We start from the raw sequence: 242,939 nt of genomic DNA, 5'->3' as shown, positions 1-242,939 counted from the left end.
TATCTTGGACCAGAGATACGTGTTGTGGGTATTTCAGTCACACAGTGCAATGTTTTGTAGTGTGTTTAATTATAATCATCATCTCCACTAATATGAAAACCTTCTACTTTGAAAACTTATTTTTTGTGTTTACAATAGGAAAAGAGAATTTATTTTAGAGAAATCTCATTAGTAAAAGCCAGAGATGATTTCAACAGCATACATTCATACTGGATTCAGTAGGCTATTGGATGGAAGAAGTGATAGAAATTTGCAGGGGCAGAGAGGGACATTAATTCTATATTTTATTTGAATGTATTCTGGATTCATAGAAGTTGGAGACTGGAAAAACCTATTAGATAATTCAGTCCATTTTCCTGACAACAGGATTTTCCCTACAATACATTTCTTAGTGTTTTAGCTAGTTTTAAAAGTTATAAGGCTTCTATGATCTTCACTGGGAGACTGTTCCTCAGGCTAATACTCCTCACTGCCAGGAGGTTTTTCCTGATACTCATCCTAATTTTTTTCTTTACTTGCACCTCATTACTCCTAGTTACAGCACTGTATTCCACTATAAATAATTCCTCTCCCTGCTTAGTGATTTCAGCCTTCCAGTAATGCTATAGCATGTTACCATCTCCGTCCACTACTCATCTCTTAGCCAAGTTTATACATCTTTTGGTTGTTTTGTCTTGCCTCTTAAATCAGTCCCTCATACTCCTGATATTTTATTTTTTTTGTTAATCTTCTTTAAATTTCCTCCATTTGTCTCTATTTCGCCTGGTTAGCCTGATCAGAACTGAATATAGTACTGCACTTGTGGTCAGAGAAAGACTAATACTGCCCTGCTTAGTGAAATGCCTTTTGCATCTGCACCCCAAAACATCATTGGTCTTGTTTTGCAACCATGTCATTTGTAAACTCTAGTTTCCTATCAATATGATTCCTAGGCTTCTCTCATTACTGCTTCCTTGGCTTCTTCCTCCCATTTATTGTGTGTGTTTTCACATCCTATTTCCCAATATTTGTTAGCTTGAACTTTTTCCATTATGCTTTTTTCTTGTCCTGCAGCCCTACCTCTCAAGCAAGCACCAGAAGTTTGTCTCCAGTGTCTGGACTTTTTGTTTCCATCTGGGCATCTCAGAGTGATGTCTATGAAAGCTGCTGCCCAGTCAGTGCCACCGTTCAACACTCAGCTCAGGTGGAGAACCTGGCACTAAAAGGCTAGAGGAGGAGAAGGGTGCTGGTAGTATTACCCACCTAACAGCTTTTAGGCCAGCAAAAAGGAAGACAGCTGGCACTGACTGAGTGAAGTGCTGTTTAAATCTTCTCTAAATTCTTTTACATTTCCAGAGAGCTTCAACTCCGCTGGGGATTTAAACTGCTCCATTCTTCCACTCAGGGTATTTTCTTAGTTCATTTTACTCCTGGTACTGTGTGGGGGTGATCACTCAGTGCATAAGGTACTTGCAATAGCTGGTTCTGGCGCACTTGAAGCGTGTAATAGATTTCAGTTAACTCAGACTGGGAAGGCTAACCAGGAAACTGTAGTACAGATATTTGAAGAGTACTGCACTCCACATAAAAATGAAACCTCTGAGAGAGATGTTCTTAAACAATATTAGAGGTCTGAGAGACAGATGTTTTTAAACAGTACAAAAAGAAGGTGAAACCAGAGAAGAGTTTTGACTGATCTAAGGCTGAAGAGTATGATTGAGATCTGAAACAAAAAACTCAGAGAGATTGAGAGAGAGAGAGACCCCAATGTTGACAAAGCAATAAAAAATTGCCAAGAAAAGGAAATTCTCCAGTTGAGACTGAAGCTTATTGAAGGTGGACATAGACATAACAGAGAATCCAAAACAAAAGAGAACTAAGGCAGAAAAGCATGTGACGCTGGACTCTGACCCATATTTAGCACTGTTACGTTACAGAGCAGAACCAATGACGCCTGCACTGTTGGAAACTGATATCGGAGTCATTGGGGACTTGCAGACAATAAAGGGACAGGTAAAGGAAAACAAAAACTCACTATGATTTTTGGCCACCACTTCATGAACATGACACTGTGCATCTCTATGTTGGGAAACGGGCTGAAAATAGCAGAGATGTCCCAAGAGGTTGCTCTGTGGTCATATGAGGCCATCATCCCAGATGGACATGTATTACAGAGGAATAGGTCACGCCTCTCCTAATACCAGAAGGGAGGGCGATAAGGGCACTGAGTCTGCCATTTTGCCCTGGAGGGTCTCCAACAGGCACCAACCATAGCAGGTTTATGAACAAATGGATTTGCTGCCTCCTGAAAGCAGTCATGCTGATGCTCTTGGGAAGCCCTATAGGTCCAAGCAATAGCACAGGTCCGTCGAAGACTGATCAAGCATTGTTAATAACTGTGTGTTGTATTAATACTGGGTTTTGAAATGTTGTTACTCAGTTTTGTTTGGAAGGGACGATGTGGCGTAGTAGGAAGTGGGCCTGTAATGGGTGAGATACCCAGGTAAAGAATGTGGAGCTCTTGTTGCGCACAGCCAGTTGGAACAGGAGACAGAATAAAGCAGAGCTCTTGCAAACACTGAGTGGTAACTGAACAGCTCTGTTGGGATTCTCTCTACTTCCCCCCTTTACCGAGAAGTCAGGAGGAAGAGAAGGATTCATTGTCACATTACTACAGAGCAGAAGTATGACTCAACTTCGAAGATTTCGTGTATCTACGCAATTTGGTAATTGATGCAGACTGTTCTGCTTTTACAGTCTGAGTAGCGCTGCTCTTCCAGCTCCCTGAATCACTGTAGTGTATAGTTCTCTTTAAAAGTTCCCCAGCATCCTGGTTGACAGAAAAGGCCCTTTTGCTTCAGTGGGACTTTCATAGGACTCACTCCCCTTTGGCATCAGTCTTAATTCATTTTTTCCTGCTTCTTAAAGACCACCATTCTTAACACTTTTGAATTTCAAAGGGGTTTTCACTGTGACCACCCTTGGCACCTTACCTGTTTATTGCCTTGTCTCTCTTTGCATTGAACTCTCTGCTGTTCTTTTTTTATTATTTGTTTTTCTATGTGCCATAAAAATCTGTGTGCTGGAAATACTGCAGTTAATACATGGGAATGCAAACATTACGTAAATAACATGGTATCTTCTTGTTTTTGGTGTTGAGTATTTTTATATGTGCTCCATAGTTTGACACCTAGAATTTGTTCAATTTATTATAAGAAAAAAATTGAAAAATTTAATAAATATATATATTAAAAAAATAAGCACAAAACACTGGCGTATTTTAATTTAGCATAGACCTGTACCTAATTGACTTAAGCTAAATAGCAAACAGCCACTCTTAAACCAAAAGAAGAATGTCCATATGAGGGTTTGCACTGGTTTAATTTCACATCTTTAGTTAAACCGGTGCAACCCCCCTGCAGACAAACTCTTATTCTAGCAGCCTTGTTCCCTCTTGTACTGCCATTTTAGATTCCAAAACCTCCAGAAGATATTGCCCCATTCCTGTGGTTGTATCCACATTTTCTGAAACGTGGGCACATTAAAGAAGTTCATGCCAAATAATTAGCTGTGCAAGAGCTCACTTCTCAAACCAGTAGTGGCAAAATTTGGATTTCTGGTTTTTTTTTAAATTTTATTTATTTATTTTATTTTTACTGCATTTACAGTTTTTGAAGGGAAGTGGTTGGTTTCACACTTCTCTGTGAGCACAGATGTACAGGAAGCTTTCTCGTACTCATCTGACTTCCAGAAACTACTTTCCGCAGGGTTATACACATTCACTAGATTTCTCTCACCCCCCTCCCTCACCACACCTCTAACTTTCCCCAAACAATTAAAATACTTCATTCACTTTTCCCTGAATGTAACAGCTCAGGTTGCAGTGGTGAAAACGCTTCATAATTGACATTAAAGATGGGCCTGTTATGATTTCTGGCCATTATTTACTGAAATAAATTGTTTCACATAATTCACTTGGGTTGGCTTGTTAAGTAAAGGTGTTTTTCTGTGCAGAGTAGGAAATGCCAAAGAAGAAAACCAGATGTTGGAACTGGTAAGCATACCTTTCAGTGGTGAAATAAAAGTAAAGTCTGATGAAGAAAAATGGTATTAACCAGTCTTTTCAAATAGATGGTATGATGACATGGTCATTTAGGCTAAATTCTTCCTTTCTGTACTGCTAAAATCATAGATGAGAGGCTACTGTAAATATTCCTCCTACTAGCTTTATTTGTGCACAGGGTCAATTACTCTTCATTAAGCTTGGCTCACAACTGTAAATGTAGACCTGGGAGGAATAAACTGCATGAGAGTGAATGAAGAATGACCTCATCTCTGCCCTATCTCTCCTGCAGTGCAGTTAATGGCTCCTGTGTCTGCCACCGCTGTTTGGGGGCCACAATCTATTTTGTCAACAAATTGGTTTAAACAACTTTTGTAGATGCCTGGGCTGGATGGGCCTTTATCTATGGGGAATGGTTAGTGGTCACTCAGCAGCTCAGATGGCAGCCCTTCAGCAGGTCGAGATGTACCCCTCTCTCGTATGCTGGGTCACTGTTCCAGCTGCCTTACAGAGCCTGGATCTTCTGACAATCCTTAAATCATGCATACAGCCCTTTAAAGGGCTTTCAACTGAATGGAGAAACATGTGGCTCTTTTCCAGTACCCGTGTTTTCATACCCAGCCAATTAAAGTGCACTGAGGCCTAGCCCTTTCAAGGTCTAAGAAGAGCCTTTGCTTGTAATTAGCCAGGTCCCTCCCTGTCTCCAAATTGCCTCCTTTGTGGCTCTCCCTCACTGCTGTTAATGTGCTGGTCAGCACGGCCCCCCGCCACTCAAAGTTCTGTTAGTTCATCTTCAATCTTGGCCCCCAGTTCCCTTCTGCCTTCTGGAGCTTCTCCACCAGATCCCCACTGCTACTAGCCTCCAGTACTTGCTAAAGCAACTCTATCCCTAGCCTGACTACCATAACAATTAGGACCGCCGATGATGGGCCTTGTGAGCGGTATGAGGCAAGCCACTACCCAAGATTGGTGTGCCTTGAATCTTGGCTGCATGACTGGTGATGCCAATTAATGGTTAGTCATAGCCAGGCCAAGCAATCCTTACACTTCACTTTATGGCTCACGATATCCCTGATCTCAAGCACAAGTTTTGAGCAGAAAGTATATGGCTCCTAGATTTTATTATCATACAGATAGATAATAATTAATATGAAAATGATGGTTGAGGTTACTAAGTCCCAACCAGCATTTCCAATCACCAACACCTTACAGCAGAGGGATAGCCGGGGAGGATGAGCCCATGTCTGCCTTTGCCCTTCACAATTGTTTTTCAACTGAAAGATTACGATTTTCTAGCTGCCAAGATTTTAGTTCAAGGTTCTGTGTTGCTCTTGTACCAGTTAAACATCTCACTAACAGCTAAAACAGAGGAGGAGGTGCATTGCTTTTACTTTCTTAAATGACCTCACTGTTTGCATTAGAACATTAAACCCTGCACTCAGGTTTTTGGCAGGTTAAGTATAGAAGGAAGTAATGTGAAATGTATTAATCTGTAGTTTTTAAGCATATTGATTTGGGCTTTAAAAAAAAAAAAAAAATCAAGCAGCCGAAACCTTTTCTATTCACCCTGAATATACTTTAATGACTCAATAAGTAAATGTAATGAGTAATATTTGTCTCACAAGGCTGTTGAGGCCCAAATAATTGTTTGTAAAAGAACTTACAGGGCCTTAAGTAAAAGTTGCTAAATGTATGAAGTATCAGTTTTAATGATTATTCATTTTTGTTGGTTAAGCTAAGCTAGGGGGAGTGGTAGATATCATGGGAAATAGGGATAGGATACAGAGTGACCTAGACAAATTGGAAGATTGGGCCAAAAGAAATCTGATGAGGTTCAACAAGGACAAGTGCAGAGTCCTGCACTTAGGATGGACGAATCCCATGCACAGCTACAGACTGGGTCTGATGAGTTAGGTAGCAATTCTGCAGAAAAGGACCTTGGAGGTTACAGTGGATAAAAAGCTGGATATGAGTCAGCAGTGTGCCCTGATTGCCAAGAAGGCTAATGGCATATTGGGCTGCAATAGGAGGAGCATTGCCAGCAGATCACGGGAAGTGATTATTCCCCTCTATTTGGCACTGGTGATGCTGCATTTGGAGTATTGTGTCCAGTTTTGGGCCCCCACTACAAAAAGGATGTGGACAAGTTGGAGAGAGTCCAGCGGAAGGCAACACAAATGGTTAGGGGGCTGGAGCACAAGACTTATGAGGAGAGGCTGAGGGAACTAGGCTTGTTTAGTCTGCAAAAGAGAAGAATGAGGGGGAATTTGATAGCAGCCACCTGAAAGGGGGTTCCAGGGAGGATGGAGCTAGACTATTCTCAGTGGTAGTAGATGACACAACAAGGAGCAATGGTCTCAAGTTACAGGGGGAGGTCTAGGTTGGACATTAGGAAAAAGTTTTTCACTAGGAGGGTGGTGAAGCACTGGAATGGGTTACCTAGGGAGGTGGTAGAATCTCCATCTTTAGAGGTTTTTAATCTGCGTCTTGACAAAGCCCTGTCTGGGATGATTTAGCTAAGGTTAGTTCTGCTTTGAAGAGGGTTTTGGACTAGATGACCTCCTGAGGTCCCTTCCAACTTTAATATTCTATGATTCTAAATGCAACCCAGGGGTCTACATAATACAAAGGAACCTCCTTTATCATACAGTATACTCTCAACGATCTACTAGACTTGTTTCTCATTTACACCCAGGTCCTTTTATACACCCAGGGTGGTGTATACGCTAATCAGGCCCTCTGTCTTCTGATGCATGTGTCCTTCAGCATGAATTAAGCAAATGAAAGCTGAGGTGCCACATGCCTTTTGGTTTTTTGGGAGGTGTTTTTTGTTACAGGTATCTAAAACATCTTTTGCTCAAGATCAAGATGGCTGAAAAACTAACCAAACCAGTGTTTTGCTTGAAGTGAAGCATGGAAGAGAAGAATCTTAAATTGTCTTGCTCCCTTCATTCCATTTCCTTTTCTATCTCCTTCCCTTTTCCAGTGGTCCTTCCTCCTCAATATCAGTTCTCCCCATCAACCACTCAGGCAAGGAGGGCACTTCTCGCTTATCTGTTTTGGTAGCTGCAGTAATGTTGGTAGCTACATGCAGGATTGTGGGTTTTATTAATGAAGCTTCCAGAGTGTAAACAAAATGTCCTGTCAGTTCTATAACAGAAATAGGAAATAGGTGCCCAATCTCTTCAGAAATGAGGTAGCTTTAACCAATACTGTACATAATAATCTCACCTGTGACAAAAAAAAAAGTTATAGCTGTATTTGATCTTTATAAAGAGCCAACTTAAAAGCATTCAGTGCAGAGTAGAATAATGCATTTTTATAGATGATATATCAAATTTACCCGTAACATAAATGGGTGGAATCCATGGATGAATGCATCCACTTATGCCAGCAGTGAATTTGGCTTGGTGTTTATATTTTTTTACAGTCAAAGTTGTCGCAAACATGCCTCCTAGCACTAGGAGGTAAAAAAAATATGCTTAATGATTCACATACCACATGATACTTGGAAGAAGTCCTGATAGATTATCTTAATAACAAGGCTTAAGCCATAATGGGTTTCTCCTGTCTTTTTTTAAAAATGTACTCTTGTATATGGTTAATTATTCTTTCTGCTGTGTAAGAGGAAGTTGCAAGGTCAATAAACATGGTCGGCAGATGGTATGACCGTGGTACAAGACCACTGGGGCGCTACCAGGAAATAACTGTCAGCCAATAGCTACCAATTCCTGTTGCTCCTTCGGAGAAAACCACATAAGCTGCAAAACTGAAGCAGAGCTGTGCCTCTGCCTAATCAGTCGAGCAGGTGGACTTTGTTACCTGGGTAGTAGTGGGGTGTGAAGTAACTTCTTTCAGAAGAGGGGAGGAAGGACAACCAGAGCTACAGAGAAAGAACTCTCAAAGGTAGAATCTGTGGTGTTAAAGGGACTAGTTTAAAACTATTTGATTTGTTATACGCTGACCTAGGTATACATTGCAATGTGGGTTGCTTGAAGTTCATGCTCTCGATAGACAAGCCTAACTGAAACCAAAGCAAGGGTGTGGTGCTTTCTTTGAATCATAAATATAATACAGTAGTATATTGTGCTTATATTATGTTGTTTGTGAGGTGCTTTGGAATCATTAAAAAGGAAGGACTCTGTACGGGTATCTGCACACAGTTTCTCAATACATCTATGTACATGAATCCATCAAGTATATGCTACTGTTCCCCCCCATTTCATAAGCAGTCAGCTCATCCAGAATAATTCTTGACCCACACCATTCTTTGCAGTGGCAGTACTCATTTCATTGTGTGATGTGACAGTACCTTATTGACTGTAAACGTTATTGTACAAACACATTCATAATCATACTATTCTCCCGCTTCCATATGCCTCTACAAGTTCGTACAGCATCCCTGATTTCTCTTGTGCTGGAGCTAGAGCCAGCCCTACAGCTACCACTAAGGGAAAAATCTCCAGCGACAGTGCCCGTGGCATGCACACACCTAGCATGGCATGGACATGAGCAGCACATCTCGAAGAACAACAGTTACCAATGGTTAGTAACCGTTTTTTATGTCCTCTACTTGATTGCCTCAGAAACCTCCACCACCGCTATAGCCACAGTTGAGTTTCCAACACCAAGTTGGTTGGCATCTGAACTGTAGCAGTCCAGGATGCCCAGCTTCCAGCTGATTATAGCAATCTGCTTCTGAACTGGTATGGCCACCTTCATGCATGCAGCGTGATGCTGGAGGGTCAGGTCAAGCTGCTCAAAGAGCTCCAGAAATGTAGCTTTCATTTCAAGTTCTGGACCCACTGCTGTTCCTCCAAGGTTCGCATAATGATATGATCCCACCAGTCTGTGCTTGTGGCTCTGCTCTGGAGTGCTGGTCTATGTAAGGGGCATCAGCGGTGATACAGACAGTCATGAGCAGCATCAGCCCGTTTGAATCCGCCATCTCTGTATTGTCCTCCTCCTCTGTCAGACGCATTCAGGAGGTCAGAAAAAGTTGGCAAAATGGCCACTAGTGTCTCATAAAAGCTCTGCCCTTTTTCCTGACCCAGGCGTGAAAGCCTATGTAAGGGAAATTCTTCAAAATCTGCCATCTTGCTGGCTCTGGTTGCTAGGAGCATGCTGACCCAAAAGACAGGTTGGCAGGATGTTTTGGAGGACTACGACAAATTCCTGTAACATTTGGGTTGGATACTCAAGTTTTCCCATGTTGCACAGCTACGCCTGTGAACACAGGGCTAGAGCAGACATATTTCCAGAGGGTGCGAAGTCTTTGACTCAGGTCTGTGTATCACAGAGTGGACCCTGTTGCCTCAACATTTTTTAACCTAGGATCACCAATGGGTCTGGACACTCAAGCCTTGGGTTTTCAAACCCAGAGTCCACAGACTTGAGACCCACTAACCCTGGGCTTACATTGAAGTGCAGACATTCCTTACTGTAGCCTGTGTTAAAAGAGGAGCATCTAGCAGGAAAGTATGTACTTAGGAGCAAAACCTGCCCCAGTACTATACTTAACCCCGTGTGATCCAACGTTCAGCTCCATGTTGCTTCCCTGCATTAAAGTATCCGTGGGGCAAGGCTGAACTATTGCTATATGGGTCACTGCATTCTATTCCTTCCTTGCTACAGAAGCAGGAATGTTAAAGCAATGGAACTATAATACCAAACTGCTCAAAAGGAGGATTCCTTCCCCTGGACCATCATCTTGATTAGCTAGGCTAGGTGCGGGGCTGATGTTAGCATAAGCCTCATTTAAGCTAGTAACGAAAATCAACCAATCGGTAAATATGTTGTTTGTTCAGGTGCAAAATACAGCATCACTACATCCAAACATTTGTGCACAGAGTCTTCTCTGTACTGACAGTTTTTTTCAGTGAATAGTAAAAATCAAAAGTGCAGAGAAATTCCTTTAACTGCATTCTAAAAAATGAAATGCAGATATATTGTTAAAAAGCAAGATATAAACCACAGGAGTCTCGTCTTCTCATGATTCAAAGGCAATTGGGGCAATGTTTTTATTCACAATGCCACTTCCAAATGTTTAAGCAACCGGGTGTGGCAGGGTGAGTGATGGTTACACAGGCTGAACTGTTACTAAATGTAGATCGGATCTTCTAAAGGTGACACAGCTGTAAATTACAAAACAATTCCCTGATTAATGGATCTGTCTCTGGTTTCCTTGCTACCAATGTGCTTTATCAATTATAGGGCTCTATGGGAGTTTTCCTTGTGTGAAGACTGTCAGATCTAGTCTAAATAAGAGTGATTCTCAGAGAGAGGGAAAGAAATTCATTGCATGCATGAGTTTTTTGGGGGTTTTTTTTTTTTAAGCATTTCCTGGTTTCAGTCATTTCTGCAACCTGGTGTAACCAGCCAAAATAAATTACATTGATGAGAGAAGCCAAATTACACAAAAGTCAGCAGCTTGCACAGACATGCCCTGACTCTTCCCTTTATGCTTTAACCATGGGAAATAGTAACTAGATCCTAACAGGTATTTAGGCTCCCCTAATGTCTATTAAAATCAATGGGCATTAGGTGTCTAAATACTTCTGAGGATCTGGATCCTAGGTGATTTCCACCACTTTCATGTGTATGTAGCTATAAGGAAACTTGGCATACGGCCATGCAAACATTTATATACACACCCATTCCTGTATTCAACCATAATCAGAAATCTTAAGCTGTGACAGGAAAGACTCTGTAATGAGCGATTGTCTGTCACGTTGGTAAACCGCTGGCTCTGCTCCAGTGGGTGTCTCACTCTTCCTCCTTGTGGTGGGTCAGGGCGCCACCAGTTACTCTGTCTCCAAGCATCGGGGCCCCTCCAGTAATGTCCCGTGGGGAGAGAAAGGGGGAAGGAACCCAGGCCTGTCCACTTCTCTGGGTCCCAGCCCTGGAGCCCTTTGAATAGCAGCTATGTGCTGCTGACAGTGTCCAAGGCTGCAATTTTTTCCCTTGGGCTATTTCTCCTTCTGTCCCTTCAGTTCCTTGTTCCCTGCCCCCTGTCTTCCTGGGCAGGGTCTCTTCTCTCAGGCCTTTGTGCTTGGGGATGTCTTTGCTCTGTTGAGCAAGTTTTGGTCTTGTTTCTTGGTCACCGTGCCTTTCCCAAGGTTCTTCTCCACTCCTCCAGTCAATTGCAGCACTCCTCCTACTCTACCTCCAGCTTGCTCCCTTGCCTGTCTGGTGCAGGGGTGTTTCTCAGGCACTTGGCTGAGCCTTAATTGGCCTCAGGTGCTTCCAATTGCCCTTGTTGTAATCCCTGCTTAGTCCACAGGGAACAGGGCCCTGATCCTTCTAGGGCTGATACATTTCCCTTCAAACACTCTTCAGCTGCCCCTTAGCCCTGCTGCCTCACACACAGTCTTAACCTTGGCAACATGTGTATACATTGTTGTGCCAGTGAAGCTACTGAAATGGAGGGACTGAGAGGGACTAAATTCATTGCTGCGTGCACTATTGCTCCCTTTGTGCTATTTCATTTCGTAACAAGAGCAGGAGCTAGAGCAGAGCATGAGTCAGACTAGATGAAATCTGTTCCTTTCTGCCATGCAAGATACAAGAGGTTATCAGCATCCGTTCCATTCGGAAAGTTGTTGTTGCAACCAGAAAGGCTAGAATTAAAGCTTTTTATTTTTAATGAAAGCTTAGATTCCTCAAATACAGAGAGACAGAGGCACCAACAAACTTTGCTCCTCCTCCAGATCCATAATTGGCACCATTTTACATATCATCTTCATTAATCATTTGCAAAAGGATGTAAACGACATGTCAAAGACATTTGCAGATTATGCTAAACTGAGCAGTAGTTCAAGCACCAAGGACAGAGAAATCGTGTGAACTTGGACATAGTCAGTAGAAATATGCAAATAATAATTTTTTTAAATATAGGGTAGTTTGTCTCAATATTTTCCATTTAAATCACAGTGGTGTTTCTGGAAGTAATATTGACTATTCTCCTTTTCACTCGGACACCTTCCTATCTCTCTCACCCTCACACCCCTCAAAAAATAACCTGACAGAAAAGAACAGAATTAAATAAAACTTGGAAATATGAAAGTTCCCAGGAGCAAAATAATCCACAACAAAAGAATAGTGTAAATTAACTATGAAGCTGTAAAGCAGTATTGTGAACTTTTAGATTTACTGCACTTGGTACAAGCATCTCCAGATAATTTTCAATATGTCTGCACTGTTGCTGAAATATTCCTTGTCTTTGTAACTTTATTTTGTGCTAATAGTGCAAATGCCATTATGTGAAGCGTGCGTAGCTGTAGGTGTTTAACTGCAGCAGACAAGTTTAGGTTCTCTAAATTCATCGGATTTCCAAGAATTTGGAACACTGTTCCAGGCTTTTTGGCCAAGAAGAAGAAAGTCTCCTGGTCTTCACGGTAGCTCCAGCATGGCAGAGCAAAAAAGAAAAATCATTGTTATAGTCTGACTCAGAAGGGGTTGACCACCACCACAAGGACTCTCCCTTACTCCTTTTCTGCTTCATCAACCACAGGCACAAGTAAACCATAACATCCATGAGGACAAAGGAAGTGCCCAAGAGCCATGTGGCAATAGTATTGATGCCCATCACTGAAGTCTTTGAGTGCCTTCCATGTAAAAGCAATAGCAAAGTCCTTGGAGGATTTCATGGAGTCATTGGCACAGCTCACTTTACGGGATCAGAACTCTGCTTGGGGTAGGGTTTCTGTTGTAGTTGTTGTTGTTTGGAGAGGGAGTTGGGGGTGTAACGAGTGTTTGAAAGAGCCTTTCCATCATAAGTGACACTCACAGTTCAAAAAGGAAGATTTGTATCATTTCCTAAAGATGGTCAGACTCTAAATTCACCTGATCTCCGGCAGGCAGGCAAGAACATTTTGGGCCAGCTGGAGCCTGTACATTGTCTTCACATTCAGCTTCAGACACGAGTTCTTCTTTGAGTGCTTGCTCATGTCCATTCCATTGTAGGTGTGTGCACGCCCCATGCATGGTTACCGGAAATTTTTTCCCTTGGCAGATCCCAGGCTGGCTTCAGCATCCCCATGTGTGTGTCCCACACACATAGCGCGGTATATTAGGCACTGCCGGCCCTATGCCCCCTCAGTTCCTTCTTTCCGCCACTGACCATTACTGGAATTGTGTTCTTGCTTGCTTTGTCGAGTGCCTTTTAGCTGTAGTCTTTGTTTCCACTTAAGTACTTGTTAAGTAGTTGTTTAGATAGTTGATATCTACTACTAAAAACAATAGCTAAGGTAGTCCCGTTAAGGACCTCCACCAGGCGTTGGGGTATGCCCCGATCTCCAGGCTTCAAACCTTGAAAATCCTGCGGGAAGGCCTTTCCAACTAGCGACCCCCACGAAGACTGTTTAAAGTGCCTGGGGGAGTCCCACAATAAGGACAAGTTCTTCATCCGCAAGGTGTTCAGACAGAGGACTCAGAAAGACCGAGATATCTGTCTGAAGGCCTTGCTAATGGAGGTGTCTCTGAGACCAGCGTCGGAGCCGTCCCACTCCCTTTCAGCACTGAGCACCAGGTCAGTGCAGAGTGCTTCTCTGACACCAGCTCCATCGTGGCACCGGGCTTCCTCTTCAGCTCAGAAGAAGAAGCCAAGAAAACAGCATCCGGCAAAAGACCGCTCCCCCGCGTGAAAGAAGGCTAAGGACGCGAGGTCGAGCTTCGGGGCAGCTCAGAGCCAGAATGCCGAGCAAACCCTGCATGGGGCAGGTCTCACTTGGGGTGGTCTGCAGAGCATCTTCCGACTCTGGAGAGCGGAAGGAACCGCTACACCCCATGGTGCTGTTGACGCTGGAGGCGTTTCAGGCGGCAGCTGACCTATTGGCCCTGCCTGTTCCTCACACACCGTTGGCCTGAACGGAAAGGGCGAGGGGGAGGGTGCTGGTGTCAAGGGGAAAACCTCCAATAGATTCCCCCTCCCCAGTGGCTGCACAGTTCACCAGACCCCCAGCACACTTCTCCGTGAGACAGATCACTGAGGCGGAGATCAATTCCACCAAGAGGCTGATCCCCTGGAGTGCATTCCCCGGCACCGAGGTGGTCTCTGGGGACGAAGCACTGGTACCAGAGGAGCCCAGACAGTCAAGGCGTCACTCACAATCGCAGTTATTGTCACTCACAATTGCAGCGGCATTGACGAGTCATCACAGGTCCCGCTCGGTACCAAGCAGACGCTCCCCGTCTGGAGCTTGGCACTGTTCTCAGTCACTGGCACAGATGAGTTTGCCCATGCATATGTGGCGCAGAACCTGGTCGCTGGCATCGCGGCGCTTGCCCAGGGAGGAGTCCTGCCGACTGTGGTCTTCGGTACTGAGAGGCTCCCAGGCATCACTCCCACTCCTCTTCGCTGAGTTGGTCCAGGCAGTGACACTGTCGGTCACCAGACTCGTACTCCCCATCCCCAAGACGTCAGTCAAGGGAGCACTGGGATAGGAAGCATAAATACCGTTCGCCCTCCCTTCGGTACCGTGAGACAGGGAGACGGTTGAGCTCCAGGTGACGCTGGTCATCGGCAGGAGGGTCCGGCGATTCCAGAGGGGAAAGGTCCTAACGGATTCCCTCACCCAACCTCTTTGACCTGAGGGACAAGGGCAAAGTCCCTTCCCGGCCCCTCCAGGGTGGCCTCGGTCAATGGCAGTACTGGAACCCTTGGGGGTTACAGGTGATCTTGGAACCCTATTTTCTTGTCTCTTTGGGGAAGCAATTGGGGGCCCCAGCACCACTGATAGAGGCCCATGACTCTGAGTCAGGAGAGGAGTCAGACCCCATTGAAGGTACATCTGTGGGGGCTTCCGCACACTCAGAAGAAATGCCGGCCTTGTCATCCTCTTCCTCCCCAGAGGAGGCACTGATGGCAGGGCCATTGGCCCCCTGGATGACTTCCAGGCTTACTAGGAGCTCCTTAAAAGGGTAGCCTCCAACTTTGGACTAGAAGCTGAGGAGCTGCAGGAGCAGACGGATGACTTGTTTAACGTAGTGGCAGCGGCAGTGCCATCCTGGGTCACCCTGCCGGTGCATGAAGGTGTCCTAAAGTTGGCCAAGGGTGTCTGGCAAACTACATCTTCCCTGCCCCCAATCTCAAAAAGGGCAGAGAAAAAGTATTATGTTTCCATGAAAGAGTTTGAATACTTGTTCACTCACCCTGCACCAAGCTCCCTCGTAGTGGCAGCCTGGCTCAACCCCCAAAAAACAAAGACAGCAAAAAACTGAACTTGTTTAGGATAAAATTTTATTCTACTGCCAGCCTTCAGTTCCGCGTCGCCAATCAACAGGCATTATTAGGGAGGTATAACTATAAATTGTGGGACTCCCTCAAGCATTTGGGGGAGGCCATATCTTCAGATCAGGCCCAAGAATTTTCCACGGTTTTGGAGGAGGGGGCAGGACAGTGTCCAGAGTGGCCTTATAGACTGCCTCAGATGCAACTGATTCGGTGGCAAGGGCAATGGCCTCGGGGATCTCCATGCGCCATTGCTTGTGGCTCCAGTTGTCCGGTCTCTCCCAGGAGGTGCAGCAGTCCATACAGGACTTACTGTTCGACAGAGCTGCACTCTTCTCGGAGCAGATGGATGCAAAGCTCCATGGGCTTAAGGACTTATGGGCAGCTCTGTGCTCATTAGGTCTGTACACGCCGCAAGCTTCCAGGAGGCATATTTGGCACCAGCAGCTGCAACAGCCCAGGTTTCTGGTGCAGCGCTTCGGGACTTACAGAAGGAGAGAGAGAGAGGAACGTCAGGCGGCGCAGCCGCCAACCTCCTGACCCTCACGTGTTCAGCGTCACTCATTTTGATGGTGTGTATGAGGACAGCATTCCAGCCTTGCATCTGGACCCTGCGTCCCCACCTTTCCTAAACCGTCTTGCTCCTTTTCTCCTGGCCTGGACCCATATAACATCGGACCGCTAGGTCCTGGGCATCATTGCAGTGGGCTATACCCTCCAATTTTCCTCTCCTCCTTCCCATCCCTGTCCCTCTTCAGGGACCCCTCTCACGAGCAACTCCTCATACAAGAGGTGCGCAATCTTCTCATACTGGGAGCCATAGAAGAGGTCCCACTGGAAATGAGAGGATGAGGTTTCTACTCCCGATACTTCCTCATCCCAAAGGGCAAAGGGGGCCTCAGATCCATCCTGGACCTGCAGAGCCTAAACAGGTACATCAGAAGGCAAAAATTCTGCATGGTTTCCCTGGCCTCTGTTATCCCCTCCCAGGAGACTGGTATGCTGCCCTTGATTTGAAGGACACATATTTTCACATATTGATTTTTCTGGGACACAGAAGATTCCTCAGGTTTGTGGTGGGAGGTTCTAACTACCAGTTTACAGCCCTCCTGTTTGGCCTGTTGTCAACCCCGAGTTTGTTCACAGAGCGCATGGCAGTGGTGGCTGTGTATCTCAGGCGTGGAGAGGTACAGATCTACCTGTATCTGGATGACTTGTTAATCAGAGGAAGGTCGAGGGCTCAGGTCCAAGCCAGACTGGACTTTGTGTGAGCCACCTGTCACAGACTGGGCCTGCTAGTAAACGAGCAGAAGTCTACTCTGGTGTCTGTACAAAGGATAGAGTTTATCGGAGCAGTCCTTGACTCGATGCACGCCAGGGTGTTCCTGCCACTGGCCCAATTCGAAGCCACGTCAGGCGTGATCAGGAACCTCTGTGCCTTCCCCCTTATGACAGCATGAGTCTGCCTACAGCTACTGGGCCATATGGCAGTGTGCACTTATGTGCTCCACCATGCCCGCCTGAAGCTCAGACCTCTTCAGCTATGGCTGGCCTCAGCTTACGCCCCAAGCAGGCATCCTATTGACAGGGTTGTCACAGTGCCCCCACAGGTCCTGGCCTCCCTAGAACAGTGGTTAGACCCTCAGACGGTGATGGAGGGAATGCCCTTTGCAGACAAGGGTCCATCCATAACTCTGGTGTCAGATGCTTTGGACCTGGGGTGGCGAGGCGTACATTATCTCCAGTCACAGTACCCAGGGCAGCTAGTCAGAAGAGGACCAGGGGCTCCACATAAATGTCAGGGAGCTTCGAGTGATCCGACTAGCATGTGCAGTGTTCCTTGCCTTCTTGAAGGGCAAGGTGGTTCAGATCGTGACAGACAACACCGCCGCAATGTACTATATCAACAGACAGGGCAGGGCTTGTTCCTCAGCCCTCTGTCTGGAGGTGGGGTCTCTGGGATCTGGTTATAGGCCACGATTTTCACCTGGTGGCCTTTCACCTCCCTGGTATCAGGAATGCCACAGTGGACCGGCTCAGCAGGTCCTTTATATCATCTCATGAGTGGTCTCCCCACCCATAGGTTGCCGACATGATCTTCCAGAGGTGGTGATTTCTCCAAGTGGATCTCTTTGCCTCCAAGGCCAACAAGAAGTGCAGTCAGTTCTGCTCCTTTCAGGGGCGGGATGAGGGAGCCATTTCGGACGCCTTCCTCATTCCCTGGTCGGGGGAGAGGAGTCTGTTGTACACCTTCCCTCCCATTCCGTTAATACACAAGGTGCTGTTAAAGATCAAGAAAGACAAAGCAAAAGTAATTCTTATTGCACCCGTGTGGCTCAGGAAGCACTGGTTCATGATGCTCCTGGAGCTGTCGGTCACACCTCCCCTGGAGCTACCAAGGTGGCATGATCTCCTTTTCCAGGACCAAGGGCGCCTCCTGCACCCAGACCTGGAATCCCTCCACCTGACAGCGTGGAAGCTGAATGGCTGAGCTTGGAGGAACAAGCTTTCTTGTCACAGGTGCAAACCATACTAATGAGTAGCAGGAAGCCCTCCACAAGGTCATCATATTTGGCCAAGAGGAAGAGGTTCACTTGCTAGGCCGCAGCACAGCAGATTACACCACATCAGATGCCGATCCAGGTGATCCTGAACTACCTGTTGCACCTCAAGCTTCAGGGTCTAGCTACTGCTTTACTAAAGGTGGGTCTGGCTACCATCTCAGCCTTCCAACCCCTGATTCACAGGAGATCAGTTTTTTCTCACGCCATGGCAGCGAGGTTTCTGAAGGGCATAGAAAAGCTCTAGCTCAAGGTCAGAGACCTGAATTTGGTCCTCTCTAGGCTCACGGGGTTGCCATTTGAGTCTGACTACTTGCCCAATTCTGTTACTTTTATGGAAGATGGCCTTCCTAGTAGCCATCACCTCGGCTAGGAGGGTGTCTGAAATCAGGGCACTTACCTTGGAGCCGCCTTATATGATTTTCTATAAGGATAAAGTCCAGCTGAGGGCCTTCTTGCCCAAGATGATTTCACAATTCTACACCAAACAGGACATTTTCCTGCCAGTATTCTGCCACATGCTTCTGAAGAGGAAAGTAGGTGGCATACGCTGGATGTACGCAGAGTACTGGCTTTCTACTTAGAGAGGATGAAGTCATTTTGAAAGTCCACGCAGATATTCATCACGGTGGCTGAGAGGATGAAAGGCTGACCTGTCTCATCACAATGAATCTCCTCCTGGATAACCGCCTGTATATGTTTCTGCTACGAGCAGGCAAAGATTCTGCTCCTGGCTGTCATAGCTCACTCCACCAGAGCACAGGCGAATTCTGCAGCATTCTTGGCTTGGGTACCTATGCAAGACACATGCAAAACTATTACATGGTTGTCGGTATACACCTTTACGTCCCACTATGCTATCATGCAGCAGCCTAGGGATGAGGCCAGATTCGGCAGGGCAGTACTGCAGTCAGTCAACCTATGAACTCCGAACCCGCCTCCAAGGTACTGCTTGTGAGTCACCTACAATGGAATGGACAGGAGTAAGCACTCGAAGAAGAAAAGCCGTGTGATTCCTGTGGAAGGCTTTCCCGCTCAGTGATCCCCATGACAGCTGCCTGAAGTGCTTGGGGAAAGCTCATCGCAAGAAGTGTAAGATCTGCAAGACTTTCAAACAAAGGACTCGAAAGGACAGAGAAATCCATTTGAAAGCCTTGCTCATGGAGGCAGCACTTTGTCCGGCCTCTGAGCCGACCCATTCTATCTTGATGCTGAGTGTAGGGCCAGTGTAGAGTGCACTGTCGGTACCGGCCTCGACTTGATACTGTGCATCTTCTCTGGTACTGAAGAAGAAGCGGAAGCAGTGCTTGGAGCACAGACGCTCCCCAGCACATCCAAACAGGGGGGGTCGAGTACAGAGATGCACTGAGGCTGGATCATGGACACCTGTTCACCAGAGCCAGCATCTGCAGTCAGGGAGCCACCCCCGACCCCGGGAAGAGGAGGAGGTACTTTGTATCTGGCAGCGCCGTCGACACCGGAGGCCTTTCAGGTGGCAAGCGCCTTGTTGGCTTTGCCTATGCCCCAGCCTCCACCGAGGGAGAAGGGGCCGGTGTCGCAGGGGAAGCCCCTGTTGGGTCCCCTTGAATGGCTCAGGAGATCCCCGGTGCAGGGAGGAAGATCTCCTGTGGGCTGGTCACCTAGGGTAGAGCAGTGCTGCATCCCTAGAAGCTGTTCCAAGTTGTGGTCGTCGAGCTGACCTGTGCTGAGACAGGAAATAGTCACCCTCCCGATGCCGGTCTCGATTCCTGGCACCGGGAGAAGCCCACTCCAGAAGGTGGCACTAGTTGCGGTTGCCCGCTGGGTGCTGCTCCGCAGATGGATCCCACGTTCTCGCTCCCTGGCACTGACGAGTTCGCCTGCATCCAGGAGGCACAGAACCTGGTCGTTGGAGACAGACTCAGCACGGAGGAGTTCTCCTGCACCGAGGCAGCGCTGGACCTGATCGCCGAAGCTCGACGTAGTACCAAGAGGCAAGAGGAGATGCAAGTCATTGGTACTGAGACAACACTCTGGAACATCCAGCTCCTCAGAGCACGGTTCCGCGCACCGGCACCGATCCTGGCGCCAACAGCATTCCTCGTCGTCATCGAGGTTGGTGACGCCGAGAGGACGTTCTCTGGAATGGCGGAGCACCAGTGGCTTGGGGCACTGCTCCCCCTGACTCGGTACTGTACGGCGGGAGCCTTGGAGGCATTGCATGGTGCCTTGGTGTCCTCCCGGGCGGGGTTAGTCGCTGGACAAGTCACCATTGACAAAAGGTGACAGGGCCCTTGGCACAGGTAGACCCCGGATGGCCTCAAGGGCAGTGGCTGCCCCAATGGCCGTATTGGGGCCCTTGGGGTTTCCTGGTGGGACCAGGACCACAGCCCATTAAGTCCTTGGGGGTACGGTTGGTGCCATCGGTACCGGGGAAGGTCCACCACTCGCCCTTGGAGGATGATTCGGATCCACAGGAGAGGACCTCTTTGGGGACCACCATCGATAGGAAGGAGTGCCACCTCCTGCTGTACCCCACCAATCCTCCTCCTTCTCACCGGACGAAACAGTCTCCCAAGGTCACTCAGCGCCCCTGGATTATTTCAGGGTGCACCAGGAGCTGCTTAAGAGGGTGGCCTCCAACTTGGGGCTCAAGGTGGAGGAACTAAAAGAGGCATCAGACAGCCTCTTTAATGTGCCTGCAGCGGCTGCTCCAGCTTGAATAGTCCTCCCAGTCCATGAAGGGGTGCTTAAAATAGTAAAGGCCTTGTGGCAAACCCCCTCTTCTGTGGCCCCGACACCTAAAGGGGCTGAGAAGAAGTACTACGTCCCGGCCAAGGGGTCTGAGTATCTGTTCACCCGCCCTTCCCCCCGGGACTCTGGTGATGGACACTTCCAACCAGAGAGATAGGCAGGGGCAGCTGGGGTCTACTCCAAAAAACAAGTGTAAGCGGGGAAATGGGCCCGCTATTGTGGGGAACTTTCCTTGCTTGTACAATACCCCGGTAGAGTTGGTTAGCAAAAGGATCTGAGTCCCTGCCCAGAGGCCCCACCTGACCTCAAGGGTTCCCCTCCCACTCCCCTGTGTGGTGGGGTGCCCGTAACCCTGGCAAGGCTGGGCCCAGGATTCCTGGGGCTCAACCCCCAATCTTGCCGTGGTCCCTTAGGGCAGGGGCTAGGATGTCCCCACTCCGGGGTGCTAACTCTGCACTGGGCGCTTCCCTGACCCACTGGTCATTGCATACAATACAAAGCAATACAATTTATTACACAAACAGCAATCAAATCAATTACAAAAATAAGAAAAGAGTAAAAAGGTTAAAAGGAAACATCCCAACACTGACCCCTGGCCCGGGGCACCACAAACAGTGTCTCTGGGGTTCACAGTCTGTCACACGTCGCAGGCCCACTGTCCAGGCCCTGGCTATGCTGCAGGAATGCAGAGTCAGACCCCTGCTCTGCCAGTAGCCACACACTCCCAAAGTCCCTTTTGTTCTCCCCAGCTGCTCACCAGCTCCAGACAGCTCCTGCCCCATGTCGCTCTGCTTCAGTGCAGCTGCGCTTCGCTCTCTGGGATGCCCCTCTGCTCTGTTGCTGTAGGTTGGGTCAGCTTGGTTCTATTCAGCTTTCTGTTCTCCTCTTCCAGCCTTCCAACTGCTGGCTCCTTTGTCCTTAGCTCCGGTCAGTTCTTCCCCTGCACGCCCCAGGAGGCAGCTCTAGCTCACACGGAGGGCTGGGCTCCCCCCACCCTCCTGGCTTTCTCATTAGCCTGCCCGCCCTGTCAATCAGGATGACCTGAGTTGGCCTCTCTCCACTGGCCCTCGGGGCTGTCCATTCCAGGGTCCTGTTTCCTCCAGAGATGACCAATCAAAAAGACCCACTAAGTGTCAGTAAGGGGCTAATAGACCCCTTACACAAGGACAACAAAAAACTGGACTTGTTTGGGAGGAAAATTTATTCCACGGCAAGCCTGCAGTTTAGGATGGCTAATCAGCAGGCTTTCCTAAGCAGGTATAATTTTAACCTGTGGGACTCGCTGAGAAGATTTGCTGAGGCCCTACCCCAGGACCAGGTGATTGACTTTAGTACCAGCATGGAAGAGGGTACCACAGTGGCTAGAGCAGCGCTCCAGGCATCCTCGGATGCGGCTGACTCAGCGTGCAGGGCCATAGCTTCCACCATCTGCATGTGCAGAGGCTCGTGGCTCCAATCCTCCGTGCTGTCACAAGAGATCCAGCAGTCTGTCCAGGACCTTCCCTTTGATGGGTCCGCCTTGTCCTCGGACCAGGCTGATGCTAAGTTGCATGGTCTGAAGGACTTGAGGGCCACACTGCGCTCCCTGGGCTTTTACATGCCACAGTCATCTAGGCGTCAGTCGCGTCCCCAGGCACAGCGGCAACAGAAGTTCCAACCTCGACCGTTCTCAAGCTATAGGCAAAGGGACAGAAATAGGGGGGTTTAGGAGATGCTATCCACCCCAAGTTCCTCCTCAGACCCTCAGCAGGGGTCCTCCAGGCAGTCAGGCAATCGAAGGAGGCCCTTTTGATGGTGCGCCCAAGGATGGCACCCCAACCATTCTCCTGGATCTCTCCCACCCCTTTTTAAACTGCCTTGTGCCCTTCCACTCCAAGGGGGCCAAAATTACTTTGGACCACTGGGTCCTTGGTATAGTTTTAGTGGGGTATGCCCTCCAGTTTGTCTCTTTTCCCCGCAACAACCCTCCCCCTCCGTCCCTCTTCAAGAACCCCGCTCATGAGCTATTCCTCATTCAGGAGGTGGAGACCCTCCTCAGTCTGGGAGCAGTGGAAAAGGTCCCTCAGAGCATGGCAGGAAGAGGGTTCTATTCAAGGTACTTTCTCATTCCCAAAGCGAAAGGGGGTTTAAGGCCTATACTAGACCTGCATCGTCTCAACAAGTATATCAAGAGACTCAAGTTTCGCATGGTCTCCTTAGCTTCCATAATCCCTCCCCTGGTTCCAGGAGACTGATATGCAGCCCTCGATCTCAAGGACGCACCTCAGGCAAAAGGGTGTACACATTTTCCCATACCTGGATGATTGGCTATTCAGGAGCAGGTCCAGGTCCCAAGTTCAGAGCAATGTGACCCTCACGTGAGCCACTTGCTGCTGGCTGGGCCTGTTGATAAACAAAAATCCACGTTAAATCCAGTGCAGCGTGTAGAGTTCATTGGTGCAACCCTGGACGCTTCCCAGCCAGAGCCTTCCTGCCCCAACTGAGCTTTGAGGCAATGGCCTCTGTTATCTCCTATCTGCACCAATGCCCTATGACAACAGCCAGGCATTGCCTGCAGCTGTTAGGTCAAATGGCGGCCTGCACCTATGTGGTGAGGCTTGCTCGCCTGATGCTCAGACCACTTCAAGCGTGGCTGGCCTTGGTATACGTTCCCAGCATACACCCCCTGGATCAAGTGGTCACAGTTCCCCCATCAGTCCTAGCCTCCCTAGACTGGTGGAGGTCCCCTCAGGCTGTTTTAAAGGATGTTCCATTCGAGGAGTTAATCCCCTTGGTTACCCTAATATCAGACACCTCGGATATGGGTTGGGGGGCCCATATCAGCACCAACCTCGGCACACAAAGGATCTGGTTGAGGGAGGAAAGGCACCTGCACATCAGTGTAAAGGAAACTGCGGGCCATTCGCCTCACGTGCAGAGTGTTCCTCTGCTTCCTTGTGGGCAGGGTGGTACAGGTGCTGACAGACAACACAGCGGCCACATACTACATCAACAGGCAGGGGAGAGCCCGCTCTTCAGCCCTCTGCAGAGAAGCTGTCTGGCTGTGGGACTTTTTGGTGAGGCACAATTTCCACACGATAGCCTCTCACCTCCTGGGGGTGAAGAATGCCATGTGCGTGACACATCAGGGGATGTTAAAGCCAGCCCTACAGGATCTGCTAAGGGGAAAAAAATTCCGATAACCATGCACAGGGCGTGCATGCCCCTAAAATGTAATGGACGTGAGCAACACATCTCGAAGAACAACAGTTACAAGGTAAGTAACCATCTTTTACAGTAATCTAGCATGGAGGTGATAAATGTATGAATCAGTGTGTCCAGGACCTTGGCAAAGAGGAAGAGATGACATTTCCTACAGAGTGAGAGGTGGAAGAAAGCATGTTTGCAAATTGATGCTATCTGGTCATCTAAGCTTAGGGAAGAATCAAACTGGACCCCGGGGCTTCACACCATTTTGATTAATGGGCGCTGTAGGCCTTCAATGAAAGGTGGTGGTGATGTCTTGGGCAGCTTTTTGAAGCATTTCTCCTTTGTGACCAACTGCTATTCATACAAGAGCTAATTTCCTGTGGGAATTCTGACATCTTAGCAGTAGCAGTGGTTGCATCAGTTAAGAATGACATATATAAAACCGAATGTCATCAGCATAGTGTTGGCAGTCAAGCCCATGGCATGTTACTGTCTTGCCCAGTGATTTCTTGTAGATATTGATGGGATGAAGGGATAGTGTGGAACCCTGTAGGTGAGGGCTTTTAGAGAAGAGGTGCAGTTACCCATCCCCACTCCCTAAGTTGTGCTGAAGCAGAACGACTGGAGCACTGTAGTGCTGGGCCCTCTTCTCCTGCTGTGCCATGGCGGCATGTTAGTAGCACTTGTGGTTTACTGTGTCAAAGTCTGCTGATGGGTTCTAGCTGTATAAGCATAGAGAGCTTACCTGTACCCATGAACGTGAGGCGCTCATCTTTTGGTGTCACTAGCGCCATCTCTGTGCTTTGTCCTGCTCTGAATTCTGATTGGGAGGCATCCGATACGCTGGCTGATGTCGCATGTTGTTGGAGCTCGGGTGCTTACTACTTACTCAATTATTTTGCCCAGATATTACCTGCTTATTTCAATGAGTCCACGCTCATTGAAGGCACGTTATAGAAATAGAGCCCACAGGTAAGAAGAAAGCCTTGATCCCAGTTCCAAAGGAAGTGATGGTGATTTGACCATAACAATTGTGTAGTGGTGCAGTGGTGCAATTGTGTGTTTTGTGTACAGACAAGGGGTCGAGTTATGTGTTTGGTATTTTGCATTATTCCTTGCAGTGGGCTAGCAAATGTTGCTCTACCTATGCACTCTCCTGTAAAAGTAGGACTGCCTTTCCTCATGCTATACATCCAATGTTTGTCAGGTGCTGAGATACCCATTCAGTGTTGCCGGTTGGAGTGCAGTGATGTGAGAGACTATGGAGCAATCTGTAATGCTTGAAGTAGATTGTTCTAATTTCCTGGTATGATTTAATTTTAAGTTGATATTCGTTTGTATGTATTTGGCATTCTGAGATGGAGTTTTTGTGCCATACTGTATTTGAAAAGGGGTACCAAACTCTGCTATACTGTTATACAGCTGCATTAGCAAATCACAATCCTAGCATTTATGTCAAAAACAAACCAATTCCATCTTACCTGTTAGAATGTACAATAGGAAGAAAACCCAGTTTAACTTATTTTTGACTGGAGCCCTGGAGTATTTGCTTTTTATTGATTAAATTTTTTTGGGGACTTAAAATTAAAAATGCCGCTTTCTTGGGAAAGGACATATTTCTGTTTTAAATCCCCCTGAGCGACAATCACTTCAGAATTACGTGATTTTTTTCCCCCTGAAGGCTATCATGGGAAAACGTGGCATTGTAGCATACAGTACACCCACATCCTCTCCTGTGTAAAAGCAGCTGTTGAGCTGCCTGTTATTTCAAATGGAATGTTTTAGTAAGTAACTGGAAAACACTTCCCTGGCTCCTGGCACAGCGACAGAGGATAGTGACTGCTGGGTGTGCTACTGCTTACATGGCTTTGTGTTGTCCTCTGAGAGAAGGGGCTGGGTCCAGGAATCCCAGGAAGAAAAATTGTGGAATCTGTTCCTCCGAATTTAAAATTTCAACTCTGCTTGTCAAAGACTATGGAATATTTTAGCTGGTGACAAACTAGTTCTGAGTCAGAGTGGGGATAAAACAAATTGAAAATTAATTATTTTTGTTACAGCTGTTCCTCTTTTTGTAGTTGAGAATTAATAGCCACCGCCATGCAGACAGGATGAAGATGTTGGCCCTAATGTCATATGCTTAGGCTCCAGCTCCTGGAGGTCTGCAATGATGTCAGGCTCTCAGCTTCCATTTAAATAAATATTATGTTTCTAGCTGTACTGGCGGTGAACAAAAGTTTGAAAATGTGATTCAAGAGCAGCAGCTGGAGTGATGTTTACAGAGATCCTGAAACAGCTCTGAGAGGTGTGAACTGCCATGTCCAGCTCAATGAATTGTTGATTCTGAAACCCACTTTGCTGGAGAGTCCCTGCCAGAGGCCTCTGTATGTGGTAGAACAGGAGAAATGCACAGCATACCCTGACCTACAGGGCTACCCCTGGTCTGTGCACCCAAGCTTACAGACAGATACCTCTCGGCTGGTAGGGTAAGTACTGCCGCCTATTTCTGTTGCTTCCCGGGGATGGGGGTACTGTCCTGCTGCTGCTCCAGGGGATGGAGAGAGACCCCTGCTATTCCTACCTCTCATTTGGGAAGAAGAGCTCTCTCTGATCGCTCTTGGTCTGTCTTGCTCCCCTCTCCACCACTTACTCTCACCCTTTTAGTCTCTCTGTCACTCCAGAGTGAGTGGTGCAGTGGAACCAATAATGAATGCAGAGTACAGAAATCAGGAGAGGGAATGATGAAGGGATAGATGAAAGGAAGCAGGGGATAGAGAAAGGGACAAGAGAGCTGCCCTCATTGCTGTCATCCCATCCTGACTCAGGTCAGGTGCTGTTGGTGGCCCCCACCTCACAGGACCCTCTGCTAGGATGGTGGCAGCAGAAACCTCCCCTGACAAAGTTCGTTGCTCAGGTGAGTGAAAGCTGGGGTCCATCCAAGAAAAAGAAGGGAGCCAGGATGAAGGGATGTAGGCCCCTCTGCACTAAGATCATAGTCCAGCAGGTGGCTTGAGTGGTCCCTGTCACCACACTGGGGGGGCAGAGTCTAGGTGTTCAGTGTTGTGCTTTGATTTCCAGATTGCTTTATTCTGGCCCTACAGCTACATGGCTCTAGTGCAGTGGTCCCCAAACTGTGGGGCATGCCCCCCGTAGGGAGGCAAAGAGGAACATTTAGGGGACACAGTGGGGCCCAGGCAAGCCCCCACAGGAAGCAAGGAGGGAGCGCCACCCAGCCCCTCTCTGTCCCCAACTCCGATCTGGCCCCAGCTGCAGCTTTGGCCACGGGCCCAATCCTGGCCATGGCCCCAGCTGCAGCTCAGTTCCAGGCCACAGCTGTGGCCCCAGATCCCTGCACCCAACCACATCTCTGCTTCCTGTCCCAACTCCTGACCAGGGCTCCTGCGGAGACGGGGGTGTGGACCTGGTAAGGGGAGGGCACAACCAAAAAGGTTTGGGGACTACAGCTCTAGTGTAATTACTACATAACGACGTATTTGGGATACCTTATATCAAGGCACCTCAGTATTGCATCAATGACAATTTCTCCAGTAGAGAGAAAATTCCAGAAGAGCCTGGAAAACAGAGCATGGTACGTTGCTGGAATCTGAAGGACAGAAGCAGTACAGTATCACTTTTAAAGTGACCACACTGCTCAGAATGAGTTCAGAGAGGCATAGTGGGACTCCAGGGTATTCCATGCTGTTTTGCTAGTGACAAAAAGACATAAAAAATCTCATGTTGCTGGTGATCAAAAAGAACATCAGGCTAGGCCAAAGGAGGGAGGGGGAGATAGAAATGGAAAGAGGAAATGAACCTGAGGCTACATCTGTTATTAAACCGATACAGCAGCACATGCAGCATTGGGAGGGGTTCTCCTGTGTCTGTAGTTAATCAACCTCCCTGAGGGTATGTCTACACTGCAGAGTAAAGTCGATTTATTTTAAATTGACTTTCACCCGCTGAATTTTAGAAGTTGCAGGAGCGTGATCACACCATGCTCATTGCGCTGGGCTCTTGCATCTCCACTAGCCGCGCTTGAGTCGACAATCAAAGCAGTGCACTGTGGGTAGCTATCCCACAGTGAAACTAGATGCAGAGGCTTTTGGGAAGGTTGTCATCCTCCCATGATGCAACATACTCCCTCCCCTTCTCTTCTTGTCCCAAACAAATGGACAAATGCTTTTTCACAACGTTTTTGTATGCCGTGCGCATGCCGCTGTTGCTGCTCAGCTCTGCACTATCATGAGCATCACAAACACCTCACGACTTATCTACAGTACTTTCAATGCTGAGAAAGGAGCCACAGTGCTGAAAATTGCGATGTTACTGAGGCGCCCTGTTACAAGCTATAGAGCGAAACAATTCCAATTTGCTGCAGACTGTCACACAGCATCTTCAGTCAGTGGAGCGCTGGTTCTGGTCCCAAGAAACAAGCACTGACTGGTGGGATCACATTGTTATGAAGGTATGGAATGATGATCAGTGGCTGCAGAACTTTCATATGTGAAAGGCCACTTTCCTAGAATTTTGCACAGAGCTGTCCCCAGCCCTGAAGCTCAAGAATACTCGCTTGAGACCTGCTCTGACAGTGGAGAAGTGAGTGGCCATCGCTCTGTGGAAGATAGCAACCCCAGACTGCTACTGGTCAGATGAGAATCAATTCGGAGTCGATAAATCCACCCTGGGAGCTGCTGTGATGCAGGTGTGCAGGGCCATTAATAGACTTCTGCTAAGAAGGGTAGTGACTTTGGGAAACATGAGTGGACAGGTTTGCTGCAATGGGGTTCTCAAACTGTGTGTGTGTGTGTGTGTGGGGGGGTGCGATATATGGAATGTATATCCCTATCTTAGCACCAGACCACCTTGCCACAGAATATATAAACCAGAAGGGATACTTCTCAGTGGTGTTACAGGTCCTTGTGGATCACAGGAGACGTTTCACCGACATCAGTATGGGGTGGTCTGGAAAGGTGCATGACACACGAATCTTTAGGTACTCAGATCTGTTCAAAAAGATGCAGGTGGGCACTTTCTTCCCTGACCAAAAAATAAATATTGGCAATGTTGAAATGCCAATAGTGATCCTGGAGGATCCTGCCTACCCCTTGCTCCTCTGGTTAATGAAGCCATTCACCAGGTACCTGGACAGCAAGAAGGAACGTTTCAAAAATAGGTTAGTAAGTACACAATGGTGGTGGAATGTGCATTTGGCTGCTTAAAGGGAAGATGGTGCTTCTTGCTTACTAGGTTAGATCTCAATGAACGCAGCATCCCAACTGTTATCTCTGCCTGCTGTGTGCTCCATAATGTTTGTGAAACAAAGAGTGAAAAATTCCCCCAGGGTTGGGTTGTGGGGGCTGATAGGCTGGCCGCTAATTTTGAGCAGCCAGATACTAGTGCTATGCTAAGAGCCAACCGCGGAGCGCTGCGCCTCAGGGAAGCATTGAAAACCCGTTTTTGGAATCAACTGCAGTAATGTACATGTCTGTCAGTGCTGTGCCTTCCATTCCCATCCCCCACCCTCGCTCCATCGGCCCCCGCCCCTTCTTTCCCCACCGGCAATCCCCAAGCTGTCCATGAATAAAGAGAAATGTTTTTTAAAGCAGTTATAGGGGGAGGAAAGGAAGATAATTTAACATTCTCATAAGGCTGCTTGGGCAGCCAGTTGAAAGTGTGACTGTGCAAACAACAAATCACACACATTCCTAGTTCTTAAAGGGGCCATCATCTCTTTCTGCTCGCCTCCACTGGTGTGGAGTGCAGCACATATTGCTCCCTGCTCAACTTCCTTCTAGAGCACTTGGGAGTGGGGGCTGGTAAACAGCTTGTTGCCTGAGCATTTTTCAGTGGCTGCAGAGGGAGTCTGTCCTGCCTCTGCTCTTCCTGGAGCTCTACCAGATGCCTCAGCATGTCAGACTGATTCTCATAATACGCAACATCTCCTGTTGTGTTGCACACTTCTGCTCCTGTGCTGATTTTCTGTGTTCTATGTCCGTGTTTAGTTTTTCTGACAAGGATATCCTCCAGGCTCTGAGCTCTGTCAGCAACCGTGGAGGCATTCGTTGGTTTGTTGAACATGTCATCCCAAGGTTATTTTTTTTCCCACTTCCTAATCTGGGAAAGGTGCTCTGCAGGAGTGGAAGATGGGGTGAAGGCCGAGGTATCCACTGTAAGGCAAGCAAAGCACAAAGTTGCCATTGTTAGCTGACCCCATGGAGTAAAAGAAATGTTACAATGTAAAAAGAACTCCCTTACATATTTACAAGACAAAGCTGGACTCACATACCAATCTGTATCTATTTGGAGTGCCATTCCAGACATGGTAAGTAAGGGGCCCTTGCATTCATTAAGGGAAGTCTGTATAGCACTAACTTCCCCAGTCCACACATACTCAAGGAGAAGGATCGTTAGGCTCCCCTTTACCATCCCAAAGACCAGTTTGGGAGGAGGTGGTAAAAAGAGATTGGAGGAGGGTGTAGGTGAAGTGTCGCTGGAGAAAAAAAAAGGGGTGGCACCAGTTCTCAGACCCATAATGCCCATGCCAACAATATCATGGCTAGGAATTGTCTGTGTAGGGGCTCAGGGATACCATCCATGGCAGGGGAATAACACGCAGTGACTATATTGTTCAGGTACTGTAAACTTGCACCATCTTCTTTAGGTGACCATGTGTGATATCAGTCTCCTGAGGATAAAGCAGGCAGAAAGAGAAGATACCTCGATGCTTGCAGGGTATAGGCCTGGCCCTTATGCTGCTACGCTGTATTCTGCAATGATGCCTGCTTATTTAATAGCAGAGTGATGGGGAAAAATGTCCTACCATGGTGGAAAAAATAAGACTGTCCTCCCCAGAAACGTTCTGCAAAGGATTACAGAGTACCTACATGAAAGTTTCCTGGCGATATCCACAGAGGATTCTTGGAGCATCACTGTGCACATGAATAGTCTGTTCAGAGGGTAACCGTCCGCTGAAGTTTACCAACCCCCACGAAGCCCATCCCCACAAAAACACGAATGCCTTTTCCTCAAAAAATAAGAAGCTGGACCGGGGACATGACTACAGAAACATGATTTGCTATACACACTCACCAGATGTGCCTTCCCCAGCATCTCAGTCTGTAACGCTGTCCTGTTCCTGGCTCTGTCGCTCTGGGATAACGAACAGGTCCTGGATCTCTGGGAGAATGGATACCCTGCTCTCCTGTCCCCTCTTCTCCTCCTCCTCCTCAGCATCCTCCTCACTCATCCTGGACTGGGATTCTTTGGAGGTATCGATGCTGCATGGTGGCACAGTGGTAGGGTCACCACTGAGAATCACATGCAATTCCTCATAAAAGTGGCATATCTTTGGTGATGAGCCAGAACGACTGTTCACCTCCCTAGTTTTCTGATAAGCCTGCCTCAGCTCTTTGATTTTAACGCGGCACTGCTGCGTGTCACTGTTATGACCCTTCACCACCATACCACGTGATATCTTCTCGTAGATATCTAAATTTCTTTTGCTGGCTCAGAGCTGAATCAGAACAGACTTCTCACCCCGCAGGCTGATGAGATCCAAGATCTCAGGTCGACTCCAGGTTGGAATGCATTTGGGACGTGCAGTTGCCATGAGCAGTTCAGCTACAAAGCTCTCTCCACGCTGACCAAACAAGAAATGGGAATAAAAAATTTCATGGGGCTTGAGGGGAGGAGCTATTTCCTGTTTACGTAGCCACGGTACAGCAAAATTTGAATGTCCAGAGCGGTCACAACAGAGCATTATGGGATATCTCCCAGGGGCCAATAATGTCTATTTACGTTGCACTCTGCGTACACTGATGCTTGTTCGACCCATAGAATTTGACTTCATCGCCACGCCACTTGCAGAGATTGTTTTATTAAATCGAATTTTACTGTGATTTAGGTCAGCGGAACTGACATGCCGGTAGAGGTGGTTGACGAAAGCCGAATTACATTGACCACCATTGTCAGTGTGGACCAGGCCTGAGAGGCAGTAGCTAGGTCAACAGAAGTTCCCCTAATGCTGTCTACACCAGGGGTTATGTGGGCTTAACTATGTAGCTCAGGGGTGTTGATTTGTCACTCCCTTGAGCCATGTAGCTGGGTTAACTTAACTTTTTATTGTAGATGTGGCCTAAGAAAAGTAAAGAGCAGCAGGAGAACGCAGAGACAGCAGGGATATAAGTGGTGGAGCAGCACCATTAACTATGGTCGGCAAACCAATTTAGGGCTATATAGTCAAATAGTGTTGGTTTTTTTTTTTGGTTTTTTTTTTAAATCTTCATGTCTATTTTCTTGGAGTTGTGTCCTGTATAGAAACATGGATATCACCATACTGGATCAGACCCCAGTGATCCATTTAGTTCAGTATTCTGTCTCCAAAATATCATGAGATTGTCTTAAAAATAATGAGATTTTAAAAATATAATAAATACTGGATACTTTTAATTTGCCTTCTGGGTTTTGAACCGTTAGGGGTAATGTTTTCCTACACCATGATGAGGTCTAGAAAGTCTTTTTTTTTTTTTTTTTTTTTAAATGAAAGCTGAGCTTCTCGTGTGATCAACTGATTCCAGGAGCTGGGGCTTTAAGAAAAATACTCAATATCACAAGTCTCATGACAGAATGATGAGAGTGAGTGATATTGCTTATGCTGAGCAACACTTACATGACTAGTCCTTATGGCTGCAATGAGCCAATTTAAGAATAAATGCTACTCAGTCTGCACATGGGTGGTAGGCCAGGGCCCACAGTGAGCAAGAAGAACAAAAGTTGGGCACCCATGCATGTGACATTTAATACTAACCAAAACCACACAGACTTAAACTAAGGCAAGTATAAATTAAGAAATATAAGACTTAAAGGAGAGAAATTAAAAAAAAAATATTGCCACACATCTTGCATTTCTGTATTTCTGCCAACTCCTTGCTGAAAAAGTTGCCACATGTGCAATAATTTGTAGCTTAATGTAAATGCTTGGGGAAACTATGGTTTCACAAGCATAAGCGTCATTTATTTTTGTGCTCTTACGCAGGAAAGAAGAAATATAATGTACCTCTCTTTCTTTTTCTTTTTCTTTTTTTTTTTTTTTTAAATCTTTATGAAAGAGGAAGAAAGACCATTGCTTCAGACTCGAGGGCAAATACACTTACTGGACGTACTGGCATATCTGCTTTGATAAATACTAAACATCAGCCTATCATGGCTAGAAATTAGAGGAAGTATTTTGTTCCTTTTAAAAAATACACGTTAAGAGTGAGTATGTTCTTTATTAGGGCTAAAGGGCTTCAAAAGATGCCATTTGGGTCAGTCCTCAAGAAACCAACTCTAGATATTGACAATCTAACCAATTGACCAGGATTCAATCTGTGTCTTTAGGAAAAGTTACCCAAGAGGTTGTGGCAGGGCAATTGTGGCTTTTTCTGAGTCCCCAAGATTTCCTTGGCCCCTGTTGATTGGGCTATGGGAATTAAATAGAAACTATGCTGCTTCTGTTAGCTTATGATTTCTACCTACTGATGAATGAAGAGAAAGTATTTGTTCTGATTCTTTAGATCTGTCAGCAGCTTCTTGAATTGAATGGGCTCACTTGTGAACCCTAGTAAAGGTGAATGGAGCTGTTCTTGAGTGACTCCATTCTGATCTTTTAGAAAGAATCCAAAGGACAATTGTTCTTATGTCCCAAGGGTACTGTCTTGCATGATACCATAGTGTCTATACCAGCAACCTTTTTCTTCACCTTGTTGTAATATGATGCTGAAGAGAGTATTAATGAGGAAAGATGGACTGCAAGGCATTCACTATGTTGATGACATCCCACTGTACATCTCCATCACCTCTGACTCAGCCAGTGCAATGGAACCAATAACCCATTATCGATATAAATTTGGGGTTTGGATGAAGGCTAATTAGCTGCAATTTAATCCAGATAAGATTGAGATAATGTCAGTGGGTCAGTGGAAGCAATCTGAAGCACTGATGTAATTTATTTTGGCATTCCTAACTGAGGGAGTATGACTGCTATACATAACACACGTGTTATTAGATAGTGGGCTGGGCCTGGCTGTCAGGAGAGAGAGTCAATATTGCATTAAATGCCCTGATACATGTCAGGCCAAATCCAGATTATACACAAATATACTTATCAAAAGAGTGGTGGATAACCTGAAAAACAAAACAAAAGCAAAAGTATTAAGTAGTAAATACAATGCTTATCTTGCATTTTTTCATTTTCAAAGTGCTTTACAAACTTAATTCTAGCTTTGTTAAGCAGTTTTCATCTTGATTACAAAGAAAGCTATTACAGGGTAAAAGGAATCCTTCATTTTCTGTCTAAAAATGTTTTATCTAATATTGTTGCAACTGAGCAGAATTAGAGGGGAAAATCTCTATTATTTTCTAATTTGTTTGCTGTCTACCTTTGACAGAACTTAACGAAAAGCCAACTTCCCTGTTTCCCCTGTATAATCAGTTTCACACAGCAAAAATGTTTTAAGTATGAGCAAAATATGATCAGCTGGGAATGTAAGCAGGTATGATACTTTTAAATAATTTTCTGGGAAGTGTCTAGCTGCCGTGTTGATATAAATTATTAAATTTAGTATATTAGGACCAAATTGCATAAAGGGGCTCAACCAGGCTTCTTCTGTTTGGGCAAACTTGGGAGCACTAATATTTGCACACACATTCTGCCACATGCACATGGAAGTGGTAAGAAGTTTAGTGCATGAACCCTGTTTTTTCCAAATGCGTAAATTTGATCACATACACTCATATAGGTGGTTGGCCTGAAAAAGTGTACATGCAAAGTTGTGTGCAGAAAAATGGAAAACATATTTGAAAAATTTGGTGCTTAGAGTTCAAAGGATTCCTCTTTCAGATCTGGTAAAAAACTTCGTCTATCCTTTTCACTTATGCGGATGTGTGCCTTTTTTGTCAGGAAGTGTGGCTCCATTTGATGAGCCACAAACATTTTTAGTCCATCCAAATTCCAGGCCGACTTTTAATTAGATGCAACTTTTCAGTGAGAACCTGAAATTTCTTTTAATTAAAATTCCCTGTTTTGGATAGAGGATCTTGATCCAGTTTTCAGAAATGTTGCCTATTAACTTCATCTTCTTTGATAATAAAAGTTCACTTCAGATAATGTCATTGAATAGTGTCTTGCGAAATAACATAAAATTTCTGGGTTTTTTTTCAGACCAAACAACATGATCCAGCAAAATATTCTATATACCAGCAGTGGTTTATAGAACAGAACACTTTCAACTCAGGGAGACCTATATCAAAAAAAATACCTTATGTGAGCTGAGATGCTCCATTTTCAATAGAGTAAACTGTGACAGAAATTACCCAACTCCTAATCCAAAAGTAGTAAGTACAGATTTAAATTGAAGGAATGGTAATGGAAAAGTTTTGAAACTACTTTTCTTGTATTCAGTGCTGCAGTCACTGATTGTGAAAGAATCAGTTAAACAAAAGCATTGCATCAGTGGTTCCACCAATGAGAGCTGTCCAAGCAAAAGAAAAGTGCCACTGAATTCCAGCATACAGAGAAGATACTTCAAGAATAAGCAGTAACTCTTCTATCTATTTTCTAGCACAAAAATAAAGGTGGCAGAGGTTTGAGTATAAAGGATAGGATAGTGCTGAGTAGCTGTGCAGTGGGAATATTGAACCATCCTACTCACTTCAAAAGCAATGAATTTATACAGTGAGTGCAACAACTACTTGAACCCATTGCCCTTAAGTTTATGAAACAAAGAGAGTTAAGGAACATTTGAAAAGTGTTAGCTTGAAGCTTTGTCTAAGCAAGACAGCTCAAAGAGTCTGCCAGCCTGAGAGCTGCATAGCATCAGATCTGCGTGCTTCCCTTGTTTATCAGCTAAAAGATTCAATCTTCTATTGCCATGTTGCACATCTGAGAAGACTCCATGGATCCTAATGCATGAGACCAATGCAAAACACTGGCACCGGAGCTGTAAGCCTCAGTAAGAAAGATAAGTACTTCATCTCTGGCTACCCAGGATTCCTACAAGATATTTTTGTGAACATTAATGATTGTGGGCCTGTGTTTACTTCCACTGAAGTCCAGGGCAAAACTTGTTTTGACTTCAATGATAGCATGATCAGATCTTGTGTGAATTAAAATGAATGCTGTCCTGGCAGAGGGAATGCAATGTGTTATTTGTACCTATATTACTTGTATTTATATTGTGTAAATGTAGAATGCAGATAGGACTTGTTTGTTTGGATATTACACTCTAACTTCAAAAAAGAAACTAAATTGCCTTGCAGAACGTACAGAGTGTGACAGATGTGTCTCATCCTTTCCTTTATTGTTTATACTGTTACACTAGCTGTTCTGAGCAACATCAGGGTTCTGTTGTGTTAGGTGCTGTACAAAAATAGAGGCAGACACCAGGGAGACAAGCATATATATAATTTTATCATATACATATAAAATCACTTCTTGTAATTGCACCATATTGTTAATGAAGTGAAGGGGGTCTCTGAATTTTTGGTATATATTGTTAGCATTATTTGATTGATATTGTTAAAACTTCTAACAATGTTAAAGGCTATTAAAATCCCTCCCCAACTTAAACCAGAATTTTTAAACATTCAGTGGTCTGTCTGTTAAAAAATGGGACCAGGTCTGTAACCAATTAATTTTATGAATATTTAATTAAAATGAATTCATACTATAAAAGACTTCTCATATTTCCAAAGTAAAAAAGCAGGAATGGGAGAAAGAAAATCCAACAGGAAATCACTTAAAAAAAAAAAAAAAAAAAAAAAAAAAAAAGAGAATCTGAATTCCTTCATAACTAAACTTATGTTCCTCTCTCTCTCTTTTAAGATGTTGAACCAAAGAAAACTAAAAACAATGACTAACCAGATCTGGCAAGTGTGGATCTTCTACATGGTCATAACTGCAAATCTCTCTGAAGAAAAAGCTGTGAAGCGGGTGTGTCCTTCATGTGAATCCACTCATTTCTGTGACTGTTCTTCAGTGGATTTAAACACCATTCCTTCAGGGCTGACAACTGATGTCACGGGGCTAAATCTGTCCTACAACAGCATAGAACATGTCAGAGAAACTGATCTGAAGCTGGGTGTGAATCTCAGAGTGCTGCTGCTGCAATCCAATAAAATTAGGACAATAGATAAGGATTCATTTATTTTCCTTGGAAAACTGGAACGTTTGGATTTATCATATAATAACTTGACTAATTTGTCATCCATGTGGTTTAGATATCTTGTCTCCTTACAGCACCTAAACATACAGGGTAATTTTTATAGAACACTGGGGAAAAGTCCCTTGTTTTCCAATCTCAAATATTTGAGATATCTGCACCTGGGGAATAAAGATGACTTTTCTGCTATACAGAAGCAAGACTTTGATGGAATTACAGTTCTTGAGCAACTTGAGATTGATGGTCAAAGGCTCGGGCACTACGAGTCAGGGAGTTTGACAAGAGTTACCAATATAAATCACATCATCATAAACATAAAGCATGTTGAGGTATTATCAGTAATGTTAGAGGATCTTATAAATTCTTCAATATGTTTAGAACTGAGAAATATAACCTTCAAGACAGCTAATGATTCTTCACTACTGGAGTCAATGAATCGTTCTGTCGTGGAGAAACTTGTGTTTAAAAATGTTTTGTTTACAGATGCAAGCGCTGTCAGAATATTAAACATCTTAGTGCATGCTAAACAATTTTTGGCGCTGGAGCTGGATGACTGTATACTGCAGGGAACTGGACAATGGTATGAACAAATTGAGGAAACCCAAAAAAGCTCCCTTGAAGTAATGGTAATACAAAGATTAGCTATAGAACAATTTTATTTGTTTTCAGATCTTAGAGGTGTGGAAAAGCTTATAGGTAACATTACCAAAATCACAATTGTAAATACCAAGGTCTTCTTGGTGCCTTGCATCATTTCCAAACGTTTTTCCTCACTCATTTATCTTGATCTCAGTGAAAATTTGCTTGCAGATCCGTTTTTGAAACATTCCTCCTGTGACGGAGCATGGCCCTTGCTGCAAATTTTCAATTTAAGCCAAAATTCACTGGGTGATTTGGAAATGACAGGACGAAGTCTATCTCATCTAAAACACCTTACTCACCTAGATATTAGCCAAAACAATTTTGGTGAGATTCCAGAATCATGTCAATGGCCAGAAAACCTGAAACATTTAAATATCTCAGGCTCTCAAATGCACAAATTAACAACTTGCATTCCTGAAACTCTTGAAGTTTTGGATGTTAGTAGTAATAACCTCAATGATTTTAGATTAAAGCTACCACTTCTCAAAGAGCTCTACATTGCAAAAAACAAGTTAAAGACCTTGCCAGATGCTGCATTTATTCCTAACATAGTGGCCCTGAGAATCAGCAGAAACAAATTAACTAGTTTCTCTAAGGAAGAGTTTGAATCTTTTAAGGAAATGGAGACCCTGGATGCCGGTGACAATAATTTCATCTGCTCTTGTGAATTTCTCTCATTCATTCGGTACCAGGAGGGAATAGTCAATGTCTTGGCTAACTGGCCAGAAAACTACATCTGTGACTCTCCATTTTCTGTGAGAGGGACACAGGTGAAAGCTGCTCAGCTTTCGCTTTTTGAATGTCACAGAACTTTGGTCGTGTCCTTAATCTGCATTCTGGTGTTCTTTGTAATCCTGCTTAGTGTGATCGTGGGCCATAAACTTCATGTGATCTGGTACATGAAAATGACTTGGGCTTGGCTTCAAGTAAAAAGGAAACCCAAGAAATCTCACAATCAGGACATCTGTTATGATGCTTTTGTTTCCTACAGTGAAAGAGACTCAGAATGGGTTGAAAACTTAATGGTACAGGAACTAGAGTACGCGATTCCACCATTTAAACTGTGCCTTCATAAACGGGACTTTCTGCCTGGGAAGTGGATCATTGACAACATCATTGACTCCATAGAAAAAAGTCACAAAACTCTATTTGTGCTGTCAGAGCACTTTGTGCAGAGCGAGTGGTGCAAATACGAGCTGGACTTCTCGCACTTCCGACTCTTTGATGAGAATAATGATGCTGCAATTTTGATCCTTTTGGAGCCCATTCAGGAGCAAACAATTCCCAAAAGATTCTGTAAACTGAGAAAAATAATGAACACGAAGACCTACCTTGAATGGCCCGTTGACGCACATCAGCAGCAAATATTTTGGAATAGCTTGAAAGCAGCATTAAAATCCTAAAATGAGTCATTTAAGACTGGACCACTACTAACTCAGCCACAGTACATTTCCAAGTAGGACATGTGCCAAGCCTTTTTGCTGTTAAGAAGTGTTCTGTTATGCTGATTTTTATGTCAGTGTTGTGGAGGCTGATTTGACTGCACACTAAATTAATTATAACTTTGTTAAATGAAAGATACCAGCTGAGAACACCCAACTGTTTTACAGATTCTTTGGTCTTCTGACCTTTCTGTTAATACGTACTCAAGGCATCCCTGTCCTTAAAAATTCTTTTGGGAAGAAATTCTGCTGAATCTGGTGTGTTTCTGTAGTCTCTCTAACCATTCCAAAACAATGCAGTTACAGCACTCTCTTTCTCGTAAAAATAGAGCCAATATGCTGAAACATACCTCTATGTCCGTTGATTACATCCTGTCTTATTTGTTTTAGTTACTATCAGACTATTGAGAGTCATTTAACAAAAATGCGTGGAAACGTAGAAATTGCCCAGTTAGATAAAAATAAGATCTCTGAAGCCAGAACCACTCCAGAGGGAATTTGAAAGATAATAGCTTAAATACGTAACTCCAGTGGAATCAGTGGATTTACACCAGGATTGTATGTGGCCCAGCAATTTAAGAATGAAGCTTCTTGACAAATAAGTCAGATTCTTGATGTGAAAACTTTGAGATGTCATGTCTCCAATCTCAAAGGTCACAGTATCACTATGTGTACATTTTAACTGTCTATGTACTTTATTTTTTCTATGTGTTTATTATTTATGTTGTAAAAACACTGAAATCACAGTCTCTGTCCCCAATATCTTACATATTCGAACAACAGACAAAATGGCTGTGGGTAACGTTAAGTACGTATCTTTGTTTGGTTGGGGAACATGGGAAGAGGAAACCTATCTGTTCTACTATTGCTGTCCTAATGTTACCCTTCTTTTCTTCTACCTACCGCAGTAAGATATAGGCATAGTAGGTTCATGGCTTGTTTACAGTGGGAGTTTTTGCACCGGTGTAGCCACACCCATATAGTAGCACCAGTGCAAACTTTATGGTAGACACTACATTGATGTAAACAGTGCATTGCGCCACTGCAGTTTTTCATTTTGCATAACTGAGGCACCTCAAATTAGTGCAAAGATTAGCATTAACCTTTCTCTGTTTTAGCTCCCCATTTGCAAAATGGGGACAGTAGTACCTTTTCCCAGAGAATTCGTGAAGATAAATTAATTAATGTTTGTAAGGCACCAGATATATGATGATAAGCATGACATAAAATCCTGTGAGGATAAATTAAGCAGGAGGCCTCACGTTGAATTCTGAAGTTGAAAAGAAATATTGAAGAGTTGCTCATTTGGCGAGCAATTTTTACTCACTCATCTCCTAACTTTTAAGTGCTTGACTTCATAACTTTAATAATATGCTTTTAATGTAGTATTTAATGTAATTTATAAATATAAATATATAAAAAACATAGCTTTGTTTATATTTTATTGGATGGACTTGGGAGACAACTTAAGAACACAGGAAAGGAAAAATAAATCTTACATTGTATACTGTTTGGTTAACAAGTAAAACAAAGGCTTCCCACATTACTATACTACTGAGTCTGTCATTAGAAGCTCTGTGTCTTCGAGACGTTAGTGAACCTCTGATGCAATAAGCAGCATTTTCTTTCAGGCGCTTCAGACTTGCATGGCTCTGACCACAGCTAACATTGAAAGACATTTTTCCAACTTGTTTGATGATTTAGGACCGAATGAGACTTGGAGATTTCAGTCAATGCAGGAGAAAAAATATATTCTTCGTAAGAGGAAAATGTGACCCTGGTTTAAGAGCTAATTATCTGAGAGAAATGCAATTAGACCTCTTTGATATAGGGAATTACTCAGATCTATACTCTTCTGTGTGAAATAGTGGCCAGTAAGAGAGATAACTGAGGATCAAAATATATTCTATTCTGTATTGGCTTTTATATCATCCTCATCATCACTGTATCTATAGTGCATTAAGGGACATGTCTAATATCTGTAGCATGTAATCCATTCTTTCTCTCCTTTCCCCAGGGGTAGAATTGTGTGTGCAGAGGAATGTTTTGTTTTGGTAGGATTGAGGGGATTTTTTTTTAATGCACAATTAAAAAATATATAGTGATGCTTCCATCTTAGGTTCAAAACATGCTTGTGATACTCTGCTTAAGTTCCATCTTTCCACTCTGGAAATCCATTAGGGGATTACCCCCTGTGATGGGGTGGGCTTACCCCGCATTGAAAGTGTTAAACCTACTCTATGGGCGGCAGAATTCCCCCCCCCCACACACTCTGCTGGGCATGCTCCAACTGCTGTCCTAGCATAAAAAGGAGAAGCTCAGCTAATTCAGGACTGACCACCGAGGAGGGAGGAGGTGTCCGGGAAGCTCCGAGCCAGGAGCTGCTGCAGCCCCTGACAGCGGGAGCCAGGAACCCAGGAGACCTCGCTGGAGGCAGGCCACCCTTTGTCGGCTGCCCAGAGCCATATGCCCAAGGAGACGCCTTTGCCAGGAGGCCCCATGACACAGGGGAAACATGGGCAGCAGCTGTGCAGAAGGGGAAACCCAGACAATCCAGAGGACTGAGGGATGACTCTTTCAACGACGGGATAGGAAGAAGCCCAGGGGGCTTGCATGGTGTAACTGAGGATGGAGAGAGACACCAGTCAGCGTGTTTCGGGAGGATCCCTGCTTCTCTGATGTTGGGCTACCTCAACATGAATAGGGCCCTGGGCTGGGGCTCAGAGGAGCAGGGAGGGCCTGAGCCCCTCTACCCCGGGTGCCACCCCCTAAAAGAGGGCACCCCACTACCCGAATGGACTGCCAGACCATGGTGTCAGGAACCATGGGCAACTATTGACTCTGGCTGTTAGGCCGTGCTGCCGTGACTCAAGGGCAACCATAGACTGGCCACTAGGCCTTGCTACCCTGATCCAAGGGTGCCTACTGACTGGCCGCTAGGCCGTACTGCCCTAACCCATGGGCGCCTATTGACTCTGGCTGTTAGGCCGTGCTGCCCTGACTCAAGGGCGACCATAGACTCTGGCCACTGGGCCTTGCTGCCCTGACCTGAGGGTACCTACTGACTCTGGCCGCAAGGCCATGCTGCCCTGAGCAGAGGGCAACTATTAATGCTGGCCAGTAGGCCTCGCTGCCCATCACTGGTGGCAACCGATAGGCCTCAGACCCGCAGAACTCAGGGCTGAAGAGATCCAGTCCGGTAGACTGCACCCGCAGAGGCGCCCTGTCCCCTTGTTACCTCCTTTGACTTCCCCGCTGGGAGTGACGGGGTGGGCTTACCCTGCGACGCCCCCATACAATTTCCTTTGTGGAAACAACAGCTATGAGAATTCTAAAATAGACTCATTGGTTCTTAAACTTTTTGTATTGGTGACTCCTTTCATGTAGCAAGCCTCTGAGTGTGACCCCCTCATCCCCATAGGTGCCTGCCCCTGGCCCCCGTGGACTCCCCACTTGCCCTTCACCCCTAACCCCTGCAGGCTCCCCACTCCTGCTTCACCCCTAATTCCTGCACTGTGCCTTCTTCACCCCTAACCTCCACAAACCCCTCCTGCGCCCAACTGGAAACAGACCTGCATGCACAGAGCAGCTGGTATTGCTGCTTGCTCCCACTTCCGAAGCTGCTCCTCCACGCACACCTAGGGGTCTGTGAGGGGGGAGCGAGGAGCAACGTCAGGGCTCCCTGCATCCAAGTCACTTTCCCCACTTGGGCTGCATAAGGGGAGGGCAGAGAGCACCAGCTTCTGATGCTCGCCTCACAGCACAGCCCAGGTAGGGAAAGTGGCCTGGATGCAGGGAGCCCTGGCGTTGCTTCTCACATCTCTCCCCAGTTCCCTAGGGGGATGCCGAGGAACATTGGGGAGGGGGGGCATGTGAGCAGTAACTGTATATTATTGCTCGCCCCCTATGTTCCTCCTCCAGGAAGAAGCAGAGAGGATCACAGCCTTGTGCCTAGCTGGGGTTGGGACTCACAGCTCATGATCCCCACATAACCACATTGTGACCAGAGGGGTCGCAACCCCCAGTTTGAGAATCAATGGAATAGTAATAGAAAGAAATGGGCTCTTGCACCCAATTCAGAGACCTGGATTTTAAGGGAACTTCACCTCAGGCTTCACATAAGCTTTCTAGAAGGATGTGACATGTTGATCAATTCAGTTCAAAGTCTCTTTGATGAGATTTTGTACTGAATTGGTCATCATTTTATTGATGAGAACTTTTTGATCCAAACCGATTTTTTTTTTATGTGTCTGAGAATTCTTGATGGTGTGTACATTGGCAACTGTTTGGGGTTGTTAACTAGTTTTTAAAGATCACCCTTTTCTGAAATTTGGGTCTCGGTATGTCACCTGTTTTTTTGGATTCCATTTGCAAACAAATCATAACCCCTTCCAACCCAGAATTGCACCCCCCCCCCCACATGGCAAGCTTTGAGGCATTACAACACAGTTTGCATGTTTCTACATGCAATATTATACAACTTTTTCCTCTGATTCTTCATAGCAAGTACTTTGACCAAGAGTATCCACTGATTCCCAGATCCATCTGTTACTTCAGTTCTTCAACTGCTCCTCAGCCTACCTGACTCTCTAGATGGACTCAGGAGAGTCCATGATATCACAGCAGGTTTCTATAACTTGCACTGTAACACAAAACTCAGTATAATAAGCCTATATGTACAGAAGTGCACTTGGGAAGTGGTTGATATGTTATGTGGATACGGGGGGAAAGTATGAGGTCAGAGTTGAGGCTTTATGTTACTGCGGGACCTAGAGATATTTGATATGTATCCTGTGTCTTTAAATCTTTGGGGATGCAAGGGAGTTTCTTGTGGCAGCCCAAAGTCTGTGAGAGAGGTTAACGTGATGCATGGATGGGAGGGTATGATACACAAGATTCCCCTAAGTTCGTATTTCCTTGTTTTGAAAGATTTGCATTGGTGTATTTTTTTATGCTAAATGAGCTTAATTGAGCTTTAACAAAATTTTGTCTATGTAATTATTTTGTGGTTAAATACTGCCAAAACATGTGCATGGTTTGATGTTTCCACTGCTGAAACAGCATGGTTCTTCCAGTGCTAGTTCACCTGGTCTCAGGCCAAATAAAGAGAGAGAAAGTTGCTGGTTGAGGCCTTTTTGTCCTGGTGATCGATTGCCTTGGTAGTGGCAGTCTTTTTGGGATGACTAAACATGATTATAACAATTACCAGGTAAGTGAAGGGGTTAAAATAACAGAGCAGCATATCTTTATAGAAAAAGAGGAAGGGAAGGAAGAAAAAGAGGTATGCATGTTTTTAAGGACCTGGCCTACATCAGTTTGTCTTGTTACACTAATTTTCACTATGTAAAAAAACTCTTGGAAATAAAAAAAAAGTTGGGTGTGCAAATTAAAGCCGCCTTTAGTCTATCTCGGGGCAGCTTTAGCATGTGTGTCCAGCAAGCATGTAGCAGAGCATCCTTAGCAGCATTACACTAATCATTTTTACAGTTCAAGAACTTGGGGGAAAGGAGATCTGCATGGAAGGGTTGGGCTCCACCTTGGCCAAAGCTGAACCAGACTGTTGACAAAGAAAGCTAACAAAGGTTTGGGGGATTATTATCCCAAAGGTTTGGGATTAGTGTGTGTGGACAGCAACCAGTGCAGTATCATCAATGCAAAGCCAAAATGTAGAAAACAAAAGTCCCAATTTGCACCTGCTGAAGTGGTAGGTTGGAGTTTTCACATTCTAGCTACACCAGCTGCTGTCCATTGGCAGATGGATTGGTCTAATCCCAAGAATAGATGAGGTTTAGGATCTCAGGGGAGTTGGCAGCTGCTGATGGACACTCAGATTGGACAAAGATATTTCTTAGGGATATCAATACTACTGTATTCAGTAGTGAAGGACAAGACAGAATTACAACTGAACTGGAGGAAGGGCTGGTTCATATCAATGATGCATATTCCAGCCAAGTAAAAGGGTTTCATGTAAAAGAGAGAAATAAAAATAGGCAGATGGCCAAAAATAAGTGTTCTGATACCAGTGCAAGAAACTAAAAAGCATAACTAGCTGATCTGGAATGTATGTTAACAGAAGAGGACATCAGCCAAATAGAAGAGGCTGAAGCATGGTGAATTATAAAATCAATGGGATCCTGTAAGATCTGCCTATTAACTAAATAACAAATCAAGTAATAGAGTGGAGGGAGTAGCTCTATACTTGAAATATTCCACAGACTCTAATAAGATAGAATTTATTAAGAGAGAAGACCATAGGGTAGAATGAGTAAAGATACAGATCCTATTTTTAGCATAGCCAGTATAACTACAGAAGCTCCTCTCATTTGTGTGTGTTAATCCCTTCTGGAATTTTACTAAACTAAAATCTGCATCAATTATACCACTGGGCAATGAATTAGATCTATTAATTATCTAGTGCTTAAAAGAGTATTTCCTTTGTGTGGAAGAAAACTGAGATGAGAAAAGAGGCCAGGAGTGGGAACAAGTGGTAAGGAAACATAAGAATGGCTAGATTGGGTCAGATCAATTGTCCATCTAGCCCAGTTCTCTCCAACTGTGGTCTGTGTCAGGTGCTTCAGAGGCAATGAACAGAACAGGCAATCATCAAGTGATCCATTCCCTGTCATCCACTCCCACCTTCTGGCAGTCAGAAGCTAGGGCCTCCCTGAGTATGGGGTTGCATTGCTGACCATATTGGCTAATAGCCATTGATGGACCTATCCTCCAGGAACGTATCTAATTCTTTTTTGAATCCTGTTATAGTTTTGGCCTTCACAACATCCCCTGGTAATGAACTCCACAGGTTGACTGTGCCTTGTGTGAAGAAGTACTTCCTTTTGTTTGTTTTAAACCTGCTGCCTATTAATTCATTTGGTGACCCCTGGTCTTGTGTTGTGTGAAGGAGTAAATAACACTTCCGTATTCACTTTCTCCACACCATTCATAATTTTATAGACCTCTATCAAACGCCCCCTTAGGTGTGTCTTTTCAAAGCTGAACAGTCCCAGTCCCAGTCATAGGGAAGCTGTTCCGTATCCTTAATCATTTTTGTTGCCCTTCTCTGTACGTTTTCCGATTCTAATACATCTTTTTAGAGATGGGGTGACCAGAATTGCATGCAGTATTCAAGATGTGGCTGTACCATGGACTTATATAGGGGCATTATGATATTTACTGCCTAATTATCTACCTTTTTCCTAATGGGTCCTAACATTCTGTTAGCTTTTGTGGCTGCTGTGGCACATTGAGTGGATCTTTTCAGAGAACTATCCACAATGACTCCAAGCTCTTTCTGGAGTCATTTCAGCTACTTTAGGCTCCATCATTTTGTATGTAGAGTGGGGAGTATATTTTCCAATATGCATTACTCTGCATTTTTAACATAGAATTTCATCTGCCATTTTGTTGCCCAGTCTCCCAGGTTTGTGAGATGCCTTTGTAACTTTTTGCAGTCAGCTTTGGACTTAACTATCTTGAATAATTGTGTATGGTCTGTAAACTCTGCCACCTCACCGGTTAGCCCTTTCCCCAGATCATTTATGAATACGTTGAACTATTCCCAGTATGCAGCCCTGGGAGACCCCTTTATTTACCTCTCTCCATTCTGAAAACTGACCCTTGATGCCTATGCTTTGTTTCCTGTCTTTTACCTAGTTACGGATTGATCCATGAGCGGACCTTTGCTTTTATCCCATGATTGCTTAAAGGAGGTAAAGATGGGTGAAGAGGAGGATGCAAAGAGTGAAGGGGAGAGACGGGAATATTAAATGTAAATCTTTCCCCGAAGTGAAGTCTCCGTGAACACCAGGTTTCGAGGCCACCTATCCGCGGAAGGGGAGTGTGTGGGAGACCATCAATCCCTGGGCACAGATGCCTGTGCACCGTCACCTATCAGAAAAGGCCGAGCGAGGGGCAGAGCGGCGATAGCAAGACTTTCCGCTGGTACCGCGATCCCCCGGGGCTCGGAGCCAAACCACCTGCCGCTTGGGGCCGCAGACCAGCGCGATCTCGGAGGCCGCGGGCGGCGCTTTCCCGGAGCCGCGGCACCTGCAGTCCTGCGGGGACTGGCCAGCCCGAGAGCCGGCGCCGCCGGCGGCCGGGCAGAGCCCCAGTGGAGAAGGAGACTCGGGGCTGGGCTGGGAGACGGCGCGACGGCCTCGCCACCGGGGCAGGGGCCCCTGCGGGTTGAACCACGCCTGGAAGGAGGAGCGGCTCCGTGCGGGGCCGGGGCGAGCGGGGACACCCCGCCCGGGCACCGCAGCGGGGCGCAGGGGGAGGCTGCCGCCGAGGAGAAGAGCAGCCTCTGCCCTGGCGTTGGTTGGGTGGCCTGGCCTGGCCTGGCCTTGCTGCCGGGACTGTGGGGCGGGGCCCCCGGCTCTAGTGTAACCCCGCGGGCCAGCAGGGATGCTGGGGCTCGTTAGCCTGCTTGTGCCTGGCTGATTGCTCGCTCGATGGGCGTGATTTGTGCGGGGCTCTTTGTTTTTCCGGGCTATTGATTTATTCAGCCGCCTTTAAATCGACCCCCAGAGAAGCCCGGAGCTGAAGACAGGTGCCGCCTCTTGAGTTACGCATCTGAATAGGTAAGGTAGCAATAATCCCCTCTCTCTCTCTCTCGGACTGGCCCCTGGGACATCGCTTTATTTAATCAGACGCTTCTCCTACGGTGCCCAGCGGTGTCCGATCCAACTGGCTCAGGGCTTTGCATGGTTGTATCTGATTACTGTGGCAGGAATACGTCTAGGAGCAATTATCCGTATACAACTTTAGTCTGTAGTGACTCGAGTCGTAGAGTAACAATTTACACGGGCCGTCTAGGACCTGATCTTGTGTCTATTACATCAAAACATTTCCACTGACCTCGGTGGTTCAGGATCTGTAGAACTGTTAACATTGATTTTTAACTACTTTAGCCTAAGAATAATAGTTTCCTGGACCATGTTTCGTTTGCAGAACATCAGCGCCTTTCATTTTTAGTTTAATCCTGTAGTATCATTTATATTCGCACTTGTAGAAATCCTGGAGGAACAGTTAGTGAGGGTGACGGATTATTCCTGAGTGTGGTGAAAACCAAATGTATGTATGTTGACACAGCTAACAGAAGCAGGATGCAAGCAGACCTTATGATTAATGGACAAGCTGTAGAGGCAGTAGATGAATTGAACTATCTGGGATCATATATATCCAATAAAGGAGGCTGTTCCAAAGAAATCAGAAGAAGAGTGGCGGTGGCATGCTTAAATATGTCCCTAGAAAGCGTGGAAAAACTATGGCATCTTGAAATGTACGAAGGTGCAAACGGTGAAAAGCCTAATTTTTTGTAGCCGTTTACGGATGTGAAGTTAATGCTACTGACGAGAAGAAAACTGAAGTTTTTGAAATGTGGGTGCTGGTGAAGACTCTCGCATATCTCTTAGACAGAAAAAAGATAAATGTCTGCGTTAGAACTGTTATTGGAGAGAAACAGACTCTGATGTCGGAAGTCAGCAGATGCAATCTTAGGCACATTGGTCAGATTAGGTTTAGAGCTGGAAATCACCCTGAGAAAATTATTAAGGAAGGAATGGTGGTGGGTCTCTGTAGTCCTGAATGATCACTTAGGAGATGCATGGATAGTGTGTGGCTGTTCTAAGTTAGTGACTGATCGTGAAGGCTTCTGAAAATTCCGCTATGATGTCATTGATATTCGGATATGAATACATGGATTTACTTACTTATAAGGACCAAACCTATAAACATTCATGCACTTGCTTAATTTTATTCACACGAGCTGCCATATGAAAGAAGAAGATTCACACAAGTAGTCTCCTTATTATAGACTGCTGTGAGTGAGGGAGTCTGCAGAATCAGGTCTTGAGTCTGTACAACAGATAGCAAATTGCAAGGTTAGTTCATAACCAGGTTTACAGCACAGACATTACTGTGTCTCTCCCTGCAAATTTTTGATTGATGCTAGTTGTTTCTGAAATTTCTACCTGGCAATACTTTTACAAGTGGCATGGCAGAAAGTGATTTATTTTCAAGGCAGTGATGCGGTGTAGGGGCAAGATAATATTGTTATCTTGAAGGGGAAAATCCATTTAAAAATAGCCATGAATATGGTCAAGAACTTAAATTGCATTATTAACCAGGAATATGAAAGTGAGGATAGTGGCAAAAAATGAACACAAATAAGAATGAGATTTTCCCTGGCATTTCACACAACAACACAGTCAAGAGAAGAAGAGTGGGAAAAAGTGCCCAGGATAATGCACATTAAAGAAAAGCTTGGTTGTTTCAACATGAGAAGCAACTCAAGAATTTTTCCCCTACATGCTATTTCAGTTTCAGTTTAGGCTACTGGCCAAAGAAGTGCTGGTGAGTGTGGAAGATGGTGTCTGTAGCTGAGACAGTAGAGCAATGGTTCTCAACCTTTTGAAACCACTGTACCCCTTTCTGCAGTCTGATTTGTCTTGCGTACCCCAAGTTTCACCTCACTTTAAAACGACTTGCTTACAAAATCAGACATACAAATACAATAGTGTCAGAGCACACACTTACTGAAAAATTGCTTACTTTCTCATTTTTACAATATAATTATAAAATAAATTGATTGGAATATAAATATTGTACTTACATTTCAGTGTATAGTAGTATATAGAGAAGTATAAACAAGTCGTTGTCTGTATGAAATTTTAGTTTGTGCCAACTTTGCTAGTGCTTTTTATGTAGCCTGTTATAAAACTAGGCAAATATTTAAATGCATTGATGTACCTCCTGGAAGACCTCTGCGTACCCCCGTGGTATGGGTACCCCTAGTTGAGAATACCTGAGCTAGAGTTTCCCACTCAGTGACTGACTATTTCCTCTCATTTTGTCCTGAATTTTGTCCCGAATCAGCATGGATTCACCAAGGGCAAGCCATGCCTGATCAACCTGATTGCTTTCTATGATGAGATGACTGGCTCTGTGGATGTGGGGAAAGCGATGGATGTGATATACCTTGACTTTTGCAAAGCTTTTGATACTGTCTCTGACAGTAGTCTTGCCAGCAAGTTACAGAATTATGGGTTGGATGAATGGACTATAAGGGGATAGAAAGCTGGATAGATTGTCGGGCTCAGTGGGTAGTGATCAATGGCTCACTGTCTAGTTGGCAGCCAGTATGAAGCGAAGTGCCCCAGGAGTCAGTCCTGGGGCCAGTTTTGTTCAACATATTCATTAATGATCTGGAGGATGGGGTGGATTGTACTCACACCAAGATTACGGATGACACTAAGCTGGGGGGAGTGGTAGATATGTTGGAAGGTAAAGATAGGATACAGAATGACCTAAACAAATTGGAGGCTTGGGCCAAAAGAAATCTGATGAGGTACGACAAGAACAAGTGCAGAGTCCTGCACATAGGATGAAAGAATCCCATGCATTGATACAGACTGGGAACTGACTGGCTAAGCAGCAGTTCTGTAGAAAAAGACCTGGGTGTTACATTGGACAAGAAGCTGCATAGGAGTCAACAATGTGCCCTTGTTGCCAAGAAGGCTAATGGAATATTGGGCTGCATTAGTAAAAGCATTGCCAGCAGATGGAGGGAAGTGATTATTCCCTTCTATTTGGCACTGGTGAGGTCGCTTTTGGAGTATTGTGTCCAGTTTTGGGGGCCCCACTACAGGAAGCTTGTGGACAAATTGTAGAGAGTCCAGCAGAGGGCAATGAAAATGATTAAGGGATTGGAGCACATGACTTATGAGGAGAGGCTGAGGGAACTAGGCTTGTTTAGTCTGCAGAAGAGACAAGTGAGGGGGGAATTTGATAGTGGCCTTCAACTACCTGAAGGGGGGTTCAGGGAGGATGGAGCTAGGCTGTTCTCAGAGGTAGTAGATGACAGAACAAGGAACAATGGTTTCAAGTTGCAGTGGGGGAGGTCTAGGCTGGATATTAGGAAAAACGTTTTCACTAGGAGGGTGGTGAAGCACAGGAATGGGTTACTAGGGAGGTGGTGGAATCTCCATCATTAGAAGTTTTGAATGCCCAGCTTGACAAAGCCCTGGCTGGGTTGATTTAGTTGAGGTTGGTCCTGCTTTGAGCAGAGGGTTGGACTAGATGACTTCCTGAGGTCCCTTCCAACCCTAACCTTCTATAATTCTAAGATTCCAAGGTTTAGGAGGTAACTTCCTTAATCCCATGGTAACCTTTTATCTGCTCACAAGTAGTACTCCCAAGGGCTATGGGAAAACATGTGGAGATAGCCTCTGTTCAAGCACCCTATCCTAGTTTCCTTTTTGGTGTATGGCTGGCATTTTGCTATGTAGTCACTGACAAGCCTCAGATAGGGAAGAGGGAAAGAAGAATTGGGGGCACAGCCATCCACACTGGGGGGTTGGGGAAGGGAGAACAAATGACTATGCTGAGGGGGAAAAATATACCAGTGTTCTTTTTCCCTGCACGGAACGGGTGTGCAGTAATATGGGTTAGCAGTGGATTGGCTGCCCCACAAAGCTATGCCATTCCTGACCCACAAACACATTCATTTTCCAATTCTGGTCATTTCCTATTTAAAAAAAAGGCTGAAAAATGAGAGACTAAGGGGGCAGATAATGAACAAGGAAGAGAAGCTAGGAAGTGACATAGTTCATTGCCTAAATTAATATGAACACACAAAAAGTGACGTTCGCCAGTTTTGGTCCAAGGTGTGTGAGTTGGGCTCAGCATGTTTACGGTTTCCTGAACTGATAAGCATTCATTCAAGTTTCTATTAAGATTAATATTTCATTTTTAAAATAAAATCTTGCTTTGTTTGCAATCACGTGAGCCAATAGCAATGGGTTTTTTCAGAAGGAAATCCTATGTAACATTACTAGAAGAAATCTCACATTTATCAAACAAAAACTCCCCCTCCTACTCCCACACGACTAGATATGGTTTTGAAAGTTAATTATTATTAAGACTTATTTGCACACAATGATTTTTGAATTTCATCCAAAGCGCACTGTTGCAGGACAGAATGTGCCTCTCGCAAAATAAAGCCATAAAATGTGCAGCAATGTTCTCTGCCAGAATGACCCTAATACTGTTAGCTTGCCTGAGGAGAAAACAAAACACTTTTACAGATTCTCTTAAATCCTGAGATGCAGCAGTAGTGGTGGTGGGGGATGTCTTAAGATTAAAGTACTGGACCAGGAGTCAGGAAGCCTGGGTTTTATTCATGGCACCACTGCAAACTTCATCTGTAACCTTGGGTCAGCCACTATGGGCTAAAAAGTACTCAAATTCAGTAATCAGTGGAATTACTGGAAAAGTAAGGTACTAATTGGTGTGACTAAGGGTAACGTGATCTGTCTCTATGGGTCTGAGACAAAGCTCATTGAGATCAATGGGAGCCTTTTCACTGACTTTAGTGGGGCTGGGTCAGGCAGTTAGTCTGTCTGAATTTATTTTAGCATTTTACGGAGAGCAAAACAGTGTTCTCTATACATGAGAATACTAATACTTGCCTATCAAGAGTTTTGTGAGACCAGGTTATCTAATATTCTGATCCTTACTTGAAAGGTGGTAGATAAGTGCAAAGTGGTTATAATTCAGTAAGTAATGCCAACTGATTTGAAAAGCTGCCCAGGCATATAGATTCATTGTGGGTTTTTAAAAAAAATTCTTTTAGGGGTAAAACCAGCCCTCTCTCCTCCATGGGTGCAGACGGTTCCTCGGTAGTGGAGCAGTGTATTTCTGTATTGCAAGAGGGAGGGTTGGATTCTGTGGGACAACATGTTTAGTGTAGAGCCTTGCTTTGAGGTGGCTTCCTGCAAGACAGGATGCAGGGCATGGGACATAAATGGGACAGAAGATCTATCCGGGACTGTCAGTTCTCACATCCCCTTTCCTTTTGCAGCGTGGAGACAGACTATGGGCTGGTGAAGGCTACTCCAGTCAAGATTTTGGAGTAGCCTCCACCAGTCCATATTCTCTCCTCATGTGGTTGGAATAGCACATCTTCCTAGTGCCCACATTAGTTACCCAGGACTGTTAGAGATGCTAACCTGAGCATCCACCAGAGGAAGAGGCTGTGGCAGCATAAAGTCACCCCAGTCTCCTCTTTGCTGAGGGTCCATAAGAACCAGTGCAGCTTCAGGGCTGAACCCTCCTCCCAGGGATTTGTTGTCAATATTGACTTTTTAAATATTGTTTTTAAAATATACTTTAAAAATATTTAAATCTTTGTTTGCCTTCGCTGTCCATATACAATATGGTAATGAAGGCCTTGCACAGACACCTAGGAAAAGGCAGTCCCTGTGCCCAAGCAGGCCCATGGACAAGGGAGAGCAAAGAGGGCAATTGCCCAAGGACCTGGTGATTTTAAAAGGGGCCCAGGCCATGGGCGACAGGGTGAAAGCTTCCCTTCAGGGAGGCTAGCTCCCCATCTCGCCTCTGGTGCCCATAGCATCCTCCCCAGACCCCACCCTGCTCGCCAAATTCCTTCCTGCCAGCCCACCTCCCCGCTTGAACCCTCTCCTGTCTTCCAGCTCGCTTAGCCGTCCTGCTGCCACATCTCCCCCTTCCTGCTCAGCCCCACTTGCTGTGTGCATCCCTCCTCTCCTACCCCACTCGCCCCCCTGCTGCTGCTGCTTGCCGCGTCCCTGCTCAGCCCCACTGCTGTCGCTCACCACCTGGGGGAAGGTGGAGTGTGGAAGAGAGGAGGGGGACGGAGTGATGGGGGGAGCGTGACAGCGGTGGGATCTAGGGTGGACTGTGTGCAGGGCCCTGGGCAGAAGACGTGGGATGGGATTGTTCTGCCCTGGGGCCCAGAATTCCTGTCGGTGGGCCTGTGCCCAACACTTCACAATCTAAAAAGTTGAAAGCCAGATGAAGGTTGAGGGCAACGATTACAACACACACAATGCCTTTTTTTCATTTTCAAAGAATGCTGTGTAGAAATAGTGAAATATATTGACAATCATTTTAGAATTAAATAATCTATTTCTACAAGATATTGATTGTCCCCAGCTCTCATTGACTGCAGTGGGAGTTGGAATGCACAGGCGATGTAAACACCCGGCAGCTCAAAATTTGTACAGAAAATGAAATCTGCAGATTTGGAGGGAAAAAATCACTAGAGATTTTTTGTTTTTTATTGGTTTTTTTTTTTTTTAAGCCATTTGTTGGAACCCAACTATTTATTGAAAATATAAAGGGCTAGGTCTGCAATGAATTATTATTATTGTTGTGCTTATGAATAGTTGACTAAAGTATTCACTGAGCTGTGAAAGACTGATGCAGGTAGTAATTAATCTGATGTTTTTCATTCCAAAGTTGAAGACAGCAGGAATAGAAAAAGGAACTGAAAGACAAACAGGAAATCATTTTAGCGTATTTATGTACAATCTGATTTTCTTGAATTAATATTTTTAACACTTGATAGCTATTTCATGTTGAAAGGGCTTTAAAAACAATAACTATACATAACCCCTTGATGAATATAGGTCAGGAGGGACTACTTTTCAAGTTTTGTTTTGTTTTTAACACTACTCATTCATGTTATACTTATTCTGTCCCTATTTTAAATTTTAGATAAAATCATGACTAACCCGTTCTGGAAAAGGTGGCTCATCTACGTGGTCATAACTGCAAATCTTTCTGAAGAGAAAGCCACAAAGCAGGTGTGTCCTTCATGTGATGCTACTCATTTTTGTGACTGTTCTTCAATGAATTTAAGGACAATTCCTTCAGGGCTGACAACTGATGTCACGGGGCTAAATCTGTCCTTCAACAGCATAGAACATGTCAGAGAAACTGATCTGAAGCTGGGTGTGAATCTCAGAGTGCTGCTGCTGCAATCCAATAAAATTAGGACAATAGATAATGATTCATTTATTTTCCTTGGAAAACTGAAACATTTGGATTTATCATATAATAACTTGACTAATTTGTCATCCATGTGGTTTAGACATCTTGTCTCCTTACAGCACCTAAACATACAGGGTAATTTTTATAGAACACTGGGGAAAAGTCCCTTGTTTTCCAATCTCAAATATTTGAGATATCTGCACCTGGGCAATAAAGATGACTTTTCTGCTATAAAGAAGCAAGACTTTGATGGAATTACAGTTCTTGAGCAACTTGAGATTGATGGTCAAAGGCTCGGGCACTACGAGTCAGGGAGTTTGACAAGAGTTACCAATATAAATCACATCATCATAAACATAAAGCATGTTGAGGTATTATCAGTAATGTTAGAGGATCTTATAAATTCTTCAATATGTTTAGAACTGAGAAATATAGCCTTCAAGACAGCTAATGATTCTTCACTACTGGAGCCAATGAGTCGTTCTATCATGGAGAAACTTGTGTTTAAAAATGTTTTGTTAACAGATGCGAGCGTTGACAACATGTTAAACATCTTTGTATATGCTGAAAAATTATTGAAACTGGAGCTGGATGACTGTATACTGCAGGGAACTGGACACTGGCAAGGACAAATTAAAATAAAAAAAACAAGCAAAGTTGAAATAGTGACAATACAGAGATTAGCTATAAAACAATTTTATTTGTTTTCAGATCTTAGCAGTCTGAAAAATCTTGTGGGTAACATTACCAAAATCTCAGTTGTAAATACCAAGGTCTTCTTAGTGCCTTGCATCATTTCCAAACATTTTTCCTCACTCATTTATCTTGATCTCAGTGAAAATTTGCTTGCAGATCCGTTTTTGGAACATTCCTCCTGTGAGGGTGCATGGCCCTTGCTGCAAACTTTCAATTTAAGCCAAAATTCACTGAGTGATTTGGAAATGACAGGACGAAGTCTATCTCATCTAAAACACCTTACTCACCTAGATATTAGCCAAAACAATTTTGGTGAGATTCCAGAATCATGTCAATGGCCAGAAAACCTGAAACATTTAAATATCTCAGGCACCCAAATACCCAACTTAACAACCTGCATTCCTGAAACCCTTGAAGTTTTGGATGTTAGTAGTAATAACCTCAATGATTTTAGATTAAAGCTACCACTTCTCAAAGAGCTCTACATTGCAGAAAACAAGTTAAAGACCTTGCCAGATGCTGCATTTATTCCTAACATAGTGGCCCTGAGAATCAGCAGAAACAAATTAACTAGTTTCTCTAAGGAAGAGTTTGAATCTTTTAAGGAAATGGAGACCCTGGATGCCGGTGACAATAATTTCATCTGCTCTTGTGAATTTCTCTCATTCATTCAGTACCAGGAGGGAATAGGCAATGTCTTGGCTAACTGGCCAGAAAACTACATCTGTGACTCTCCGTTTTCTGTGAGAGGGACACAGGTGAAAGCTGCTCAGCTTTCGCTTTTTGAATGTCACAGAACTTTGGTCGTGTCCTTAATTTGCGTTGTGGTGTTCTTTGTAATCCTGCTTAGTGTGATCCTGGGCCACAAACTTCATGTGATCTGGTACATGAAAATGACTTGGGCTTGGCTTCAAGTAAAAAGGAAACCCAAGAAATCTCACAATCAGGACATCTGCTATGATGCTTTTGTTTCCTACAGTGAAAGAGACTCAGAATGGGTTGAAAACTTAATGGTACAGGAACTAGAGTACGCGATTCCACCATTTAAACTGTGCCTTCATAAACGGGACTTTCTGCCTGGGAAGTGGATCATTGACAACATCATTGACTCCATAGAAAAAAGTCACAAAACTCTATTTGTGCTGTCAGAGCACTTTGTGCAGAGCGAGTGGTGCAAATACGAGCTGGACTTCTCGCACTTCCGACTCTTTGATGAGAATAATGATGCTGCAATTTTGATCCTTTTGGAGCCCATTCAGGAGCAAACAATTCCCAAAAGATTCTGTAAACTGAGAAAAATAATGAACACGAAGACCTACCTTGAATGGCCCGTTGATGAAAGTCAGCAGCAAATATTTTGGTTTAATTTAAAAACTGCATTAAAATCCTAGGAAATCTGTTAAGACTGAGCCATAACAGGTCAAATAGAAGGGTCTGATCCTACTACTCTTTGCAGGACTACGCTCCTAAATTTACCAAGAAACTGAAAGCACTGGAATTTCTATATGCTGTTGTGACAGCAGTTTTTATCTTTCTATATTTTATTTTGGCCATTTATTGTCTATACATTTCAATCCCAGTAATTAAATTTATGTTAAGGAAATATATGAATTGAGGACAGAAGATTGTTTAGAGATATGTTCATGTAGTCTGTGCATACCTGTCTGTAGAAAAGCTATTCTATATGCTTTATATAAACCATTTAAAATCAAATGTAGTCATCCTATTTATCTATCTACTTAAGATTATTTTTTACTAGTACCCATACCTATAGTATCTAAGGCTCAGTGTCCCAAAGATATTAAGATGCCTAACTCCTTTTAAATAAATGGGAATTAGGCACCTAAATACCTCTGATGATCTGGGCATAAGTGCCTTCCATTCTATTAGACTGGCAATGCAAGGTCATTGATGGACTCCATGGAGACTTCTTCTTTTCACTGGTTATGGTGACTCTGCTTTGGGACTAGGTTTTTTTTTTCCAGGGGCGCAGTTTGAAAATGGCAGTCTGGTTATGGCTTTATCTAAAAGTTATAGCTAAGATCTATATTGTGTTAAGTAAAATAATGCAAAGAAAAGTAAATCCAGAGTTATAAAACATGTAACACACGGAAACATTCAGCTATTGCTCAAATTGGTTGTTAATTCTTTTAAGGCCTGATCCAGCTCCTATTGAAATAAACTGGTAAACTTCCTATTTGACTACCTTTGGAACTGGACTAGACCCAGACTAAAAATTTCCAAAGTCCCTATAGTTATGTTTATACTGCAATCCCATAATGCAGTTGCAGCTTCTGCACACATACCTAAAATAGTTTTAATTTAGCTAGTTCGGCTCCTGGAATGCTGTAGCCAGAGCAGTGTGTGCTTCAGTGCAGCCTATGCAAGCTTGCCTGAAACTCGGAGTAATTTTTCACAGGGCTATCCCATGCTGAAGTTCATGCTTGGGGGACTCAGGCTAATTAGATTAAAGCTAGCTCAGGTCTCTCTACCTGAGCTGCAATCATACTTGGGCTTAAACATGTGTCAGAGCCTGGGTATACTATGCAGTAGAAGCATACCCAAAAATGGCTTAGGAACCTCAGTCCTATTTTCAAAAGTGATTTAGAAAGTGGGGATCTTAAGGCCTAACTACCCAATGAAATAAGAGCTGCTCTGGGAGGAAAAAAATCCACTACCCTGCTTCTCTTGTGAAGTTTTGGAGCTCTAAATTCACCAATCCTTCTTCCTAAAGTTATAGCCTAAGTCTCAATGAGCTGTAGGTTCCTAAATGCCTTAAAGCACTTGGGGTTCAGGCTCTCAGATTGTTTAGGTACCCAAATCCCCCTCCTGCTGCAGTCAATAAAAGTTCTGTAATTGATTTCAATGGCGGCAGGATTGGACCCAAATCTCATAGCAAATTTTTTTTAGTACTATGTGTCTTTACAACATTGTTTTGGAAATTTTTTAATTGATTCTCTGCTACATAATAATTCAGGTCAGAAAGGAACGGAAGTCCTCTTGCACTTCTCACTAATCCTTTAGCATGCTGTAACTAAATCTGCTTCCTTAACATCTCCCAATTAAGCAACTCTCAGACAGAGCAACATAAAAAGAAAAGTTTATTTACACTCATATTTGCACATGTGAATATAGGCATAAAAACATTATGCAGTCAGAGAATAGTACACAATAAACAGAAATTTACACTAATGAACACAGCTCGTGTTGAATACCGAACTGCCTGTTGTTATAAGAGCTGTTCTGAAGAATTCCACTGCACTGCATCCAAAATGTTTTGGATCACTAATTTCACCACTCCTTAAAAACGTCTAGGCAGAACTTCCACTCCCCCTGCTCTTCTTATTTTCTGCAATTTTATTGTTTGTTCTTCTTCTGCCGTTTTTTTATTTTATATATCTTAAAGTTGTCCTTAGTTTGCTCCATGTAACTTCATATTTATCCTAGAATATGATCCATTTAAGTGACGCTCATTATATTTTTCATTGGTGACCTCAATATAAATACTTTTAAAGATCAGGTGATATTTTGTCTGAATACAGCGGCTGTTATACACACCCTGGAGAAATTACCCTTCAAGGGGCAGCTTCACTGATTCATGAGCAGTAGAATACACTCTCACATGCACAATCTGTGTTCTAGTCCCTCCTTTCTGGGCTGAGAGTAGCAGTGCTGAGGTAGTACATTAGGCAGTCCCTGAGGAGGGAGAATCTCACAATTTTTGAATGATCCTTCTTTTTTAGCGAACACATGGAATTGTGATTAGGGATCCTGCCTTCACCCCTCCTTGGCTGGAGAGATGGTTGCTAAGAGGTGGCCCCTTAGAGTATGGTGAGGGAAAAATAAAGAAGAGGGCCCCCCCCCCAAATCCATTCTTCTTTGTTGGGCAGTTGGTGGGAGACAGTCACCCGCAGTGGACTATGGCTGTAGAAATTCATAAATCCAGAAATTAAATGAGACAAAATATTTTATGTTGTCGATACCACAGAGTGGCACTTGTTTTAATTCTGGACAGCTCACTTATAAACAGCTGGTCTACTTTACAAAGTTAGGTTGGCTTAACTGCATTGTGAAAAATTTCACATCCGGTGCTAAACTGACTCAAGCACCAGTGTAGACACCACTAGGTCGAAGGAAGAATTTTCCTATCAATCTAGAGGCAGATTTATGCAGTGATGAAAGAACCCCTTTCTTGCTGTAGTAAGGGGCTAGTCTACACTTAAAGCTTGTGTAGCCCCATTATGTTGATGGGAGAGACTTCTTCCACTGACATCATAAAACCACCTAAACGAGCGGTAGTAGCTATGTTGGCGGGAGAGTGTCTCCTGCTGACATAACGCTGTTCACACAAGTGCTTATGACAGAAAAAGTTACGTTGCTCAGGAGCGTGGTTTTTTTCACACCCTAAGTGACAAAAGCTTTGCTTGCATATGCACTAGTGGAGACAAGACCTAAGTGTCTGCAATACAGGGGCGCAGCTCCAGCTGTGCCGCTGTAGCATTTCTAGTGTAATCATAGCCTAACGATGTCTAGCTATGAGGGCATATCTACACTTACACCGACACTACCAATGCCAATGAGAGGGGTTCTCTTGTCACCGTAGGTAATCCACCTCCCTGAGAGGCAGTGGCTATGTTGACAGAAGAATTCATCCATTGAGCTAGTGCTGTCAACAGCGGGGGGTTAAGTCTGCATAGCTACGTCTCTCAGGGAGTGTAGATTTTTCTCACACTCAAGAGCTGTAGCTATGCTGCTGTAAATTCCCAATGTAGACCAGACCTTAGAAGTAAAAGGGCTGCAGTGTCTTCAACAACAGTGGAACATTCTTGTAGCAAAGCCAGTTTGTCATACCAAAACATAAGCCCCACCTGTGTGATTTATCTTCACACTCTTTCTACACATATATATTTCCAGTTTGATAGTTTGAGGGTAGGAAAATTATAATGTAAAAAGATATGTAATGCAATAGACATAAAAACTTCAGTTACTGACAGTAAAGGTCGAACCAGGACACATCCCACCAATTCAAAAGCATGGAACTTGAAAAGCATGGAAATAAGAAGTTAAGGGAAGAGTTGCAGTCCTTATAGCTTTCACATATCCTATCATGCTATCAATATCGCATTCCAACACTAGGCTTTCACTGCCACCTTCATCAGATCCCAAGAAGCAATTTGTACCTCATCTTCAGTGAACTTGCACCTTAATGCAAAAGCTTATCAGTGATTTCTGATGCCCTTGTATCAATGGAGGGATACATGTGAGGGGATTATATGTAGAATTTATGATGGACTCCAGGGGAGTTACACTTAGGACAAGCAGCTCTTTAAAGATGTGAGCACTACTACAGCAAAAACAATGGGGAGAGAGGTGCCTCTGGAGATTAGAGGTAAAGATGGGGCTTGTCTACACTGCTCTGCAGGACTATGGGGGTGAATAGTAGCATATACCAAAGTGCTGCGCTGTTACTCCCCAGTGTTGGCACTGTGTACACAAGCTAAAAGATTGCTTGTTCACATTAACTTAGGCCTGGTCTATACTTACGGGGAAATTCGGTGGTAGTCGATGGGAGTTATGCAAGCTACATAAAGTAGCTTGTGTAACTTACATCAACTTCCTAAATCCTCTTCTGCATGCCGTCTCCACTACACTGCGCTGACGGGAATTACGTACCTGTCATTGCAAGTGCTATGCTTTTGGAGGAGGTGGTTTTATTAAATCAATTTCTGGATGGATTGAGCGGGTTTTCATTTCCACTGAATCGATCTGGATAAATCAGTCAAAGACAACCCCTAGTCCTCTTCAAACAAGACTAGCTTAATACAAAACAGGAACCTTTTAGTTTGTGCCCACAGCATCCACTCAGGGGAGTGACAGCGCAGCATTTTTGTACACACTGCTGTTCACGCCCCTGTAATCCAAACTGTAGGGCAGTGTAGACACAGTCTCAGATTAATGTTTGCTGCATTTGGGAACAAGCAATCTTGAGTTATTCCTGACAGCTGTGGATGGTCCCCCACATAATCACATTAATGGGTGCTGCTAAGACTGTCTGAATAACTGACTATTTGGTTCAGGTGCAGGTCTGAAAAAGAGAAATCACATTGGGTCAACCCAAAAGGAAACTGTTTCACAATTTTCAGTGAACTGAAACATCAAAAAAAGTTTCATTTCACTTTCTAGGTTTTTCCCCCCAACATTTAAAAAGAGACCTTGAAATAAAACAGGGAAATTCCAAAATCAAACCTCTTTCTGCAATGAAAACGTTATGATGTTTTGTTTTGGCTATACCCAAATGAAACGTTTTGACATTTCCAAATGTTTTTTCTTTTCCTGAGCTAAACAATGAGCCAAAATCGATCCAAATTCCGGAACTGTTTCTGTCGATCTGAAGCTGCTTTTTTTTTTCCAGCAAAGAAAGGTTTTTCATGTAAAATTTCCCTCAGTTCTAGTGTTGCATTTAAGTCTCATGAGCCAATCCTAATTTCATCAGCCAATGCTGTGTGCCTCAGAGTGGCTGGGCCCCTTAAGGGGCAATAGGCCTCAGTCCCACCTGTGACAGGCTTAGCTCATCTCCCCACATGGGGAGGATGAGTACTAATGAATGAGATCATGATTAAGTGAGGCCAGGCCTAGGGATATAAGAGAGAGGTCTGAGGGAGAGTGAAGAGCTGGAGCGTTACTGGTATGGTAGGGCTAGGAGTGCCAGGCAGGACAGAAGCCTGGAAAGCTGCATCTGGCCTGAAGAAGCTGTTGCAGGTGAGTCTACAAGGGGCAAGACTGACTCCTGCAGGGAGTAAAGGGACTGTTTAGATCATAACCCAGCTTCAGGAAGGAGGGTTGGGGACTCCTGATTCAATGAGAGAGACTGAACTCAGCTCTGAGAAGGAGGAATGGGGGACTCCTGACTACAGGAAAGAGAACTGTTCGAACTGTGGGACCTGGGGCCAGCTGAGTGAAGCTGGTATGAAGTACTAATGTCTGTGTGGGCTAAACTGGATCCCCCTCCAGAAAGGGGCTGTTTTAAAATTATATGGAATTGGTGTCATTTTTGAGGAGCCCTGTGAGAAAGGGAAACTGAAGGGTGCTGCAGAACCACCGAAGGCCAGGAGGGGGCACTCAGGAGGACTGTCCAACTTTCAGTACTCTGATTTGAACATCACTCAGTGGGTGCTACTGACATAGTTATTAGCGCACAAATACATATATATGTATATAAAAAAATCCGAAATAATCACAATGAGAAAAATAGTCATTTCTTTTTCTAATACTGTCCTGTCATAAGTGGTCCTTTTAAGGAGCCCTTTTCCATGCACACTTTAAGTTTTTAATTTCATGCTGTTCCAGTAATGTAATATTGTGGTAACATAAAACAGGTCCCTCTGAGGGTCTTGTGAAGCAGTGCAGAAGAACACCAGAGTTCAACCTCCTAAGGTCTTTAATTATATTTTTACAATATTAATGACAGAATATACATATTATTTTGCATATTTAAATATCCAATACTTCGCATTCTGGTTATAATCACAAGTCCTATTCTAAGCCCAATGAATAGTTTATGATTTGGGCTATTCCTATAACAACTGGCTGCCAGGCCACTAGATAACAGAGCCAATCCAATAGTTGCCCATACAAAATATGTGTACACGCCCACCTAATCTACTGTGGAGAAAACCTGCTGCCAAGATTGTTTAAAGGTGAAAAGAGAGAAGGTCTGACATCAGTTCCTCCAGCAATTAGCAAAGAAAAGTACTTGTTTAATGTACTCAAACATGGATCTTTGGTTCTTCTAGAGCAGTGATACTCAGACTGTGGCTCGTGAGCTGCAAGTGGCTCTTTAATGTGTCTCCTGCAGCTCTTTCAGCACATGATATTAAAACACCGTGATTTAATTATTAACCATTCTAAGTTATTAATCAATCAGGATGCTCTTACTATGTTGTTAACCAATTACGTTATCAACTTGCACTAAGTTATTAACTTATTTGCTGTGAGAATAATATACATATACACTGTCGTAGGAAAGCTCAGGGCCCTCCTAAATAAAGACTTGAGTGCATAGTTCTTTGAGGCAGTTTATTACGAGCAGCTCGGAGAAGTGTCGGTCACCCTAAGGCTCCCGAGGACTTCTGCCTTACAGACTTACATCACTAAGTTTTATACAGAATTCAGACAAAGAGAACAAAGAAAAAGATGACGTATTACGGTACATTTCCATTAGCTCAACCTTTTCTTCATTAAGGTATACTGAGAAATTCCTTCATACTGCTAATTGAACAGGGCACCAGGTTACTATAACAACTATCTCTTAGAGCTAGCTAGCAATGCCCTGTTATCTACTGACAGCTGCAAAAACCTGCAACATCTGCAAAATGTACCTGTTTCAAGGCTAAGCAAGCTACTAAAAATCCAAGATGGAATATTTAGCATACAAGATGGAGTCTTAAAAGCTTTAATATAAAATAGAATATAGAAGTTGGTATAAAAGTAGGATACAAAAAATGGAGTATATAAAACTTTTCCTTCCACAACACTAAATATTTCCCCTACTAATTTCCCCAATGAAGTCACACTACTGTGGCCCTTCTGTCGATCGCTAATTTGGCTCCTGACCTACTGAGGTCCGAGTATCACTGTTCTAGATTACTTCTTATTGTATTTTGAATTATATTCTCATAAAAATGTTTAAAAGTAAAATTTAAACTGCTCCCCCAAAGGGAGTTGTAATGGGCTGAAAAAGTCAATAGGACAACTTTTGCTCCAACTTGAGTAGGTTTCACAAGTGCAGCAGCAGAACTTGGGCTATTGTTCTTTCTTCCGGAGAAACTAGGACAGAAAAATCTCTTGTTTACTAATTAGTAAGAAGGAAGTAAAGAAATTTGCTGCTGCTTTTGTTGCTGCTATTTTAATCTGCCATATTTATTTTTATTTACTTTACTACCACCACTCTCTCCACTGAATGATAACACAAACTAGCAAAGTCAAATGAATACAACTCAGAAAATTCAAGTCAAATACAGACATATTAAAAAAAGGATACAAGTTACTTAACAACTTCTTCAAATCAACTTCCTCATTGCAGTATGGTCAAGTCTGCTTTTTTGCCAACAATGCACCAACCTCGGATGCAAAATTCATGAAATCTTTTGCCAGACATATTGTTAAAGATTCTTTCAAATATAAACAAGGAACAATAGGTGCTTCTGTGAACCATTGTGAATCTATCTACAGATAATTTGAATTATTATTGATTGTGCACACTACATTGCTATTTATTTTAGGTACTTACACAAGCCTCTCAACCTCAGCTTCAGTGAAGACATACTCTTCGATACGGATGTGGTATGGAGAGAATTAAAACCCCCCTCTTGCTGAGAAGAGAACTTCAGCAAGTGTCTGCTTCTATTGCATGATGTACCAAGCAATGTAGGTTTCCTTAGTGAAGGCTAATTGCCTCATTAAGAAGGAAAGACAAGAACTGTAAAAAGGGAAAGATTTTAAGACTCTTTCACTGGGTTTTGGAGAACTAAGAAGCAGGACCCACCTATGACAATGAGTCGTCTTGTTTGGTCTTTAGTTTATATGATCTTAGGCTGAGAGAAACCATATTTTGCTTCTTGTTTGAATCAGCCCTCTATATTGTTATATAGTGGTTGCATCTCCTAACTCAGACCATTGCATACTCACTGGTTATAATACTGTATTAAGAAATTGCTTTTGAGGGTAAGTTCAGTTAGAAAGTAGGAGAGTTTGCCTATGGCACAATAAAAGTTGTCTTTAAGAAAAGGTTAGCTAAACTTTTGGAAAGAGTACTGAGGGGGACCTTTCTTCTAGAAGCATGGGGGTACAATTAGATTCAAGAACTCATTCCTAGTCCATCTATCTGTCACTCAAAGTGATGAAACCAGCACTTACCCCTATAGTGGAAGACATATAATCAAAACAAATCTCTGCAAAATCTCTTCCCATCACTCCATAATAGAGTCCATAAAAGAGCAATATCACACCAAAATCCACGGAATCTTCAGTCTTGATTCTGTATATAACCATATAAAGAGCATATGGGTGTGTTTGCTATTGTACAGAACTACAGAGAGAAAGTATCAAACCGATTTTTTTTCTCCTGATAGCTCTGGCTTTTGTTTTTCCTCACTACAACTCAGTTTGCAATTTCCTTTAAAGTCAACTTCATATTTGTGGTGTAATAAGCTTTAAGACACTCAACATTAATCTCATAAAAGCATGCTCTGAACAATTTCCATTACCTTCATAGACACTTAACCCTACCTAAATGAGGTACTATAGAGCGTGGCATTTTTTTCTAAGAGAAAGATCCTTAACATACAAATAAATTAGGCACAGACATTTTATTGTTTTGAGGAAGCAACAAAATCACCCAATGCTTAGTAAAACTGTAAGATGTCTTTCAAATAAATGCTAAATTACTTTACTCTTTTTAGGAGTCTGAGCTATCTTGCGTATGCCCAAGTTTCACTTCACTTAAAAACTACTTGCTTACAAAATCAGACATAAAAATACAGAAGTGTTACAGCACACGATTACTAAAACTACTTGCTTTCTCATATTTACTATATAATTATAAAATCAATTGGAATATAAATATTATACTTACATTTGCAGTGTATAGTATATAGAGCGGTATGTAATTGTCTGTACGATATTTTAGTTTGTAATAACTTTGCTAGTGCTTTTCACGTAGGCTGTTGTAAAACTAGGCAAATATCAGGATGAGTTGATATACACCCTGGAAGACCTCTGCATACCCCCAGGGGTACATGTACTTCTGGTTGAGAACCAGTGACTTATAGCACCCAGAATTATATTAGGTACTTTATAGATCCCTGTACATCAGGTTCCTGTCCTGCTGAGTTTACACTAGAATCATACATACACAGATAAAGGAACAGCAGATATATAAAACACAACACAACTCTTTTTGCTTTTTTGGCAGATTCCCCAGCCTTTTTTTTGTCTCATCTCCAGGGCTCCCCAGGCTCCAAAGCAATGGTGTATGTAAACATTAAATGGGCACTATCAGGGTTATTCAGTCACTTCTGCCTGTGAAGTACCTGTCATGCTTTAGGCAGTTTTTCGAAACAGTCACCTCATTTCATTTTTTCCTTCTATAAATCAGTACTACAAACACTATTTTCTTATCAGCAACTGTAGAAGAACAAACTGCTCTGTTTCTTTAATCATTTGCATTCACAGATTGAGGTGGCCGAGTGCAATAACATCCTGGAAGGAGACCCAAAGAAGTTTCTTTTGTTCCCCAGTCATTAGTGGCTGCAAGTACTGTGGGGAGTGGCATGCTGTGGAGGTGGGAGACAGGAACTCCCAATGTTCCTCCACAGAAATTCTTATAACTGCTTCAGAATTGGCACTGAATATTTTCATTGCAAACATCAAAGTTTCTATACATTCTTACATAACAGGCATGAGATGAAAGACACACAATCCCACTTTACCAGAAGATACCTATCGAAAGAATAAATTAAATCCAAACATGGCAAACATTATAGCTAAATAACCCACAATTCCAATTGCATTACTCAGTTTTTAGATAAGAAGAAACCACTTGTAGACCAACCTGTGGATCAGAAGAAAGGAAACATACTGAAGACCTCCAAAATCTCTACAATATCTTAGACTGCTACGTATCTTTTTACAAATGCAGTTTCTAACAAAAGGAAATGCTCAAGCTCATCAGCAATTTAAAAATGTCCTGTTTTTCTCTAGGATTAAAATCCATTTGGAAGGAAACTCTTTGCTTACCACAAGAAATGTGTGTACAGTCGCACTTGCATATTAACAAACAATGACGGTGCCGAGAAAGTACCATGGACCTGATCCTCCAAAAGAAGACTAATGATCATTCGTACTTACTGCCCTGCGTTGTTGCTTTGAAGTAAATGATCGTGCTCAAATGGAACTACTCATTGCACAGTAGTGTTTGAAGGGGGATGCCCATAGTTGAACATAGGAGTTAAGATACACATATACGGTGATGACTTAAACTTCCATCCTTTCTTATTTATATGTCAAGTTGGATAAAAAGCACCAACCAAGAGCATATTTAGGCACCTAAATAAAAGGAGCTTGCTTTTTTGAGATGTTATTCAAATGTAGCAATGTGATTATTACAGAGTCTTAATCTACAAATGTTCATTGGTCTTTGTGCCATTTACTAAACTTCGTGAAATGTGAACAGCAAATGACTGCAACTCCTACCAAAATATCCCCTTAACAATATCCACATTCTCTCTTCAATTGTCCCAAAAAAAACGGAGGACCTAAAGAATACATACCGCGGTGTTCTTGGGGGTTTGCGGGTAGCTCTGAAGATGATGTAACTAGTAATAACTGAGAACATTCCCCACAGGCAGAGAAATTGCCAGCATTAAAGTTTGATGGTGAAATACAAAGGAACAACCCACAACTGCAGCAGGGTTACCAGCTATCAGAGAAATGCAGAAAGTCACTTAAAACTTCTGAAAGCCTAGAAATCTGTATTACATTATTGCTTTAATTAAAATATATCCAGAATATTGACAAAGCTCTACAAAATATATAATGAGTCATTCGTACAGCACCTAGCACAATGGGCCCCTGTTACTGATTTGGGCACTGCCATGTTATAAATAACGTAGAGTGATGATGATTTTGCTCTCACTTACAGCACTGTAGCTCAGGAAGAGTTCCAATTCAGCGAATAGCTACACTGTTATAAAACGGGAGTAAACGAAATCAGGCTCATAATCAAAAGGCCAAATCTGCTGCTGGTGTGACACCATTGAAATCAACTGATTTAAAAAAAAAAATCAATTTACATTTAAAAGTGACTCTGATACTTAAGTTCATGGGCCAAATTCTCTGAAGTCAATGGAGTTACATCAGTTAAGAATTTGGCTTACAAGCTTTAGAGTCACTCTTAAAAGCCTCTAGCGAGAATCATGGCATTGATTTCAGTTCCAAATAAACCAACCATAAAACACCGACAATGACCTTCTAAAAATCTCACTCAACAGCACAAACAAATGGCTTAAACATTTTCATCTTTTTGTAAATTAATGATGTCAAACTTAATAATTGATGCCTGCTCATCTCTCCTTTTCAGTATGCAAACATTTAAAACCAACTGAATAGTCAGCCTTCCGATGTCAGCACTCTCCAGGACTCCTATTAATTGACAATGAATTTGGCACTGGGAAAGCCTGATGGTGGTAAATATAAAGCTATACTGACTTTAATATGTGTTTGTAAAGTTTGAGTGTCAGCTCCTAAGTCTTTACTGGTACGCTTTATAATAAAGTTGGTTAAAATAAAATAAACTCTAAAGAGACTCATTTAGAATGTGGATAAATTAAAAAACAACCCCCCCTTTCTACCTCTAAATATTATCTATAAAAGGCTTACAATTTCCTTTTTGGGGGGAGGGAAGGAAGGAGCGTTATTTTATCTCTTAAACCTAAAATGAAATCATGTAGTGCCCAGTCTTGTTCCATCTGACGTCTATCGGTGTTTTGCCATAGACTCCAATGAAAGCAGAATTGGGCTTTCCTCTAAGAAAAACTGGAGCTTCTTTTTAAAAAAAGGAAATACAAAATTTCCCTAAAAAACTTAAACAAGCAATATTTTGTAACAATTAGTATCTAATTATCAAGGCCTTCATAAAAGTAATTTAAAATAAATAGATGTAAAAAATAGGAACACAGTAATTCTGGCTCAGACATTGGTCCAATCATGCCCAAGACCTGCACTTGCAGAGATCAAGGCCTGCTGCACAGGTGTGGGAAAGGCAGCTACTCATCCATCAAAATCCTCCCATTCCATGCACTACCAGTTGCCTCTAGTGGGTAATTTCAATTCTACAATGGATCAGGAGTAAGTTTTCTGCCCCATGATCACTCCGTACTTGAGTAGGTGCAACCAGAATTGGGCAAAAGTTAGTTTGCCTGTGTCCACTGTCATGATTTGACACACAATTGTTCCCTTTTACTTGAGGTATGTCTGCCTTAATCTTGCATTCTATCTGGGCTATACCAACTCACAGCCCCTTGTAATGTCCTACCCCATGCACTCTGTCCTTGACCGTGGTTAGGTGCAGGGTGACCAGATGTTCCAATTTTATAGGGACAGGCCTGATTTTTGGGGCTTTGTCTTATATAGGTGCCTATTACCCCCATCCCATATCCCAATTTTTCACACTTGCTATTTGGTCACCCTAATTAGATGATAGTGACAAAGGTCTCCCACACGAGCTGTCTGATGGGGGTCACCACCACTCTTCTTCAGGCATGTGTAGATTCGAACAAGAGGTCAAGATAATGTCAGGATTAGCTAAACCAAATCTTTTTCCCCCAATCAAGACAAACCCTAGCATTCATCTCTTGCACCATCTACACTAGAATTTAAAAATGTGTTTTAAAAATACACCTTTTATCCTAATCAAGGCAAGCTCACATAATCCTCTGTTGGGATGGTGCTGGCAGCTCCTCCATCCCATAGCAGACGATTTCAGAGTAACAACCCATTCAGATGAATGAAGCAGTATTCAGAGCTCTGCACCCAGAGCTCTTTTTATCAGACTCTCTGAAGACTCAGGCAGACATCATGGCATCTGTTAACTCTGGATGTGCTTTCACACATTTTGCCTATGCCTCTCCCTTTGCATGAGTGTGCTATGTGGAGAGTTCTACAGGTTTGGAGCATCTGGTCTACTCTGTCTGCACTTCTGGTGCTTTTATGAACACCAGGCAGGGTGAATGCAATCTCTCCAGGTCACACAATATAGTGAAGGATCAGCACATAATCCGCAGCAGCTGATACTTCAAAAGAAGGCAAAATGACTACAGAATGCTTCCCAGTGTGCAGGGGGAGCAAGCATACACACTATTACATGAACTCCTTCATGCAGTTCAGCACATTCTCCTCTTCAGTGGCTGGCACGTGAGAAAGCACAGCCATAACTCTGCATTTTGCCCATCCCTTCTTGCCTCCTGTAGGGCACTGTTCACTCTCAGGGATTTCTTAGACTGCAGGGGCATGCCCTCACCTAAGCCATGCCAGTGGGAGGAGGCTTCTTGCTGCCGTCCCTTCTCGTTGTGCATCTGTGTAAGGGCCAGGAAGAATATGATCCTAAAGTTCTAACATCGTCACCTGCTATTTTTTGACTGTTGAAAGCGGAACCGAAAATTACAGTTCAGCCTCTTAAATTATCAGACCTTCAGCTACAGAGAAGAAGCAGCTTTTTCTCATAGATTTGTAACTGAGGTTTAATGTTAATCATTGCTACCTTATTGGTTCGTTATAAACATTCATTTCTTAACCAATTTTAAAATTGCACCTTGAGTTTTAATTTGGAAATTCTATAAGGAGATTGATTAGAATACAGTATTTTTAATGGAATACCTTCACCAAAATTCAGTCTAAAAAGAACTCATATCGTCAAAGTTATTAAAGATATTCTTTTTTGTGTTCTAGACCAGTCAAACTGTAAATTTTAATAGAAATGTAGGAAAGTTCTATCAAGTAAATAAGGATATAAAAATATGAAATCAAGTCATAAGCAGAAGGCCTAGTACATCTGCAATATATTAGTAATGCTGGAGGATCAGCATCTGGACATCTTCATATAATAACACATCTGCATTGCTGGTAAATGACAACTCTAGCATCTGGATCATATTATTCCAAATTTTCCATATCCACATATCAGAGCAAGAGGAATTTCCTGGCAAATCAGACTGCTGCTAAAAGATAAAGTGTTTTTCATATTTATTGTACTTTAAATGAGCTCAAAAAGACCTGGAAGTGAAGTCAGCATTGATGTCATAGACAACATTCCATTTTCCAATTATACAGATGAAACAACAACTGAGACAAACATACAATGAAAATTTTTTTTTAAGCTTACGTTTCTCCTCTGCTGCAAATTATCATTTTTCTTCTGTTATGAGTAAACAAGACCACAAACAAATTCAGCAAAAAAGCATCAATTGTGCAAGTCCTTCTGTCTTAAAGCAAATGGTCAAAAATGCATACATAAAAGAAAATAACGGTGTAATAATTAGATTTATTGTGATAAAATGACCTTATCTGAACGTGCTAACTTGGCAATGGAAATCAATGGGTTTTCTAAATGTTTAGTTTCTTTTGATATAGACGCATTCAAATACTTAAAACGTGCATGAAAGTAGTAATAAATCAGGTATGTGGCCTTTAAATTTTAACATAATAGGCTGCGGGATGTACATGATTCTGGAGGGGGTACCTCAAAAGAGCTTTGTTTATATGAAGTGCTGCCTCATAGAGCTGATGGAAGAGAAGATTCAAGGGTTGGAGATGCAGGTGGAAACTCTGGTTGAGTTTAGAAAGGGGTTCGAGCAGATGATGGAGCAAAGGAATGAGGAGGCTGAAGGGAAAAACCCAGACCTGCAGATGGAAGCAGGGCCAACGAACTCTGAGGGGAGAATGCTGGGTAAGGAACGTGGCCAGTGGAAGCATGTGACTGCAAGAACATGGCAGAGTAAAAGACAGGCTAGTGAAGGAGAAATAGAGCTCAGAAACAGGTGTGTGGAGTTGGAAAATGAAGAAGGGGCACAGCAGGTGGTTACTGAAGGTGGGAGGACAAGGAAGAAGAGAAGAGCAGCTAGTCCTATACAAAGAGTGGATGAGCCAATGGAGATACCACCAAATATGAGTCCCAGGAGGAAAAAGGAACAGTTGCAGAGGACTGCAAAGGAGAATAGTAGACGAGATGACTTGCAGCCAGAAAGAACGGGGGATAGGCCAGAGAATCGCACAACAGGCCTGTAACCAGAGCTGATCCGGAGAACAGAAGGGTGTGCTGTCTCTCGGGTGCTAAGATACGGGATGTGGACCTGAGGCTGAAGAAGATCCTAACAGGAGAGGGAAAGAATCCACTGATTGTCCTTCATGTGGGTACAAATGATATAGCTGGATTCTCACTGGAATGTATCAGGCTGAGGAAGACTCTTAAGGGAATCGAGGCCCAGAAGATCTTCAGTGGGATTCTCCCTGTCCCTAGAGGAGGACAACAAAGGCATGACAAGATTCTGATGATCAACAGATGGCTCAGTCAGTGGTGCTATAAGGAGGACTTTGGGATGTATTGTCACTGGGAGGCATTCATGGACAGAGGACTGCTCTCTTGGGATGGATTCACCTGAGTAGGGAAGGAAGTGCACTTCTGAGATAGAGGCTGGCACAACTGATTAAGAGAACTTTAAACTAGGGAGTTGGGGGAGATGCTTGGGAGATGCCCAAGTAATCTCCATGCCTGATTTTAGCATTGAGAGGGAGGAAAATGAAGTAAGAAAAGACACAGCAGTGGGGAGCAGAATGGACATTAGGAGGCAGGTAGATAGTAGGTAGATAGAAGCAGTGTAGACATCAGTTCAGTAGGCGATATTGGCAGTAGAATGACGGTGCCAAATCAGGTAAGGAAGTGAGCAAAGCTAAACAGCTAAAAATTAAGATGTTTATATACCAATGCGTGGAGCCTGAGTAACAAAACAGAGGAACTAGAGCTACTGGTAGAGGAAGTGAAACCAGATATTATAGGAATAACAGAAACATGGTGGAACAGTAATCACGACTGGTGTACAAGTATTGAAGGGTATGTGCTGTTTAGGAAAGGCAAAGGTGGTGGAGTAGCATTGTATATCTATGATGAGGTAGACTATAAATAAATTAAAAGTGATGGAATTGATAAGACAGAGTCTGTCTGGGTAAAAATCACCTTGGGGAAGAAAACTACTAGAGTTTCCCCTAGAATAGTGCTTGGTGTGTTTTACAGACCACCAGGATCTGATTTGAACATGGATTGAGACCTCTTTAAGGCTTTTAATGAAGTAAATATTACTGGGAACTGTGTGATTATGGGAGACTTTAACTTCCAAGATATTGACTGGAGGACAAGTGCTAATAGTAATAATAGGGCCTAGATTTTCCTGGATGTGATAGCTGATGAATTCCTTCACCAAACAGTTACTGAACCAACAAGAGGGGATGCCATTTTAGATTTGATATTGGTGAGTAGTGAGGACCTCATAGAAGAACTGGTTGTAGGGGACAACCTTGGTTCAAGTAACCATGAGGTAATTCAGTTCAAACTACATGGAAGGATAAACAAAAATAGATCTGTGACTAGGGTCTTTGACTTCAAAAGGGCTAACTTCAAAAAATGAAGGGAATTAGTTGGGGAAGTGGACTGGACTGAAGAATCTAATTATGGATCTAACGGTGGAGGAGGCTTGGAATTACTTCAAGTCAAAGTTGCAGGAACCATCTGAAGCTTGCATTCCAAGGAAGGGAGAAAAAAATGAGTTGTAGACCAAGCTGGATGAGCAAGCATCTCAGACAGGTGATTACGAGAAATCAGAAAGCCTACAAGGAGTGGAAGATGGGAGCGATCAGCAAGGAAAGCTACTTCTTGGAGGTCAGAACATGTAGAGAAAAATTGAGAAGGTCCAACTCTATTTGGCTTTTGGCCTTTGCAAAGGGAATTAAAACCAATAGTAAAAGGTTCTATAGCCATATAAATAGGAAGAAAACAAAGAAAGAAGAAGTGGGACCACTAAGCACTGAGGATGCGTGGAGGTTAAGGATAATCTAGGCATGGTCAAATATTTAAACAAATACTTTGCCTCCGTTTTTAATAAGGCTATTGATAAGCTTGGGGATAATGGTAGGGTGGCTAATGGGAATAAGGATATGGAAGTAGAAATTACCACATCCGAGGTAGAAGCCAAACTCAATCAGCTTAATGGGACTAAATTGGGGGAAAGAGGGAGGGGATAATCTCCATCCAAGGATATTACAGGAACTAGCACATGAAATTGCAAGTCCATTAGCAAGGATTTTTAATGAATCTGTAAACTCGGGGGCTGTACGGTATAAATAGAATTGCTAACACAATTCCTATTTTTAAGAAAGGGAAAAAGGTGATCCGGGTAATTATAGACCTGTTAGTTTGACTTCAGTAGTATGCAAGGTCTTGGAAAAATTTTTGAAAAAAAGTAGTTAAGGACATCAAGGTTAACGGTAATTGGGGTAAAATACAACATGGCTTTACGAAAGGTAGATTGTGCCAGACCAACCTGATCTACTTTTTTGAGAAGATAACAGATTTTTTGGGGATTGCAGTGGAATCTAATCTAGATTTCAGTAAGGCATTTGATACGGTTCCACATGGGGAATTATTAGTTAAATTGGAAAAGATGGGGATTGTGAAAATTGTGAAAGTTGTGAAAATTGAATGTGAAAATTGAAAGGTGGTAAGGTTAAAGGGGAGGCTATAATGGGTCATACTGAAAGGTGAACTGTCAGGCTGGAGGGAGGTTACTAGTGGAGATCCTCAGGGATCGGTCTTGGGACTAATCTTATTTCACCTTTTTATTACTGACCTTGGCACAAAAAGTGGGAATGTGCTAATAAAGTTTGTGGACGACACAAAGTTGGGAGATATTGCCAATACAGAGAAGGATCAGGATATCATACAGGAAGATCTGGATGACCTTGTAAATTGGAGTAATAGAAATAGGATGAAATTTAATAATGGAAAGTGCAAGGTCATGCATTTAGAGACTAACAACAAAATTTTTTCTATAAGCTGGGGATGCATCAGTTAGAAGTGACAGAGGCGAAGAAGGGCCTGGGCGTATTGGTTGATCACAGAATGACTATGAGCCGCCAATGTGATGTGGCTGTGAAAAAAGCTACTGTGGTCCTAGGATGTATCAGACAAGGTATTTCCAATAGAGATAGGGAGGTGTTAGTACCGTTATACAAGGCGCTGGTGAGACCTCATCTGGAATACTGTGTACTGTTCTGATCCCCCATGTTTAAGAAAGATGAATTCAGACTGGAACAGTTGCAGAGAAGGGCTACTAGGATGATCCATGGAATGGAAAACCTGCCTTATGAGAGGAGACTCAAAGAGGTTGGCTTGTTTAGCCTAACCAAAAGAAGGTTGAGGGGAGATATGATTGTTCTTTATAAATACATCAGAGGGATAAATACCAGGGAGGGAGAGGAATTATTTAAATTCAGCACAAGAACAAACGGATATAAACTGACCATTAGGAAGTTTAGACTTGAAATTAGACATAGGTTTCTAAACATCAGAGAAGTGAAGTTCTAGAACAGCCTTCCAAGGGGAGCAGTGGGGGCAAAATACCTAGCTGGCTTCAAAACTGAGCTTGATAAATTTATGGAGGGGATGGTATGATGGGACAGCCTGGTTTGGCAATTGATTGATCTTTGACTACTGGTGGTAGATATGCCAATGGTCTGTGATGGGATGTTTGATGGGGTGGGTTCTGAGTTATTACAGAGAATTCTGTTTTGGGTGTCTGTCTGGTGAGTCTTGCCCACATGCTCAAGGTTTAACTGATCACCATATTTGGGGTCAGGAAGAAATTTTCCCCCAGGGCAAATTGGCAAAGGCTCTAGGGGTTTTTTGCCTTCCTCTGTAGCATGAGGCACGGTTCACTTGCTGGTGGATTCTCTGTACCTTGAAGTCTTTGAACCATGATTTGAGGACTTTAGTAGCTGTCATAGGTTGGAGGTTTATTATGGGAGTGGGTGGGTGAGGTTCTGTGGCCTGCATTGTGCAGGAGGTCAGACTAGATGATCATATTGGTCCCTTCTGACCTTAGAGTCTATAAATCTGCATCTCCATAATTTGGGAGCTAATACTTATTGGCCAACTAGCATCTACAAGAAGTACTACAATTACCAGAGAGGACTACTAAGATTTATTCCAGCATCAACAAAACCACAATTACTTTTTCCAGACTCTCATCCAGACTATTTTACGTCTGACCATCTGGTGGTTGGCAATTTCTTCCCTCTTGCCAGAATTATCCACAGCTGAATTTTGGCTGGTTTAATTCGACAAATGCCCTTTGATACAGGAGCCTTTTCCAGCATGTTCCTCTTTCAGTTGCTAGCCCTCTAAATTCTGAATAAACCTACATAGCCCATTTTAGAAGCTGCAGGTTGTATCTACTTCACTTGCATTCAGTAAGTATTGGGTATTTTTCTTTTTAGACACACTACCCTTTCCTTCCAGGTTTGATTTTTATGCTTCCTTTGGCCTTTTTTGCAGGTTTACCAAACAATTTGTAGGTTGTCAATTCTCCCCCCTCCCCCGCCCCGCAAACTCTTTGTCTGCCTCCTACCTACTACAATCATGCAAAGATCTCATTAGAGCTCATTAATGAGTCAAACAGACATCCTGTAGAGGACACACACACACATCCAACTCAAAATAAAGAAGATAGAAAGCGTTTGCAGGCACATTGGAGAGAATACGATGACTTTGGTACAGCCTCTTCAACAGAGTGCCTTTATACTAGAGACACACTGGTGTCAAATGGTTATGCAAAACCAAGCCACAATATGTGATGGTATTCTGATCTCCTAATCTCCTAGGGAAAGGAAACATAGAAGAAAGCAGTTCCCACCTTTTCCCCACCACGAGAACAACCTCCTGAATGTGCTTTTTGTCAGCAGACTAAAATTCCAAGCCTCAGCCATACCTCTGTTATTCTACTGGGGAAGGCTGCATGGCCTGCTCCTTTATCTAACTCCATCCCCATCTCTTTTACTCCCTAAGAGGTTAGCATTTTGTCACAAGCTTAGAAACAAAAATGTTTAATTCTCTTATATCTGCACACAGAATGAGACACAAAGTGTGAGTAAGCTACTCAGACACCAGGTGGATGTCAAAAGCTGGGTAGCTAGTAAGCAAAATACATGAGCAACAAGAGGGCAGTTTTCGCTTTTTAATGAGTGTGTGGTTTTGATTTTTTTAAAATCGGATTTAGTTAACTCTCTCTCACCAAATCAGATTACAGTGGTACTACTATAAATGCACCCTAATAACTGCCACCTGGCAGTGTATGTATCAAGTAGGGATGCAGAGGCCTAAACCTATCTGTATTTAAGTTTGTGATATGTTTAGTTTTGCTTTTAACTCCAAATGTGCAGCTCCTTGTATGTGTTAGCCAAATTCATTAAGTAATTAATGCAAGTACTTTCACAGCCACTGCTTCTAAATGAAAAAGGTTTCTGATCTGGTAAATCAGTGTGTGATTGGTTTCAGATTAAAACGTTTTATTAGGAAATGTTTAAGCATTCAGATCATTTTGTGCAAGAATCTAGTTGGTCAGTAAACTCTTATGTCCTGATCCTTGTCCTGCATATTATTGTGCTCCATAAAGTAGCTCAGCTTCTGTTGTTCATTACACTTGTATAAATGTAGAGTGATGGAATTGATTTCAATATTGTTGCAAAGTTATAATTAAAGAGGAAATGAATTCTTTAAGGTAATGAGATTAAAAGGGCTTACCAGTGGTGTGAATGAAATCTCCTGTTAAGTTCTGTAGTTGTCTAATACACCAGCATTTTAAAATGTTGTTTTCAAGTTAGCTCACAGATTCTCTGTGAGTCACAGAAATATCCTAAGAAGGACATTTGTGGCCAGTGATGAGGTCAATTTAAAAATTAGGTAATATGTGCCTGGACTTGACATATGGGTGTAGAGCTATTCTTTTTCACAACCTGTAAGATATATAAATGAAAAATTCTCTGAAGTTATCTAATTTTGAATCACCGCTCTGCACCATCTGCTGTGTGAGACTCAATACAAATAACATTAAAAGCCTTGTAAAAATAGATGCTCACAGGTTCTCTCCACTAAGCAGAGCATGAAGCAGAACTGCCACAAACAAGTACAAAATTAGCTTCAACTTCTGGTGTGATGTTTTTTGTAAAAGGAGATTCTGCTGCTTTTCACTGCGTTTCCTTTATTACTGCAAAAACTAGAGTCCTGTAGCATTGCCACAGCACTATACTTCAGCACTTAAGAAAAACATACCCAAATTTTGCTAAGCCACCGATTGAGGTTGTAGGACTTTTAAAAAACCAGACCCCCTCATTAAAACCTGATCAATGCTTATAGCTGAATTGCGTCGTCTATAAAGTGATTTTTAAGATAGATCATATGAATATTAGGTCCAGTAACAATCATCACCTACTAACCAGATATACTTTTAATCATGATTTAAAGGCCTGAGGCTAAAGCTTCAAAAAGTAGACCCTACTAAGCAACATAAGACATAGAACAGGAGCTAGTATACTACTGGCATTTTTCGGACATGGACAGAGTGGTCCAGCACCACTGAATAACTTTAAACTATTGTAAGGGAGAGTAGTGAAAAGAGAACGCAAGATGCACGTTCCTTAGAACGACCAAAGATTTTCACATGCCAAGAGGGCCATTATAAAAGCTGAACACTCAGAATATATTTAGTACTCAACTGTGTATTTGTACTCCTGGGGCAGCAGTTTCTCTACCTCTGAGAAACTGATTTCAACAAATACTATTGGTATGAATGCTCAGCGCTGTCGAGTTTTTACTGACATGGAGCCAAATTCATCACTGACTTACAGCTTTTGCAATCCCATTAAAGGCTTTTCATGTTTACAGCCCCTTCCATTACTAAAAGTTTACTACAGTTCCTTATTTTGTAAAGTGTACTTTTAGGAACTAATTCACCACTTCACTATTCCATTTTTTGCCATTGTAACTCCACTGAAATCAACAGAATTACAACAGCATGAGACTGAAGTAAGGCAGTGGTGAAGCAGCCTCTTTCTATATTTTTCTATCAAAGTGCAATTACTGTAAATCATATTAACTGCAATTCTAACCTCCCTCGACCAATACAGGAAGAGAGGAAAAACTGTGGGATTTTCAACATAGTAAACTTAAAATCTCTCTAAAATTGGTAAACTGTTGGAAAGAGATCAAGGAAGATTTAGGAAGTGGTTACTCATGTCAGCTCCTTGGTGCCAAAACTCAGCTTATCAGTATACAAACTGTTAAGGACTATTGCCTGGATCGTTCATTGCCTAGGACGAATTCACAACGGGAAGGAGCTACTTACAAAAGACTCATTGGCTTCAGTGGAACTGCTCACATGCTTAAAGTTCTGCCTAAGGCACTTATATGGCCCTCATTTCCATAATATGAGAGCACTTCACAATTTTTAATGCAGTTACTCACATGCCCCTGTGAGGGAGGATACTATGTCCATTTTTCACAGTTGCGGAACTGAGGCATAGAGAGCCTAAGGCCCAGATCCTCAAAGGTATTAAGGCTGCTAACTTCCACTAACTGAAGATCCGGGCCTAAGGGAATTGCCCCAGGTCACAAAGCAGACTGTGGTGGAGCCTAAATACCTTGAGTCCTGTGCTAGTGTCCTAACCACTGAACCATCCTTCCTTCCTAGTTAGTCATGTGCAAAAGTACCTTGCTCAATCAAGGCCTCAGACTCTCAGTGGATCCTTCTCTACATCATCCCTTCAGTTAGGCATGGACGGTGACTTTGCGGAGGGGAAGCGAAGGAGATATGACCTATACCATGAGAAATTCATAATCAAATCCCACAGATTCCGAACTAGACCATTAGAGCACAGCCCTCTGAAACAATGTTTTTTCCTGAAGTCTTTTTAACTCACCAATGCCTGAGTTCAGCACCAATTTGTATATAGAGCAAATCAAATTCGGGTTGCTTTTTTTCCTCATGGAATGGTAAAAGCTACTCTTCTGGAGAACAAGAATGCTGGCTCATTATCTCCATCCATTCACAGCAGTGCCATTAAGTCCTCAAGAGAAGTCTTGACTTACAATCTTTGCATGCGGAAGGACTGATGTCTTGAGATGCTATGGTGCTAAACCAGCAGTCTTTTGACTGGTTACTTATATCGTATGACCTGCAGTGCCTTTGCTTCCATTGAACGAGTACAATCTGTGCAACCACCAAGGTTGCAATGAGTATAAGAACCATCTCCATATGCATAGATTTGTGGCTATGGTGCTTTGCATGCATCTTCTGATGCTGAAATTTGAAAAGAAAATGCATACAATTTAAATGTACACACTAGTCCATTGGACTTTTTTGACTGTGAGAAGTTAGGCTAGGAGGTAGCTAGCTGGAAATGTCCAGATAGACCTAAAGAAAATAGTGAGGTAGTGAATTAGGTGTTACAGTAGTTTGCAATGCAATATGCCAGTGTTGTTTTGGTCACTCCACAGGAAGCTATCAAATCACAGACCTGGGAGGAATACACCTTCTGTATAAGGGTAGTGCAGCCCTTCATGGGATACAGGTTTCTATCTGGACACCTAAATAAGATCACAGGTGACAGTGATTGCAGTATAGCTACCTATCTTAGTCACTTCTTCTTTCTCATAAATGCAGCCTTATCAAAGTGTCCCTGTTCAGCTTATTCTACACAATACCCCCAAATGAACATTTGAAATATATCCCTTAATTACATTGTTTCCCACAAAGTTAAAAAGATTGAGAAGAACAATCACACACTCCTATAAACCTACCTGAAATATTTTTCTAGCAATCCCCAAAATCAAAACACCTTCCAGACTTCCATAAATAATGCAGTATATCACTTTAACAAAGATGATAGGGGGGTACTTGTCAAATAGCATTGCAGAGTTTTGCTGAGTGACTCATGGTCAGACCACATTTTGAATTGCAGCTGGGGAGACTATATATATGTTTCTGCCACACATGAAATGCCTGTGTTCTGACGTAAGAAAAGAATCACTTCTGCTATTTTATTGACACCACACTTGCTATAAATATTTTCAAGTGGCCAGTGAATGTGATTCACTTAGCGTTTTCCTTCCAGAAATACAGTAAAGTGCACTGCTCTTAGAGTGCCCCCTGCTGGATAATTTACAGGACAAACTGACAAAGGAAGATGCTCATTCTATTTCACCTGGAGGCATGCTGGACTGATGAGGGTCTAAAATAGTTGCAGTGCGGAGGCATACAGCTAGATATAAGGGTAGCTTAAAATCTATTGTGATGGAAGGAAAAAGGGGAAATGGCCATGGAACACAATCCCTTTCTCTGTATCTTTGCTCTGCTGTAATTTTTTTTAAATCTGATTTTTTAAACCTGATAAAGAAATATTTATTATTATTATTATTATTTATTATTATTGTTATTATTGCAGGATCAAACCCATTACCTCTATTTGTTAAAATCACCCTCATCTAGCTTATCAATTTGTGATACCCCTGAAGCCTAAGGAATTATTCATTGGTTTTCTTCTTATCTGTAGATTTTACTTCTTGCTTCTGATTTGTTTATGAAAGGGTTGTGATTTTGGGCTCAGATGTGAGTAGAAGCTGCAGAGTAAAGCCTGCGATATTACTTTGGGCAAGTAAGTGCTCCTGAGGGTAAGAACGGGTTGCAGATCTGGTTTACGTTTAAGGACAGGCAGGTGAAACTGCAAATAATCGCTAAAGCAAAAAGACATCGAGTTCAATTTCTCTGGTGGAGTTTGGTTTCTCTTTACACCACTTTAAAATGCTAATAAAGTGACATTAATAACAATGACAAATGACAGTGAATTGATACAGCCCACCCAAGAACCTGATTTCCCCCCATATTCGTACAACTTCCACATGCTGATATGATTTCCCCCCCCCCAACCTGCTAAAGCCGTCACCCTCAGTTGATACAAAACCCTGCTCCCAATATAACACCTAACCTCCCAGCCCCCCTTTATACAATGACCGTCCTCCTCCCCACAGCCTCAATCAACGATCTCACCGAGAAACCTGGCTCTGATTTGGCCACACTGACTTCGATGCGGGTGGGTTCGGGGTGCAGGTCCAGCCCTGAGGATACCACCCCCACCGCGCACATCCCCTTCCAGGAGGGGGCGAGTCAGAACAGGGGCCCCCGGCGTGGCTGCTCCAGCCGCCGCTACCTGTTAGTGCTGGGCCCGGGGCCCTGGGATCTGCGCTGCGGCCAGGGCCATGACCCAGCTCTTCCCCGGGGACTGGAAGCCGTGACCGCCTGTGAGCGGCTGCACCAGCTGCAGCATCTCCCTGCCCGGCTGATCGGCCAGGCCTGGGCTGGATGGCTGGCAGGCTGGGGGCCAGCACTGAGGAGTCCGCTGGCATCAAGGAGAAGGGCACTAGCAGCTGTGGGAAGGCAGGGCTGAGGCTCGAGGAAAGTGGCAGCATTGAAGGGCCCGTTTTCAGAAATGGAAGGCCTTGAGCCTTGGTTGAGCCCTGCTTAGCTTGCATCGGGGCCTAAATTTGGCCTTGATCCACCCCTAGTTGCAGGGACAGGAGAGCCCCATAGCGTGCAATCGGGTAACAGCTAACCCAGCAGCAGCACAATCTGCATACGCAAGACGGGTGACTGCAAGTGTGTTGCAATACAGTTTGCATATGCAAATTGGGTAATGAATGGCCCATTCATGGTGCAGTTTGATTGCATATGTCATCTCTGCAACCAGGAGGACAGTTTAGTGCATGCAAACAGGTATGTACATGTAACATTTGTGTGTGCAAATATATGCATTAGCTCTCTCTCTCTCTCTCTATATATATATATATGAAGCCTTTGGAGAAGGTTATCATCACCCCCCCCCTTAGCCCCAGGTTTTTTTGTGTGTGTGTGGTTATGTTTTTAGAGTAGCAAAATACAAGAGACAAATACACTGTATTTTAAAATGAATGTGTATTGGTGTTTCTATTGCTAGCTTTTGATTCTACATGAACATGTGCATGATACTTGGAGTGGAGGATTTTTCCAGTAACTTTGCATTCTGAATGAGCTATGAGGTGGTAACTTTTATTAGCACAATGTCTGTTGGTGAGAGAGACAAGCTTTCCAGTTACACACACACAGCTGTTTCTTGGGTCAGTTTCTTGTTTCTTCAGTAGTAGTATTAACATTTTTTAAATATTGGTGATTTACTTTTATTTACACATTTACTTCTCTAGTACAAATATACTGGCCATTCAACACAATGTCCCATGTCAGATTGCAGGATTTACCACTAAATAAAGCAGAAATGTACAAGGCAAAAAGTATATTTTGCCTTAACCCTTTACTCTTCTACCACTTTTTAAACAAATGGGGGGAAAATGGCAGAGTGGTGGACAGGGTAACAAGCTGAATGGCTGAACTGACATCCCATCTGGTACAGTAATAAATACATTCAGTAATAATATTCTGCACATATATTTATCCCAGGATCTCAAAGCACTTGACAACTAACTAAGTGGGGCAGGGACTGTCTTTTTGGTCTGTTTTTTGTACAGTGCCATAGTTGATGACAGCTCCCTGGCTTCTGTCCCATTGAAAACCATGGGAGATAGGCACCTTCTTTATGGGAAACTTTGCTTCCACCAGCAAGGCCTTAGGGAAATGGTGTCTGTGGCAACATAGCTTCAGTCCTATGGAAGGTTTTAGGAGATGGTGACCAACTTTGAATAAGGCCAAAATTTGTGAGAATGCTGCATACTGATAGGAAATCATGAGAATCTGAGAATGCCCCATATCAGCTATGGATGGAGTGAAGAAGAGAGCTGATGGAAAAGAGAGAGGATAGATGGAGCAGGGGATGGGGCTGAAATATGAAGCAGTAACTCATGGGGAGTGGCCATTGAAACAAGAGGTCATGGGAGTTGGAGTGGGAGCCTGGAGATGTGGAAAGGATTGGGTGGAATGAGAGCCAAAGGAAGAACACAGCAGGGAGGCAATGGGAAAGGAAAGGAAAGGAAAGATAGGTTAGCACCAGGGAGATGAATTCAAGTGGAAGAGCAGCAGTGAAGATGGGAGATTGTGCCTTTGGTAAAGAATTGGAGGCAAGTGTGTAAGTAAGTAAGTGGGGCAGGTTTCAGTGAGGTTGAGCTGGATATGTCTGTTTATCTTAGAGTTTTATGTTGCCCCTATTGGTTCAGTTTGTATGACCTCAATCCTGCTCAGCTTTACACACACATGTAAATTTACTCATGTGAATAATCCCATTGACTTTATGAGTTAGCATTAAAATGGCATGTCAGAGTCAAAGGTTAATAATAAAAACAGTTTATTTTGTAAACTGCTTAAGTATATAGAGCTCACGAAAGGGGCTGAGCTAAAACCCAGAAGCTGAAGACTTCTAATTTACCCCTGTAAAGGTCTGTGAACCATCTAAATCCCCTGTAAGGCCACAGTTCAGTAAAGCACTTAAACATGTGCTTAAATCCATTTCTGTGCAACAAAGCACTCAAGCACATGCTTGAATGCCATTGAAATCAATGGACTTTAAACACGTGCTCAAAATTAAAAATGCTTAAATGTTTTGCTGAATTGTCCGTAGGATGCATAAACCTAGAACTGACCTTCTGCACAGAGGTGGATTTCAACTGTAGAAACAGGTCCAACATGGCAGCAATAGCGTGAGCTTCTCTTACAATGACCTGCTGATGTATTTCACCTTTGGTCTGAAAGGATCACATTCTATCTGAATGCTTGTTTAATTTTTCACCTTTGTGCTGAGACTGCCCACAAGCCCCTAAATTTTCAGAGTTACATGGGGATTTATCCAGCCAAATCCCATTAGAATCAATAGGAATTGGGCAAATAAATACACTGCAATTCTTTGTGAGCATAGGGCAAGGTTGCCAGTTATTGCCACTTGTGATGATGATTTTTGTAATACAGACACGTGTCCACTGGGAACTGAACTGAGACCACCAAGTTATTTCACATATTTGTATATTTTCTATGTTTACATGCAGATAACTTCAAAGAGCTGTGGGTTGATGACTTCTAGTCCAGTGTTAGCAGTCCATCTACTCTCCATCTCTTGTTCTTTCCTTTCATAGTCTCAGCAACAAAAAATGGAGGTGTAAATAGAAATTCCAACAATGAGGTCTGTTGTTGAGCTTGTAATGCTCACTTGAAAGGAAGCTGTCTGGAGTGTGAATGGAGCAGCCACTGCCTAGCAGTAGCAGGGAAACAGATGACTTGGCACTGGAGAGTAGCAACCAGCAGGGTGCATATGCCTAGTGTAGTGACAAATAATGGTTAATCTGGCCAGTTGGAGGACTAAACGAGAGTACATTGTTTAACCCTGTAACCGTAACTAAATTGGAACCTGAAAAGAGTTTATAATCATCTGGCTGCTACCCCGTATCAGAGGCTTAATAACCACATAGCTGATTTGAGGTTCAGATTTAAGGTAGCGAGTTGATTTATTACTTAGTAGTATTATCTTCTTTTGCAGATTAATTGTGTTGCAGAATGATAGAGTATATTGATTAAATTGTTGTTTGAATTCCTCTGCTGTGTTTTGCTGTGAACTCAATTTTCACAAGATCAGTGCCCTATGATTGCCATTACATGATGATTGTCTGATACTTGTGAGTTATCGGAAGAGATAAGAGTTAATGTTAACTTGTTAGCTCTATTACTCTATTTCATATTATATAGAGGATCTTAATCCAATAATGTATCTATATGTATCAAATTCAGTAACTACTGTGTTTGTATCTTTATCTGAATTGAAATTCACTAATTGGCGTATTCACATCTAGTATTTTAGAACTAATTAATAAGTTGCACTTCAAATACAGCAGAAGAGATACTGGTTTCAAACAATGCAAAGAACAATTTTTGTTCTTTTTTAATACAATACCTTGTTCCATTATAAACAAATGAATACACTGATTACATTTATACATTATAGACTAACTTCTTTAGCCTCATTATCGCTTCTGTTATTAATATACCCTGCATTTATGTGCTCTACAGTCTACATTTTGCAGACATGTACTGTAGTTCCTTATTAAAATAATATGCTGTAGCATCAACATTTCTGTAGTTTGAGAGTTTGTTAATATTTCAATTACAAAACCTGTATTTTTTAGGACAAAAAAATATCCTACAGAGTGAAATTTGACATACAAGCACCCCTAACCTATAAAAAAATCAGTATGAGTATCAGTTACTTTTTAACACATCTTTTTTCCCAAAAGGAGATTTCCTAGAGAGGGAAGGATTGTATATTTGAGGAAGATCTTTCAAAAATGAAAATTCTCTTATCTATTCCTTAATGACTTCTAGTATCTTTACTAGCATTAAAGTAAAACTAACTAGCTGGTAGTGATTTCATCTTTTATGTTCTGTCTGAAAACCATAGTATTTTCCAGTCCTCAGGTAACCCTAATGTTCTTTGATATGGTGCAAAGTTTAGACAAGTAACTACTATTTCCTTTATTTCTTTCAGGACCAGCCAATTCAAACAAGAATTGATTTAAAGAGATGTACAGTATTTTGTCTGTTGACTTACACTGGATGCTTCAGAGGAAGGTAAGAGACTCCCATAATGCACCTGACCAAAGCTGGCCCTAAGCATGTGCCAAGTGTGTGCTCACATGGTCCCCCAGTGCCAGTTCAAGCACATTTGGAGCACACTACAAAGGTAATGTAGTGGTGGGTTTTTCCCCCCCTTCCCACTGCCATCCTCATTCCCTACACATATGACATTACCGAGCAGTAGATGTCAGCCTGGCATTTAAGACTGTCACTGGTGGGGTGGAACTGGCTGCAACTCCGGATTTGGTAAGATTGCCTGACGTGACCTATACATGCCCACAGCTTTCCACACTTGATGGTCTGCTGTGACTCTCACCATCCTCGCCTTGAAGGATTATCTTCAGTGGCCAACCCTTTGCTTTTCCAGTAATCAGCACTCTTACCCATCTCCATCACTCACAACCACCGTTGCTAATTGTCACAACCCTCTGTGGCTCCCCAACAAGAAACACCCAGATTCTTCCCCACCTGACATAAACATCCTGCTATCCCTTAATGTACTTCCAACACACCCAGTTGCCAAACCTTCATCATCGCCCCCTAAAATGTGCTGCAAATGTTCCACATGCTGTGCTTTGCATAGGGCTTCACAAAACCTAGACCAGCTCTGCATCTAACTTGTTGTGCAGCACTGTACTGTGGGGGATTTCGTCCTGACATCAGTTGGTTATCTTCCTCATCTTATGCCTTGAAACAGTGGTAGTAATTGGTTTTCTAGCTAATGTAACTTCTGATATTATTCTGATTCACACACACGTGCCTATTGCTTTATTTAATCATACTAATTTATATTAACTTTAAATATTTAATCAAATAGTTGCATTGATAATATCTTACAGTGGTAACTTCAGTAGTTCAGTAATATGTCGCACAAACATGATTTCATGATCTGTTGTAAATGTTTGCCTGCTAATTTCATGGAGGGTAAGCAAGAGCTGCCAACCTGACTTACCTGCAACATTAATTATGTTATATATGGTACCTTTCTTATGACTTTTCCAAATTAAATGACCCTAGTCTATAAAGGTCAGATATTCAAAGGTGCTCAGTTTTGGTCTACCTCTGCTCCCACTGAAATCAATAAAGTTTTACCACTGATTTCAATGGGAGCAAATTTAGGCCAACAGTGAGCACTAGAAAATCCCACACAACCTCTGGTGACATAAAAAGCTTCCTGCTCCTTAGCAAAGCCTCTAGTAAATGGTGTTGTCTTTTCCTTGATGTTTTCTGATTCTTCAATGTCCTTCTGGGAACGAGATGTCAAACTGAATGCAGCAGTTCTAGATCATCTAGATTTCTTTTTCCTGAGAATAGCAAAGAGAGAATGCGTGTGAGAGACCGAGACATATAGGCACTCAGGAGATCCAGCTAAAAAATCCTTAGCTGGGGATACAGCCAAGAGGACAGAAATACTGAGATTTATGTTTTTCCTGTCTTTTAAAATGTGTTACAACCCTGGCTGAGCTCTCTGTAAGGGACCCAGCCTTTGTATCCCACATGCTTTCTAAGTTTACTGGGTCTAAGCAGGGTCACCTCACCTAAAACAAAAGATGTGTATGAAACTGCCCAGGAACTTTTGTCTGAGTATTGCTTTGGGAGGGTTTTGTATGTGGGGGAAGAGGATCACACAGAAATTGAGAACAGACAAGAACGGAGAGAGAAGGACTGGAAAGAAAGCCAAGAAGTAGCCAGTGTTCATAGTATGACCATGGGAAAAGCTAGAGAGAAGGTTTAAGTGGCTTGGGGGCTGTAAGCTAAGAAACTGTTCCTTTTGTTCTTGGTTCCTTCTGCATTCAGACACACAGCACTTTGTACATTCCTTGTAAAAAAAACAAAACAAAAAACAACCTCCCTTCCCCCCAAAAGACACCAAGATTGATAGTCTGATATTTTCTTTGATAAAATTTCCTCTTGCAACTGGAACATCCTCAGGGTTCCGAATTTTGACTAGCTGGTCGGGTCAAAAAGGGACAACAATAATTTAAACATTAAAACATAATTTAAAAATTACCGAGGTTGCCTGACTGACGTGTCCACAAAACAGATATAAATAGGACAGCTTATTTTGCATCTCACAATCACACATTCAGTAATGCATCTTAATGAAATGATTAGCAAATTGACTTAAGCTCCTAAGTCCTGTTTTCAAAAGTGATTTAGATATCTAGGGCCAGATTTTTAAGGGTAGTTAGAAATCTAAAGATTTAGATAGGTGCCTCGTGGGATTTTCAAAAGCATGTAAATTCCTAATTCCCAATGATAAAGTTAGGTGCCTTTTAAAATCCCACTAAGTGCCTATCGGCATCTTTTAAAAATCTGGTCCTTCAGCCTTGCAACATTGAGCAGAACAATGCCTAAATACCTTTAAAAGTTTGAAAATGAGGTTTAGGCTCCTATGTCATATACCTGCTCTTGAAAATTTTGCCCTTACTTTACAAAAAGCTCCACTGATTTCACTGAGACAATTGCAGAGTAAAGGACAACTCAACGTGAGTTATTGGAAGCTGACAATACATTAGGATATTCAGTATGTGAAGGGAACAGAAGTGTTGGGAAGGACTGCCAAATTTATCAAAATTGGGCTTTTCCATTAAAAAAAACAAACCCTTAGCTTTTAAATGATCTTTTATCTTTCATGCCTTTTCTGAATGGTTGATTCCTCTAGATCCATGAAGATCTACAAATCAAAACTTTTTTTCCTATCCATTGCATCTTGAGCAATAGGCTTTAAAAATTGTTTTACATAGAGAAAGTCCTGGCAAATAGTGTAACTTCATTAAGTAAATTCACTTTTGTGCCTCAAAGTAAATGGAAGTGATTGATAGTTCTGTTAACAGGGTGTGTGCTTTGTGATGCAAGTTCTACATCCAACAGCACCTACGCAGCCATACAGCCAAATGGGGTTTATCCTCTCATGTGGTTCACGATTCCCATAACAAAAAAAGTCTTTTAGATGATGCTAAGTATCTGAAGAAAACTCACAAAAGCAAGGAAATTGTCAGTGAAGGATTAATCTTCTCCTACCTGAGTATAACAGGTGTTGATGGAGAACATTAAAGTGGCACCCCCATAGTGTCTCAGTATGGGAAGTTTAATGCTTAACTATGAATTTTCGGCTTTTGTGTTTTGGTTTCAGAGTTTAACCCCTACATAGCTAAAGAATCATGCTGGGTTTCAGTTATTTTGTTTCCTCCCTAGCCTCATTCCAGTACTGATGAGCCCTAGTCTGACTATATATGGCTGTGTGCATCTTGCTTCCACTGACTACAACCAGAATATATGCTAATATTTTTTGCACCAAAAATGTGGGTTGTAAATGACCCCAAAAAGTTTAATATTGTTTTGTGATTCCTGAATCATCTCAATTTTCAAAAAGTGTTATCATTAACACAGTAAGTTTTTTGGATTAACAGTTGTGCATTATAATTTCTTATGAGACAACTTTTCTGTGTTCAATTATTATTTTTTTTAGAGTTTATTATACCAGGTGATTCTCTTGTTCCAACTTTTGTTTTTTATGAGTAAGTTTGTCTAGTCTAGTGATTAGAATTGTTTGTCCAATTGCTCAGGGTTTTTTCCAGGCTCTGTTACAGACTTGCTTTCTGACCTTAATCAAGTACTTAATTACTCTGTGCCTCAGTTATTCAGTCTGTAAACTGGGGATAATGGGTAAAATGTTGCCCAAATCATGTTTGAAAATGGGATTTAGGCTCCTGGGGATAGATCCAGAACAGAAATATAGTCTCAGTGTTGCAACGCCTAATATTTTGGCACCCTGCTTCCTAGTGGGATCCACAGCCCCAAGTTAGGCACTAGATGCCCTATACAATGCATGAGGAGAATTAGACACCTAAGAATGGGATCCACAAACGCCAGCATGCTGAGCAGGGAGCCACCTTAGCTAGCCAATAGGAAATGCTCAGGAGGGATGTTTTGCCTAAGCCATGCCATTAAAGAGACTTAAGAGGCTAATTCTGGACCAGATAGGTGCCTCCCTCTGATTGAGATTCACATCCATGAACCCTTTCCTGGAGTGCCTAACTGAGTTTCTAATAACTGCGGAGCAGGTGCCTTTCTTTTATTGAGTAGTTAGAGTACTCAGCCAGGATGCAGGAGACTGGGGTTCAGTTCCCCCTGTTCTGCCCTATTCCCCCAGAAATTAGAGAGAAATGAGCATGATAGCTGACAGTTTTCAGGGTGGGTGTTTAGGGGAACGGGATGCAGCATGTACTTGGTGGGTGCAGGAAGGGGGGCAACAGCGGGGCTGAGAGAGGTATAAGATGAAGTGTGTGAGTGCGTGAGGGGAGTTATACTGTAACTGTGTCTGCGTACACTGCAGAGGATGAATGGCGGTTGTGCAAGATGGGGTCCAATATGTACATGAATATATACGCATATATCTATATATATCCCACAACCTAGCCCTTCTCCTCCTGCCCCCATGGAAAAATTAAATTAAAACATCCCCTTCTTCATCTGCTAATGCCTTTTTGTCTTGCTTGCAGCCGTGTTAGTCCTGGGACATTAGAGAGACAAGGTGGCTGAGGTAGTATCTTTTATTGGACCACCTTTTGTTGGTGAAAGAGACAAGCTTACACAGCACTCATCTTCAGCTTTTGGGTTGTTGGTTTTTTCAGGTTTTTTTTTTTGTCTTGGGTTAGTCATTGTATACATGGGTTGGGTAGTTATTTGTGGGGTTATGTTTGTGGAGGTTGGGAGTGGAGGGGAATTTTATATTAGATTTGTTATACAAATAGGTCAGGAATGGTAGCCAAACACTGCATTTCATTGCAAGCCAGATTTGGGCTTCTTTTCATGAGAGGTTGCAATAAACCTCACTGTTATCTATTCCACTACTCAGAGGCCCATTGGGGCATGTTTTTCCATTGCTAAAGGATTCCATGTTTGTCACACGGCCAAGCTATTTTGAACCAAACCATTTTGGATATGGAAGTTCCATGTACTTCTGAATGTTATTAAAAGGGTTGGCTGTATCATACAGGCGGTTAGAACAGCAAAACGTTCAGTAACTCTTTGTGTGGATGACTGTAGGATGGCTAGCATGGACATCTTGCTTGTTTGTCTAGGGCAGCACAACTTGTAGAGCTGGCCTTGATCATTCAGTGCACTATATGTACCTTGATATTCGAAATGCTTTGTCTATGTGATTACTTTCCCCTGGATAGTTAGGGATATATTTAGGATCCTAACGCATGCAGTGTACTTCCCATGCAAATTAAAGGCTTTGGATGCACCTTTATTGTGATATTGCAAAACAAAATGTTGCTAAAGTTAAAGCACGGGCACCGGAAGGACTGCAAAAGCAGGGGGGCCAAGCAACCAAAACATCTTGCTCTCAGAGCCCTCGACAGAGCACCTCCCACCACACTGACCCTCCCAGAGCCCCTGCCTCCTCTACTCTGATCCTTACCTTATTTTCCCTGCTGTGAAGCTATCTGTCCTGCTTCCCAGACCCACGTGGTCCTTGACACTGAGAAGAGCTGCCTCTTTTAGCAGTTTTGGCAGCTAGCAGGTGAAGGCACAAGATGCAGCACAAGGCAGAACAGGATGCGGGTGTTAGCCAGGCTGCGTCATACTCCCTCCCAGCCATGAACGTGTTCAGGTTTTAAAAAATAGGGGACAATGGCCCTTTGGCCCTGCGGTCTCCAGAGCCTATGAGTTAAAGCTGTTCATGTAATTCAAGAGAAAATGCATCATTAAGCACATCTGTGAAAACAAAATCAAACTCTGTAAAAACTGGTTGTGATTTCCAGTATTTAATTTTAACAATGTTTCTGAACAATGGATTAAATGGAAATATTCTCCATGACCAGTCCAGCACCCAACCAACCTTAACTCTGCCCCTGGATTTATGTTGATATTTTAGGTGCTGATCTTCCTTTGACATTCATTGTCGTCTTTCTTTTGGCTTTTAAGCGAAATAGGGATTTTTTTTAGTGCTACAAATGTAGATAACTGAATCTGCTATCTTTTTCTGTACCATCAAGTTTAGTGGTTCATTACAATATTAATATTCTTGCTTAAGTGTAACATACACATCCTTATGAACTAGAGTAAAATACAGTAGCACTGTTAATATTAATATTTGTCTGCTTAGGGGTACATGGGGATTATTCTGCTTGCTATGAAAAGGTTGCAGTTTGGGTGTGCTTATATAATATTGTAACATCAGGGATATTTAAAGGAAAAATTCAACCCATATTAATGCCATCAGAGCCTCACACAGCAGCGCCTGCCTCTCCTAGAGTTCTGGCAACAGATGGCCCTGACCACCTCAAGAACACTCAAGGCAGGTGTACAATGGAAACTTTTGCCAATAAAGCACTGGTGGTGAAGGGTGATTTTTTTTGTTTTTTAATACAACATTTCTATACCAGCAAAAGCCTTCGTTTAGAAGCACTTACACCTGTAAAAGTGCTTTGGGGAACCAGTATAAATTATGCTGGCAAAAGCACTTTCTTTTGCTGGTGTAAGCTGTACTTCCACTAGGACAGTTTACACCATTGTAGTTGTACTGGCAAACCTTCCCTAGAGTAGACAAGGGCTCAGTTTCCATTTCCCAGCCTCTCTCTCTAACCGTGCACACCGGTAGCCCAACCACTTGCAGAGGAGAAGCCCATTACTTTATGATGATGGGCAGTATAGAGAAATCTGAGAGAGTGGAAGAGATGATTTTTAGGTAGTTTTGAATTGTTCAGGTATCTTTGTTTTCTGGAATATATATTATTGTCTCATGCATGTTCTCTTTCTTTTTCATACAAGGACAGTGAGAATGAGGCAGAAGATATGTGAGGAGGAGGAAGGAAGGGCAAGTGAGAGTGCGTGGTGGAGAGGAGACAATGGTGAATATAAGGGTATGGAATAAATGAGGAGTGGGGTAGAAAGGAGCAGGAATGAATGAAATTAAAAGGGTAGTTGGAATTAGAGAAGATATACAATAAGAAAGGAAGAAAATGAGCGTACAAGAGACTTTGCTGATAAGTTTTAAATTTGAGTTTGGGCAGTCACTTTTTCACACACAGGAAAAAGTAATCTAGAGAGAACATTAGTCACTATTATGCCTCCAAATGATAAAATGGCAGCATTGATGTACTACCCACCAGCCATTCAGAATGCTGTGGTCCAGTGCCTAGAGCATAGCAATTGGAGGCAAGAGATCTGATTCTCTTCAGAATTCTGTAAATAGCTGCTGCCTGACTTTGAGCAAGTTATTTAACCTGTCGGGACCTCATTTCCCTGACCAATAAAAATGAGGGCGATTGTAAAGCAACTTTGAGAAACTTGGATGAAAACTGTTTAATAGACATCAAGTATTATTATTTTCCATTAATTAATTAATCCATTGTTGTCTACTGATATTTTACAAATATTTTTATGGAAGCCGTAGCAATGGGAGCTGCATACTTGACTGCCGAACAATGTTCCTTTTAATTAGAAGAGTACAAGAGTGTCTAGAAAATTACTTTTCCTCTGAAAAATATGAAAGTGAATCCCTATTTTCCTTTGTTTGCAAATAATCCTGTTAGCTAAATTAGAAACCTAACAAATCAGGTGAGAAATCTAATTATAAACAATGTACATGATCCAGTGCTGATCAGAAGTTCTAGTTCTGCATGACCTTTAGCTACTTATTTGAATCTCTTTTACCTGACATAACCAATGAATTCCAGTTATAGTCAGACAAAATGATTTCCTAAAAAGTAAAAATGGTGAAATAGATTAAATGGATTTGTGTAACATATGGAGAAGATTGTTCCCAGGTTGAGACTTTATGATGCTAATTTTCAACTGAACTGGATTTTCAATAGCTGGGTTATGCACCCCTGATGATAGGTTTTATAATACAAATGCTGCCTGAACCTTTCCTTTTTCGGTCAAGTGAATGATATCGTTATAGTAACATGTTGCCATTAAAATGGCAAGACACACAGTTAAACCAGGGAAATAAATAGGAATTAAATGATATGGGTACTATTCTTGACACTGGTCTAAATCCTACTTCCTTTGTCATGAGAGTAATCCTACTGATGTCAATATGTGACCCAAGCACACAGTCCCACTGACTCAGTGTGACCCTGGGCAAGTGATTTGGTACTCACATGTGCTCTCATTAAAGTCAGTGCTGTTGTTTTCAAAGGCAACATGATTGGGACAATCTTATGGCTATTACATGAGTGCTTAGTATCAATGAGCAAACCAGGAGTACTCCTAAACTGTGGCCTGAATTGACTAGTTGTGGTTGTGCATCTTACATCAATGGAGACTGCACCATGGCTGCAAACTTCTCAAAGTGCTTTCCTCTGCCAATCAGCATAATTTCCACTGTTGTGCTCAGCTTCAGCCAGCTGTTCTTCATCCAGAAGCTGGTCCATTTAAGCACTGGATCGGTTTAGTGACAGTGCTCCTGTCATGTTCTGAAGCATAGGTAGAGCTGTGTGGCATCTGCCTATTGTTCCCTTTGTACAGTGCTGAGTCCACTATTTGGTACTCAAGTAATAATGGCATGGCACAGAAGGGAGCCAACCTATTTCATGAGAAGCCCTATAAAATCTGAGGAAATTCTTAAGAAAACTTCTGCAATGTATCAGCCACTTTCTTTTTAAGTTTGTCTTCAAATATTCCTCTGAAGGGCCAGTCCTGCATTGACTTCAGTGGAAGCATTGAGTATGCATGGGATGCAGGATGGGGCCCCAGGATCTTACCCTTTCCAAAACAAGCTCTATGCAATAGATAATAAAATGTTTAACTTTCCATGCTGCAAGGAAAAATACACTCTGAATGTATGAAATAATGGGGTGGCTTTTCTAGTTTTCACATGGAAAAACTTGGATTATTGTGCATGTTGTTCTGTGTCAGTAATAAAAGACAGGGACTGATCCTGAGATTCTAATGTTCTCAGTGCAGGAGTATTGGGTGCTCAGCGGCTTTGAGAAACAGGCCCATATTTATATTATTTAAAGATACATATGATGAAATATGACAGTGTAATCTAATCCCTCTGTAACTGTTTGGAAGAATGGATGCTAAAATAGTCTCCTAGTTAAGTTCTTAGATAACCCCAGTAATGTTTTATTTTAAAACATCCTGTTATGTTTGTTGATATTTCTTGCCTATGTAAAAGTCTTAGGCCTGGTCTACACTTACCTCGGAGATTCGGCAGCAGTCAACCGGAGTTACGCAAACTACACAAAAAACTTGCATAACTCCCTTCGACTTCTGTGCTTCTGTTCTGCACGCCGTCTTCACTGCACTGCGCCGATGGGAGCCGCGTTCCCGTCGACGCAGCGCTACACCACTTGAGAAGGTGGTCTTAATACGTCAATTTCTGGATCGACTGAGCGGGTCTTCACTGACTGCTCAGTCGATCCAGATAAGTCAATCTGATGGCGGCGAATTTGCCGCCGTCAGTGAAGACATAGCCATAGTATATAACAACATATCTGAAATAGAAATACCAGCTTTTTGTTTGTTGTTTTTACCATTTTAATTATTCTTAAAGCCTTTTGTTTTTGTTTTTTACTGATTTTTACTGAAAATGTCCTGGGTTGTACAAAATCCATCATTTGTTTTTTTACTGATTCCCTCTTCTCCCCCTCCGCACCCAAATTTTGGTAGTGCTGGAACTCCTTGCCCTGAAATGAGAGATGACACATACCAAGTGTTCTCGCTCCTTCTGAAGCAGGGAACTGGTCCAGTCTCTGGGCGCGGGGGGTGGTTCCTACGTGTAGAGTCTCCCCACCAGACAGTACAGTGTGGCTGACAGAAGAGGGTAACTGCTGGTGAGCTATTGGTCAGCAGGGGAAAATATGCAGTGAGACTGACAGGGAGCCAGATCCCAAAAGTCAAGACTGTTCAACCGCTGCAACGACAGGCCTGCAGGGAGCGGAAGGCACTAGAAGCTGCCATGTCTGGTTGGTGTGGACCTGAACTTCCTTAACTTCTACATCATGGAGATGCAGAGTGGCAGCATCGAGACCACTGCCAATGAGTACAGCCACAGCTTCACCCTGTAAGTACTAGGTACCCTTCACCTTCTCCCCCCCCACAGTGAGTACTGGCCCCCATCCCACCAGGAACCCCTTCACTGCCCCACAGATATCTAGCACCCCACCATGCTGGGTACTTCCTAGCTCCTACCGATGGCTGCACCCTGTGACTATTGTCCCCAGTGATAGCCCCTGTGAACAGCTGGGCCCTTCAGTGCTGTTTGAGGGATGGACATGCCCCTGGAGAGCAGACCCAGGTCACAGAGCTTGGTCTGCTTCTCTTGCTGGACAAATCCTCCAGTATTAATCCTGATATTTACCCAGAAAACCATGAAGTTAATTTTTTCCACCAATTTTCACCCATTTTTTTTAAATTTTAGTAATAAACACTGACAAATTCTTGGGAAATTTTAAATAAAATCCCAAAGCAAAAGGGCCTTAATTATTCTGCACTATTAAATAGTTCTAACAGGGATTTTCAGGTAGGCCTTGTGATCCATTTTATACCTCTTTCAATGGTCATGTATGTGTTCAAAAGTTATCCATACTCTGATCATTTTAAAATAGATAAGCCATTGTAACTCTACCTCAATAAAGAGCAAAGTCTTCCCCTCACACAAATTTGAAAAGAGTTGTTCTGAATTTGTAGAAATCTTTGATTAATTCCTGGAGGGTAGAATCTGAGGGCAGGTCTACACTTAACCGCTGTATCAGCGCTGCTATGCTGCTGTAGCATTTTAATGAAGACCCTTTACGCTGATGGCAGAGAGCTCTCCCATTAGTGTAATTAATCCACCTCCCTGAGAGGTGGTAGCTGTTTCTGTGGAAGAAGCTTTCCCACTGACATAGCGCTGTATATACAGGGGGTTAGGTCAGTATAACTATGTTGTTCAGGGGTGTGGTTTCTTTTCTCACCCCTGAGCGACATAGTTGTATCAATTATAGGTCTGTAGTGTAGACCAGACCTGAGATGCTAATCTCCTTTCCCCTCCCTACCTTCTTTCCTTTCCTTGGTTTTTTTTGTTTTTGTTTTTTTGTTGTTGTTGTCTTTTTTCTCTTCTTATTTGGGGTAAGGAGGGGAATAATAAAATATAAATAAAAAAAAAAGAGAGTGAGACAGCAAAGTATTCCAAGGTGAAACCATAAGTGGCCACCCAAAGGAGCAGCAAAAAAACCGTTAAAGACTGGCATTTAAAAGACCCACAGAAACATTCAAACAGATCCCTTAGGGTGGATCTCTTAAGTCTCTGTGGAGTCCTGTTGATTGAAATAAGAGTCCATCCACATGTATCCAATCACAGGACTGAGAGCTCTAAAGTGGTTATTTATTGACTATTGGAGTTGGGGACTTTGGTGCAAGTTTTGCTGTATTATGATAAAAATCTATTTGTGGTGGTTCTTCTCCATTCTCTTATTTTCAAAACTCATTGTAATACCCCCCACTCAAAAAATAAATGAAGACAATGGGTAAACTGCGATGTAAAATGTATATACAAGAATATAACGGTTATCTGGAATATTTACAAGGTTGGTTAAAGCAATATTTTACAACTTTTTTAGGTTAACCATGTTACAGTTAGGCTACAAATGATTTCATTTGCAAAGTTTAAAAAAAGTTAAAAGCTGTATTCAGATCAGTCAGTTACAAAACTGGTTTTTTGGGGGGGAGAGGGTCAGCCTTGATGAAAATAAAATATTCAGATGGTTAACTTATTTTTATTGATGCATATGTACCTTATCCAGAAGTTGTAATGGTTTCCTTTATAGTGTTAAAATAGATGGCTGCCATTTCAAACATGGATAAAATCAGATCCAATGTACTCGGCCAACAAAAAGGGAAAACATTTGTTGCCCTCTCTCTGTGTGTAATTCTCTCTGACGCACTCCAACGCATGTGTATAGAGAAAGGTGATGATACTAATTGACCAGCTTTCCCAAAATGAAGGGGGGGAAAAAAATTCAGACCAAAGTCACATTTGCACCTATGCACAAATCAAGCCAAACAAAAACAAATGAACAAAAAACCCCTAGCTTTAAGCAAGATATTTTAATACTTCACAAAAATATTCATGATTTTTATTAGTTTTAATATATTTACAAAATTTGAGGGGGGCGGGCTTTCATAGAATTGTAGGACTGGAAGGGACCTCGAGAGGTCATCGAGTCCAGTCCCCTCCTCTTTGTTTTATACAAACAGCCATCGTATCCCATGCCTGCTATATCTTGTGGTTCAGAAAGGCTGAAACAAGAAGGTGCGAGAGGCTTGGAGAGCTCAGAACTGGGGCAGCTGGTGTAAGTGATTAGGGGTGAAAGTGACTAGAGTGGAAATGACTAGCACTGCAGTTTGCGGATGCTGCGGGAGAATCGTTTGAACGCCCGCTGCCCTTTCTGCCACCGCTTCACCGAGGTGATCACCAGCTCCCCAGCCTGCCTTTGTCCCATCACTAAATAGGGTGCATTTATGTCATTCATCTCATCACAGGTACACTGCAGGCCACCTTTGAGCCAGAGCACTGTCTTCCTCAGATCCCTTTCCGTCACCCCATTCAGCTTGTAGATGGTTTTGCTCTTTGTTTCAGGGGTGATCTTGGTGTCCCCATTGATGTATGTGATCTCCTTCACTTTTATCTTCAGGGCTAATAGGGGAAGAGAGGAGGGGGGAGGGAGAAGTGGGATGAGAGAGATTGAGAGAGGTTTTTTTCCCATTAGTGCACATAAAGGGGACCTGGGGAGGGAGGTCTTCTATTGCTAATTAAACTGTCAGGGGCTGACAGAATGGGCAGCAGGTGGCTCAGTTTCTAAAGCCACTAAGTGCATGCAAGTCATCTCAGTTTGAATCAACCTTAGGGTTTTTTTTTTCTTCTTTTCTAAATGAATCTTTTCTCTAGTTTTCCTAATGTTTGCAAACACAGAGAGGGCACAGTTTGTACATTAAATATGCGCTAGGTTTTAACCCAGCACTAGACATTCTTACTGAAATGCTAGAATTTGAAAAGGAGGGATTGGGGAAGAACTGAAATTTAATTTGAAATCTGATCTCTTCTATGGTTGAAAACTTTAAACTTAATTTATTAGTCTGGAGAGGATTTTTAGGTAAACCTCTAAGGAAATGATATTTCACATGTATTGTTTTTTGAAAGAATAGATCACATAGAAGGAGAGTTGACCTAACAGCTGCATTTGATTTGGTAAAATAACTAGGAGAAGGAAATACAAGGTTCTTTAAGAACTTACACAACATGTTTAGCTCTAAAAGGTTTTATCTGAATCCCTCATGCACGGTTTGCTAGGCTATCTGAATACATTGTCATTATAATAACTTTGTTTCAGAGGACACATTTTAATTACTTTAGAGATTTACACTACAGATCCACCTGCAATTATAAACATTAAACTATTATAATAGTTTTTTTCTTCTCTTGAAATATGCATGCTCCAAAGTGTGCAGTTCCCCAGTTCTCCCTGTTAAAGGAGCTTTCCTGGCCTCTTCTAATCCAGAATCTTCCCATTTTGGATATATACATAGATCTCCATCTTCTCTGTTAAATCGTATGTAGAGGCTCATTTATAATCTGCAAAGAAAGTCTTTACAAATGTTTGAGACTGGGCATGTGACTCTCTTGCACCCCTATATGAAATCCTTCCTCCATTTTTTCCTGTAGACAGTATTTTAGACCAATAGTTCTCAACCAGGGGTATGATCACCCCCAGGTTTTCCAGGGGGTACATCAATTTATCTAGATATTTGCCTAGTTTTACAACAGGTTACATAAAAAACACTAGCGAACTAGTACAAACTAAAATTTCATACAGACAAGGACTTGTTTATACCGCTCTATATACTCTACACTGAAATGTAAATACAATATTTATATTCCAATTGATTTATAATTGTATAATTATATGGTAAAAATGAGAAAGTAAGCAATTTTTCAGTAATAGTGTGCTGTGACACTATATATCTATGTCTGATTCTGTAAACAATTTGTTTTTAAGTGAGGTGAAACTTGGGGGTATGTAAGACAAATCAGACTTCTGAAAGAGGTACAGTAGTCTGGAAAGGTTGAGAGCCACTGTTTTAAACTACAAATTACTCTTGTTCTTGGTACTATTCCACTTGCCCAGTCTGCTGCATAAACGAATATTTAACATCTAGATAGTTTTATTGTTGGTGCTTTTGTTGGTTTTTGAGATAAAACAGGGAAGTCCCAAACAGAAATCTGATTTTGATAGCATTTTAAAACACTTTTTTTTCCCCCCACTCTGAGGACTAGGATTTTGCATTGGATGACTGAATCCTTCTGACATAGCATCTTAAAAAGATTGAGTTGAGTCAAGGTTAAACCCTGACTGTAGTCCTGACTCTGGCAGAAATCCCATTGCCTGCTTTGGGAGGGGACCCTGAGTTCTGGAATTCTAATCAGGGGGCTCTTTTCCCACTTACCAAAGTCATTTTTGCAAAGATTTTCCACGATGTCGTTGTCATCCTCATTCTTGTTTTTGCAGGCATCACAGACCTTTGGTGCTGGAAATGTAAGAAGCAGCTTTCAGCAGGTTTGGTTAAAAAAGAACAGCAGGTGGCGTTTGGGAACATTGAAGCGAAGTGAGATTTTCTACCAACTAGTATGTGCCCTTTATAGAATTAGCACAGCTGCCTTTAACTTTTGACTTACCCTTCATTTCCTAAATGACACCAAAATTGATCACACAGAGATTGTTTCGTTAACATAACATCTCTAAACGAACTGGTATATTTAATTCTAAGAGGGATTTCATTCAAACACGAATGAATTGTGTTTACGTTTGTGCTGTAAATTGTGTGTATTCTTTCAGCTATGGAAATAATCTAGATCAAGTTCTGGTAAAAGTCCTTCCTTTTGCACAAGGAGAGGAAGATTTTTGAAGTGCATAGCAGTACAGAGCCAGCGAATCAAAGTAAAATTACAAAACCACCAAAGTTCCCCTTAAAAGCTCTAGGAAGAAAAGCATTTCTACCGCGTCGATTTGTTTATCGCTTAAACTGGGAAAATGTTCTTAAAACTGCAAAACATTTCCAGTGAATTAGCCATCTAATCTAAAGAGGATTGGAAAGTCACGCTGCAGCATGTCAGAAAAGATTGCTAAGCAACTTTGCCATTGATTTAAGATCTCCCTAGAATGAAGCAGGAGATTGAAAAGGAGTTCCTGTTGAATCTCCTGAAAAGGATTAAGGACCCTCCCCCTTCCCTCCCACGAGGAGGTTTTTGTTTTTGTTTTTGTGAAAGAATATTAAGAGCGCACGAGGTTTCCTTTCTCCTGATGGGCTTTGTATAGCAACTCTCACCCGCCCACCCCTTTTAAAACTAAGGGGACCTCTCCTTTTGCATGAATTAAAAACCGCCCCAAAATAAAAGCGGGTACCAGTGGAAGGGGCTTCCTTGATTCGAAATAACTGTCGATTCGGACTTTTCCCGTGTTAAATTGGTTTGTTGATCGATCAAAGATCTAAGCCTTTTTTCAGCTCCGCTATCTAGCTCTCTTTTTAGCAACCCTACAAAAACTATAAGAGTAAATAAAGTCGCAAAGCAACCGCTGTTCACTCTTAAAAAACCTGTTCGCAGAAGCAAGCCATTCCTTTCCCGCTGCTTTAAAAGTTCGTATTTTCTCACTTAGGGCCAACACATCTACAACTGCAGTGGAGATGTCTCCCTAGCCCCTGGCATGGGCACAGCTGACACCGTGGGCATGTGCCGGGGAGTATAATGGGGGATATGGTTCCTGAGCCGTTACAATATGCAGGGGAGTCCATGAAGCCCTCCTTGAAAGAAGAGTGCCAAAAGAGAGCAGGAGGCTGCAGCAGAATCAGTCTTACCTTCTCGGGGGGTAGGGAAGACATGGTCGCTGCTAGCCGGGGGGATGCATAGGTCGTTGTCCTGGGGGAAGCGGCTGCAGTCCAGCATATCAGGCCAGGGGAAGCCGAAGGCAGACATAACTGGGGCGCAACTGTCCTTCACCTGCTCACAGAGCGAGTGGCAAGGCTGAATGGTCTCATCCAGGTCATCAATGCAGACGGGCGCAAAGAGCGAGCAGAGGAACTTGCGGGTGTCCGGGTGGCACTGCTTCTGAACCAGAGGGATCCAGGCGCCCGCCTGCTCCAGCACCTCCTGGATGGTCTCGTGCCCCAGCAGGTTGGGCAGCCTCATGTTGGGGTACTCGATGCCCCGGCACAGCAGCAGGGAGGCGGGGATGGGTTTGCAGTTGGATCTCTTGTACGAGAACTCGGGCTGGCCGAAGAGAAAGAGCCCTTGTACCGCCCCCAGGCAGTGCGAGGCCAGAAAGATCAGGAACAGAGAGCCGTGTCCCTGAGACATGGTGACTCGCGCTAAAACGGGGCGGGGGGGGGGGAACCGGGCTGGCAAAGGCAGAAAGCCGGCTGGGGCACAGAGAGAGGAGCTCTCCGCTCGCCTTAGACTACATGCAGCTGTTCCGGAGGCTCGGGCTCTGGCGGGGGGCCGGGGGTGGACGGACTGATCGAGATGCTGTGCAAAGAAGCGTGCTCCGGATTTTTGTATGCAAATGGCCGGGGCTGGGCGGAGCCTCCCGACAACCATCCGGGAAGGATTGGTCACTACTCTCTCGGGCTGCTGCTCCTCGGGGGATCCGCTTTTGGCAGGAAACCCTGGCGAGAAACGCCACGGTGCGTGGTGGGGTTTGTTTTCTTTAAACCCCTCTGAACAAAGAGCCCCCAAAGCCCGAGCCGCTCATTGTTCAGGCACGCAGGGCGAGCCGCTGTCGCCTCGGGGCTCGCTTTTAAAGGTGAGCTTCGCGGCTAATAAAGCCATTGTCCGGCGATCGCTTCCTCTGCCCCTTCCAGCGGAAACCGCGGGCCCCTTGAACGCTGGTCTCCCTCCCTAGCTTAGCGCGCCGGGCTGGTGCTGCCTTCTCACACCGGTGGTTTTGTCCGAGTCTGACCCCCGCCGACTCTGTCCTCGCCTCTGACCTGTTCCTGGTGCATGCCAATTTGCGTTTTAAAACTGGCCCTAGCCCCGGATTCGCAGCGCTGCTCGGGAGTGTAGCTGCTTCGACCTTTACTTCCCCTGAACCTGGCTTGAAGAGGTCCCCTGGTGATTAGCACACCATGTGTGTATATAGAAACAAGCCTCAGAAAAAGAAGCGGTAGGACTAACACTCTCTTTCTGCGGAGATAATCCTTCAGATCAATATATTATATTTGAATGTATTATATATAATACAATCTGAAGGATGATATATATTTGAAAGCGGTCCAGAGGGGTAGCCGTGTTACTCTGTACACCGCAAACACGAGAGATCTGTGGCACTTGAAAGACTAACACATTTAATTTCTGCAGGCATAAGCTCTCGTGGGCTTCAGCTCACTTCCTCGGACCCACTGCATCTGACAAGTGGGCTGGAGCCCACGAAAGTTTATGCCTGTAGAAATTAAATGTGTTAGTCTTTCAAGTGCCACAGATCTCCCCTTGTGTTTGCTATTCATTTTAAAGCTTCTTTTTCCGATGCTTGCTTCAATAAAGGAAAAAGAGCTTTACTTGGGTAGATGGAGTGTATAAATCACAGTGAAAAAGATTGGCTCATAGACTAATTCATGGTTAATCTGTCTCCAATTCTCAGGGAGAACTGAGTAAAGACCCCCCAACTCAGCACTTTGACTGAACGGCATTAACTGGCTCCCTAGGATTTCTATCTTTTTTTAATCGCAGGGATCAATCTTTACTCATTAGTGTTAAGGAGAAGCCTTTTGCAGGCTAATTTTTGCCTTGTAGTAATTGTTATTTATTGTTTATACTTATGCATTTATAAGCGCCCAAAGCCCCTCTGCCCAATCTAATGAAAGAAATGCACAAATATTGCATACTTAAAAATAAAATAAAACGTGGCTCAATAGTTGCCAGGATTCAGGAAAAAGGACAAAACTAAGTCCATTATACTCGTTCACCCTATAGTAAGAAAAAGCAACCCATTTTCTAGAGAAAATACAGAAGAAAACAAATGAGATGAGCTATGGGAATCTGTGATCAAACGGGGAAATAATTGTAGAACGCGGTGTTCCCCTAATTGGATGTGATAGTGTTTGAGCTAGGTACCTGGAGCAGTGCCCCTGGTGGTGAGATCTAGTACTGCATGTCTGTGATTCAAGTTTTCTTTTTGTTTTAGTTGCATCCTTTTCTTCTTGCCCAAGTGAAACGTTAGGAAATCTTTGCTGCTGGTGCTATTACCGTATGAGCTCCCCTTTCCTTCTTCAGTGCAAGCACCAGAGGTCAGTTCATTGCATGAAATGCAGATGGAAGTCTTGAGGGGGGAAAAAGTGAGGAGGCTGTACAACATCTTAAGGGCAGCGTGGTGCTACACAAAATGTACTATAGAGATGAAGCTGGGCTGGGATTCAATGCCTGTCTTACCTTGAAAATGAAGACTCTCTCCCACACCACACATCCTCCTTTGAGGTTTATGGCAACAGGGCTTTTACCTTCCCACAGCTGTGATTATACATAGGGAGGCCTCTTTGAATTGAACCACCAGGCTGTCACATGTCTATGTAACTGAACCACGCTCTAAAGAAGTTTTTCCAGACTGAATCTTTCTGCTAATTAATGCAGATGGAGCAATCTGAATCTGGGAACACATTGTTCAAAACTGGGAGAGATTGTATACAATTTCAGACCTCCTTTCAACCCCTGCCCTCTAATCAGGCTGTTCTGGCTGCATGCACCTGTGACCAGTAAGGGGCACTGGGAGAGAATACTCCATTCCCTCTCTCAGCAGAGGGAGGGAGGGCACATTAAAGTTAGTGAGAAGTTTGCCATTGACTTCAGGACCAAGCCTGGAAGTTCACCCCCTTTTGGGATGTCCCTACTCCACAGTTGCATTTTACCAAGGAAAAGCTGGAACCTCAATCTTTTGCCCAGTTGCAAGAACTTTATTACCTTTCAAACAGTATCTCTAAACACTTTGCCAAGGGTAAACAATGAATTGTTCTATAGTGAGAATAAAATGTGCGTGAATCTCTTTTAAACCATTTGTTCTGTCTTTATCTAGAAACATATTTAAAGAATTGGATATTGCATTGATTTACAAGAGAGGAGGTGTTGGGATCCCATTCACAAGACAGCTTCTTTGTAATCTGCAATTGCACATCTCTGAGATTTAGTAAAATTATTTATGACAACATTGCTATTTGAAGGTACAAGGGATAGGTAATATCTTTGTGTGGTAAACCACATTCATTCATCTATTGCTAAATATTTCCTTATAGATGTGGTATGATGCTAGACTTGGAAATCATGATTGTGGCTAATTAGGAACGTATCTTGTAATCCATACACATTTAGCTAACCGACTGAAGTTCCAGAAATCTTGGGGGTCATATTCTTTGTTCATGTTTTGTTAAGAAGAATGCAAGTAGAATATCTGTAAGGGTGTATTATACCATTGTTCATCAGTTACCATGTAACTGGACATGAACCAAGAAGGCACCTTTTGTATACATTATCTGACCAGGTATTTGATAAACAGATTTTTCCAGTGTGTCAGTGCATTTGCAGAAGTTGTCAGGAGTTCTAGGTGCTCAAGATATGCAGGTTGGACCATACACCTACAGTTTCTCACTATTATATCCCCACCCCACCAGGATATAGGAGTTGCCATACGAGTCCATCTAGTCCAGGGATTCTCAGATTGGGGGTCATGACCCCCCAGGGGATCGTGAGGTTATTATGTGGGGGGGGTGTCGAAAGATGTCAACCCTTGTGCATGCCAGTAAGGGTGGCATGGCATTGGGGGGGAGGGTTGTCAGAGCCTGAAGTATTTTCAAAGGGAGTCCTAGCAAAAAACGTTTGAGAAGCCCTGATCTAGTCCAATATGCAGTCTCTGAATGTGGCCAATACCAGCCCTGTCAGAGGAAGATGCAAGACATCCCATAATAGGCAGTTATGGAATAATAACAGGGAAAGTTTCTTCCTCATCCCCATTATTTAGAGGTTGGTTTATATCTTGCCCCATGAGGTTTATATCCCTTCTGAAATGCTTTCTTTAAAAAAAGCTATTCTCTAACTCTAGATATTCTTGTTATCAATATTAATGTCCTATCCTTTTTTTTTTAAATCTACTAAGCTTTTGGCCTCAATAGTATTCTGTGGCAATGTGCTCTGCAGACTGTGATATCTGAGTTGAAGGCTTCCTGTCTAGTTTCTTAGAGAGTGATACAAGATATTTCAGATTCTTTTGTTTCCACAAGATATGTGCTTTCAGATCCCTGTTGTGCTCCCACTGGAATCATTAGCAAAACTCATAGTGAGTTCACTGGGGTAGTAGAGGCTAACCCTACATTTGACTAGCTGTACTGACCTCTGCTTACTTTGTGTAGTTTTGTCATTCAGAGGGCTTCATTTGCTACTGCCTTCCTGTTGGGTAGTCATGTACACTTGTGCAAAGGGGGTCTGAAACATGACCGAAACACAATTCTTCTCTCCTGTACATTGGCGGTAGTCTTTTATATCCACTGTTCATAGGTGCAAGCTGTGTAGTCATTTGCAAGACGGTGGGAATGAAGCTCAGAGACTGTATTTAGGTCAAGGGGAGGAGCTATTTTCTGACAAAGGGGCTAACGTTTTAGGAGAGGATCCTGCAGTCAATGAAGTCAAGGAGATTTTTGCCATTCACTTCAATAGGAGTAAGATGGGGACCATACTGTGCTTTTCAAGGATTAGCCTTGACTTTAGATAAGACTTCATAATACAATAGCATTTTTAAACCAGACTTGGAGCACCAGTTTCCTGTAAATGTGAGATGACCTGAGCATATTTTAAAACCCCAAGGCCCCAAGCAATATTTACTCTTCTCATTTCGGATTCTTTTAGTATAAAATTTTGGAGTGCTTTAGACTGAAAGGTTGATGTTGGTCTTGTCGTTGTAAACTCTGGTAGACTGCAGGCTTGAATGCGTATATTCTCTATCATTACTCTTGCACATCAGGAAGCTTTGTTGAAACTAGAAACTGCTGAATTAGCTCTGGGTCAAGATATTTTCCTGTTAAATATTCTCTCTCAGCGGCACCCAAGTTGCAAGATCAATTTTACAGGTGTGCCTGTGGGTGTTTGTGAGAGAGAGGTTGTTGTTTAAAATAGTTTAGGAGAATGAGAACTTCTTTGTTTAGAAATAGACTGACGAGGGATTAAATCAAGGGGGCCTGCGCTCTGCTTGTCCCTTTTGCAGAGATACCTAGGAAGTTTGACATATCAGATTACAGCTTCTGGTAAAGACACTTTTCAACCTTGTCTTTATCGGTCTGGCTCTGGTTGATTTTCATGAAATGATTTGGTTCAAGAACGGGATTGGATTTGGAATGAGACTCTGTTTAAAATTGGTATTGTGTTTCAGCTCTTCTTAAGTGAAATTATGTTCCAGGGCTGTCAGTTCATACATTTTATAGTTTAAACACACTACTGACATGCACCACCTGGATTAGCATGAAAGATCCTAGCATAACTCTGGAAGGCATTACAGATTTGTGCAAAACAATAATAGTAATCTAACTTTCCAACTAGTGTCCTAGTTGATTGTGTGTTTGTACTTACTACTTTGTAGACTACAAAGAAAATAGCAACATATTATTATGTTGAGTTATATCTGCACACCAGACTTTGCCAATGCATTTGTTTAAATAAAGCTAATACCTTCAAATAAAACACCAAGACCTACATTTTCAAAAGTGACTAGCGATCTTCAGTGCCCTATCTGAGACCCATTAAAGTGGCCTGATTTTCAGAGGGCAGGTATTCAGCACTTTCTGAAAATTAGACCCTTTAAAGAGTCTCAATTTGGGCACCCGAAATCCTTAGTCACTTTTGAAAATATAGGTCTGTGGCTATAAATGCATCACTGCAATTGTGTAACTAAACTGTAAAGTATGTTTGGTAAGGAGGTGTTACCAAAATCGCGGTTAACTTAATTTGGAGTGACACCAAATGGCTGCAGCCTTGAGGCAGTACATTTTCTCCAATGTTAATAATATGTTTCCCTAACACAAACAGAATTTCTGAATATCTTTGTAATGAAATTCAAAAGCTCAAGAGAGAGCTGTAAAAGAGAGGCAGGCCCATAAAAGGAATGTGAATTTGCTACATGTAAAATTGTTCAGAAAAGAGGTTGATTTGCGAGGCACTCTTGAGTGTGTCGTTTGAGACTTCATTCTCTTTTAAAAGCTGGATTTGTTGTCCCTACAGTGAAACCATTAGTTTGCCTCTGAAGTCAATGGTAAAACTCATCTTCCCAAACCGTGGAATAGAAGATTAACGTATTCATGGTTGCCTCTTCCAAAGAGAGTTTACTGGATTTGTAGAGAATGGAAATACACAAGTTATACACACTTTTGAGTACAGCAGTTTGAAGGAGGAGGCACCTCAGTTTCATGCACTTTCCAGATAATTTATTAATCACATAAACGCTTTGTATTAAACATTTATAAAGAAAAATCCTTATGGTTGGGGGGGAGGGATTTACACGAGAGGCATCTACTGGCAGAAGGGGTGGAAAGGCTGCTGCCAGATTCTTTCCCATTCTCTTGCCACCAGTTCCCTGCCTTGGTTTACTTTCTCAGTAATGCTATATTTGGATGTGAATGAGAGGATGGGGAAATGCAGTGAGGAGTTAATGACCAGGGGTATAAAATGAAGCAGGGAGAAGGGGGCTGCTGCAGTGAACTGGAAGGGAAGTGGAGGAGGAGAAGGATATGGGTGAAGTGGCATCAAGAGGAAGGGAAGGTGCTAGAAGGGGAAGTGAAGTAACAATGCTATTGCTACAGCCAGTGGTGTCCTTCTCAGACAGCCTCTTCCTGCTCTCAAGTCTCATCCATGGCCCGAGGGGACTCAGCCCTTGGATTCTCCTGCTGCACGTGTTCACTCCAATAAACAGCCACTGTTTCATGCTTAACTGGAAATGAATCTAATGAGATATTTATGGCCCTTGGCTGCATTTCCCCACCTACTTAGCACGTTAGACGCCACTTCATACTGGAGTAAATCTAAGTCCTTCTCTGATTCCCCCAAGCAGGCATTGATTTAACCCCTTTCTTACAGGGGTAGGGAATTTCTTTCGCTGCTGGGACCTTCCTGCTGCCTGGGAATAAAGGCTGGGGCAGAACAGCATTACAGAAAGGCTGGGTGCTTTGTGATCCCCACAATGAGCAAACCACGAGTCTTGGCTAATATCCATCCACAGGGCAAAGGAGCCCTGAAAAAGTGCACGTAACGAACAATTAGCTTATCATTTATTAGTGATACTATGTTAGTGTATTTATGTGGCAGCTTGGTTCCTTGTTAAAAGGTTCAGCTGTATATAAATTCGCTTGAACTCTGTTTAAACCCCGTTTCACATCATGTTCCTTTTAAAGGGGGTAGCAGCACACTAATTTACTACAGAAGCCAGAAACGAAAGAATAGAGCCTCCTCATGTGTCCATTTTTCAGGCTTGGTTTATTTTCCTCTTTACCCAGAAATGATCTTTAACTTTGTGAACCGAAGGAGAGCGCCCGATCCGCCAGCATCTCAGAGGCTTTCTTCAAAGGCACATGCTCGTCCCATCTTCCTGGAGCTCGCCTTTATGGGCCGCTCTTATTTGGAAACATGCAAGCAAAGGGACGAAGAAGTCCTCCCAGGGACATCGGATCAGCTGTTTTGTAAAAATGTGGGGCTCTTAGTTTTTACTGCTCAAAACCGAACATAATGGTAGTAAATGCTTGGCGTTGCTTTTCCTATTGTTTTTATGAGGATGCACCTCTTGGTTCGAGCATCCCACAGTTCATTTGTATATTTTGCAGCTTCTGTTATACCCATCATTAGCCAAGTGTGGATATTTACAAGGCTGCTAATTTCTTTAGCCTGGAGTCAGATTCTGAGATTCCAGTCGATTGCATTTACCCTTTCACCTCCCACCCTCATTTCTTCCAGTCCCCTTCTGCTTCTGAAGGCTGAGTAATTTATTGCTCCACTGATCTGTTGCAGCCCCCATGAGCTCCCTTTAAACGAAGGCTCTCCTAATTGCCCACAGTCGGATCTCTGGAATAAACCCGCACAAACGAGGCAATTGAGAAAGAGAGAGCGAGAGCGAAATCAGTTGAGAGTGTCTGCAAGGACCTGTTCTATTGTCTGTCTAGGGTCACTGGCTAAGTTGGTGTTCCACTCTAGTGGGAATTTATTGCCAGCAGATAAGAGCGTAAAGAGAGTAAAGTCAATATAATAAAGGCGATTTGTGGTAGAGGCAACAGATGGAATTAGTTTCTTCAGGAAAATTTTTTGAGTGCAAATCTGGAGGACATGCTCAGCATAAAAAGTGGGCCCACCATTAGCTCCCGGAATGAAATGAGTTACTTTGAAAGCATTTTGTCAAAGCAAACCCAGATTGATCAATCTATTTATCGATCTGGATCAATTTGTCTGATATGATGACGTAATTCAAAGGTTGCACGTTTCAAACAAAAATAATCAGGAAACAGCTTCCTATAGAAGCATTGTCAGTTTTGTTGAATATCCTGAATACTTTATGATAAAAGATAATTGGTAAAAAAGTAATAGATAAAAAGTCACATTATTATTTAACAAAATGAGGAATAGAAAAATCCTCTATAGCTACAGGGTGGACAAATTCATGCTGCTTTAGAAATCTTAGCTTTTGCACTTTAGTTATTTTTGGTTTAAATTTACAACCTTAATGTTATGTTAACATATTTTTTCATTTAATTTCATTTCCTATACTTTTTTAAGACAAGCAGGGGAAAAAAAAAAAAAAGAGGAAAACATCCTTAAAATGTCATAATCTTTTAAGCCACTTTATTATTGTTTTTAAAAGGGAGCATAAGCTTTTAAGCTTCCATAAATTCACAAAGTGGCATATACAGTTAAGCCACATGAAATCCTTAAAGTAGCATAAGCATTTAAGTCGCTTTAGATCCTTAAGGCACAGTATGCGGTTAAAATGCCTTAACTCTGTAAGACAATAAAGTGCTTACATCACCTTAAAAGAGTGGAGAGAGAGTATAAGGGGTCTGAAAAACAGTTCTCAGAGTACAAAGGTCTAGGTTAAAAGGCAGCAGTAGAACACAGTGACTATTATAGTGTGTCTATGTACTATCTATCCCTATAAAACCATTTCTCTCCCTATCGCTCCTGTACTCAAATTTTATATAATCTCAGATTGTCAAAGAAACACCACCACTAACTTTTTCAGGGACACATCTGCGGGTTGAGGAATGAACAGGGAAAAGAAGAGTGAAGGCTATCCTAGTGTATGCATTATGTGTACTAACAGGCAAAAAGTGGATAGAGGTTTGCTTAAACATGCTGTAATAAATAATATCAACTATATTAATTTGCTTTTTTGCTGCTTTGAACATGCTTAATCCATGGCCACATAAAAAGTGAAGAACTCATAACACTGTACCCATCTTCACTGCCTATCAATGTGGTATTTTTGTTCGCTAGGCCTTCCATAGTAGGTGCAGAAAATAATCGTAGTTATTGTATGCCAAGTCTCACTATTTTATTGCCATTCTTCAGGAACCATCAAGTTGCTCAGTAGCTACCTCAGTAACTGCATGAAATTCCCACCATTGTTCCCTCTCTTGTTTGTCCATCCCACTTGGTGAATGATCTCTAAGTTCATAGGCACAGTGACAGTCTCCTATTATTGCTTGTAGCAGGCCTACCACAAAGGTGCTGGGACTAGGGGTTTTGGCTTGAGGTGGCATACAGGGTTTACAGTCTGGTTCAATGGCTCTCAGCACCCCCATTATACAAATTGTTCCAGCACCCTGGCCCCATCCTTGAATGAGAAATCTATGCAGTGCTCTATAACAAATAAAAAACAATAACTTCTAGTGTTTCTTTCAGTTCAGTTAAGCATGGAGAAGTTTTAGCAAAAGGCTCCCTATAGTTATACTCATGAGGAATCTCGCTGAAGATTCTTATACTTTTGTTCAGGGGAAATGAGTTTTTTTCCATTTTTCCTCCCCTCATTGAAGGATCTTGCTCATGGTGAAATGTAGGGTGGGATTTTCAGATGTATTCAGTGCTGGCCTAACTCCGTTCCCACTGAAATTCCCGTTGATGTAAATGGGATTAGAGTGAGGCCAAGATAGAGCACTTTTAAAAATCCCACCCATAATTCACAGTGAGATCTTGTCAGATCAACAGCTGAACTGAACTGATCTGAGATTTTGCTTTAAAATACCATCTGAATTTACATATCGCATTTCACCACTGTCTGTGTGTAACACCTATTACATAGCTATTCTCAGGTTTGAGAAATAGGTTTTATTGTCCAATTAAATCCTCTCCTAGCCTTTGTCACCATCGCTCTAGGATTTCATGATACTGCCTCAGTTTTGTTTGTTTATGCTTTTCAGAAGTGATCAGACAACTCACAAGAAGCTGTAATGTCTTTTATCTGAGCAGTCATATCATACTAGAGCAAAATATGCCTTGTCTTTTGGGTGCATATTTTCAATGCTTAGATGACTGTTATGTATTTTAGGGAGATTTTCTTTAGTTAGCACTGCTGTGACAAATCTGTATTTCTCCTTTTAACTAAATATTGACGTTGTCACTAAATTATTCCTTAAATGGCCACAAAACATCAAGCTGTATTTTTTTTCTTTAGGCTGTCACTGGAAAATTGTTCATTTCTGGTTATGAAAACTGGATCTTTCAATTTTTTTTTTCAATTTGAGCAGTGTTGGAAACCCAGGTTTGTGTCTGCCTTTGACTGAAATAGTCTCTGAAGCTGCTCTGTATGCTTAGGGTAAAGATGCCTATTCTCTTTTCCCAGAGCATATGCCCAGTGCCCAGTCCAGCTAGATGGGCTGGGCATTGTGGACTAAGGATATGTGCATAGTTTAGCCAGGATCAATAAAACTCACCGTTATGTGTGGAACCTCAATATTGAGTCTCAGTGTCTTGATGTGAGGAGCTCTACAGTAACCTGATCCCTAACACGGGGGTCGAAGAAATGGAAAAGACCTGATCAGCAAGTAACAAGAAGGAAAACGAAAACTCTGCCTGAAGAGATTGGAAACGTAAGGCAAAGAGAAGCTAGACAGTTTCAAGCAATTAGGACACTCTCAAACACATTAAAGGGACACTGTCTACTTAAAATCCACACTTCTGTCTGAGAATGCTGTCCCTATTATTGTTACAAGTAGCATAGAAGATTAAAAGAGAATAAAGAAAAAAATAATCACTAGGGTTTTTTTTAACTTTGTGCCAGGGTTGGGCATTTGACTGGTCAAATAATGTAAAAAATGGTCAAATATTTTAAAGCACTTATTTATTAGACTAGTAACTACAGTAAAAAAAAGAGTAAGACTTTATGGCAGTGTTTCCCAAATTTTTTGCCCACATGACCCCGTTTTAATTAACTATTTCCTCCCAGAACCCCAGACAACACGGAAGATGTCATTTTTGAAGAGTCAGGTTACGAGGTTGCTCCGTGCGGAACAAAAATGACATCCTCCGCACACCAGGGATTGCTGCCACCTCATCTGCTGATTGTGCATCCCCACTTGGGGTTGCAACCCACAGTTTGGGAACTGCTGCTTTATGGTCTCTGGTAGGCTTAGCTTTAGATAGATACTTCTGCTTAATTACAAAAAGCAAGTTACTTAACTGAGTTTTCTTAGCTCAAAAAATGTGAAATAATTAAATGAATTTCTAAATACTGAAAGAATAATGCCATTCCCAGATTAACCAATATGCACCTCCTGCACTTGCACAGGGCTCCTGTCGGGTGGGCGGGCGGGAGGGAAGAGAGTGGAGGCCTGACCTCTGGAGAACAAAAGAATACCAAAACTGAGTGGCAATGTGACCCTGCGTGTCCGATCACAACACCACTCACTCAAATTTGTCCTGGTCACCTCCCCACCCTGATGGAGGCATGGCTGGGCCAGACCTGAATGGTGCAAGGCAGTGTGAGTGTGGGGCGGGCAACAGAAGAGAGCAGATCTGGATGGCCAGGATCAAGAGAAACCACCCTAGTCCATGATGGGAGTAGATCACTGAGCTGGAGGCAGGGAGATTGCTGGTAAGTGGTCAGGAAGGTCCCAGGGGCAGTGGGTGAGGTGCTGAGGGTGAGTTGTTGGGGGCTGTGGGTGAGGAATTGCACATGAGTGAGGGTTGTTGGGGGCTGTGGCCAGTGGGGTTGAGGTATTCGGGGCTGTGGTGAGCAGGATGGATGTCAGGACTGCTGGGATGTGTGTGGAGGTTGTCAGGATAAGTGGGTGCTGGTGGAGGGTTGTAGGAATATATGTGGGTGGGAGGGGCATTTGGGTGTCTATGTGTGGGGTGGGGAGAGAGAGGCATTCTGAGATCTATGTGGAGTGGGGTATGTGTGGGGTGGCGGTGCTTTAAGGAAGGTGGGGAGCCCAATTTCCCTAATACACAAGGCCCACAATTCTTTAATCTGGGCCTGCATGATGCAATCAGAAAGATAGCTCACCACCTGTGTCAGGGCGTTCTTGCTGGAATATTTGTCAATAAATGGTCAGATAAGAGGGCTAACTGAGATTTTTTGACCAATCAATTAACTGTCTTGCCAAGTTTACTTTGTGCATTTGACTGTGCTCAGAATGTAGTCTGTTCCATTATTCCCCCCTATAGTAAATCAGTCAGTTTGCCTCTTTGATGTGTGGCTTTTTCACACGGCAGCAGGAAAGAGCAAACCATTTGTAAAATCAGGAACCCTTCTATTGACAGGTGTAGTTCCTGCAACTCCTAACTCATTTTGGAAACCAAATACATTTAAGTTTGACGGCTAACTTTAAAAAAATAAACGGCATCGTCTGAAATCTAAACAAAAGCTACAGTCAAAACTCTGCAAGGCTAGTTGGCTACAAGAGTTACGGTGTGTAGGTAAGCGGCAATGCCTTGATGAATCTTACAGGCACTAAGCTTTGCTTTAGTGATAATTATGCTTACTTAGTTGTCCTCTTTTTGATTTAATGGCCATAAAGGCAATGAACCCTAGGCTGTTGGATTTTAATGTTACGTTGCAATGGGGAAAAAGAAATATTTCTTTGCTCTACTCATCTGCAAAACTGAATCATCTCACTAAAATGTGATTATGGGTTCTTAAGTGTAGTTGGCTTCACATTCATCACATCAGTTTGAATTCCTTACCTTTTTATTTGAAATTCTGAAAGAAATGTATTTAAATTATATACACATTGTATGTTGTTTAATCTTGCAAAATTCTAGAACAGGGGTTCCCAACCTGTGGCCCGGGGACCAAAAGTGGCCCACTGAGTCTTTCAAAATGGCCCGCTGCTCCCCTACCCCTGGTTGCAGAAGGGAGCTGCTGCCTAAGGACCCAGGCGGAGTGCATTGCTGCATGGCTACAAGACCAGTGCAGGCTCCTTGCTGCAGCCGAGGGGATGGGAGATCAGCGCTCCTCTCCCCCTGGCTGTAGCAGGAAGCACGGCAAAACGCTCTGCCTGGATCCATAGGCGCTGGGGTCCCTGCTGGTGCCAGAGAGAGGGGAGCACTGATCTCCCATCCCCCTAGCTGCAGAAGGGAACCTCTACCCAGGGACTGAGGTGGAGTGCACAGGGCTATAGGACACATGCAGTTTCCCTGCTGCAGCCAGGGGGATGGGAGAGCTTCCTCTCTGACCTCCTTCCCTTTGGCTGCAGTGGGGAGGGGGAAGGGAGAAGGGGCTGCTGGCAGAGACTGGTGCCCTTCAGGGTTGTAAAAATGATATCTGTGTCCCTCGAGCCAGAAAGGTCGGGAACCACTGCTCTAGATTATGTAATATATACAAATAGATACATCTTTTAAACTATTTTTATTGACTTATTCAACGTGGCTGTTCTCAAGGAATGAGAGAGAGCCATAGTGCTTGAAGAGCAAAAATATCCTTCCATCAAGAGAAAAATACTGCAGGAGAGAGATCAATCTGCATAAACAATAACACCCAGGAAAACGCAGCCATACCTAATAAACGTGAATCCCATCAAATAATGAGAAAAACCACAGAAATGGAAAGCTGTGCTAGTCAAAAGAAGAACATAATGGACGTGATTCTGAGCTCCCTTAAACCACTGTAACTCCACTGACTACAATGGAATGATTCCTGATTTATACCAGCATAAATTAGATGAAAATGAAATGTGGTTGGGCTGATAGAACTGGGGAAAGGAGGTAGCCCTTTCAGGAACCACCTATGTCTCCAGGTTAACTACCTGGATAGAAAGAGAAATACAAGTTGGTCAGCTGCTGTTGCAGAAGGTTAAAAAAGCTGTAGCTTTCTGGATGTTAAGCAAATTTAACAAGTTAATTGCGTACAATCTATAATGTGGCTCTAGAGAGGTTGTTAGGCCTCAAGCATGACCTTCTCCCTATGACAGAGAATGATGCTTTCCCCCTAAAAGTTATATCTAGCAGTGACAAGAATACCAATGGAAGACTGTTGCATGCAATAAAATGTGAAACTCACAATCGTGCTTTTTTTATACTACAGTTTCTAAACAAATCCCTAGTCCATTGAAGATAATGGGATTGCACAAGTTCTAACTGAAGGCAGAATTTTGTTCTCTAATGCACAGTTTCTCAACCTGTGGTATGTGTACCCCTTGGGGTATGTGAGACAGAAGCAGGGGGTACGTGGCAAAAAACCCGTGAAGGGAGGTGAGAGGCAGCCGCCGATTTCTGGGGAAGCCAGGTGGCAGCTGCCTGCTTTCTACCTGATCCTAGCTCCCAGCTGGAAGGCAGGTGGCCCACACAGTGTGATTTGCCCCAAGCCCGCACCCCCCTAGGGATGGCCATGGGGAGCGCTGCTATCAACTCTGGTGGGCCGCTAGTGCCTGCTCATACCTCACAAGTTCCCGCCTGTGTGAGGAGAACACCAAGTGACCCTGTCATCAGGCCATAGTGATTGACTGGCGACCTTTGCTCCTATATGGAGGAAGGGGAGGAGGGATGGGAGAAACAGCAGGGGGTTTTGTGATCTGCCACAGCCACACAGCACTGCAGAACTCAGAACTTTCCTGCTTTACGAGAAATACAGTTGTCCAGTGGTAAAGGGGAAAAAGATTGCATTTCTCAGAGTGGAAAATTGAGTGTTGGGGTACTTATTAAAATTTTCAGAAGTTAGGGGGTACTTGCTACCTAAAAGATTGAGAAATACTGGCTTAATGGTAAGATTGTTGCTGGTTAGTCTTTGGCTTAGTCTGATAAGAGGGGAATTTAACCAAAGTTAGGACTGAGCAATTGTTGTGTGTGTGTGTTATCACACTAGTTTTGTAGTCCAGTTGTGAAAAATCAAAAGTCACATAGGAATTATTTTTTGCTTTAAATGTATTGTATATTAACAATGCTGTTAATTGAATACCATAGTGATTTGCATGGGGAGTGCTAAACAGGATCCTCAGTTAGAACCAATGTGCTGTGGAAATGAAAAAGCAATACATGAAATATAAAGGAAGAACCTCTTGGTGGCGCTTGTGCACATAACGTAATTTTTTGCTACCTCCAGTGAGATCAGCTATTGATTTTCAGCATACTTTACTGCTGTTCAGATAACTTTGGCATTCCTTATCTTCTCAAGGGAGACAAGCTTTTGGGATTGAATCCTTAGGACTGGTTTGATTGGTTTTCAGTGTAACACAAACATTTCGGTGCTCAGGACCATTTTGTGCTGCATAGGCTGAGAAGAACCGCGATCATTTTCAAATGGCACAAAATAACGTCTTCAATGTCTTTAAGTAAATTGTGCTAATTTTGTTGATTACTCTCAGGAATATCCTTAAATTTTATTTCTGGTAATTTATATTTAATGTCACATGACACTTTATGATTTTTCCGCACTATATACTTAATGATACATGTAAACAGCTGAAAGTTATAATCTTATTTTTTTCCTTAAATCGATATTTATTTGCACTTCAATTTTTTTTGTCAGTTGTGATCTTTTTAATTTATCTGTGTTATATCTTTATCTGGCTGCAGTTTTTGCCACTGTGTGCATTTCTGCATAATGCAGTGTTCCTGTTTGTGATTAGTGCCCCCTTTATATCTGTCTAATCTAAGGGCTGAACAACAATTCATGTTAGCAAAGCGCAAGCCTGAAAGGGCTATCCTCTCACATCCCTGCGTTCCCACCCCAGTTCCTAGTATATTTCATTTTGTTTTATGAATGATTTAATGTATCCTTCCTTTCTTCTTCCTCCTTATGGTGTTTATTTTTTCTTATTATTTATTATTTTCATTATGATAGCAGTTAGAGGACTGAACCTAGATTGGAGTCCCATTATGATGGTTGCTGAACAAACATAGTAAGAGGTTGTCCCTGTCCTGAAGAGATTATAGTCTAAGTAGACAAGACTGACAAAGAGTGGGAGAAATGGTAGATTGTTGTCCCTATTTGGTAGATGAGGAATGGAGGCACAGAAGGTGAAATCCTGGCCCATTGAACTTCAGGGAAGTTTTGCCATTGATTTCATTTGGGGACAGAATTTCATTCCAAGAGATTAAATGTTTTGCCCAAAGTCATATAAAAAAAAATCATGGCAGTGTTGGACACAGATCTAGGCCCAGTCTAGTGCCCTAACCACAAGATCATCCTTAATCTCTTCTTGCCTTTTACTTGTTCATGATTATGGGTCGACCCTGTGGGGAAGACAGTATAGAGGAAAAGTCAGCTTCCCATTAAACCTGAACATGCTCATTGTACTCTCCTCTGGCAAGGTGTTGCAGAGAAGAGGGCATCATACAGAGAGGGATTTGCCTCCTGTTCCGAGGAGTCTTATCCTGGGCCAAGCTAGTTGGGCTCATCGGTGTCCCACTGTCTTTCTTTCTTTCTTTCTTTCTTTCTTTCCATTTGCTGCTGTTTTTTAATCTGATTTTCTGCTTGTTCTGGTGGGATAGCATTGTTGCTGAAGATTTTTTTTTTTTAATTGCCAAAAAAGAGCTTGACTCCTAAGTTATATTGTTTTCCTCACTTTATGGCACAACCTTGCTCCCATTCAGGTATATAACGTCGATACTTCCGCTGACTTCAATGGGACCAGAACGTAATCCAAAATCTTTGAGAAAACAGAATTTCAGTAGTTCTCAATCTGAAGCCATTGAAACTATATAGAGATGATAATATTATTTCTTGCTTTTGGTGTCCTGTCTAAAATGAGCTGGTGTTCCAAATTAATTCTTAGTGGATGGATGCCATCACATCACAAAAAATAGCAACATGATTGACACTGTGATTGAAAAAATAACCCTGGCAACAAAACCAGCCACTCAACATTCATTCATCCATCAGCAGAATGAAGAATAAGTTCAAATGTCTGAGCAGTTTCATCATCTCCAGTTTCTTATTCCTTCCTATTCTGGAACTAAGTTATAAACTTTTCTTCTCTATGGTATATTGAGGACTGTGTTGGAATTTCAAGCTATCACCTTAAGAGTTGGGAGGTTTTCTGGTCTGGTTTGTAGGATAGGCGGCTCTATAGTGAGGTGTGTGATTTAGCAGTAGTCAGTCTGGAAAGAACCAGCCTAGAACAGCTTAGGGTGAGTTGTACCTCTCTGCTTTTGGGAGCAACCTGCATTGTCTCTCTCTGTTTTTGGTTATTGTGTGTTATCATTCTGGATTCTAAGAACAACAGTAGTGTTATGTTGCAACCTTCTAGCAACTTCTCTGTGTCTATGCCAGGAACATAACGTTCTAGAATCTTCCTCTTGATAGAGCTACTTTACAGCTTCTCAAGATGAAACTGCTTTGAAATATAACATTTTAAATTTTATAGAAGGTCAGTATTCCCATATAAGCTATTCTTACAACATGTGCATATCTGTGTGTGTTTGTGTACAGCATATATGGAGGTCATAGCCAAGTGGTTAATTTTAGTGTCGTGTGATACATTTATGTATCATGCACTTTTGATTGCCTCACTTACCTTTGCCTGCTAATCTGTCTCCCTCTGGGATTCATTTTAATATTTCCAACTCCTAAGCAGCTTCAAACAGCTCCTGTACATCAGTCGCACAGAAAATTTCTCTCTCAACATTTCTCCAACCCAAAGCCTAGTTCAGGGAAAATTCAGTCTTTATTATTATTATTATTTATTATTTAACATTCAAGTCAGGTCAGGCATGTAAGGCCTGTTATTGGTACCATATAACCCAGTACAACCTGCCAGATATTCACTGGAATAAAAAACAGTATCCACATTGAGTAATTCCATCTGGCACAGCTGCCTGGCAGCTAGTTCTTGGCTGAACAAAGGTTTGGTTGAACCAAATCTGCTGTGGACAAAATGTCAAGTGATTGGCATCGCAACTCAGTTCTGCCCTCCAGCATCTCCTGCAACTGTGCTGGCTTCCAAATGTCTTGATGTCCAACCTGTTGGGCCAAGTCAGTGCTGTTGAGAGGGGGGATTTGGTCTTAAGGCAAGTCTCACCCTCCTTTTTTCCCCACCTAGATGTATGTGTCAAAGGTTTGAGTATGATGGTCACCCTCTTCAAATTTGCTTGTTGGGAACGTGAGGATAACGTGCACTGGTCAATTTGCAATGTCAAATGATTTAGAGAAGGTCAGTGACCCTAGAAAATTGCCATAATTGACAGAGAGCTGGAGAACTGTGAAATCAATGTAGCTGCTTTCTGTGAAACAGATTAGCTGACACAGGCTCTCTATAAAAGATACATTAAATTTTTTCCTGGCATGGAAGAATCCAAGAAGACTGCCATGAGCACAGGGTAGGTTTTGCAGTCAAAAACTCATTAGCATCCAAGGTCAAATGTCCCACTGCAACATCAAAATGTATGTATAAAGTATAAGGTGGATACACAACTGATTGGAAAACAGTAGTTACCAATGGCTCACTGTCAAGCTGGAAGGGCATATCAAATTGGGTCCCATAGGAATCTGTCCTGGGTTCAATTCTATTCAATATTTTAAAAAATGATTTGGATAATGGCCTAGAAAGTACACTGATAAAGTTTGTGGGCAGCTGGATGGGGTTGCAAGTGCTTTTGAGGACACAATTAGAATTCAAAATGATCTTGACAAGCTGGAGAAATGGTCTGAAATAAATAGGATAATATTCAATAAGGACAAATGCAAAGCACTACATTTAGGAAGGAATAATCAATTACATAAATAGAAAATGGGACACGACTGCCTAGGAAGGAGTTCTGCAGAAAGGATCTGGAGATTATAGTAGATCACAAATGAAATATGAGTCAACAATGTAACATTATTGCAAAACATGAACATAATTATGGGGTATATTAGAGTGTTGTATGTAAGACACAAGAAAAAATTCTTCCACACTACTCAGCACTGATAAGGCATCAAGTGCAATACTGTGTCCAGTTCTGGGCACCACACCAGGAAAGATGTGGACAAATTGGAGAAAGTCCAGAGGAGAGCAACAATAATGAGTCAAGGTCTAGAAAACATGACCTATGAGGAAAGATTGAAAAAACTGGGTTTGTTTAGTCTGAAGAGGAGAAGACTGAGGGGGGACATGATAATGTTCTTCAAGTATGTAAAAGGTTGTTATAAAGAGGAGGGTGATAAATTGTTCTCTATCTACCGAGGACAGGTAAGAAGTAATAGGCTTAAACTGTAGCAAGGAAGATTTAGGTTACACATTAGGAAAAACCTCCTAACTTTAAGGGTAGCTAAGCACTGGAACAAATTACCTAGGGAGACTGTGAAATCTTTGTCACTGGAGGTTTTTAAGAACAGAATAGAGGAACACCTGTCAGGGATGGTGTGACGGGGTGCTGGCTGAACCCTGGGGGTTAAGCCAGCCTGCTGCCACCAGAGCCCTAATTAGGAGGGGAATGGAAGCAGTTGGGAGAGTCTGCAGGGTCGGGCTAGTGAAGAGCAGCTGGTAGGCTCACTCAGCCAAACCCTATAAAGGCTCAGGAGAGCCGCAAGGGAAGGGGCGAGCACTCAGCCTGCAAGGGCAAAGCTGCAGCTGGAGGCAAGCTGCCCTGATTAGGTGCTGAGGCTGCGTGGCCCTAGCCTGGGACTGTATCTGTATATAGTTGGTGGTGGGGAAGCCTGTAAATAAAGAGCACCGGTGGGAGAATGAAGCTGACGACTATACATGGTTTGTGGGCACAGAGGACCTGACCAGCACGAACCTGCTACAGATGGTCTAGATAATACTTAGTCCTGCCTCAGTGAGGGCAACTGGACTATTGAGGTCCCGTCTAGTTCTGTATTTTTATGATTCTATGTTACTAAGAATGTCTATCACAGGTAGATTTGCCAACAACATCCGCACATATGGTCCAACACTTTACTCCATCTCGGAAGAGAAGGACTTGTTTTATAAGCAACCTGACAGTTGTATCTGTAGGCTATCGTTTGGACAGTTACTCTGTCTACTGGGGGACTCCAATGCTAGAGTCAGCTGAAATCACGAGATGTGGCTGCTATGCATTAGCCACATGAAATGGGAAAAATGACAATGGGCAAAGACTAATAGGGCTTTTCACTCACCGAGGACTGCTTATTACCAACAACTGCTTCCAAGGTGATCACCACCCAAAGGTTTCATGGAAAAATTACATATCTGGACCCTGGTATCAACTGGATTTGTCATCCTTAAAAAAACACCTCTAGGATATTCTCCATGCCTCCGGTTTTCACAACACAGACTGTATTTTGCTTGTATGGTGCAAAATAAAGCTTTTACTACATAAATTCCATTGTACCAAACAAAGCTGTTTCCCACGCATTGACATCAACAACACAAAAGACCAAGGAAGATGTCTCCAATTCACTATGAATGTCAAGGGGAGGCTATGTCATCGACTGCATCTCTCATCAATCCTGGAGCAGCATGGATCTGCAATCCTGGTGCAGAATGAATAGCCATATAGTGTCAACCTTTGTTTTTGGTAAAAGACTGTACAAGACAAAGACTGGTTTCAATCATACTCTGAAGGAATGCTTCCGTTTCACTGAAGTGAAATGCAAAGCATACCTCCGCTACTCTCAAACCACTCTTCTGAGATGTGTGTTCACACCAGAGTAGCCAAGAGCATATTGCAATGTACACAAGGCAGTGTGCTCAATCATACTAGCTCAATCTGTGCGAAACAATACAAATGTCCTTTCAGAAAGGGGATCTAAGGGGGATGTATGATAGATTCTAGAAAGCAATAGACCCTTCAGTAAAGACTGCCCCACTCAAATCTCTTAATGGAGATATCATTATTTACAGAAGCAAACCGATACAATCCTGGCTAGAACACTGTCACAAACTGTTCACATGAAATCACACTTTCTGAAGCAGCCCTAAATATGATTCTCAGGCTCCTGAATATTAAAGAGCTTGATATACAGTCCCCTGTACTGAAGGCAGGACAACATAATAACTAGACCATTCTGACAGATATTTCTCTAACATGTTCTTAAAAACCTCCACAACCATAGAACCATCTATAAATGAGCTTAAGGAACCATCTATAAATGAGTTTGAAAAGGAAGTCCCCTCCCTAAAACAAGGAAAGGCCACAGGAAAAGATGGAATTCCAACTGAAGTACTGGAAAAAGGAACACAGGTTGTGCTTAAACACTAGCACAATGTTTTGCTTGTCTGCTGGAGGGAAGGAGGGGTGGGTACCGCAAGACAGGTCATTCTCAACAGGTGACTGCAACGTCTTACTGAACATGTATATCCAGAGTCAGTATGGCTTCTGTGTTGGTAGGTAAACTATTGAGATGGTCTTCACATTAAGGCAATTGCAATTGCAAGAAAAGTGTCAAGAACAAGGGAAACCTCTCTACATGGCCTTCATAAAGCTTACAAAAGGGCCTTTTCCAGTTGCAACAGAAGAAATTGGTTGCCCACCAATCCTCTTCAGTCTAATTAGATCATTCCATGATGGCATGAAGGCTACAGTCCAGTGTGATAGTGATCAATCTGGCAGCTTTGAAACCCAGAGTGGTGTCAAGGAAGTGTTTTGGCACCAACACGTTTTCATATATTCTTCTCTCTGCTGCCTCATTATGCTTTCTCATCTAGAACCGAGGGTGTACGTATCTATACAAGATCAGATGGAAAACTCTTCAACATTGCATGTTTAATACCAAAAAGCAAAGTCAAACACTTGTTAAGATAACTTATTTTCACCAGCGGCACAGTGCTCATAGGACTTTTGCAACAGCTTTGTGTTAGTTTGTGATACATTTGGACTAACCATCAGTCTAAAGAAGGCTAGTAGGCCTCAAGTATTAGTAGTGAGCCAGCTTTGTATTTTGGCTCTGCGCCTTTTGCCTGCATTATCTGTGGCAAGGACTGTCACTTGAGAATTGGACTTTTTTAGCCACTTGTGATGCTGGATGGTGACACATAGTAACTGAACTGATTTGGCACTTACACCATCGTCTTTCAAGATGGACAGTTACCATAAAAAATTATTTAACAATTATATTGTGGTGGTGCCCAAAGGCCAATCAGCTTGTGGCCTTGTTGTGCTAGGCACTCTACAAACATTGAAAATGACAGCCTTGTCCAGGAGAGCTTACAGTCTAAAAGACAAGACAGTGGTTAAGACAAACAAGCAGGTTGGAGTGTGGGATGGATAAAACAGTGTCAGTGTAACAAAAATAATAGGATGTGTGCAATTCTTAGTCCTGCACAAGTGTCAGCTTTTCTCTGTATGACACAGCTGTAACATCCTATATGTCACAGCCCTGCAGTGCTAGAAAAACTAGGTGAAATCCTGGCCCCACTGAAATCAATGGGAAAACTACTATTGACCTAAGGAGGGCCAGGATATCACCAATGAACTTTATATTAATGGAGAGTGTGTTAGCGCTTATCTCTAAATTATTAGAATGCATAAGAATAAGGGCCTAGGAAATGAGGAAAGAATTGCAGAAGCTAATAAGATCAGTAAGCCTTGACAAGGTTTCCAGAAGGTGATCCCGACAGATGTTCTGTCAAAAGATAAACTCGTGCTTCCAGAAACTCTTTAGTTTTCCAGGTACTTGTCATGAACTTTCCAATGTAACTTTCTCTATTTTACTTGTACAGGCGTAAATACCTGCCCTTTCTTGGTTACTATGCGGCCAGTCCGCCGTCCAATCTAGTATTCAGTAGCTAAGATAATCTAAAATCAAGATCTAACCTATAAGTAATATTTATTATTCAATTAATTTTAAAATTAAATTAAATTATATGAAAGGACAGTTAAACATAGTCAACAGGTCAATAGTATGAAAACTAAAGCCCATTGATAAAATTTAAAATATGGAGAATAAATATATCTATATCTAAAATATATCTAAAATCCACAGGATACACGAAATGAATGTTCGGGTTCACTGTTTATCGCTAAAAAGAGCCAACATATCCGTCGTAGCATACATAGCAAGTCTGCACACACTTTCTTTAAAACTTTTAAATTTATCAATACCTAAAATTTTAAAAATTTCATCATTTCTTTCACTCCATTTACCTCTCGCCCCAACCACAAATCCAAAGAAGTGGATGATCTTCCCACCAGTGAGCTGCAGCACCTCCTCCTCCAACTCAGAGTAGTATGCCTCCTTCTCAATGTGGGCTGCCTCCACACTGTCAGCGTTGTCTTCCCATCTAACTGTGACATCCACAACAGCTACCACTCCTTCCTTTTCAATAATGAGGTTGGGTTTTCTCAACTTCCCTTCTTTATTATGAAGGTAAGGTTCAATCCAAATTTTACATCCTTTATTTCCTACTTTATCAATTAGTGCTTTAACTATCCTATTATGTCTTTTAATTCTTGCTTCTTTCATTTTTATGCACTGACCAGAGATATGAGGAATTGTCTCTTTGACCTTACCACATCATCTACATAACCCTTCCTCCATCTTCCGTCCTCTTGCTAGAGCTTCCCTGGTGGGAAAAACATTCGCTCTCGTTTGCAATGCCGCAATCAGAGAGGAGGACTTGGCCAAGCAAGGATATTTTAAAAACGAATTACTAATACCATCATTTTTAAAATATTTAATACCAATTCCCTGACATCTTAAATTACTCCATTTTAAAAACTCTTCATCTCTCCACGTTTTAGGATTAGCCGTTTTAGCACTATATATTAAAATTTTCTCCACTAAATTTTCCCCAGCATATAAAAACGAGAAATCTATCCAATCATCTTTGGAGACAATATGTCTCCTCCATTTACGAATTAACATGTTTGGAATTTGGGTACTAAATTTTGTAACTGCTAAACCCCCATCTCTAGTTCTAGCATAGAATAGCCTGTCAGTTGTACACTGGGGAAGATGTAAAATCTTTTTAAGAGTGTTCCTAACTAAAACATCTAATTCATTTAACATATAAAGTGGCGGCTCGATTAAAAGTAATTCATAAAAAACTCTCGTTAAAATGTAAACTTTTAAAATTATCAATTTCTGCGCAGGTTTTAACGGAGCCTTACATAAACTTTCACACCAATCAATTAATTTTTCCTTAGGGGAATTATTAGCCACTCCCACCCACGGATCTATTCTTGCACCTAGATATCTTTCAGACTCACCAGGTTGAATATAATCAATTAATTCATCACCTAATCCCCATTTATCTTTTGGGTTGATAACATATGTTCCCATGCTTGGGAAAATATGAAAGCCCTTTGTCTTTTTAACATTTACTTTTAAACTTGAATTTTTACAAAACTGATTAAGAATTTTTAAATTCTTAACCATCCCCTTATAGGACCTACTTAATATAGCGATATCGTCGGCAAAGGCCAATGAAGTTATCTTTCTACCCTGCACTATAAAACCATCTCCTTCATCTTCCAATTTATATAAAAGAGGGTCCATGGCTATATTAAATAAAAGAGGGGAGAGCGGATCACCTTGCTTAACTCCACTCTTAATTAAAATAGGTTCTGTCTTATCCTCACCAACACTAATTTCAGTGTAGCAATCTGTATACAAATCCTTTACAATATCAATAAAACTCTCTGATATCCCAAATCTCTTTAACCCCTTTAAAATGTGACCATGGCCAACCGAATCAAATGCCTTAGCAAGATCAATAAAAACAACAGCTATTTCGTCTTTATTTTTCTTGGCCCCTTTAATTAACTTTTCTAAAATCGATATATTTTCCTCACAGCCAGAGGCTGCGATAAAACCTTTTTGTCTGGGACATAATTTAACAGCACTTAATAATCTTTTAGCTAAAATTTTTGTATACAACCTAATCCAAATCGAACCAATAGTCAATGGCCTCCAAGATGATATTTTCTTCAACTCTTGTGGATCCTTGACTTTAGGAATTAGGATTGTACGATTGCCTTTAAAACACTCTGGAATCTGTCTATTTAAAAACCAAATATTAAAAATCCTTACTAAAATCCTACTGTCTAAATTATAAATATCCCATAAATCCTTAACCTTAATTCCATCTGGTCCAGGAGCACTACTATTATCAATCTCTCTTAAGGCTTCTCTAATTTCATCAATTGATAAAGGCCAATTTAAAATTTCATTATCTACCACTTCTTTTACTTTTGGCCATCCTCTGGTATTCCCATGTCCTTCTCTACCCAAAATTTCTTTATAATAGGTTTCAATCTCCTTAACTGCTATCTTACATGTCGCTTTATCAGGTTCTCCCATAATGATCCTAGCCAACCTTTTCTTATCTTTTTCAAAGAGGGTTTGATAGAATCTAAATTTAGCTTTTCTCCCAGCATATTTTCTATTTCTATTATATTTATGAGGAGGCTTACCCACTTTTCTTCCTTGTTTCCCATTATCATTCTGTATATTATTTTCTTTATTATTTTCCAAATTCTCTACATCTTCATGAGGAGAGTTCATCAACAATTTACATAATTCCTCAAATAATCCCCAACCTTCTGCTACAGTGGCAGAAGCATTTAATTGCTGTTCAATAAAATCCAATTTCTCTAAAATACGAGCCCCATTACACCTAACTCCTGTTAAAAACCTATCAATTAAAATTGTATCTTTTAAAGGTTTAATTTTCTCACGTGGAGGAATATCTTCTAAAATATCTCCCATCCCGCCCTCTTCCCATAAAACTATAGAATCTTCATCCTTTTTAACCTTATTCTTGGCCAGGTCCCTCCTCTTATCTGATATTTGCTTATTTGTTTTTGTTTTGAATTCACTTTCTATACACTTATTAATATTTCTAATCCCTGCATATTTTATTTCAAGCTGAATCAATAATTCAATTTCCTCTTCTGTCCATACCCGAGAGCGACTTGTTTTCCCAACCACTCTAGCTTCCTTTCTTTCCTCATTCCTCACCTCAGGATGCCTATGTCTGATGTGTTGACTCCGCCCCAAGCGAGTGTAGAAGGCAAACCCACAGACCCTGCAAGCATACTTCTTCTCTGAGTTATCCACCTCCTTGGGCCTGCACTTGGGGTAGTGGCAAGCTATGTTATGGAACTGAGAATATTTACCACATTTTTTGCAAATAACTCTTATTGAAGTGCTTTTATGTACTTTTATGTACATTATTTATATGCTTCGCCCATTTACCGAAACTAGCTAAAATTTGTGAACATATAGGGCAATTAAAACAATCTAAATAAAATATTCCCTCTTTAAATGAACTACTCTCTTTAAAACTAGCTGTATTCATAAAATTTGTATTAAAATTATCTCCTAAAATATTTCTTCTATTTTCCATAGAATCATGTTGTAAATTATTAAAATTGGTATTATTATTATTAAGATTATTAAATTCTATCAAATATGGATCATCAAAAGAATCTAAATATTTGTCATAAAAGCTAGATTTAGAATCGATTATCTTAAGGTCACTATATAAAACATTCGTAAAAGCCATCGGTAAAAGATTAAAATCTAAAACTTGGCTCTCACTAAAATCCTCTTGTTCCTCCCGAACAACACTCTTCTCTCCAACTCGGAGATTAAAATCATCCATAAAACCAGCTATTCCATCTTTTACTCTATCTATAGCATAAGGAGATAGCATCGGTCCGGCTCTATGAATAATACCCCTAATCAATTTAACACTACTAGCCGGGGCGTCGAAACTAGTAGCGGGGGCGTTTTTAACCCGGTCCAGCGCCAATCCGGTATGAAATAAAATTTCTGTTTTCTCCATAGATTTAAAAGATACTACCCTTCACAGGGGGAAGCTAACCCGTTAACAGGGGGGACTAACCCGTACCTGGGGGAGGCTAACCCTTACCAGGGGGGCAGTTAGGTGTTGGGGCTGCCCTCCCCACCCCCCCACACAGCAGGGGGGGTTCGTCCTCCGCGATCAGCCTGGACTCCGCCAGTTACCGACTCTCACCACGAGGAGGTTGCGGTTGGACTTGCCAATCAGAGGCTTTCCTCAAATGAGGGGTCCCTGCCAGCTTAATGCCGAGCCCTAACGGGAGGGTGGAAGAGAACTCGGACTCTACGGAGAGATACTTTCAGCACGGCTCTCGCCATCTCTCCGGCACCAATTATTCACCCCACCTCACCCTCAGGTTCTTCGGGAGGGGACTCAACCCCTCCGACCGTCCGGGCTCAACAACTGAACAGGGTCCAGAGACGCATGAAAAGCCATTAAGAGAGCCATTAAGTGTTTCCCTTGTACTTCTGACATGTCAAGCCAGCATGTACAAATTTCAGAGAACAGACCGATTACTTTGGAAGCCCTTGCTCTGGGAGTGTGAGCACAGATACACAGACATTCACAGCTGGGGAGCTGACCTAACTTAGACTTTCTTTGATGACCTATGTGTTTCCCAGGTGTAATCTATAAAAAGTGCAAGCATTATATGTTTTTCTCCTGTCTCTAATTTAGCTTATTTCTTGTGAGATCAAATTGTAATACGCTGGAATGGCAGCAGACTGCTAGAGTTAAGAGATGTCATTTTTGTTACTAGCCTTTATTCTGAGGTTTAAAAACAGTTTTTTGTCATATGAAAATGCTTCAGAATGCAACTTGAAAGTGATTTGTACCATCATATTTAGGGTCCAAGTTATACTTGTTTTCCTGGGCTGGCTGGCAGTATACTAGTTCCTAGGGCAGGGAGTGTTCTGCTTTGCTGTGCAGCAACCCACATTCCCAGTCAATGCACGGCACAGTCTGGATTGGCTCTGACTGTATGGAAAATGAAATGTGTTAATGTCTAAAAGATGGTGGCAATATAATTCTCCACTTTGCTCGCACTTTTCGGATGCATAACACTTCGCAAACCACAGTTTAAGGGCGTATGAGGTTTACCCAGGATTGTAAATCATTGTCTTCCCATTGAGTAAAGTTGTATTAACTAGTATTATTGTTGGGTTAGGATTAATATTTATTTTAACAAGGGAATTGGAAAATTACATTGTTTAGCTTTGTGATATAAACAGATTGAAAACATTGGTACCTTGGTTTACATGTACATATGTAGTTTTTACTGATTAATAAATGATACACTTAAACATTTCAGGCCTGGTCTGAAATGAAGGTGTTCAGGCTGAAAAGATAGACAATACTGAAATGTAAGGGTAACAGGCAGCCTGCCCCTTTATGGCCAGGAGGCCTTAGGCCTGCCAGTCCTATTCATGTTGCCCCAGTGTGCCATAATTAGCTATCGGTTAAGGGGGGGAACTTACCAGAAGAAGGTTAGGTCCCTGTGTGAGGCCCCTGAGGTATTGCAAGGAGAAAAGCAGTCCCTGGGAGAAGCTGCTAGAGTCTCCTGGGAGCAGAGTCAGTGGGAACTTGCTAGGGCCTCCAAGGAGAAAATTGGAGTAGGAAAGTGGGAGACAATACTTACCTAAAAGACAAAAGGAAGAACTCTGCAGGGCCTTGGAGTAGCGGTGAAGAGCAGGAGATTTCAGCAAGAGATGTAGGCTGCAAGAGGGACTCTAGGGAAGCAGCCTGGGAGTCAGTGCTCTATGACAGAGTAGGGAAGGACTTAAAGATCGCCCAGACGGGTCTGAGGACTGAGCTCAAAAGGTGGGCTGAACAGTAGCCCAAGAGGGGCAGAAGAACTGGTTGGTTGGTTGTTTTGTTTTTGTTCGCCCTGCAGTTCCATTATCTCACTGATCTTACCACTAGGGGGTTTTCTCTTTATGTCTGTTCCAATAAAGTGCCCATATTCATGGCTCCCAGGAACCCCCTTTCCCTTTTGCATTAATCTCACCCTATTGCCTTTTGTATCGTACGTCTACTCTTTTGTATCATACGTCTACTCTTCAGAACCTTTCTTATGCCATCTGCAAAGAGCAATGTACACTTTACAAAGCTATTACCCCCCTTCCCATATAATAAGTAAAATTCAAGACTTTTGCCTTTTTTTTTTCATGTTATATTGTAGAAATATCTTCTTCCAGCCTTGGCTACTAAAAAGCAGTCTGCTCTTATCAAAGTAAAAACATTGGACAAGGAATCTTAAGAGACTTCTGAACATGATGAAGCACAGTATCTGTTAACATTAGTGTTGGCTCTTGTGCTTGAAAAGATTGTGCCTCAAAATTGAAGATTATCTTGTGTAGACAGTGTTGTTGTAGCTGCGTTGGTCCCAGGATATTAGAGAGACAAGGTAGGTGAGGTAATATCTTTTAGCGGCCAAACTTCTATTGGTGAGAGAGATAAGTTGAAGAAGAGCTCTGTGTAAACTTGAAAGCTTGTCTCAATCACCAACAGAAGTTGGGCCGCTAAAAGATATTATCTCACCCACTTTGTCTCTCGGTTATCTTGCGGTTTGTCTGAGATGGAATTAGCTCACTAACTGAGCTGAAAGAATTTAGGAATATGTGATGTGTGCACTTCTGTATCTATAGCTGCACATCTCTCACTAAGCTATGCCAGAGCTTGTCCAGATGCTAGGGCTACAATACAGTTCTGTGTGTGTGAGGGGCTATTTCTAATAGAATATTATTTGCACTTTGGCTATGTACTGCATGCCGTGAACACTTTACTAATAATTTCCCATTGGAATGACTTGAAGATGGCTTTTGCATCATGTTTGTGTTGCAGAATGTACTTGTGCCTATAATGGGTACCATGATACACTTATCATTCACCTTGAACAGAAATGACAAGACTGAATGTAATCTGTCTTACTTTTCAGACTATATAGTAGAACTAACCAGATTTTAAAAAGATTTACAGTCTCACTGAATGTAGCTAGCAGTAGTTCTAAATTGTTTTATATTGTCCCTCCTGATTACCTGAAATCTAGGCACAACCAAATTCATTCCTGCAAACTAAGAAGCAAGATGGGTCTGTACATGTTTCATTTTGGGGGAAAATATCAATAGAAATAGATCTCCACAACAGTGTTGTGAAGAGTTCTTATTTCTTGAAGTATTTGTTAGATCAATTATTCATTATATGTAAGTATTTTGTAATCACAAAGTGAATTAGCTGCTTGCAGACCTGCTTCCCCTTGTAAGTGGGAAGATGCCATATAACAGTGGGCCAAGTTTTACTGTGCTAGGCATCACCGATATATCTGTTTATTCTCTGAATCTGGAAGAAGTCCAGTAGGATTTAGTTTTATGAGGTTTAATGTAAAGGTGTCGTATTTCATAAGATGAAATCATAACACAGTGGGCTTGCAGGAATTCTGAAAGATTATTTTTTCAGAGTGTTGGCAAGCACTGTTCTCCTGAGAATTACATGTCTAAAAGAAAAATATAGATATTCTTTCATTGGATTGAAATGATAACTAATCCTTAATCCTTCCTAGATGGCCTGCATCATTACATGCTAGCTGTGCCTTTAGAATGCATGCACCAGGTACTAGTTTTAATTCTATGATGCTATGCAGTATTTGACTGTTCCTATACCCATTTTTTCAAAATCCTTCCAGTTTAATTTTGGGGTGCTTGTATGAGATTTTTTTCTGGAACTCTGCTCTTCTAAAGAGAGGTGAAACCAGATAAGCACCTTTGACCTATTTGTAGATAATATTTATTCTACAATATGAACATGCATACTAATTCTATGGTTACTAAGTCAATCCTGCTTCACCATGAAGAAGGACCTGTATTGACCAGTTTCTCAAGTCTCCTTTCTAGCATGGGCTTATTGTGCTTTAAGCAAATGACACCTCACTGACTTGATTCTGTAGAAAACCAGTTATTTTTCCTTGATGGTTTAATGATTGTGTAGATTTCCTTTCTCTTGCTTTGTTCTGGGAAAGGGGATGGATGGCTTTATGATTAAGGAATAGGACCGGGAGTCAAGAAATCTGGCTTCTATTCCCATCTATGGTCTATACTTCTTGTGTGACTCTGAACAAATCTCATTATCTCTCTGTATACCAATTTCCTTATTTATTAAAAGAAGATACCATTACACCTTTATCTCAGTGAGACGTTATTAAGCTAAATTCCCTAATATTTGTAAAGCACTTTCAGATTTTTGGATGGAAACACTATCTAAGTGCCATGTGTTGTTATTAATACATAGACTGAACCCTCAACTCGCATGAGTCTGGTATAGCTCCACTGGAGTCACTGGAGTGATGCCAGTTCACACTGGCTGAGGATCTGGCCCATAAACCTCTTTATGCAAAATTGGTAAGTTCAATTGCTCCACACCAGATTGTTGCTTATGTGAGATCTTCATTCCTGTTCATGTCAGCCACACTAGGAGAGAGTTGATCTTTGTCTCCCTTTAATGATTGATCCACATAAAAAGTTTATTAAATTGCTGAAGCGTTCAGCTGAAGGTCTTAGGACTTGTCTACACAGTGGAATAATGTACACTATGAAGCTGTGATTTCTAAAGGGGACTAATGTCTTGCACATTAATTTGTTCATGTAGACCGCACCAATGCTCACTAAGGGTATTTCTACACAGGGATAAAAAACCCAATGCTGGCTCAAGTCATTGAGGCTTGGGCTCCGGGACTGAAAAATCACCGTGTAGACATTCGGGCTTGGGCTGGAGCCTGAGTTTTGGGATCCTGCAAGGGTGGAGGGTCCCAGAGCTTGGGCTCCAGCACAGCAATTTTTAGCCTCACAGCCTGAACCCCATGAGTCCAAGTCAGCTGACCTGGGCCAGCCACAGCCGTGAGTCTTTTATCCCCATGTAGATGCACACTAAAAGTGCCCTCGTTTCAGAGAGCACTACATTGAAGTGCATTAAGGACCATTTCATGCACACCAGCAGGGTCTGCATGGATCAATTAATGCGCAATGCATTCATGCTCTTAAGAAATCACAACATCATAGTGCACGTAACCTCACCATCTAACAAGCTCCTTAGTTATTTAGCACATGCGGATGCTTGTGCTTTTAGTATTGAAAGCCCTGATTTCAAACCCTGCTGTCAGCCTGAGTCACATCAGGTTGTTTTGATTGGGAGGGCAGGAAGGGACAGAACTTCCAAGCCTGTTTGGCACCTCTTCTGATGATGTTTGCCCCTTTCGCTACAAAATAGAAGGTGGATTTCATGAGTGAGTATGAAAGAGAAGGAACCTTCTCAAAATTCAGAGAACCAGCAGGAAACCTCAGAGCATGCAATTTAAATACATAGTGGCATCAACACAGGAGTGCAGGTCAAATCCTGATAATGTACTGTTCTTCTAAATGTGTTTTGTCTTTCCTATCTTTTCATATTTCACGAGCAGTGGATGGATCCCGAGACCCTAACAAAAGGCCCCACAACAGTTTAGGAGTAATGATGTATGTTTGCATCAAACTGTGTATTTGATACACTTCATGTCGAGACTCTTGGGAACCATTGTAACATTGATAACATTAGCACTGTAGATGGTGAGAAGAGCAATTTAGCCATTATTTCCTTGAAGCCTATGAATGTTACCATTCTGCTCACTCTTGAATTCACTGCAAAGGTGATACTTTTGTGATGGAGTTAGAAAAAAAAATCACAATTCTAATTTGTTTTGTGTTATTTTAGTTTAAAAAAAGCAAATCATTTAAATCGCTCCTCCCATCCGGGAAAGCTAGTGCTGGCTGTTGCACTAGCTCAGAGTAGTCCTTCTGCTTGCTCGAGGGAGCCCCTCCTGCAAACCCATACCGGGCTGATTTCAATTGAACCTAATAGCTAAATTTTTCCAAAATGGCTATTGATTTTGGGTGCTTCAGTGTTTTGGATGGCCAAGTTTGAGACACCATGGACCTGATTTCTCAGAAGAGCTCACAACCCATAACTCCATATCTGGGAGTTGCAGCTATCTCTTCAAATCAAGCTCTCTGCAAATCAAGTTCAAGGCATCTCAAGTTGGGCACCCTTCGTCAGTTGCCACTCTTGAAAATTTATGTCTTTGAGTCGTCAAATGTGATTCTTTAGAAAATGGCTTCAGCATTATACATTCTTAATTTCTGGATCCTCCTTGAACTGCTACTTTCATAAATGAAAATGCCTGGATAAAAGGAATAAAGCTTGGACATATGCATATATGTAGAGTGTAATGTATTTCCTAGAATACCTTACGCCTCTCTCTCATATTATTGACAAAAGCTGTCAACATTTGTTGAAATATTACAAAAAATAAAGAGGCATGAAGTAAATAAAAAGGTTTTAGAGTTAAGCTTTTAAAGGCCACATAGATCTTTGTGGAAAATGGTGCATGCACAGATAGAGACAACAGTACCTCAGGAGAAACCGGGTACCAGAAAAATCTAGTGTCACCATTCTTGAATAACATAATGTACTGTGGTTTTTGAGGTTTTTCAGTATAATGAGTTACATGGAGTCTGACTGCGGCCATGCAAATATAACGCTGAGCATCCTCCGGTAACAATAATGCCATCAAACTTAAATAATGCCTGTCTCAAATCAATCACATGATGAAACGTGAAATGTTCTTTTTATTGGAATTCAAATTTTCTATGATTCACTTTGCCACTCTGTAATTAGAAAGGATATGCAAATAGAGATAGGGATGGACTGTGACACAAAAGTGAGGTATAAACAAAAAGGAGGAATTCTGAACCCTTAAAATAGGAAATATACTGTAACTATTATGCAATGTTTTCTTCAGAATGAGTTGAGTTGCAAATACTTCAAAGAAAATATAGAGGAAATACAAAGATGATTCCCAGGACGGTGACCAATACTGATCTTTTATACTTACTGTGTGTGCATCTTAGAGCTGCCTCTGATTATGTTTTCCCCTCGTTATTACATAGGAATATAGAATTATAATAATAAAAATAAAATGAAATGAATGGTGTTATTCTAGATTTATACCAGTGTATCTTAAAGCAGAATTTGACCCTGAAAATACTCGGAGGATACCACAGTTTTCAGAAAATGGATTCCTCTAATAAAAAAATGGCTTTTAAACCATAGAAAAATCCTGCAATTTCACCCACTCTAGGGATGAGGTATATAGGTTTCAGAGGAAATGAAACCTTCCAACTATACTGAATCCAGTCCTGAACCTCACAGATTTTGGGCCATCCATGTGGCGTGCCTATTCATATGCACGATCCCTGGTTCACTCTCTCCCCTCTCTTGGAACGTGGTGCGCTTTGGAGATATGCTGCCATTGGTTTAAAGATAAGTACATGTTTTTGTGCTTTGCTGAATTGGGGCCTGAGTTACTACAATGAATTGCTGGAGTTTTCCTTGAAATTCAGGATAGAGTGTGTGTGTGTGTGTGTGTGTGTGTGCATGTGTGTGTATACAGAGGAAAGAAATATGGGATTTTACAAAGGCCTTTTATTTTGCCCTTGATTTAGACACCTATAGGAAAAAAATACACTGCTTATCACAGTAGGGAAATCTCGTCTCACTGTGACTGTTTTATTTTTTAATTATATTTGTTTTAGTTCTGAATGCAAAGATATATAGACAAATATAAGATCACAGAAGCAGAAAGACCAGAGCACAGTGGATATCTGGGACACAAAACATAAAAGCTACCTGACAATAAAATCGCAAACCATGATGTATCATTTTGAATACTGATGAACCACGTCATTCTAACTGCTAAAGGAAGTTCTACAGTTAATATGGTATATAAAAGATGGCCATATTTCTGTTTGTTTGGGTTTTCTTTTCTTTTATGTTTTTGTTCCTTGTCCTAGTAATTAATGAAAGGGAACCAGGAAGTTAATTAACTGGCATATGTGTTTCTTCTGTAATTCATCAGCTTTTCCATTGCAAAACCATCCCAGACTTTCATAATCCATCTGTTCAGTTACTGTAAATCTGAGTTTTACTATTCTGCTGCTATAACAATTCTTGCTGCAAGTACCATGTGTTGGAATAATTTATGAGCCCTAGACTTATTATCCTCATCCAAACCAGGAAGAATGTATAACTGAGATAATTGGTCCATCATTTCAGAATAATATTTAGCAATTTCAGCAGACACAAATATTTTGGCTCTGATCGTAAGCTCTATAACAATTTTACATTGGTGGAATACCACTGATTTCAGTCCTGATTTTCATGGATTTGTAAGTGTATTCGGATAGAGGCTGTCTAATGTAAATTAATGCAAAATATGGGGGAAAGGTGCACTACCTAAAGAATTACATGTTCTCCAACACTGGTCTGATATTTTGTTTGGTTTACGTGGGGTAAGGTAAGCATTATGGACAATTTGGAATGGAATTATAAAAAATAAATTATGTAAACTAAAAACAGCAGGACAGAATTAATTTAGATTCTGAAGAAAAATCTTTCTCTCACAAAGCTTAATGTGGGTGTGTTTTGTGGGTGTGTTTGGGTGAGGAGGTTTGGAATGTGTGCACTCTGGAGAATATACACTAGCAATAATCACTTTACCAATAGTCAAATGATGTAATCATGTAAACATTCTCTTTCACTCAATGACCTAGAAACAATGTTTCTGGTGTGGATTGGCCATGCAACTTTGTCTAAAATTCACGGAAGGTGATTTCAGGAGCTGGAGCCCACAACTTCCTCTTCAGTCTGTGAATCTCTGTGGGATTGTGAGTTAGCCTAGATTCAGTCATTTGTTGGACTTTACAGTGAAATGTGAGAAAATATTCTTATGAAGGGAAAAGGAAAATTATAGGTGAAGGAAGATCACTATCTGACTTCTCTGCTATCTGTAAAAGTAATACTCTGCAAAATACATTTATCTCTTGCTGCAGCGTTTTCACTTTCCATTTGCTTTCATGGACAATGGCTGGAGTGTTTTTTTTTTGTGTGCTATATTAGGGTTGATGAATTCTGTTCTGCTCTGTTGATGAATTAGGTAATGTGAAAATTTTACATGAAAATTTGTGTAATTATCTTCTAAAACTAAAAGAAAGGCCAGCCTGTCCACCTTTGATCAAATACACATGGTCTCATTTTCCACTCTTCTGCACATACAAGCTCTGTGCTTTCAAAATTGTAATGCCTTAGGACTTGCATGAGATGCCATACAAGTTTTTCAATACATAAAATTAAATAAATCATCTATTTTTGATGAATCAATGAAAACATGTACTACAACTTTGACATACAGATAAAATGCCAAATAAAATGCCTCTGGAAACATTATCACGTGGCTTCATGTATGGAGCTTTTAATTTGAAAAATGTGTTAAATCCTGTAAAATTTACCTCAGTTACTACAATATTAGTTACTGATTTATTATCAGCTACTACAATATTAGTATTTTGCTAACAAAATATTTTGAATCCGATTTCCCTTTGCAAACCACACTGGTGATTCAGACTGAGGAATGCTGTAAACCTTTTGTCTACAAGGCAAACGTCTTATGGAGTCTTCTGTTTTAATTTATTGCACTTGTATGCAGGTTTTTCGAACTAGTCACAGTGGTCTCTTATAAATCATGAGAAATAGTTCACTCTCAATACCGTTTCCAGTCCTACACAATAAGTCAAGGCTTGTCAGAGACCATTTTAGAAATCTTGAATAAATCTGACATTATATTGAGACAGCTGTTAAATGTATTTCTTCTCCCCACACCCCACCAACCAGGTTTCCTTTCCCTGACTATGAACAAAGCAATTGGTGTAGTGCTATTTTTAGCTTTACTTTTCATTTGAGTCATATGTACTGCTACCCTCCATGCATACTTAAGTTAATTTATTCTAATGTGAAAATACTGGGTAATTCATTACCCTGCACAAAAAGACTTTACAAGCTGAAGTAGAACCTGGCTATTGCATGTATATGTTCCAAATGCCAATGTCCACCAATACAGGAATAAAATCTGATTTGAGGGTGAAGTCCAACTCTTATGTACCTCTTCCCTCAAAGCAAATGAAATTCTTTAAATAAAGTCTCAACAAGCTAGAGTGAAGCAACCTTGGATCTGAGGGCAGTTCAGTTCAGTGATCACTATGGATGGTATAAAATTGGTCCCCCCCCTTCTTATCTTCCATTTCTTAAAATAAGTATCACATAGCCATAAGAGCCTGGGCCTTTAGAGATAATAGCTAAGATCTTATCTCTTTAATCCTGGGTAGCTCATTTGGGTCCCAATTCTACTTCCACGGAAGTCAACAGGAGTTTTGCTACTACTCAACAGGTCAGATCAGATCACAATGGGTTTGGTTGTCTTCTTTTCCTGTCTCAAACTTGGCAAAATATAGATCATTTCTTAGCCCACTGTTTTCAGATTTTGAAACATAGGGATAGGTAATTCCATACATGCAATTGCCTACTCCTCAACTATGTTTGCAAATGATTTATTGTTTGTTTTATAATGCCAAAATGCATGCCAGGAACTTCATCAAAGACATAGGAAGACACACACTGGCCTAAAGAGATTACAGTCTGCATCCTTAATCCTCCAACTGGATCTGTACGGGTGGACCCTTGCGTTTGGGGTGGGGGGTTGGGAGAAGCTCCATTGGCTTCAGTGAGATTCTGTATGAGTGCAAGGTTTCAACCACGTGGACTGGGTTGCAGAATAAGGACCCAAGTTTACCAGTGATGCAGCAAGTAATGGCGACCAGCAGCAAGCAGGGCCTAGGAGAAGAAGAACAAAACCAAACCAAAACAAAATAAGAGTAACAGCAATACGCTTTTGCTTTTACTTAGTTAAAGATACGAGTGCATCCTGGTTTGTTTTTTCAGTACAGAAAAAATCAAAATAGGGATAAAATAGCAAACTCCTTTATTGTTGGCACGGATGTTTTTTAGAAGGGATTTAAATAGGAAGGTAGTGAGTAGTACATCTTGGGAGAGGTCTGTCTTCAATTCAAGGTTAAACAAAAGGACCTGATCTACTCAAGAGTCTACTGGCACATGTGGCTCTATGGATTTGTATTTGTGTAAACTTATTGGCATTACAACAAATGATGCTTCTTCAGTGGTCAGAGTGAAGCCTGGTAAGGTGTCCATAATGATTGCCTTACTTGGTGATAATGCAAAATGAAATGAATACCATTTAGTAATACGCTAATACACATGTGGGAAAGATTTATGTCTCAATGATGTTGTGGCTGCTGTTCTTACTACTACAACTTCCTGGGGTCCTGTGGGCTAAGTCACTGCCATTCATGAGCTCTTTATACATATCAAATAATGAAAAACAAGCATATGAGCTTTGGTTTTATATGTTACTAAGGTCTTTTCCATAGCTAACCACTATGATACCTCGAGATGATGTGTATGCACATTAAGTGGATATTTGTGCTAAAATGATTAGCAGTAAAATAATTCACCAAGTTATTTAAATCACCATTGTTGGACTTCAGCGCTAACATCACATTTAGATGAATGGGGGTAATGAAAATCTCTCTCAAATCCTTCATTTCAGGCTATACATCTACAGACTCTGGAAGACAGCACTGCATCTGTTCAAATGATGAATGTTAGCTTTGGGTTTGTTTCTTTGCAATCATAAATTCTAGAAGCCTAATTTTTAAAAAATGGAAGTTTAAATTTTGCAGAAACTGGTCAGATGCAGCCCGGAGGACATGATTTGTGCCATATAGTTTGAGACATTTTTGGACAGGTATTTAGAACAGACACCAGGTATCATTTGATTAAATATTTCTAAATATTTAACTTGTGCAGATGAGTAGATATGGGTACAAATGGAACCCCCTGCTTTAAACCACTCAGAAACTTGGGAAAATATGGATTTGGGTCCAGCTCCAAACTTTATGGCTCAAACTTCTTTTCTGTATTGGGTCCATACTAGATTCTCAACTTAAAGCAACCCTGAATTCAAGTAAGGTTTAAATCCAGATTCAATTCTCAAGATCATGGCTATAAAAATCAAATAATCATAGAAATGTAGGACTAGAAGGGTCCTTGAAAGGGTCATGTAGTTCAATGCCTCACACAGGGGTAGGACCATGAAGACCTGATCAAAGCTGCTGATTATTAGTTGTTAAACCCCATGTTGTTTCTCCTTTGATTGAGTCTCCCTTGAATATGACTTGCAATCATTTTGTTTTTAAGCATCTGCAAATTCAGTGCAGGATAGTGCTGCTTTGGGTGCTACCCTCCATCTTCCATCCAGGGTATTTCAAATGCATGCAAGCAGGACCTTATGGCTACTACCATCTGAGAAACCTATGGCTCTACTGTGGTCTAGCTTGCAATGTGGTCATTTGTTCTGCTTACAAAGGGAATATTACCCATCACTCCAGTTGTGCATACTTGGGGTAGGACACATTTACAGGATTTCTGGTTTTATTATTGAACACTGTTTCTCTTTCTGACTCTTCCTCTGCCTCCATTCAGTCTGGTTTCTAATCTACAAGGCAGATCAGTACAGGACAGCATTGTCTGTGAATTAAAAGTCACTTTTTACTAATGTTAAGTCTTCCTTTTTCCCATTGTAATGACTGGAGAGCATTATATAGATAGGCCAGAAATTACTTTGGAAAAAATGTTCTTAGTGTTATTTTTCTCCCTTTATTTTGTACATTTGTATAGGAATATGGCTTAAATATTAATTTTATGGTGTGTTTCTCAAAAGTTGAATGTAAAGTTCAATTATGCATTCCATCTGCAAAGCTCTGGATGTGGAGTCCTGCATTAAATAAAAACCCAATGTGTTTAAAGGAAGGAATATGGATATAAAAGTAAGGGAAGAATAGCTCGTCAGCGTGCTGGTCTGTGTGCAATATCAGAGGGAATAGCTTTAGCCAGACACAAGTCATTCAGTTGGCTCAAAAGAGTGGGCAATACAATTCCAAAATTATTTCAAGCTATTAATCAAAAGTATCTTGCAAAATACAGACTTGGAAGTAAGATGATTCATTAGATATATTCAGTATGTTCATCAGAAGCTCTTTGAGCCAGAAAAAGGTGATTTGGATAGAGAATAGAGGATACGATACTGATAGATTCTCATGAGGATGGCAACAAAAGAAAACTGTTCCAACATAACAAATTTTTTTGACTGTCCAACAACAACATGAACCTCAGCCTCAAACTCTCAGATTATGTAAATGATAACACCAAGCTGGGAGCTAAAACCAACAAGAAAACAATTAAATGAAGTATACCTTTTAAAGGAGAGGAGTCCTTCAGACTGTGCACCTTTGCATTGGTCTGGTTGGAGAATAGGGCCGACCCGTCAAAACGGAGGTCCTGAATAGACTACTGCACCTCCTGGGACAGGCCCGAGGATTGCAGCCACAAGCACCTTCTCGTACAGATGGTTGAGGCTAAGACACTGCCCGCTGAGTCAGCAGCATCGCAGGCCATCTGGAGCACTGCCCTAGCTACCGTGGTTCCTTCCTCCACGATGGTGCGAAAGTCTGCAGTCTTGTTCTGGGGAAGGGCCTCAGCGAACCACCTGAGGGAGTCCCACACATTGAAGTTATACCTGTCCAGGAGGGCCTGATGGTTGGCAGTCCTGAACTGTAGGCTTGCCATGGAATAAACCTTTCTCCCAAACAAGTCCAGCTTCTTATTGTCCTTGTTCTTGGGAGTGGACCCTGGCTGACTTTGCCCATCTCGCTGGTTAGCCACATTGACCACCAGGGTTCCCGGGGTGCAGTGAGTGAACAAATACTCAAACCCTTCAGCCAGGACATGATATTTTTTCTCGGCCACCTTTGACATAGGGACGACTGAGGAGGGGGTTTGCCACGGGGCCTTTACAATTTTAAGGATCCTCCTGTGGACTGGGAGGGCCACTCTCACTGGGGCAGCCAACGCCAGCACATTAAAGAGGCTATCTTCGGCCTCTTCTAACTCCTTCACCTCCAGCCCCATGTTGGAGGCCACCCTCTTGAGCAGCTCCTGGTGCGCCTTGAAATCCTCCAGTGGCGCTGAGTGGTCCTGGGAGACTGCCTCATCCGGTGAGGAGGAAGAGAACTGCCGAGGCGCATCCTGCGGGTGCGCCCCCTCGTGGCAAAACCAGCCCCCCTGCTCGTCCTCAGCTCCCCAGCAGGGGCCCTCCAGGGGGTCGGGCAACCAGAGGAGACAATTTTGATGGTGCGTCCGAGGGTGGCGCCCCTACCATTCTCCTGGTTCCATCCTGCCCCTTCCTAAACAGTTTAAGGCCCTTCTATTCCGAATGGGCAAAGATCACTTCAGACCCTTGGGTCTTTGGGATAGTCTCAGGGGGCTATGCACTACAGTTTATAGCCTCTCCCCCCAACAACCCTCCCCCTCCATCCCTCTTCAGGGACCCCTCTCACGAGCAATTCCTCTTGCAGGAGGTGGACACCCTCCTCAACATAGGAGCAGTAGAAATGGTCCCTCAAAGCAGAAGGGAGAAGCAGTTTTATTCGAGGTACCTCCTCATCCCCAAGGTGAAGGGGGGTCTGAGACCATCTTAGACCTGCGTTGTCTAAACAAATATGTCAAACAACTCATGTTTCGCATGGTTTCCCTGGCCTCCATAATCCCTTCTCTGGATCCAGGAGACTGCTATGCCGCCCTTGACCTTAAGGATGCATACTTCCATGTGTCCATCTTCCCCAGCCACCGGCGTTTTCTCTGTTTCATGGTGGCTGGCTCCCACTACCAGTTTACAGCCCTGCCCTTTGACCTATCCTCGGCTCCAGTGCTGTTCACCAAATGCATGGCAGTAGTGGCTGCCCACCTGAGACGCAAGGGTGTGCAAATCTTCCGTTACCTGGAGGATTGGCTGATCAGGGGCAGGTCCAGGTCCCAAGTGCAGGAGAGCATGACTTTCACTTGCTCCACGTGCAGCAGGTTGGGACTGCTCATAAACGAGCAGAAGTCCACACTAACCCCAGTGCAATGCAAAGAATTCATTGGGGCCACGCTGGACGCTTCCCAGGCCAGAGCCTACCTGCCTCAGTCACGTTTTGAGGCAATGGTCTCTATCATCTCTCAGCTGCACCAATGCCCCACGACAACAGACAGGCACTGCCTACAGCTGTTAGGCCACATGGTGGCCTGCACGTACATAGTGAGACGAGCTCGCCTGAGGATCAGACTGCTTCAGGCATGGTTGATCTCAGTATATGTGCCAAGCAGACACCCATTGGACCGGGTGGTTACAGTTCCCCCGACTGTCTTAGCCTCCGTAAGCTGGTGGCGGATGCCCAGAGCAGTGATGAACGGCGTTCCGTTCAGGGAACTGGTGCCGTCGATCACCCTAAATTCCGACGCTTCGGATGTAGGATGGGGAGCCCACATCAGCACCAACCTAGGCTCAGGGGCTTTGGTCGGGGGAGGAGAGGCACCTGCACATCAACGTGAAGGAGTTGAGGGCCATTTGCCTAGTGTGCAAGGTGTTCCTCCGATTCCTGACAGGCAGAGTGGTACAGGTGCTGACGGACAACACTGTAGCCATGTTTTACATAAATAGGCAGGGGGCAGCGCACTCCTTGGCCCTCTGCGAGAAAGCGACCCATCTGTGGGACTTTGCCGTGAGAAACGATTTCCACTTGACTGCCTCTCACCTCCCGGGGGTGAGGAATGATGAGGCGGATCACCTCAGCAAGTCGTTTCTAGCCCACCACGACGGGTCGTTGCACCCAGAGATGGTGGCTATGATCTTCCAGAAGTGGGCATTCCCCAACTGGACCTATTCGTGTTGATCTGGAATATGAAGTGCCCGAGGTTCTGCTTGCTCCGAGGTCATGAGACTGGGTCGATTTCTGACGCGTTCCTCATGGACTGGACGGGGACCCTCATGTATGCGTTTCTGCCCATTCCGCTCCTGCCCAAAGTCCTGCTGCAAACAAATAGGGACAGGGTGGACGTCATACTCATCGCTCCGGCTTGGCCGAGACAGCACTGGTTCAGCATGCTGCTGGACCTTTTGATCACCCCATCCCTGGAGCTCCTGAGGCGGCATGACCTTCTCTCCCAGGACCATGGTCGCCTGTTGCACCCGGACCTGGACTCCCTGCACCTCATGGCCTGGAGGCTCTGTGTCTGATGGAGGGAGAGAGAGCCTGCTTGGTGCAAGTCCAACAAGTCCTGCTTGGCAGCAGGAAACCTTTTACACAGATCGTGTATTGGGCTAAGTGGAAACGGTTTACCTCTTGGGCGGAATCCTGGGACATTCCACCCAGCATCTCGCCTGTACAGGCAATCCTGGACTACCTGCTCCAGCTAAAACTCCAGGGTTTGGCGCTGGCCTTGCTGAAGGTTCACTTGGCGGCCATTTTGGCCTTCCATCAGCTCAGCGCTGTTCTCCCATCCCATGTCAGTCAGGTTCCTCAAGGGGGTGGAGAGACTTTATCTGCAGGTCCGTGACCCGGTGACTCCCTGGTCCTCGCGAGACTCACGGGGCCCCCCTTTGAACCCATGTCTTCATGCCCTCTGCTCATGCTTTCATGGAAGGTAGCCTTCCTTGTGGTCATTACCTCAGCTAGGAGGGTGTCTGAGATTAGGACCTTGACCTCGGAGCCCCCTTATACAGTATTCTATAAGGATAAGGTGCAGTTGAGGCCGCATCCAGCCTTCCTGCCCAAGTTGGTTTCCCAATTTCATTGTAATCAAGATATTTTCCTCCCCGTGTTTTTCCCCAAACCACACGGCTCAGAGGAGGAGAGGAGATGGCATTCACTGAACGTGGGACGAACTCTGGCCTTCTACATCAAGCACACAAAGCCATTCCGGAAATCAACACAGCTCTTCATCGCAGTGGCTGACTGGATGAAAGGCTCACCTGTCTCTACCCAGCACATCTCTTCGTGGATTACATCATGCATCAAGTTCTGCTACGAGCAGGTGAAGGTGTTGCTTCCAGGAACCATCACAGCGCACTCAATCAGAGCTCAAGCCTCATCTATACCCTTCCTGGAGCGGGTGCCCCTGCAGGACATCTGCAAAGCTGCCCCCTGGTCGTCAGTGCATACCTTCACATCCCACTACGCCATCGTTCAGAGGGCGAGAGAGGACACGGGATTCAGCAGAGCCGTGCTGAGGGCAGCTCACCGGTAACTCCTACCCACCTCCAAGGTATTGCTTGTTAGTCACCTATAGTGGAATGGACATGAGCAAGCACTTGAAGAAGAAAACAGTGTTACTTACCAGTAACTGATGTTCTTCGAGATGTTTTGCTCATGTCCATTCCACAACCCACCTCACCATCCCCGCTGCTGGATTTGGCAGAAAGAAGGGACTGAGGGGGGCGTAGGGCTGGCAGCGCCTCATATACCACAGCATGTGCGCGGGGCTCCAGGGGGCGCCAGAGCTGGCCCTATGGGATCTGCTAATGGGAAAAAAGTTCCAGGAACCGTGCATGGAGGCATGCACTCACCTATAGTGGAATGGACATGAGCAACACATCATGAAGAACAACAGTTACTGGTAAGAAACCTTGTTTTTCCTTCCCATGAAAAGCACAGATCTAATCGTAGGAGGGAATTCATGTTAAAAGAACATGCAGTATGTTAGCACCAAATCCTGCACCCAGGGTGAAGTGGCTATGCAGTATGTCATTGCCAGTGATTGCCATGAAATTGGCTGTGCACTGGACTGCCCACTCCTGAGGATGGCTGGCCTGGCGGTTTGGGAGGTGCAGACAAAGATAGCATTTTCCCTAAGAACGGAAGTTGCAGAGCTCATCCAAATGAGCTGTCTGAGCCCTAAACACACTTATGCAAAGTCCTTTCTCTTCCCATTCATATTGTTGAAGCCCAGAAGAAACCATTAGATCATCTACTCTTGCTGTATAACACAGGCCAAAGAATTTCATTCAGTTACCTCTGCACTGAGACCCAAAACTTGTGTCTGACTAAACCATATCTTCCAGAAAAGCATCCAGTCTTGATTTCTTTCTTGAAGATACACTTTCCTCTGGGGAGTGTGCGAGTTGCTCCAGCTCTGTAATTGCATTAACTTTTCTGCAGTGTCTCTCCATCAGTCAGGGATGCCAAATAGGACTGGGGTGTGTCTCTCTTTCTTTATATGTAAAAACACATGATTATTTTGCAAGGGGGGAATGCTTTCCCCCTTATTCTGTTAGTCTTCTTTGGCCCTATGGTTGCTTCTATTACGCTTGGCTGACAGCTGATTTTGAGTTACACAACCCTTTATGGTTTCCACCAGGGGACTGTTTAGCTAGGGAGAAATCTGAATGCTTTCCCTGATCTCATTCCCCAGTGGCCAAATGCCACATCTCTCCTCACCTGGGAAGGGATTATGTCTTGTCTCAGGATGGAAGTTGTGTGTTTCTATTTGTGGCCCACAAGATTCCATGGCTGCAGAGCCCAGAGAGATTGCACCTCTCCTTTGGGCTCCTCACCATAGGAGGACCCAGAATCTGGCTCTTCATTTTAGTAATGATAAGACCTGATAAAAGCCCCATGTTGTGAGCTGAGTTTCTGAAGTGCTGCTAATTGAGACTAGGCAAAGGCAGAATACTCATTTATATGATATTCAGGGGAAGACCCCTGTCTTCAAAGTGGCCAAAAGAAATGACCATTTACAACACAGATATCTTGAACATTACTGAAAGCAGATGGCCAGAGGCTGCTGAGTCCAGATTTAATTATGGAAAATCATGTGATCTTATTTAGGAAGCAGTGATGATAAGCACACAGGCACAGACCTTCCCTTCCCTTTGGAGCAGTGTGGCTCCACACGGTGGACCATGATTTTGTCATACGTCTCACAAACAAACCGCAAGTTATAAACTGCAATCAGGCCTATTCATTCCAAGGTTGTCTCCAACTAACAACTTCTTTTCATCTGAAAAGTTTTTTTGAACTCTGCCACTCAAAATATTTCAGACTTAAAGATGCGGTAACCATATACAATCACTCAGTTCTTAAAGCCTCATACATAATTTAGAATGGGTATATAACAAAACCTGTTTATGATGAACTTGGTGCTAATGGATGTAGTGGTGCTGTTTCTGAAGTGGAATGAAAGCACACATTTGTTTTAATACTTTGTAATAGGCTGATTTCAAGTTTGGTAGTTTAATCTCTATTTATAGTAAGTTGCTCTTTCAAAAACAAGAATGACTTCACTGAAAGAGGATTCCCTATACTTAAAGAATAGCAGTAGCTGCATAATTTCAATCTGGATATGAACTTTTGCTAGGTTCGAGATGTTCAGATCTGGAGGACTTCTCCACGCCATTATAAAGGTAAAAGCCATTTGCAAACTGACGTTCAGGATCCAGATCCAAATTTCCACAAGGTTCAGTGGTATTCAGATTTTGACATGGACCCATTGTAGAGAATAGAGATCAACTGCAAACTTAAGATCTGGGTTCAGGTTGCTCCTCAGCTTGTGGGTTGGATTTTTTATTAACATTGGTGAAGCATATTCTAGCCCTCTATCTATTATATTAAGAAACCAACACATGTCAGTTTTAAATTGATACTTTGGGGCTAATTGCTTTATGTTTTAGTATCTCTGGGTTATATTAATGTTGATCGCTGGCTAATGGAAACTGAGACAGGAATACCTGATTAGTCCACTTTATAAACTAAAGCCCAGATCCTCAAACACTGGTATTTATGCACAATAACTCCCATTGATTTCAATGGGAGTGTAATGGAGTGGCCTGCCTTTTTAAGTGCTGGATGGCTGGTCCAATTAGCCCTGGCTGTCATACCTGGGATAGGGCCTGGGGATTAATTAATGGAATCAATTGCATATGGAGAAACTAATTCCCCTGTAAAGAGCAGCAGGAAGGAACAGAGGGGGGAAAGCAACAAGAATGAGGATGGAGTGAGAGACATCAGCAGAAGCCTACTCAGGCAGGGAATGGCTGCTGGTTCCAGCAGAGAACCCTGAGATATCAAAAGATATCAGGAGGGAATTGGGAATTGGGAAAGACTACAGCCACTGCTGGCAGTGAATAAAATCTAGCAGGGGACTAGCAGAATTTTACTTTGGGATTGATTGTGTTGTTTTAATGAATCTAGCTCTTAGAAGAGGTGTGGTTGAACCAGAGAAAAGTGTTCTGGTAAATTGATTTAAGGGGCCCTGAGCTGAAGAAGAGAGAAACTGAGGAGGGTGCCTGATGGGGTGCTTAGGAAGTGGCTTCCCTGTTAACAAGGAGTTAAGTGCCTAAATACTTTTTGATGATCTGGGTCTAAAGACCAATCATGGCAGATGTTGAGTGCTGTCTGAGAGTTGCGTAGCATCCTCAATTCCCACTGTTGTGGCACCTTGAAGGATTGGACCCTAACTATCTAATGATTTCTTTTGAAAATAAGTTTAATATTTGGAGCTAAATTCAACTTTGATTTGCCTTCACTGAAGCTATTAGAGGAGCACCAGGGTTGAAAACTTAATCCTGAATCTTTAAGTCTTATTTTGTTTGCTGGTAGCTTTCACCTGGACTCTGTGGTACTTGCAAGACATAAGTGTATAATATTTTTGAGAAATACAAATATTTTTTAAAAGGGCAATTTTTAAATTATACGGATACAAAATCAAATATTCTCTCTCCCTCCCCCTTCTGCTATGTTTGTGATGTTTACATATATGTTTCTAATGATTAAATGGATTTTAGCCAACATTTGCAAAAGAAAAACTGCCCTTCGCTGAGAATTTCACTGTGAAGTTTTTATTACTCAGTATTTATCCCTTGAAAGTAAGGGCCAAATTCTGTTCTCAGATGTGAGTCACTCCTGCTGCCATCAACGTCAGTTGCATATGTAAGAATGTCAACCCCAAAAGCTAAAAAATCATGAGGCAGGCCCTCACAATCATGAGGTTTAAAAAATCCAGGTTTTTTAGGGTCCCTTCTGACTTCCCCTATCGATGCAATATGTGTGTGACAAAGTGGCACCAGCTCTCTCAAACCTAGGATGAATAAGGCAATTTTTGGCCCTTGCTGCAGGCATCTCAGCAGAGGACACTGCTGAGATCAGGCCTCATTGTGCTAGGCTCTGACTACCAAGAGACAGTCCTTGCCCCCAAAGAGCTTATGATCCAGTACAAAGCATAGTGGTGAGTTGGGACTCTCTGAACTCCTCTCATCTCAGGGCTATTATGGGAACAACTTTAAGCCTTGCTGATGTGGGTAGGATTCAGACTGGTGACCTCCCTGTGGAAGGCTCCATGGCTCACAAGCAATGACCACAGGCATTCAGTTGCCCCTAAGCGCTCATCTTACATCTTTGAGAATGAGGCTGCTTTCTGGAAAGATACATTTATTAAATCAAGTTCTAAACTGGTTCCATGCTGGATACACAGGAAGAGCCTCCTATTCTTGCTGTCAGCTAACAGGCTCAGCCTGCCAAGCCCTAGTCTTAAAGGGGAAGCTCCCATTAATCAAATACAAATAATAAAAATGCCACGATACCAGGAATATTAGCCCCCAAATCCAAATTACTGCTGCATACAATGTTTTGCCATATACAGTGATTCCAGGCTCTTCTGCTGTTTCTTATATGTATATAGTTATTTCACCTTCACGTAGGTTATCAGTACAGTTGAATGCATGATCTTTAGATCCGCACCACAGACCTATTCCACTTCTCCTACATGCGTAATTAGCTCTTAAGGTATATCATGCAAACATGATATAAGGACACATCTTTGAAATACTTAGTAGGAAAAATGACCATTAGCACCATCTCCAGTGATTAATTTGTGCCAGGGCTCAGCTCCGGCACTTCTGGGCTTGCTGCATCAGTTATGAATGTAAAAAAATCCCTTGAGCCCTAGCACTGATCACCTCCTATAACACAGGGGAGCTGACAGCACTAATTTTCACACACACGTGGTGGGAAGGAGTTCAAAAAACAAAAGACAGACCAAAACCCCATTGAAAAAAAAAAAAAAAAAAAGATTTTGGGGCCAATCTCATTTTGAAGGCTATTCATGGCCTTAGATCTTTTCCCAGAAATGTGAATGCTATCAGAGGAAAGTATAGTATATGGCTCTTAGAACTGAAACAGACAACAACAGCCATCTTCAATTAAATTTAAAGTGACACTACCAATGGTATAGTTGTACTTAAGCTTTTGTTTTTATTATTTGCAAGGGATAATTGCAACCAGAAACTCCTCATGAAAAAGTATTGCTGAGCAAATATTATTACACTGATGCTTCAGTCATAAGAGTAATTTCTTGCACACATCAGCAATAAATCTCCGTAAAGCGCCTGTTAAGCAGGAAGCAAGAAAACAGAGATGAGGGAGCTGCCAAAAGTTAAGAAAGTTTAACATGGATGTTCACTTCTTTTAATCTCTTGTTCTGGGTCTTTTTCTCTGTAGGCTTGTCAAGCATTTAGCAAAGTCAAATGACCCTGGCAGACAACAGGCATGCATGGAAATATTCAGGTATTCTGTTTTCAGTGGCATGATTAATATTCTTAGTGCTTTATCTTGAAAAAAATGCCACTGGCTTCTGTGCTGCTGAAGTCTGTCACACAAAACAACTTGAAGTCCCAACTGAACGATGGCAACAATATAATATCACTTTAAAAGAGTTTTGGGCGATGCTTAGGAAGATAACTTAAATATCTGTGTTTGTACATTTAAATGTTAATACAAGACACTTAAATAAACTAACTAGTAACATTTGGGAAGGTCCCATATAAGTCTATGTGAGTTGTGCAATTGACCTCTCAGTGGGAGTAAGACTGATTCCAGTATGCATAATTAATCATGGACATCAATGTCTGTGCATATGTAAACCCTCTAACACCATAGGAAGATGCAACTAGACGACAGGTCTATATAAGAAACTTTTGCCATCCAGTGCATTGACATTGCTCTGTGCATACCAGCCAATTGTGCTGGGAAAAGTTTAGTCTAATTTTGATTATGTGGCTATTCACGGCCATGGCCACTTCCCTGTGCTGCATAGATTCTCTCCTGGAATTTCAAGTAATAGAAGTATCACCTATACACAATCTCATCTACATGGTGAAAAAAATGAGGACTGAATTCTGATCTCCCATCACTGTTACACTGGCCTAATTCTATTGGCATCAGTGGAGTTACTCCTGATTTACACCAGTGTGAACAGAACCAGACCCCATCCCATGTATGTATATGTTGTGGGTGGGATTATTAAGAACTATGGTGACTGAGGATTACTACTTCAAATCAACTCATCCTTCAAGTGAGAAGAAGAAAGGAGTGAAACTCGCGTTGCATCAGTACTGCTCTGACCTGGGGAGCATAGCACATGGAAGTCTGTAAAATAGGAGTGAGCCTAGCGAAATAGACACAAACCAGCCCTCATATTTACTGGATTCTCCTCTCCCTCTTTTTCCACTGTGCCCTCTCTCCTTCTTTCAGACTGTTTCCTTTGTTCCTCTGTTTCATTCTTTTAAATCCTTGTATCACTTTTTCTCCTTCTTAGTAAAATAACAAAATATTTTTTGTTTTTTAAATTTACAAAAATCTTCTGGAACTCAGCTCCCTTGAGCTCCTGCTTTGAGTACTGATGTACACTAATTTAACCTTTAGCTATCCTCCCACTTCCCTTTTAGTTCTTCTTAAATTAGCTTCTAGACATCTAAACTTTAATCATCATCATATAATAAAATTAAAGTAATAATGATCCTCTTTGATAGTATGGTATAGCTAGTAAATGCTAAATGCCAAGTGGTTTATAAGAAGCAGATTTCTAAACAGATCCCAGAAAGGCATTTTTATTTCTTGCACAGATAATAAAGGTAACCAATGTCTAGAGAAATGTCTATGTCATTATAAGTTTTTCATCATCCTAAAACTAGTTTTTAAATGACTTGTGTCTGTTTCAGATTTTTTTTTTTAACATTTAAACCACTTTTTTTTTCCAAATGTTTTTGCTCATTGATATTATTATTTAGGCAAAAACAAAAACACCACACAGAATTCTTATTTTCTTTATTAATTAATCAAATTACCTGGTTCCAGCCTCTCAAAGAGTGCTTAATATTGTGTGTGTGTGTGTGTGTGTGTGTGTGTGTGTGTGTGTGTGTGTGTGTGTGTGTGTGTGTGTGTGTGTGTGTGTGTGTGTGTGTGTGTGTGTGTGTGTGTGTAAAAAATATGTGAGCTTCTATGCAAGGGACTCTTTGAGAATCACTAGTTTATTCCCCTAGGTCATTTAATGGATTCAAATTTGATAAGATTCAAATTTGGGACAAAAATGCCTACTTACTAATTTTGGACTGTTTAGTTTATGAACTATTTATCTGTAAATTCCTGCCTGAAGCAAAAGTGATCTATGCTGCTTGCATCTTGAAAATAATCAGATCATGTCAGCAATGTTAACAAAAATTGCATGTTGTCAAATAGTTATATTAGGGATTAGGGATTATATTCTGGCTCTGCTACTCATTTTTTATGTGTGAGGCAGTTAATCTCTCTTTGATTTACTTTATCCCTCTGTAAAGAGATGCTCCTGGGGGTCTTGTGAAATTTAATCATTAATATTTGTCATTTGCTTTGAGATCTATAACAACATATATTACTATAATAACAGCAAAATATTATTTTTAAAACTAATCTATTAGTGTAATTGGTTACTGTAACTAGTCAGTTGGACTACTCATGCGGTTAAGTACCTTGCTGAATCATCCCCTTAGAACAACTTGCCCTGCCAACTCACTTTGATCTCCCAGCACCCAGCTGCAATGGACCCTGAAGCCCAGCACATGGGCACAAATGGAGCTGTCGCAGGTGCAGGTCTTGATGCTAGTTGCAAGTAATCAGACAAAACTTTGAAAGACCGAAGAGGAAATGAGCTGGGGGTGGTGACCGTACTCTTACGCATGTAATATAATACAACTCCCTCCCCCCAAAAAACCAAATAGAATGCTTTGCTTGTGTGTTGTTGCCCTTTCCCCTCACCTTTTGTATGCGTTGTCCTCTTCTGAGAATGGAAGCTGAGGGGGACACTTCTATACAGTTATCAGCACATTTTGGGAGCTGTTGTAATGCAAATCATTAGAATCATAATAGGTGATTTGCCCCATGGATATTTTTAAACCAGTGGGCATTTATTTGTATTTAGTTTAACACCTTTAGCTTTAGCAAATGATCAAATAAGCATTGATCCCCTGTCTGGCGGAGAGTCTGTGCTATGGTAACGAATCAATTGAACTGACTGTTGCAATGGATTTGATTTTGAACATTTTCAGAAAAATTAGAACTATTACTTTTGGCAATGTTATTCTTAAAGAAAAAAAATCTTTCCAGCTTAGTACCTGAACATAAAAATGAACAACCAAATTAAAACAGGGTTTCTTAGAAGCAGGAAAAGTATTTCTTGTTTACTTTAGGACCCTGCAATCTCAGACTTGAGAGATTTTATATAAAACATTAAAAAAGAAGAAATAACCATTACGTGCTAAAATTTGTACAGTAATGTAACTAATTAGTCCCTCAGTTCAACAAGAAAAAAAGACACACACACATTATAGTGCTTGTGAATTGCTTCAGTCTGTCTTCACATTCGAACAAACTTGTGTAAGCTCAAGGCAAGAACGTTAATTGAACACAGGACATGTTTATAAATCTCATGCCGTGAACAGTTTGGCGGGTGCCTCTGCTATTCATTCTCATCATTCTGCTGTCCATAATTAAACTTCTGCATTTTGAATGAAATGAAGGGCTTGTCTCTGGTTTCAACAGGGCTGCTCTAGGCTCAAGAACAACTTCTGAATAACTACTACCTAGCAGTCACTGCATTGCTATTCAGACAAAGAGAGCACAAAATTGAATGACTCAACAACTCTCTGTTCTAGTTAAATAACATTGTGATTTTTTAAAATAGATTATCCAATTAAGTTTTCACTTGGCTACTCAGCTCCTATAAACAAATTGTTTTTGTACTTTTCCAAATGTTTTTGAACTGGTATGTTCTTGATTCATGCACCTCCTTTCCCCATAAACAAATGAGGACATAGCCTCTTTGTTAAATAATTGAAGAGTATTCTACAATACAAGAGAGGTGATTAACCAAAGAAGTCAATGTATGTGCACACATGTGCATTCACACACATACAAGTATACAATGTAGTTGGGCTTCAGATCTGATCCCCTTCCCCTTTCCAAATTTAGGACTGACCCAACGCCCATTGAAATCAATGGGAGTATGTCCATTGACTTAAAGTGATGGATTAGGCCCTTGTCAGGGAGAGTTAGATGTAAATACATTGACTAGCCAAACTCCTGATGTAAATTTATTTATTTTGGCCATTCTTTTAAGGAGTTTCCTTATAGTTAATATCCAGTCAAAGCATCACATACTCTCTAACATTCTGAACATATGGTCCCATAAAGACTTCAGTCCACCATTCTTGCACAACTCAATTGGATGGCTTTAATTTTTTAATTAAAATTAAGCTTAGTTTTTCTCTATTTTTCATCTTCCATACAAGTGCAAGTTTTGAAGTTATGAGGAACATCATAACTGTTCATTTTTTCTCTTCTTGTGGTTCTTTTTAAACTGCTCCATCTTCTTATTAGTGTCCTGCAAGGGGGCACTCTCACTTATCTACCGTGGGGATAAATATCATAGATCTAATCTGTATTTGGAAAGCATTTTTATCTCCTCCATATGGAAAATGATATGTGAGTGAAAATTACTATTATTATTTAAATATTTTCACTGCCATAAGACACCCTTTTTTTCTCATTATGTCACTGTGCTTGAATACAGGCTTATTTTAAGATAGAGAAATTCTTCTTCTGTTATCTTTTTTTAAACTTGTTTTAATTGAGTGTTAACATGCAGAAATAACACAGTTAAAATCAAATAATATATGCCACTGAAGTGTAGCTCTTTGAAATGATTATGGTGGAATGAGCTAGTATGTGCGATACAAGAAAACTGCATGGCCAGATGGGAGAGAAACCTGCATGTTACAATACGATACAATATACGTAGTAATAGTCCATGTATCTCTACACTAGCAACTTCCTTAGGCAATATCTCAAAATAGAAAAAGGGCAGTGCAGATGCTATGAATTCCTCCTATGAAAATTTAAGGAAGGAGTCCAGGTAGAATAATCTTTTATATAATAATAGTTTTCACTGCCAGAAATTTTCCATTAAGTCCTATATTGTACTAGAACAAACCATTTTTGCGTGGATGGATGAACACATGAAAGTATGCGTCCTTGAGATCAAGGGCGGCATGTCAGTTTCCTGGATCCAGGGAAGGGATTATGGAGGCTAGGGAGACCATGCGAAACCTGAGTCATTTGACATATTTCTTTAGACGACGCAGGTCTAATATGGGTCTCAGACCCCCCTTTGCCTTGGGGATGAGGAAATAGCTCGAATAGAACCCCTTCTGCCTTGAGGAACCATAAGCACCGCTCCTATGTTGAGAAGGGTGTCCTCCTGCAAGAGGAGTTGCTCGTGAGAGGGGTCCCTGAAGAGGAACGGGGTGGGGTGTTGTTGGGGGGAGTACAGGTAAACTGTATGGCGTAGCTCCCAGAGACTATCCCGAGAACCCAACGGTCCAACATAAGCTTTGCCCATTTGGGATAAAAGGGCCTTAACCTGTTCAGGAAAGGGCGGGGCAGATCCAGGAGAGCAGTAGGAGCACCACTCTCGGGCACACCATCAAAACTGCCTCCTACGAGTGCCCGACCCCCTGGGGGCCCCCTGCTGGGGGGGCTGAGGATGAGCTGGGGGGATGATTCAATCTTCTAACCCCCTATTTCTGTCCCGGTTTCTGTAGGGTTGAAAGGGCCTAGGCAGAGGTCTTGGTTGCTGCTGTGCCTGGAGCCGTGACTGCTGCCTGGAAGCCTGGGGCGTGTACAGGCCCAGGGAGCAAAGTGTGGCCCAGGAGTCCTTCAGACCATGCAGCTTCACATCGGTCTGGTCAGAGAAGAGGGCCGACCCATCAAAGGGGAGGTCCTGGATTGATTCCTGCACCTCCTGGGACAGGCCTGAGGATTGGAGCCACGAGCACCTCCTCATGGAAATGGTGAAGGCTATGGTCCTACCCGCCGAGTCAGCAGCGTCACTGGACGTTTGGAGCACTGCCCTAGGCATCGTGATTCCTTCATCCAGGATGGTGGTGAAGTCTGCGACCTGGTCCTGGGGCAGAGCCTCAGCAAATCGCCTGAGGGAGTCCCACAAATTAAAATTATATCTCCCCAGGAGGGCCTGATGGTTGGCAATCCTGAACTGCAGGGCTGCTGTGGAATAAATTTTTCTCTCAAACAAATCCAATTTTTTGTTGTATTTGTTCTTGGGAGTGAAAACAGGCTGAGCTTGCCTGTCCCGCTGGTTGGCTGCATCCACCACCAGGGTTCCCGGGGTCGGGTGCGTGAACAGATATTCAAATCCTTCGGCTGGGACATAATACTTTTTCTCAGCTACCTTCGATGTAGGGGCGACCGAGGAAGGGGTTTGCCACAGGGCCTTAACAATTTTGAGGCCCCTATCATGGACTGGTAGGGCCACTCTTGCTGGGGCAGCTGCCGCCAGCACATTGAAGAGGGTATCATCGGCCTCCACTAACTCCTTGACCTCCAGCCCCAAGTTAGAGGCCATCATCTTGAGCAGCTCCTGGCGTGCCCTGAAATCCTCCAGTGGCGCCATGTGGTTCCGGGAGACTGCCTCGTCTGGAGAGGAGGAAGAGGACTGCCGAAGCGCGTCCTGCGGGTGCTCCCCTGCCTGCCAAAGTGATGCCCCCCATAAAGGGTCCCTCCATGGGGTCCGACTCCTCATTCAAGGAGTGGTGTCTATGGGCCTTCTCCTGTGCCAGGGGCACAGACTGCTCCCCTGCTGACAGGGTGGATTGGGGCCCCGATCCCATCTGGAGGCCCCATGGGGCCCAATAAGGCCATTGTTGTGGCCATTGTCCCTGGGGCCAAACCGGGGCCGACTGTGCCACCTGCTGTGATGCCTTGTGGGGGCGTCAGCTGTCTCGACGACTGTCCCCCCAGTAGGACCCCAAGCCACTAGACTGGTGGTGCCGCGGCCATCTTCGGTCCCAGGTGCCATGCCGTGCCGGCGTCCTCTGAACGCCATCGACGAGGACTGCCTCTGTCACCGCAAGCAGTGCCGACAGATGGAGGCGCGCTCCGAAGAGCTCTTGGTACTGGAGCGCCGTCTTAGTACCCAGGACTTGCTGCGCTGCTTTCCCCTTGGTGATTGAGACTGGCGCCGCTCCACTCTACAGTGCTGAGCCTGACTCTTGAGACTGGGTTCTGCGTCGGAGACTGAGCGGTGCGGGGACTTTGTGTGGTGACCAGGTTCTGTGCCGCCTTGGTGCAGGCGAACTCCTAAGTGCTGGGGAGCTGGAGCAGGAGGTGTCTGAGCGCCACCTGGTGGACCTCGACTGGTGCCGCCTCTTGGCCTCTGCTGCCAGGGACCGACACTGGTGCCGAGAGGGAGACCCTGCATCCTGAGTCAAAGAAGGCAGGCTCGACGACGGCTGGAGCGACTGCTGGGAAAGAGTCCTCACTCTTCCCCCTGTGGCCATCTGGTGGGAGATCTTCGTCCCCGTACCGGGGATCTCCACCGCTCTTCGGAACAAGGGGGGCAGAGGTGGTGTGGGCAAGGCCAATAAAGCTCTTGCTGCCTGAAAAGCCTCCAGTGTCGACGGCATCGGCAGGGGCACTCTCCCACTTCCAGAAGTCGGGGGGCTCCCTGCTCAGAGATGCATCACCGGAGAAGACTCGATGGGCCGTGACCGGTGCATCTCTGCACTCAACCCTGCCCATACCGATGGCACAGGGGAGTGTCTGTGCTCCGCGCGCTGTCTCTTCTTTTTTCGGCATCGGGGAAGTTGCCTGGTGCCGAGGTGGAGCAGGTCGGCTTGGACTCCAAGTGGAGCGCTGCCTCCATGAGCAGGGCTTTTAACCGGATCTCTCGGTCCTTCTGAGTCCGCAGTTTAAAAGCCCTGCAGATCTTACATTTATCTTTCCTGTGCTCTTCCCCCAGGCACTTGAGGCACCGATCGTGGGGGTCGCTGAGCAGGAAGCCTTTCCCGCAGGAGGCACATGGCTTAAATCCAGGTGACCAGGGCATGGCCTGGCCACTCTAAGTCCCTCAGGGACTTCTTATGTAACTACACTTAACACTACTTAACAACTACTTAAAGTACTTCGAATAACAAAGAGTTCAAATAAGGGGAATTGTACTTGCAGAGAGCAAGGCCAGTTCCAGCAACCATCACGGGCGGAAAGAAGGAACTGAGGGGGCGTAGGGCTGGCAGTGCCTCATATACCATGGCATGTGCACGAGACTCCAGGCAGCACCAGAGCTGGCCCTACGGGATCTGCTAAGGGGAAAAAAGTTCCGGGAACTGTGCACAGTGGCGTGCACACACCTATAGTGGAATGGACATGAGCAATCACTCGAAGAAGAACATCTCATTTTTGGTAAACAAAACATGTTGATAATGTTTTTGATTAAAAATATTGATAAAAAGGCATGTAAAGGGGGTGAGGAGGGGAGAAAACATATGGTTACATTTCAAATCCTGCAAATCAGAAAAGACCTTGAAATTTCATATTTTTCACAAACTTTTAAAAATAGACCAGCTCTACTTCTCAACCATGTGAATCTACTCAATAGGGCAGGCAAAGGTCTGTCTCTGTTAAGAGGTTCACCTTTTGCTATTTCTTAAAATACATTCTCTAATGACCTATCAGTATAGTTTGAATTTTAGAGGAAATCTTCATTTCTGGTCTTGCTAAGTGCACAAAACGGTGAAAAAAACCAATGAAAGCTGTGTACATATATGGCTTGCAAGTGAGGGTTATGCATGCATGAAATTCCTATTTATCCCTACACTTCTTCCAACAAGCCAAATAGGATTCAGTTTAAGTAGTCCTAAGTGGTGCTAAAAACTGTAATTTAAAAATGGGTGTTTAGGATTTGATCTTACCTCCTATTGAGTCAAAACTGCCATTGTCTTCAAGGATGCAGGACCAGTCCATTAATGAACTCATGGGCCTGGCTGCATAGCCAAATTAAAGAAAATATGAATGTATCTTTTTAGACAGGAAATTGTATTGTGGTATCAAATAATATGGGAAATAATTTATTCAGAAAAACCATGGAGAAAGTAAGCATGCTTTCAGATGTCAAGCCAGAACAAAGCTTTTTTTGTAAAGAAAGTTAATGTACCCTTAGTACTTCCAAGGCATCATACAGAGCAGTATTACATCATAGGTGATTTACATTTTGTGTTCTGTATCACTGCTTTTTCCTGGCCTATGAAAATAAGTTAAAGCTAGAGAAAACTTGTATGTACTTTAAAGGCATACAGTTGAGTAATAACAACTTAATGGCCACTTTCTTGTCCATCATTTATCATCATTATAATGTGTCTGTCAACAAGAAACTATTTAACAGAATTCCATGAGGAGTTGCCTAACGTTTAACTACCACATTTGGTGACAAGGAAAAGACAGGGCAAAGAAGAAGAATTTTAAAAAGAGGGGAATAAGCAGAGGCTTTTAAATTTAATTTCTGGCTGTCGTCATCCTCATTAGCAATGGGACTATTTGATGTTCCAGTTCAGAGCACGTGAACAGGGCTGTTTCTTGTCTGTCATAGTGATTAATGTCATTGGTAGGTAATAACTCAATAACATACATGGAGTCATACATAAAATCTTCAGAACCAAATAGTCAGAAAACAATTATGGAATATAAACCAAAATTACTGCAACGATGATATTCTCTCTTTGGGTTTTTGAAGAATCAGAATGTTATGACAGAAGCATATGTTGAACCAGAAAATTCAATGCAATAGACAGAAAATATACTGCTATAAAAATACATTACATTTAATAACTCATCTCCCTTCATTCTCTATGCATTTTGAATTGCTCTCATCGTCATGAAAATCAGCTTTTCACTTTCCTCTGCACATTCTCCAAAAGACCAAAAAAAGTAGGGATAACTAAATCACAGTAAATATTAAATTTGTTAGTCTTTAAAGTGCCACAGAACTCTCGTTGTTTTTGCTGTACAGACTAATACGCCTACCCCTCTGGAACAGTAAAACAAAGAATATCAAACTTTGTAAAGTGTCTCGTACAATCTCTAGTCTATTATCATAAATGGTTAGGTATATGGATTTAATCCACTGAATCCAAATTTTTGTGCTGTGCATGTTACCAATATGATAACTCACAAAGGACCTTATCCAATACCTACTGAAGAAAATGGAAAGATTTCCATTGACTTCAGTGAATTTTGTATCGGGTTCTAAGACAATAGACTAAGGGTTTGAAGAAAATTAGAGACATACACTTTTATTTCACTCTTAAATAATTCTCAGAAGTATTCTGTACTTCATCCTGTAATTCACTTAATCTCAGAAGTGTTTTGGTTGTGGGGCCTAACCTAGAAGGAGGTCTGAACCTCCATAAGGAGATGAAAGGATGGGTTACCCACTGTTTTTCTCTCTTCCTCAAGGAGCGATTTCTTAAGTTATGTGTAGTCTTAAGAAATACTTACCTGTGAATTACTGTGCCTGATAGGAAAACTGTACAAGTGCAATAATAATTTGTGACACTTGACATTGAAATATTATAGAAGCATCTTTATTGTTTGTTTATTCATAAAACAGATTAATGTAGAGTTAAATAAATAATCAGAATATATTGCAGGGTGTCACACCTCACTTTCCGGCAGACTAGCCAAACATACTCTACCGAAGATTTGCACCTGACCAGAACATTTCCAGTTTAGATTTCACTTAGAGAAAGGTAGTGTCCTGAAAAGATTGGCAAGCATTGCAGGATATAAGATACATTAAATAAAAGTAAGATATCAGTATTCACTTGGTTCACCATCAAATCCTCCTTCCTTTTCTTATGCAGCAGGCTGTTTTGGGGGAGGGGGGGATTGTCTCAAACAGTACAAGTATGTAGTGCTTCCCCACTTAATCACTCATACAACTTTGTTACCATTTCACAGAAGCAAAACTCTTCATGTAGATGCATCTGCAATATAAATACTGTTTAGAATTAAGAAATTGATTATAACTAATATTTTGTATTTGAATATTAATAATGTTAATACTTAGCTCTTATATAGATCCATAGAATTTAAAGCACTTTATAAAGGAAAATAGGTATTGTTAGCCCCATCCTTGAAGAGGAAACTAAAGCACAGAGAGGAAGGGATTTGTTCAAGGTTGTGTAGTAGATCAGTAGCAGAGCCAAATATAGATCTCAAGTCTTTAGGTTCCTCGGCTAGTACTGTAGCCATTGGAATATGCTGCCTCCTATTCGGTTTAGTGAACATAGATGTATAATATGGCCTTGCTCCTGCTCCCATTGAAGGTCAGATGCTGAAATATTGTGATGCTGTCTGGAATATAAGTGGTCATTTATAGTATTATTGATATCAATATTGCAAAATGACAATGTAATTGTCTATGTAATTTTTAATTGAATTCTGTCTTAGCTATCTATGCTATAATGCTGCTGGCTGTAACGCTAGATATTAATACAGAAATATACTGCATTGTGTGTCAATGGTCTAAATATAATATACCTAGCACAAAACTGTCAAAAACACCATACACCACAGAGAATGTGGCAGAAGGAATGCTAGTCTTTCAGCACCACTTTCCTTAAGATCAGCGCATGTACCTTCACAGAACTGTGCACTGGAGCTAGAAGAGGTGAGGTGAGTCTGGTCTGTTTGTGGTGGGCAGGGCCACTAGAATTTGGGGAAAGTGGTTCTGGAAAGATGGCATCCCTACTGGGGCAGAATTAAGGTTGTGGTGTGTTCTCTTTGGTGCATTGTGGGCGTGCCAGTTTGTCTCTGGATGGAGGAGTGGAAGGCACGCCCTGTTGGCTGTCCTTTTCGTTTCCTTTTTTCATTAGGTATGTTATGTACAGGCCAACCTAAACTGACATACAATGCAGTCCATTTGTGTATTGATTTTTCCAGTGTTCTACATAGGTTCATTAACATAGCAATGAGCTTTTTATGAATAACAGGATGTTCATCAAAGAGTCCGTATGGCTCAGCTGTGTGCCTGAAAATTCTATTCTGCATGGAAAAAGCTATTACTATGTTGAAGATCTTGCTTGTCCTGAAATTGTTCAGCTGACTTAAGAGCTTTTGCTTCTGAATCAGCTGAACAGAACAGATGACTGACATATTTTGAAGAAAAAATACCGTGTATTCAAAAGTGCCCTGTTTTTTAAAATGCTGTGTGTGTGTGTGTGTGTGTGTGTGTGTGTGTGTGTGTGTGTAAATACACTCTTTAAAATAGGTTTAATTTTCCAAAAAGGTTTATTGTCATTTTGGGGCTTTCTCAAGTTCAGTTATTGCCGTTATGTTGGCTTGTCACTATCATTTGTCATGTGACTGATCCAGGTTCTGGTTTGCCTGTGTGGTCTTTACATAAGGAGGGAGGGAGAGATGAAGAAGCTCAGGTAGCCTGGAACAGGAGGGAACTTGCTGGCCCATTTTTAATTTGTTCATTATTTTACCAGCTCTACCAAATAGTTTAATGACTATTTTTGACAAAGTAATGAGGGCACTTTGCTGAAGCGCCTGTTATTTAGGAAATTGCTCGGTGAGTTTAGCACTTCCACTGCTGAACCAGTGGAACAGTTTTATGGAGATCCCATCCTGGACTTTGTCAAAACAACTGCTACTATGTCAAAGATCCTGGTCTTCAACAAAGTGCCGTTCTTTTACTGACGAGCCATTTTTGGCATAAAACACAAATGGACTAGGAAAACCCAATTCCCTGTGCACCGTATTAGCCCTTAGTTTCAGATGCAAGGAACGTTACTGGGTCATATGAAAAAGCAGTACACATTTTTCTCCTAAATTCTTCAAAAACATTTGTGCATTCTGTGTTCAAGAACGGAAGTAGTCAGGGCAAATAATGCTCTTTGCTGGCTAACTGAAGAACAGAAGGATTCAGTTATTACAAATATTGCTAATATTTTTTTCCATTAATAATTGTTTAACCTCAGAGGTCCAACTCTCATTATGTACAACTTTTTGTCTTTCTACAGTTTCTAATTTTTATGCTAGAGGGGCCTAAACAATCATGAGACTCAGTATGCAAAACAAACTTAAGGCCCATTTTAATTAATTAGAACTTGCAAATTGATTAGCAGATTTACTTGAAATGTGACAGACAGTTCAGGCATTACTCAGACTACGTGCAGAAAATTTAGGCCAGATACACTAGATCAGTGACTTCCAAATTCTTTTCCAGCGAGGACCTCTTTGGCATCTGACTAAATGTCCCAGACCACTTTCATTTCTGGTACTACCAGACCTCTCATGCACAGGGTGTGCAAAGTGACACTGTGAGGAGGAAACCATTTCTACTGTCATCTTGCACATACAGTGCATGAGAGGTCATGCTGTGCGAAGGACTCCATTTTGAGAACAAAATGGCATCCTCCATGCAAAAGTACCGGAACTTCTGATGCATTCTAGCCCTGGCTCAAGGGGTGGACCCCAAGAGCCTGGGGATCCTACTTTGGGAACTATTGCACTAGATCAGTGTTTCTCAATTAAATTTGGCCACGGAACCCTTTTGAACTCAATAAATAATTGCGGAACCCCCCAAACTCTTAACTGTATTTTTACATATGGGGCCAAAAAAAAAGGTTGAAATAATCTTTTAGGCTCTGTGGGGAAATTACACTCATACTCGATACCCTCAGCCGAAAAATCCGGGACATCTTCCCTTTTTCGGCGGCGCAGAGAACAGCTGCTCTCGGCGGCGCAATGTCACTTTCTCGCAGAACCCTAACAGTGTTCCCATGGAACCCCAGGGTTCCGCGGAACACCAATTGAGAAACACTACACTAGATGAAATCCTGGACTCACTAAAGTCAAAATAGTAAGAAGAAAACTTCTGTTATCTTCAGTGGAGGTAGGATTTCACCTATTGTTTTTCATACAAAACAAGGAGGTTGATCTCCTACTTCAAAGGCAAAAGAGAACTTAGTCTTAACTATGGTGTCACTACCACCGCCCGTAACGTAAGCTATGTTGCCCGATCCTTGTATATCAACATTTCTTCCAGATTGTATTAAAAAACATTGATAATTATTTATGAAACAGTAACAAACAGAATATTTTGTTTGGCCACCATTGGCCCCAAGTGGAAGCTGTGACTTTACACTGTTGAGTGTAGCAAGCCACAGAATTTTAAAGCCTGATCAGAATTAAATGGCCTAAAAGACTTTTGACAGATCTCTGAGTGCCTTTAGGAACTCGTTTAGCTTCTTTCCCCATACCCAGACTGAAACTGAAATACCTCATATGCTGCAAAAAAAAAAAAAAAAAAAAAATAGGTTACAAAATTAGATAGTTCACTAGTCACACATCTCTAGCTTTCATTATATGATTCAAATACTTAATAACATAGTATTCATTTGGTAAAGTATGGATGGAATTAGCGCATACTTTGGAAAACGCTAACAATAAAAATCATGCATAGTTCAATGACTACGTAACAAATTGGCTACATCACTTGCAATACATTCAGCTAAAATAACTAAACTAATTAAATAATAAGATATAAGTTATAAGAATAAATAAGAAGGATTTGGCCAGGTGAAGAAATATTGTTACATATTAAATCTCAAATATATATAGTTCAAATAACATTAAGGCATGAAAGAATGGAAACTGAGATTTAAGGCTAAATCTCCATATTTTACTCACCCTTGTGCCTTGGTACTGAATATTTTATTATGTATGATTGTTATGTAAGATCTCCCAATGGTTTTCAAACCTAGGCAACATAGAGGGTTAAGAATGAAATGTTACTCACACACAAAAATTCACACTTTTGTGGGCAAGTATTTTTTTCCATGCAGCATGCTACATTGCACATTATAACATATGGAAAAGTAGTTTTTCAAAAAGTTGTAATTAGGACTGACTGGAACATCGTTTTGCCAGGAAGCATATCAGTTTCAGTGAGAGAAACACTCTAGAGCCTGGGGGTTAGGGTACTAGCTTGGGATGTGGGAGACCCAATTTCAAGTTCCTGCTATGCCTGATTGAAGGCTTATTTACATGGCAATTTAGTGCACACTCTGGGCTGCCACACAACACTTGGCTGTGTGGACCCTGCCATCACCCTCTAAAAAATTCTGTGGTGACCTACACACTATGGGATTTTTAGTATGGGTAGCACAGTGCGACACTTTCTCGGACCTCCGGAAATCACAGGTAACGCCCCTGCCTAAGTGAAAGAAAGATTTGCTGGTGTGGGTTTTGCCTTGCAGATAATGCTTAGTACATCCTGGAAGAGCACTGGCATTCCCCTGGAGAATTCAGTTCGCAGACATTACTGACTTTGCTATCTTCAAGGAGATAGTGTGCTCACTGGCTTCTTTGATTCAACTAAAAATTCCCACTTGACTAAGTTCCAGAGGGGTAGCTGTGTTAGTCTGTATACAGCAAAAACGAGAGTTCTGTAGCACTTTAAAGACTAACAAATTTAATTTCTGCAGGCATAAGCTTTCGTGAGCTGTAATCCACTTCGTCACTTGACTAAATATTACAGCACTGAGATCTACTTATGATAAAACAGAGGTTGATAAACAGAGCTAAAGATTTAAGTGATACTGAGTAAGGATAGTGGAAACAGATAAAGCAAAAATATAATATGCTTATAAGAGACTAAATATAACTATAGCTGGCTAAACTGTCTCCAATAAGCATCTCACCTACAGCAACTTCTCAGTATTATCAGTCCCCAGAGCCAGGATCCAGCTTCCATGGATATAAAAAGTGCTGTCCCTTTTGCATCTTCACTGCTGGAAAACAAAAGTATCTTTTTGCTCCCTTCTTGTAGTCAAGTAACCTCTGAAATGCATTCCTGCTGTTTGCTCCCCAGAGTGCTGGTGCCATGTTGTTTGATCATCCTCTTGTTAATTGCCTTGTCCTGTTGATTTCAGATGCAAATGAACTCCCATTGTGTTTGACTTGTCTTGCTTACCTTCTTCATAGAAATAGGCAGACAGGTAAATCAACATTCCATTGTTTGGGAAACACTTGTTTACCAACCCTGCCTGGTTACACAGTTTAAACATATTTTTAGTGCAAACACTCAACTTCTTGCCTGACATCTATATATGCATCTCACAGTGCTTATGATGACCAGTACGATATAAGCTTTTATTTGCTAAATACTGTGACAGCAATGTGTCAGATGTAGTGAGTTTGTCAGGCCTAATGAGTTTGGCTTTTACAGACCAGTGACCCCTCAGTGGTACACTGTGTCACAGAGGGCCCACTTGGCCAGTTAGTGTGTGGCATAGGAGATGTGTGAGGTCTGCAGAAAAATTACTCAGAGTCAAATTGTGGCATTAAGTCACTGGTCCAGGCAGGGGATTTTTGGAGCTTCTCTGTCCCTCAGGAATACAAGAAGGCAAAACCATGCCTTGACAGACGTACTGCACAGTGGGCAGTCCCATATTAATATATACTTGTATAGTGCCCAGAAGGGTGCTAGATGCTTCACAGAAAATGAGAAAAAGCCATTCCCTGCTCAAAAGCATTTACAATTTTGAAGTCCTGATCCTGCAAGCTGTTCTGTGGGATAAATTCTGTGCTGATCCTCATTTACTTCAGTGACAGGTGTAGGAGTTCATCCTCCACACAGAGCAGTTAGCAGGATTGGGGCCTAAGTGCACACATGCCACTGGCTTTAGTACAGTATAGCTGCTAATTTTTTAGCCGCCTTCTGTTTCTTTTGTTTCTGATCTCCTTATGCAATGAAAGACTTGCTCCAAAGAGCATATATTTCCTACAGATCTGATGTATGAAATTCTCTTATGGTCCTGAATAGATTAATTTAAGGTACTGACTCAAAATAATAGAAAATAATAAATATATTCTCTGATAGGCGGGCTTATAGAAACCTTGTACAAAAATCTAGAAATTATAAATGGGAAGTATTAGGGCCAAAGTCATAGCTAGCACATAAATCCCTCCTGAAAACGCTCTCCTCCGATAGCGCCTACAATAAGTTATTAATATTTAATCTATCTGATCTTTAACTTTCTTTATTTTTATACTTAAACTAGGTGGTAAACAACCTACAACCCCCAAAGAGGTGCACATGATTTAAATGAGTAATCACTTGACGGTATATTACTGTCACTGATCTCCTTCCCTGCCCCAACCTCTGTTTGTTTAACTGAAGGTGCAAACTAAACATCTACCTTATTATGTTGTGGCAATAACATGCAGGATCAAAATGTTTTACAAACTGACAGCACTGCATCAACATCAGAAACATTCTTCACCAGACAGAGAAGAGAGATACTGAAGCATGTGGAAAGATGCCACAAGCCTCTAGTCTAAGTGACTGTTGTAGAAATATAGAAAGGGGGAAGTAGGTTGCAAATCTGCAGAACACATACACACTTCTTGAAGCGAAGAAGCTGAAATAAACAAGCAAAGCAAAGACAGAACCCGCTCCCTCCCATTCCCGTGACATCTAAAAGATACGCTATAGTAATGACTCAAATGGCTACGGGCCATAGCATCCCCTCCTAGAGATGGTCTGTTATGAAAAGCACTGGAAACTCTGCAATTGTCCCTTCACAGAGTTTCCCTGGTATCACTGGCTTGGGGTACAGATCAGGGTTTCACCTGTGCTATTTGAGGGACACTAGCGTATGTCCCATGAACTGTGGAGGCCATCTCTCCAGAAGCTCTTTGGCCTTGATTTAGCAAACTTAAGGGATTTGCTGAATTGGCTCTCATGCTTTCACAGCCCTCCCTGAAGAATTCTCCTGCTTCCCAATAGTGGCTTTACTGCAGTTGCATTCTCAGGACAACTCCTCCAAGCCATGCTCCCTAGAAACTGTCCTCCCTCCTTCCTTAGAGCACAGAGGGGAGAAGCACATGTGTTAATGGTGCCTCAGAGGCAGCATTAATTGAAGTGGGTTCTTCCACTGAGCTGATGAGAGCTGAAGAGTGCACATCCCCTCAGTCCTGTTCTCAACCTGTTCACTCCCCATCTACTGCTCCCACAGAGGGTCTCTGCTGGGATCAGAGAAAGTAGTCTATAGGGATGATACTTCTTCTCTTGCATCCCCTAGATAACATCCACTGTGTTTTTGTCTCTTTTGTCAACGGTGGCAGAGTGGATGGTCTGGCCTGGTAAAAAATTGAATCTCCTCTTCTTCCTTGCATTAATCCCATCGAATAGGGTCTGCTGTGCAGATCTGCTCCCTCCAAAGTGCTCAGGTTAATGCCATGTCCGCTATCTCACCACATGTTAACATGTCTTCCTTTAGGACATCCCACCACTACTTCTGGGGTCACTCTACCTTTTCCCTTCAGTCTTTACACTATTACCCACACAGCTGTCGGCACTGCACTTTACATGATCAGATCATCTGAACCTAGATTTCTCACATGTTCTTTCCTGCTGACACCACTCATCAATCTCAATATTCACATTTTTGTGGAACAGACCATTTGCCTAGTTTCTTTTTTGTTGCCCAGCACTCAGCGCCATACAGTAAAACTGGATAAACCGTCATTTTAAAGACATTCCCTTTTAATCCCACTGGTATCTTCCTGTCACATTCTACACCACTTTATCTCTCTCCATTTGAACCAGGCATTTATTATCCTAGCTCTGATTTTGTCCTCTATTGTCCTGGATTCCGGAACCCAGATACTTGAAACTTTTGCATTTTCAGAACTATCTGTTTATCTAGTTTCAAGAATAATTCTTCAGTTGTTCATGAGATTGAATTTTTGTGGAATTACAAATACCTAATCTGAAGGGTTACATATTTTAAAATATATTAATCTTGACAGTTTAATGTAAAATAAGAGTGAAAGATTGCCTTTCTTTTTAGACAGTGCCGAAAAAGGGGAGGTTCAAAGCTGTTGTAAGTTTTTTTAAAAATATTTTTAAAAAATTTGTTGATTAACTGAACAGTGGTTAAACATTGTTAAACTTCATTGTGGGTGAAATTTTCAACCCTCCTAAGTGATTTAGGACCCAAAGTCTCGTTAACTTTTAATTACTCTTACTAATTTATAGAACTTCACGTCACAAGAGCTTTTGAAACTCTTTGATTGCCACTGCTGCAGAATAGAGAGAGTTTATTCATTCGGTCCTACTTTGATGAAGCAAAATGGCTCCAACTGGGACATGTCAAGGGGCCGAGTTCCGTGTGTTGTGCATAACTTTGATTTACCCCTTCATGCAGTGGCTACACTCTTCTGGGAAGTTAAAAACTTCCTATGCTCTACATTCCATAGCCAGCATGCAGCATGTTACACTGATGTGTTGTGGTCCGAATAAACTATCGGGATTTGCTGTGGTAATATTCTGGCTGTCAGAAATAGGACTCAATTCCCCCTACATGTGATTCATGATACACCAACCATATTGATCACAAAGAGTGCAGGCAATTGTGCTAAAGATCAACTATTTAAAGTATATATAAGCAAATGTGATCCATGGAGTTCTCACAATCACTTAGGAAGAGGAACAGATGAGAACTGTCTGATACTAATGTATAAATTTCTGCAAGCTATGATTAACTACAGTCACTAAAATACTGAAGGGAGTGAAAATATTTGGGGGGGGGGGTATTAAGACTACTCCCTAAGAATGCTAGAGAGAGATTCTGTACAACAAGCAAGCACCTGGACAATACTACAATACATTTAAAAAGTTTGTTTTGGAGACGTTCAGGGAGCCTGGTTTTCACTGGTTATCAATTCTCACTTCTCAGCAGGAGGGCCCGCACAAGGCCTATGCACCACACAAATCCCACTGACGACCTATTTTGAGGGTTAAAGTGGGAGCTGTGTGCTAAAAAGGCTCTGTGCTGGCCCTCCGCACATGAATGAATTTCATCCTTTATGTAGATGTAACTGCTGTCTAGAGATCTCAGTAAGAGTTATAAACACATAGGATGCGAATAAATGTAATGTATAATTTACCTTTGGGTCTGAGATGGAGCAGACAGTAATGCAAATACTTTAGTAATTAGTTAAATTTAGTAGACTTATTTAAAATGACATAGTAGTAAGTAAACAGCTGTCATTATGCAGAGATGTTATCTTCACAGCCTAAAATAACTAAGCTAGTCAATGGCTCAGCTGTTAATTTTTTGCACTGCCATGCATAAGGTTTGATTTTTAGAGTGACCTCTGGGATTCCAACTGGGCCCTCAGGATGGCCTTAATTAGGATGGTGGGTGAGGTAGAGCCAACACATTGATGCCTGAGGTCCCCCCTGCAAAAAAAAAAAAAAATCTCTTTAATATTTATAGTGTAATTTCAGGCCCCTATAAAGAAGCCTATAAGGAAGTCTGAATTAGCAGAACTGTTTTATTTGGATGTTTTCCACTAGGGTCAAGAAACTCTGAATGTGGCAGACTCTAGAACTCTGGCATCTGAATCAGATCAAACCTGGGTTTAGGACTTAAGATCAAATGTCACCTGGGGACAAGCTTAATCTGTATGTGTGTTAATTATTTATCTGCCCATAGTTAGATACCATACTATTGTTCCTTTGGCTCTAACCCTGTTGCTTTATATGTGCACTATTGCTCAGAAGAGCGGTGAAGATATAAACTGGGAGAGGACTGAGAAAATTCTGATTGAAACTAGCCTGATAATGAGTATGTCTGTAAATCCACCTGCAAGAAAAAAATATCTCTAAGCTCTTTATATGAAAAAGAAATATTTTCCCTTAAAAGGCAAGAAAGAAAGGGCCCTATTAAAAATAAAAGAAAGGAAAGAAAACTGCTGATTTAGCTGAGTGGAATGAAACATACTGAGCAGAAAGAAAGGAAGAAAGAAAGAAAGAAAGAAAGAAACTAAACTGTTAGCAGAGCCTTGATTATTGGCAGTGCAGGGATATTAGCCAACTTATAATGGATTGTCATACTAGGTTCTTGTTTGTATAACCTCCCAAGTTCCTTATATTGAGTCAACATCTTGCCATCTGGTATGGAGTGGAAAGAACATTTTGTTTAAAAAATAAAATAACTTTAAAGATCAGTTAAATTTGTTTGTATTATAAGTGAAGAGGTGTTTAAAAGAAAAACATACTTTTCCGAGTAAAACATTTGTTTTTGTTCTTTACACATCTAAGTTTGAGTTCATGTTTGTTAAATGACCTTTCATTATTAAATCATAGAGATTTTCCCCAATAAACTTTAAAAATAATGTAGCATGAAGAGAAATCTTTCACAGGTTTGGAATTCATTTGATTTTGTGTGCTACTTTTAACCTTTGGATGACAAACAGAAACATGTCCTCAGGAACAGGAATAACTCTGGGCTAATTGTCAAGAAGATGTACTTGGGTTGCACGTGTAAAATCAGCAATTGTGTGTCCAACAGGATACATGTCTGCACTTTAACATTTTCATAAGGCAGTACTTGGTATCAAAGAAACTATGGAATACCTGAATTGGAATGCTGGGTCAGCCTGGATAACTGGGTCAGCCTGGACACATCTTCAGTAGCAAATGCTATTGGACTCTCAGTGTAATTAGTTGTTTAATTGTGTGTCCAAACCCAGTCATACTTGAAATCAATGGCTATTATGCACCTAAATGCCTTTGAGGATCTGGGTCATTCTATGGATTTATGTGCACAAGCCCAGACATTGATCGGAACAGCATGTGTATGTCTAAAACTGAGTATGGTGCCTTGTCAATACATTTGCATCTGACAATAATTATGATTTATTTAACACTACCGTAGGAACTGACTATGAGTCTATTTGAAAGCCCACTGAATTAAATGATAGACACCAATTGACTTCAATAGACATTGAATCAGGCTTTCTCACTTTCCTAATCCAAAATTTTGGTAATTCTCAGAGTTGATAATTCGGTAGTTTCCCCACTCTTCCCAGCAAAGCTTTAATAGCAGCGAGTTGTACTTGTATCTCACACTGTTAAGACTTCCTCAGTTTTAAAGTAAGACACATAATACAGAAGCCTAGTGCTGGCTCTCACTACCAGGTGGATTTCACTTTTGGAGAGCACACAGATAGTTCGCTCCTGTTCTCCTGTAGTATACTGGGATCAATGTAGACAAAAGTGGGTACGAAAGGACACAGCTGAGGCAGGTGCAAAACATACACCTCTCATGTGCATGTACAGAGATTTTGCTTCAGGCAAGCAGTTTCCTTGATACTCCTGCTGGGTGGGGTGACTTTATACTGTTCTCTTACAGGGCTTGATTTAAAAGTTTCCTGGAAAAGAACATACTTTTCTATTATAATCTAAAAGTAAGTAGAGTAATACCTATGGAGACATATTAGTTTCATCCATTTAAATTCCATCTATAAGAGTAATTACTGTATAAGTAAGATTCTATGTATGTTCTTATATTATGGTTTTGTTCTTATTTGCTAATTTGCAAAGTTCAGTACACCATAATCTGTCTCTGGACAAATAGCGAGATTTATACTTTGCTTTGTTTGTAGTGCTTTCCTCTCCATTTAAAAACAAGTTGGGGGAGGGAGGGGAGAGATTTGGTTTTGAATTAATTTGAGATTTTTTGTTGTGCTTTAGAAAATTACCTTTGTTTTATTTTATTAAGTGAAAATCATTCACCAGTGGCAAAATATATAAAACAAAAAAGAAATGAGGTACAGAAAAGAAAAATAGTGTAAGACATAAAACAATGTAAATCATTATAATATACACATAATATAATTGCTCTAAGATAAATACATCCGATCCAGGCCTGATCCATTAATACAAACTATTTATTCAATTGGGCTAACTAAGCCCTACAGCACAAGGATCAAAGTACCACGTAAGCCTCAGTTGAGCCTTACCATAGGGTCTTATGTGAGACTTCTGCCTTGTGGGGCATTTTGCCCATGATAACTGTAATTAACTAGAGATGTGCAAAACCAGCCAGTTTTCCTTTGTGTAGTTACCTCTGGCCTGAACTGGCATGTTTGATTTATCAGGGTTTGCACTTTCTGAAGTCAGTTAATTGGGAATTTGTGGTCCCTGTAACCCTGAGAACTCCAAGAAAATTCCTGTGAAAATTAACAACAACAACAACAAAAAGAGACTTTTCACCTCCATCCCTCTGAGGCCTGGGAAATCTTCACTTCCCTTTAGGTAGCTACAAAAATGTTAAACAATGAAATAATTTACAGTGACACACAAGACCAGATTTGCAAAAAATGAACATAAGGTCTGATCCAAAGCCTATTGAAATCAGTACAAACACTTCCTTTGATTTCAGTGGACTTTGGTCAGGCCTATGGTTCCTAAAAGTGCACTTAGCAAAAGTCAGTTTAAGAATATATTTATAAGTTTTATTGAAGATCCATTGTTAATTACATACCAAAAAAACTGAATAGTTTTTTCTCTATTCTAGTTTGAAAACCTAACTGGAAACCTATACAGTATTTAAGCCACAGCATGCATGCATGAAGAAATATTGCATGCATGAAGAAAAAAGTGAAAAGAAAGAGAATGACCGTTATACTCTTTTGAAATTAGATGCTCTCAAGTATCAGAGCTAAAAACAGATCAGAATATGGTTTGGGGTTTCAGATTTTTGTGTTGGGTACTAGTCTGAGAAAATGTGAGTCATGAAAAGGTCAAAGAAAAGTATTCTCCCAACAGACATATTTCAGAGTTGGAATCATGGATGCTTGCCTTTAGCAGCATTGAAGATCTCTTCATTCCTCTTAGTGTACCTGTGAGAGGTTTCAATGTAACCTGGGCTTCTCTAGTTCTCCTCATGTGGATCCAGGTGCAAATAATTTCCAAAATGCACCTGCACATTTGGAAAACTGAACTTTCCTCCTCATGTTAGGCATTGTGTGGCCTCCAGTAGATTGTACATTTGGCAAGGCCCCAGGACCCCTTCTCTTAGTGAGAGCTGATCAATCCATGTTTCTTGGCAATAAACATACACATCAGCACTCACCTGGCCTTCTAGAGCTGAATGCCAAGCTATGGCCAACTACATTTTGTGCCAGGGAAAGAAAAGGAGTAGCATTTGGGAGAGGGCATGAGAAATTAACAAATAGAAAATAATTTGACCTCAGCATGATCTCTGCTGCATGGTGATATTCACATACTACCAAAGCATACTCTCCAGTGAAGATGAAGTCTCTGCAAATTTAACTGGGCAAAGGGTTCTTGAGATATATAAATCCTCAACCTGTCTGCTCATGGCAGTTTTTGCTTCACTGAACCAAATTCAATTGCTTGGCTTGTTTATGGTGTAATATTATTTCAGGGACTCCACAGTGCCTGGGATAGAAGAGAACAATCATCCAGTATATGCTAAGCAGATGAAGGAAAACACACAAGACTGGGCTTGACCTGATTTGGGGCTGATTCTGATTCAGATGTTCCCTATGCCTGGAGTAGGCTGAAGGGCTGTGTGGGGGGATGGGAGAAACTAAGGCAAAAGTTGTTGTAGCACAGCCAAGCAAGAGCAGATGTACTGGGATAGCAACTTTGCCACTGGGAGGGTATTTATTTCTCATTAATAGAAATGCTATATGGTTCAAGATACTAGGAAACTGATACCCAAGTCAAATCCATTCTTGAGCATTTTACTTCCCATATCTACTGAATAACTGTTCTCTTCCAGATCTTTCCCTCTAGGTGCCCTTAATTTCCTGTTATATGACATCTATCAATAGGTTCTATACAGAACAAAAGCATATACAACACATATGACTAAATATTCACATCATTTAGTACAAACCAATTACATTTTCATGTGACTGTTCAATATCTTGTAAAGTTATGAGTAAGCAACTGCAGGTGGCACTTGTGAACTGAGCTCTGGGGAATCAGAAAACTAGGGTTCCCTTTCTCCTACCTCTGCCACTGACTCATTGTGTTACCTTAGATCTGAACCTAAATGGCTTGTTCAACACCCGATGAAGTCAATAAAAGATTTATGGCCTTCACTGAATCGAACCTCACTCTTGTAAAGTGTTTTGAAATACACAGATGAAAAGTGCTATATAAGTGTGAAATTCACCCTTGTGCAGAAAGCCACTTCAAGGCCTATATGTAGGGTTAAGATTCTGTTATGGGTACTTTTAGTAAAAGTCAGGGACAGGATGTGGGCAATAAACAAAAATTCATGGAAGCTGTGACTTGTGCCTGACTTTTACTAAAAATACCCTGGGGGAAGGAGGAAAACAGAGCTGCCGGAGCTTGCAGCTGCTCCATCAGACTGGCTGTGGATCAGCTGTTGAGCACCCCAGGGCCAGCTGGCAGATCAGCTGTTCGGCGGCAGCCTTAGGACTGGCCGGCCAATCAGCTCTTGGCAGCAGCTCTGGGTCTGACAGCTGGTCCAGCCTTGCCCCAGAAGTCCTGGAAAGTCATGGAATCTATGACCTCGGTGACCAAATCGTTTCTTTACCTATATGCTATTCAAGTTCTGTTTAAGCCCTCAAAATAAGACTTAAGTGGGATTTAAATGGCACATGGGGTGACTTAATCTCTGACTAGAAGCCCAGCACATGGCCTAGGTGCAACGTTTAATACTCTTTATTCTGTTTCCGGTTTTGAAAAACAGGGTTACTTACCAGTAACTGTTGTTCTTCGAGATGTGTTGCTCATATCCATTCCATGTAGGTGAGTGCGCGCCCCGTGCACGAGCCTGCGGAAAACTTTTCTGCCCTAGCAACCCAGCGGTCGGTCTCGGCGCCCCCTGGAGTGGCGCGCGTATAGCGCGGTATATAGGGCGCCACCGACCGCGCGGGTCCCCAGTCCCTTCTTTCTGCCGACTCCGACAGCGGGGACGGAGGGTGGGTTTGGAATGGATATGAGCAACACATCTCGAAGAACAACAGTTACTGGTAAGTAACCCTGTTTTCTCTCTTCGAGAGTTGCTCATATGCATTCCATGTAGGTGATTACATAGCCATACCTTTGGCGGTGGGAAGGAGTCAGTGGCGCGAAGCCCTTCTCAGCACGGCTCTGCCAACTGCTGCATCCTCTCTTGCTTGTTGCACGATGGCGTAGTGAGAGGTGAAGGTATGGACCGATGACCAGGTTGCAGCTCTGCAGATATCCTGTAGGGGCACTCGTTCCAGAAAAGCCGCCGAGGTGGCTTGGGCCCTGGTGGAGTGCGCTGTAATCGGTCCCGGGAGTGGTACCTTCGCCATCTCATAACAGGTGCGGATGCAGGTGGTGATCCAGGAGGAGATGCACTGGGTGGAGACAGGTGAGCCTTTCATGCGGTCCGCCACTGCGACGAAGAGCTGCGTGGACTTCCGGAACGGCTTGGTCCGGTCTATATAGAAGGCTAAGGCTCGCCTGACATCCAGTGAGTGCCATCTCCGCTCCTCCTCCGATCCGTGTGGTTTGGGAAAGAACACGGGGAGGAAAATATCCTGATTATAATGAAACTGGGACACCACCTTAGGCAGGAAGGCCGGGTGGGGTCTCAGTCGCACTTTATCTTTGAAAAATACTGTGTAAGGAGGGTCCGAGGTTAGGGCTCTTAGCTCGGAGACCCTCCTAGCCGATGTAATGGCTACGAGGAAGGCTACCTTCCATGATAGGACTAGAAGAGGGCATGTAGCCATAGGCTCAAAGGGGGGACCTGTGAGGATAGTGAGAACTAGGTTTAAGTCCCAGAGAGGCAAGGGATCACAAACTTGTGGGAAAAGCCTCTCTATTCCCTTGAGAAACCTGATGGACATCGGGTGGGAGAATATAGACCTCCCCTCCACTGGGCAATGGAAGGCCGAGATGGCCGCCAGATGCACTCTTAAGGAGGCCAGGGCAAGGCCCTGCATCTTCAGATGGAGGAGGTAGTCTAATATAGCCTGGATAGTTGAGTCCAGAGGCAAAATACCACGTGACTGTGCCCAGTAAGTGAAGCGTTTCCACTTTGCCCGATAAACCACCTGGGTGGAAGGTTTCCTGCTCCCCAGCAGGACGCTTTGGACTTGTGCGGAACAAGCCCTCTCTCCTTCTGTCAACCATGGAGCCTCCATGCCGTCAGGTGGAGGGAGTCCAAGTCTGGGTGGAGCAGGCGACCCTGTTCCTGGGAGAGGAGATCGTATCGTCTCGGGAGCGGGATCGGTGTGGCGATGGAAAGGTCGAGCAGCATACTGTACCAGTGCTGTCTCGGCCATGCCGGTGCGATCAGGATGATGTCCGCTCTGTCCCTCTTGACTTTCAAGAGCACCCTGGGGAGCAGTGGGGTCGGTGGAAAAGCATAGAGAAGTGGCCCCGACCAGTCTATCAGGAACGCGTCCGAAATTGAGTTCTGTTCTCGCCCGCGCAGGGAGCAGAATAGTGGGCATTTCGCGTTCTGTCGCGTGGCAAAGAGGTCCAGATGGGGAACTCCCCACTTGCGGAAGAGAAACGCTGTAATCTCCCCATGAAGTGACCATTCGTGGCGGGGAAAAAACGACCTGCTGAGGCGGTCTGCCTCGTCGTTCCTCACCCCTGGGAGGTGAGATGCCACCAAGTGGAAGTCGTTTCTCACCGCAAGGTCCCATAGTTGTAGCGCCTCGCGACACAGCGTCGAGGAACGCGCCCCGCCTTGTCTGTTGATGTAAAACATCGTGGCGGTGTTGTCCGTAAGGACTTGTATCACCCGCCCCCTGAGAAAGCGGAGAAAAACCTTGCAAGCGAGAAGGACTGCTCTGAGTTCCCGAATGTTTATATGGAGCAGTCTGTCTTGCATTGACCACTGACCTTGAGTACTCAGGTTGTGGGTAATGTGAGCCCCCCACCCGATATCGGAGGCATCTGTGATCAATGTTACAGAGGGAACCAGGTCCGCGAATGGGACTCCTTCCATTACTTGTCTCTGGTCTGTCCACCAGTTCAGTGACGCTAAGACCTGGGGTGGGATGGTTACTACCCTGCCTAGAGAATGTCTGGCTGGGGCATATACTGACGCTAACCAGCCCTGCAGAGGCCTGAGTCTGAGGCGAGCCAGCCTGACCACGTATGTGCATGCCGCCATGTGTCCCAACAGCTGCAGGCAGCGCCTGGCTGTTGTAGTGGGAAATGTCTGTAACTCGAGTATGATGGCAGTCATGGCTTGGAAGCGAGGTAGTGGAAGGAAGGCCCTGGCCTGTACTGTGTCTAGAGTGGCCCCAATAAATTCTATGTGCTGTACTGGGGTCAGCGTGGATTTCTGCTCATTTATGAGCAGCCCCAGTCTGTTGCATGTCGCGCACGTTAGGGCTAAACTGTTTGCTACATGGAGTCTGGATCTTCCCCGGAGTAACCAATCGTCCAGGTAGGGGAAGATCTGGACCCCTTTGCGCCTTAGGTAGGCCACCACCACCGCTATACACTTGGTGAAGACCCTGGGCGCTGAAGAAAGGCCAAAGGGGAGGGCTGTAAACTGGTAGTGGCCACCAGCTACCATGAACCGTAGGAAACGTCTGTGGCCAGGGAGGATAGACACGTGGAAATATGCGTCTTTCAAGTCGAGAGCGGCATACCAATCTCCAGGATCCAATGTGGGAATGATGGAGGCTAGGGAGACCATGTGGAACTTGAGCCGCCTGATGAACCTGTTGAGGCGGCGAAGGTCCAGAATGGGCCGGAGGCCCCCCTTTTCCTTGGGAATAAGGAAATACTGGGAATAAAACCCCCTGCCCCTTTCCATGGGCGGGACTTCCTCTACTGCCCCTAGGCGGAGCAGGGAGCGGACCTCCTGAAGGAGGAGTTGCTCGTGAGAGGGGTCCCTGAAGAGGGACGCGGTAGGGGGAGAGTCCGGTGGGAAGGCCGAGAGCTGTAAGGCGTAACCCCTCCGCACCACACTTAACACCCAGCGGTCCGAGGTTATGCCTCGCCACTCTCGGAGGAAGGGGCGAAGTCTGTCTTTGAAGGGTAGGGTGAGATCCTGGTCGACCCCTGGGGTCGTTAGAATGGCAGAGGTGCCGCTCCCGAGCGTCCCATCAAAAAGGGCGCTTGCCATTCTTGCGCGGCCCGGATTGGGAGCCCTTGGCCTGCCCGGAGCGGTTCCAGCGGTTGTTCTGCCGGAAACGGTCCCCAGTTCGTCTAGGTTGGGTCTGGCGGGGGGGCAGCCTAGGAGCAGGTTGTTGTTGTTGTTGCTGCTGCCTCTGGGGCTGCTGTCTGCCCTGGCGCCTCGTCGTCTGCAGCACATAAAACCCTAAGGATCGCAGGGTGGCGCGAGAGTCCTTTAGGGCGTGCAGTTTGTCATCTGTTTTGGCGGAGAACAGGCCTGTGCCCTCAAAGGGCAGATCTTGAATGGCCTGTTGCGCCTCGGTGGAGAGTCCAGATGACTGTAGCCAGGACGACTGGTGCATAACTATGCCGGACGCCATGGCCCTACCTGCCGCGTCGGTCGCGTCACTGGCAGACTGGATCGTAGCGCCCCCTACCGTTGACCCTTCCTGGAGGACGGTGGTGAAGTCCTGCGCTAGATCTGGAGGAAGGGCCGACGTAAATCTCTGGAGTGAAGCCCAGAGATTCAAATTATAGCGCCCCAAGAGTGCTTGGTGGTTGGCTATACGGAGCTGAAGGGCCGCGGTCGAGTACACCTTTCTCCCAAAAAGGTCTAGTTTTTTATAGTCTTTATTTTTGGGAGTACTAGCCTGGGCACCTTGGCGCTCCCTCTGATTGACAGCGTCCACCACTAAGGTGCCCGGGGCTGGGTGGTTGTACAGGTACTCGAATCCCTGCTGCGGTACATAGTACTTTCGCTCCGCGGTCTTAGAAGTTGGAGCTACCGAAGCAGGGGTCTCCCATATGGGCTTGACCAGTTTGAGTACCCGGTCGTGCACTGGGAGTGCCACCCTAGAGGGCCCCGCAGAGGCTGGGAGACCAAATATAGGGTCCTCCTCCTCCGAGAGCTCCCTGAGGTCTATTTTGAGGTTCTCCGCCAGATGCTTAAGGAGCTCTTGATGTGCCTTGAAATCAGGCAAAGGAGTCCTCCGATCCCTAGATGTTGTATCAGGGGGAGAGGAGGAGGAAGACTGTAACAATGGGCCTGTAGAGGGCCCTTCCAGAGGATCAGACTCGTAGTCCGACGAATGATCCCCTTCTTGGGGCGGCTCCTCCTGCTGTGCCCCCTGTGATGGGGGGCGGTTGAAGTTTGGAGGAGGAGGGGAGTGACCCTGTGCCCTGAATTGTCTGAGGCGGCCAGGGACCCCAATAAGGCCACTGCCAGGGGCCTTGCCCCCACGCCGGTACCGGTCCCGGTGCCGGGTAGGCAGGCCCAGATGGATGAGCCGGGCTCGGAGATCTCCGGCTCCTCTTGCGGTGCCCTTTAACAGGAGAAGGGCTGTGGGATGCAGGAGAGCGGTGACGACGCTTGGATCGTCGGGGAGACGAGCTGGACGAGGAGGAGTACCTCCGCGACTTATGACGGCGCTTGGTGGCGTGAACCCTAGGGCTCCTGGAGCGCCGATTCCCCGTGGGCGGGTGCGGGACCGTAGAGGTGTCCGGTGCCGAGGCATCCGGTACCGAGGCTCGTTTGGGAGTACGGGAGCGAGATGTAGATCGCTCCCGGTGCCGATGGCTGTGCGCCGGGCTGCGGGAGCGGGCCCTCGCAGCTTGATGGTACCGGCTTTCCCTCGGTACCGAGCTCCCCGAACGCCTTTGATGTTCCGCGTTCTGTCTCGGCGCCGCACGCCGCGGTGGAGAGGGAGCTGGCGACCTCGATCTAGTTCGGTGCCGTGTAGTATCTCTCGGTACCGGGGATCGAGAGGTGCGGTGAGGGCGAGATGTATGCCCTGACGCCTTCGGGTGTACCGGGCTGGCAGAGCGCCGGTACCGCTCTTGAGCCCTCGGTGCCCTTGTGGGAGCGTCCGGGAATGGGCTCGGAGTCCGGGTGCGCGAGCGAGCCCGGCGTGGTGGAGTGTCCCGTTGCCTCTCCGTACGTGATGCCGGGGATCGAGACCGGTGCCGTGGTGAGGGCGCCGGGATCCGCACCGGACTGCGTTCCGATGATCGGGAACGATCTGTAGTATGTCTCGGCACCGTAGCCGGTGGAGAGCGGTGCCGAGAGCCCGAAGACGAACAGGAGCGGTGCCGTGGCTCCGACGTCCGGGTCTTTCCCCGCCGTGCTGAGCGGCGCCGGGGCTCCGAAGGTCTTAGATCGGAAGCGGAGCTTTCCCGGGAACCTCCAGAACAGCTACGGTGCCGTTCTCTGGAGGAGCTCGACGACTCGCGGTCGGAGCTGGGGGGGGGAGGATGTTGTTCTCCCTCTCCCCGACCGTCTGGGGGGAGACACCGAGTCCTGTCTCGACCTCCCACCGGGGTAGCCCAGCGCGGGCTTACCCCGAGACGCTATCCCCGATGCCCTCGGCCGAGGGGGGGATGGAGGCGTAGGCAGGGCCATGAGGGCTCGTGCCGCTGTGAACGCCTCCGGCGTCGACGGCCCTTGTAGAGGCGCTCCCCCACCCCTCGGGGTCGGGGGAGGCTCTCTACGAGGAGATGCCGGTGCCGGGACAGATTCAACGGCACGTGGCTGGGGCATCTCCTGTATCACTCCCTGCTGTACCGGTCGCAGGGAGGAGTCCATAGGTGCGGCCGCCGGCCGTTTCTTTTTCTTCGGTACCGGTTTAGACGGTACCGATGGTGTTGCTGTCGGTACCGGTGGTGCGCTCCGGATCGACGAGACACTCGGTGCCGTGGGTGATCTGGACGGCTCGGAGTCGGGACGAAGTGCCGTCTCCATCAAGATCGCCCGGAGGCGAGCGTCTCTGTCCTTTTGTGTGCGCGGCTTGAAAGCCTTACATATGCGGCACTTGTCCTTGCGGTGTTGTTCTCCGAGGCACCGAAGGCAGCGGTCATGGGGGTCGCTGACGGAGAACACCTTACCGCAAGCCGCACAAGGTTTAAACCCGGTGGAGCCAGGCATGGCTCCTAAGGGAGCCCCTTAGGGGCTAACTATATACACTATACTACACTAACTATTCACACTATAAAAACAATAAAAAACTTATATACAAGAGTAAGGTAGGTTGCTACTTGCTAAAGAGGCAAGGGGCAGACGTTCCACTGACCGTCACGGGCGGAAAGAAGGAACTGGGGACCCGCGCGGTCGGTGGCGCCCTATATACCGCGCTATACGCGCGCCACTCCAGGGGGCGCCGAGACCGACCGCTGGGTTGCTAGGGCAGAAAAGTTTTCCGCAGGCTCGTGCACGGGGCGCGCACTCACCTACATGGAATGCATATGAGCAACTCTCGAAGAGAGAATGTAGAAGTCCCAAACAGTGATATATGCCTGCTGCTTTAACTTCACCTAATGAAGTTTTTCGTGTGAAAATTCCCTTAATTGTTTTCAAAGGGTCCTATGGCCTCCTTAAGGGCAGCAACTGTATTGGTCCTGGGTTTGACATGGCATCCACAAGGGAGAAATGCTCCTGGGCCTGCGGTGGGGCCAGCGACAATCTGATAGTAAATAATTCTGTTGATACATAGCAAGAAAGAATATCCAACTTTCAGTCACTGAAGAGCTAATATGAGGAAAAGGCAATACATTATTTAATCTACTGAGGATTTATCTACACATGGAGTTATTCCAGAATACCAATTAAGGACGAACTCCATGCGTGGATGCTTTTATTCCAGAAGAAGCATGCCTTTTTCTGAACTATTTTATCTAGCTTTGGACGCATATTAAGCAAAACCACAAAAAGACACTCTATTCTGGAATAAAAGTATCCACATGTGGAGTTATTCTGCTTTAAATTCATACCCTTCCTTATTCTGGAATAATTTAAATGCGTAGACAAACCCTAATAAAATCACTTAGTTCTAATCACTGAAGTGAACAGATGTAACTCTGAATGCCATTTAAGTCAGTGGCAAAACTCCCATTTTCTTTAGTGATGTCAGGATCAGAGCAAATCTGTTAAGTAACGAGGTGCCTTTATTACACAGCCACTCTTCAGAGTAGAACTGTACTTTGAGTCTGTTCTTCCTAATTTACCCTCAGCAAAGTTTGTGCATTTATTGAAGTTCCTGAGAATTTCTCACAAAATCAGGGTAAAATTTGATATTAAACATACTTATATAGGGCACTTTTCACAGAATACACTCAGTAGTTCATACTTGTACACTATCATATATGTAGCTTGGGTCATCTAAAATCACAAAAGGGTAGTCATATATCTGTTACTCGTAGGTGCTTGAGGACCATGGCAGCTCTTCTTTTTCTGATCTAATATCTTCTGCCATCTTATTTTGGAAATGTAGCTCCAGTGAGAGCTTTTAATAGTATCTAATGACCTACATAAACCAGTAAGAATATCATATGGCTGATATTATGCATGATAAATAGAGGTCTCTCTCAAGTCAAACTGAAATTATTACAAGAATCTTATGTAAGGGACAGAGGTGAATATGCAACTATACATGGAATATGCCATTTTAATTACGTTTTGTTTGTTACTAGGATCTTTTGCAGAGGATTAGCAGTTTTGCAAGATCATTAATGTTTTCTTTTGTGTAAAATTATAAATTAAATATTATGTAGGTGAAATAACTGCATGCAGGTTATCAGATATGCTTAAAACTTGGCTACATCTCAATTACTCTACAATCTGTAACCATGGTGTAAATAGGTCAAAAAGCACCCCTACAATGAATTTGTCCTCTGATTTAAATCATAATTGTAGTGTAAGTGAGGCCCTATTTGTAAGGATTGTACTTGGTATACATTTAGGACTAGGAGCACTCTTTCAATATGTCTTCAAGTATTGGTAGGCAACTAACTGCCAAAACATCTGGTAGTGTAACTTCCCATGTGTGAAATTTAGGAAGAGGATGTTGTCCATCTGGGGTACTATGTAAAACCAGAAGTATTAGAGCAAGTTTAAACACTTCCCCAAAGTTATATGTACATTAATATAATTTCAGGCTAAATTAACCTCATTCAGTTGCTTCCGGACAACAGAGTCACATTGCATCACTTTTGAAATTAATATATTTCCTTTTTTCTCTGTATGTATTAAATTGCTTCCACATGTACTCCATATTTAACAAATTTATCATAGAACCCTCATTGTCACTTTAAATTATTCTGCAATTAGGTCAGACCCAGGGTTCTTGGACTTTTTTTTTTCATAGCATGGGTCACATTTTAATAATGTGTTTTGTTTACACCCCACTGTCCCATCTGTGATTGCATAGCATCCCTATGGCAACTACAGCTGGAAATGTAAAGTTAGAAAAGTGTTATATGCATTTCTAGGTCTTTTTAAATGCAGTCTAATAGCTGGGAATAAGGAGGAGACAGAACTGTGTGACCAGCTTCTATACAAACCACCACCAACTGTGCTGTAGACTATAGTTTGGTAATATGGAGATTAGACAACATCATCGTTTTTGAATCTGAGCGGCATGCCCATCTTCACTCTTCTTATTTTTTTTCCTGATTAGTAGGTCCCTAACCTTTCTAGATGTTCCATGTTTTTCTCTTTTTTTTATGGGACAGAAGTTGGACGTCTATACAGACGGTAGTCCTCTTCCAATCACAACTGGCTGGGTTGTGTAGCTCCACTGGCAATCAGCAGGGGACCAGAGGCCAGACACTGTCTTTTCTGAGGTGCTCTTCTACAAACAGAGACGTAGAAGTTGGGTTGGGCAAAACTTTTATATCAATTGTTTTCAACTAACTGACTTCTCATGAAATGTCTTTTTTCAGAAAATTGATTTTTTTCATTAAAAACCCCCCTGAATGCCTGAAAAATGAAATAGATCAGCTGAAAACTGAAATATTTTTATCTGAATATATTGCCATGGTGCCTCATGGGAGTTGAAGTTTGGTTGTCTAATATTCCCAGTCTCCTGTATGAGCCGGGTTCCCCATCTGGATTACATCTCCCATGATGCAGCACAGCCAGGGACTCTCATTTTGTCCAGTTTCCCCTTTCCAAGAGGGGAAAAATGGGAGCATGAGACACTGTAGCAGTATTTCTGAATCACAATTTTTCAGTTTTCAACCAAATATTTTGGTTTTCTGCTGACTTTATAATCAGTTGTTTGCTGAAAAATTGAAATTTTCCATGGAAAATGTTGATGAAAATTACTTTTGACAGCCATTTTCTGTATGGGTAAAACCCCTGCTGTTTTCTGGCCAGCACTAATTGAAAGCCTCCTGCACTATCTGGTGGTGAACCAGAGAAGCAGTGGAGAGGGGTGGGGCTTTCATTTTGCCCTCTCCCCCAGCACTCACCTGGGATTTGGGAGACCTAGGTTCAAATCACCACTCTTCCTGGTGGCAAGCAGAGACTAGAGCTCAGGTTTCCCATCTCCTAAGTGAGTGCCCTAACCATTAGGCTATTCTTGCATGGGTTTTTCTTAATCTCACTTGTTGAAGCTGGTCCACCATGTATGAAATACTTAACTATTTATTTGGCCAGAGGGTGAGTGGGACTCTATAGCCTAATGATTAGCATACTCACCTGGGATACCCAGGTTCCAGTCCTTGCTCCAATGACTATTTAAATATTCCAAATACTTCAGCAGGAGAGACTGAGGAACACTTACCCTGGAACGTCCTATATCTCAGTGGTTGAAGCACTCTCAACTCCCATTCCCCTGGGAGTTAAGAGACCTGTGTTCAGGTTGCTGCTCCATATCAGGCAGAATGGGGATTTGAGGCCAGATCTCTCACATCATGGATGAATGTTCTAGCTTTTGGGTATCAGGGGAGCACCACCTCCTCCTGGGCTGTATTTTGTGCAGGGCCCAATCCAGAACACAGGCTCTTAGACAGCCTCTGATCATGCCTTCTGGGTGAGGCCCTGCAGCTGGTATAAGTGGGGAGACACCTATTTTGTGAATCCTGCAGGATTTAGTTATGAGTTAGATGCCAAGCTGTTGTGTAGTGTCAGGATTTCTCAGTGCCCAGCAGCAGAAATGTAGGTGCCTACAGTACTTTACTTGTGGAAATATAACCACCTACAGGGTTAAGTGGCAACTGAGACATGGTTTTATGAATGCCAATGTCAGACTTAGACGCCTCACGTGGAAGTTAAATGTCTAAGCCCCGTTGTGAATCTAGTCATTGCAAATATTAACAGCAACCCTTTGCCCAATGTTGGTCAGAGATCCACATGGAGAAACAGAGACCCACAGATCTCAGACTAATACTCTTGTCTATGTATTATTCCTTTCCTGGCCATCTCACTCTCCTGTTGCCCCAGCAACAGCAGATCATCTGACTCCTTGCTCTGATATCACTGGCTATGATGTGACTGCACTCGGTGGATCCTCTGTTGCTTTTATAGCCCATTTTAATCTTCCAATATATTCTATACCTGCTTCTCCTGTTTGTATTGTTTTTGCACTGTGGATGCACCAGCTGAATGATAGGAGGATTTGGCCTATAGTGTTTGCAGGTTAGCCTGCAAACAGCTTTAATAGCTATTATGGTCCAAATGACTCTTTTGACTCTTTTCTCAATCTGTATTAAGGCACAAGTACATCCACAGAAAATGGCAGTGTTTTGTATGAAAAACCATTGGCAAAAATTTGTGTCAGATTTCAGTATGTTTTTTGGTTCCCTCTCTCTCAGCCCAAATGTTACACTTATGACAATGGAAATTACATGGATAAGAGCATTTTTCTACGTAAGGAAGCCTAAAACTCGACACTGCATGAGTAGTATGGGGTTTCCCTCACTGTATAATAAATCAAAACAAGATATAGTCAGTTCCATCAAAAAATGAGCATTGTTCAAACTGTTCCAAGGCTTGTAATAACAACGAGAGTCCTGTAGCACTTTAAAGACTAACAAATTTCTGCAGACATAAGCTTTCGTGGGCTGCAACCCACTTCGTCAGATGCATCCCACGAAAGCTTGCAGCCCACGAAAGCTTATGCCTGCAGAAATTTGTTAGTCTTTAAAGTGCTACAGGACTCCCATTGTTTTTGCTGTATACAGACTAACACAGCTACCCCTTTAAGACTTGTAATGTGGCTTATGATCCTACTCCCATTGAAACCAATGCATTCTGCCATTATAAACAGGATTGCACCCAAAATGAATTTACCTCAGCAGTTTAGTTTAGGAATAAGATACAAAAATCTCCTGCCTCCTCCCTGGATGTCTGAATGTTTGTTTTAGAAAATTTCCTGCACCACACTGCCTCCTCTCTATTTACATCTTTGCGACAAGGTCATTTGGGCTGGGGATGAGGGTATCCTGGGATTATCATAATTGGTGGGTCACTTTATTTTCAGCCTAAGTAGCTTTTCCTATATTCGCTTGATTGTCTATGACATTCCCCCCGTGCCTATAGTGCTCCCTGTTGACTTGTTGCTCTAAATATGGATTTCTGCTTTCTGCTTGCTACGCCGCTTACTATACTGGGAAGTGTCAAATCATGATTATTACTGCTTCTAGCACGAGCTGGGCTGAGGTGTAAATGAATGTATATTACCCTAGGGAAAAAACTTCAATTATCTTCCTTGGTTTTCTTGTAGCGAAAAGAACATTAAAAGATGTTACTTCTTCCTGTCTTAAATTTGAACCTGATGTAGGGGGTTGATATTGGAAAGGGGGAGGGAAGGGAAGGACAGAGGGGAAGACAGTAATAACTATCTAGGTTGGTTAAGAGTCTTACTCTTGGAGAATTTCTGTCAGAGGCAGGAAATGAGATTTCAATCTCTTCACAGAGGTCAGTGTGCAGGGAAGGGTTGGAAGAGCTTGTGAAAGCAAGGGGGGGAAATCATGACTCTCCCTTTTAAAGAAAAGAAAAGCTGGAAACTGTTTTGAAAAAATACAGGATGTCTAGTAGAGGGTTAAGCAGGAACCTACAGACACCACTATTATAACCGCATGGTACTGTGGTAGAAATATTGTCATCTGGAATCAAAAGTGCCATTGAAATAATATATAAATTGTTACAATTCCTTATTACTGCAAATGACATTTGGAGGACTTTTCCCTATTTGAGTCTTCAGGATTGAAGTATGTACCTACCACAGTGATTGCCTGTAGAGTTCTAACTAATCCCCTGAACAGTGTATTGATTGATTTAAAAACCAACATCAACACTTGAGCTGGCCCAACATCTTTTCAAATCTGATGGCTATTCAGGGGCCTTTATTGGTGCAGAAGCAGTTCCTCTCTATGTCAAGTCCTATTTTTATCTTTGAATGTCTAGGGTATTTGCTTGTTTTCCCTTTTATCTTTCCACCTTCACTGAGCTGATTTTAAGAGTTGTTCTCGGGTAATAGCAGCTGTCAGGAAATCCAGTCCTATCTCTGTCTGCCAGAATGAGGGAATCAACAGTAATTTCATCTTTCTAACTATCGCTTGACACCATTAATAGTTTTGCTATAGGAATTCATGCCCGGATGAGTTGTGGAAAGTAAAGAAACTGCCTCCCTGGTAAGTAAGTAAATTGGCTTATTCATGCCAGTTGTACACCATCCGATCAGTTTGAGAAACCAAACCCACTTTTAATCTTAAACTTTAAACCTTCATTCATTACACTGGAAAATGTTTAGCAATGTACAGTCTGAAAGATAACCCTTATAATACATATTTTCTCCTCATGGACACTCATGGTCCCTTCTACCTTTTGCATATATGATTGTTTTGTTAAAACGTACAGTTTCTTTTTTTAAAGACAAAAGACTGGAATTTGTTATATAGTAAGCGACAGTTAAATTTCAGGCCAATTCTATTGGAAGTGGTTGAACCAGAATCTAGGAAAAAATAGTAAGACACATGGGACCAAGCTCAGACCAGATATGTACAATCAACATTCTGCTTTGGGCTGTCTGAGATAGTAGTTAACTCTGGAAATACAGAAAACATTGGTGTTGAATCTGGATTCAAAGTCCAAGGTGTACCAAAAATATTGGAGAAGAGATTCATTAGCACTGCTAAAATATCTGAATCCCACAAAGTCCAGGAGTAAAATTTTATAGTCCACAGAAAAAGAAGGAAGTGGCAAGACAAGCCCAATATTTTCCCATTGAAACCAACTAAGGTAATAGGGTTTATTGGGGGTGAGGGACACTGTAGAAGGAGAGTGTCACTAGAAGGTTGGTGGCATTTGAAGTCAAACCTCCAAATGAGCCTGCAGTGGTTAGCTTACTTCCAAACTCCTGCAAAAAGAATGACACACCAAGCACTGCAGAATTTGCACAGCTCTAGTTCATCCTTTGTACTGGTACAGATAGGTTTACAAAGCAATTTTCTATTGACAGAACTTTCTGGTGTTTACAGCTAGTGTACAGTGTAATTCTGAGAAACATTTCCTTTTCTTGGGCCATTACATACTGACTTGGTTTTTTTCCTTTATCTCTATGAAGAACTTAAACTACATGCATCTATGATTAATGAAGTAACATTAAGCTACAGAATTTATAATAGAACTACCATTACATTATGTTTAGGGTTTGTTATTTGTACTACAGTTGGCAAAAATATTAATAGGAGTCTTTCAAAAACATTTCTTATTTAAAAAAATTGTCAAATTCTGCCCAGTTCTATTGCTGATTGAAAAGCCTGAAAGTCTTTTAAACTTTTTGTCCAAGTTTTTGGAAGGGGACACTTAATCAAAAATTGAATTGTTGACATTTTTTGGTCAAAATCATAACATTCAGAAAATTTCAATCCGTTATAGTCATTACATCTTCTAACCAACATTCTATTGTTGTTGCTTAAAATACAGATTTACTAATTTTTACCTCTTTTTGTAGAATCCAAAGAACTAAATTAATGTGTGATATATTTTTATTTTTCTGAAAACTAAGTTTAATATAGGCATCTTTTAAAAGTGTTTACTCACTATTTTTAAATGTTCCCATATCAGCTTGGTTTTCCTTCATGATCACATACTAGATTGTTCCTTTAGGGTAATCCATGGGTGCTGAGTTAGACACTGGTTGTCTGACGCTGAAATGGCATTTCCAGAAATATTAGTTTGGGACATATATTTCCATAAATCATAGCATTTAAGATGATAGCAGGCTGAGGATGGATTGGAGGGGGAAAAATACTGTTCTTGTGTATTGACCCCTAATGCTGTGTTTTAAGACATTTAGGTACTATTGCCAGTTCTATCACAGATTGCGCTTGATCTCTGACAAATTAGTTAAAGCTGGTGACTAGAATTAAGTCCTTAACTCCATATTTAAGCACCTAAGTAAGTGGCATAAATTTCAGAGGCACTGAGTAGCTACATCTCTTGCTGGCTCAGCACTTTTGTATACAAGTGCCTAAATATAGATATAGGTGCCTAACAGTGGGGACTCAATTTTGAAAAAAATTGTTTTATAATCTCTCTTGCCTTCATTTACTCAACTGTGAAATGGGGATAATTCTTTAATGTGTGTGAAGTGCTTTGAGATCCAAAGGTGCAAGATCATTTATTTCTAATTTTCCATCAATGGGTAAATCCTGAAGCTTTGTCTTTGTTTACATTAAGGCACAACTCTTGCTGGGTTCTAATCAATTATGACTTGGCCAGAGCAAGGACTAAGTATGAAATGAGTTTAAAATGGGTACTTCCAAATGTTCCATATCACTTCACGGTTTCCAGAACTCTTTTAAGTCAGTCGGACTCACCTATAGTACCAATAATTAATCATCTACTGACAGAATGAAAAAATTAGTCTCATGTTTTTCTAATTCCCTTAAAAAAATCCCTTGCAGGATTAAATTCAGTTTCAACATTTTCTTTTCCCTTACAGTCACTGCCAGGAAAACACACTAATCTTGTGCAATAATGTTCTGGATCCTTTTCAGTCTGTCATGATGATTATGACAGGATAAAGACTTTAGTCTTACATAGAATTATTTTGAGTTCTGGGTATAATCTACTTCTGATATTTTTATCAGTGTAGGCCAAAAACTTCAAAAGCTTTCTCTAAAACTGCACTCACAGAAAACTACACATTCATGTGCACATAGCATGTGCTCACACCAACGAGGTAGTTAGATGTTTATATGTTTGTATTATCAAGTGCTGATTCCAGTACAAATGCTGGATTTTTGTGCATGCAAATTGCAGAGCAATTTCACAGGGTCTGTTGCAACGATTTAAAAAACAAAACAAAAAAACTGTACTATGTTTTTATTTGACTATTCTCAGAGCTATATGCAGACTTCTATTTTTTGATACAAATTGCTGTGAAACTTCATGAATCTTTTTTAAAATACCTGCTGTGTGAAACTATCCAAAATATCAAAATCTTGTCTTTATTTCTTGCATTTTGTAGATTTTAAATGATATTTTACTATAGAGGCATATGAGAAATTTTGTAGTCCCTTTCTTCCCCTACCCTCCAAACTCACTGGTGAATTTTCATTCCAAAAGGAGGTGGTCTAATAGTTAAAGTATTATACAGTCAGGTGTTATAAGTCTGGTTTTGGCTCAGCTCTATTTCTGTATAACTCTGGGCAATCTAGTTAAACTCTGCGCTTCACTCTTCTAATCTGTCAAGTTGGGATAACACTGGATGTTGTGAGGGTTAATGTCTGAAAAGCACTTTGAGATCCTCAGATGAAAGGCACTAAGTGAGTGCCAAACAAAGTTATTAAAATTTGCTATATTCAGATGCAAACATTGTGGCCAGTTCTAATTGTCCATTCTTTCCTTTTTTAACAGCTAACGTAGCTTATGGAGGAAGAGAAGGAGTAGTTATAACCGCCCACCCAAACACAACATTCCAAAGAAATGGAAACAGCATAGCATCGTGTACTTATACAGTCTGTGAAGCAGAACAACTCAGTCATCAGCTCATTCTGGGAAGTGAAAATTTAATAGAAAGAATGAACAAGCATGAAGGGGTATTGTCAATTACAAAAAGTCTAAAAAGTTAAATTAATAGATGAGTTTCTTGTACGGTAGACCTAGACATCAGGATTCCCCAGTCTTCCTTTTCCAAATGATTAGGGAAGCTGTTTGATTTTTGGTTTTGGTTGCTTTGGTTTGTTGTGCATCCCACGCATAATGTCATGTGCATGTGTTATCTCTGGCCTAGAGGTTATTAGTTAAAAGTTATAAAAAGAATGAGAATGAAATTGAATCCATTCCTTTACTAGTCTCAAGTCTGTAAAATTGTGGTACACATGGGATGCAATACTTTGTGTTTTATGACCACTTTACTTTATTATGGAGAAGAAATGTCAAACATCTTTATCTAATTTATTAAGTTGTACATTATCCAGGTTTGGCTGATGATTTTAGCATTTGCCCTTTAACATATGATTTAGCAGAAAAGGAACAGAGATACCTACAGTATCTTCCTACATTATTATTAGTTTTGGAATGCCATGTTGGCTTGTTAGTAGACCTACGGTAGGCTCAGTTTATCCAAATGTTTAGGTAACCATAACATTTAAGTGGTAACTATCCAATTCTATAGTCAGCACATACCACTAATTAATCTGAATCATTTCCCATAGTAAATAAAGGATTTTATTTTGTTTACAAACTGATTTGGAGTAACTTAATCCCATGGCATATTGAATTTTCTATTCAAAGGAGCCATATATGGCCCTTGTTAATGACAATGCAATCATAAAAAAATCCTCTTTTGAAGGGCAGTATATTGCTCAGAATGACATAATAGGGGTGTTGGTGATAGGATAAAGCTGCAAGAAGTTATGCTTCAGATAATGCTGATGCATGAGGCATAGTTACAAAAAATCAAACTAATTTAAATTGAAGTTTTATTTAAGCCAAAGGCTGGATGCTAGGCTGGAAATCAATCATGTCCGTGTTTTATTTTGCCTTTTGCCTGGCAATTATATTGCTGTCCAAGTCAACAACATAGCCAGCAATCAAAAGAAAATATTTTTTAGGAGATAATGACTGAAGCTGTAGATGCTGCAGCTGAATGACTGCAGAGACTGAGAATTGCTTGATTGCCTTGAGGTGTAAAGTCTTTTAGTTTGTCTTTAATTTGATTAACATTAATTGGTAAAGCAAAGTTCACTATTTCACTTCAAACCAAGGTCTGCTGCCACATCTTGTCATATGATTTCATGGGCTGATTTCCACTCAGTTTAGATTCAGTTATTAGTGCAAGTTCAAATGTTTGGAGAAGCCTGGGTTGAAAATGAGAACTTGCAAAGACGGAACTACAACATCATAGGTTCCTTCTGCTAAACACCTCTTTCTGCTTCCATGAAGAGAAGGGACCAATGAGTACTTCTGGGTGGGGATGTTGGCTAGGCAATTGAGGTCATAGAAGTAGACAATATAAGCTTTGGAAACAGCTTTTTGAGTGCATAGTAGGGTTTCATCCCCACAAGTAGGGAAGGTGTGGACTAGTTATGGGAGAGCCAGGGCTGAGGGACGGTGTCATCTCACCCTAAAATCCTTGGAGGAAATATCTGAGGGACCTGAATGTAGGGCAAATGCAGTGAGCTAAAGACCAGAAAGTAACGGGTACTATTAAAGTAGGTTGCATAAAAGCCAGATCTGTGATCCAGAAAGAAAAGAATTCAACCAGAGAAGAAGTATCCAAAAAGCTTTTTGATTAAGAAGAACTGACAAGGTGAATAAAATGCAGCAGTACAAAGATGTTAATTTTCAAGAATTTTTTTGTGTGGAAAATGTGTATAAATTTTAAGCATGTGCTTAAACCCATTGTTTTGTTGAACAGTGATGGGATTATGCACATTCTTAAAGTTAAGCATGTGCTTATATGCTTTCCTAAATCAGGGCCCTCCTGAGCAGGATACAACAAAGAGTTTTTAAAAACCATGGGTGTGAAACAAAGCTGGAGAATCCTAATTTATGGTTTCTTTTAAGGTGCAACAGATGAAAATTCCTCTGAGAAAATATGCAAGGAACAAGAAAAGGCCAATGTGGCTTCATAAGGGACTGTTCAAAAATCTGAGGGTAACAAATAAGCTGCTTTGGAAATGGAAAACAGGGAAGCAAGAACATTCAGTAAATGAAAGCTCAAGGGGAAAATTAGTTTTAAAAAAAACCCCATGAGTTAAAGCAACTCAAACCAGTACAGACGAATAAGATGGGATTTTCACACGTTTATCAGGGGAAAAAGAAATCCTAGACAGGAAGTATAATAGGTTGTTAAGTAAATGAGAAGATGAAATCAATGCAGACCAAATAAATAAATTAAAAATTAAAATACTTAACTCCTTTTTGAAAATGTGCTTTTAACAAGAAAAATAAATAAAAGAATTTTGGATGATTATTACCCTTTAAAAAGTAGCTACAGTTAAAGGCAGAAAAACAAATTACTGGAAAAAAAGGAGCAAATCAGCAGCTGGAGGTGATACATAATCTATGATATTTTGAGAATTAGTTAATTAACTCACACTAAACAATGCTTTTTGAAAAGCAAACAGGGGAGGTATGGGAAGATTAGAAAAAAGCAACTTGTGTGGTACAATATCTAACAAAGGAAAGAAAAGTAATCCTGGCAATTATCATCTACTAAATTTCACTTCAGTCTCTGTTAAAATCATGCACAAATTTGAATTGGATCCTCAGCTGTTGCCAGTAGTGCGGTGTACTCTTATGTGGCAGAGTACCCTTGGAGGGTGGTCAACCGTATGTGGAACCGGTCTTCTGGTGTAAGTTGCCAATAGCTCCAAAGGGATTACTAGGGTGCAATGAAGCCAGCTCATTTTTGCAGCATTCATGCCAACTATGCCATCAGTGGGGAGAGAGAGTGGCATGGGAGCTGCTGTGCTGTTTCTGTGTTTACACTGGGGTGATGCATCTAGACATACTAGGATCATAAGTCACAGTATCAATAAATAGCTAGATGAAAATGGGAACCAAATAAGCATCAGAGGGTTTATAAAGAAGAAATCCTGTCAGGCAAATTTGGTTTCATTTTTAATTACAAATGTAAAGAATGAAGGTAATGCATTGGTAGACCTGGATTTTAATGTGGCCTTTACTTTAAGAAGGCATCACTGTAAAAATCAACTGGCTTTAGTGGTATTTAATATTTTCGTTATTAATAAGTGGGAAGAAAATGGTGTAATAACATATTAATGACATTTACAAAGATATTAAATTGGAAAGTGCAAGCACCAATATAGACACACAATACAAAAGGACATTGAGACGTTAGATATGTGTCCAGCTGGTGCGTGTCACTTTCTTCACACTAGTTAGATGTTGGCCCATTCCGGGGAAATAAAATGGGACTCTGGAGGAATAACAAGCTTTTGCAGTACTTATGGGGGGGTTAATGATCAAAACTGCAGCTATTCAATCTGAAGAAGACATATATTTGGGACAGCAAATTAGATATGAAATACGACAATAAAAAGACCAGTGAGATTTTGAGCTGCATATATCATGGAGGAAAGAAATGATAGTGCCTTCCTATGTGAGTGGTGAAACTACCCCTGAAATATCATGTGCAGTTCACACTTTATCACTAAGAAGATACTGAGAAGTTGAAAGGAGTTCAGAAGAACAACACAAATGATTGGAAGGCTAGAGCGATTAATTTTAAGGAAAGCTTACAGGAGATCTTTCAAGAAAGGCAAATATAATTAACATACCTGGTAACCACCATCAGTTATCTGAAGGATGAATAAACTCCTAAGGAAATGGTGGAAGCCCAGTCACTTGGGACATAAGCCCTCTCTATTTCTAAAGACACCAATTGTGGAGGCCTAAAAGCTTAGATGATGTAAGTGCTATGTGCTGCCAAAATAAAGGCATATTTAAAATGTTCCCATCTTAAAGTTACATGGCATGTCATGCTTAAAATAGTTTTCCTCTAAAAAAATCCATCAATCCAATTCTCTTTCCACATTAAAAACCAAGCAGTTTCATTCTTTTTCTCTACCAATCCTTTGTCCCTCCTCCTTTTCCCTGGGCTGTGCCTTCTTGCAGCACAAAATTAGAACCACTGACTGTATATACCATTACAGTTTACCTGTTTATGCTTTACCACTGGGGAAAAAAATGAGTGGACATGGGCTGCAGTTTATTTAATCTCAAAAATATATCCTGAAACTTTGTTCAGACTCATGAGGTTCTGAAACGGTTTTCCTCCCAATGTTTACTTTTCTGGAAGCCCCAGGGGACTGATATAGTTGTGGAAAAATGCTACTTTGGTGAGTAAAAGTATAGCTAGTTAATGAATCATTAGCCAGAATGCTAAATATGTTTTTTTTTTCTTATTTTGAATTTATATTTTAGATGGCCTCTTGCTTTAGCATTAACAGTGTTCTCTGCTTTAAACCCATCAAGCCTTCTGGATTCTCCTTGAGATCCCACAGTAATACTTTGCAAGGGTCTGTCACAGGAATGGATAGGAGACCCTTCCTCTTTTCCCATGGACAGTGGTAGGAGCATCTCTCAGATTTCAAAAACGTAGGGGTTATCTAGGGCTGCAAGAAGAAAAACTGGGATGTACATACCACAACCACCACAACAGCAATAAAATCTATGATAATTAGTCATCATTATGACAAACATATGCCTCCAGATTCCCCTCCCACTCTGCACTCTTAAAGACATTCAATTATAGCTGGACTTCTATATAATATAAATACACACACATGCCCATTACATATAAGATAGGTGTAATTGGGAGTCAGTTGCCAGGAGAGGAAAGACCATGACTGGATGATAAGCTGGCAGCAGAGTGGGTGACAATGGGGATTGGCTAGGCAAGAAAACTGGGCATAGACACTGGAACTGGAAACAGGCAGGGGAGAAAACTGGTACTTGGCTGGGGAGCCTTCAGGAAAAGACCAGCACTGGTTGGTCAAGGACACTGGAAGCAAGATGAGGAAGCCAGGGTGGATGAAGACTGGGACTGGTGAGGTGAGGATACTGTAGCTGGGAAGAGGTTTGGGGAAAAGAAGCCGAAGAGTCTCAAACCACTTGAGTACACTCCTCTCAGAAGCTGGAATTGAATGCACAATTTGATTCTCACCATTCCTGTGCTGCCAGCAAATACCTGTGAAAACCACCGGCAAAATGTCCCTTTCCCCTCTAATACTAGTCCACATAGAGAATGACACCATACTACTGCTCTCGGTTACGCTTGGTTCAAGTGGCACAGGTCTGTAAAATAGATGTATTGGTTCCAATTCTGCTGATGAACCATTGGGATGTCAATATGATGCCACATGATGGAATTTCTGTGTTTTGTTTGCTTTTTAAGAGCCTAGGAAAACTGCACACAATGAGGATAAAACAAAATATTGCATGTCTGGTTATTAAGGGAGCACCATTCATCCTGTGCACTGAATGAAGCAGGGATCCTGTGGAAAAAATAGTATGTGGTCAGTAAATTAAAAGCTGTATCATAATGCATATGCACAAGGGAGCTGAACTAAACTCGGACCAGCTACTTAATTCTACCATTTCTGAACTTTTGGGTGCTTGACTTTGTAACCGTAATCTTTTCATGTAGTTTTTGTGTATAACTTCCTCTGTTTCCCTCTCCAGTCCCAGTTTTCCCCCCATCCCACTCAAGATCCTTGTCCCAATCTACGTCTCGCTGCCCACCCACCCCACAGGTCTGTCCATGCTGTCCCCTCCGTCCATTCTGCACTGGAATAAAGCAGCTTCCGCCTCCATGCTGCCTAGGCCCTGCACGGGGAGTACTGAGAGCACAGGAGAGAGAGCCTCCTCGCTCTCCGTTCCAGTGCCCTTCTGGCTTGGTGTGGTGCATCTGGGAGCAGCCATTAAAAGGAGAGTCCCACTCAGCCCCACCCTAGAGCATTCCCAGTGTGGACAGCCTATTTAGGACATTTAGCTGCCATTCCCTAGGGAGTCTCAGCTGAGTACATGCAAACTGATTTTTCTCAAAGGCATCTAGCTTGGCCAAATTTGGGCAGATTTTCCTCGGGATGGCAAAAGGTACATCCCTGACACACAGGCCACCTGTTGCCAAATTTCAAATCCATGCTTCAAAGCGTGGGGCTACCAGTCCCACCAATAATGTATATTAGCATTAAATTACAGCTTCACTATCTTGGCTTTTAAAAAACAAATTCTTTAAAGAATTCCCTTAGCAAAACAATGAGATCATTAGAATAATCCTATAGAAGAAGGCTTGCGAGAGTGTGTTGTTTCACATAAGTTATATTTGATACCCGTGGGGCCTGTCAAACCTGGTGGATTTGTTGCATTTCCTTGTTGGCTACCCAATCCAGTGGCAAGTATTGCTGATCCACGGTTCACTGATGGGATCCTAAGGAAACAAAAGCTATGAGACTACCTCCCTTCCCTTCCCTCTCCCCCCCACACCCCAAAAAAAAAAAAAAAGGAGAGCACCTAAGCCATCTGATTTATTCGTTACTGTGGAGAGTTAATTTTGCTGTGAGGTGATGGCAGCTTCCTATTAAGCCGAGAAACAGAATGAACAAGCTAAAATATTGCTTTCGTAATTTTTTTTTTGGAGGGGAGAACGGGAGAGACACTAATATCATTAATGTTTCCTTTGAACATCTGGTGAGCAGCAGACTTGCCGCCTTTCACAGCAGAGCAGCCTTTTTGCTCAGGCCTGTGTACACATTGCCAGTCAAAGCTACAGGAAGCTAATTCTTTCCTCATAAAAGCAGAAGGCTCTTATGTATCAATATAATCTTAACAAAATACAGCAAAACCTCAATCAGCAATCGAAGATCACACTCCAGCAGTGCATCCTGAGTGGCCCTGTTTGGGGTAACTGGGCCACATGCCTTACTTTTTAATCTTTCGTGCAAGGGTCTGTAGTGTGGGATTAATTTTTGGTTGCAGAAACAGTGCAAATCAGATGTAGTTAATTATCAAAAAAATTCCAACGCAAACAGAAAATAGCATGCTTATTATTCCTGATTTGTGATGGGAAAATTGTAATACCATATGGGCTCCATATTTGGTGTATGGTGCCTTCCGTTACACTTTTATGAGTTGCTGCACTGGAGATGATACCAAAAATATCTTAAATAATATGAAGAGGTGGAATGCTTACAGAAATAGAAAAGATAGAAAATGTATCAGACACAGGCATAAACTAAATATTTTAGTTGTGAATACCAGGACTTGAATAGGGTTTCCCCATAAAAAGTTGCAATAAATAAGTATGTCATTTCAAGTACGATGCTCATACTGTGTATATTAATAGAGCAGAGAGACCTGTAAATGTCTGAATATACTGAGCATATATTCACCCCAAGGTATATATAAAAAAAGTCAATACACAGTTAGTGTTCTGTGCAGCACAAAGCAAGCTGCTACTGTGAACTTTCATCTGTGCTTCATGTGTTATTTGTTCTGGATGAAGAAATGGCAGAATTAAAACAAAAATTAAATTAAACAGTTTCATAATACAGTACATCAGTTACAGAAGAAACTGAGGTGTCTACAAGCAGCTATCTGTTATAGTCTAATCACTCAAGTCTTCCTCTGACAATCTGTTGAGGTTATCATTATTTAGTACACTTTCTGTTACTAAGCATAAATGGCCTTGAGTATGTTTTTCTGCTGTAGCAGACAGTAAAGCAGATGAAACAAGGTTGCTGGTACCATTAAAACAAACTAGGTTTTACATCTTGCCTGGGGGGTTACATGGTTGGCATGTCAGGTCTAGCACCAATGACCAAAGCATAGAGTATGCTTTCAGTGATGTTTCCATTATGTATGATTTTTCACACGTAGATTTTCTGGCATGGATTTTTGACTTTCACGACTCCTCTGTTACAAATGTACCACACAAACAATTTGGACTCTCAGGTGTCCTTGTCTAAGCCTCTAAATAAAAATACTATTAGAGATAAGTCTCAGTACCATGAATTTCAAGATAACTAATTTAGGGTACAATCCTGCTGTCCCTATACCCTTGGAAAACCTCTTTGATTCCTTACCTTGATAAAATTCACACAAGGTTTTGGCTTGTTGTGAGCAAAGGGTATTTGCATGCTTCTCAACTACCTACAAGATTTAAGCTAAAGATCATCCTGGCAGAACCCTTCTTAATTCCCTAGACATTTGTCTGTCTAGGATACTAATATGGCCTCCGTCACCATAGTTTCTGAGAACCTCGCTATTTTTAACATATTCTTCTTCACAGGAGCTTGTTGAGGTAGAGCTATAGAATTATTCCCACTTTACAGATGAGGAACTAAGTCATCCAGATCCTGAAACATATTCAGGTCTAACTGCCTTTGAAGATCTGGGCCTTAGGTTTTACAACACTAAATTGAGTAATGCCTAAATAACTTTAAAAATGTTGGCATAAGTGACTTGCCCAAGGTCACACAGGAAATCTGTGGCAGACTGGGGAATGGAATCCATGTTTCTGGTTAGTTTCTTAACATTGGATATCCTTGCTATTGTTTCAATGCACATTGCTCTTCTGTTAAGCGTTCAAGAATTTTCAGTTTGGTGTTAAGATGTTAACCGAAGCTTAGATCTTCTCTTTCACAACAACAAGAATTTTGAATCAACATAGTGCTGTAGTAGTAGCTATGTAATTGTATGGGACTCTTGCATATGTTGGGACCAAGATTTTATTTTTGAAAGGGTACCTAAAGTTAGGCTCCTAAATCTATATTTAAATAAGTGGTCTGATTTTCAAAGAAGCTCAATATCCAGTAAGTCCTGCACTTGGAAGCTTAACTTTTAACTTTTCCCTGCACCTTAAAGTACATTAGGGAATCTCCTCTTCATCTCAGAAATCATTATCTGTGATAGGTGTATTACCATGTGCTTAGGAGAGTTAAGAATGTATTTTTCTTTAGTTTTGGATCCATTTAACCTTAGTTCTAAGTTATCAGTTTACCCAGTGGGTGTGGACTTGGTGAAGTTATTGGATATATAGTTTATTGTTACTATTTATTATCAGCTTAGTGCCAGTATTGTGTTCAGCTCTATGCAAGGCACAGAAATGAAGAGACCTCCTACGCCTTACAAGACAAGCACCCAGAAGATGCATAGGAATACCCAGAAGAGAGGGGAAAACTTAGAAATTTAGAAAATATTAATATGGCTCTACACTTACCTTAATATTGCACACAAGTAGCATGCTTTAAAAAATAAGACAAAGCAATGGCGGGTTTTAAAGTGAGACTATGCAGCCTATGCCTATTTCTCCTGTAGCACATTTTTAATGAGCAAATGAGCACTACAGAACAACATGCAAACAATTTTGACAGTTATGGACAATTTATTTTTATTAACCCAGTAACAAGTGCAGTACAGATAAAATCATAACTAAAAAGCACCACAGTAAGCATTCCAGTTGGTTTCCTACTCACTCAGGGTGGCATTGGCAGAATATCATAAAACTGGTCTCGTTCTATTGAACCAGATTACTTGTGGAGGATGGGAAAGCAATGGAAAAGCTATCCTTCAAGACCCCATCAAAACCATTTCACGTTATATTGCACAATACGTTGACTATTGCTGTCCAATACAATGCTCAACATACAGAAGATCTGAGTTTGATTCCTGGGCAAGGGTCATTGCCATCTTGGTTTGGGAGCTTTATGATTGCAAGGCACTCAGCTTCTTTTTCCACACCAGGAGCACTGTTGGTCCGTAGAAGAAGCCATGTTATGGTTTAACCTGAGGATTCTGCTGAGATTCTGGGCAAACATAGTCCTGCTGGCGGCCTGGTTGATCTTAGTGATGTTTCTTCTCATGAAGGTATATGGAAGAAGAAAGTCTCACACACATAATTTTCATATAAATACTCCCATGAATATGTTTTTACGCAAGGCTTTGTATTGGAAGGGTTCACGTGACTCTCTTGAAAGGTCTGTGTGGGCTTGGAAGTCATCCGTTCTAGGAAGACGAAACAATACCATGTGACTTAAGTAACCAATCATAAAATGTGAATGATGAATTACCAAAAGTGAGCACAGAAGTAGTAGCATTTGCAAAAAGCCTACTGTGTCCCTAACGGTGAAAAATGCAGCGATCTTTGGCCCATCCCCAAGTGCAAGCTACTAAGTCTAATGTAGGCTGCCTAAACAATCAGTGCCATATTTGGCAAGCAGGAATTTCAAATATACATGAGATCACAGTGACGATAGTGCCCAAGTAGCCATCCAGTAGGCCATTGTGAAACCCACAACGCAGTCGTATAGAAACAAATGTTTCTGCAGGGTGCACTGGTTTAGTGTTCTGTCAAGTCTTGGTTCATGCAGCTCAAGTAGGTAGTGGGCAAGCTTCAAATGGTTCAACAGCCAACTATTCAGCAGCCTGGGTGCCTATCCAAATAATCCAAACCTCCTGCATCTACAAAAACTACTGGGTTCCATTAGCACTTTTTACTTGTATGCTTTAACAAATTGCACTTTTTTTCCAGAAAAGGTTAACAGAGGTTCTCTACTTTGTTGATTAAGGATTTATGATTCTGAGTCATTCTGTGGTTTTTTATTTATATTTTTAGCTTTCTGCTTCTAGTTTTACCCAAACTAGCTTACCCAATGTTTCTGAAAAGCTCACAATATGGTTCTTCCTTTCAAACTCAGCAGACAACCTCATGAAACATCAGAATTGAGAAAGCAGTGAGTAAAGATTTGAGGAGGATTCAGAATATTAAAAGAAAGATAAAATCGTGTTAGAAAGCTTTTGTTGATGATTTTAGCAAGTTCCTGATCTCTCAATTCATTAAGCTTCTTGGAACAAAGACAATTTTGTTCTGAAAAATGAAAGATGCAAATGGTATAAAATCTTCCTAATATGGACATTTTTATTTTATAAATATGCATGTGGTAATTGAGAGTAAATTCTTGAATTATTGGACTATAAAGCCCTTTTTCAGCTAGATCTTTGGCTGTGTTACAAAAGGATTTATTTTAATTGAAAGTTATGCTGGGGAAAATGGAATGTTTTGATTCTTAATTCAAATGTTCTGTCTGAGAGGAGACGTGGTATCTCCAGGATAACCTTTTACCTTCTTACTATCCCATTCATTATGCTTGGCAACCCTCCTTCAGGTTGTATTTCAGGTCTGTTGAAGAAAGCTTCAGTATTTCTAAGGCCCTGACAGTTTTCTCATCCTTCCTGCACTAATGCTTCCAATTGTACTGGCTGTCTATGCCCTTCTTTGGCCGTACAGTCTACATAGAGTGGAGGGACTATGTAATGACAATTGGTTTGGGCTGTCACCTGAATTTGCAGAAGCAACACAATGTATGGAAGGAGCAGTTATTCCAAGATGTCTATATTATTCCTGAGTGAAGAGGAAAAGAGAGGTGAGAATGATTGCTTAAAGTATTGCGATTCTCACACCATCTGAAAATGCATATTAAGGAACCCTTGAGGTGAAAATACTGATGTCCAGTTAGTTTCCAAAGTATGATGCAGCTCTTATGCATTAAAGGAACATTTTGGTCCTTTTAATTTTCCTTACAGCAGGGAAGTTTTAGTATGTGGGCTGGTGATTTATTACAAATTGAAGTTCTAAGTGGAAACATACACTATATTTTAACTTACGATGTTCTTCTGTACCAATTCATCACACTGCCTGTGGTCTCTGACTCTTTGCTTGCCATCCTGTTATACCTCTGGACCTGAGGTGGACTGGTGGAGCTAAATGGGTCAGTGTACACAGTACTGTTCCTGATTCTAACCTATTAATCCTTCACTTTCATGGGCTCAAAAATTCAGTCCATCACTTCCCTCCAATATCACATGCCTCAGGGACTGACTGTGATCTCTTTCACACTGATTGTATGCCAGTGTAATTTTATTGGGTTTTTCCCCCCCCCACAAAGGAGGTTACTCCTGGCTTACAGTGATGTAAATGAGATCATAAACAAGTCCAGAAGATTTCAGAAATGTGGGAGCAGGCTCAACTGCCAGTCTGAGTGAGAGCCAGTTTACTCTTGTGCAGGGGCCATTTTGTTAAAAGTTTGTACTAGGGCCCAGTGGTGTACTGAGGGTCTCTGGCACGTGGGGGCCAAGCCTACATTTGCGCCTCCCCCCACAGCACTCGCCCCCCACGCAGAGCAGAAGGGGTTCCGACTCTGCCCCCCAGCTGCTGCAGGGAGGGGGGTTTGTATCTGTGGAGGGGATGGCCGGAGGCTTGGTGGGGGCGCAAATGCAGGCTTGGCTCTGCTCCCCCCCCCCCCCGCACTTATCTGCTGCTCCAGCCTGGCCAGGGTGGCCTCAACCCCCCTCCCCCCGGCGGCCTTGGGGGCGGTGCTGGCCTGGCACCCCCTGCAGCCTGGCGCCTGGGAGCATGGCCCCCCTACCCCCCTCAGTACGCCAATGGTGAGGCCCTGGATCTATGATTGCGGGCCCCTGGGTGCCACCAGAACAAATAATAATACTGTAACCAGAGGTGTGAGGAGAAAGGTGATTCCATTTAATGGAGGATTTTGAAATGTGGGTTATTCCCATTCAGAATAAAAAGATCAAAATGTTTTAAGTTCTCCATGAAAGGGAATGGAGCATGGGCTTCAGGGCAGGCTTCCTGGTGGGCTTCCCAGGATCTAGCGTTCCTGAGAGCTCAGGCTGCTGAAGAGCTGAGAGTCAGGACTTCCAGGCTCACTGTTACTCATCAAGGTATGTTGCCAAAGAGCTGGGCTGGTGAGGTGGCAGGAAGCCAGGCAGGTTTTAAAACAGGGCTGTGTTGAAACCAAAGAGTCTTCATGAAACATCTTGGTTTCAGCAAACTGGCAAATTCTAACAAACATGTTTCATCAGAGTTTTCCCAACCAGCTGCATTATTACAATTAAAGTAGCTTTAGTTTTGGGCTAGTGATTTTAGGGTGACCAGATGTCCTGATTTTATAGAGACAGTCCTAATTTTGAGGACTTTGTTTTATAAAGGTGGCTATTACCCTATTACCACACTTACTATCTGAAGTGATTTAAACCATATGATATGTAGGGAAAATTGTCTAATGCCTCATAGTTAAAAGCTTTCTATGGGTGATACTAGGGCTCAATCATTCCTGTGGTGTGGATTTGTTCTCTGGGGAGTTTCCCTGCTATAGAGGTTCTCGTGGCATGAACAGAGTGTAGGAAGTGAGTGTGTCAGGAGTGTTCTAAGGGCCCCTGAGATGTGTCCACAGTATTGTTGCTCTCACAGTTCCTACCTGCCACATTTGGTTCTTGGGGTCCAGAAGCAATTTGAGTGGCCTTCACGTACCGGCGGCCAAAGCAACCCTGGCCAGCCCAGGATAAATAAGGTACAAAGGGTGCATAAAGTCACCATTACCCTCCCTTCATAGGCCCCTGTGGTGAGATGAACTCCAGCACAGAGAAGAACTGAGTTCTAATTGCTCTCATGTAAATTGAAAATGTTGATCAGTTAAGCAGTCCTGAAAACTCATATTGATCAAAACCTTCAACAACAAATTTGAATGGAGGCTTTGGCTGGCGAGGCAAATGGTTGTTCACTAATACTGCACTGGCTGTACAAGGCTATCTGTACACTGACCGTTTTTACAGGGAAGAAAAAGGAAATTACTATAAATAATTTTTAAAAATAGGCCATGGATTGATACTGTGAAGGTGGAGCCAGTTGTAGCTATAATTCAGACTGAATTTCAGTTACAAAAGAATTTTTGGAATATGGAACAAATTGCCAAAGTCAGCAATAAAAAGCAGTGCACATCAGTTGAAGAGGCAGATAGACAAATTTATGGAAAATGAGGAAATCCAGAGAGATAGCTGGAGGCTGGATTTATGGGGTTAGGACTAGATGATGAGATACAGATTTATTTGTATTTCTTGGTGTTGCAAGTGTAGGTCTTGATGGACCAAGAGTTTCTGGCTCTGGACATACCTATGTTTTAGTGTAAATGTTTGTCTCTAATACAGGAAGAAACAATGGGATGATAAAATCTAAGTGTGGTGGAAACAAGCTCTCCATATGCAATTTGTGGTTTGCTGTCCGTCTTAGAGTTGGTCTTTTGACAGCTCTGATTATTCCATGGTGTGTGTGTTCTGTTGTGTGTCATAGCTTCATCTTGTTCCTGGTTTTGACATAATGATGGGATAAGTAACTTAGTATTTTCTTGCAGGAGAGTGAGTGGGGAAAAAGCATGTTGCATTTTGTTTTCACAATGAAACAAATTCCTTACAGGTGCAAATTAGATCCAATTGCAGTCAAAGGGACTACTCAGGATAAGTGCTAGTCCCCATAGTAAGTGTTTATGAGATCAGACACCAAGAAATGATACTATGAGCAACACAGAAGAAGTGTTCACATTGCAGCCCATCAGATTCTTAATCTGTGAATTCTGATGCACACCTTGTCACTGACAATTTCAGACGAATATCATACAAACCTCCAGCTTGAAATGGTGTCACAACCATGAGTCCTTTTCATGGCCAGCACTGATGATCATCTCCGAAAACAATGAAGGACTCTCAGGAGTCAAACAGGACATCCTCGCCAGGATGTGCATCAATTCTAAATGTCATGTGCTCTGTCTCCAGGAGACACACACAGAGGGCCAAACCACAATAGGCCATGGATTCCTGGGATGAGATTGCCATATTTCTCGTGCTGCCTTTTGATGGCTAGTGCTATCTTTGTGAGACTGGAGCTCATCATTAACACAATGTCCATGATGGAGCAAAATAACATTGAAGTCTTGACTGATATGTACAATATTTCCATAACATCCATTTATAAGCCCCAGGGGAGTTTGCTTTGAGCCCAGGAAACTTAGACCACAACAAAGCATGCATGATCATTTGTGACTTTAATAGTCACAGTGTTACATGGGGTTATAAAGAAAACAGTGAGAATGGCGACTTGTTTGAGATGAGGGCTGAAGCATGCCACTTAAGCCTGATCCATGACCTAAAATTATCCGGGTCCTTTAGCAGCTCCCAATGGAGGGGAAGCTATAATCCAGACCTTGCCTTTGTTGAGAGCAACATAGAAGTTATGTGGAAAAAAAATGTGTTGGAACCCATCCGTGCAATGCAATACAGACCAATCTCAATCAATTCCACAGCAGCCATAACTCCAAATCTGGTATCATTGCAAAGATGCTTCGATTTCAAGAAAGGAGATTGGAAGGCTTCTCTGAAGACCTTGATAAAAAAAAATTGACATCGATCCAACCCTGGAGAATTATGACCTCTTTGTGGATGCACTGTGCAATACCTCCAAGAGGTGTATATACCTCAAGGATGCAGAACTGAGCACATAGCAGGGTTCGCTCCAGAGCTAGTAACCAAATATAAAAAATACCAACAACTGTTCCAAAGAGATCCTTTATCAGAAGACATTATCATGGCAGGGATAGCTCCATGTTTCAAGAAAAAAGGTGACAGAAATGGAAAGAATTGATCGATAGAATAGACATGATCCACACTAGTAGGAAAGCGTGGCTGACCATTCACAAGTTGAATAATGATACGAAGAAAGTAGAGCAACATCACAGACAATCAGGAGACACACCAGCATTGGCTCAATTGGAAAGCTCTAAACAAGCCGCCTAAAATATTTAATTAGATGGCAAATTAATATGGAAGAAAATCATTTCAGCCTGCCATACACAGTAGATGAATGCAATACCAGAATAAGTCACTTGAAGAATGAATGGCAAAGCAGCTGGACTCAATGACGTATGTATGTAGCAAATTAAGCATTTTGGTTCAGCAACCAAGTTATAGGTATTATGTCTTTTTAACAATTGTTCATCAATCCTTGGAATACCTAAATTATGGTGATGAGCTCGTGTAATATCTCTATTGAAGCCAGGGAAGGATGCCTCCAACCCAAAGAACTTCAGGCCAATATAACTTCTATACCACCTTTATAAACTTTACAAATACCTCATTCTCAAGTGCCTCTCACCTCATATCAAATAGCATCTAATACTGGAACAAACTGGATTTAGACCAGGAAAGTCCTACAATGGCCAAATAGTAAATCTCACCCAGCATGTAGAAGACTGACCTTAGAGATGGATGATAACAGGTTCTGTTTGTAGACTTATCAGTGGCATACAGTACAGTCAACCACCCACACTTGCTTGCCAAAGTCTACGATATGATGCATCACTCCACCTAATGCAGCTCATCTGATCTGTTCTGGAGAACTGATGGTTTTTACATAGAACCAGGCAAAACATAGAGCTGCTGAAGACAACAATGAAATGGCCACCCCCAGGGCAGTGTGTTAACAGCAGTCCTCTTCAACATATATACCAATGACCAACCCATACAGAGAAATACAAGGAGCTTTATATATGCCGATGATCTATGCATCACGTCATAGGAGAAGGACTTTGTTACTGTTGGGAATAGACTGATGTGCACTAAGCAACCTCTCAACTTATTACAATAAGAACCAGCTTTGTGCCAACCCAACCACAACATAGGTGATGGCCTTTCACCTACGCCATTGAGAATCCAAGCAGAAACTATCACTTGGAATGTAATCCCACTGGCTAATCACCTGGGGGGAGGGCTGACACTGATCTGGACACTTTCCCTTTTCTACATATGCCTTGAAGGAAAGTTAGCTGTCGTCACAACATCCTCCGAAAGTCGGTCACCTCAGAGTGGGGAGCCAATCCAGCTACTTTGAGAATCACTGCTATCACCTTGTGCTACTCCATAGCAGAATATGCATGTCCAATGTAGGAACAATCCATCCATGCTAAGAAATTAGACCCTATTCTAAACAACAGTTGTCATGGAATAACAGGACGTCTAAAGCCAACACCAAAGGCTAGTTTGTATTTACTGGCAGGCATTGCACCCCCTGATATCAGGAGTTAAGTCAGCAAGCCAAAGGGAAAGATCATAACAGATGGAAGATCCAAGGCATCCATTATATGGTCACTGTAGCAAAGCGCTGTGGCCTTCCTCGGAACCGGGGAAGGGTTGCTCTGCCCCCGCTGGACAGAACCAGCCCCTGCAGGCCCAGCCACCCAGAAGCAGAGGGGTGGAGCCAGGCCCAGAGCTGGCAGTATAAGAGACAGGCCCAGCAGCTCAGGGGGGAGAGAGCTGATGCTGGAGGCAGATGTGCCGTTCCGCCGGCTGCAGCCAAGGCCTGAACCAGGCTGGGCCTCCTCCCCAAGTGAATGCCTCCCGGAGCAGAGGCCCTGGGAATGGCCCAACTGCTAAGAGCTGGACAGAGCCTCCGGGCCCTCTAGACTGGCCTACGCCTACAGGCCCCAAGGACTGGGCCAGGCCTCTGGGCCGCCGTGACCAGACCGAGCCCCCTGAGACTGAGGGCTGGGAGATCCTCCCCAAGGCCAGCCCCAACTTAGAGGAGCTGCCGGACACTGAACCCCCAGAGACGGGACAGGACCTGGAAGAGCTGCCTGAGGCCAGGCCATCCCCTGAGCCCTGTGACCTGGAGGAGCTGCCCCTTGCAGAGGAGCTCCCCGCCTTGCCACTGCTGGACGAGGAGGGACTGGCAGGCCAACCCTGGGCTGTGCACCTCAGCGACCCCAAGGACCTGGATGACTCAGGTACCTGGGGATATGGGGAGGAAGTGGCCCAGGGACGGCCATAGCCAGTGGCCTGAATCGGGGCGGAACCCCTCCGTCAGCATGTTGTGGCGGGAACCCCGCTGACTCAGTGACGAACACCTTTGCAACTGATAGGCCCTGGGCTGGGACGCAGTGGAGACGGGTGGGCCTGTGTCCCCTCTCCTCTTCCTTAGCCACCCTGGGAGAAAGTGATCTCCCCTGCCCGTGCAACCAGCAGAGCCACTACTGCCTACTCGCCCGCCCTGCCTAAGGGCCAGGGCCATAGACTGCTTGCTCGCCTGCCCTGCCTAAGGGCTGGGCGATAGACTACTTTGACAGCCCGCCGGTGGGAAGGCCGCGGGCTACAGACTCCTAACAGACTGCTAATTCCCCTTAGCAGAGGCGCTGTGACCTTCCTCGGAGCCTGGGACCGAGGAAGGGTCGCAACGCCCCAACTGGGCTGCGCTGCCCGCCTACAGTCACACAGGAGTAATCAAATGCCTTAAATTGCAGTGTTGTGTCTTTGGATATGACAGCTGGCAAGGCAAGGCTAAGGTTATGGAATGAAAGACTACGTGCAGTCGGACACACTGAAATAGATCTGGAACCCCAGGAGGATGTTTCCAGTGAGGCCAGTACAGACTGGTCAATGTGGCACACACGAACTGGTATATCAAAGACTAATATGGTCAATTGGGGCTACTCTAATGACACAAATATATGCGAGAGCAATGAGGTGCAGACCATGGAGCACCTGCTCATTTGCTGACTCTTTGGAGAGACCTGTACAAAAAAGGACCTCGCTGCAGCGACGGAATGAGCCATCACTTGAGTTTCCACACATTTGGAAAAACATCTGATTTGTGACAGGGACATGATCGGAAGCAGTAAAAGGTAAAATGCCAATATTTTTGGGATGCACAAGTTTCAACAATTTTTAAAAAAAGCACTCTGAAATGGGAATGTTTCTTTCTGATGTTTGCTTTCTTACGTGTGGATTTTCCAGTTGGATTTTCATCTTTAATGAAACCCTATTTTTGTTTTGTTCACTGGATAAAAACTAATAGGAACTTGAGTGTTTTGCACTGCCCTGTTTGAAGCTCAGTGCTACTAGATTTGCGCTCGCTAGGGCTAGGGCTTCATGTAAGTATAATGAATAAATATGGTTTGGCTGTGTACTTCCACTGCTTTTCCACAGCTTGGTAAACAGCAATGATATTGCAGTCTGCCCTGAAGAGTTTATATTCCAGGCAGCTGAGGAGAATGGGTGCCACCTTCCACTCCCATTATCCTGTGACAGCCATAGGCCCCAATGCCCCTGGTATAAATTAGAACAGCTTCAGAACTGCTCTAAACTAGCCCAACTGTAGCCAGACACTGCAACAGCTAGGGATCTCTGCACTAATTTCCTCCCACCCCAACCCTTGGTATACTTCTTCCCTGTCACAAACATGCTGTCCTACCTGGCGGAAGAGAGGAAAGGGGGCGTGGGTGATATGATTATGTTGGCTTTATGCCATTCAAAGGTTTTCCTGTTTCAGAGGAAATCTGGTTGCCTGTTAAAAGGAGCATTCTTGCTGCTTTGTGCTGCTTCGTAGCACAACCAGAGAAGGTGCTAAGGATTGTGCTCTTAATATTTCCTGCTCAGTCAAAATAAAGATAGCAAGTCAAAACTTCACCAGAACTCATTTCTACTGATGTCTGCAGCCTTTGCCCAGCAATGTTGTATTTGCTTCAAGAGGGAGATCAGAAAATCTAGGATAGCTGGATTTTTTCAGGACCAGTCACCCTTTAATTTCCAGAGATGTCTTACCTGCATACAATCCCATAGTAGGAAGGAAATAAGCCTATTAAGACTAACATACTAAACTTGGGCTACTGGAATATCCAATCATCACTTATTTTATCAGCTGGAAGGCCATATGGAGGACTAAACAGTAGTAACTAGTGGTATAATGCTTCAGTGCAGATGAGCAACTGGCCACACCATTTATCAGGGCTCAGAGTTGCATATACCACGCTGTACTAGTGGAATCAAGGAAACAAAAGAGGTTGTGTGCTTATCTTTGAGTTCAGGCATTCAGATCCTTTTGCGATATGAATGTTATTTCATAAGAATCAAAATGATCTGTCAACTTCTACTAAAACAGTATATGCTCAGCAGTATATGCTCATATTAGAATCAAATGTGCTCATGTTAATTCTGAAGCATCCTGTGAATGTTATAGAAGATAAAAATGTGTTGACTGCACATTAGAATTTAAAAGTTTTTCCCTGAAAAGTTAAACGTCTCCTGCTATAGTACCTTTCGAAGAACGTTTAAAAGATACTTCTTCAAGGACATATGTTAAACCCAACCCTTGCTCACTGAATCTTTCCTATTAACCATAAAAAAAATTGAAAGAGATTATGAAGTAACATTGACTGGTTTTTTTTTGTGAACATCATGCTTTTTCCATCCAAGCCAATAAAAGAAGTATTATAAGTGCCTTTTTAATGAAAGAGAAAGCAGGACCTTCAAGTTCTGCAACATCTGCTGGGAACATAAACTAAATTAGAAACGTATGCTGAATTTGTGGAGGGAGGGGATAAGAGGGAGAGGTCCTTCCAGTAACAGGAAGTATCCAAAAAAGTTAATGCTGAAATCAGTTAAAAAAAAAAAATCATGCATGACAGAAGGAGAATGCACAAACAAGCTTTTTAAAAAAATATGTGGGGGTTGGTCTGGGAAGTAGGATTATCTGCATATTGACAGAAGTGTTTTTGCTTCTGGCAAAAATAAATCCCACCACTTATTCCCTCCAGCATTTTCATATTTAGAAAAAATGGAAAGGCCCTATTCATCTATCTTCAAGAGCCACTATCTGACCTCTTCTGGGAGAGTATATTTTGCTTAATGAACCAAGGGATACTACATATTTTACTGGGGGAGGGGAGCAATAAAGACTACTTATTGGTGTTCCCTTTCTCTGTTAATACTTTGCATTTTCCCCTTATGTAGCCACAGCAGAAGGAAACAACAACAACAACAACAAAAACCCTGTTACCCACCTTTGTTCCTATAAAGAAATTACCTGACGGTAAGGTGATTTATTAAGTATAACTTCTGGAATACTTGGATTGAGGTGTACTTTTGTGCTCTCTGATTAGCCTGACTATACCTGTACTGGGTTTTAAAAAATATCTTACATGTGCATTAGGCCATGCCTGAGCTCAAGCATCTCAAAGTACTTCCATTCTTCTAATAAATACACCTTTGTATTCTGCCTTATATATATAAATATATAAACATCACGCTCCATGTCTGAGAATGTTGGGAATTTTATTAGGCCCATAAAGTTTTTTAGTTGCAGTCTAGTCCAATGGGTCCAAAATAAACAAACAGAAAGCAAGAGTAACAAATTTTTACCTACTTCTTTCCCTTCCCACCTCCCCTTATTACTAGAGAAGCTCTAACATAACTTTATCACTGTCATTTCTAGGGTTATTTCTCTTTACTATCTAAATGAGCAAGAAATAGATTAATAGGCAGTCACAGCTGGGAAAAAGCAGCTGAAACTCAGCTATTCATACATGTCACTGATTTCTTAGTGAATAATTGTTCCTCCTTAGTGCTGCTGTTGGGAAGCTGGGGAGCAATTGTTCCTCCTTAGTGCTGCTGTTGGGAAGCTGGTTGGTTGATTGTGCTTCCGCAGCCCTCTCAGCCCTGCAAGTAGAAGGAATGAATGACCATGATGGTGAGATGGAAAAATGGCACTTATATGACAGTGTAAAGTATGAACCTTTGGATTACAAGGCCAGCCAGATGTCCTGTACAGATTTTGTTCAGGGACACTCCCCTCAATTTATTTTCACTATCAGAGGCCTGACAACTTGGGGTCTCTCCCTCTGGCTGTGGAGATCTGGATGTCTCTCCTTCTTGAGTTTCTCAGCACTGTTCTTGCATTAACCAAAGGAGTCGCTCAGGGCAAAATTTTTAATCTACACTAGGACTGTTTCTACATTTATGCTCTTCTCTGGAAAAAATTCCCATTGCTACTAACAGAGGTACAGCTCCACCAGTGTTAACAATGACAGAAGCATCAGTGTAGACAAGACTCCAGCTGGCCAATGACATTTTAAGAACTGTCATGTAAACCTGCTCAAGACTTCAGTCAAGCTATTTCAGACCCCAATCCTGCAAGCTGCTTGAAGAGGCAGCTGGTGGTTAGTGTTATCAGGGGTTTGTCAGCATAAAGCAACCTCTTGGGGATCATATGGGGCTCGTTTGTGTGTATGGCTTTGTTAAACCTCTATGTGGAAGCATGTTGTGTTATCCTCAGACTGTTGAGGTACTGCTAAACTGTCATACCGTTTAAAGCCATTCTATAGGATATTTTCTTTTCTGAGGTTTCCTTTTATACCTATCAGGAACATATTGCTAACTGTACTTTTAAGGTTAAGGACTCAGCAAGGATGGCTGTCAAGCTGGAATTGAAATAATGGCTCAGAGCAGTTCCAAAAGAAACTATCCAACTATTATCTATCAAATAATTGCAGCATCAGATCCAGAAGATGTTATGATGAATTTGAAGGAAAAAAAATTGAGATAAAACCTTTTTTAAAGGCCAAGACTAAAAGGGCTTGTTTGTTTATATAATTCAACCATTCCATTTCAGCCGTCTTGGATAATTATTTCTGGAATGCAATAATTGGCATGCTGTATGTCATCATTCCTGTTCCCGTCTTGAGTTGCCATAAAGCTTATGGTACAGGCCATGTGAGTGGAGTTAAGCACTTCCTTTTATCATTTAGGAATTTCTACAGAGGATAAAGATTTTTACAAAGTAAATAACTATAATGAACTACCATTAAGAACTAAATAAGCCCATACTTACTTTTGATCAGAGCATGAGTAGGTATTGTAGATTGATTTAACTCTAGCAAGAATTTGAGACAAGCTCTAGTGAACAATATGGGCGGGAATCTCATTTACATTAAGGTCTCTTTACACTGCCAGAAGGGGCTTTAGTGTAAAAGAGATTCATACTCTTTATTTTTCTAAAGCCAGATTGCCCCTGGCTTTTATGTTGGTGTCTAGGGCACACAGGGAAGGCTCATGGAGCTTTCTACCCCTGGGATGCTCTGTGCAACAAACAGAGACAATTGCAGTCCCTGAGACCACAGAGACTATTCCCTCCACATGTTCCTGCAAGCACTCATTGCTTTGGAGGGATAGGATGTAAGTGTGACCATCTCACCACACCCAGTTCGGCTTTTGCCCGAGGGCTGTTTGGTCAAACCAGGCTGCACCATGCTATGTTTAGTACAGATGGTGAAGGGTATTCACTCCCTCTGGGCACAGATTGCTCAAAGAATGGTTATGCCTCTTGGTCATAATCCTTTCCAAGCTCCCCTGGGTTGATGAGACTCTGCACACAACCTAATCAGGGTTGTGGCTAACTGCCACAATCTGGCTCGTAATCAGTTATAAAACCGCTTACTTTTTTTTTTTTTTTTTTTTTTTTTTGCAATGCAAGTGCAAAAGCTCAAACTGACTAGCATGCCTTCCAGGGAAACAACCACAAAACAGAGAAGCAAACCCACAGAAATGCTTTCTTTTCAGTGCTCACATTTCATCAAGCATTGCTTATGTCAAGGTGATGTAGCCAAATCCACTGATATTTCAACTATGCGACCCAAAAAATGCAAGTGTATTAACACAGTCCTCCTCACAGGTAGAACAACACTTCTAATCTTTGTTAAATTACCAGGTCACCACTCCCCTTTATTTCCTTCCTGGCTGTCTTTTCTGCATTTCTGTCTGGAAACTGCACAAGACTGTCTTATAGGCTCCTAACACATGTAATGAGAGCAACTGAATGCTCAATACAGTCTCAAACAACATGGGGGAAATATTTAATAGTCTACCTCCCCCCCAAAATCTGACCACCTCTCATTCTTGGAAAGGGTAATATTTTCTTTTGTCAGTTACATTGTATTAATTTTGTCTTTTACAGTGAGAAAAGAAAGGGCAACAGTCATCCCATGTACCCTTTAAACCGGTATGAAAAACAGAGGGGAAGGATGGCCTCGTAGTTAAGGAATCAGGATTCCATGCGCTTCCAGATTTCTTGTGTTAACTTGGGCAAGTCACTCGGGGGAGATTTTTAAAGGCATAAATGGCAGTTAAGCAAAAGTCAGTTAGATTTGTGATTGCCACTTGTGCCTTTGAAAATCTCCCCGTTAAGAGCTCTGTGCCTCAGTTTCTCAGAATCTCGCAATAACAATACTTCCTTGCCCTCACAGGGTGGTTGTGAGATTATCAATGATTGTGAGGCACTCAGAGGATGGTGTGGGCATTCATATACCCAGATAGGGTAATAAAGACTACAAGCAGGAGGCCAAATCCTGAAGTTGTTACTCAGGTCTCACTCAAGCAAAACACTCATTGAAATGTGAGTAAGGGAGGAATAGAACATGAATAAAGACAGACATTTGGTCAGGATGTTTAGTTGATCAATATTTGGTACGCTAGCAGAGTGCAGCAGAAGTCTTACAGTAGAAAGTTAAGCAGTTAGATATTTATGTAACCTCTTTATCTTTAAGGTGTCCTTCTATGAGAGGACTAGTATCTTATATGTGGCATCTGTTAGTGCTGTTGTTGGGAAAGGTAACATTTAAGTACATTAAGAACTACAACAAGGCTTTAATTTAAATAATTACTTTCACATAAATCAACAGGAGCTTGAAAGTTAATACTGCCTGGTGAGAGCCACACACAAGCAGAGACTAGTGGGGTCTATATGACAAGGTATGTGGAGCATGACAATAGGTGAAGAAATAGGAAAATGAAGAGATACTTGGCATACTGATCAAGTTATTTCTGTCTGGCTGTGTCAACACTGAGTGTCTGGTGCCAGAATTAGATGCGTGACTTTTGTCAGTTTAATTTAGGCTGCCCGTCCATGGCCCTAGTAATTTGTACGCTTCCATATGGAGTTCTGCAGTCAATCTCCTTCCTCCACTCCAACACATAAGGAATCCTTTAAAAATTGGCTTTTCTAAAGGTTTAGGAGGAAAAACAATGTTCCTAGCTCTTAAAGGTGTATTTAAAAAACTAATGAGCAACAAATGCTTATAATCTTTCTATTACTTGTATTTCCAAGCATACACTGAATGCAGAAAATATGAACTAATCACTGAATAAGTGATAATGTGAGAGACTTTTATTCCTAGTATTGAAATAAGTAAATGAAATCTGCTGTCATGGCCTTGAGATAAACCATCAGGAAAACTTCTTGTTTGATTCCTTGCCCCACTGCTAATGCTAGTTCAATTGTATTTTATTTTAGGGATGTCAGGGGCCAATTGAAAGCCCACTGAAGTCAATGGAAAGGTTCTCACTGACTTTAATGATTTTTGGATTAGGTCCATAGTGTTTATAAAAGATACTGAAATGACAGTCCTGAGGACTGAATCTCTCTCTTTATAATCAGAATTGTGAGATGGGCAATACAAGCTCTTGCACATAATCCAAGAGGCTTGGAGTGAATTCAAGGGTCTACATGCATGCATCCAATCAAAGGAGAGTCAATAGAAGGGCTAAAATACAGTGGACTTGCTGTAGAACCCATAGCCATACTTTTAGACTTACCAATACTGAAATGTTAAGAAATTTCGATGGATTGTTTCCATATGAGTGTAACCTGATGTTCACATTCAAAATACATTTAGAACTACAAGGAATTATGGTAATACATGAAATAAGCAAACACTTTGGGCACGTTTTATCCTCATTTCCAGAATGGTTTTCCATTGTGACAACTTCAGATGTCACTGTTTAAGCTCTAGAATGCTTTAGAGAGGGAAGGATGATCTTGTGGTTTTGGCAAGGGACTGGGATTCAGGAGAACTGGGTTCACGTCCCATCTCTACCACAGACTTTCTGTGTGGTTAAACAAGTCACTTTGGCCCTTCTCCGGCTCTTATTGAAGTGAATGACAAAACTCTCTAATCTGATTGCATTGGGGGGCAGAATCAAGATCTTAATCTCTTTCTGCCTCAGTTCCCCCATCTGCAACGTGGGGATAATAATGCTTGCTTTGATAGACTTTTCTATTTAGATTGTAAGATCTGAGGGGTGAGGGATTGCTTCTTCCTATGTTTGTACAGTACCTAGCACAAAGAAGCCTTGATACCATTTAGCCTCTGGGTGGTATTGTAATACAAATAATACCAAGAGTGTATTGTGATTTGAAATATAAAATAGAATGCTTATATCTTTCTTTTTTTGTACAGTGCCCAGTACAATGGGGTATGTGCTGGTCCATGACTGGAGCTGCTAGGTGCTATGACAATTCAATAAGAAGCTCTAGCTACTCTGATAAATAAATGTACAATCACAAAATATCACCCAGAAATAAGGAAAATGAACAAATCAGGCAGCAGATAGTAGATGCCATAGCAGCACATAATCATCTCATTCATCTCAATCCTTCCCCACCTCCCCCTTTGTGGAAACGCTTCAAAATAGCATGTCCTGAGTGTCAGTAAAACTGGGGTATTTTGGACTGGAGGGAGCATGGGTGTAAATAATCAGTTTTGCATTGACTGATCTCTCTCCATACAATACTTAACAGCGTTTGGACACTACTGTAGTATAATGAAATACAAAATAATAATCAGACCAGCTGTTTGTAAATTTAAGATGCTTTAAATCAAGAGGCAGGCACCATAGGCATATTCACCTAGCTGGAGAATAGAAAATGGGAGATAGTTAAAAGTTTTATTCGATTCATCTAGCCAAGAGGAGGAATTGCTCCCAGTTCTTCTGCCACTAGAAATTCTCTGTTAGCCTGCAGTAGCCCTCAATCCCCTGCAGATCTCCTAAGGTGTTCGCTTTCCATGGTCTGCAAGTGGTGTGACATGGGGCATTGGATTTGTAAGGTACTGGAGACATGGGAGCCATTTTGCAGGGGACAGTACGGAAGGGAAGCAGGGGGCATTGGAGAAAGGGATCATGGAAGGTGCCAGCAGATTGGGAAAGCAGCAGAGAACTAAGCATGGGGACGTGCAGGGTGGTGGGCTTTCCACAACAGAGCTCTCCTGTTGACACTATTTGTTCCCTCCCACTCCTTATATCACAGGTTGGTGACCTTTTAGTACCAACCCCTTGAAGCCTTAGGATACTTCGTTGGGAGTCATCCTGTCCCTGCGAACCTTGTAGTATTTTTGAGGGTATATAATGCACTATTCTCATTTCTTATGTGTTGAATATTTGTTTTTGTTGTTGTTGTTGCTTTAATGCCCTGTGTGTGTGTATGTGTGTAGTATAATGCAAGGATGGCCAAGATGAGTGGTTCTGTATAACAAACATGGAGTTTTTGCAGCATTTTTACTTAATATGGCTCCTATTAAAGTAAATGGCGGAATGAATGAATGAATGAATAAATTAAACAACTCACATTAGCTACAAAGTAAACAGGAGCTGGTCAGGCATTTGTCATCAAGCTGAGACAGCACTTTGTTTCCTTCAAAGAAAGACACAACCCAGCAGTGTGGTTCTTTAGAAAAGGGTTTTCTTTCCTGCTTTGAATCACATACTGTACATTTACCAGCTGCTGTAAACAGATTTTGAACATATCTTTACATAATAGTTTTGCCTATCCAGTTTTAGATGTCATCAGCATTTAAGGAGAATTTGATGTGGATTGAGGACGATTTATAACCTGTGCTGTGTGGAGTGAGTTGTACCATCCCAACCCAGGTAACAGTGGTCACCACTCAAAAGTCAGCAATTTGAACAGTGTCCCCATAGACTTAGAATAGAAATAATCACAAAAACTGTAGACAAATGCCCTTTAAAATGGTGGCCACTATATTATATTGAATTGTCTCAAACCCAAATTGATAATAGAGACGTGAGTTAAAGCATGTTTAACACAATTAAATTTCAGTCAATGTCATATATGCTGAAAAGGTATTGTCTTTAGGGAGAATGCAAATATCACTTAAATCCAGATTGTGACACTTTACTCATCTTGAATAGAACCTTATAGCAGAATAGTCCCACTGAAGTCAATGGAGCTAGTGGGCAGAAAAGAATTTACTTAATGTGCATTTGGCCCTTAATGTTGACTCCAACAGAATATTGAGATGTGCTGTATGAAAATACACTCCGTGTTTGGAACCTCACGTGCTATCACTGAGAGTGATAAGTGGACAGTGATCAGTCTATGAGGACACATAGTTTACAATGTGCCACAGGAAAAATCATGATGTAGTTATACATGTAGGCATAAAGGGTAAATGTGCCAAAGAGCAGCTTCCGTTTTGTGGATACAGTTACCACTGAGAGCATTTATGCCTATAATTTTGCCATTCATGTTTGAATTGTGGGTGAAACATCTGAGTATTTGAGCCTTGAACTACCCAACCGCAGACACAAATCAGGAAGTTAGACATACCGTTGCACAAATTAGAGTACCTGCAACCTCCACTTTCTGTGGCTCTCAGTCCCCCCTTTGGTTGAACCACATAGACATAAATATGAAGGAAAGTGTATCACATCTTAGAAGAAGAATGACTGACCAAGTGAAAGAGAGATTCGAATTGCCTTCCAGTCATATGTCATAACGCGTGCGTGTTACTCTCTGGTCATTAATTTTATTACTCTTTATGGATAGATATTTTTTATTTTGGTTAGCAGTTAGGCTTGCTAAAAGGTATAGAGCTTGAAGATAACTGGGTCTTCTGAGGGACTAGATGTGATTTGTGTAGAAGAGATGGCATTAATTTGGGGAGGAAACAGATTGCTGCATGAGATATGGGCTACATATGAACAAAACACGCTGCTGGCAAAAGTATTACAGGGTTATTGATGGCTTTATAAAGAGAACAGATGTGGAGGAAAGGGGTGCCAAAAAGATCAACAAAATATCAATGAAAAGCTGTTGGCATGTAAATGTTAATGACACTGCAAGGCAGCATGAAGAAAGGTGATGTTTGACCAGGAATCCAAAACGGTGGATGAGGTTGCTGAGAGCAAGATTTCTAGGGGAGAGAAGGGGCAGGAGTATATCATATAAAGATATGCAATGCAGTACTGAAAAGTTTGAGCCTTCAAACAACTTCAGTAAGGAAATTCCAATTTAGAAGTCATTACATTAAGGATAATAAGTGCAAGGGTAAAAATCTAACCAAAGGGATCTTAAACAAATGAAAGAATTGGATTGCCAAGAAATATTACTCTGTAATGCTGTTACACATAATAGAATGTTATTTTAACAAGGGTAGAGTCCAGCTATTGATATGAAAGAGTGATAAACTGAGTACAGTCAGCTAACTACAATCGCAGTTGGACTGATTTGGAGTCTTTCCCCCTATGTGAGGCCCCCCATATGGACATATTTGCTCATTCACGATAATCCGTAATTGGATGTTGAATTTCCATAAGGATATGATTGCCAGGTTAACTATATGGTATCTCCATTACATTGGGTAGTGGTTCGTCTTTCTGGAATGAAAATCCATATATTGTTGCTTACACTTCCGGTATATCTAGGCTAGTCACTTTTCCACGCTCTCACTGCAGTTCAAATTCTTTGCTAGTAGCCAGTGCAATAATAATTATGAATCAGATACTGGTTTTAAGGCTTACAGACTTCTTTCATAAAGATTCAGTTTTGTCAACCATTTGCAATGTTCATATCAGCTACACCAGGCACAATACTGTATTATGTCTGTGGATTGTACCTAAGTAGTGTTTGACAACTCACTGGCACATAATCCAAGTCTTTGCTATTGATCGGGGGTCTGAGTGGTTTGTGGTCAGTCAGAAGTTTAAACGAATCAATGGAAGAACTATTTTGTAAATTTTTCACATGCCTCTATTACAGTGGGAGGCTCCTCAGTTTGAGCAGAATGATTCATAGCCTCAATCAGTGTCATGGAGCAGTATGTAACTGTCTGACCACCATGGCCATGCTATAGTACTTTGCGAACCCATAGCTACTTGAATCCACAGTTACAACAGTTGACTGATAGACATAGTAGAAGGTAAGTACATCACAGATTGTAGGAGTTTCACTTTGCTGAATATCTATTTTTGTATTGTGCTCAAATACCAAGTGCTTTCACTTTCTAGGAGTTCATTCTAAGGATGTATTATTGTAAATCATAACCTAGGATTTATTTCATTTTGAAATGGCTTTAGGAGGTTGCATGAACTTATTATTTCCTTAATGGATTTTGTGTTAATTGAATCTGGTTTTATATCTAGCGTGCTTAAGAAGCCTACCTATTTCTGGCACAGTGGCCATTTATATTTATTGAGCTTTAGACCTGAAGATTTGGTTGTTTTCATAAATCTGGACAATCTTCTACCATGTTTCTCTTTTTAATGGGAATATACCAGGGCATTGTCCTTATAAGCAACTACCCCTTTCCAGGTACTGCGGTAGTTCTACCATTTCCTTTGGAAGATATTAGGTGCAGTTGCAATGCCAAAAGGAAGTCTGCGGAAATATTACCATCCAAAAGGCATACTAAAAATAATTAATCTGGCGCCATTTGGGTGTAAAGAATCTGCCAAAAATCACTTGCAGAATCGAAAAGGGAAAATATTTGGGCATTAATCTTGGAAAGATGTCTTTCAATGTGGGTAGGACATATTTCTGTCTGTACTGCTCTGTTCAGTTGATTTAGGTCAACGTGTGTGCTGACTGTTCCATTTTTTATGTCCTATAGCCACGGATGCACATCATTCAGCGGGCTCTGAAATTTCTTCTGTAACACCACATCTAGCCATTTGAGCTAATGCCTCTTTCACTATAGGCAGCATTTGAAAATTGAAATTCTTGTCATTGTCTAGTTGCTATAAGAAATTACTCCATCACTTAGGTTGGGGAAACACTTGAATAGTCCTATTTCCTCAGATTCTATGGTGTTACATTTATTCCAGCCAATACCCAACTGCCATTGTCCCAGCTACTTCCTAGTTTATCAAGTTACTACTTTTAGACCACTGGAGGCATAAACTATGACCTATATTTCCTGTAAAATTATAGTTTTGCTGCTCTTAGCCCACCCACAGATACTATTCATTTTTCTCACTCATAACTAACTCAAACTACAGAATGCTTCTCCTTCTTTGTGCCTTCCTACCCAAGTGCCAGGCATTTGCTTCCCTACAGGACTTTCTGCTGCTTCTCCCTCTGCCTCTTCAAGCCCAGAAAGCTAACTCCTACTTGTCCACTGTCCTACTCTAAGCTCTACTGAACTTCTGCCCTAACTCTCCTGTTGAGAAATTTTTGTTTGTTTCTTTAACTGCTGTAGTGAACTGGGCAGACATCTTTGTTGAATTATCCAAAATTACTATTTTGTGTCTTTTTCCTCAGAGGATCGTTGTAAGCGTGTTGGCTCCGTGGGAGGCCACAGCGGCTTCCTACAGATAGGGAAATAGCTCGCGCTTGGTGAGTGAGCAGTTTTAGTAATACACCCTTAGGCAGGGTGAGCACCCAGTCTACCTCTCAGGCCCCCAATCTGGGCGAGCGAGCATGGAGTCAGTTGCTCCAACCCTTAGGCAGGGTGAGCAGCAAGCAAGGCAACGGCTTCAAGAGCAGTCAGGAGAGAGATTCTCCTGAGGGTGGCTAGGGAAAAGGGGAAGGGGAGGGGGACGCAGGCCCACCCGTCTCCACTGCGTCCCAGCCCAGGGCCCTAGTAGTGGCAGAAGTGGCTGCCACTGTGTCGGCGGGGCTCCCGCCGCAACACACCGACTATACTGTGGCTTCAGCCACAGGCAGTGGCTGTCCCTGGGCTACTTCCTCTCCACTGACCCTAGTACCTGCCTCCTCCGTGCTGCGAGGATAGTCCGCCTGGGGTAGCACCGTCAGTCCCTCTTCATCTACCGGGGGTAAAGCGGGGAGTTCCTCTTCAGGGGGCAGCTCCTCAAGGTCGTTGTAGGTTGGAAGCAGCTCGGCCTCTGGCAGCTCCTCCAAGTCCTGCCCCACCTCAGGGAGGGGCTCGGCGGCCAGCAGTTCCTCCAGATCCGGCCCAGCCTCCGGGGGTGCCCGCCACTCGTGCTGCTCCGGGGTCTCGGCCCAGTCTGGTGGTTCCGGAGCATGGGCCCAGGCTCGGGGTAGCTCGGCCCAGTCATCCTGGCCGGGTTGCCTGGTCCAACTCCGCGAAGGCCCTATCCAGTCCCCGGGGCCAGGGTTCGTCGGCGGCTCGGCTCTGGCCTAGGCCTCTGCTGTCAGGGCCGCACGTCTGTCTCTGGCAGCAGTCTGGGGCCTACTGAGCTCAGGGGCCTGGCTTTTATACTTCCCCTTACTGTTGGGGCTCCACCTCACTGCTGCCGATTGGACTGGCTGGGTGGTCCTAGCACGGCCCAGGTCCCTTGTTGCCGGGCAGACTCCGTGGCAGGATGTGAGGTGGTCCAATCAGGGCGCTCGCGCCCTTCCTCAGGCTCTGGCTCCGTGGGAGGCCACAGCGGCTTCCTACAATCGTGAAAATACAGATCCCATAATGTATCTGAGAGAGACTATTTTTCCAGCTATGTACTAATTCAAACTTAAAAAAAGCCCAGCGTCTATGCTACCTAATTTCCCGCTTTATTTAGATCTGGAATTTCTCACAAACTTATTTTGTTTGTACTAACTTAAAAAGTTTTTTTGTACCATAGGCACATTTTAGCAGGTGCCTGTCCACTTCCTTCTGCACATCACTACCAAATACAACAATTGGTACAATACTGGTCTCTGGAGTATCCGACTATTAATTTATATTCCTTACTAACCTTTTGGGGGCAGATCCTGCCTCTTTGTGCTCCCCATTTGTTTCATACTAGAAGGTGGAAGTGTGGGGGTCAGCATGCTAGGATCTCACGTTGGGAGTTCACACCCTCTACACATATGTGTGAAGCCTCTGTATCCAGCATTCAGGGGAGTTTTGAAGACTGGTTAGTGGCAGAGTGGTTGTGGGTTCAGTGAATCTACCACTAGTGGATCCACCAGCCATTCCATTCTGCTGAGATTGGGTATGGAATGCATAGTATGTTAATTTAATACTATCAGCTGATACTTCACCAAGCATGCCATGCCCTGGGTGTTCTAAATTGCTCAGTCACTTTCACCAGATTTGGGAGTGTGCTTTAACTCCATTTCTGAAGATAAGCATGTCAGTAACATTTCACTGCCTTTGCAATTTTTAGGCTACATGTTCTCATCACCATAGAAGCAGCAGTGGGGCAAAAAATCTAGCTGGCTTCAAGACTGACTAAACTAAGTTTATGGAGGGGATGGTATGATGGGACAGCCTAATTTGGCAATTAACTGATCTTTGACTACTAGCAGTAAATATGCCCAATGGCCTGTGATGGGATATTAGATGGGGGTGGGTTCTAAGTTAGTTCAGAGAATTCTTTCTGGGTGTCTGGCTGGTGAGCCTTGCCCACATGCTCAGGGGTTAGCTGATCGCCATATTTGGGGTTGGGAAGGAATTTTCCCCCAGGCAGATTGGCAAAGGCAAAGGGTTTTTTCCCCCCAGGGCAAGGTTTTTTTTTTTGCCTTCCTCTGCAGCATGGGACACGGGTCACTTGCTAGTGGATTCTCTGGACCTTGAAGTCTTCAAATCATTATATGAGGACTTCAATAACTCAGTCATAGGTTGGGGTCTATTACAGGAGTGCGTGGGTGAGGTTCTGTGGCCTGTGTTGTGTAGAAGGTCAGACTAGATGATCATAATGGTCCCTTCTGATCTATGAGACTATATGAATGAGTGGAAGGGTAGGAGGCTGGGACTTTAGACACCTGGATGCTATTCTCTGCTCTGCTACTGATTTGCTATATGGCCTTGGGGAAATCACTTAAATACTTTTGTAAAGTACAGCTGAAAAGGCTCTTATTAGAGTTAAGTATGACTATTATTTATTTATTTATTTATTTCCTTCAGTAGCCTAGGGAGAATGCCCTCCTGTTCCAGTGTTTTACTGCGTTTGAAATTCTCAAGTTATCCCATAACTTCATCCATAAAGTCTTCAAACCCTTAAAGGCAGGATCTGATTTTCTCTGTAGTAACAATTTGTCACCGCCAACCCCATAGTCTTCTATGGGAAAGAATGATGCAAAGAATTAATGTAACAATTTTTTGGCTTCATCCGAGCAGATTGCCCCTCACCATCCCTGTTGTTGGTCTAAAGGGAATTAAGTAATACCCATAGCCTTCTGACTTCTAATATATTTAAATATTTCTTCATTGTTTATCCCAATTTAGCAGATGAGAATTTTTTTTAAAAAAACAACAAAAGTGCTTCAGCCATAGAATTTACCAAGCACAGAATTATGGGAAGGACACCCATAATGTCTGTATTACAGGCAAAGACATCCATAATTCTGCATACTCGTGATAGAAGGTTCAACCAAAACAGCTTTCTTCTTTCAGAAACATTACAAATGAAGGCCAGGATTTTCACAAGCAACTAGTGATTTTGGATGCTTCTGCTTTTAGTTGCCCAAGCAGACACACCTTAAAGGGTCCTGATTTTTAGAATGTGCTGACAACCCATCTTCTGAAAATTGGGCACTCTAAGGAGTCTCAAGTTCAGGGCATCTAAAATCACTAGTCACTCTTGAAAATCTTAGCAAAGTTCGTAAAAGTATGCAAAAGGCGTTTAAAAATTCATTTGAATCTCAGATCTGAAATTTGCTTAAATTCTTAAGTGATGGGACCAAATCCTGATTTTTTTAAAATTTTGTTTTTGTTTTGTTCCCAGGGGTATTCTTATGAATTTCAGTGGGATGCCTTATATGAATAAGGGAAATTGGATTTCACCTTGTACATATATGTGTGTCCTTACATGTGTCAAGTGAACAGGATTTAGCCTGTGTGTGTATGTATACAAGCATGCATGAAAGATTATTTTGTTACTACTGAATTGTTTTGAGCATACAGACTAACATAGTGCTTGGTCCTGGAGGTAACAGGCTGAAAAATGAAATTAGGAGACTGCAACCAAATAGAGAATTGAAACACCATCTTTCCTCATGTGTGGGATATATTTTCATCTTAATACATGCATAAAACTCCCTGTGCACAAAAATGGGAATATCTCAGAAAGAGTAATAAATATGAGGAATGTTACCAGACAACAGCAGTGAGGAAAGAACGCTTATTTGAGTGTGAGAGAGGAGGAGGAGGAGATTATTTTGTTTTAAAAAGTCCTCCCAGGAGAGCGATGAGGAAGAAAGAAGTTCTAGTGATCTTTTTCTATGCCTCAGACTCATGGTCCCATGGTTTTTGATGGATCCTTGGACTCCGTACAGCACAAGTAACTCTGAGAGCAGTGCACTGTAAGTAATTTAGCATGACTGCATATATTTATGTTTCGTACCTCTCCAAAAACATCAGTCATTTATTCCTGTTCTGCACAAGTTAAAATTGCTAGTGAACTGAACTGGAAACAAAATTAGTTTTAGATTTTTTTGTTTTGGTTTTTTTAAATTAAAAAAAAACTTTTGGGAAAAGAGCTGGTATTTGTACCCTATCATTTCCAGAATATAAACTTTTACTCATGTGTCTATTTAGCACTAAGTGTAAGATCAACAGGCACGCATCTGAAATGTCATTTGAGATTGTATCTGTCTCTTTGGCCCAGAATGTCCCCTCCCATGGGAAAAGCTGAGAGATGGAACACTTTGCAGGGAAGTCTCCCTGAGGAACTTCTCATGGAGTCTTCCTGCATTGTCCCACTAGAAGGAGAGAGTTTGCTCCACTATGGACAAGCTGCCCCTAAGCCTCAGCCCTTTCCACCCACCCCGACTTCTGATGGCCTGCTGGAGCCATGTCACTAAGGTCTTCTGCAGAGCTGCAGCATGGGACACTAGGGTGAAAAAAAATTACTGCAGCCAGAGCTGCATCTTCCATGTGGGCAGAAGACAAATGATATGCCCAGCTGACAGCAGTAACTAATAGTGTGCGGGAGGAGGGGAAGTGTAGAGAGGTAACTTCAGAATGTCCATCTGTACAAGTCATTTAAACATCCCAATTCAAATTCTCTATCACATCTTTCTCCCTGCAAACATTTTTAAAATGGGATAGACAAGGATAGCAAGTCAAAGAGTTTTGATGACATTATAATTCCCCGGTTGGTACTTTTAAATATAGATTTTGGGACATTTCTCTGAAAACCTTTTATTCTAGCAAAGACAAAATCGACCAGACCATTCCAATGAATTTAGGCTAAATTTTGCAGTCCTTCATCAAGGGAATTATTAAAGATAATTAAATACCATAGAACTTGGTCTTATGTTAATTGAACTACTGGGAATTAAACAATTAATCCTCAATTGAATAAGTAGATCCTCTTGTTAAATTCTGATAGTCACTAAGCATTCATTCTGAAATGACAGGTCAACAAAATATGGTGTACTTTCTAGAAAGGACCTTATGAGCAAGAAACACAAACATATGCAGTATTTTGCTATCTGACCAACATTAATTCGTATTTCTGACTCAGGTCAGGCTGCTGCTAAAACAAAGATCCAAACTCTTCCTTTACAACTGTGACTTAATATTGCTTTTTGATGTTTGTCTAGGAATTTGTTATTCATATGTTTATTACTTAAATACTAATGTTCAAGTTTTGAGCTGCACTGAATTTGTGTGCTTGTTTTTCCTTGATTCTTTTTTACTGGTTATATAAATGTATTGTACTTTGTTAAAAACTTTATTTTTGTATTTATGAACAAGATTGAATATTTACAAACATATTAACTTGAACTAATCGAGCAACAGTATAATAGCTACTATATTATTTTCTTATTACGCCCTTGCTTTTTTGGAAGTTAGCTAATAATACTCATTTGCAAGCCTACATTTTTGCCAAAGAGGGAGATAACAATTTTAGTGAAGAATCACATGATAATAAGTGGTGCTAGTAATTTCTACAATTCTGTACCAAAAGATTTGTATAATCTGTGTCATTTATTTGCAACTAAATTTAAGTTAGTACGTGGGGTATGTATGTTTGTTTATGTGGTAGTACAATCTCCTTCCAGTTTACTAACTGTTTAGATGTATGTTTAGATATGTTTAGATCTCCTTGGGCCTAAAACTCCCCAACAACTAAACAATGTTTAATTGTAACTCTTTTAAATGTTAACACTGTCTACACTTACCTGCGAGATTCGGTGGCAGTCGACGGGAGTTACACAAAGTATGCAAAAAACTTGTGTAACTCCCATCGACTGCTGAGCTTCTCTTCTGTGCTCCATCTTCACTGCGCTGCGCTACTTGTGTAGCTGGTCTTAATACATCGATTTCTGGATTGACTGAGCGGATCTTCACAGACCGCTCAGTCGATCCAGAGAAATCAATGGCGGCGAATTTGCTGCCGTCAATGTATCTGTAGACCCAGATAGCATGTGTATCATAACAGTGATAGTGTGATATAGATTGACATGCAGTAACCAATATAGTGTAATCAATGGCACACATTTTGGGGATGTTGTCCTTCCTTCTATTAAAAAAAAAAAAAGTTGTTCTACGTTAGTTAACCTTTCAATTCCTGAACACCAAGAAACTGATGCCAATTTTTAGAGAAGTATATGCTATAAAATGTGTGTGTGTGTGTGTGTGTGTTCTGCAATATTTGTTCACCTTTGTAGTAGCCATTCCCTTAAAAAATTGGAAGGGTCAGGGCATTGGAAAAGGGATACATGCTCGGCCAGATCCTCAGCGGATGTAAAACTGTAGCACCATCAACTTCCCTTTATCTACACTGTCTTACACCAGCTGCTACTGTCTGTGTTAGAAGTGTCTTACCCACTTTGTCTCATCTGTTTTCTGATTTTTGAAATGAGGGAACGCAAGATAAGCTACTTGCCAAATGGTGTGGTTAGCACTGGCAAGGCACTTTGAGCCTCTCAGAAGGAAGGTACCAGACATTATTTAATTGGATGTCTTTGACATGCGTGAAATCGTATTTATGTTATTGGGCTTGTTAAAGGGCTTGTTTCCAGTCTTATAATGGAATGGGCAATGTCACGCAGAGCTCAGACAGTTATTGAAAGTAGCACTTTAAGAATGATGGGATGCTGGATTTTTCCCTTTGAAATTTCATCAACATTTCTTATTGAAAGATGTCTGCAGATCAAAACAATAATGCTTATGTCCTTAAGAACATGGGAGGCACCAGATTTAACTGGTGGGATTGTTTAAATACCTTAGCCTGTGGCGAATTGCTGCTCATGTCAGTCAAGAAGAGTCTTCTTCCTCTAACACCTGTGATAGGTCTATCACTGGAGCTTCAAGATAATAGTGCTTAATAATTAGTATAGTGCCTGGCCACCATAGTATGCAGTAGATACTTCAAAAGGAGAAAAGTGAAAATCCTGCTGCAGGAATATTGTACAGATAATATCAAATAAAAGTTGAATTCAATGCAGTTAAAGTTGAATTCACTGCAGTGCTCTGGACAGACCATTACAAAATAAGATCCTAATCCTGCTAACATGCACGCTCATAATTGCAGAATGTTGCCTTAAAATGGTTCTGATGAAATTTTTGAATAAGGCCAAGTCCAAGGGGTTGTTCTGAATAATTGGTCCAATGGCTTTATGGTTGCATGAATAGGAATCTCTTACTAATCTGAAAGTTGTTGACAATCTTTTCAAAGACACTATTTTTCATGTTTGTTTTTTATTTTCTGGCCGAGTTAGTATGTATCCTGTGAACTTTCTCATTGTTCTTTGCATTCATTGCAGTGACATCTCTGGTGGAAGGGAGAGAGAACTTATTAATCACAGGCTCCCCTCCTGCTGAATGTAGTCAAGAGACAGCCTGTGACACATCCAGCAGCTGGTTCTGCTTTATAGATCAATGGAAACGTTAAAGGAGAAGATATTTCCCTGTTCCATTCAAAAGCAGATGCCAGCAAGTTTGAGATCCAATAACTTGTTGTTGGACACCAAGAATTTTCTTTGGTTTATTATAAATTTAAAAAAAATGTGAGCTGCCAGAAAGTCATCAAAATATACTGCTTTTAAACAACATCTTTTACAAGCATAAAACTACCATCCAGTTATCAACTGCAGCCTTGCTTGCTTGTAGGAGTATGAAGTGTAAGCATAGGATAAATCCACACACATGTACTCAATGTACATGGACACCATGTCCTGATCAAGTTATGATAGTTTCTGCTTACAAGTCCATATGGAATCCATGGAATAAATCCTTACTTCAGAGGACATAAAGAAAGTGTGCTATTAAATCCAAACAAAGAAAAAAATGCACATCTCTTTCTAAATTATCTCCATCTTCTCTGAAAACCCTACTGAAGGGGAGATTTCATGTCTGCATTACCTCATTATTATGAATAGATGGGCGCATAAGGTCTTATTCTCAGGTATGACACGATTGTACTTCAGGTGTGTTGGCAGCTTTCCAGCTACAGATTTGTTCTCTGTCTGAGAAACAATTGCTGCCTGTAAACAGGAAAAACATTTAAGCTACTTGGACATGGATAGGTAATCTGTGGCTTTATCCTACTCATGCAGAACCAACAAAACCCTCCAAGACTTTCTTTTGTCTTATGCTTTGGTTTTGTATAAAGAAAAATGTACAGTGTTACTGAAGGATCTGTTCAGGTCACATGTCTGGGTATGTTGCAGGACAACTAGCATCTTTGAGCCATGCTTTCTTACACCCTAATCCTTATGAGGGGGAGATACTGTGCCTTTTGACTTTAAATAAATTACTTGGGAAACTTTAACTTTAAAAATGTGGGGCCAGATCCTCAGCTGATGTAAATTGGCATAACTCCAGTGCATTTAATCTAGTTGAGGAGCTGGCCAGTGGAGTTAAATGAGACACTGCTGGTTAATTTCTGTAACAAACAATAAGAAAAATGGACTTTCAGAGATCATATCCCCTATGGAAAAGGGGGTTTCCCTTATCGGGGATAGGAAACATGACCCTATTATGTTCAAAGATGTGCACAGAGTGTGGAGCATTTGCATGGAGGGATAATTACCCTCTGCACTGCTGGGCCTCCACTCTTCCCTGGCAACAGAATGCAGCCTTTAAATGCTTTAGTTCTCTGGCTGCACCTGTATCCTGCCATCCTCTTCTGAAAGACAGAGAAGCAATTCAGAGCCCAGAAATGTGTGAGTTAATTATGCAAGAAGCAACGCTACTGATGTAAATGAATTCCATTGGAATTTCTGTAGGTCTGAAGCGGGTGTTGCTGCAGATATTAGCCATCCCATGCCTCTGTCCCAATGCTATCTAGCCATGCTCAGCCACTGTCCACAAAACCCTAACCCTGGCTAGTTCACTCAGATGGACTTCTGTGAAATGCAGAGGAGGAGAAAAATGCCATCTGTGCACCTTTGCTCTCATGTGCATGTCTGTCAGCACCCAACCACAGCCCATGAGCCTGTCTGCCACCATAAGACAAAAAAGCATAGCTGGGCTGCTGTGTGCGAGTGAATAAGGTCTGCCCTAATTATCCTTCTATGTGAGGCCTCTGAGGAAGTGTGTCTCTGGAATTGGCACCAAGACAGTCCTGCAATGGAACTAAAACCTAGTACAGTCAGAGAGAGTCCTGCTGCTGCTCCTCAGCCATTGTTGATGCCATTAGAAAGGGGAAAAAAATTTAAAACAGATAATTTATTAGCTTCTATGCTTAGCCTTTTAGCCAGTCCAGAAGCGAACAGTTCTGGTTTATTAGGTGCTGTGGTGGGGCGTCTGCCCCACACTGGCACTTAAGGGGTTTAAAGCAGCCCTATGGAGGCTGTGTGGGGACAGTCAATAGGAGAGAGGCTGAAAGGAATCAAAGGCCAGCAGTCCCATATAAAAGGAGCTGCAGAGGAGAGCAGAGCAATCACTTCCTGGAGCTCAAAGGAGAAAGGCTGAGGGGCCTGCAGCACCTGAGATAGTGTTAATGCTGGGAGTGAGTAGTAGCAGGCCCTGAGGATGGGCAGAGAACATGGTAAGGCCGGGAGAAGTGGCCCAGGGAGACAGAAGCGGGGAGAGGAATTTGAGGTGCAGCAGGATGCTGCGATCCACAGAGTCCCTGGGCTGGGACCTGGAGTAGTGGGTGGGCCCGGGTCCCTCCCCCTCTCTGCTTGCCACTGGCAAGCAGCAGAAATTGTTGCAGGCGCCACTGAGGAATTGGCAAATGAGGTATGGAGTAGTCACTGGGAAAGTAGCTGGACTCTTGAGGAGCCAAATTCCTCTGGAAGGGGGGAACCGGCTGAGTCACAAAGAAGATGCTGCAGGTCATAACAGCTGTAGGAAGGGCCACAGGCAAACTGGGAGGAAGAGTGATGGCGTGCAGACCAGGGAGGTGGATGTTAGCTTGAAGCTAATCCCCAGACAACCAGTAGGAGGCGCCAGTCTGGTGGGGAGTGGTGAGAATCTGTCACAGGTGCAATGAGGTGGGTGTTGGCTTGAAGCTAATCCCCAGATAACCAGTAGGAGGCGCCAGTCTGGAGGGAGGTGGTGAGAATCCGTCACAGGTGCAATGATGGCGCTCTATGGGAGAGTGAAGTCCCCTGTTTATTCATTCACATAACATTGACGAAACAAATAGAGATGATGCAAGATTCCCTGACAGTATCTTTTGAATGTGCCTCATCTTAGAGTTGGTTCCTCCACGTCAAATGCTCAGAAGGTATTCCAGACTTCAGGCTCATTTCATCCTAGATCTCTTCCTTTATTAAGATTGTCATTAATGGTGCGGTGTTATGGGGATACCGCCTGGAGCACCCTGCTGCAGCAGATCGCAGCCCATGGGCCGTGCCTCAGTTTCCCCATTCAAAGTCCCCAAAATAGTTACAACTGTCTTTCTGAGTAGAAAATCAGAGGGTTAGAAGCGGCTGCAAAGATCATCTAGTTTAACCTCCGGTCAAAATGCAGGATTTGTTGTGTCTAAACTATTCAAGACAGATGGCTATTCAGCCTCCTTTTGAAAACCTCCAGGAAGGAGCTGCCAGAGCCTCCCCAGGCAGTCTCTTGCATTATCCTCCTGTGCTTACAGTTAGGAAGTTTTTCCTGAGCCCTCATGGGGTTCATTTATTATGAGACATATACATCATACTCCAGCATCCAGCCCTCTCTAGCCTTCTGGCTTCAGCTCTCTGCATTTCTCGGCCTTCAGCTCTCTCTCACCTTCTCTGCCCTTGGATTTCTGGCTCAGGAAGGTCAGTGAGCTTCCTAGCCTTGAGGGGCAGCATGCTGGCACCTTCCTTCTGCTCTCTGCAGCTTTCCCCAGGAGACAATATCCAGGATGTGACAGAGAGACTGCCGAGACTCATCAAGTCCTCAGACCTCTACCCCTTCCTACTTCTCCACGTGGGCACCAACGACACTGCCAAGAATGATCTTGAGTGGATCACTGTGGACTATGTGGCTCAGGAAAGAAGGATAAAGGAGTTTGAAGCGCAAGTGGTGTTCTCATCCATCCTCCCTGTTGAAGGAAAAGGCCCAGGTAGGAACCGTCGCATTGCAGAAGTAAATGTGTGGTTACGTAGGTGGTGTCGGAGAGAGGGCTTTGGATTCTTTGATCATGGGATGTTATTCCAGGAAGAAGGATTACTGGGAAGAGACGGGATTCACCTAACGAAGAGAGGGAAGAGTATCTTCGCAGACAGGCTGGCTAACCTAGTGAGGAGGGCTTTAAACTAGGTTCGATGGGGGATGGAGACCTAAGCCCAAAGGTAAGTGGGGAAGTAGGACACCACAAGGAAGCAGAAGGAGGAGGGTGCAACAGGGGAGGCCTCCTGATCCATACTGAGAAAGTAGGGCAATCAGTTAGTTATCTCACGTGCCTATACACAAATGCAAGAAGCCTGGGAAACAAGCAGGAGGAATTGGAAGTCCTGGCACAGTCAAGAAACTATGACATGACTGGAATAACTGAGACTTGGTGGAGTAACTCACACAACTGGAGCACTGTCATGGATGAGTATAAACTGTTTAGGAAGGACAGGCAGGGGCAAAAGGGTGGAGGGGTTGCACTGTATGTAAGAGAGCAATATGATTGCTCTGATCTCCAGTATAAAACTGGAAATAAGCCAATTGAGAGTCTCTGGGTTAAGCTTAGAAGCAAGAACAATAAGGGTGATGTTGTGGTAGGTGTCTTTTATAGACCACCAGACCAGGAGGACAAGGTAGATGAGGTTTTCTTCAGTCAACTAGGGAAAGTTTCCTGTTCACAGGACCTGATTCTCATAGGGGACTTCAATCACCCGGACATCTGCTGGAAGAGCAATACAGCAGAGCACAAACAATCCAGGAAGTTTTTGGGGAGTGTTGCAGACAACTTTCTGGTGCAAGTGGTGGAGCAACCAACTAGGGGCCATGCTTCTCTTGACCTGCTGCTCACAAACAGAGAAGATTTGGTAGGGGAAATAGAAGTGGGTGGTAACCAAGGCAGCAGTGACCATGAGATGGTCGAGTTCAGGATCCTGACGAAAGGAAGAAAGGAGAACAGCAGGATACGGACCATGGACTTCAGAAAAGCTGACTTTGATTCCCTCAGGGAGCTGATGGGCAGGATCCCCGGGAGGCTAATATGAGGGGGAAAGGAATCCAAGAGAACTGGCTGTATTTTAAAGAAACCTTATTGAGGGCACAGGAGCAAACCATCCCGATGTGCAGAAAGAGTAGCAAATATGGTAGGCGTCCAGCTTGGCTTAACAAAGAAGTCTTTGTTGAACTTAAACCCAAAAAAGAAGCTTTCAAGAAGTGGAAGGTTGGTCAGATGACTAGGGAGGATTATAAAAATACTGCTCGAACGTGCAGGAATGAAATCAGGAAGGCCAAAGCACAATTAGAGTTGCAGCTAGCAAGGGACGGGAAGGGGAACAAGAAGGGTTTCTACAGGTATGTTATCAACAAGAGGAAGATTAGGGAAAGTGTGGGCCCCTTACAGAATGGGGGGAGGCAACCCAGTGACAGAGGATGTGGAGAAAGCTGAGGTACTCAATGCCTTTTTTGCCTCTGTCTTCACAGACAAGGTCAGCTCCCAGACTACTGCACTGGGCGGCACAGTATGGGAAGGAGGTGAACATCCCGCAGTGCTGAAGGAACAGGTCCAAGACTATTTAGACATACACTAGTCCATGGGGCCAGATGTAATGCACCCGAGGGTGCTGAGGGAGTTGACTGATGTGATTTCAGAGCCATTGGCTATTATCTTTGAAAGTTCATGGCAATTGGGGGAGGTCCCTGATGACTGGAAAAAAGCAAATATAGTGCCCATCTTTAAGAAAGGGAGGAAAGAGGAGCTGGGGAACTACAGACCGGTCAGCCTTACCTCAATGCCTGGAAAAATCATGGAGCAGGTCCTCAAGAAATCCATTTTAAGGCACTTGGAAGAGAGGAAGGTGATCAGGAACAATCAGCATGGATTCACAAAGGGCAAGTCATGCCTGACCAACCTGATTGCCTTCTATAAAGAGGTGACTGGCTCTGTGGATGTGGGGAAAGCAGTGGATGTGATATACCTTGACTTTAGCAAAGTTTTTGATACGGTCTCTCACAGTATTCTTATCAGCAAGTTAAAAAAGTATGGGTTGGATGAATGGACTATAAAATGGATTGAGAACTGGCTACAGCATAGGGCTCAACGAGTAGTGATCAATGGCTCCATGTCTAGCTGGCAGCCGGTCACAAGCGGAGTGCCCCAGGGGTCGGTCCTGGGGCTGGTTTTGTCCAACATCTTCATTAATGATCTGGAAGATGGGGTAGATTGCACCCTCAGCAAGTTTGCAGATGACACTAAGATGGGGGGAGTGGTAGATACCCTGGAAGGTAGGGATAGGATACAGAAGGACGTAAACAAACTGGAAGATTGGGCCAAAAGAAATCTGATGAGGTTCAACAAGGACAGAGTCCTGCACTTAGGATGGAAGAATCCGATGCACAGCTACAGACTGGGGACCGACAAGCTAGGCAGCAGTTCTGCAGAAAAGGACCTGGGGGTAACAGTGGATAAAAAGCTGGATATGAGTCAGCAGTGTGCACTGGTTGTCAAGAAGGCTAATAGCATATTGGGCTGCATTAGTAGGAGCATTGCCAGCAGATCGAGGGAAGTGATTATTCCCCTCTATTTGGCATTGGTGAGTATTGCCCTCTATTGGCATTTGGAGTATTGTGTCCAGTTTTGGGCTCCCCACTACAAAAAGGATGTGGACAAGTTGGAGAGGGTCCAGCGGAGGGCAACAAAAATGATTAGGGGCCTGGAGCACGATTTATGAGGAGAGGCTGAGGGAACTAGGGTTGTTTAGCCTGCAGAAGAGAAGAATGAGGGGGGATTTGATAGCAGCCTTTAACTACCTGAAAGGGGGTTCCAGGGAGGATGGAGCTAGGCTGTTCTCAGTGGTGGCAGACGACAGAACAAGGAGGAATGTTCTCAAGTTGAAACGGGGGAGGTCTAGGTTGGACATTAGGAAAAAGTTTTTCACTAGGAGGGTGGTGAAGCAGTGGAATGGGTTACCTAGGGAGGTTACCTCCTTCTTTAGAGGTTGTTAAGCTGCAGCTTGACAAAACCCTTGCTGGGATTATTTAACTGAGGTTAGTCCTGCTTTGAGCAGGGGGTTGGACTAGATGACCTCCTGAGGTCTCTTCCAACTCTATGATTCTATGACCCCCAGGCAGTTCTCACCTGCCCCCTTTCCTGACTGACACTCACAGACTGTTCCTCACTACGTCTCCTCCCTCTCACATTCTCCCTCATCCTTTACAACCCCCGTTGCTGCCCCACCCTTCTGTTCTGGCACAGAGGAGCTGGACCTGCTTCATTAACAAGGGCCTGTGACAGGTGCCAATTGTGACTGTCTTTCCCAAGTAAGGTGGAAACTGGCTGGAGACCACATGCAGGACACCAAACTACCAATGGCTGGTGACAACTTTTAAACTCCACTACTAACCTGGGCAGGACTGGTAGTGACCCATTACCATTGCCCCAAGAGAGTTCTCATTATTAAAAATACTTGTATAATTGTCTACACCTGCAATGTCAAAATATGTTACATGGGTGAACTGGTCTTCTCATGCAGCGCTTGTTACTGCAGTGAATTTACAGCTCATGTAGGGTATGCATACACCTAGAGCATTACACTTCATACATGAGGTATGCTAAATACTCATTGAAATAAAAAACAATATCCATAAAGGAATAATCTCCACCTGCCGCTGCCTTGCAGTTAGTTCTTGGCCTGAACCCAGTCTGAAAACGTTAGGAGATTGGCAGTGCAACACAGCTCTTTGTTCAGACAATGCCTGCAGCTGTGCTGGCTTCCAAACAACTTGATCTCTTAGCCTTTGGATGCAGTTAGTATCACCGAGGGGTGAGAGGGGCGGGGGGGCTTTGATCCTAAGGCAACCCTCCATCCTCTTATTTCATTGCCCAGCTGTACATGCAAAGGTTCAGGTACACTGGTCTCCCTCTTCAAACTTGTTGTTTGCCTTACATTACAATGTGCACTGGTATGTTAAATGGCCTAGAGGAGGTCAATGACTCTAGAAAGTTTGCCGTCATCTCTAGAAAGCTGGAGAAATCCTGATACTGACATGTCTGTTCTCTCTGAAACCAGACAAGTTGACAGAGGCTCTCTGCACAAGATGCATTACACCTTTTTTTCTGGGGAGGAAAAAGGAAACATGAACCGTGTCAATGCAGGCTGGCTTTTTGCAGTCAAAAACTCATTAACATCAAAGGTCAAATGTTCTGTTGCAACATCAGCATGTCTTATATCACTAAGAGCATCTACTACAGGTGGCTTTGCCAATATCATCAGTATATATGTTCCAGTACTTTCCCCCATTTCTGAAGAGACTGATTTGTTCCATCAGCAACTGTATAGCATCGTCAGTAAGCTACCATCAGGCGAACAACTCTGTCTGCTGGGAGATTCCAACACTGGAGTTGGCTCAGACCATGAGGTGTGGCCACTGTGCATTGGTAATCATGGAGTGGGGAAAATGAATGACAATGGGCAAAGACTATTGGAGCTCTGCACCCACCAAGGACTGTGCGTTACAAACACCTACTTCCAAGGTAGTAAGAAGGTCTTGTGGAGACACTGCAGATCTGAACACTAGCATCAGATTTAATTGGCACCTGTAGAAAACACCTATAGGTAGTTCTCCATACTTGCAATTTTCACAGCGCAGATTGTGACACAGACCATGTGCTTGTATGCTGCAAAATAAGGCTTTCACTCCAGAAATTACATCATACCAAACAAATCTCTTGCCCATGCTTTACCATCAACAACACAAAAGACCAAGGAAGGTTTTTCTAATTTACTACGAATATCAGGGAAGCTATGTAATTGATCGCACCTTCCCTGAATGCTGATGCATCATGGAACAGACTCACTCATAATGAATATCTATACAGCTGCAGCCTTAGCTTTTGGTAAAAAACTGTATACGTTAGACTGGTTTATAACATACACTGAAGAAAGGTCCCAGTCACTGAAGCAAAACACACAGTATAACATTATCACCACACAAACCCCTCTCCTGAGACATATGTTAGCATCAGAATGGCCAAGAGCATATTACAATGAACAGCAAGGCAATGTGCTCAGTCATACTGACTCGATTTTGTGTGAGAAGACACAGACATCCTTTCAGAATGGAGATCTAAAATGTCTGAATGATGAATTAAGAAAACAATAAGTCCTTTAGCCAAGAACACTCCACTCAAATTTCTTTATGCACATATCATCACTGACAGAAGCAAGCAGGTGTAACACTGAGAGGAACACTATCACAAACTTGATTCACATAAAATCACTGTTTCGGAAGCGGCACTAAATGTGATCCCCAAGCTCCGGAATACCAAAGAGATTGATAGAGCCATCTATATATGAGCTTGAAAAGGCAGTCACCTCTCTAGCATCAGGAAAGGCTACAGCAAAAGATGGAATTTCAGCAACAGAAACAAGGAGGATAGATTGTGCTTAAATACCTGCACAACATCTGGCATGTTTGCTGGAGGATAAGAGAGGTACTGCAAGACATGAAGGATGCCATCATGACATTGTATAAAAGTAAAGAAGATAGGTGTGATTGCAACAACTACAGAGGACTCGCTCTCCTTAGTGTTGCTAGTAAGGCATTTGGATGGGTCATTCTCAATAACACTGCAAGTTCTTGCTGAATGTGTATATCCTGAAAGTCAGTGCAGCTTCTGTGTTGGTAGATCAGCTAGTGACATAGTTTTTACACTAAGGCAACTGCAAGAAAAGTCTTGAACAAGGAAAACCTCTCAACATGACCTTCATAAATCCTTCAAAGACTTTTGACCTGGTCAGCAGAAAGGGCCTTTTTTAATTGCTAGATGGAATTTGGCTTTCCCCAATGCTCTTTAATTTGATTCCATCCTTTCATGACAGCACAAAGACTACAGTGCAGTTGATTAATCTGACAGCTTTGAAACTCCAGCAATGTCAAATAAGGATGTGTTTTGGCACCAACACTCTTGGGTATATTTTTCTCTCTGCTGATTCATCATGATTTCTCATCTAGAACAGAAGGTATACCTCTCTATACAAGATCAGATGGAAAACTCTCTTCAATATTGCATATCTAATAGCAAATAGCAAGGTTAAACACCTGTTGATAAGAGAACTTCTTTTCACTGATGACACCTCTCATATAGTGAAGAGGAGCTCTAGAAACTCTGCAATATATTTGTGTTAGTTTTTGATAAATTTGGACTATCTGTCTAAAGAAGATTGTGGCACAAGGTGTGTTATCTGCACCAGAAGTTTTAATAGCTGGCACTATGTTAGAAGTTGTGCATAAGATTTGCTATTTAGGATCAATGATATTGGATCACCTATCTCCAGATAAGCTTAATTCTCGCATCAGAAAGGCAGCCACCACTTTGACCAAGCTGACCAACTGACCAAGTGCATGTAGAATAAGAGGAAGCAACACTAAATCCCAAGATACAGGCTCTCAGCTGTGCGTCATGAGCACGCTACTGTACAGTGGAGAGATCTGGACCAGCTACAGGAGACACAAAAAAAGATAAAACACCTTCCCCACCCACTGTCTTCATTGTATTTTAAATATGAAGTTGGAAACCAAAGTTTCTGATATTGAAGTACTTGATTAGGACAGGCAGTTTTGCTTTCTCACTCATCTGTGTTTAAAAAGTCTTCGCTGGCTCAGTCATCTGTACTGGATGGATGATGGATGTATTCCAAAGAACCTCGTGTATGGAGAACTTGTGGTGCTTCAAGGCCACTGGGCTGATCCAGGCTCAGTTTCAAGGTTGTTTGCAAGAGGTATTTGAAAACTTTCAATGTCTATATTTCAAACTCAGAGGCAACTAGCAGCAGGCTCTGCTGATGGGATGTGCTCCAACAGGGAGTCAGAGGTGGTTGAGAGAGAAAGAAAAGTGAAGAGAGAGTAAAGAATAGAACACAGCAGACCTCAGATGCCAGTAGTGTCAGTTTCATCTTCTGGCTGTGTGTCTTATGCCTACACCTTCAGTGGCAAGGACTGTCACGTGGACATTGGACTTCTTAGCCCCTTGCAGTGCTGCAACATGACACACATTAACTGAACTGCTTAGACATTTACACCATTGTCTTTCAGGACATGGTTGCCGGCTGACATAAGAGGGGAAGGGAGGCCTAGCTTT

At 42.5% G+C, this 242,939-nt stretch overlaps 4 protein-coding genes across 5 annotated transcripts; 2 read left to right on the top strand and 2 right to left on the bottom strand.

The window, feature by feature from the left end:
* Window positions 1-36,614: 36,614 nt before the first annotated feature.
* On the top strand, window positions 36,615-40,460 carry LOC137155617 (toll-like receptor 2 type-2). The gene has a single exon (XM_067551994.1). It carries the CDS (start codon window positions 36,615-36,617, stop codon window positions 38,994-38,996), a length of 2,382 nt encoding a protein of 793 aa, XP_067408095.1. The 3' UTR covers window positions 38,997-40,460.
* Window positions 40,461-46,992: 6,532 nt separating this feature from the next.
* On the top strand, window positions 46,993-194,306 carry TLR2 (toll like receptor 2). 2 transcript variants are annotated; one of them, XR_010920505.1, is made up of 4 exons: window positions 46,993-47,614; window positions 54,573-54,661; window positions 86,709-86,791; window positions 193,548-194,306. XR_010920505.1 is itself a non-coding variant. In XM_067551867.1 (2 exons), the coding sequence occupies exon 2, from the start codon at window positions 54,581-54,583 to the stop codon at window positions 56,933-56,935; it is 2,355 nt and encodes a 784-aa protein (XP_067407968.1). In that variant the 5' UTR covers window positions 47,006-47,614; window positions 54,573-54,580; the 3' UTR covers window positions 56,936-57,237. The 2 variants fall into 2 exon arrangements, 1 of the variants encoding a protein (XP_067407968.1); XM_067551867.1 differs by lacking the exons at window positions 86,709-86,791; window positions 193,548-194,306 and having other exon boundaries at window positions 47,006-47,614; window positions 54,573-57,237.
* Window positions 61,618-82,728, bottom strand: RNF175 (ring finger protein 175). The gene is given in 7 exon segments (XM_067551589.1): window positions 61,618-61,629; window positions 65,460-65,566; window positions 67,034-67,155; window positions 67,874-68,022; window positions 80,366-80,500; window positions 81,001-81,071; window positions 82,407-82,728. Coding segments are annotated over 7 exon segments (918 nt in total).
* SFRP2 (secreted frizzled related protein 2) lies at window positions 98,245-103,432 on the bottom strand. The gene is made up of 3 exons (XM_067551992.1): window positions 102,656-103,432; window positions 101,249-101,329; window positions 98,245-99,440 (listed from the first exon to the last, which is right to left on the bottom strand). Exons 1-3 carry the CDS (start codon window positions 103,392-103,394, stop codon window positions 99,136-99,138), a joined length of 1,125 nt encoding a protein of 374 aa, XP_067408093.1. The 5' UTR covers window positions 103,395-103,432; the 3' UTR covers window positions 98,245-99,135.
* Window positions 194,307-242,939: the final 48,633 nt, after the last annotated feature.

This window comes from Emydura macquarii, unplaced genomic scaffold (assembly GCF_026122565.2).
Source record: "Emydura macquarii macquarii isolate MOO-44397 ecotype Brisbane River unplaced genomic scaffold, CSIRO-AGI_Emac_v2 contig_1363, whole genome shotgun sequence".
Taxonomy (NCBI): domain Eukaryota; kingdom Metazoa; phylum Chordata; order Testudines; family Chelidae; genus Emydura; species Emydura macquarii.
Note: the sequence above shows the minus strand (reverse complement) of the source record. Positions and strands in the feature narration are given on the sequence as shown.

Excerpts from the sequence above, each read along its gene's own strand:
- LOC137155617 (XM_067551994.1), top strand. The coding sequence starts at position 36,615 with ATGTTGAACCAAAGAAAACTAAAAACAATGACTAACCAGATCTGGCAA.
- TLR2 (XM_067551867.1), top strand. The coding sequence starts at position 54,581 with ATGACTAACCCGTTCTGGAAAAGGTGGCTCATCTACGTGGTCATAACT.
- SFRP2 (XM_067551992.1), bottom strand. The coding sequence starts at position 103,394 with ATGGTTGTCGGGAGGCTCCGCCCAGCCCCGGCCATTTGCATACAAAAA. Across the intron at positions 101,330-102,655 it reads CTTCCCTACCCCCCGAGAAG|CACCAAAGGTCTGTGATGCC; the intron begins GTAAGACTGATT and ends TTACATTTCCAG. Across the intron at positions 99,441-101,248 it reads TCTTTGCAAAAATGACTTTG|CCCTGAAGATAAAAGTGAAG; the intron begins GTAAGTGGGAAA and ends TTCCCCTATTAG.